At 38.4% G+C, this 202,696-nt stretch overlaps 6 protein-coding genes, 1 long non-coding RNA gene and 2 pseudogenes across 26 annotated transcripts; 6 read left to right on the forward strand and 3 right to left on the reverse strand.

The window, feature by feature from the left end:
- Positions 1-12,896: 12,896 nt before the first annotated feature.
- Positions 12,897-20,096, forward strand: CAPNS1 (calpain small subunit 1). 3 transcript variants are annotated; one of them, XM_016119714.2, is made up of 11 exons: positions 12,897-12,956; positions 13,818-14,038; positions 14,999-15,104; positions 15,380-15,469; positions 15,638-15,695; positions 15,795-15,859; positions 17,217-17,285; positions 17,383-17,461; positions 17,603-17,719; positions 19,336-19,394; positions 19,567-20,096. In XM_016119714.2, the coding sequence occupies exons 2-11, from the start codon at positions 13,836-13,838 to the stop codon at positions 19,591-19,593; spliced, it is 873 nt and encodes a 290-aa protein (XP_015975200.2). In that variant the 5' UTR covers positions 12,897-12,956; positions 13,818-13,835; the 3' UTR covers positions 19,594-20,096. The 3 variants fall into 3 exon arrangements, with proteins under 3 accessions (XP_015975200.2, XP_036088105.1, XP_036088106.1); XM_036232212.1 differs by having other exon boundaries at positions 12,903-14,038; positions 14,999-15,068; XM_036232213.1 differs by having other exon boundaries at positions 12,905-14,038; positions 14,999-15,032.
- Positions 20,097-20,779: 683 nt separating this feature from the next.
- LOC107497645 (cytochrome c oxidase subunit 7A1, mitochondrial) lies at positions 20,780-22,479 on the reverse strand. 3 transcript variants are annotated; one of them, XM_016119716.2, is made up of 4 exons: positions 22,332-22,477; positions 21,580-21,666; positions 21,374-21,458; positions 20,780-20,918 (listed from the first exon to the last, which is right to left on the reverse strand). In XM_016119716.2, the coding sequence occupies exons 1-4, from the start codon at positions 22,344-22,346 to the stop codon at positions 20,863-20,865; spliced, it is 243 nt and encodes an 80-aa protein (XP_015975202.1). In that variant the 5' UTR covers positions 22,347-22,477; the 3' UTR covers positions 20,780-20,862. The 3 variants fall into 3 exon arrangements, with proteins under 3 accessions (XP_015975202.1, XP_036088137.1, XP_036088138.1); XM_036232244.1 differs by lacking the exon at positions 22,332-22,477 and adding an exon at positions 21,854-22,165; XM_036232245.1 differs by lacking the exon at positions 20,780-20,918 and having other exon boundaries at positions 20,932-21,458; positions 22,332-22,479.
- An 11,073-nt stretch (positions 22,480-33,552) lies between these two features.
- On the forward strand, positions 33,553-33,670 carry LOC118611823 (annotated as a pseudogene).
- A 20,283-nt stretch (positions 33,671-53,953) lies between these two features.
- LOC107497622 (anaphase-promoting complex subunit 10-like) lies at positions 53,954-54,439 on the forward strand. Its single transcript, XM_036232674.1, has one exon. The coding sequence runs from the start codon at positions 53,954-53,956 to the stop codon at positions 54,437-54,439; it is 486 nt and encodes a 161-aa protein (XP_036088567.1).
- A 9,541-nt stretch (positions 54,440-63,980) lies between these two features.
- Positions 63,981-91,953, reverse strand: ZNF565 (zinc finger protein 565). Its single transcript, XM_016119635.2, has 5 exons — positions 91,588-91,953; positions 84,714-84,787; positions 81,969-82,095; positions 81,184-81,279; positions 63,981-69,153 (listed from the first exon to the last, which is right to left on the reverse strand). The coding sequence occupies exons 2-5, from the start codon at positions 84,720-84,722 to the stop codon at positions 67,886-67,888; spliced, it is 1,500 nt and encodes a 499-aa protein (XP_015975121.2). The 5' UTR covers positions 84,723-84,787; positions 91,588-91,953; the 3' UTR covers positions 63,981-67,885.
- An 85-nt stretch (positions 91,954-92,038) lies between these two features.
- On the forward strand, positions 92,039-112,425 carry ZNF146 (zinc finger protein 146). 9 transcript variants are annotated; one of them, XM_016119642.2, is made up of 5 exons: positions 92,039-92,143; positions 93,707-93,784; positions 100,381-100,486; positions 100,829-100,925; positions 108,947-112,425. In XM_016119642.2, the coding sequence occupies exon 5, from the start codon at positions 109,732-109,734 to the stop codon at positions 110,608-110,610; it is 879 nt and encodes a 292-aa protein (XP_015975128.1). In that variant the 5' UTR covers positions 92,039-92,143; positions 93,707-93,784; positions 100,381-100,486; positions 100,829-100,925; positions 108,947-109,731; the 3' UTR covers positions 110,611-112,425. The 9 variants fall into 9 exon arrangements, with proteins under 9 accessions (XP_015975128.1, XP_015975130.1, XP_015975132.1 ...); XM_016119644.2 differs by having other exon boundaries at positions 100,835-100,925; XM_036232208.1 differs by lacking the exon at positions 92,039-92,143 and adding an exon at positions 92,233-92,526.
- Positions 112,426-122,735: 10,310 nt separating this feature from the next.
- LOC118611642 lies at positions 122,736-122,854 on the forward strand (annotated as a pseudogene).
- An 841-nt stretch (positions 122,855-123,695) lies between these two features.
- On the reverse strand, positions 123,696-138,155 carry LOC107497623. Of its 4 annotated transcripts, XR_004954401.1 has the most exons (5): positions 137,999-138,155; positions 132,605-132,713; positions 129,799-129,976; positions 125,766-125,923; positions 123,696-124,800 (listed from the first exon to the last, which is right to left on the reverse strand). It is a non-coding gene; the product is annotated as an uncharacterized LOC107497623 (long non-coding RNA). The 4 variants fall into 4 exon arrangements; XR_004954403.1 differs by lacking the exon at positions 132,605-132,713; XR_004954402.1 differs by lacking the exon at positions 132,605-132,713 and having other exon boundaries at positions 129,799-130,172.
- A 107-nt stretch (positions 138,156-138,262) lies between these two features.
- LOC107497619 (zinc finger protein 850) lies at positions 138,263-176,584 on the forward strand. 5 transcript variants are annotated; one of them, XM_036232188.1, is made up of 6 exons: positions 138,263-138,350; positions 139,449-139,507; positions 156,183-156,268; positions 156,434-156,560; positions 156,814-156,909; positions 175,054-176,584. In XM_036232188.1, exons 3-6 carry the CDS (start codon positions 156,263-156,265, stop codon positions 176,244-176,246), a joined length of 1,422 nt encoding a protein of 473 aa, XP_036088081.1. In that variant the 5' UTR covers positions 138,263-138,350; positions 139,449-139,507; positions 156,183-156,262; the 3' UTR covers positions 176,247-176,584. The 5 variants fall into 5 exon arrangements, with proteins under 5 accessions (XP_036088081.1, XP_036088083.1, XP_015975123.2 ...); XM_016119637.2 differs by lacking the exon at positions 138,263-138,350 and adding an exon at positions 138,512-138,616; XM_036232190.1 differs by lacking the exon at positions 139,449-139,507 and having other exon boundaries at positions 138,271-138,350.
- The last annotated feature ends 26,112 nt before the right edge of the window (positions 176,585-202,696 follow it).

Here is a 202,696-nt window from a genome sequence, read left to right on the forward strand (position 1 = left end):
CCAGACTCCATCTTATGGCTCCATCGTTTCCATGTGCTCAAAATTATCTGCTTCCAACTGGCAAATAGGAGGAGACAGTGTGGGGAGGGTTTGCCATATTCTTTAATAACCTTAATAACACATTCCACTTCTGTTCATATTGTATCCGCTCATATTGTATTGGTGAGAACTTGTCAGTTGTGCAGCCACCCTAGTTGCAAAGTGGTCTTTGGAACATACTCCTGTGCTGAGCAGCTCCCTTCCAACCACTGCTATGAAAAAGGACCATGGATTTTGGTGGCCCCAGCATTGATGACCCTCTACCTGTCACCAGATCATAACCTCAGGAGAAGCAGCAGGAAGAGGCTGTGGGACTTCTTTCCACCAGACCCATTAAATCCTCCTGCCCCACAGCAACTGCCGTTGTCTAACCTGCACCATTCATGACCCTCCCTCAAATACTCAGGTTAGTGCCAACCGGAGACAGCGATGTCTAACTCTGCACATTTTTTGAGCCGCTATTATATGTCAGGCCTGATGCTGAGAACACACTCATGAACTGGACACCGTTCTTAGGAGTTGAAGGCAAACAAAATTACCAAATGTTGCCTCTTTCATATTTTTGGCTGTGCTATTTCATTATGAATAAGGCTGCTGAAAGTGGGGGAGGGAGGACAAAACCTCTGTATCCGCTAGGTGGTGCTGGTACCAGGGAAGGGATGGGTGTGGGAAACATTTGGATAGGAGTCACATGAACAAAAGGGGACTAGGCTTTGTAGGTCTGAATCCCTCCAGTGATTCATGCTGATCAGAAACTTGGTCTTTGTGCTAAACACAAACAGGCCGTATACAAACTTTGTGCTGGAGCTGGGCTATATCACTAACTCAAACATGCCAATGGCCCACTTGAGTTGATTCATGAACCAATTACAAACTGGGGATAATTCGGTAGGTTAAGAGGTGGCGTAATTTTAGTGAAGAACACAGACTCTGAAACTGGACAGCCTGGGTCAGATCCTGGCTCTGTCACTCACTGGCTGGGGATGGAACAAGAAAATATTTCTTCTCTCTGGGTTTCAGCGTCATTCCTATAAACTGAGGCCAATAATAGTACCTACCCCAAACGATTGTTGTGAGCACTAAATGGATTAATAAATGTAAAGCGCTTAAATCCAGAGCCAGGCACATAGGTAAATGCGTCAACAATTACAATGCTGGCTTTCATTTAATCCTCGCAACGGGCTCTACCCCCAATTTCTTGACCGTCCCCCCCCCCCACGCCATCTCACCTTTCCTGGCCCAAGTCTGGGGTCACCTGGAGGACACTAGGCTCCCAAATCCCTGCGACCTCAGCATTCCTAGCCTCGGCACGGTCCCAAGACACAGGGAATAACTGCTCGGCCGCCACGTGGAGGCAGCAGCGCACCGCGCGCAGCGCATTGTCTTGCATTGGGCTGTAGCTACAGCTTAGCACAGGAACTGAGTTTTCCAGAAAACCATGAGACACCCTCAGTCTCACCTGGCTCAGTCTGGAAATGGAGGTCTTGCCTCCCTCCTTGAGGCGCGGGGAATTGGGCGTCAGGATTTGGCTACCATGCGCAGGCGCAGATGGCCAGCTGATTCCGCCGGTTTAATCCCACATCGTCCCGGGGGTGCTAGAGCTGATTTTCTGTCCTCAGTAGAAGAACTGAGATGGCTTCTCTCGGCCGTGAGTCTGCTAGCCGGCTTGCACTCTCTCCCGCTTTCTTGCATCTCAACAAGTCACTCTCCCGGGCTCCTGGTCAGCTCTCAAGCCGGGTCAAGGAACTCCTGTCTTAAAGGGAAAAAAATGTCCCTTTCCCTTTCTTTTTTCACTCCTTCACAGTTAAACTTATCTTTTTTAACGTATTAAGGAAGTTTAAAATTAAAGTAGTATAAGGATCTCCCAAGTTCCTACCACCCAACCTCCGTAATTGTCAACATATGGCCAATTGTGTTCAAATTTTCTGGCCCTTCTCTTCCCCTTCGACCCCATTATTTTAAAGCAAATCTCAGGCAGATGTTTCTATATGTGTTTCTAACAGATAAGGGGTCTCCATCACACCTCACAAAAATTGCAATAATTATTTAATATTATATATGGTCAGAATTCAGAGGTCCCAGTTGTTTCATAAATGCCTTTACTGTTGCCTTGTCCAAATCAGAATCCAAAGAAGATTCATGCACTGTATTTGGTTGATAACCTCTCTAAGTCTTTTATTCTGCAACAGCTAGCCCCCTCTCTCAATCTTTCTGTGGGATTTCCCTATCTGATTTGGTTGGTTGCACCTCTTGGTGTCCTTTAAGATGCTCTTCTATCCCTTTATGTTCTACAAACTGGTAGATCCAAAAGCCAGTTCAGTTTTAGGGTAAATAGACATGTAGGATTAAGTTCTTCCATCAGGAGGCACATATCTACCATCTGCTCGTCTCTCTTTTTGTAATGTTAATTTAAAATCCAATGTTAGATTCTCATTGTCAGCCGATCCACTCATTCTCAAATCCCAGCCGAACTTGAGGAAAGAAGTATCTACACATCCTCTCTCCATCCCACTCCCTCTTCTCCACAAAAACTATCTTTTTATTGCTAAACTCAAGAGGCAGTTCTTCACCTCAGCTGCTAGCCCTACAAATGACAGCTGACATTTAGACTAGTGGTTCTCAAACTTTGTATCTCAGAACCTCTTTACACTCTTAAAAGTTATTGAAGAACTCAAAGAGCTTTTGTTTATGAGTTATATCTGTAGATATTTACCATGTTAGAAATTTAAAAAATAAAACATTACATGTTAACATTAAATTTTTAAAATAAAGAATAACTGTTTTAAAAAAAAATAGTGACAAGGGTGGATCGTTTTACATTTTGAAAATCTTTGTGATGTCTAGCTTAAGAGAAGATAGTTGGATTCTCATATCTGCGTCTGCATGCAAACTACTGAATATTATCATGTAGCCTCTGGAAAATTCCTCTGCATACTTGTGAAAGAATGAGAGTGGAAAGGGAAAGAAGTCTTAGTATTATTATGAAAATAGTTTTAACCTCAAAGATCCCCTGGAAGGTCTCGAGGACTCCCAGGCGTCCCCAATATTTGAAATATACAAATATTCCCCATGGCAATCTTGATTTCTGGCTTCTGCCATATTACATCTGACAACACAGAACCTACTTCTCTATTTGGGTCCAGTGGGCTGGATCTGTTATACCTGTCAGGGCTAATGGATGCGGAAACCACTCATATATTAAAGAGAGGGACATTAACATGTGGGGGTGGTTATGCAGTAGATGGAGGAGCTGAGGGGCCAAACACCAAATGGAAGAGCAATGGGAAATTAGCAGCAGTGGGAAGCTGCTGCCACTCTAGGGTGGAGGAACAAAGGGAAGAGGGGTTACCTGGTAGAAGCTGGAAACAGTGGGATTGTCTGGTTAGGAGAAACAAGCTGTGGAGGAGCCACAACCAAAGGGAAAAAGGGGAGAATTACCCCAGCCTCTTCCTCCCACTGTCTACTCTCCTCAGTTTCCCACTGGCTGAACCCCAGGTGAATGTAGATGAAGGGAGAGACTGGGAACTGGACCTAGGATGCAGGCAGAAAAGGGAGGGTGCAGAACAAGTCTGGGCCTACTAAACACAGCCTGGAGCAGCACAGCATGGGTTCCCCATGTACGCCAGGGTTCCCACCATGCCCTGTTGTTCTGCACCAGGCCCTGCTCACTGATTTACATTACATGTCTGGCTGCTTTAGGATTAGAGTTAGGGGTTCGATTTGCAAACCTGTTCTGGTAGTTTTAAAATATGCCCACAAATTTTGCCACATCTCTAAGAGCCCTCCCCTTGAGTGTGCATTGGTCTTAGTGCCTTGCTTCTAACCAATAGAATGTGGCAGAAGTAATGGCATCTGACTTCTAAAACCAGGTCATGAAAGGCACTGTATTTTTATCCTTACTATGTCTCTTGAGTCACTTACTATGAGAAGAGCCAGCTTTCCATATTGTGATGACACTGAAACAGCCCTATTGAGAGGTCACATGGTGAGAAACTGAGGCCTCCTGCCAACAGCCCTGTGAATGAGCCAGTTTGGAAGCTGATCCCCCAACCCTAGTTGAGCCATGAGACGACTGCATCCTCACGAGAGATCCTCAGCCAGAACCACCCAATTATGCTTTTCCTGAATTCCTAAACCATAGCAAATGTGAGATAATAAGTATTGTTTTAAGCTAATAACACTGTCTGCTAATTAAATTTTGGTTTTAATTTATTAGCAGCAATAGATACCTAATGCACCTGCGTTCCAATTATCTATTGCTGTATTAAATATTACCTAAACTTGATCTCCCAGTCAGAAGTCGGCTGGGGCTGGAGTCATCTCAAGGCGTGACAAGGCTAAATGTCTAAAGTGACTCTGCAGCTTGGCCGGCTATTGGCTGAAAACTTTAACTAGAGCGCCTCCACGTGGCCTTTCCAGCAGTCTCAGGGTAGTTGGACTTTTTATGTGATAGCTGGTTTTATCCAAAGCAGGTGTTCTAAGAGAAACAGGCAAAAGCTGCCTGGCCTTTTCTGACCCAGACTTGGAAGTCACGTATCACTTCTGCTGCTGTTGATCAAAGTGATCACAAACCCACCCAGATTCAACAGGAAGCCACATAAATCCTGATTCTTCATGTAAGGAATGTCAAAGCCTTGGTGGTCAAGTTTTAAAAACAGTCCCATCTTGCTATATAGAACATTCTTAAAGGCAGCGGTCCCCAACCTTTTAGGCACCAGGGACTGGTGCTCCTATGAGAATCTAATGCTTAATCATCTGAGATGGAGCTGAGGCAGTGATGCTAGCACTGGGGAGTGGCTGCGAATACAGATGAAGCTTCCATTCACTGGCCCATTGCTCACCTCCTGCTGTACAGCCCAGTTCCTATCAGGCCACGGACCGATAGCGGGCGGTCCATGGCCCACTGGGGACCCCGCTTTAAGGCACTAACTTGGGTCCTTTTTTTCTCCACGTTCTCCACATTCTCCTCTGATCTATTCTTGTGACTGATACAGGACTAAGGAAATGTTTTCTGGCTACCTGTGGGCTTTGAAGAAGAGGGACTGTATGTTTTTCACAATATAAGCAATCATAATGCCAGCACAGGGCCTGGCATATTGTATTCATTTATCCATTCATTCACTCCTTCAACAGATATTGAGATCCTGCTGTGTGCCAAGCACATTTCTAGGTACTGTGGCTACAGCTGTGACCAAAAGGGAAAAATTCCTGTTTCCATGGAGCTTACATAATTTAAAGTATGGTTTTAGTGTAAGAACTATCTACTGAATAATGTAACAGAATGGTTAGCCAGACCAGAGAGTATAAGAATTTATAATGTACTAGAAACTTGTGTCGTACCAATTGGATTGATCTCTCACCTATTTGGGGGAAGATATCAATTTGGAATCTCATCTTACATGATATACCAAAATAAATTCTAGTTGGATTAGAGTGATGTGTGTATGCAGGGGGAATTACGCCATGAAAAGCTAAAGATTTCACCAGCAAATATTGAATGACCTCTGTATGGGAAAAGACTTTCTGAACTTCAATGTAGTGGGGGAACTCCCCACTTCTGTATAGATGATTTTGGCTATACAAAAAGCAGAATATTTTATATGCCCAGAAAAGTCTTCGCCAAAATGAAATACCAATTATAGAAGTATATTTGCAACAAAAATGATTTTAAAAAATTGGTTAACACCCTTAATGAACAAATATATTAATAAAGTAATGTGAAATTAACATAAAAAGCCAATAAATAAAGATGAGCATAGAATCCAAAACAAATTTATAGAAGAAATACCAATAAGCAATGGGAAGGAGGAGGAAAGAGAGAGAGAGAAAGTACATAAGTCCTTTGAGTCCTAGGCTGGGAAGAATTATACTGTACTTCCACCTCATTCTATTGGTTAATGACAAGGCTAGTCATAGTGATTTGAGAAGCTGAAAAGTCAGATTGTATAGGGCAAGGATACAGGGAGGGGTGGAAAATTAGGCTATTTTTGTAATCAGTCTACCACAGAGTCTTTTCTTGATGGTGGGTATTAAAAGTGAATAATGCTAGCTGCCGTTAACTGGAGAACCTCTAAAACTCAGTGGCTTAATAAGTCTGTTTTTTTATTTACACTATAGTCCAATGTAAATCTGTGGGGTTACTCTGCTCCACAGAGTCTAGCAGAGACCCATGCTCCTTCCACTTTGCGGCTTTGCCCAATTCCAGGTCCTCAGAGTCCCCTCTTTTGAGCTGATGGCAATACAAGTTATTGTAAAATGGGAAGGGTGCAAATTTACATCTATGATATAGTAAGAAATATATTAAAATATTCCCAGAAAAAAAAGTCAGAAGGTAAATATAACTAAATAGAGGTTGTCTCTCAGCGGTATATTTTTCCTTTTAAAATATATTTTGCTCTATTTTATATATTTTCTACAATGAGTACGCATTACCAGATATTTTAAACATCTTTGTGAATACACCACATCTACAGAGTGAAAAGATATAGATTACACAATATACAGAATCATTATAAAGTGAACACTCAGATATCAGTGATCAGGCTGGGAGGGCCCAGAAGGCCATGGGATGCCAGAGAAGGTGCTTGATGATTTAGCTGGGGGCAAAGAGGCAGAAGGGAAACATCAATGAGAGCCTTATGGAGGGGAGCCATCTGAACCATGATGTGGAAGGATGAGGAAGGTTTGCTGTAAACCACGAAAGCACACCCTGAGAATTTTCGTTCTGATGAGGAAGTCTGAGTTGTATAATAATCCCCCAAAGGATGATGTGATGATGATGTTGATGATGATGAAGATGATGATAGCTAAAAGTTCTTGACCATGTGTTCCATGCCTATCTCTGGGCTGGGTAATGCTAGGGACACACCAGATCCTAACATTGCCCTGCCCCTTATCATAAGGCCCCTAATCCAGTCCAGGAGAAAAACATTATTGAATACTACAGGTTATAATTTGTTGTGTCTTGGGAAAGAAGTTCCAGAAGTATTGGGAGCATATAACAGGGCAACCTTCTCTAGTCTGGGACAGGGGAGGTCAAGGAAGGCTTCCTTGCTGACGTGACTGACTCCAAAGTAAAAAGGGTAGAAGGGATGTTCCTGCAGAGGTACAGCCTGTGTAAGAGCCTGGCAGCAAGAGTGCCTGGGAAGAGGGGTGGGAACTAAGTGATGGTTAATTTTGTATGTCGACATGACTAGGACATGGGATGCCCAGATATTTTGCCAAACATTATTTCTGAGTGTATCTGAAAGCGTGTTCCTGGACGGAATTAGCATTTCAATCAGTAGACTGAGTAAAGTAGATTGCCTTCAGCAATGTGGGTGGGCCTCATCCAATCCTTTGACAACCCGAATAAAACAAAGAGGCAGAGGAAGAAATAATTTGCACTCTGCCTGACTGTGGAGCTGGAACTTGCGTCTTTTCCTGCTATCAGTCTGAGACTTACACCATTGGCTCCTCTGGTTCTCAGGCCTTCATACTTGGACCAGGATTTAAACCACTGGCTTTCCAGGGCCTCCAGTTTGCGGACAGCTGATTGTGTGATTTTTCAGCCTCTGTAATTATGTGAGCTGATTTATTATAATAAAATAAATTTCTCTCTCTCTCTCTCTCTCTCTCTCTCTCTCTCCACACACACACACACACACACACACACACACACACACACACCCTATTGGTTCTTCCTCTGGAGAATCTTGACTAATATACTATTGAAGGGAAGGAAGTAAAGGGACAGTAATCCGGATTAGTCATCATATAACAATTTGGTATCAACCAGGCTTGGGTTAGACCTGGCTCTGCCATGCCTTCAGGCAAATGACTCCACCTCTCTGAACCTTCACTTCCTCTCATGTTAGTTCCTTTTTCAGAGGGTTGTGAGAGGCCTTGTAAGTCATACCTGTAAAGGAGTTAGCTATCCAAGCCTAGTCCCATCAAGCCCTGGGGAGGCATTAGCTAGGGTAATTATGGCCACTGTGAGTTTAGTAATTAATAGCATTGTAACATTGAGGCAGCAAATTGTGAGGATTAAAAGCTTGAGCTACAAAGCCAACCTTCCTCTGTCTGAATCTTGCTGTGTGATCTTGGACAAGTAATTAATTCCATCTCTCTGTTTTCCTCGTGGGCATGATATTAACAATGTCTACCTGCATCAGTCAGAATAGACTAGGTTACACTGTGGTAACAAATGAGCCCTAGATCTTAGTGGATTAACACCTCAACATTTATTTCTTGCTCATACAAATAGGAACATGTCCTCCATGCCATGGCTGTGATCCAGCTAGCTTCATGTGGCACCTTTGTGCTTGCATAGCTCCCAAAGTTGCCTCGGTAGGGGATGAGAGCATGGAGCATCCTGCACTGGCTTTTAAATACTACGACTGGGAACTGACGCTCCCAACATTTCCACTCACATTTAAAAAAAAAAACCAAAAAACACCTACAGCACCTGGTAATCCTAGGTGGTCTCCCATCCAAGTACTAAGTGGGCCTGACCCTGCTTAGCTTTCAAGATCAGATGAGATCGGGCTCATTCTGGGTGACATGGCTATAGACTTCCACTCACATTTTATTTCTCAAAACAAGTCACATAACCATGCCTGCGTTCAAAGGAATCTGGAATATGGTAGAAGACTTTGGTAATGCTTGCCGTACTATCTCATCTCACTGACTGTGCTGAAAATATTGTGGCATATTCAAATCTAAGACCCATGGAGCCAATCGAGATTAATTATGAGCTTTTATTAGCCGCCCAGCAAACAGATTCTCCCCACTAGAGAATCAGCCCCAAGCCTCCGGAGAAGGCAGCTTATAAAGCCTAAAACTATGTCTTGGTGGGCTTTGATTACGCAAGCAAGCATATTACAAAGCAGATGTTGGCGGTTAGCATCTAACACAAAGAAATGTGGTTTCTGGTGGACAGCTTTGTTATCTGTACTCCTGCGGCAATATTGTTTTATCGTTCTTCTTGGGAGCCTTGGAGCTATTTTCTCCTAGGCAGCTCACACCTAGAGATATCACTCTCTGCCCTGTCCTTGGCGCTGACTTACTGAGGAATTGATACCAATAACCATAACAACATTTTCCAAAGTAGTCACGGCCAGAATAAAGAGGGGGGATGTGAACAAGGAAGATGTTATTGAAACGCATTTTTTTTACACTGTTACAAAAATCCAATGAGAAAAATCCTTCAACAAATTTCATTCCTTCAACAAATATTTGGTGCCTAAGATGTGCTGGGTACTGCTCTAGGAACTGGGTTCATAGCAGTGAACAATACATACAGAAATGACTGCCCTTGAGCTCATATTCTAGTAGAGAAGAGAGATGAGAAACTAGATAAAAAAGTAAACTATTCAGTATTTTAGCAGGTGATAAATGGTAAGAGTAGTTTAGGGGTGGGATAGGGAATGTGGGTGTTAAGTTAGAGATCTGAGAGGACTTCCCTGAGGTAACTAGATGTATAGACTTGAAGCACTAAGGGGTGAATCACTGAGGTGGGGCTAGAGAGGGCCTTGGTAATGGAGTAGTGGCCCTCAAGTGTGCGGGAGAGGAGCTGTTCTGCCATTGCTACACTTGCAGAGGCCTCTCCTCTGTGCCTTCTACACATTCAGTTAGGAACATCCAGGTCAAGCTGCAAGTAGAGCTTCTCACTTTCTTAAGAGGGAGGAGATGAGGGCAGAGAGATAACTGGACTAGAGACTTAGAGCACTAGAGACTTGGTGCTAGTGATGACTATGACTCTTACCTGGAATGAAGTATAATCTAGGAAGGGCTCTGAGCCCAGAGAGCCCTGACTTGACTCTGTCTTCACAAGTGTTGTAAGAGATGCCTGTGGTCCTGGCAGGATGTCTGGTGCTTGGAGCAACAAGAATGTTGGAAGTAGATGTGGACTTGCACACAAGAACACATTGCAGGAAGGGCGCATACAGGTGACTGAGTCCCAGAATTCTTGCTCTAGGGACTAGAAAAAGATACTTAGGAGGAAGTAGCTGAGAACACGGAGGTGGCTCCAAGGCTGAATCTGGGAGTTGGCTGTAGCTTGTATCTGCTGACCTGAGAGTAACTATTATTTAATTACAAAGCCAGCATTGTTGTAAAACTTAATAAAAGGCCATGGAGATAGAGATTGGATGACGTGTATTGTCCACCCTCCTCTCCTTTATCCATGTAAGTTACACATTTCCAGTCTCCAATTCTTCTTCCAAACCATCTCTGTAACATACAGGCTCCTGGTTGCATGGGGATCTGACTATGGGGGCTGGATGGAGCAGGAGACCAGGGGAGGAGTGCCTGTGAGGTCCAGGAGGGAGAGGGATGAAAGCTGGGGGGGCTGGGTGGTAAGGCAGTGGAGGTGGAGAAGAGTTTAGATTCTGTAGGTAGGTTAAAGAGGTGTGCTGATAGGTTGAGGTGGGTGTGAAAGAGAGGTCAAGGACAACCCTAGGGTGTTTGGTCTGTCACTGGAAGAACAGAGTTGTCATTAACCTAGATGGGGAAAAAGGGGAGGGAGCCCATTTGTGAAGAAGGTCAGGAGCTCAGTTTAGGATCTGTGAAGCTTGAGGCACTGCTAAGATCCCTATACGGATGGTGAGTAGGATGCAGGATATAGGAGCCTGGAAACATCTGGGCTGAAGAAATTTGGGTGTTAATAGCCTAGAGATGGAATTTAAGCCATACATACAAGGGAGATCCCTGAGGACTGTAGACCAGTACAAGTCTGTGACCTGTTAGGAACCGGGCCACACAGCAGGAGATGACCAGCGGGTGAGTAAGTGAAGCTTTATCTGTATTTGCAGTCGCTCCCCAGTGCTAGCATCACAGCCTCAGCTCCATCTCAGATCATCACGCATTATATTCCCATAGGAGCACTGGTCCCTGGTGCTCCTAAGGGAGTGCCGCTGCCCTGTGGCATGAGTGGGTTAGAGAGGTGGACCAAGGCCTAAGACTTGGAGTTGCCCAGGGTTAAGAGGACAGGGAGACAGACCTGGATGATAACGATTGTAATTGGCAGTGTGATGAGAAAGTACAAGTTATAAGCATGTAACTGAAAGCCACCCCTACTCAGATGGGGGTGGAGACAAGGAAGGCTTCCCAGAAAAGGTGATACCTGAGCTGACACCCAAAGCCTGAGTAGCTACAAAATCAGGCAAAAAAGGGGGAAAGTGTTCCAGGTAGAGGGCACAGCCCATGTGAAAGCCTGGCAGTGAGAGCCCTGGAAAGGGCAGAGAACAGAAGCTGCTCGATCTGGTGGGGAGGGGTATGGTGAGAAGGTAATCCAGATAAGTCATCACCAAGTTTTGGCATCAGCGGAGCCCAGGTTCAGACCTGGTCCTGACACCCTCTGTGACCTCTGACAAGTGACTCTGCCTTCAGAGCCTTCATATTCTCTCCTGTTAGTTCTTGCCTCATAGTTAAGGCTTGTATAGCGGTTCCTTGGCCTGGCCCCAGCAAGCCCAGGAAGCATTAGCTGTGACTGTGGCTTTGTCTATTTTGATCTCGTTATTTGAGCTATTTTCATATTAATTATATTATTGAAGAATAAATGTATTAGGGTAATGATTAAGAGTACAAGCTAAGGAGTGTAACCTCAAAGTCGGTTTACTTATTCGTAAAATGGAGATAATATGCAGCATCTATCCCATAAGACTATTATGAGGACACATGAGCTGATATACGTAAAGTGTTTAGGAGAGTGCTTGGCAGTTATTTTTATCAGTATTATGTAAAGATGAGCAAGAGTCAACCACCTGAGGAATCCAAGTGGCCTCCAGAAGGGAACAGCATGGGTAGAGATACAGGATAATAGCTACTATTTACTAAGCTTTAATCACTTAATTATGATAGGGATCTAGTGTACAGGTCATGGTAACCCTTGTTCCCATTTTACAGATTAGAAAATGGTGGCTCAGAGACTTCAAGTAACTATTGTGGGATCCCAGTTCTTAAGGGGTAGATCCAGGATTCAAACTCAAGCCTAACCAGCTTCCAAGGGAGAGAGGCTAAGGGCCAAAAAGACATATTACCTGGAAGCTAGACTTAGCCCCTTCTGAAGAGCCCTGAAAAGGTACTAGGTGACCACTGGATAGAGCTTGGAACCAGAGAGCAAGGGAAAAGCCTCCAAAGGAGGCCTAAACGGCAATTTTCCCTCTCAGTTTCTGCATTCCCTACCCACCACCTGACCTCAGAAACCAGGCCTTGGCCTGTGGACTCTTCCTGAGTCTGGGCCCCTCATCAGAGATTGAGGTGACACTCTGGGCCTGTCCAGGAAAAATGATTCTGGTGACCTTGACTCAGCGAGTAAAGGAATACGGGCGGAGGAGGCACAAGGCGGCTTTCGTAGGTAGCGGTCCTACCTGCAATTTGACCGCCATCCCGGCTGCTGCAAGAACCGAGAAATCTAGTCTAGCCTTAGTCCTTGCTGCTAGATTGCAGGGGTTTGTCCCTGGACTGTGAGCCAAAAAAAAGTCGGGGTCTTCATATGCTGTCTGTCCTGACAAGGCCAGGATAGGGGCCGAATGCGAAGAGTCGCGTTTCGAGCGGACTGAAATCCGCATCCGTAACCTGGTAAAGGATGGGTTCGGGGCGAAAATTCACACTATAACCTACAGGGTCACCTTGGAATTCTTGTCCTTGGGTGTCTTCACTAGGGCTGGTGGTGTAGGAAGGATCTCAGACCTACAACGTCCGGGCGGGGCTACCGACCCCGGCGCCGGAAGCATGCTGGCCTAAACCCTGACTACCGCATCCGTTAGCAATTTTCGGGACGGCTCTAGGACCGCGCGGACTCCGGCTGGGCAGCCCTGCAAAGCCCAACCCGGTCAAAGCCCTCTGAGTCACGGGCCCCGCCCTACAGAGCCGGACGCAGCCAGAGGCCCGGCAGCAGCGTAGACGAGAGGACCGGCGGACGTGTGAGAGAGGTGGTGAGAGCCCGGATCAGACTTCCCCTGTACTCCGTAATCCCGGCCCTTACGCGCCCAGACCCGATGAGACCCTAGAGTCCCGGCTTCAGGGGTCCCCCAGCTCACAATCTTAGATTGCCTGGGCCCCGTTATCCCGCCCCAGAGACTCCTCCCTCCGTCTCAGGATCTAAAATACGAGCCCATGGATTTGAGAGGTAGCCCGTAAATTCCGCCCTGAGTGGGGCCTCCAGAAGCACGTTCCTAGATCCGTGCTTCTAACTCTAATGGGGAACCCCGTTATCCTGGGCCCGGGGCTTACACGCACGATCTTAGACCCGATCCCACAGACCCAGCGCGAACCCTGTAATATCGCTGTTAGGAGTAACTAAACCTTCAAGTTCACATTCTGAATTTCCAAAACCCTGTCCCGGGGTCCTCCAGGCCGAGGGTCTGATCCGCGCCCCTCACCCACCCAAGACTCAAGGTCCAGTTCTTGGGCTCTGGAGCTCAGATTCGAGTGCCTAGACAGGTCCAGGATGCCTTACACCAACTTGGGACTCCCGAGAACCCCACCAGACCTGGAGCCCTACCCTTAATGATGCTTATGTGTAGACTCAATCTAGGGTCCCTCAAGTCTGAAGAGGACCCTTTGGATCCGTAGGGGGTTTCAACCTGATCATCCTCCGCCCCTATCGTACCCACCTGAGAACTGCCCTCCCCCAGACCCCATCCCGAATGGACTCCAAGTTCCAGCCGGAGAACAGGTCTCCGCCCGGAGGCCTCATATTACTCCCCCACTTCCAGTTGCCAGAAATGCGTATATTTGTGGGGAGGGAGCGGGCTCGGGGTGAGGAGGCCACCTGACCCTTTTCTCCTCCTTAGGAATTTTGGGTCGCAGCCATGTTCCTGGTTAACTCGTTCTTGAAGGGCGGCGGCGGCGGGGGAGGCGGGGGCTTGGGTGGGGGCCTAGGGGATGTGCTCGGAGGCCTGATCAGCGGAGCCGGAGGCGGCGGAGGTGGAGGCGGAGGCGGAGGCGGTGGCGGCGGCGGCGGCGGCGGCGGAACTGCCATGCGCATCCTGGGCGGGGTCATTAGCGCCATCAGGTAGGGCGGGGTCTGAGGGGGCGGGGCTTGCCGAAGGAGGCTTGTCCAGCAAGAATAGAATGGGGTAACCTAGACACTGACCTGGAGCCTTAATTAGGCTAGGCTCTCCCTGGGCTTGGAGGCGGGCCTAGAGTGGGTGGGCCCTAATGAGGCTGACAGCAGTTCAGGGGGGGTGGGGCTCGACTTGGAAGTAACCTGACTATTGGGGAGCCGCTCTCTGACTGATGGGTTCCGGTGGGGCTTTGGGAGGTGGGGCTTATTGGGTCTGGACACAGCCTGTTTCCGCTAACCTGGAAACGAGCGTTAAGGGGGCGGAGCCAGTGAGGCTGGGTGTCGCTTCATGGGGGCAAGGCTTGCCTTATGGGCACGGCGCCGCCGACCTAGGTGGGTCAATGAGAAGTTGCACTCTGAAAAGGCCGAGTCCCACTGGGATAGCAGTAGTGTTCTTGAAGGGGCTCGGCCTGGCCGAGAACTGGCTGATTAAAATAAAAAAATGTCCTGGTGGAGGTAGGGCACGTTGTCTAATTTCCCTAATTAGGGGCCTAATTAGTCTTGGCCACTGAGCAGTGATTCCTCGAAGGGGCAGGAACAAATGGAGCTGGGGTGGGATGTTGGGGAGACACAAGCATTAGGAAGCCCTAATGATGGATTAAGTCCCTAGACCGATGGGACCTGAGGAGAGTGGGGCCCAGGGAAGCTGAGGCAGAACTTTTATGAAGTGAGCCCTGGAAGGGGGTGGGTCTATTGAGGAGTCTGCTATTGGTAGCAGTGAAGCCTACTGTGTGGCAGTCCTTAAGTTTCCGTGTAACCAGGACAGGAAAGATAGGGACAGATGCGGACAAAGACAGATAAAGCAGGTGGAGAGGGGCAGGTTGGGGTTTGGGGTGATTGGGGTACTGGGATTGGCGCCGCCCTTTGGAGTTCCCGACTCCTGGCCCTAATTCCTTTGTTTTCCTCCAGTGAGGCAGCTGCGCAATACAACCCAGAGCCCCCGGTAAGCTGCCCTTTGCAATACAACCCAGGGCCCCCGGTAAGCTGCCCTTTGCAATACAACCCAGAGCCCCCGGTAAGCTGCCCTTTGTAACCGGAGACCTCTCTTCTCACTCCAAGGCCTTTTTCAGCAGCCTCCCGCCCCTTTGGAAAAGCCCCACCTCCTCTCCCTCTTATGAAATCGTTTTCATTGAGTCTCTCCCTTGTTATGTCCTCAAACTTAGCTATAACCCACTACCACATTTCATTCCTATAATCACTCAGTCTCCCATCCCACTCTGACTTTCCCACCTAGGGCTGTACTGGCCAGGGTACCCCTTCCCTTACCTGATCTTCGATCTCCTTCTGCAGCCCCCACGCACCCATTATTCCAATATCGAGGCCAATGAGAGTGAGGAGGTCCGGCAGTTCCGGAGGCTCTTTTCCCAGCTGGCTGGAGATGTAAGTAACCTGGAGTCCCCAGACCTGTCCTAACCCTTCCATGCTTTCCCTTGGGTGGCCCTTCATATACACACTCAACCATGGCAACCCCAAAATTCCCATCCTCCTTCATGACATGCCCAGACCCCTTTCAGTCACCCCTGATCCACCCCTAACTTCTCCCTGCAGGACATGGAGGTCAGTGCCACAGAACTCATGAACATTCTCAACAAGGTCGTGACCCGACGTGAGTGATGAAAGGGTCAACACATAAGGAAGGTTTAAAGTCATGGCAGCTGGAGTAGCTATGACCTCTGGCCTCTGACTGTCAACCTATCCCCCACAGACCCTGACCTGAAGACTGATGGTTTTGGCATTGACACATGTCGCAGCATGGTGGCTGTGATGGATGTATCCTTGAGGGCAGTCTGGAAGAAGCCTCGGGTGAAGAGGGAATTTTCTGAGAGGATGAGTGAGAGCCAGGATGTAGCTTTCATACACATATATATGGACAGGCACACAGTAGAACATGCCACTCACCAATGGACATGTGGCAATAATAATATCAGCTCTCATAGCTAGCACTTAAATTTACTTCATAGCCACCCTGTCAGACATAGAGAATTATTATATTCCGTTTTGTAGGTAAAGAAACAGACACAGAGAGAGGCAATCATATGTCTGAACTTAAAAATAAATAAGTGAAAGGATAGGAATTTGGACTTAGGTCTTTGCGACTTGAGAACCCAAGCTTATAACTGCCTGAGGTGTGCACGCATGCATATATACAAGGGTACACCCATATACATGAAAATATGTGAAGACATGAACAGGAACACATGTCTGTTTGCACATGGGCCAGTTATTAGCTGATCGTGGGTACATGCACACACAGCACATTGGGCAGTGCAGACATATATACATATTCACATCACATGATCACATATATGCGTGGCATAGATTTAAACAATACTGGCTCTGCGCCTTAGCAAGGTTACTGAGCCTCTCTGTGCTTTAGTTTGCCTATCTGTATGATGGGGTGAATGATAATGGTGATGCTGAATTAGAGCTACATGCAAAAGGCTTAGCACAATGCATGACACATAGTAAATGGTCTGTACGTGTTAGCTGTTACTGTGATCTTATGCAGATAGATTTTTCAGCTCTGAATTTGTTTCTGTTTTTGTGACTGGGGCTGGTGTACTGAGGATTTAGTGAGAAAAGTGATGTTCCTGAGAAGCTTAGCACTGTCTGATGTGTACTAGGTAATCTGTTAAGTCTTGGTCATTGTTATTGATCAAGGATGTATCAAGTGCCAGCCCCTGAGCTAAGGGTTTTATGCCCATATCTCATTACTCTTAGATCACAAACCCAGCATTTCTCCACTACTATCACCTCATTTCCTCAGAGCCCTTGTTTTTTTTTTTTTTTACATGTCCTAACATTTAGGAAATTGAATTACTATCAAGAATTTAAGAATTTTATAAATGAAGAATTAGCAACTATTTTCAGGTGAGGAATTTGTAGTTTGGAAAAGTTCATTATACTTCCACATGGCTGTGTTTAAACAGATTCCTTATCATTTAGAAATATAAAATATGTGTGGATAAAACAGGAAATAAAGCCACATCCAAAGTGACATGACTAGGGTGAGATGAGAGCCGAGGTTTTAGCCCAGGTTACCCTGATTGGCTGCTATCATTGTCATGTACACAGGGTATACAATGAACACATTTGGGTACAGCTATTCTTAACACCCTTGCTCCAGAGTGACACGACAGGCAAGCTGGGTTTCGAGGAATTCAAGTATTTGTGGAACAACATCAAAAAGTGGCAGGTATGTGGTGACCTCTGAAACTCCTAGCACGAAGACTCCCAAGTCATGGAGATGCCATGTCCTCATCAGTTGAACCCCAATCTCCCTGTTCCCATAGGCCATATACAAACAGTTTGACGTTGACTGTTCAGGGACCATTGGTAGTAGTGAACTTCCAGGGGCCTTTCAGGCAGCAGGTATGGCTGGGGGGTACAAGGTGGGGCTGGGGGTTGGACTGGTGAGGCGGCCCCCACTGAGCTGGTCTGAGCCTATACTCTGGGGCTGGGAGTGAGTTGGGCAGTGTGGCCCCCACACCTGAGAGACTAAACCATTGTTAGGGTTCCATCTAAATGAGCATCTCTACAACATGATCATCCGACGCTACTCAGATGAGGAAGGAAACATGGATTTTGACAACTTCATCAGCTGCCTGGTCAGGCTGGATGCCATGTTCCGTGAGTGTCACCACAACTTTCTTCCCAAGTAGGGATTTTATTTGTTCAACCTTCATTGGCCAAGGTCTTTGAGCCTAATCTTGAGGTGGGTATTGTTAAGGGCACAGCAGAGACTGAAACAGCCTTAGATCCTGCCCTTGTGTCACTCATAGTCTAATGGAAGAGAGGCAGATCATCAGAAAATGACAGCTCAGAATGGTTACTGCTGGGATAGGGGATGTTCAGGGCAGAGTGATAGGGGCAGAGGGGAAGCTCAGGACATAGCAGGTTTAGATTTGTAACTGGGGAAGCTGCAACAGCTTCAAACTTAAGAGGCACCTGATGCAGCCTGAGGGGTCAAGGACGGCTTCCTGGAAGAAGGCATATGTGAGTTGAGACCTGTGGGCTGAGGAGTGACCCCATTGAAAGAGTGGGGAGGAGTGTCGCAGTGGAAACAGCCTGTGCAAAGTCTGAGAAAGGAAAGAGGTGGTGCTTTTGTTTTTTGTGTTCAGAGTGCTGAAGAGGGGGTGGAATGCGGAGACAAGGCTTTGAGGAGGAGTCAAGAGGGGCTGGATCATGAAAGCTCTTTTGAACATGAATGCACTGAATCCTGCCCTCACAGATGGGAATTTTTGTCCTCATTTTATGGAAGAGGAACCTAGGGTTCAAAGGAGGGATAACTGCTTGCTCACAGCCACTTAGTGAAGTTGCAGAGCCAAAATTTGAACTCAGACCTGTTTGAGAGAGTCGAGTGAAAGGAAGTAGGAGCATCGGGCATGGTCAGGGCTGTGAATGCCAGTTTCAGGTGCTCAGACACTGTTGTGGGCATTGGAAAGCCAGAGTAGATTCTAGGCAGGGGAAGGACAGGATCAGGTTGGGCTTTAGGAGGTCGTCCCAAGAGTCCAGGGTGGACAGTGCATTAAGAGCATGGGCAGAGGAAAAGGGACAGGTATATCAGGGACGTGAAGGGAAGATGAGAGTGGACACTATGGCAGATGATGCCAAAAGTCACATGAGAAGGCCTGAGAAGTGGCCATTGGACTTATCAGCAAGAGTCAGTAGTTACTGCCGTGAGTGCAGTGTCCGGACAGCAGGTGTATGGACACCTGAGGGTGGTAACTGAGCTGTACACAAGAGGAAGCAAAGACATTGTAGGCACCTGTTTGCCTAGGTTTGGCTATGCGCGAGGAACATAGAGTTTCAGGGCATGAGTGGGAACCATGCCGGACTATAGGTCAGGAAGTAGAGCTTGGAGAACCTCCTTCTGATAGTCTATTTAAGCTGGAACTGGAGGGCTTAGGAGTCGGTAGGAGGCTGGGACTTAGGCAGAGAGTGATGGGGGCACACAGATCAGTTATATGGAGGCTATTACTGAGGTGAGTAATGGCCTGGGTTTCGATCCCAATTTCCTCACTTTCTCACTGTATGACCTGGAGCATATCACTTCTCTGTGTTTAATTTTCAAATAACATTTATCTCAGAATTTGATCAAATGAGTTAACACATGGAAAGCACTTTATGCAGTGCTTGGCCAGATAAGGTATTCAATAAATTACTAGTCATTATATCATCATCCCATATATTAGAATATTTGTATCCTAAAAGCCAATCCCTTCAACCCTTCCCTTCTCCTGTAGGTGCCTTCAAATCTCTTGATAGAGATGGCACTGGACAAATTCAGGTGAACATCCAGGAGGTAAGAACTCCCGTCCTGGGATGCGGGCTCCTAGCAGGGGACCCTTCCTCTCAGCTCAGAATTGGGCTCCCTTCCTCCTATTACCCCAGCAACCCCTGGGTGAGGGCAGAGAAAGGGCGTCTGCTATTCCCAGGATCCCTGCTCCTTAATCTCTGTGCTTTCCTCTCCCCAGTGGCTGCAGCTGACTATGTACTCCTGAATGGGAACACCAGACCTCTCCCCTCATCACCTTGCTGTAGGAGCCACCTTGGGCTCTTTGGTCACTCCCAGGGCCGATCCCGTCTGCAGTCATGTCTTCGTGACTCATCAGCCTTTCCGTTCTTCCAGTCATTGACGCCTAGCTTCTCAGTCAACAGCCAGGGCCCAACATGTCCTAATATGTCATGCCCCAAGTTACCCCTGGCTCTAAGAAACTCTAACACACCCTTGCCCCATGGCTCACCCCACTCCCTGGCACACCCATCTCACACCCACTCAATAACCCTTCTGTTGCATCTGTGCCAAGCCCAACACTTACCTTGCTTCCACGCCCCAAGGGCCATTCTCTAAGTTCTGGGAGGATCACTCTGGTCCCTATGCACCCTGGCACACCTGTTCACCCAGGCGGCAAAACTCCTGGCTGTAACAGGCCCACACACCCCAGTGCCTTTGTATTCTGCGCCCAGGAGGAAATAAATGCACCCCAGTTGCTACTGTCTCTGGGATTTGCCTCCTGTTATGAGAATTGAGGGGTGGCTCAGGCTCTGTGTGGAGCAGACAGAGTCTGGGTCCTGGGTGTGGGGTGGTGGTGGTTTTGAGCATCTTCATGTCTAACCCTAAGGCTGGATCTGCATGTCTCATAGCCCTTTTTCTTGTCTTTTTTCTCATACTGGATCCCAGTTGAGCTGTAGCCTTTCTTGCTGAAATGCCTTAACAGGTTCTGTGGAAACTGAGGCTGGGACCCAGAGGCCTAGGCCATCTCTGGTCCTGCTGCAAGAACAGGTCTGGTGGGAGGTGTCAATGCTGTCCCTGATTCTGTCCCCGAAGGCCATATTTACCCCACTCATCTTCTGTGCTTGAATTTGTCCTTACTTGCCTCTTTGTCACAACCGTACCTTAGCATCTTCCTTCCCACACTTGGGCTTCTATAGGGAGAGAGGCTGCTATCCCAGGATACAGAGCCCCTGTCCCACTCAGTGACACCACCCCTGATCCCCAAGCCCTTGAGGGGCATCCCAGGGGTACCATTTGGGGTCTCCAACCACTCTGCGAGGGCTGAGAGGCAGCAACATTCTAGGAATAGCCCTGGTCCGGCATGAGGGACTCAAGGCTGGGGCAATGGGCTGTTCATAGGACTGAGATCACTTGCTAGTGGAAGGACGGGCTGAGGGGCACATACACAAAGGCCAGAGCTGGGGTGGGTTCCTCAAGAAGCCAGCCCATTTATTGATGTCGATCAAGTCTCTCAGGTCCTGCAGGCTTCTTGGTCTCACTTTTTGTGGGGGAAGGAAGCCCAGCCAAGGCAGTACAGGCTGTAGACAGTGCCTAGAGAAGGAGTGTGGGGGATACAGAATGAGACACTAATCGCTTTGCTGAACCACGCACCTCAGGCTCTTAAGCCTCTCAGCAGACTACCCTATCACCAGTCTGGATCTCAGCCCCAGTTCAGGCTCTAACTCCCTCCCCAAACTGCACTTCAGGTGGGGAAACCATGGTCCTTGATCCAGACCAGGTCCTGAGCTTTCTCCCAGCTCCAGCCTGGGGACCAGACCTCCTCCTAGGACAGAAGCCCAAACCCTAAGGAGCTTGCTCCCTATTTGCCAACCTGGACTCCAGTACCATCCCCAAACCTGGCCAGTTTAGAATTCAATCCTCTCCTTAAACCCCAGCTCATACGCTAGTCAATTCTCTCCCAAACCCCAAGCTGGGAACCAGCCCCTTCCTCACTCCAGTTCGAGCTGGCCTCTTGAAGCTCAGGCCGAGCCTGGCCCTGCACTCACCTCCCAGACACAGCGCCATGGTCAGTCGGTACAGGACGTTGTCGGTTCCCCCGCCCTTCAAGTGCACCGGGAGGTCATTGTCTTCCTGGATGTTCAGGGCGTCCAATGAGAAAGGGGTGCTGGCTCTGACATAGACGTCCCTCGCCTCCCACAGGACTGAGCTCGCAGCCTGAGACCTCCCCTCATCCCGCCCCCACCCAGCCTACCTGGAAGAGTTTCTGTTTCTCGGCTACTCTGTTCTCCAAGCGGTTCCGGGCAGTAGAGCTGAAGTTGCGCATCAGTGCCTGGGAAACCTGGTTGGGGAAGGGGTTGAAGGGTTTTGGAGGCACCTGGAGAGGCGTCTGGAAGTGGGTCCGGCGGGGGAGAGGGGATGGTCCCATGTGACCATCCCAAAGGCAAGATCCGAATTGCTAGCACGAGTGGGGTAAGGGGTCCTGTCACGAAAGGCGCAGAAAGGGACTCGCACCCAGAAGGTCTGACCTGCAGGTTACCAGGCTGTCTAGAGGGTCCTGGAAGAGGACTGAACCCAAAAGGGAGGCTCATGATTTGCGGGCCCAAGTCCTGAGACGTTTTTTGGGGAGGAGGGTTTCCTGGGAGAAGCCCAGGTCCTGGGAATTTCGGGACTTGATCCGGGGTGCCAAATGGGGTTTCCAGACAGCCTAAGAAATCCAGAGGAGGGGAAGGAGTATTAAATTCCAAGTGCTGGTTCCCAAGGTGTTAAGGGTGCCCTGGATAAAGGGGGAAAAGTCAGACCCAGGGCTTTGGGAGTCCCTGGCTGTCTCAGAAGCTCTTGGATTGGGAGGTGAGTGGTGGGGGTCCCAAGCTGTTTAGGAGGGAGTCCCGAACCCTGAAGGGGGCTCACGTTCCAAGGCCCCAGATTCCGGGATGTTTAGGGAGTGTTGATCAGGGTGAAGGCTTCCAGGGTAGGGGCCCCTGCCCGGCCCATGTGGGCTCTCACCCGCAGGGCCCTCATTCTGCGTCCTCCTCTTCGGCTGGAGTCACCTCCCCTCTCAGCCCAAGGACATACAGTGGCCTCCCCACCCCAGGAATCCCAGGCCACGCCCCGGCGCACCACACGACACCGCTGTCCTGGGATCTGAGTAGAGGGGTGGAAACCAGGGAAATCCAGGCCTGAGAGGAGTCGTCCAATAGGCGCATGGAAAAGACGCTCCAACTTCGCTCCCTCGCCTAATGGTTGAGGCACCCATCTGTTAACTCATCTCGGAATTTCCATTGGTCCGAGTGGAGAGGAGGGTAGTACCAGGGAATGGATTTTTCTTCGTTTCTGCGGAGGTTTCTGCCTGGGGAAAGTGCGTTTTCTCTCAGATTTCCTCCCTGCGGGTTGGTATTGGAGAGCGAGTGAGGGCGCAGGTGAACTGCGGTTGGAATTCCTTGTTATACGTAGACCGAATGATTGCACCTCTGAGTCTTAGTTCCCTTATTTGTAACGTGGGGCTAAGCTAGAATCTTAAAGATTTGTTGAGCGTATTACATGAGAGTATAACTGAGCTAACAATTGTAACTGAGCTAATAAATATTGCACAGAAACAGCTAAGAGCCTTTACTTTTACTGTTTTCTACCGGCAATGTTCATATATAAAATATTTTCATATTTAGTTAATTTTCATTTTATCATAGAAAATTTCAACCGCAAGCAGAAAGGTATAATGAATCTCCGTCTTGGCCCCATAACCTGCTTCAGCATTTATCGCCATTATAGTTTTGTTTTTTAAAAATTTTTAATTAAGTTTATTGGGATAACATTGATTAACACAATTATATAATTTTCAGGTGCACATTATCATTTGAACCATTTTTCATGTTTCTCCCCACTCAACTCTATTAATTGGTGTATTTTAAAGCAAATCCTAACATCACATTTTTTATCTACATATGTCTAACATACAAGGACTTAAAAAGGAAGATCCCGACCACCCACAATTTATAGATTGAATCTGGGATTAGAAGAAAAATCATTAAATTTTTTTTCTATTGTTAGTGGGATAATGGATGAATTTTAAATAAGGTATGTGGATGAGACAATAATGTATCAGTATTAATTTCCTAATTTTGATGGTTGTATAATGGTTATGTAACAATGTTTTTAGGAACTACATGCCGAATTATTGGGGAGTAAAAGGGCATCATATCGGTAACTTACCAAAAAATGATTAAGAAACAAGTTATATATCTGTATTCTATCTGATTCTAATTCTGTCTGATTCTGATGTGCAGCCAGGGTTGAGCTCAGTTGCCCTAATAGTTTTAGCAACCAGCGATAATCCTGGCCTAGTCTAAAAGTTTCAAACAATCTCTTTTAAAAAGGACTTTTATAACAATTCAATTCCCTTAACATTTTCAAACTATACTTGTAGATTGAATGTGTTATATTTTTCTATTTTACAAACCACAGTAGGCTAAATTATCAGAAGAATCTTTCTTTAATATTTAACATAAATTTTATGAATCTAAAATTATAAACTTATTAATGTAGCTAATCTTATAACTTATTAATTGTTACAAGAGTGTACATAAACAGTAAGATTTCAACCAAAAGTCTGGATCCCACATTTTAAGTTGGAATTACAAGATTGATTTGTTATTTGAGTAGGCCAATTTATCTTATATATTACAAATACTTAAAATATTCAGATACCCCAACACAGAAAAAGTTAACAACATGATTTTGACTGTCTTACATATTTCTATACTTTTATTAATTCAAAAAATTCCCCAGGTTAGATGATGTTTACCCATATAGTAAGATGCTCAATATCATACCATCGGTTGTCATCAGGGAAATGCAAATTAAAGCCACAATGAGATACCATTACATGTCTAATGAGTGGCCAAAATTAAAAAGACTGACCATACCAAATGCTGGTGAGGATGTGGAATAATTGTAACTTATACTATTGGTGAAAATGCAAAATGGTACACCCACTGTAGTGATCTGGGTCCAATCAAGAGATGGAAACAACCCACTAGGTTAAACAGGGAAGTTTAACATAAAGAATTATTGTGACAAAAGAGTAACTATAAGATATAGGAAACTCTATATGGTACCATAGGATTGAGGGAAGGTACCCAAAGAAAGAGAAATTGGGAAGGGGTTTAGACCTTGTTGGAGAAGATGTGGTTTGGCCATCAGATAGCAAAGAAGTTTGCTACTTTAGGCAGGCTGGACCTGGTCTGGAGTTGCTGGACAAATTATAGGCAAACCTCCAGAGAGCAGGCAGGGGAGCAGGCAATCATCTGGTGGAGTGGGCATGCAGTAGGAGTTCAACCCCAGAAGGAATGGAGGCCTTTGGGACCTGTAGATAATGGAGGCTTGGAGGGGTGTTTGCGGAAGGAATAACTGCTTTGTGTATGAGCTTCTGGACCACAGTCAACTGGGTGCAGGCCACACAGGGCGTGGCCAAGGGAATCTAGCAGGTGAGGGGCTTCTAAGGGAATCCAGAGAGGTGGTTGTATGTAGGTTGAGTCGGGGCTTGTTGAGGGATTTGACAGGCAGCTGTGGAAGAGTTGCCAGGCTGAAGTTGGGGTAGGTTCTGTGGGAAGTCTTCACACCTATGGCCCTGACAACGGCAGACACTTGGCTGCACTAGAAATTGCAGGAAGCCTCTTCCTCCTGCCGTGTCACTCCAGTGCCCTCTGCTGAGAAAGTTTAACAACGTGCTGTCTTTAAAGGAGAAATGCTTAAGGGAATTCCATTGTTTATCACAGAGCATATATTGAACAGTGCATTCGGAGCTGATAGGCAATAGATAACTGACATGGTCTACATCTTTGGCTACTCAGCCTCCACGTGCACCCATCTACACACTCCTTTACAATAATGCAACAATTCTATATTTTACCTATCCTTACAAGAGAAGTTTTTTGGCCCAGAATGAGAAAATGCACAGTCTGAAGTCATTGTATCCATCATAGGCTATATTAATTACTCCTCAGATTCAGTCACAGTCTCACTGAATATTCTGTTACTTAAAGACTAAATTGTGATGTCAACCCCTAATAATAACTCATGTATAAAAGCAAAAAAAAAAAAAAAAGGAAGGAAAAAGAGAATGCTTAATATACACAAATAAACACTGTCACGTAACAAGTGTAGAGGAAGTATGCAAATTCTTCCTTTCTGTAATTGGTCAGATCAGCGCTGATGTCCCTGGCTTTCTTCTTTAATTATCTTTTCATAGTTGCCTTACCTTCACGAGTCGCCTGCTCTATGTTCTCTGCCCGGCGGAGCTGATCCAATCCTTCATTCCTAAAGTGTTCAAGTCCTTAGGCATCCTAAGTACCAGAGCCTGTTGATTTGTTCCAGCAAAGATATTATTACATCTGGAACAGCAGCTTCAAGTGGAATAAACACCTAAGTTTACAATAGCCCATAGTCATTCTCCAAGATATTATTTTTATTTTAAGGAAAATGGCAGATAACAGTATGCTTCCCCCAAACATTCTATTAACTAGATTGAGGGAGGTGAGGAGGCATCTGAAAAAATGCAAAGGAAAGGGCCTGCAGAAATGACTGACTCAGCAGGTTAAAACTGCTCTCTCTCCCAATTCTGTCCAGTGCTCTCCAGCTGACATGTTTCCCATAGCTACATCCCCCACTTCAAGGACTCTCCAGCTCACATTGCTGAATTATGGCTTGCCAACCAACTAATGTTCTTCCTTATCTCTGTAGCTGTGTAGGAATAACAAGACTGTGTAAAACTGCTTGTTGTGTTACAATTGGAGCTCAGCCTTTGGATAGGAATCCGCTGAGCAGGTGCCGGCATCAATAAGTGCTGCTTCCTGCTTATAGCCTAGGAGTCCTGTCTCTCTGTTCAAGAATCCTATAATGGTGCTGATAACGCCAAGGTTGCAGATTCTACAAAACAAATGACCTGTAAGACCAGTGGTTTGGAAATTTCTCCCCTCTTGCGGCTCCCCACCTGAAGCTCCCCCTCCCTGTCCTGAGTAAGGAGGCACATGTGAAACCTCAGACAAAGGAATCATGTGCCCCTTTCATGGACACTGCAGAAGTATGTAAACTGTAATAAATCTGACCAAAACGAGCTCGTGCATGGAGTTGTTAACCCCATGTGCTCCACCGGCCAATAAATTCTCCTTCCTTTAACAAAGTTGTCTGAGCATCCGAATTCCTCTGTTGGGTGTCGCTTCCAGCAACAAGACTACTTTGAAAGTATGGAAATAAGTGTTATCCTCTATGGCTGGGAGGAAGGTAAATTAGAACCAAGCTTCCTAACAGCTTATTGGCCAATATATCAAATAGCTACATGAAAATAATAAGCACTAGACTTACATTCCTACAGGGAAACAATTAGTGCCCTTTTAAATGAGGAGGGGGCACAGATTGCAAACCTAGCCCCTGTGCCTCTTTACAGTACAATTTGCAGCTCATTCCAATTTTGCCACTCCTTGAATCTGAGCTTGGCCATATGACGTGCTTTGGCCAAAAGCAATAGTGCATTAGCCATGTCAATTGAAAAATAACAGCTATTAGGTGTTTTGTCAAGAAAAGGATGTATTTGGGAAAAAGGAAAGGTTGCAACCCAGAACATGCAGATGTGGCAAGCCACATGCACACTCTGGCCTGCGTGCCAAGAGAGAGGGGGACTTATAGAAGGGAAATAGAAGTTAATGGAAAAGGAAGTTAGAACCATTGAACTTTATTATAAACATAGAGTTCTTCCTGCAGCGTTCTCGCGATTATGCAGAGCGTGAGTTTCCATTAGGTGTAGCTCGTACAATAGATTTCCGGCACTGATTATGTTTGCTTAAAGTTCTAGTTCATTTTTATCAGCCATTTTCCTACTAACAAGATTTAAAAAACACTTGTGCATTGGGACTTGCCCTCTTTCGCTACTACTCTTGGGAACCCTGTGACCACCAACATGTGAAAGAGCCCAGATTAGCCTGCCTGGTGACAATGCACTGGGCACAACACTCCTCATTGCTCCAGCTGAGATCGAGCCAACTGCTAAACATGAATGAGGGCACCCTAGATCACCCAGCCCCAGCTGAGTAAGATCAGAACTGTCCAGGCAACCCACAGAATCATAAGAAATAATAGATGCTTATTATTTGAAGCCACTAAGTTTTGGGTAGTTTGTTATACAGCAAAAACTAACTGACATAGGGAGATGCATTTCTCCTTCACCAAAGTCCCCACCAACCCCTAATGTCTTACACCTGTTTTACTTATTTATATTCCTTGCCTGGTCCTTGTAGGCATTTGAATTTGCTGCTCATGAAATAAGACTTGGTGTGGCAGCTGTTTCCGACTGCATCATGGCTTTCTGCTCCCTCATTCCTAATTTCTGAAGAGGAATCCTGGATCTCTCGCTTCCACCTACCTCTCCTCTTCCCCATCACCTTCACCTCAGTCCAGGCCACCCTAACATCTTCCTTCCGGCTCAATTTACTAGTCTCTTTTCTGGTCTCCCTGTATAGATTGTAGCCATTATCAAGAAGATAATAAAACTTATCTCAACAAGAGGGCCAAAGATTACAGCCTGGACAAGGTCCCTATGTTACTGGTGCCTCGGATTCTTGCAATCTCCCAGGAAATCAAGGGAGATCACCAGACACCAAGGTAGAAATAGAAAAAGTTTTATTGAGCTGTGCACAAGAAAACCAGCACTGTGAAAGGAAAGAGACGGGTGGTTTGCTGAGGGAGTTGGAGGCAGAATTTTAAAGGGAGCTAGGTAGGACAAGAACTATGTCTAGGCATGTAAAGGCAGAGGTTTCTTGGCATCTGTGCAGTGTGACTACATGCTTCCTCATGCCTCGTGTATCTCATCAGCCTGTTAAATCCTTGCTCCTGGGCGTGACTTTTTTTTTTCTTAAATATTAAGATGAAGAAAGGGTCACACAGAGGGCACCTCTGAGACTGATTGCACACGTGGAGCCAAAGGGTAAGTTTTTCCATCCTTGTAACCAGATCCTTAATAGTTAGCAACTCTGGGGTCTTTAATATTGATTGGTCTCCCTAGGGTGGGCATCCTTGAGGATGGGAGAGGCTTATCTAAGTATTAGCAGATAGGTCCTGTCTGTTCAACTCCACTGACTTGACAGCAGGAAGTTGCCTTTTTGTCTCACCTATATTAAACTCCAAGGTGCCAGGAAATTTGCAATAATATCCATGGTTAAAAGCAATGAAACCCTAGATCTTGAAAGCATCTCTAGGTCGCAAAAGCTAGAACACCTGAGGCTATTTGGCTGTGAGAGAAATGTTATTTATATACCAGTGGGCTGGAGACTCTTTCAGGAATGAGGCGGGCAGCTCTTTTATAAGCAGAGAAAAATGATCTTTTTGTATCTTGCCTAGGACAATTGACCTCTCATCATCTTGCCCTAAGAGTAAGGACTAGGGCAGAAGGGAGCCGATGCACTTGTTATTTACCCTGAGGTATTTAATAAGAAATCTCTCTGACCCATTATACTTCATGTGTACATTTATGATAAAATTAATACAAATGAATATTAAAAACTCAACCATCTGATTTAGTCACACAAACATTGTCTATTTCTTTCTGTCCTGAAACCAGTAAGTTCTGCTTATTTATAATTTCTTCTCCTCTGTAACACTGGCTTGCAATTACAGGCATACCTTGTTTTATGGCTCTCCATTTTATCGTGCTTCATAGACGTTGCATTTTTATAAATTGAGGACAAGACCTTCCATCAGCAAAAAGATTACAACTCACTTTATTTCAGTGGTCTGGAACTGAACCCACAATTATCTCCAAGGTATGCCTGAATCTCTTTAGTGACCCTTATGGCATGATCTTTAAATTTTGGATTATAACAGCTTCCTTACCAGCCTTTTCTATAATTTTTGTTCAAAATGGTGAGAGAACTTGATTGGTTTAGATCACATTTCTGTGCTAGGCCATGTGGTTGGCTTTCAGCAGCCTGTGCGTGAGTAGCCAAGTACAGTCAGCATTGACTGAGGATATCAGGCAGCAGGAGTGGGGAGAAGTGTGGCCAGAGCAAGCAATGATCGGCTTCTTCAGTACAATGGAGTCTCCTTTTACCTGGGGTTACATTCAAAAGTCCATGCCTGAAGTGTATAGTTAAAACTTCCCTTGAAAATACCTTAAGATGACACCATATTGAAAAGTAAGATAAAATCTTTCATTAGTCAAGCATAGCCCTTTTTCCTCCCATGTTGACAGATTGTCATGGCTTTTTCTAAACATCAGTGATAGCTTTGGGTTCAGAAACTATGTTGAATGAAAAATACACTCAATTCACACTCAGCCAGGTGAGAGGTAGGAACCAAGGGAGGAGTAGATTACTGCCCCATATCTCACAATCACTTGGTGGCATTGCTGCTTACTTAGTGAGTAGAATAGAGGACAAGATGATTTTTCTTGTTTAAATATCTTTATGATCTCTTTGGTTTATTGTGAATCTATAGTTAACTCTGCATAAGTTAAGCATGTGTACAAAATGACTCCACTGCTTAGCAACTGTCTTTGCTTCTTTGTAACTTACCTCCACCTTCAGGCTCAGTTCTTCACTCTGGAAAACAGTGTAGCTGCTTTATTCATCTATCTGTTGACTTCAGACTAGCTAGTTGATACTGCATTCCTAGCACCTGGCACATGGGTGGACTCCATAAATATTTGTTGAAGGAAATGTAATATAATCCAAATGTTCTCTAACGTCCACCACTTAATAAAGTAGGACTTCAGTGCTTTTCCTAGCTTCTAGCCATCTCTAGATAGTTTTGGGGATCCCCAGAGAGTGACCACCTATGTGCCCACCCACTCAGATATCTCCTATTATCTGCAGCTGTAGCATCAGTGTTCAGGTAAGAAAATAAAAATCTATGTAGGGATTGGATATCAGAAAGGTTGAAAAGTTTTCAGATTGCCTTCTAAGCATGACTGTTACCTAATTTATGGGGCCCTGTGCAAGATGAAAATGTGGGATCCCTCATTCAAACAAGAGAAAAGTGTCATTAAAAATACTAAAATATAAAACTTTTTTCTTTCTTCCATGATCGCTGTCAACCTATCATGGTCTTTTTAATTTGCTATTTATTGCCGTGCTCCCTAGAGCAAGAGATATTCTTGGGGTGAGTACACACACTCAGGGCACATGGGGGACATTCCCTGCAACTTCTTGTATACCTACATGCTCCGCCCACTGGCTGCTGCGGGTTCTGGTCTCCTCCCCACTAGCCACTCGACTGCCCTGGCAGGAGGTGGAGAAGTCAAACCAGGCATCTCTCCTTCCTACAGGGTTGCTTCCCACAGAATAATGGCAGCTTCCCTGCCAAGAAGAGCTAGGGAACTGGATCAAAGTTTGGCGAGACACTCGCCCCTACCAGGTCTCCTGCTGAATGTGCCCTGGTGTGCCAGCTGAGGAGGGGGTGGCTGCTGCCCTGCTTTGCCTTCAAAGGCCACGAGGATATGTGCATTGGGTCTTGACCCTCCCTAGACTCAATCCCAGGTCCCCAGGAGGCAGAACAGGCAGCCAAGAACCTGTCTTAGGACGGCAGAGGTGGGAGGAGAGAATGCGGAAGTCCCTGGTGCATTGTCCACGGTCCCAACTCAAAACAAAAAATCAAAGATAACATTATAAAGAATTTCAAGATGCAACTGCTGAGCATTTAACTCCAAGCATGCAGCCCTTTTGAATGTGGGGTCCTGTGTGGCAGCACTGGAACAGGTCTTGCTTCTAGGTTACTTTTCCAGGAATGACTCAGAACATCTTACAATTGACCTGGGAAAGCTGCTGCTCTGAAGCCGCCCCTGCTGCCATGAAGTTTGGAAAACGTTGGGTCAGGATCCAGAAGCTGCTGCTGTCATGCTCAGGTCTCCTTTAGGAATGGTTTTGTCAACTTGCAGGAGAAAAGGGCTCAGACTCAGGAGAAAGAGTCAGGTGGGAGGTGTAAGCTATGCTGCCCTTCATTAGTTAGCATGAAGACTTTGTTGCTTTAATTAAAAGGTACCAAAATACTGTGGTTTAGAGAACATGAAAGGGATATACCAATCATTCTCAATATATGAACCTTATTTGGATCTTGATATGAACAAATAGTTTTTAAAAAATGACGACATTTTTAAGACAATTGGAAATTTGAACAATGATTGACTTTTCCCTCAACATTTTATTATGAAAAATTCAAAGATACAGGAAAGGTGAAAGCATCTTATAGTGAACAGTCATATACCCACCACCTAGATTCTATAATAAACATTTTACTACATTTGCTTTATCACATATTTAGTCATCTATGTCTCTATTGGCCATCAATTCATTTCATTTTTTGATATATTTCAAAGCAAATTATAGATATTGGTATTCTTTCCCCCAATATGTCAGCATGTGTCATTTGATGCCTGCATATTTCATTATATAAATAATTTGAAAATGTTATGTGATGCCGCTATTATGGTTGTGTTAAAAAAAAAGTCCCTATATTTTAGCAATACATACTCAATATGTATTTTGGTATGATGTCTAATGTATTACTTATTTACTGCTGGTTAACAAATTAACTCAAAGTGTAGCAGTTTAAATCAACAATAAACATTAATTACTCACACAGTTTTTGTGGATCAGCGGTCTGAGGATGATTCAGTTCTTGCTCAAGGTAGAGGTGGGCAGGAACCCACTGCATTTGCCTGTCGTGGGTGGGGAGAGAGACTGACTCCGGCAGCCTCCCGTGGTCCAGAACCAAGCGAGCCTTGATGTCACTCTGCTGGCATCTTGTGGCAGGCCTGAAACAATTGCCCTTCTTACCTGGACCTTCCCACACTCTAATCCTGTTTGATGGCGTTTTAGGACTTGCTTTTAAAATGTTTGACTTTTATTCACCCAGTTCCTGAATAGATCATAAATTCACATGGTCTAAATTTCCTAGGAGTAAACAGGGAGGAAAATCTTCTTTCCTTGAGGCCCTCTGAGTTCCTTTCCAGGGGAATAATTCCATGTTGTTTATCTTGTGTACACTTCTAGGAAAATTTTATGCATGTATAAAAAACAAAGACAAATCCCCAACACCCCCCAAAACACAACATTCCTAAAATATGTGCAGCATTTCCCAGTCATAAAAAGATAATTTGTTCTTGAAATCAGCAAATTCATTCAACAATATTTATTGGTCCTAATTTGAACAAATGATATGTATGTTTTGAACAAACAAAAGTAAAAAAAAATGTATGACCCAATGGGAAAATGTGAATACTGACCAGATATTTTATTATATTAAGGAATTAATATTAATTGTTTGGATGTGACATGGCATTGTTACATAAAGATGTAATAATGTATTTATGGATGAAATGATATGATGTCTTGGTTTGATTTAAAATCCATCAAGGGGGGAAAAGTGAGTAGAAATATAGATGAAGGAAGTTTGTGGAGGCTGGGCGTTGGGAACAGGTGTGCATGTTCCTTATTACAATTGTCTTAAAGATGTTTAGACAGCTGAAACAAAATATGGACAAAGTCAAGAAAATGATGTGTGAGCAAAATGAAAATATCAATAGAGATAAAAAATATAAAAAGGAGTCTACGACCATGCCACCCTGAACACGCCCGATCTCGTCTGATTTTGGAAGCTAAGCAGAATCTGATGTAACTATCTAGAACTCTGGAATTAATTTGAAGGCTCATAGTGTCCAGAAGTCTTGGCTGGCAAATTGTGAATTTTTGTCAATTTCAGCTGTTAATGTGGTAGCAACTACCCATCCATGACCTCCTAGCCCCATGGCAAGGAGCCAAACCAACTCTCCTAGAGGGACTTGATGGAGCCAAAGTGGCTAATAAGGATCTTGTCCTCCAAATATTAGGAATCTGTGTTCTCACAGCAGATTACTGCTTCAGATTATGAAAGTGCAGGCAGAAAAGCAGGTCATCATTGTTGCAGCTCCACCAGTTGAAGTGGCTGCTAAGAGATTTAATGAGACAATGCCTATTGTGTTTTGTTTTGTTTTCCTTTTATTTTTCCCATTTTCTCCTTTTGTGAGCCAGCCATTTAAGGAATGGGACATTTAAAATCGAAACATACCTGAGGAAATTTAGAAAGTCACCACACATGCCCAGAGTAAAAAACAAGCTCAGAAGAGATCTGAGAAGACCTTAAGTTTACACCTCAGTCTAATTCCTGGCACAGAGATACCCTGCAACAATCAAAAGAACAACAAACCATCTACAGCCATGCTACCCTGAACAAGCTCAATCCCATCTGATTTCAGAAGCTAAGCAGGGTTGGGCCTGGTTAGTACTCGGATGGAGACCACCTAGGAAGACCAGGTGCTGTAAGTGTAATAAACAAACAAACAAATAAGTAAGGGATTGTAAGCTGACCAGGTCCTTGCAATCTGTGAGGTCAACCAAGGGTTGCCTCACCTAAAAAACAAACAAACAAACAAACAAACAAACAAACAAAACAAACAAACAAAAAACCTGGAGAAGGGGGAGAATCTGGTTTCCAGAGTTACCACATTATAAAATTTAAATGTCCACTTTTCAACCTCAAACATCACAAGACATGCAACAAAGGAAGCAAGAATATGCAACAGAGAAAAGATAGTTTCTTCAATAAATGGTCTTGAGAACACTGGACAGATATATGCAAAAGAATGAATGAAAAAACTAGATCACTCTTTTACACCATAGGAAAAAATAAACTCAAAATGGATTAAAGATGTAAATGTAATATCCCAAATCATAAAACTCCAAGAAGAAAATAGGCAGTAAACTTTGACATCAGTTGTAGCAATATTTATTTGAATATTTCTCCTTGGGCAAAGGAGAAAAAAGCAAAAATAAATAAATGGCTCTACATCAAACTAAAAGGCTTTTGCATGTCAAAGGAAACCATCAATAAAACAAGAGGTAACTTACTAAATGGGAGAAGATATTTGCAAATGACATATATGATAAGGGGTTCCTATCTAAATAACTCATACAACTCAACATCAAAAAACAAACAATCCAGTTTAAAAATGGGCAGAGTACCTGAAAAGACACTTCCCAAAAGAGGATATACAAATGGCCAACAGAAACATGAAAAGATGCTCAACATCATGAATCATCAGAGAAATGCAAATTGAAACCACAATGAGATATCATTTTATACCTGTTAGAATGGTTATTATCAAAAGACAAGGACTAACAAGTGCTGAAGAGGATTGGAAAAAAGAGAACCCTTGCGCACTGCTGACTGGATTATAAATTGGTGCAGGCACTATGGAAAACAGTATGAAGTTTCCTCAAAAACTTAAAAATAGAACGACTATATGATTCAGCAATTCCTCTCCTTGGCATTCATCCAAAGAAAATGAAAACATTAATTCGAAAAGATATGTGCAACCCTATGTTCTTTGCAGCATCATTTACAATAGCCAAGATACGAAAGCAACCTAAGTGTCCACTGATGGAAGGCTGGATAATGAAGATGTGGTATATATATATACAATAGAATATTACTCTGCCATAAAACAGATTGAAATCTTGCCATTTATGACAACATGGATAGACCTAGAGGATATTATTCTAAGGGAAATAAGTTAGACAGAAAAGACAAATACCATATGATTTCATTTCCATGCCGAATCTAAAAAACAAAACACGTGGACAAAGAAATAGACTCATAGATATCGAAAACAAACTGTTGGTTGCCAGAGGGTAGGGAGGTGGGGGGATAGGCAAAAAGATGAGAGAGATTAAGAAATAAAAAACTTCCAGTTATAAATTAAATTACAGGGATGTAATGTAGAGCACAGAGAACATAGTCAATAATATCATAACTTTGTATGGCAGTAGATGGTTACTAAACTTATGGTGATTGCTTCATAAAGTATATGAATGTTGAATCACTATGTTGTACATCTGAAACTAATATATTATTATATGTCAACTATAATTTATATATATGTATATATATATATATGTCTGTATGTACGTATTTAAATCACAAGACATATAGGAACAGAAAAGTATGGCATTCAAAGAAGAAAAATAGAAACAATCTTTGAGATTGAGAGTTGGTTTGGCTCCTTGCCATGGGGCTGGGAGGTCATGGATGGGTAGTTGCTACCACATTAACAGCTGAAATTGACAAAAATTCACAATTTGCCAGCCAAGACTTCTGGACACTATGAGCCTTCAAATTAATTCCAGAGTTCTAGATAGTTACATCAGATTCTTCCAGTATAATTATTGTCTGCGTGGAGAGACATATTCTTTGCACTTCTGATTCTGCCATTTTCCCCGACATCACCCAACCATTCTACTTTCTGCCTCTGTGAGTTTGACTACTCTGTCTAGGTACCTTACACCATTTATCCTTTATATCTGGCTTATGTCATAGACATTACTATAATGTCTTACGTGTTAAAGTATGTGTCAGAATTTCATTCTTAAGGTTGAATAATATTCCACTGTATGAATATACCATATTTTGTTTACCCATCTATTATCAATGGTTTTTTATTTGTGCAAAGATGAAAAGCCTTGTTCACACAAATAAGTGGACATAAATGTACTAATTATGTGGAAATAATGGTAACACATTTTTAATGTATCCAAGGATATTATTTTTTAACATTATTCAAAATGATAACATACTTTATGTCTTTCATTCATTCTTCTATATAAATGAATTATTCTTCAATACAAACTAAACTCATTATAATATTTGTTCTCTTCTTTTGACAGCAAGTCAAAAGACAGAATTATTGAGCAAATATTTTGAAAAGCAAAAGAGTCTTTTATCTAAAAATTTCTCTTTAATGTTTAAAATTCTCTTTTGGAAAGTAATGATTAAAATTAAAACAGAAATAAGATATAACAGACAGATTTTAAGGAATATTTGTTATTTTACTTGAACTATTTTAACATTGTTCTTTTCAATATATTGCAATAATGTTGGTGATTACCTTTAAGTTTTGCTTGTCACAATTTCATTTGGAGTCCTTGAATATGTTCCATGCTTTGAAACATACAATTTCCCCCTGTGCTTTCAAGGCAATCCATTAAGAATGACAAGAGTAACAGTTAAAAGTGCCAATTTTGTTGTTAAACAGCAACTTTGACAATACCTGCCAAATGAAATAATATTTCAAGTAGAAAAATGTGTATCTCATTTTCTTAGTTAACCTACTTAGTATTGTCCCTCATGACAATCAACAAATTTCAGTATGATAACTCCAATCTTTGAATAAAATATATTATTTCAAAAATTTAGCTCTTTGATGTGCTTCCTTTCAACAATTCTTGCAGCATTTTCAGATGCATCTCAGAAGAATCTCTTTGAGCAGCAAAGCTTTTTCAAATAAAGAATTGTTCCTACAATTCTTCCAGAAATTTAATAACTCCACTATGTTTTCTGGTCATACTTGTATCTCCATCACTTGTAATTCCTTTACAACTTTTTCAGTTCATGTAAACTGATCAACAATTTCTTTTTCTAATCCTGATAGTATATTTGATCCTGTGACTATAAAGTGAAATTTAAATATAACTAAATCTCCATAAATTGTCTTGCCTGATATGTAACATAAAATGAAAAGTATTGCGCAATTTGGAGTAGTAGTCAATGGAAATAGACGATTAGATCTATGCCAGACTTATGGCCTGAAAAGAATTGCTTCTCAATATTCTGCAACAGTATAAACTTGATGAGATGCAGTCTTACCACTGAGAGGTAGAGTTTCTAATTTATCAGTTGATTTAGCATTAAAAAATTATACACACTATATCCATATACTAAAAAAATTTTGGCTTATATCTTTCCATACTAAATGCAAGTAAATCCAATACAAATAAGACTTTTCATTAACAATTAAACTATTGAGTTGAGCACTTGGACCTTTTTCATTCTCTGAAAATATCAGGACTTACCACTCAAATTCCAAAGGAAGCAGACTCTGACAGATTTGCATGCAGGAAGTTTATCAGATACTAATAAGGGATGAACATCTGTTGGGTGGTGAAGGCAGCAGGACTGATTTGGGGCAGAACTTGGGCTTCAATGCAGTCACAAGGCCTTAGTCAACACCGTGGGGAGCCGTGGAACTGGGGTGGGATGGCACTACCAGAGCCGCCCAATTTGGACAATAGGACTGATGAGCCTTTATATCCCCACCCATTAAATGAGGGCCATAATTGTAGGAAAGGCTGAGTGGAAATACTGGAACTTTCATTCCCATTAAAGACAATAAATCACAAGCAATACTACTTCCTTGCAGAAACTGCAAAAATTTATGCTATAATAAAAGACTTGAAAGAAGCAAGGATAGTGATACCTATCACATCTTCATTTATATCACCAGTTTGCCTGAACTATTGCAAACATAACTAAATGGTGGTTCCAATTGTAGCTAATTCCCCACATGTAGTATTTTTACTAGAGAAAAAAGAAGAAAGGAAAGGAAAGGAAAGGAAAAAAAAGAAAAGAAAAGAAAAGAAAAAAGAAAAGAAAAGAAAAGAAAGAAGGAAGGAAGACAGGAAGGAAGGAAGGAAGGAAGGAAGGAAGAGAGAACATATCCCCAGGCATGTAGGATGCAGCTATTGACCTGTTGATGCCTTTTTCTCTATACTAATTTGGAAAAACTACCAGAATAAATGTTATTTTATCTGTATATCTTCACAGTGCTGCCTCTGGACTATTTAACTCTCCTGTTCTTTGAAATAAAAAAAAAAAATCTGCAGAGATCAGATCACCCTATAAGGTTACTTTCTGTAGAACCCCTTCTTTCCTCCACAGAACAAAGAGGAACAAAGGTTGGTAGGCCTCTTTAAATTTTAGAGGCAACATATATGACATGTAAATGTGCTACTTCAGCCCAACTACATGGTCACATTTAAATCTGTAAGTTTCAAGTGGAGATCAAAACAAGAGAAGGCTCTAGAGAGAGTTCAGGCTGCAGTTCAAGTCTTTCTACCATATGGGCCTTATGATTCAGCAGATTCAAACGTTACCGAAGTATCTTCAGCAAAGAAGGATACTGTAGTGAGGCTCTGAAAAGCACCACAGGAGAATCATGAAGCAAACCTCTAGAATTTTGGAGCAAATGTATGTCCTCTTTTGCAGATAATCATTCTATTTTTGTAAAACCGCTTTTGCCTGGCTACGGGGCCTGGGTAGAAACTAAAACCCTAAATGTGGGACATCAGATGGCTGTTTAGCCTGAGCTTCTCATCATAAGCTGTGTGTTGTCTGGTCCATCTGGCCATAAGTTTGGATATGAGCAGCAGCAATCTATCATCAAATAAAAATGGTGCTTAAGAGACTGAGCATGGGCAGGTCCAAAAGTAAATTGGATGATCAGGTGGCTCAGACTCATATGACACTGTGCTGGCTGGAAAATTACTGCTTGGCTATGTCATGGTAACATAGGCTGTCACTCATAGGAATATAACATTCTAACAATAACCTTTCTGCTTCTGTACCCCCACTTGCACACCTGACCTGTGGGTCGACAGGTAGTAAATAAAAGAAAAATAGACCTTTGTGTTTAGACAGAATAAAGAATGAGATTTTGGGCTTAAAAACTCTGTACCTCTACATTTCGGGGTTGCTTAATTTGGGGTCTGCATACCCCTGGCAGACCCAGCTGGCTGAATAAAGAGTGTGTTTCCTATAACTCACTAGTTCTGGTGGTCCGTGTGTCGTCTTTTGGGGGCTGCTGGCTACAACATTTGGAGGCCCCAGCGAGATCTCAGAGAGTGGCCCTGGGATCTAAGACCGGACCGGCCTCCGAAGCGATTGCTGTCTCTATTATAGATTCAAAGGGATGGCCAACCTGAGATGTTCCAGGGCCCTTGAATGCTGTGATGGGGTTAATGCAATCGTTAAGGATGCAACTTTCAGGACACACTCTTTGTTCCTGGTGCCGACAGGAATCTGGAATCTCCGAGGCCTCGGCGTCTGGATATCTGGATAAAAGGTACCTTCTGGTTCTGCTGACCAGTCATTGGGAGTCCATAGAGAGACTGGACACAGTCAGATCTCCCGGACCGTGGCCAGGCCACGGGACGCTGCCTCCTGTGCCCTGTTGTTGGGTTCTGTTTATTGTCTTTGGTCCTGTCTAGGTTGTAGGCGGTGGACTCCTCTGGGTCTACCTGCACCTCAGTAATTGTTCTCGTCTGAGCGTCTGTTTTGTGTTTTGTGTTTTCTGTGCAAGCGATGAGGGAAAGCCTGAGTTCACAGAAGACACCCTTGGAGTGTCTCCTGCAACATTTCAAAGACTATGGCATAAAGACTATGGCATAAAGTTTTCTCCAGGCAGACTAAGAACATTGTGTGAAGTTGAGTGGCTGTTTTTTGATGTAAACTGGCCTGCAGAGGGTTCCTTTGACAAGGCTTTGGTGAGAAATGTTTAGAAGGTTGTCATGGGAGACCCGGGACACATCCTGATCAGTTTCCCTACATCGATCAATGGTCAAACCTTGTTCAGAACTCCCCTCCTTGGCTCCATCAGTGTTCCCTTTCTCTGGGGGCGTGAGTTTTGTTGTGGGCACCCTGAAACATGCAGCAACTAAATCTCCAAGACAGCTCAGTCCCTCAGTCCTCCAATCTCCACCCGAGGACAGTGACCTACCCCCATCCTATAATCCAGGACAACAGAGGCCCAATAGCACTGCCTCACCTCCTCCGACGGCCAGCAGGTAACCCCTATGGGCCTCCTGCTCCCACTCTGGGCTGGGAACCAGCCAATACCACCACCCCGGCTATCCTCCCCTTGTGAGAAGCACCACCCCAGAGGCGTCACACAGACAGGCCCTTTATGGTTTATGTGCCTTTCTCGACTAGTGCCCTGTACAACTGGAAGGCACAGAATCTGCCTTTCTCTGAGAAACCCCAGGCATTAATGGGACTCTTAGAAAGTGTCTTTAAGACTGATTGCCCCACCTGGGACAATTGCCAACAGCCTTTAATTACCCCCTTGACCTCAGAAGAACACGGACTGGGTCGCATTTGGACTGAAACACAAAAGATAGCTGTGGGAGGGAGGAGAGTGAAGGAAGCAGGGGAACAGATTGAGGAGGAATTTCCCTCCACCTGCCCAGACTGGGGACACAATTCTCAGGCAGGGAGAACAGCATTAGATCAGTACCACCAGATTCTAATTGGAGGAATTAGAATCCAACTAGCCAGCCAACTAACCTTTCTAAAGTAACTGAAGTTATACAGGGCAGGACCTCAGGAATCCCCTGGAGCGTTTCTTGAACGAAGTGTACCGAGTATACACCCTCATTGATCCTGAGGCCCCTGAGAACCAGCAGGCAATTAATCTAGCCTTTGCTACTCAGGCAGCCCCTTTCATTTTACATTACAAAAATGTAATTTTTTTGCAATTTACATTTATCCAGTGTAAATGGCAAAAATTAGAAGGTTTTGCAGGGTGAACTTGTCTCAACTTGTTGAGATAGCTTAGAAGGTGTTCACCAACAGGGAGACACCAGATAACTACAAACATATGGCTAAAATCCAAAGCTACTGTCATCAACCCAGCCAATCTGTTGCCAGACTCAGACCTCGAGATTCCTGCTCATGACTGCACAGATTTCACTGACGCTGTGTGTTCCTTGTGGCCAGACCTCAAAGACTCCCCTCTGCCTGAGGCCGATGAAGTTCTGTTTATGGAGGGGAGCAACTTCATGTAGGCAAGAAGGAGGTATGCTGGGGCAGGGGTCGTAACTCTAACTGGCATTATCTGGTCACAAGCTCTTCCCCATAGGACTTCTGCTCAAAAGGCGGAACTCATTGCTGTCACTGAGGCAGTAAGATGGGGAAAGAATAAAGCAGTCACAATATACACTGACAGCCGATATGTCTTTGCCACTGCACATGTACACAGAGCCATCTACAAGGAAAGAGGGCTTCTGACTTCAGCTGAGAAAGACATAAAGAACAATGAGATCTTAGCCTTGCTTGAAGCCATATAGATGCCTAAGGCTCTAGCTATCGTTCTTTGTAAAGGGCATCAAAAAGGGAATAGTCCTAAGGCTGAGGGAAATCTACAAGCCAATGCAGAGGCAAGAACAGCAGCCACAAGGCCAGTGGGGCCCCCACCACATCTACTGACTGTTGTTCCTTACCCAGAACTGCCTCCGTCTCCAACCTATACGGTGGAAGAAAACACATATTTTCAAGATAAGGGAGCCACTAGGAACCAACAGGGGTGGTAAACAACTCCAGAAAGAAAAATCGGTGTCCTGCCCGCGGGACCGGTTATTTGGTGGGAGAACCGAGGAGAACCCAACCTAAAGAAAAGAGGGGTAACACGGACGAGAGAAAAGAGTGGAGGCAAGACAGTGTTCTGATCAAGCCTCAAATTTTATTCTGAGCAGCAGTTGCTTTTATACAGGAAATAAGAGAAAGGGGTAGGGCTGATTAGGGAAAGAGGAGTATATGGCATGATCTGATTGGCCAGCTGGTATCAGCGTCGTTCTGTCCTGCGGTTATTGCGGCTTCCCGTTGCTTAGTTAGAAGGTGCTGAGTGACTTATGCAAAAAGAAGAACAAGTTCTTTCTGGCTACGTGACCTTCCTGGTAATTTATAATGGCGGACCTCTAGTCTTAAGATGGCTCCTGACAAATCAGGCTCTCATGGGTCCTTGGAAGGACTCTCCTCTACCAACTACACCAGACCACGCACCTAGGGCGGACTAAGATGCTCCAAGCTTTAGACCCCTACTTTCACTTGTTAGAAGGGAGAAGAACTACAGAGGAGATTGCCTCATGATGCTCAGCTTGTGCCCAAGTTAATCCAAAGAAAGAGAAGATAGAAGAACGTAGGCATAGGGAAAGAAGAACTTATCCAGGAGACCACTGGGAAGTTGATTTCACTGAGGTAACCCCGACTGTGGGGGGCTACAAATATTTACATGTTTTTATAGACATCTTTTCAGGATGGGTAGAGGTCTTCTCTACCAGGAAAGAGACTGCCTTAGTAGTTACTAAGAAACTACTACAAGAAATTCTCCCACAATTTGGTCTCCCTGGAACTTTAGGGTTGGATGATGGGCCAGCCTTCATAGCAAAGGTATCACAGCAATTGGCTAGCTACCTAAATTTGTGATAGAAACTCTACTGCGCCTACTGGCCCCAGAGTTCGGGCCAAGTAGAGCGAATGAATTGAACCCTAAAAGAGACATTAGTCAAGTTAGGATTATAAACTGAATGGAACCTGGGTAGAACTTCTCCACTTTGCTCTTCTCTGAGCCAGGTGTACTCTGTATATTAATGGAATTACCCCATTTGAAATTTTCTTTGGAAAACTCCCACCTTTAGTACCTAGAATAGAAGATGAGAAAAAGGCAGAACTGCATGACCTTGTCTTACTTAAGTCTTTACAGGCCCTTCAAAGTGTACAGGAGATTTGGTCCTGGGTTCGTGCTGTCCACTCAGCTCTGGGGGACAGACTTCCCCATCAGTTTCCACCTGGGGACTCTGTGTGGATCTAGAAGTTCATTTCCAAGGGACTAGAACCAAAATAGAAAGGACCCTTCACTGTCTACCTTGACGATGCCCACTGCAGTTAAAGTAGACAGCATCCCATCATGGATTCATCACTCCCATGTGAAGGGAGCATGAGAGTGGACAGCTCAGGAAGTTAGGCCCTTTTAAGACTAAGACTCAAGCATATATAAGTATAACCCTCTGTTTCTTCCTTTTTTCCTCTTTAGCCCAGGCATTCGACTAGCCACAACCAGAACCAGAAAGAACAATAATAACTTTGCTAACGACAATACACAAGGTCTTAAATAAGACCACCCCAGACATAAGACAAGATTGTTGGTTGTGTCTAAACCCAAAACCCCCTTATGTCGGAGTAGAAACTCACCTAACCTTAACTGAGCTCAGCAGGCTAGACCTTTACGTTGATTCACTAGCAAAAGTAGTCCTTCAGAATAAAAGAGGGTTAAATTTATTATTCTTAGAACAAGATAGATTATGTATGGCTCTAGGTGAAACCTGTTGCTTCCATGCAAATAACTCTGGAGTAATTAGAGAAAGCTTACTACTAGTACAGAGAAATTTAGATACCAGGGAAAATCAGAGACTAGAATAAAACAACTGGTTTCATAGGATGTTCAGTTGGTCACCATAGCTAACGACCCTTCTATCTGCTGTAGCTAACCTTTAATACTCCTCCTCCTCTTGTTAACTTTTGGCCCATGTTTTCTCAATTTCTTGTTTGCATATATAAAGAAGAGAATTCTATTAGACTTTTAGTATTATGGAATAGAGGCTATGAACAAATTCTGCATGAAGAATCAAGGATTTGATTTTCTGCTAAGGCCAGTGGGGAATGTGCTGGGTGGAAAATTACTGCTTGACTATGTCATGGGAACATAACATTTTAACAATAGGCTTTCTGCTTATGTACCCCTGCTTGCACACCCGACCTGTCGACAGGTAGTAAATAGAAGGAAAATAGACCTTTGTGTTTAGACAGAATAAAGAATGAGATTTTGAGCTTAAAAACTCTGTACCTCTACATTTCGGGGCTGCTTACTTTGGGGTCTGTGTACCCCTGGCAGACCCAGCTGGCTGAATAAAGAGTATGTTTCCTATAACTCACTGAGTTCTGGTGGTCCATGTGTCTTTCGGGGGCTGGCAGCTACAACAACACAAACTGCTATGACTTTGACTCCTCTCCCTCAATTCATGCTTATGGTTACCTGGAGTGTTCCTTACAACTGATTGATTGAGGAAGGAAAAACTTGAGCTGGTTCACAGGTGGGTATGAATGATATACTGGTACTATCTGAAAGTTGATAGCTATAGTATTAGAACTTTATTTAGAGGTGACCCTGAAGGACAGTGATAAAAGACAATCCTTTTAGTGGGTAGGCTGTTGAGTGATATATTGGGTTTTTCTCATTTGTCTTGTATGAGAGCTAGCTAGATGTATGTATCTGCATAGATTGACAGATTTTGCTAGTGTTGATCAGGGACTTGGAAGAAACAATACTAGAAAATTGGTGACAAGGAATTCTGGGGAAGAAGTATATGTACTGACTTCGCTGATGAGTACAGGCTTTCAAGTATGTGTGTTCCATCCTTGAAACCAAAGGGCACCCACTGCAGAAGAGGTTCTTAATAATTAAGTAAATATTCTGTTGATGTTATTCAGCCTCTTTCCCCAGCTATCTAGTGCTTGTTTAAAGGGCCCATGAACAAAGTGGTAGCATGGATGGAGGCTATATATAGGTTCAACAATGTGGACTTCTTACCAAGGCTGAGCTGGTTAACACTACTGCCAAGTGTCTAATCTGCCAACAGTAGAGACGAACATAGGGTCCCTAACAGAGAACTTTCCCTGTGGGGAACTACCAATGACTTGGTGGCAGGTTGGTTATGTTGGATCTCTTCAGTGGAGCGGTAGAAATTCACCCTCATGACAATAGACACATATGCTGGAAAAGGACTTGCTTTTTCTGCCCATAATGCTTGTGCCAGCACCATTAGATATAGACTCACAGAATACCTTATTCACCATCATGGAATTCTTTATGGCATTGAGTCTGGTCAAAGAAGTCATTTCACAGCAAAGAGAGTGCAATAATGGGCTCATACCCATAGAATTAACTGGTCTAACCAGATGCCTTATCACATGGAAGCAGCTAGCTCAATTGAAAGGTAGAATAGCAGAAGAGAGGGGGAAGACGGTGGACTAGGTAAAGGCAGGGTTGGTCTCCTTCCAGGACTGCATTGAAATTACAATCAAATTATAAAATAATCAACGTGGAGAATCACCTGAAGTCCAGCTGATCACTTACATCTGATAATATAAAGGAGCCACACTGAAGCCGGTAGGAGGGGCAAAGTCCCAAATCGGGCTGGACCCGCACCCATGAGTGGTGGGGGATCACCAGGAGGGAGGGCAAAGCTGCAGCTCTCCTGAAGGAGAGGGGGGTCCTGGTCACATTTGAAGGCTCCTCAGCCCAAGGTCCCAGCCCAGGGAAAGGAGATTCCAATAACTCTGACTATAGAGACTAGAGGGGATTCAGGCCATCTGGGTGAGACGGAAGGCGACTGAGCCCCTAGACGTCCCTTTGAAGGACCTATGCAAAGGTTTTCTAACCTGCAGACACTCACCTGGGACATTGGTGGTGGGTCTGAGGCTCAAGTGGATTCATTCTGAAAAAGTCTCAGTTACCTGGAGTCAGAAAGAGGGATAGGAAGGCAGCCACCATTGTGCCTTAGTCTGGCCCCCTTACAGACCGCGCCAGCTTGATTGTTGCAGACTCCTCCCACCGAGCCATTAGGAGACTGGTCTAGGGAATTAGCCTTTCCAGCCTAAACTGCAGACTGCTCGGAACAGGTGTTTATGGTTGACTGTCAAGCCCTGAGCTGAGTGATTCAGAGTGAAGTATTAATAGCGGGGCAGCCATTGTTGTGAGCAGCGTTTCTGATCCCAGCTACAGCAGCCAGCCTGTGAGCTCCATTTCAGAGATAAGGTCAGGCAGATTGCTGCTGTCAACACAAACTTGAACAGATACCAGGGACTTGTGGGCCAGTCCCAGACAGCAGTTGGTCTTGCTGCAATCTGGGTCATCTGCGGGAACTTAAAACAGTTACCAAATTTCCAGCAAGATCAGCTATTTAGATCTGATAGCCACTGTCTCTCTGAGACCCTGCCCCACCCAACCTGCAGACTTCCCGTGGCAAGTATTATTTGCTTGCTGCCAAGCTCGGCTCTGAGTGATTCAGAACAAGGAGTTCACAGCGGGGCGGCCATTGTTGTGAGTGGCCTTTCCAATCATAGCAAAATCGGCCGGCCCTATAAGCTACATTTCAATTTCCAGCAGGCGACCAGAGCTATGAGCTTCATTTTAACGGAAAACATGGGAGAGGGAGAGACATCCTCAGATCTCTCCCCTTGAAACAACACTAAGCTGAACATCTAAAACTCAACAAAAAAAACACCCAAACTGCACACCAGCACGTCTGAGCATGGGATCTGCACATAAGAGCTGCCACAGGTACTTTAAGGCATTATATAAAGCAGGGATCCAAGAGGCTTAGACGCCACCTACTGGAAACCAAAAGAAAAGCACCTTTTTTACAACAGACTACAGACAGACCTTTATATAACACACCTTCTTTCTGGAAAACAGCATAATACACTTCCATTAATGCCCAGGCAGAGAAATACTCCATTAAGCACCATGAACAACCAAGGTGACAAGGCATCTCAGAAAGAAAGAGAAAAATCTCCAGAAAATAGCTTACAGACATAGAAATATGCGACTTAAATGAGAGAATTTAGGATGGTACTTCAGAAAAAACTCAGTGAGATCGAACACAAATCATATCAACAATTTCAGGAATTGAAAAAACAACTAGATGAGCAGAGCAAGGAGACTGAAACCCTCAAAAAGAACCAAATAGAATTTCCAGAGATGAAGAACACACTGCAAGAGTTGACAAATGAAGTAGCAAGCTTAGAAAATAGTTAACCAAATGGAGGAAAGGGTCAGTGATATCAAAGACAGAAATCTAGATATGCATCAGAAGGAAGAAGAAAGAAACTGAAGAATGAAAAATAATGAAAGAGAAGTATAAGAACTAGCTGATGTCATCAGGAGAGGAAACATAAGAATAATAGGAATTACCGAAGGCAAGGAAAAGGAGCAGGGACTAGAAGGTATTTTCAGACAAATAGTGGATGAGAATTTCCCAAATCTAAGGAATGAGCTGGAGCTTGGAATTAAAGAAGTCAACAGAACATACAATTATCTCAACCCAAAAGGGCCTACACCAAGACACATTGTATTAAAGTTATCAAAAATCAATGACAAAGATAAATTTTCAAGGCAGCCAGGGAGAAGAAAACGATAACATATAAAAGTAAACCCATTAGATTATCATCAGACTTCTCAGAACAAACCTTACAAGCCAGAAAGGAATGGAATCAAATATTTAAGCTATTAAACGAAAGGAACTACCAGCCTAGAATAATGTGTCCAGCTAAGCTCTCCTTTCGATATGAAGGAGAAATGAAGACCTTTCCAGACATACAAAAATTCAGGGAATTCTCCAATACAAGACTTGCATTACAGGAAATACTGAAAGGGGTCAGCTCATCTAAAACAAAATCACAAGAACAACAAAAATACATAATTAGGAGTAAAGTGACTATCACACAAATAGAAGCAGAGGTGTGCAACCCTTACTAAGAACAGGGCGTTATAGCTAAAATAATAAGAAATGAATTGTTATAACAAGATAGTAATGAATATTCAGCATAGGGACGAATTGAGACAATAATGACTAACATAGGGACGAATTGAGACAATAATGACTAAAAAAGGGAGGATTCAAAGATCCAAATTTGCAAAGGGGAATGGAGATAAAGCATGTGCAGAAGAAAATGTACGACTGTATATGTGTAACTATCCTTTACATATTTGTAATGGTAACCACACACCAAAGATTCAGAGTTGAAGTATGTAACATAAAACAAGAACAAGAGTCAAAACCCACAAAGCCAACAACAACGAAAAACAAAAACAAAAAACCAGAAACACAAGGACAAAGAAGCAATGGAAACATCGAGCTACTAGAAAGCAAATGATAAAATGGCTATAAGAAGACCTCATATTTCAATAATCACTCTAAATGTAAATGGACTGAATTCACCAATAAAAAGGCACAGAGTTGCAGAATGGATCAAAAAACAAAACCCAACCATATGCTCTCTCCAGGAGACATATCTTAGCTCCAAACACAAATATAGACTCAAAGTAAAAGGATGGAAAATGATATTTCAAGCAAATCGCATTCAGAGAAAAGTGCGAGTAGTGGTACTAATATTGGATGAAATAGACTTCGAAATAAAAAAGGTAAAGAAAGATACTGATGGACACTTCAGAATGATAAAGGGAATCATACACCAGGAAGACATAACAATTATTAATATCTATACTCTCAATCAGGGAGCCCTGAAGTATATAAAGTAATTATTAACAGAAATAAAGGGAGAAACAGACCAAAACATTATTGTATTAGGGGATCTAAATACCCTACTGTTGCGTATAGACAGATCATCCAAACAGAAAATCAATAAGGAAATAACATCCTTAAATGACACATTAGACTAACTGGACATAATTGACATTTACGGGCCTTCCATCTCATTCTTATACATTCTTCTCTAGAGTACATGGAACATTCTCAAGAATTGACCACATACTTGGACACAGAGATAGATTTAACAAATATAAGAGGGTCGAAATCATACCAACCATATTCTCTGATCATACTGCTTTGAAACTAGAGGTCGGCTGCAAAAAGAAAGCAGGAAGAACTGCAAATACATGGGGATTAAACAACATGCTACTGAAGAATAACTGAGTCAGAGAAAAAATAAAAAGGGAGATCAAGAGATGTGAGTGTTAATGATAGTACAACATATCTAAACTTTTGGGACACGGCAAAAGCAGTCATAAGAGGAAAGTTCATATCATTACAGGTCTACCTTCAAAAACAAGAACGAGCCCAAATAAACGACCTAACGCTTCATCTTAAAAAACTAGAAATGGAAGAATAAATGAAGCCTAAAGTCAGCAGAAGGAAAGAAATCATCAAAATCAGAGCAGAAATAAATGAAATTGAAAACAAACAAACAAACAAACAAAAAACAGAAAAAATAAATGCAACAAAGAGCTGGTTCTTTGAAAAGGTTAATAAAATTGACAAACCCCTGGCTAGACTCACTAAAGAAAAAAGGGAAAGTACACAAATAAACAAAATCACAGATGAAAGAGGGGAAATTACGACTGATGTCGCAGAAATAAAAAGGATCATACAAGAATCCAATGAAAAAGTATCTAATACCAAATATAATAATCTAGAAGAAATGGACCAGTACTTGGAAAAACACAACCTTTCTAGACTGAATTAAGAAGAACTGGAAAATTAAATAGATCGATCAGCAGAATGGAAATTGAAACAATCATCAAAAACTTACCAAAAGGTAAAAGTCCAGGACCAGGTAGCTTCACCAGTGAATTCTACCAAACATTCAAAGAAAATTTAATACCTATTCTCCTCAAACTCTTCCAAAAAATTGAGGAGGAGGCAATACTTCTTAATTCATTTTATGAGGCCAATATTACACTAATATCAAAACCTGGTAAAGATAACACAAAAAAAGAAAATTACAGACCAATATCTCTCATAAACACAGATGCAAAAATCCTAATAAGATTTTAGCAAACCAAATACAGCAACATGTTAAAAAGATTATACACCACGATCAAGTGGGCTTCATCCCAGATGCACTGGGATGGTTTAACATATGCATATCAGTTAATGTGTTACACCACATAAAAAATTAAAAAATAAGAACCACATGATCATATCAATAGATGCATAAAAAGGCTTTGATAAGATACAGCATCCATTTATGATCAAAACACTTCACAAAATTGGTATAGAATGAAAGTACCTTAACATAATAAAGGTCATATGTGACAAACCCTCAGGCAACATTATACTGAATGGTGAAAAACTAAAAACCTTCCCTCTAAGATCAGGAACAAGACAAGGCTGTCCACTATCACCACTGTTATTCAATATAACATTGGCAGTCTTAGTGAGTGCAATCAGACAAGAGAAAGATATAAAAGGCAGCCAAATAGGAAACAAAGAGGTCAAACTTTTACTATCTGCGGGTGACATGATTCTCTATAGAGAAAACCCTGAAAACTCCACAAGAACACTACTAGAAACAATAAGCAAATACACTAAAGTTTCTGGATACAAAATCAATGTTCAAAAATCCATAGCATTCCTATACTCTAACAACAAAGAAGTGGAAAAAATAATTCCTTTTGCAATTGCAACAAAAAGAATAAAATACCTAGAAGTAAAGTCAACGAAACATGTGAAAGACCTTTATACTGAAAACTACAAAACTCTATTAAGAGAAATCAAAGAAGATACAAAGAAATGGAAAGATATTTCATGTTCTTGGATTGGAAGAATCAACATAGTTAAAATGACCATATTACCTAAAGCATTATACAGATTTAATGCAATCCCCATCAAAATCCCATTGGCACTTTTTAAAGAAATAGAACAAAAGATCATCAGATTTGTATGGAAGCATAAAAGACCCCGAATTTTCAAACTCGTGTGAAGAAAAAAGAACGAGGCTGGAGGCATCACTCTGCCCAACTTCAAATTATACTACAAAGCGGCAGTAATCAAAATGGCATGGTTTTGGTAGCAAAACAGACACATGGACCAGTAGAACAGAATTGAGAGTCTAGAAGTAAATCTATTCCTTACTGTCTTGGAAATTTTGAGCTTTGCTAATTTGAAGATCTTTTTCCCCAGAGAGAATGCATCTACTGGGGATATAGCAATGGAGCCATTGAATTGGAAGATAAGATTACCATCCGGACTTTTTAGGCCCATTATATCACTGAATCAACAGGCAAGAAATAAAACACTGGGGGTGGGGATAATCTGCTGGAGTCATGGATCCCAATTGCCAAAATGAAGTTGGGCTGCTTCTACACAATAGAGGCAAGAAGACTATGTGTGGATCCCAGGGTGTTCTCTGGGGTCATTTCTTGGTACTTCTATGACCAAAAATAATGTTTAATGGGAAATTACAGCAACCAAAGAAAGCAACATGATTGAGAGTTAGGACTTTGGGAATGAAGGTTGGGTTCGTGTATTGTAGGCCTAAAATTTTATGTGTTGTTGACTTAATATCTTTGGGCCTCACAGGCCCTAAAAGCCTAATGTTTTTGAGTTTCCTGCTTTCGAACAGATATGCCTCCCAATCCAGAGGAGAAGCCTTCCCACCTAATTAATTTCCCTATCAGCCAGACCACCTGAACCACCCAATCCTCAACTTAATGGATTTCACTTCTCTGCCAGTGAAATTATTTAAACAAGCCAATGACATCCTCCCATAGGAACTAGGGGGCACCTCACCCTCTGCCTCCCATAGTTACTGCTTGTTCACTCTATTCCTAAGTGTAACCCCATTGGACACTGCATGGCATTCCAGGTACCTCCTCTGGGGCTAAGAGAATGTTTAATTAATGAACTTCTGTTTGAGTTCATCTGTTTAGGTTGGGTGTCCTGTTTTTAGCCATCTTGTATTATTTAGGGTGAAGGAGCCCTCCCTTACCAATGCAGTGAGTAGGAGGCAATCAAAACAAACAGATCACCAGGTAAAGAAGAATCTAGAGGATCAGAAGTTATGGCTGAGTGTGGAAATAAAGAATGGGTTATGAAAAAAGGAAGCCATAGATGTCAGTTATGACCCATTACAAAACTGAGGGTTTTGTGGTGTTACATATTTTCTTTTTGCTTATGATATGTTTATTTGTATATACTATTTTTTTTCTTTCTTTGTTCATTTTTATTTTATGCACAAGTTCTCAGAAGTTGTTTTACATTTTGGCCTTTTACTAATATTCAGTCAGACTGTGACTGAATTTGAGGAATAATACAGCCACTGATGAATGCAATGACTCTTGAATCTGCATATCTCCTCATTTGGAGTAAATGGTGAGAACTCCCTCATTTGTAAGAATAGCTATATCTTTTTAGGTAGTAAGATAAAGAAAATGGATATGAGCCCATTTAAAAATATTTTTCTTTTGCCTGCTGGAATGACGTTAAGTTTTGTCAATAGAGGTTGATGAAGAGACATTGCAGAATATAAAAAGCTTTTGCTGCATGGTCTTGGTATCTTAGATTACCAGGTTCCTACAGTGTGTTTGGCTTTCCCAATGCCAAGTTCCTGAAGAATGGGCAGTTTCTCTAGCACCAGGGTCGTACAACATTCTTGGATTCTCAATGAACCAGGGTCGTGCAACGCATGGCAGCCAGCAGCACCCTATGGCTAACAGCTTCTCTCAGTGTCTTTTTTGAGTAGTTTTGTAGCAAAATGCTTTAGAATACTTCCCCTTAAACAATTTTTCTTGGCACACTAAAGATGACTTTTCAAAGGGCAAGATTCTAAAGGGTAGATTTCCAGCAAGATCCACTAGTACAGCACCACAGTGACTTCTCTTTCAGCGAGCCATAGATCTAACAAGCCTGGATCTCAGTCCTGGGAGGGCCTTTTCATGGGGTCCTCTATATCATCCCTAGTGGAGCTGTAAAACATGGATGGCCCCACAGAGTTGCCTAAATTGGGACAATGGGGCTGGAATCCCGAGCATCAACAGTCACGGAATATAAGCTGTTCCTGGGAAGGGATATTACATGGAAATCTTTCTTCAGCTGAAAGCATGCACTGAGAAGAACTCAGCTTCAAAGCATCACTAGCCAATGCTCTAATCAAATCAAGGATTGAATGCCTTGGTTTTGAAACAGTGATCCAAACAGCATATGACATCATCCTACAGACATATCAACAGGTAGTTGTGTTGTATGTCCATGTATCTTTAATTTTTTATAAGAATATAATTACAGAAAATATTTTGGGACATCATTTTCATTGAGTTGTATTCATTTGATAAAAACATATTTTAAATAATCTTTATTATAAAGTCTTGCATTTATTTTCATAATGCAGCTCAAGAAAGTCTGCTGAATCAACATTTTTTTCTCAACATTCCCACTAGTTATGCTTCCAGATTTAGCAGTTGAGCTTGAACACATCTCTTTAGTTCATTAATCTTTTTTCCTCTAATAATGAAACCATCCATTGTAAGGTTAATTCACATTAGTTCAAGTAAGATGTAGAGTTTGATTTTTTAAAAGTCTCATTTGATAATGTCTTTTATAAAAATTCACTGAAAGTCTGTAATGAAAATATGTTGAAAATTTGTGTTGCCAACAGCAGATTAAATTCTCTTGCTTTTCACTTCATAAATAAGTAGAAGTGCCAATATGAAAGTAAACTCAGAACTTTGCCTAAAGGGGTGAACATTTCTGCAAATTTCCAAAACCTTATTACAAGTCATCATTATTTCCTTCCCTTCCTTCTTATACCCAGGAAGAGTTGTGAAACTTCTGGTCAAAAATAAAGTGTAGATAAGAATAAAGTGCAGTGCAAAGAGCATCCAATAGTGGAAAGAATAGTCTTTTAAACAAATAGTGTTAGGACTATTGAATATCCACACACAAACAAATTAAGTTGGACCCTCCCTCACATCAATATCAAAATTAACTCGAAATAGAGCTAAAACTATGCAACTTTGAAGAAAACATAGAAGGAAATCTTTGTGATCTTGGATTAGGCTATGGTTTCTTAGATATGACACCAAAAGCACAAAAACAACAACAAACTATATATTTTGGATTTCATTAAAATATAAACTTGTACATAAAAAGACACTATCAAGAAAGTGAAAGGACAACCCACAAAATGGAAGCAAACATGTCAAATCATATGTTGGATAAGGGCCTAGTATACAGAATATATAAAGAACGCTTACAACTCAAAATAAAAGACAATAAAAAGGCACATAAGCAAATTAAAAATGGGCAGAGAAAGCCAGACTATCCTAAGAAGTTAAGTGGGAGCGGCATGGAACTGCAGGGAATCCTCAAACCCTGAGCTAGTGGAATAGAGGTCCATTGGGTCAGCGAGCTAATATTTTTAAAATGGCCACACCAAACAAGACACCTCCTGGTGCTGACTCTAAGAAGTTGGAAAGGACTGGAACAGCACAGAAAATTGGGTCACAAGCTCTTTGGTCACTCTCATCTTGCAAACCAGGATTTGGAGTAGATCAATTACAAGATGAAAATCTAGAAACTTACTGTCAATCAGATGTCTCCCAACCTTATTTGGTGAACATCCAATTCAGAAAAATAACTGTGAAGATATTATGCATTTATGCAGATTACAAATCTGATGAAAGTTATACTCCAAGCAAGATCTCAGTCAGAGTAGGAAATAATTTCCACAACCTTCAAGAAATTCAGCAAGACATTACAGGGCCAGTGAGCACTCTGAGCAGCCAGAGGGGCCCCATCAAGCCCCTTCCCTGGGAACCACACAGTCTCTCAGCATCAACCTGCCATGGCTTTGAACTGTGTCTCAACTTGAATTGGTGGAACCAAATGGCTGGATTCATGTTCCCTTAACTGATAATCATAAAAAGCCAACTCACACATTCATAATACAGACTTCTGTTCTAGCCAATCACCAGAATGGAAGAGACACCCACATGAGACATATTAAAAATATATACACTAGTGGAAGAGAACTCCATTGGTAAATTTCCTAGATGTACAACTATTGATTTCATGATGTATTGTTCAATAAGGTGGCTTGAAAACAGAACCAAAGTTCATTAAACACATCTTTGTTTTCTCTTGTCAGTAAATGTATCTGGTATCTTTATTGAAAAAGCATCAGTTAATTTACAATTTTTGTATTCATTGAAAAATTATCTTGTGGATTTAATAAAATTGAGTCATATAATAAAGGTTCCTTTTCTTGACATATAATAAAGCTTCCATCTTTTATATTACTAAAAAAAATAGGCAGAGAATTTGAATAGATATTTCTTTTCTTTGACATATAATAAAGCTTCCATCTTTTATATTACTAAAAAAAATAGGCAGAGAATTTGAATAGATATTTCTTTTCTTTGACATATAATAAAGCTTCCATCTTTTATATTACTAAAAAAATAGGCAGAGAATTTGAATAGATATTTCTCCAAAGAGTAAAATTATTTAATTAAAAATTAAATAAAAAATAGTAATTTATGAAAATCTAGTTCTAATTAATACCAAATTAACTTCTGTAGCATACACAAACTTTGCTCATATTAGCTCCACACCTTACGCTGCTATTGTTACAAACTACACTTTATATAGTCCTCCTATCAACATAGATTTATAATTATTGCTTTATACAGTTATCTTTTAAATCAGGTAAAAAAGTTACAAACACAAAATATATTAATACTTTTTAAAAATATTTATTTTTGTTGTTATCTTTACCAGTGTTCTTTACTTCTTCACTTTTATGTTAGTTACTGTCTAATGTTTTTTCATTTTAGCCTGAAGCATTTCTTTTGCTTTTCTCATAGGCCAGGTCTGCCAGCAATGATCTCTTGGTTTTTGTTTATCTAGAAATATCTTAATTTCTCCTTCAGTTTTGAAGGATATTCTTGGCAGATATAGAATTCTTGGTTGAGTTTTTTCTTTCATCCTACTGCTTTTTTTTTTTTAACTTTCATGGTTTCTGAGAAATCAGATATAAAAAATCTTATTGAAGCTTGCTTGTATATAATGAGATACTTATCTCTTGCTTACAAGATTCTCACTTTGTCTTTGGCTATATATACTAAAGACTTATCTGTCTTGCAATTTTGTAATAGCTAATATTCAAAATGCTGCCAGGATTTTGTAAATTAGGTTTATATTTCTGATAGTGTGTGCTTTTAAGCATTTCTGATGCTTTTCCAAGAGAATGTGTACTAAAGGCAGGGTTTCCATTTTTATTTATATATTTTGAAAAGAGAGTACAAATTTGGTTTTCTTTAGCTTTTTCCTTGTTTTATTTTGCATTTTGAAAACATATGAAATGTATTTAATTCCACACTATCATTTGTGAGCACATAAATAGGACTTGAGATGTATTTTTCATGTTTGCTACCCAAAGCTATTCCAAAAACAACAGATCATTATCTTTTAACAATATAATAATTATAAGTATTATCAAATAATATAATGTATACAATATATGATATAACATATTATAATGTGATACTATAATACTATAATAATATAATTACTCATTAAGTAATAACTTTCTGAAAATTTGTCCAACCAAATACCCTTCAGCCTTGGCCATTGTATCAGTTTTCTATTGCTACTGTTAACAAATTACCAGAACAGTGACTTGAAACAATACAAATTTATTCTCTTACAGTTTTGGAGATAAAAATCCAAAATCAGTTTTGTCAGGCTAAAGTCAAAATTTTGGCAGGACTATTTCCTTCTGGAGGCTCAAAGGAAGGGAAGAATCTATTTCCTTATCCTTTCCAGCTTCCAGCAGCCTCCTGCATTCCTTGGCTCGTGACTCCTTGAACCGTTCCCATCTCTTGCTTCCATTGTCACATCTCCTAATACTCTCATTTTCTGCCTCCTTCTTATAGAAACCCTTGTGAATACATTGGGCCCACCTGGATAATCCAGGATGATCATTCTGTCTCAAGACCCTTAATTAGAATCTTTGTCATATAAGATTCTAGGGATTAAGATGTGGGAAGCCATTATTCAGCTGACCACAGACAGTAATTTTGGTATGATGCTCTTTATAACTTTCATTGAGCATGAATGAAATCAGGTCTGGCATAGGCACTGACTAGTTTTAAAAGACTTGAGGACTATTTTGGCTTTTAAGCAACTTTAGTTTTTGTTTTTCCCATGTTTATTAATATGTGGCTTGTTATTTCTGCCTGTCTGAAGTATCTTATTAGGCTAATAACCCTCATGTGCTTTCAGATGTTAGTTCTGCTACTTGCTTGCTTCAGCCATCCAAATCTGTTTCTTCATTTGTAAAATGGAACCGTTACTACATCTCCATGCAATGTGTATGAGGGAGGGAGAAAAGGATGATTTCCACCAGATATGGTATAAGGGGAAAGGGATGCAGGTCTGTGTGGGTATCAGAAGGGGTAGACAGGTGTCAGAGAGTGAAGACTGAGGGTGCACATAGCCAGGTGAGTCTGGGACCCTCTTCTTTGTCCTTCCCCAGCTGTCTCAAGACCCTGACCATCCTTAGGAGGGAGTCTGAGCCCTCTGGATTTCAATGGCTCTACACTCATGTTCCCTGAGGGTGAATGTGTTTGTTTACCATGGCTCAGGACTCTGGACACCTAATTAATGGAGGGTGAAGCATTGTGCAGGAAAATCTTCTGTCTTTCCTGGTACTTTTTGCCTCTCCCCCAGACTTTTTTTCTTCAGATTATTATTTCTGTAAAGCCAATTAAGCCAATAATATTTTTAAACTGTGAGAACCACTTTTATTTCAATTAAAGTAGGAAAATGACCATGTAAATTGATGACCTTAACACTATCTTAGGAAGTCTACTACTGGATCTTTTGTCAGGTGAAACACATATAAAATCATGATTAATTTTCACACTGAACATTATCTGAATAATATTTCAACGTGGTTTTATAATTAAAAGGGATCTAATGGATCCTTTATTTTTAAAAAGTAATCTATTATGTTTATTAGCACTGTAATAGTTCTTTACCTTGGGTGTCTGAAGCTAGAAGAACAATCATTACCCTATATCTTGATGTTATTTTTGTGGTTGCAAAGCATTCTTCTCTCACATTTCAGATGAGATCACAGAGTGACCTTGTCCCTCCTTCCTTTCATCATATCACAGAAAATAATGTATTGTGAGGATGGACTGCAAGTGGCTTAGGTAGTTCCAGCAGGAGGGCTAAGAGATGGAGCCAGTTACTTCAGCAGGGTATGAATCCAAAGTTGAAGGGAAGGGAAGTGGGCTGAGTGCTGGGTTAGGGAGCTTGGCCTCTATTTATTGAGGGAAGACTATTGATACTACATGTTTATGTTTGGGTTTTAGAACCAGCTCTCTGATGGCAAGTAAGAGATGATGAGGGATGAATTAAGGCAATATTAAAAATTATAACAATGATAAAGAATACTTATTATACAAATACTAACAAGTTAATAACAAATACAAATGAGTCATTTATAAATCAAGTATTAATGAATACGGCTATTAAATAACTTGGTAATGGGAATAGTAATAACTGTAATTGCAACCTCCCCTTCCAATTCTGATCTCCTTCACCTTGCCCTTTTTTCACTTTAGTGCATACCATCTTCTAACACACTACAAAATTTACTCATTATGTTAGTCTCTCTTCCCCTACTGGAATACAACCTCCATGAAGGTCGGGCATTTTGTGTGTTTTGTTCACTGTTGTATCCCCAGTGTCTAGAAGAGTGCCTGGCATACAGTACAGGCTCAATAAATATTGTTGAACTGAGTTGAAATAAATGTACTCAACTCTATGTTTCAAAATGGCACATTCTAAACAAATTATATTATTTATATCCTCGCAACAAAGCTACTGCCTAGATGCAAATTATGAAATGAGTTCAAGGTCACACAGCAAGCAAAATAGCAGCACTTGGCTTTAAACTCAGGAATTCTGGCTAAAGGGCCTATTACACTAAGTACCGCTCTTATGGTACTCAATAAAGGGGTATGTGTGTTCTAGAAATGTCTTAGTGGTAGAATCAAACTAGATTTCAAAATTATCAGGGATAGGGAGGCCAAGGATAATCCCTGAGTGTTTAGCTTGGGGAACTGGGTGAGCAATGGGGCTATTTGTTGAGATAGGACAGAGTTAGAAGAACTGATTAATGGGACTATGAATAGCTCAGTTTAGATATGTCTACAATTATTTAAGTAACTTTGAATTATTATGTAATAGCAAACTTTCTGAGTTTAGGCTATGTGATTGGAATCTCTGCTAAGTGCTTTACATTACGTTTTCATAACTCCATGAGGCACTATTATGAGCCCCAAACTAAAGCTTAGGGAGGCTAGGTTATCATCATCTAGCTAGTGATGAGTCTAGATCTGATTCAAAGCTACTATTTTAAAAGTGGAAGATTAAGAGTGATGTCAGAAATATGGTGGAGAGATGTCTCTAAATCTCTCCTCTTGGAACAACAATAAGCTAAACATCTAAAAAAAAACCAAACAAACAAAAAACCCCCATCCGAACTGCACACCAGTACTCTGAGTGTGGGATCTGCCCATAAGAGCTACTACAGGTAAGACCCCAAGGAACTGGGTGGTAGACTGGGAGAAACAAAGAAGCTGCATCTCACAGCTGGAGCTCCCTGCAGGAAGAGGGTTTGGAGAAAAGGTGTGGGTGTTTCCCTGAACAGCCCTACCTGGGAGCGCTGTGAGTGCCACATGGCCAGCGGCAGTGCCCAGGCATCAGGGCAGAAAGCAGAGGAGTGGGGACAGCAGAGAAGTGGGGAAAGCAGAAAAACAACAGTTCATTATTACCAGCCATGGTTGCAAAATGTGAGGCTGAGTCACAACCCCCATACCCTAACCCAGAGGGCCCCTCCCCCCATACCCTCCAAGACTGAATACCCCCGAGACCCAGGGGAATCTGAACAAATGCTACTGAAACTGTCCCTGAAACTGTCCCTGAAACTGTCACTAACACTGACAGGGACTGAGACTAAGGGTAGTGAGCATGATTGGATATCTATATATATATTAAAAAAGGCATTATTAAGACTTTATATAAAACAGGGATCCAAGAAGCTTAGACATCACCTACTTGAAACAAAAAAGAAAAACACCTTTTTTGCAACAGGCTAAAGAGAGACCTTTATATAATAAATATTTCTGGGAAAAATACAGTACACACTTCCATTAATGCCCAGGAGGAGAAATAGTCCATTAAACACTACGAACAACCAGGGTGACAAGGCAGCTTAGAAAGAAAGAGAAAAAATCTCCATAAAATAAGATTACAGACATAGAAATATTACAGACTTAAGCGACAATGAATTCAGGATGGTACTTCTGAAAAAACTCAATGAGATCCAAAACAACTCATATCAACAATTTCAGGAATTGAAAAAGCAATTAGATGAACAGAATGAGTTTTTTAGCAAGGAAACTGAAACCCTCAAAAAGAACCAAATAGAACTTCTGGAGATGGAGAACATACTGCAAGAGATGAAAAATGAAACAGCAAGCTTGGGAAACAGTCGACCACATGGAGGAAAGGGTCAGTGATATTGAAGACAGAAATCTAGAAGCAAATCAGAAGAAGAAGAGAAAAACCAAAGAATGAAAAATAATGAAAGAGAAAAAGAACTAGCTGATACTATCAGAAGAGGAAGCATAAGAATAATGGGCACTTTTGAAGGGGAGGAAAAGGAGCAGGGATTAGAAAGCATTTTCAGACTCTACAAATAGTTGATGCGAATTTCCCAAATCTAAGGAATGAGCTGGAATTTGGAATTCAAGAGGTCAACAGAGTATCCAATTATTTTAACCCGAAAAGGCCTTTACCAAGACACATCTTATTAAAATTGTCAAAAATCAGTGACAAAGAAAGAATTCTCAGGGCAGCCAGAGAAAAGAAGATGGTAACCTAGAAAGGAAAACCCATTAGAGTATTGTTGGACTTTTCAGCACAAACCTTACAAGCCAGAAAAGAGTGTAATCAAATATTTGAACTATTAAATGAAAGGAACTAAAAGCCAAGAACAATGTATCTAGCAAAGCTCTCCTTCAGATATGGAGAAATAAAGACCTTTACAGACATACATTTTCACAAGTGTAAATCTATCAAACTAAACCAGTTTCTACTTCCATAAGTTGTAACACAGGATAGCTGATTTCCTTTCAAGTGTATTGAATTAGTGTTTTCTCAGCTTCTTCAAAAATATTCTCACCTGTTTCATGTAGCCTATTCAGAGAGGCTAATTCTTCAGTCACTTCAAACATTGACTCCTCGAATAAACAGGAACAAATGAACAGTATCCTGACACCTGTCAACTTATTAAAAGCCAAGGAAAACCACTCAAAATAATTTGCCTTCACTAAATAAATTAAATTGACTATTGATGTTGTATCCACCGGGTTCAACACTTTAAGCAGCTGTTCTTACCCAAAGGCTACCAGTCTTAAACAGATTTATTTTTTCTGGATACATTTTTTCAGCTGCTGTAATCAATCAACGTTAAATTTCTTGCATAGCTAGCAAATGAGCCACTTGGATACGTACTTTGGTTGCAGCCTCGTTTCCTTCATTTCTTTTCTTTTTTTTTGTGAAGAAAATTTACTATTAACTTCTAATTTTTGTAACTTTTCTGAATGTATTTTTGTGATTTGGTAATATTGTGATGAGTTCTTGGTCTGGTAATGTTGACATATATTGTATTATAGCACAAATACAGGTTTGTTGCATAATAAACATAACGCTTTGCCATCTAATTTGATAACAAAATAATTTACACTTCACTGTACCTTAAAAATGGAATATTCTAAGGCCACTTTTTTTGTGTCGATTTGACAGGTATATCCTGGTAATAAAAATAATAAAATGTCTCAGTATGGTGATCTGCATGACGCTTGAAATGCTGTCAGTAAAAGTGTGTTACTGTGATTTGTAGTGTGTAGCAGCAGTGTGCAGTGATAATACCACATATGATCTTAGTCATGAGTACTCTGTTGTAGTGTAAAAGCAGTCATAGACAATAGGCAAATAAATGTGGCTATATTCCAATAAAATTTTATTTAGGCACACTCAAATTTGAATTTCATATCATTTATGTGTCATGAAATATTATTACTTAAAATATAAAAACCATAATGAGCTGTAGACTGTACAAAAGCAGGCAGCAGGTGGGACTTGGCCAACCCCTGCTGGAGAATATCTATATAAAAAGTAGCCTTTTGAATTTATTATTTCATTTGAGGGCATGAAAAGGAATTTGTATATTAAAGAGATTGTTATCCTTCTGATTTTGTGTTTAGTTAAATATGAAAATCTTAACGATTTCAAAGTTTTGAAAGTACAATTTAAAAAAAGTTAACACATATTTGCATTCCTCAGCTTGTCAATATGCTTTATATATTTGTTTAATATTATCCTCTCAACTGGAAAGGAAGAAAAGGTAAAAAATTTAAAGGGTATGAGATGACCGAAAACAGGTAACAGGGAAAATTTCAAAACATATTACTTGAAAATAACGGTACCAAATCTATGTACAGTATATATCCATTTTTGTTTGAAAATATGTGGAGGCAGGGGTCTAGATATATTCCCATCCATAGATGATTGACAGGAAGCACACCAACATCTGAACAGTGACTATCTCTGGGTAGGGAGATTATGTAAGATTTTTATTTTTACTTTTTGCTTGCCTATATTTTCTAAGACTTTTCCAATAACATTACAATAAACTGATAACATAAAAAAAATAAAAGTGGAAGATAAGGTATCAGAAGCCTGTTTCTGGCTTGGGAGACAAGGCAGATTGTGACATCATTAAGCAAGCTATTTTAGAAATATAGAGGAAAAAGAGGATTTGGGAGCTATAATGTAGGGGAAGAGAAATTTAAAATCTGGTTTTAGATATTACACTTGAGATACCTGAGGGATATCTGGGTGAATTAGTTCAGCAAGCTGTTGCATCATTAATGTTGCTTATGAATCTAACAAAGATATCAAACATTATTTCTAAAATGAAAATATGTGAATTCTTTGGAATGATGTGAAATTCTATTCTTCAGCCAGAGTTTAAGGCATGGTAACTTTCAAGTGTAAAATTTCATCTATCTAGCTACATACAATTTTTTTGTGAAAGGAAGACTTTCCACCTACATCTTCTCTCCATGTTCTGTCATTGCCTAATTTATTAACTCTGTCATTCACTAAATATGTGACTGCCTTCTAGGATTAAAGCAGCACATACAATTCTTAATACATCAAGGATTTAGAATTATGGCAAGAATTGTACTAATTCAGGAAATTTTAATACAAACAATAAAAACCCTTCACATTTCATAATTGCACCTGAAATACTTTTGAAGAGAGACCTTTGGGAAAGAATGTTCCTAGGAAAACTTTTTCCTACATTCCTAATTCTAATTCATATGAAACAACTTTCTCTGCAATCATGAGAATCATAGCATCAGCTTAAAATGGATTGACACAAAATTTTATTGTCTTCTCTCCCTACTAATGGCTCAGTATTGTAAATTCTTACTGATTTTTTAAAAAGTCTCTTTTTTAGAGATAATTAAATATTCTGCTTTCAAAAGAATTCAGTGAAAGAATTAGATGTGAGTATAGATAAACAAGACTGGCCATGGGTTGACTGTTTTTATAGCAGGCTGATGAGATTATGAGCGTTTACTGAATTTTACTTTCTACTTTTGTGTATGTTCGAAGTTTTCCATAAAAAAGTATGAATTTTTAAAAACTTAGAAGCTAGAAATATGCAAAAATGATAACAATTATGGTTGAACGAAGGTACTAAAAGTTTTCCCTTAATTTTTCTTTGTATTCTTTGAGCAGTTTTACTTTTCATGAGGACGAAACAAAAAATATTTTTAAAAAGATTCTTATTTCATATCTTTGTTTCTAGCATTGCCATTTTCTTTGTTAGGACTATGAATCGACTGCATTTTACAAATTATCTGAAAAAACTGATTTTTCCTTTTCAGTTACACATTCTGAAAGTTGTACACCTAAAACTTTACCTTATCTTGCCTTTGTCCTTGAAATTAGGGTTCTCCACTTAGGAGGCCTTGGACAAACTACTTAATCTCTTTGACTCTCAACTTCTTTTCTCTCTTAAAGTAGATAAAAAAAGAAAAAAAGAAACAAATGACAATGCATAGCAAATAAGGCAGGGAACTAAAACTTGGTTTTAGTCATTGTGCTAGGGACTTTATACACATTCATTCCTCTCACAGATAGCTCTTTCAGTTAGACAAATATGATTACCCCAATATTAAATAAACAAACAATTCTTCAATTGACAAATATTTACTGAGCACCTACTATGTTTTAGGCATGATGCTAAAAATAATATCAGTGATAAACAAATATGTAAAAAAATGAAACAAATACGTAAAAACATGGTCACCTTTAATCATAATCAAAGGAATGCAAGTGAAAACAAAAATGAATTTTCCATTTTCATTCACCAAATGGTTTGTGTTAAAAATAAATATTTTCTCCAGGGTTAGATAAACATGGTGCTTTGGAATCTCTTCTACTGTGGGTAGATGCATAAATCTGTAATCTTCCTGAAGGCACTGGAACAATGTGCATAAAACAGCTTAAAATGAACATAATTCTACAAAGTGTCCAACTGGGAGAATGAAGCACTCCAAGCAGTTCAATTGTGGTTTCCAAATTTTGGGAAAAGTATCAAAATACCAAAAAAAAAAGTGGACTCCTGGAAATGGCTACTTCAAGGTGGGAGGCAGGAAATGAAGAAGATGAGCCTGGAACTTCTTGTTGCATCAGATACAAGTGAGTGATTAAAGATACTGGGGTCATATCAAAAGGATACAGGAACCAACTGGTAGAGGCATCCACACATCAAACATGAAACAATTTGAACATCAGTGAGATACAACTTAAATGGATTTAAACATATTAAATATCTTGACAATCCCTATCCCCTAACTCATTGGTGACCAAGGCAAAATGCTAGGGAACCAAATCATTATTTTGAAAGACAATAAATAAAGAAGCATTTATCCTGCCTTTCCTTACTGTAACATGGGTAACCAAATAGTAGAAGGAGCATTTTTCTTCACAAAAATATTCTAGCTAATAAAGAATGGGATACTATATCATCATTTTGCAGTCCCTAATGAATAAATGTATTGATTAAACATCGGTTGCTGCCAAATCATGAGATACCTAAATATTATGTCTCTAAACTATAAGTGGTCTTATCAAAAAAATTGAATCTCAATCTGATTAATCTTCTAGATACCACCAATTTATAGGAAATACCAAAGATATTAAACTATACCTTCGGGCTGCAGCCAACAAAAAGCAGGATCTGAAAATTCTACAAGGCAAACAACCTCGTTTCTTCAAAAAATAAATTGCAAGAAAAAAAAGGATGAGGGGGAATGCACAGATTGAGACTTAAGAGACATAACAATCAATTGTAATTTTTGGACATTATTTGGATCCTGATAACTTTTTTTAAATTGACATTTATGAATTAGAAATTAAAACACTATCAGATATGTAATGGCATTAAGGCAATATTGTCGATTTTTTTAAGGACTGGAATTCTTTTCTAAAGTTGTTTTATACTTTAGAGATACTAAGATATTTATGGATCAAATAATATATGTGGGATTTACTTCAAAAATAATATGCAGGTCTGGGGAGTTAGTGGAATTACAGATAAAACAAGACTGGCTATGAGCTGATAATTACTGAAGCTGGTGATGGGGCACTGAACTACATTATAATATCCTGTGTATTTTTATACATGTTCAGATTTTTCATAACAGAAGTTTAAAAAGTATGTAGTTTTGATACAGCATTTCCACTTCTAGAGAGTTGTCTTAAAGATATATCACACATAAAATAGTTTATGTGCAAGGACATTATAGGATTGCTTGAAAGACCTAAAAATAATGAAAAAAAATGAAATTGATAAGGTCAAAAACTATGAAACACGATGGAATACTATGCAGCTGTTAAAAAGAACAAGGCAGTCATATATGTATTGATATGGTCCAATCTTCAAGGTGTATGGATAAGCAAAAATAGCAATGCATAGAGAGATTTGCTACCATCTATGTAAAAAATTTTTTATAAGGAGTATGTACAAATATAAAAATCAGGAAGTATGTATAAGAAATTGATAGAAGTGATTGCTATATAACAGGTAATGGGGTGCAAACGGCAGAAATAGTGTGGAGACTTATGTTTATATACCAAATTGTAACTTTGAAATCTTTATCCTGTGCATGTGTTTTAACTATTCAAAGTGACAATTTTTAATGTCATAGCGTTGAACCCCTCCAACTATACATCCTAATCATTAAACCATTTAAAGAAAAATTACATACAAAACACTGCTTTCTAATCCTTTGTAGGCAGTGGTGACACATGAAGAAAATGCAGGTGTTTTTACAGAACATTCAGGATGTCTGAGATGATGAGTGACATGTGGGGCACAATGGGCCCTCTACCCCAGACACTGCCTGGTGATCCCAAAGGCTGAGGGGATCCATTTCTTGAGATTTCTCAGATTCTTTCACAAGCCTTGATTCAGATGTCACTGAGGCTGGATCAAGGCTCTTTTCTCTGTCATTGTCATCTCCTGGAGTTACAATACCAAGATTCTAAAAGCATAATCCAGAACAAGTGAAATTCCAGACATTCCATTTAAAATTAGCTTCTTAACTTCAATAGATTGGATTAAATTAGCAGGAATTTTACTTATATTTATCTTTACAAAACATGATCATCTACAATTTACTTTTTGGAAGCTATCCTTGTCCATTTTTAATCAAAATTTTATTTAGCCTTTAAAATGAACTGTCAGCTTCTCTAGGGATTATCAGTTTCTTGAAGTTTCTACAGGAAAACTTTCTTTGAAGGAACAGAGCTCTAATTACTTTTTATGTTTTTTCACAATCACTGATTTATTCGGGTATTCTACACCTTCTTGAACCAATTTTGTTATTTTTGTAAAAATTCATTCTCTCTATATTTCAAATATATTAGAATAAAGTTATGCATGACCTACTTTTAAAAAAATCCATCCCTTTCCTCATTAATTGTAAATGTGTCTTCTCTGGATCCGACTTGTCAATCATTTATCTTATTATATTGTTAAATAAACAACCTCCAGATTAAGACTACTGTTGTTTTCTACTTTTCCTTCTATTTTTAATAATCATTCTTAGTGTTGACTTGGGTTTATGCAGCAAATTTTTCCTCACTTTTAGAGTTGATAATTCATTCAATGTGCTTGGTATATGATTTGCATTGACTAGGTGTTGGAGATCTATGTTAGGAGCACAAATCTCTTACCTTTAATCCTTGGCTTCTGACAGTACAGCTTTGGCTACACCAAACTGGTTTTGATATGCAAAACTTAGTCATTCATTCCTAGTTTGTAGTTTTAGATTTGATTTCTCTTGAAGGTAAACTTGGTGGTTTTAGATTTCTAGGTGGCAGATTTCTTTTGCCTACCATTATCTTTTTTTTTTTTCAGTTAAAAGATGGGGGACAATGCTTTATTGACTTCACTCTTATGAATGGGTAGCTATAGGTTCCCAGGACTAATCCTGAATTTCTAACCTTTTGAATGAAGTACTTCTCATGATAATTATATTTTATTAGTTTTTCGGAATGAATTATTATATAATGAGCAATTCTAAAGGCTTTCTGATACTTGATACATTCACAAAGCTCTCCTCTCATATGAACTCAACATTAATTAATACTGTTAACTAATGATAGCTAATATTTATTCAGCATAGCTTTATATAAAATATCTGACAGTCTTCACAAAAACTGTATTAGGTAGAAATAATTATTACTGCTTAAAAATAGGTAAACTGAGGAAGAGAGGTTGCATAATTTTCCCAATGCTATACAGTCAGTAACTGGTGGAAATGAAATAATGTTAAGTAAAGTATATGCCATGGCAAAGGCATACGCACAAAATATTTTAACAGGGTTATTTTCTATTAGGAATTCTCAGAATTTTAATATATACTGAATAGTAACAGAAGACTTTTTACATTCATATTAATATTTTTTCACCATAAATTCTCTGATGCATAGTAAACAGTGAGTGTGAGGCAAAAAGAATTCCTACATTTATTACATTTTCTTCTGGTAAGAGTTGTCTGATGTTCCATAATGGAAGCAACATATCAAGGTTTTCTGATATTAATTATACTACATCAGGCATTATCTAATATTGAGTCAAGTGTGAAGTCCACATAAAAGCTTTCCTATCTCTCTAACAGTCAAGGCTGTCTAACCAGTATGGATTCTGTAGTGTTCAATGAGCTGTGAGCCGAGAATAAAGGCCTGCCCACATTCTCTACATTCATACGGTTTGATCCCAGGATGAATTCTCTGATGTTCAGTAAGTTGTGAACTACGAATAAAGGCCATTCCACATTCTCTACATTGATAGGGTTTCTCGCAAGTATGAATTCGCTGATGATGAGTCAGTTGTGAAACACGAATAAAGGCTTTCCCACATTCCTTGCATTCATAGGGTTTGTCACCTGTATGAATTCTTTGATGTTGAATAAGATATGAACTACGACTAAAGGCCTTTCCGCAGTCTTTACATTCATAGGGTCTGTCACCAGTATGAACTCTCTGATGTCGAGTAAGTTGTGCGTGCTGTCTAAATGCCTTTCCACATTCCTTACATTCATATGGTTTCTCCCCAGAATGAATTCTTTGATGTCGTGTAACTTCTGAGCTATGAATAAAGCCCTTTCCACATTCCTTACATTCATATGGTTTCTCACCAGTATGAATTCTCTGATGTACAGTTAGTTGTGAATGCTGCCTAAAGGCCTTCCCACATTCTTTACACTGATAGGGTCTAGCACCTGTATGAATCCTCCGATGAACAGTAAGTTGTGAGCCACGAATAAAAGCCTTCCCACAATCTTTACATACATAGGGTTTCTCACCCGTGTGAGTTCTTTGATGCAGAATCAGTTGTGAATGCTGTCTAAAGGTCTTTCCACATTGTTTACATTCATAGGGTTTGACACCAGTATGAAGTCTCTGATGTAGAGTAAGTTCTGAAGTACGACCAAAGGCCTTCCCACATTCCTTACAGTCATAAGGTTTCTCACCTGTATGAATTCTCTGATGTTGAGCAAGGTGTGAGGCACGACTAAAAGCCTTCCCACATTCTTTACATTCAAAGGGCTTTTCACCAGTATGAGTTTTCTGATGTTGAATAAGGTGTGAGCCACGGCTAAAGGCTTTCCCACATTCATTACATTCAATCAGTTTCTTGCCAGTCTCATTGCTCTGATGTAGAGTGAGGGATGTATGATGCTCAAAAGTGGGTATGTTTTCATATGTGATTTTCACTTGCTTGAAATAGCACTCCTGATTTACTTGTCTTTCAAACTGGGCTCTGTATTCCCAGTCTTCTGTAAAACTGGAGCCCTCAAAGCTACAGCATTTAAGGCTTTCCATTAGCTCCCAACTGAATGATTCTACTTCAAAGATATCTTTTTGTGGAAATTTCTCACACCTGGACTCCAAGTCTGAAAAACATTAAAAAAAGTAAATACAGGCTGTTCTCCTAAGAGAAATAAAATTCTACAGTAGACTAGAGAGACAAAATGAAAATAATAACCATAAAAGGTGAATGGCTTATCTAAGTTTCAGATATTGCTGGGCAAGGTCTAAAAAGCATATGAAATCACAAATATGAGAGCTTATATGGTGCCTGAAGGGCAAGAAAATATATTAAGCTACAGGTTCCAGGAAACCTGTTAACAATGCAAATGACAGGAACCACCCCAGACAAAATTGAAATCTACAGGGGTAATGCCGACACGTGTGTGCATGTACCTGTGTATACATACATATCTATATATTTTAAAAGTTATATGTATTTTAAATGAAATAAAATTCATGTCATATAAAATTTGCCATTTAACCATTTTAAACAATTCAGTGGCTTGTAATAAATTCCCCATATCCTGGAACCATAGCCACTATCTAACTCTAAAACATTCTTATCCCTTCAAAGAGAAATCCTGTTCTCCTTGAACAGTCACTCCCCATTTCTCTGGCCCCTGAAAATCACTAATGGCAGGGAACCACTAATTTTATCTCTATGAATGCCTCTTCTGGGAATTTCATATAAATAAGGCATCTATATTTTTAACACTTTTTACCACATGATGCCGATGCCAATCAAAATGAAAATCTCTATTTAAACTTTTTCACAGACTTCCCACTACACTTAGAATAAACTCTAAACACACTGCCATGGTTCACAGGCTCTTGGCAAAGCAGGCACCTGTCTTTGTTGTCACACTGTCTCAACCAAGGACAAGGCATCTTAATATTGAGCACTCTCTACTCCCCTTTCTATGTACCAATCACAGGCCTCCTTTGAACATCTAGAACAGATCTAGGTCTTTGCCATCTTAGCCCTCTCATTAGGTTCTAATTATCAGGAATCCTGTCCTGGGCTCTTCGTATGGGTGCTTTTCTCATCCTTCAGGTCTCAGATTAAAACTTTCAAAAAAGTTTTCAGTCAGATAACTGATTCTCTCTCCCACATCTTATAACTCTTTTATCAGTTGTAATTACATTTTCATTTACTTATTATCTGTTGATCTGTTTCTTTTCTTGCTCCCAAATCTCCCCAAAGGCAGAAATAGCATCTTTTTCATTAGCCACTGTCATCAAAACCTGGCCTATAATTGGCTTTTAATAATGGATCGTTTGATGAACGAATATCGGATTATAGAGCTAGACCAATGGAACAAAAATAGAAAGGCCAGAAATAGACTGCAGTTTATATGGAAATTAAATTTATTATAAAGGTTATATCTCAAAGGGGAAAAGGATAGTTTTTGTAATAATGTTGAGGTAACTGAATAGTCATTTGGAAAAAGATAAAAGTGGATCCATACGTTATGTTGCCGTATACCAGAATAAACTCCAGAGTTTTAATGTTAAAAGAAAATAGAAACCATAAAAATACCTGAAGGAAACATAGTGCTGTTAACTTAAAAATAAGAAAGGCTTTTGAAGTGAGAGGCAACAAAGTGTTTGAGATTAATAAGAATAGCTATTTGGGAATCATTAATTTAGGCAAAAGCCCAAATAATGTTTTAATTTAGCTCAAATAAATGCTTTGTTGCCTCTCATTTCAAAGGGCCTATTTATTATTATTATTTTTTAAAATTTGTTTATTTAAATTAGTTTCAAGTACACAGTACATTGCTTAGACAGCTATATAGTTTATAAAACGATCCCCCCAATTGCTCCCTCTCTCCCCAGCCCTCTACAGAGCCATCATATTAATGCTAATTGCATTCCTTCTGCTGTGCTCCCCATCCACGTGAACAACTATCAACTACTAATTTGTACTTCTTTAACCCTTCATCCCATTTGCCCAGTGCCCCATTCCCCCTCTGTCTGTCACCAAATTGTCCACTATATTTGTGAGTCTGTTTTTGATTAGTTTGCTCTTTTTGTTCCTTTGATTCCACCTGTAAGTGAAATCATGTAGTGTTTATCTTTCTCTGTCTGACTTATTTCACTCAGCATAATAACTTCTAGGTCTATCCATGTCATTACAAATGGTAGGATTTCATTTTTTTTAGTGGCTGAGTAATATTCCATTATATATATGATCTATTTATTTTTTGTTAACATATCTGGTGTAATCAAACAGGATCTTAAGTGGCCTCACCTTCATGGGCCAGCATCCTCTTGAACTGGCTATGGTAACTACAGAGCCACTTTTGTGGTCACACTGTTTAACTGGCTTTAAAAATTAAACACCTACATACATTAAAAAATATAACAAAAAACTAACCTAAATGCCTTTTAGTATCATGTGATCTAAAAAATATTTAACATTAAAATTGATTTAAGTTAGTTGGTTTAATCAAAACAGACATGTCTTTAAAAATTACTAACATTTAATATAAAAATTAATGTTTTCAATAAAAATGATATGAAGATATGTTTTATTAAAAAATAACAATAATTTTGTCCTGGTTAGTTCAAAATTTTACATTATGTATTAAGCTAGTGAAACTGTTTATACAGATATTTTTAAAAATTAAGCTTTAATATCAATGTTGTACTTACATAAAGCTAAAACTTGATCTTACTTCTGTGCTAAAAAAGCACAAAAATTTCCTATACTATTGGTATGCTTAATAAGATTATAAAAAGACCCACAGATCTTGTTTCATTTAAATGATTTCCTGTGACATTGGACTTAAAGAGAATTTTATGAATTTGACCTCAAAGGCAAGGGAAGTAAAAGCAAAAATAAATGAATGGGACTACATCAAAATAAAAAGCTTCTGCTCAGCAAAATAAACTGTCAACAAGATAAAGAGACAACCATCCGAATGGGAAAATATATTTGCAAACAACGCCTCCGATAAAGGCCTAATATCCAAAATATACAAAGAATTCATTCAACTCTATAACAACAAAAAAACAAATGATCCAATCAAAAAACGGGCAGAGGACCTGAACAGACACTTCTCCCTAGAGGACATACAAATGGCCAACAAACATATGAAAAGATATTCAACATCGCTAGCTATTAGGGAAATGCAAATCCAAACCACAATGAGATACCATCTCACACATGTTAGAATGGCTATAATCAACAGGACAAGTAAATATCAAATGCTGGAGAGGATGCAGAGAAAAAGGAATCCTTACACACTGCTTTTGGGACTGCAAATTGGTACAGCCACAATGGAAAACAGTATGGAGGTTCCTCAAAAAACTAAGAATTGATCTACCATATGATCCAGCAATCCCACTGCTGGGTATTTACTCATAAGACTTGAAAACCTGTATCGAGAAAGATATTTGCACACCGATGTTCATAGTAGCATTATTCACAGTGGCCAGGACATGGAAGCAACTGAAGTGTCCTACGATAGATGATTGCCTAAAGAAGCTGTGACACATATATACAATGGGATGTTACTTAGCCATAAGAAGAGATGAAATACTTCCATTTGTGACAACATGGATGGACCTTGAGATAATCATGCTAAGCGAAAGAAATCAGACAGAAAAAGTTGAAAATCACATGATATCACTTATATGTGGGATATAAACCTAAAAGCAACAAATGAACAGGACAGAGACTCATAGACATGGACAATGGGCTAGTGGTTACCAGAAGGTAGGGAGTTGGGGAGGAGGGGAGAGGTAGATGGGGTAAAAGAGGTCAAATACAGAGTGATAGGGGAGGGTGAAGTGGGTAAAGGGGATCAAATATATGGTATCTGAGGGAAACTGGACTTTGGGTGGTAATTAGTAGAATATATAGATGTCAAATTATAATGTATACCTGAAAATTATATAATTGTATTAACCAACGTCGCTCCAATAAACTTAATAAAAATAAATAAATGATCTCCTGTGCTCTTTATCATCAGATCTTTAATTGTTCCAGTACACTTAGCCTTCTTAATATAAAAAAAACTAAAATTTTACTAACGTCTATGTAACCTTCTATATTTGTTTTAAAAATCATTTATTGTCATTTTGATTAAATAAATAACAGTCCTGTCTCATAATGACCTATGATTTTATTTGACCAAATATTTTTAAACTTTTGGTATGTTTGACAAAGCTTCCTAAGATTCAAAAATTAAAGTCTTTTTCTTGACCTTTGAGATTTTTAAAAACTTTGGAGTATTTCTAGAAGATTCCGAAAACATTTTTAAAGATTTATTCTTTCTCTCATAAAAGAAAAAAAATCAAACCAATCAGGCCTATTTAGTAGGTTACATTACATAGGAAGTGTTGTCAAATAATGCCAAAAAAATTAGTCTTTTTCTGTCTCTTAAAGTTGAAGCCCTTATCGTGTCTTTAAAATATAAATACTCAGGAACTAACCAAAACATTGCTCACAAAGACTGAAAAAAATAGCCTTTCTAAAGTACAGACTACTGCATACATTCCTTTACAAAACTGATTTGTAAAAAAGCTTTGGTTATTTACAAAACTAAAAAATAATAATGATAAAATAAAACAACTATGTATAAAAAATAAAATGTATGTTTTCAGTAGAGAAAGATATGAAACAGAGATGTACTTCTGGCTGAAGGAAAAAAATGTTTTTTAGATTAAAAAAGATATGAAGTACATTTTTTTTAGTAAAAAAAGTAATTCTGTCCTAGAGTAAAATGATTGTTTCTAAATTTAAAAAAAGGTTAAACAAAAACTAAAAAGTATATGCATGTTACAAAAAGTTTACGTGTTACAAAAGGTGTATATATTTACAAAAGGTACATGGAGGATAGACCTTAACAAATTTTTATATATGGTTAAGCTAACTAAGATTAGAATAGCTAAGTCAATTATATTATCTATATGTACATATATATGTAAACTCTCTCTAAACCATTAGCCATGGCCATTTTTAAGTCTTTTGTCATTTACGGACAATTATTGTTTTACTCTGATGTTTTTACAAAAATGTTTCTACAAAGATGTTTCACCTTCAGGGAAATTCATAGAAGACGCGAAACTCTCTAAAATGCAGAACTTTCAGGTACTCCTGACTGATATGTGACCAAATTTAAAGATGCTGATGTTTGGATTTATGTTTCCCAGTTTAAAGAAAGCTCTTACACCTAAATAGATTGCTCAAACAGAGAATTAAAAATTTTTAAATTAGTAAAAAACAGAAGAAACAACATCTGTTGTGAATAACTAACCCAAGATTCTGGACCAGGCCTGTATAATCTGGACCAGGTCTGTACACCTTCCTTTTTTTCCCTTTTTCTCTTTTTTCCTCACTTTAGTCCCTTCCTATCTCGCAAAGAGTATATGGGGCCAAGTACTCATTGTAATAGTTATTGTTTCCTCTTCCTCTTAAATTCTGTCTGAAAAGATAACATTTGACATCATCTTTAAATGTACTTCACAAGTGATAGCCAAGGATGTTTAATGCTTGGTGATGTCAGCCCTAACTGAAGGTACCAGATTTAAAAGAATACTTTTTCCCCCAGGCAGGTATTACAATGACTGTCACAGAAACAGCTAATCAAAAAAATCTTTAATTTCCCTTATGTGTGTTAAATTAAGCAATAGAACTGCTCTTAATCATATCCTTGCTAAGCAAGGTGAGGTTTGTTTTGTTATTAATACCTCTTGTTGTACATAGATAAAACATCTCTAGTAAGATAGAGATAAAACTAGATAAAATCCAGAAACAAGCCAAATGATTAAATACAGTATCTACTAATATCTCATAGTTCTTTAATATCTTCAACTAACTGCCCTAAAGTATTGCCTTCTGGTTCAGATCTATTCTTCAAATTGGACTAAACAGTTTGTTTATTATAAGAATCTTTGTTGTTAGAAATCTTAGTCTTGCATAGCTCAATGTTATAAAGATACCACTCTGATTATGGTGGTTCAATATTTTGAGATGATAATAAGGCTTATGAGACTTAAAACCTCAAAAGACTACAGATGTTTGCCCTTAAAAAAACATAGTAAAGCTTTCCTCTGTTCCTGCACTCTTGTCACTCAAATGTGGCCCGAGGCTCCTATGAAAAAAACAACAACCTACTTTCCTTTCCCTCTTTCACAGGACATGACATACCAAGAATGAGCCCTCCTGGCAACGAGGAATAGGCAATGGCATGACATACCCTAAATGAGCCACCTGACAATGGAGGACCAATAATAATTGATCAATGCTGCTTTCTGAAGACTGATCAGAGATGCTTTCAAGGAAAGATCTTGAGCAAAAGGGGAAAATATAAAAAATAATGTAAATGGAGCCACTTTAAAAAGAAACCAGAGCTGCCATGCCAGAGGAACTGCCTTGTATGTCTTATGCCTCCAATCTTTGGAATGTTATAAGAGGACAAAATAACCTTTGGACTGGGCATAAGCAACCTGTGCCTTGCAAAAGAACAGTCTACAAAGATAAGTACAAAGATAACAAGAAAGCAGTTGTTATGACTACTTTCAAAAGGATCCCTAAAACATTGTTCTTTCTCTTTTTCTTATAAAAGAAAAAATAAGTTAAACCAGGCCTATGGACTGAAAATTAAAAACAGTTTAGAATTAATGTCACTATGTCATGTTATCTGCACCAACAGAAATGCCTTGGTTCTATTAATGTAATTGTCTTCCTTTGTCATAAATACCCAATTGCCTTTGTCTCCTAATCAGGACATTATTTGGGTTTTTGCCTGAGTTAATGATTCCCAAGGAGCTAGTCTTATGGATCTCAATAAATGCCTGTTGCCTCTCACTTTGAAAGGCCTTTATTTTTAGGTTAACAGTAGCTTACTTTATAATCTAGGTATAGGGAAACTTTCTAACAATGAAACAATGACAAAATCCAAAAGCAAGAAAAGATTGATAAATTTCACTAAAAAATGGTGAAAAACAAAACCAAAAAACTTACACATGGACAAAAAACACCAAAAGCAAAATCAAAAAAAGACAATTGAGAGAGAAAATATTTGAAACTTGTATTATAGTTAATGGAATGATGTTCATGAATTATAAAAAGCTCTTAAAAACTGAGAAATATCCTCAAAAAGATAAACACACAATTACCACCCTATCCTAGGAATATACCCCAAAGAAGTGAAAACAGGGGCCAAGATACTACACACCAATATTCACAGCAGCATTATTCACAATAGCCAAAAGGTGGAAAGATCCCAAGTGTCCATCAAGAGATGAATGGATAAACAAAATTTGATCTGTCATAAAATGGAATGTTATTTGGTCTTAAAAAGGAATGAAACTGTGATAAATGGTAAAACATGAACCTTAAAAACATTACCTTAAGTGAAATAAGTCAAATGCAAAAGGTTACATATTGTATGATGCCACTTCTATGAGGTATCTAGGATAGGCAAATTCATAGAGACAGAAAGTAAAATGGAGGTTACGAGGGGCTGGAAGGAGGGGAAAATGGGGAGTTATTATTTAAGGAGTATGAATTGTATAGTTAAAAATGGTCAAACTGGTAAATTTTATGTAACATTTATCACAACTTAAAAAATCTAATGAAAAAAGTGGTTTTTTTTTTCACCCCAGAACTACAAGGAATCATATATACCCACCAATTATTCTGTGAAAGATAATACTTGTTATGGAATAAACAGCAATGGGCTTACTGGAAATTAATATAGAATTTTAGTGGAGTCACAGAGGGTAGGACTCCTCCCCCTGAAAAGATATCTATATCTGAATTCCTGGAACCTTTGAATTTATTACGTTACACAGCAAGTGTAAATTAAGTTGAAGATGAAATTAAGGTTGCTATTTAGTTGACCACGAGATGGGGAGATCCTGGATAATCTGAGTGGATCCAAAGTAATCACAAAGGTCCTTATAAATGAAAGAGAGAGGTGTCAGAGTCAGAGAGAGAGAGAGAGAGATCTGAAGATATTATGCTGCTGGCTTTGAAGGTGGAAGGCTGGAAAAGTCAAGAAAATTAGAGCCTTCAGAAAGGAATGCAGCCCTGCAGACACTTTGATTTTACCCCAGTGAGATGCATTTTGGATTTCTAATCTCCAGAACTATATGAATAAATGTGTGTTGTTTTAAGCCACTAGCTTTGTGGTAATTTGTTACAGAAACCACAGGAAATGACTAGAGAAAGAAACAACTGAGTAATTCATCATAGTATCATACCTGTTCAATCTTATCCTTGGCATCCACTCCCCTAAGGAAATGTAGGCTACAGCCAAAGCAAAGAGAAGCCAGAAATTTGGTTCTTGGTTTTTGAGCTTTGTAGTACAGAAGTCTTGGTGATTTTCGGCTGGCAAGTATAATTTTGATTATATTTCTCCTTACATATGAACTTTCAATTATGTCTCTAAATCAGGCACTGCCAAACATTGTCTTTTCTTTAGGACCAGATGGCAAATATTTAGGCTTTGTGGTCCAAGAGGCAAAAATGAGGATATTATATAGGCACTTACATAACAAAAGATAAAACAAATATTACCAAATAGTTATCAATGGAATTCAAATAATTGATATTATACTTAAATGATTATTATTTTTGAAATTCAGGTGTATGAATGAGAATAGTAGAATTCTTTTCTGGGGAGGTAACATTTCACTTAACCTGAGTTCAAGGTTAGTGCTCTCCAGCACTAGAATTAATGGCATATGTTTCTCTGTTAGTGTGGCTCTGTAATGAGATTTTATGTATTTCATCTTGAAAATGTTTCATATAGGTAGTACTGCCAAATACTGATATCAAGCCATAAGCATTATGATTTTAATTGTGTATATGCATCCCTTAGAAGGCATTTACAGAATTTGATAGTTTTACAGGCCACAGTGTACAGATGACTGATTTATATCATACTGTTGGTGAAGAATAATACACACTATAAATTTGTGAAATATTATAAAGACAACAATAGTATGAAACTAAAATTCCAGATCATTAAAACAAAATAGAGTGGGGTGAAGATAAGAGTGAATCTAGGTAGGGATCAAAAAGTTTTTCTGTAAGGGACCATAAATGTTTTAGGCTTTGTGGTCCATATAAGGTTTCTGTCACATATATATATTTTGAAATCCTTTTAAAATGTAAAAACAGTTCTTGGCTTGTGAGTGGTACAAAACACTGGTCATGGGTTGGATATGACCCATGAATTATAGTATGCCAACCCCTGGCCTAGAGTATAGGGAAGTAAAAGATGGTAAAGGTCTTACTGTGCTCAGAAAAAAATTCAAAGATACTATTTCATATCATTCTCCAATAAAAGAAACTAGGGAACCTTTGAGGAATGGCTGATTTCAGGGATGAGGGCAGGAAAAATGTAAGATACATGCAGAATATGCTGTGGTACAGAAAATAAAAAAATACTAATGAATGAAAACATACTGAGAGAGCACAGAAGCCAACCTGAAGGAGTTCCCAATGGTTAAAGCTTGAACAATTGAGCAATAAACTAACAATGACAGTATTGGGCTATAACCCAGACTACAATACCCATGACCCCATATTGATAGAAACAAATCACTGAATAAATAAACAAATGGGAGAGGGAGTAGGGGCAGCTCTTCCTTACAGAAGAATACCAATTAGTAAATGGAGTTTTAATGAGGGACGTAGAAAATTTGCACTAGGCAATACTATTGTTACAGACAAGATCCCCCAAAGGGTGTTAAAATCACTAGGCAAAATGTATAGTCAAAGTATCTCCCCCTAGATAATTACCAATTACAGATGGAAAAATAGTAACTTTGCAGGGGAAAAACATGAGATACCCTACTTCAACTAAGTGATCAAGGGTAACAGCACCATTAATAAGCCATCTTAACATCAAGTAACCCCTGATATAGTGCACAGAAGTTGATCATATCACAGAGACACACATAACATCAGTTCTGTGGTATTCCTGACAAAGGTGCATTATATCAGTCTAATCATGAGAAAATATCACACACACACAAGGTGAGAGACATTCTCCAAAATAGTACTCATCAAAAGTATTAAGGCCCTGAAAGACTGAAGAATTGTCACTGATTGAAGGATGTTAAAGAGACACAATTACTCAATGAAATGTGGGATCTGAGACTGGATCATGGGACAGAAAGATATTAGAGAAAAATCTGATAAAAATCTATTAACATCTGTAGTTAACAGTATTACATAAAGTTAATTTCCTGGTTGTGGTAATTGTACTGTGGTTAAGTAAAATGTTAACATTACTGGAAGCTGAGTGAAGGGTATGTGGGAATTCTCTGTAATAATTTTGCAAGTTTTCTATAAGCCTGAAATTATTTCAAAATATAAAAAATTAAAAAAAAACTTTATGACAAAGAAAAAAATTCTATTTTATTCCTGAGGTAGGTAGATAAGTTTAAGCATAGTTTTAAAAGTTAAATGAAAGACTATTCTATTACAAACAGGTAGTACAATTTCAAAATCACTTGAGGGTAGAACGAGTGGTAATAAAATGTGAGCAAAACAGGAATAGCTGGAAATAAGAATGAGGAACAGAGAATATAAAATAAAATGGCAGGAATAAGGACACATTATCACAATAAACAAGAATGAACTGAATTCCCTTATTAAAGTCAAAGAATCTCAGAATGATTCAAAAAGAAAACTCTAACAGAATCCTAATTACCATGGACACACTTACAATATTGGCAATAATTTAAAAAAAAGACGGTAAGCAAAGACATGTCAATTTTTAAGTCAACAAAAAGAAGGCATTTGATATTATCAGAAAAAATAAAATTTAAGGTTAAAAGCACTAAGCGGAAAAATAAAGGATGGGCTGTACAGATAAAACTACAAATTGCAATGAGGATCTATATTTCATCTTCATAAAACTATAAAATGTAGTAGCAAAACATATGATACATCTCTCAGAATTTGATAGCACAGCTATGGAGAAAGTTAAAAGACATGCAGATTCTAAATTATGTAATCAAAAGGTTTATAGTTAAATAAAGAGGTGAGGGCCTTATCCAAAAAATACTAGTTTTAAATATATGTGGAGCATTTTCCAAAGCTAGAACAATCTGACTTATTGACAATATTGGAAGAGAAAAGGCAGTGGATTGATTTCTTCTTTGGGATGAGATAAAATTCCTGCCAAAATAGAATTCCACACTCAGTAAAACTATCCTATGAAATAGAATTCCACACTCAGTAGAATTCCACATCCCTGAATGTCACCAATCCCTGCAATGAAGAATATGGAATGAAGACATTTTTCATGTGGTCAAAAACTGAATTTGTCAACAGATTTACACAAAAAGAAATTTCAAGGGTATTCTTCAGAGAAAAAATGATCCCAGATGAAAATAAATAATAACAATAGCAGATTAGTCAGAAGTTGAGCAGCTGACAAATATAAAAAGGTTCCGATACTATCTAGCAAGGGCCAATTAATAATACTTGCTAACATTTATTTAGTGGTCACTATTGCCTGACATTGTTCTGGGCATTTTCATATTATTACTAGTGGATACAAAAGCCACAATAACTACATGAGGCAGGAATTATTTTTATCTCATTTGCAGGAGAAAACTGAAGTACAGACAATTTAAACAATTTACCTAAACTCACAGATCTAGTAAGCAGCAGAGCCAGAAAATGAACTCTGGCAATCTGACTCTAGTCTGTCCTCGGCCACTACACATCCTTACTTTTCACAAGTTAAGAGAATGAATTAATTACTGAATTAAGTAGAGTGAGAAGCTGTTTTTTTAAGGAATGCAGAGACTTTCAGAAAAAAAAGGATGCAAAGTACGGGTAAAAAGCCTGCCACTAGGGAAGATGGGGGCACATTCCTTTTTGAAATGGGAAGAAAATACAAGAGAAGAAAGAACAGAGAGGACTTAATAGGGGTAAGGGCAAGTTTCCCTTGGGAGCTGCTGCTGACAAGGTCTTTGTTTTTCATGTCTTAATATCTTGGGCTTTTATTCCTGTTTTTGGTAGAGCTCTGAGGGGACTTTCCAGATAAAAACTTGAGTTATTGTTATCAGTTGATTCACTCACTGGGCTATTATTCCCAATGACCTCCCCCGTTGGATCAACCCTTGCTCACCTGAGCCCCACGGTCCAGTTATGTCATTTGCAATCATCCAGGGTTCTTTCCCTTGCTCCAATAAGGAGATGACATCAGGCTTAGAAATGGAAAGCCCTGTTTATAGGAAAAGAAATGGGGAATGATCATGCTGTTCCAAAATTCAAACTTTGTCTCTTGGTCACCAAGGAAGAGAGACAATTACATTAAGGAAGATAAGAAGGTTGTCCAAAGGATGGGAAGATGGAGGTGCCAATGGAACTACACATTTACACTTCTGCAAAGCACAAAACAGAGCTTGGGAACAGAGTAGAAATTCAGACAAAAACTTTTAAGTCCCCCTAGATATTCGCCATGAAGAAACCAGAAATTCCAGAAGGCTAGTCCTGAATTATTTGGAGCAGATAACAATAGTAGCTATCGTCCATCTGCCCTCTCTTTCCTCCCTACTCTACTCCTTGCTGTTTCTGGTCATCCCCTGTGTCCAGACCACTTAACCACAAGGATTATATTATTATAATGGGCCTACCGTTTTTTCACTGGGTTTGGCAGATGGAAAGCATCAGCAGGTAGGAGGAGACAGAATTCAGGGTTTTTTATCCCTTGCTCTCCTTTGACCCAGGAGTTCTGGAAGGAGCTATTGCTGCTGCCAGCCAGGCCATTCTCCATGACTCTAGCTCTCACAATCTTCCACTGGCAGTGTTTCCTCCCTTTACCCCTTCTGGCTGGAGGTAGTAACAGCCTCCCACTGTTTGTCCCTGGGAACCTTATTGCCCATCTGGCCCTGTATTATGCAATATCCTTACCTAGTGAGACCAAGTTACCAAAGTTCTCCAAAGTCACATCCTTGTACAAGTCCCTCTGGGTAGGTTCCAGGCACTTCCATTCTTCCTGAGAGAACTCTACAGCCACATCCCTGAATGTCACCAATCCCTGCAATAATAAACCCACGAATTACTAGTAAATAAAAGGACTTTTTAATTTTTTTCACTCATAAAAATAGTATAATGACCCCCATAAATCCATCACTCTGCTTCAACAATTAACAAGACTTTGCAAATCCTGTTTCATCTCTTCCCTTTTATTTTCTACCCCTGGTGTATTTTGTGGCAAATCTCACATACTGAACACAATAGTATATTGCCCACAAATGCTTTAGTATCTAACAGATCAGAATGTTTTTAAAGTATAACCAGAATGTCATTATCACATTAGTAGCATTAACAATAATGTTCCTAGTAACTAGACCAGTTTCAAATTGCCCCAATTTTCTCAATAGTGATTTTTTACAGTTGGGTTTATTTGAATCAAGATTCAAACAAGATCCACACATTATGTTTGGTTGATAGGTTTCCTTAAGTCTCTCAAATCTCTAACAGTCCTCACAGACCCTTTGAAAATTTTCTTGCTATTTATTTGTTAAAGAAACATTTGAATCGGTAGAATTTCCTACGTTTTGAATTTGGCCAATTGCATCTTCATACTGTAGTTAAACATGTCATTCTACTTCCATATTTTCTTTGAAAAGGTAGTTAGATCTGGAGTCCTGATGGACATATTTTTTGGGGGGGGAAGTCATAAATATATCAGAGGTGGTACTGTGTACTTCCTGTACTGTCCCATTAGGAAGCATATAATGACTGATTGTCTCATTTATAATGATATAATGAGGTTAAAATTGATTAGTAAGTACATTTTTTAACAATCTAATCCATCCAGGAAAATGTTTTTAAGATGGAAATGAAGGGTGTTGTAGGAAGGAGGTGATAAAGCAAGCAAGCACGCTAGGGGTGAACACCTATGTTATAAAGGAAGTATAAGAACCAAATCTATATGACTAAAGGCCTACAGGCTTTTCTGTGGCTACAGATAAGAAAGACCTTCATACAGCAGGACTCTTCTATTTTCCACAAGGTCTAGGAATGAGCAAAATTTAGTTAAGTGGGTTCTTATAAATAAATGAAATAGCATATACAAAATAGACAGCAAACATGGGCCTAGCAAGTAATAGTCTTCCTTTTTACCATTTTATCCCTTGAGATAATAAAAAATCCAAAAAGTTGTATAAATCTCTTATCTTAAAATAAAGAATTTACACAAGTTTTAAATCTATCCTGAAGACTCAGGGCATAATTAGTTTGTGGTACAACCTAGGTTATACCTTCCCCTTCAGGATGTGCTTGGGATGATGCAGAGGGTGGTTTAGCTGCCACAATGCTGGGGGAGGTTGGGCTGAGGAGCAGGCAGTGATATTAGTACTGGCATCAGGAATGTTAAGTGTCCTGAATTATTTGGGCTATGTATCCATGATGGCCTCATACACAAAAAGAACTATACTGCTGAAAATGACAACAGTGTCCCTACTGCTCCTGTTTGTTACATACATAAGTATATTTTTTGTTATGGTAAATTTTATAATAAACACAGGAATTTTTATTTGCTACATAATACTGTGCATTATGTCCTATAAGATATAATCTTTCTATTATTTTGGGGCATTTAGCTTAAACAAGATTTGTAAAATCTTCAGTTTATTATAAACTTAATATTATCTATTATCCTTCACTGTCCATTTTTCCTTGTTTGTGAAATAAGCTGATGGAGGTGTACTTCAGTCAAATAAATATGTCCACAATCGACATATATTGTTCAACTTCAAAATGGACCATTTTATAGATACTTGTCTCATAAATTCCCTTGCAAGACTAAAGAACTTTTTAAATTAAAAAAATTTTTCAATTACAGTTGACATTAAGTATTATTGTATATTAGTTTTAGGTGTACAGCATAGTGGTTAGACATTCATATAATTTACAAAGATCCTCCTGACTGGTCTAGTACCCATCTAGCACTGTAATTAGTCATTATAATATTACTGACTATATTCCCTATATCCCCATGACTAATTTGTAACTACTAATTTGTACTTCTTAATCCCATTTCCTTTTTTATCCAGACCCTCAACCCTCCTTCCATCTGGCAACCATCAGTTTGCTCTCTGTATCGATGAGTGTTTCAATTTTGTTTGTTCATTTATTTTCTTCTTTAGAGTCCACATATAAGTGAGGCCATACGGTATTGGTCTTTCTCTGTCTGAGTTACTTCTCTTAGCATAATACCCTCTAGGTCTATCCATGTTGTGGCACCAAAGAACTTTTGATAGTGTGAAATGTTTTATGATTTTTCAAGAGGAGAAGGGGTGACAAAAAATAAAATTAAAAAAAAACCAACACCTAAGTTAATGGAAAAGATCCAAGTTATCTTTGGCCCCATTTAACTATGGTTCTGATAAGGGAGGCTCTCAAGAGAATATATTTTTGTTTCACTGGTACTCTGGTAAAAGCACTATGTACATATGTGAACACTGTTGAAGAGAGGGCCACTAAGGGAGGTGGAACACCATCACTCATTCCCTGGAATGGAGGAATTGGGACCAGGTTACTGAATGGGGCTCAGTGAAACAGGGAAGTTTCAGGATAAGAACACAAACGTTCATATCATGTGGAGGGAAGACAGGTGTTATTTCAAGGAGAGAGAAAATTTCAACTTACCTGGGCCATGGCTTTTAGAACTACCTGACTTGCTCAGATTTCTCTAGGCTCTTCTCTTGGACAAATACGGAGTCCTGAAAAAGCAGAGTAGAGGGAGAAGAGACAAATTTCTCATATTGAGCTTGCCTCACACTCCTATATAAACGAGCTGAAAACAATTGTACTTCCAATGTCCCCGCTTTGCTTCCCTTGCCCTCCCCTCGTCCCACCACACGACAGTAATTCTAAGAACTACAGAGTTAACAAAGCCTAGCCCCTTCTTAAACCCCAGGGAAAACAAAAGATGTATTCAAGGTAGATGTGCTCCAGCAGAGACACAGAATCCATGACTTCAGCAAAAGAAGTTCAGCCCGGACAGTCCCTTATCTTGTTGCTGCTAATCTATATCCTAGAAGGGGCCTAGATAGCTCCCACCTGTTCCAAACAGATCTTCCTTTGCGGCTGCAGCAAGAAAGATCATAACTCAGATGCATCCACTTTATTCTCTAAGGATGAGGACAGTGCTTACAGGCTAGCAGCACAGCATACCTGGCAGACCAAATCTTTTGAAAAAGACATTCTTAAAACAAAGTCTTTCAGCTTCTCTGGGCTCAACAAGCATAAAGTTTTGGGTAGCTCCCTGGCTTTACTTTCTCCTTCTAAGTACAAAAGGGGGCCATACCACCAGAGGCTTTGTCAAAGCCTCCAGCCCGAGCTAAACTCACCAGACAGGAGCAAGAAAACCACAGTAACACAAGAATCTTACAAGCACACCTGCACATTCAGAATAGTGAGTGACCTGAGTGAGAACTCAATTTGCAGCAGCCCCTTGGCCCAGCACTCCTAATTTTCCATTTAAACCCTTTCTGTTGCTTTCCTGCAGAACACTGCTTCCTCACTGGCTGGCAGTTGCTGAGGCTAGAGTTCTGTGGAGAATAGCCTGTACCTCAAGAGAATGAGAACTCAGGGGTTTTAAGGAGAGTAGTAAGGCTGGTTTTAATTAGAGGTGCAAGAAGCTTCCCATGTGAGGGTGTCAGAAGGAAGACTAATTTAATCAATGGGGCGGTGTCAAGGAAAATTTCCTAAAATTATAGAACATAATTTGGGGCCTAAAAATCAGAGAATTTCAATAGACAGAAAAGGGACAGAAGAGCATTCTGAGCAGTGAAGTGCAATGGCAAAGCAGTGGACCAGAAACATACGGTGTGTTTGCAGAAAATCATTTGAAATGACTTTTAGTTTCAGGAAAGGCCTAGACCAGTGCAGTCCAACAAACGTTCTGTGATGATGCAAGTCTGTCCTGTCAATAATGTAGCCATTAGGGAGTTCCGCTCAGAATGGTGAAGTAGGTAAACACTATGCATGCCTCCTCTCAAGACCACATCAAAATTACAACTACAGAACAACCATCATTGAGAAGCACCTGAAGTCTAGCTGAAGGGAAGTCCTCCAACTAAGGCTATACGGAAAAAGCCACACTAAATGGTAGGAGGGGTGGAGATGGGGAACAGGCTGGTACCACGCTTGTGTGTGGTGGTTAAAAATCAAGAGGGCTATGCTGCAGAGGTCCCACCTGAGGAACAAGGGGTCTGAGCCCCACACTAGGTTCCCCACTCCGGGGTTCCAGTACTGGAAAGAGAAATCTCCACAACTTCTGGCTATGAAAACCAGTGAAGATTATGGCTATGTGATACGGAGGGCGTGAATGGAGTCCCAGGCGATTTTCTTAACAGGCCTGTGCAGGGACTTACTTGCTGATGGAGTCTTCTTACTCTGGACTCAAAGGCTGGGGCAGCTGCTTGAAAGTTGCCAGGGACAAATAGGGAGGAACTGAATTGTCTGGCTTCAAGGTGAGGGCTGGAGGGGCACCTTTCTTCCAAACATAAGTGCTGGCAGAAGCCACTGTTCCTTTGTTGAGCCCTCCCCTCACCCAGCATGCAGAAGCACGCAGCTGCCATATCGGAGTTGCATCAACCCTGCTAGCACTGTTCGCCCCACCCTGGTGTTTCCTTGAGACCCTGCCCCACCCAACTTGTGAGCACACCAAAAACACTTACAGTGGCTTTTCCATACAAATGGCTTGTCTTGGCTCATGCGGCAGACTTTCCTAAAATCTCTCGAAGGTTCGCGAACCCCAAATAAGAATCATCTGGCTTTGGCATACCATGTACCTCTTGCTAAGCAGCCCCAAGCCCAGCACTAGAAGCCGCCAGGCTTCACTGGTGATTTGACTTCTCCCGGGCACCTCCAAGCCCAACACAAGTAGCAACCATCTGCAAATCACTTTGTAGCTCATACCAAGAGGCCCCAGGCAAGGCATAGGTATCAGCTGAACTTGGCCTGCCACAGAGACCCTCCTGTGCTGGCTGGAAAATTACTGCTTGGCTATGTCCACGGGAACATAGGCTGTCACTCATAGGAACATAACATTCTAACAATAAGCTTTCTGCTCTGTACCTCCGCTTGCATACCCAACCTGTGAGTCGACAGGTAGTGAATAGAAGAAAAATAGACCTTTGTGTTTAGACAGAATGAAGAATGGAATTTTTGGCTTAAAAACCCTGTACCTCTACATTTCAGGGCTGCTTAATTTGGGGTCTGCATACCCCTGGTAGACCCAGCTGGCTGAATAAAGAGTGGGTTTCCTATAATTCACTGCTTTCTGGTGGTCCGTGTGTCTTTCGGGGGCTGGCAGCTACAACACTCCCAAGAGGCTCCAGAATCAACACACCTGGTGGTCAGTTTCAGACAACACCAAAGCGTCACCTAATCACCTCCCAAAAAGACACACCTGAAGAGTTGACTCAGCAGGCACCAGAGCCCTGCTAAAGCAAATCCTGCTCTGTATACAACAGCTCCTCTACTGTAGTCACCTGCCAGTCCTCATGACCAATCACCTTGAGGGTCAATCCCTCCCATTGATGTGCAAACAGCAACCAAGGCAGAACTATAACAGGAAGGCACACACAACCCATATGAGGAACACACCTGGAACAACACCCAGCTCAGGTGACCAAGGAGATTTCAACACTGGGCTCCACAGGACACCTACATAAGGCCACTCTACTAAGACGAAGAGACACAGCAGCCCTACCCAATACATAGAAACAAACAGAGAGAGGCAGCCAAAATGGGGAGATGAAGAAACATGTCCCCAATGAAAGAACAAAGTTCCAGAAAAAGAACTAAACAAAATGGAGATAAACAATATACCAGATGCGGAATTCAAAACATTGGTTATAATGATGCTCAATGATCTCTTGAGAACTTCAACAGGAGGTAGGAAGCATAAAAATGGAGATAGAAAATATAAAAAAGAACCAGTTGGAAATGAAAAATGCAATAGCTGAAATAAAAAATACATTAGAAGGAATCAATAGTACATGAGACAGAGAACTGAATTAAGAATTTGGAAGATAAGGTAGCAAAAAATACCAATCAGAACAGCAACAAAAGAATACAAAAAAATGTGGACATTTTAAGGGGTCTCTGGTACATCAAGTGTACCAACATTTGCATCATAGGGGTACCAGAAGAAGAGAGAGGGCAAAGGATTCAAAACCTATTTGAAGAAATAAACATGGAAAACCATCTTAACCTGGGGAAGGAAGTACACATACAAGTCCAGGGAGGCCAGAGAGTCTCAAACAAGATGAACCCCAAGAGGCCCATACCAAGACACATCATAATTAAAATGTCAAAGGTTAGACAAAGAGAGAATCTTAAAAGCAGTAAAACAAAAAGTCAGTTACCTGTGAGGAAGTTCCCATAAGACTGTCAGCTGATTTCTTAACAGAAACTTTACAGGTCAGAAGGGCACAAAATATTCCAAGTGATGAAAAGCAAGGACCTACAATCAAGATGACTCTACCCTGCACGGCTATCATTTAGAATGAAAGGACAGATAAAGAGCTTCCCAAACAAGAAAAAGCTAAAGGAGTTTATCACCACCAAACAAGTATTATAAGAAATATTAAAGGGACTTCTTTACAAGGTAGGAAAAATAAAAATAAAAAATTCGAATAAGAAAATGGCAATAACTACATATTTTGCAACAATTTGTTTCAATGTAAGTGGATTAAATGTTTCAATCTAAAGACATAGGGTGGCTGAATGAATAAGAAAACAAAACCCTTACATATGCTGCCTATAAGAAACTTCAGACTGAAAGACACACACAGACTGAAAGTAAAGGGATGGAAAAAGATAGTTCATGAAAATGGAAATGGAAAAAAAAAAAAGCTGGGGTAGCCATACTTATATCAGACAAAATAGACTTTTAAATAAAGGCTATAACAAGAGACAAAGAAGGACCCAGTAATCCCACTTCTGGGTATTTACCCTAAGAAACTCAAAATATTACTTTGAAGAGACATATGTATCCACATGTTCACTGCAGCATTATCTACAATAGTCAAGATTTGGAGACAACTTGGGTGTCTATGAATGGACAAATGGATAAAGAAGAGGTGGTACATAGATGCAATGCAACATTACTCAGCCATAAAAAAAAAGAATAAAATCTTGCCATCAGCAACAATGTGGATGGACTTGAAGAATATTGTGCTGAGTGGAGTAAGTCAGAGAAAGACATATGTCTTATGATTAACACTTATATGTGAAATCTAGAGAAGAGAATAAATGAACAAACAAAACAGAAACAAACTCAGAGAGTATTTTAATGGTTGCCTGATCAGGGAAGGGTTGGGGGAATGAGTGAAGGAAGGGAGGGGACAAGAGGTACAATTTGTTAGTTACAAAATAGCCATGGGGATATACAGTATGGCATGGGGAATATAGTCAGTAGTATTGTAATAACTATGCATAGTGTCAAATGGATACTGGATTTATTGGGGTGATCACTGTGTAAGTTATATAAATGTCTAATCACTGTGTTGTACATAAACTATTACAATATTGTATGTTAACTATAATTGAAAAAAATAAAAATAAAAAAAAATTAGTAGGTGGAAGTAGGATGAGAAACAGGGTATATAGACTTAAAGTATTTCTCCATAAGACACGTTAATTATAATGGAAAAGTAGTGGAACACTACTGTAACCAAGTGATTAAAGTTAACACCACTAATAAGAAGACAAGTTGACTTTCTGGATCTCCTGATACGATGCACTGAGAACACATCACTTTTGTGGTATTCTTGCCTCAAATGCATTATCTGAATTTAATCATGGAGATGCATCAGACAACCTTAAATCGAGAAACATTCTACATTGCAGAATTTATGAAATAAATGGCCAGGTCTCTTCAAAAGTGTCAAGGTCATGAAAGACAAAGAAAGACTGACAATCTGTGCCAGATCAGGAAGACTGAGGCGGCTTGCTAACTGCAACACATGATAGTCGATTAGATCCTTGCCCAGAAAAAGGACACTAAGGGACCAATAAAATTTGAATAAGGTTTGTAGACTAATAGTGTATCAATGTTAATATGCTGGTTTTGATCATGTACTATAATTAAGATGTTAACATATAGAGAAGCTAAGAGCATAAGAATTCCATTTTTGCAACAGTTTTAAGTCTAAATCTAATTCAAAATGAAAAGTTAAAAAAAAATTTAAATGAACATGAGATGTACAGGGAGCAAGGAGGATGTGGGCTTTTCCGTTTACCTCTAAGACACCCAGTAATTTACTCCAATGGTACATACTGAAGACCAGGTCAGGTTGGTGGGGAGGGTGGAGAGTGGTGATGGTCTCTGTTAGGCAAGAAGTTTCAGAAGGAGGAAAGAAAAGCACTACTTAGAAAACAAAGTTTCAGGGAAAGAACCTGATGCACCTTGAACTTGACTTGTGGATGTTCAATAGTGATTCTTTCCTTCTCTCAATCTCTCCCATGGAGAAAATTCAAGAAAAAGAAATTATGAGGGACCAAGACATTTTTGAAGGGTCATCTCCCGACTCTTCCACACAGAGGAGGGAGGTCAAAGAAGATTGGACATTATGCCCAATCCCGGTGTTACAGATTAAGGCTGAGGTTATCACTGCCTCAGGCCCCTTTCCAGGCTCTGACAGTGATTGGAGCACTGGAGTCGCAGGTCACACTCACGCACTTGGTGCTGCACAAACGGTCAGTGTCACACAAACACAACCACACATCAACTCTTGAGACACAGGACACAACCACACAATCACAGACACCTCCACACTCTTATACATAATCATAATCTCACATGTAAGATACAGTCAATCTCACCACTGTGACACACAAAGTGGCTCCTTTAGTCACAGACTCCCTACATCAACACCTACAAATGTCCCACACAGTCACAATCACATACCCACTTAAGGGAGACACACAATCACTGGCACTCTACTCCAGCCCACTCAACGTCAACTATTCATAACTGAACATTTACTCTGGAGACACACACTGACACACTCACACAAGCAAAGCCATTCCACACTTGCGCTCCCCAAAAGACACAACGGGGATACACAGTGTCACTACAGTCACAGACACACGACAATTGCACATGGTACCACATATATCATGAAACCAAAACCCATATATCCACTTTGGAGACATGCAATCAAAAACACACAGATACCCTCACCCATCACACATTTACAACTACTTTGGCACCACCCAAAAACAAGGAGTATGCTCACACATATACAACAAGGACACAAGCAGTATTACCCCACAGTGACGAGGACCCCACACTCCAACACAGTATCACACATCATTACACAAACATAACTAGACATACACCCTGGAGACAGACACACTCTCAAGCACCCAACCACACCTGGTCACACCACAAAGCCACAAGGACTCAATCAGAACCTAGACCTTCAGCTCGCTACCGCCTGCACGAACAAACCCGAAGCTCTGGACACGCCCCGTCCCCGCCCCGGACTCCCAGACCCCTCACCTTCTGCCTCCCCTCGGTCGCGTCCGGGTCCCAGCGGAGCTAACGATCTCGCCAGGGCGTCGAGACATAAGGTTGGGCCGCTGTGATCTCTGGGAAACGTAGTCCATAGCCTGACCAGCCAGACAAAATGGCATCTTCGTACTTCAAAGTCTGAACTTGGCGCATTTGACACCGCCCAGGAGGCTTCAAAGAGGGAGTCTCCGCCCCAAACCTCCCACCAGCCTTAAGCTAATTTTCTTCTAAGGTTGGATTGGTCACCCGGAGAGGTCCATAATCACAGGAAGAGACAGCTAAGTTCCCGTAGGCGAGACAGAGTGTCGACCAGCAAAGCCTTAAGGGAAATGTAGTCCAAGGCCGGAAAAGTGGTGCTGCTGTTGATTGAAGGGAATCAGATACCAGCCCCCTGGCCATGGTGACGGTACGTGCTGCGTCGCAGAGGCTTGTGGGAGTTCTCGATAATTCTCGGAGTGCGCAGGCGCAGCGCATCGAGTGGACATTTTGGTCTTTGTCCGTGGGTCAGTCCGGCCCCTGGGTCCACGTGGCGCGAAAGTAGGAGGTGGGATGTGGGCGTCTTGGGCCGGTCGGGTCCGGGAGGTTGAAGGGGAGGGTTCCGGGTTAATAGGAGCGCGGCACGCGGGAGGGGAGTGGGTTTAAGAGCTTCTGGCCTACGTGCGGGGTGGGGCTGGGGGCCGCTGAGGAGGGTTCGAGCGTGTGTGACCCTGAGTTTGACCGCGTTTGACCGGATTTTTGAGGTTATTGAGTGAGAAACTGGGTGCAGGATTGTGTATGGTGCATTTGAGAGATAGCTATACGAGACCAGCATTGAAGTAATAACATTTGAGCTGCACTTTTCTTGTCGAAAGTGCTGATGCTAACGGTGCCATCTTCCTGGAGCATCTATTTTACGTGAAGATTTGAAGAGGGGCAGAAAGCTAAGTGGTAAATAGTTTAAAAATGGAATTTTATATAAAAACGTATTTTTAAAAACTGAGGTAGAATGTATATTACCATGATTTCTTTTTTCTTTAAACAACCGGGAATGTTTCAAAGGAACTTTTTGTTTGAGTCAGCGTGCTTCATACAGTCGCAAATCCCCTGATCTTTTAGGTAATTAAATAGGGCTGCTGTTAAGTCCTAGACTAAATATTAGCGTTATACTTTGAGAAGCAGTGTCCATATAGCGCAGAAAGCCCAGAATTAGGGAGTTAGGGGTTTGTGGTCATAGGTTAGGCACAGTTATCTTCGTTCTTTGAACAAAGCTTAGTTGTTGCAGTGTTTATCCATCAGTCTGGACTACGTTCTAGGTGTCTTAATTCCTAAATGAATCGAGGTATTCTCAGATTGTACGGATTTTGTGCAGTAATGAAGAAAATTCTCTTTGCAAAGATGTTTTTCCAAGGAATTCACCCCCAGTCATCCTTCACATAATTTTAAATAAGAGTTAGTTTTTGGGTACCAAATTAATATGTACAAATCAGTAGCCTTCAAATAGACAAACAACAGAAGACAGACAAAAACCACTATTTACAAGAGCAATAAAATATAATATGGAGGAAAAATTAAGAAATAGGAAGAACTATTAGTAATTTTAATACTACTGAGAGACATAACATGAGAATAGATATACCACGTGGTAGGAAGATGGTCTTAAAGAAGTGTGTGCAAACTTAAGTAAATTTATTAATTTAATGAGATCTTAAAGCATATAGTTTTTTTTTTCTTTTGCAACTAGATAAGTTGATTCCACACTTCATATGGAAAAATAGACAAACAAGAAGAGCCAGTAAAACTGAAAAAGAAAAGCAGTTGCAGTGTGGGTAGGTGGGAGCCCAAGGGTAACATGTTTAAAATCTAGATCCTCACAAATTAATTTAATATTAGTATTAGCATGAAGATGGCCTAAGAAGGGCAATTTGGCAATATCTATAATAACTACAAATGTATTTTCTTTTTGACCCATCTATTTCTCATCTGGAAATTAATCCTACAAATGTACCTGCATTTGCAGGAAGTGATAACAATCACAAGGTTGCTTTTTGAATTTTGTTCATATTAAAAGGTTAAAGTATGTATTCAAAAATTAAAAGTTTTTTTTTTTTTTTTTTTTTTTTTTTTAAAGGAAGAAATAGTCCATGGAGCCAGACTGCTTCTGTTAACTCATTCCTCTGCCACTTTGTAACTGAGTGACCTTAGGCAGGTATTGAACTTTGTGCTTCAGTTTCTCATCTAGTAATGTAGAAAAAATAATAGTATTTGATTCACAGGTCGATTGTGCAGATTATGGAGTTCTAAGTTCTAAGGAATAGTGCCTCGTATGTAGTAAGTACTGGATAAATGTTAAATAGTGATATTATTACTAATTGCAAAGTGACACTTTATTAGAAAAAGTACAGGCATTTGTACTGTTCCTGGTGGAAATTTCTGAAAGATTCACATGTATAGATGTTCTCATTTACATTTTAAAACACTTTTTGGGATGGACATTTCTTTTTATAATTAGAATGAGGAAGTTAACTTTCTGTGTTTAAGTTACATTGATCTTAGAAACTCATCACCACTGCCTTCATGAAGTTTGTTCTTTGTTTTCTATGGTAGTTACTTTGCATGGTTCCAATTTCAGAACCTCTGATGATATTTTTTCAAAAATCCTAATTGACCCTTTTTTTGGCCAGAATATGTAGGAGGTGATCTTCAAATTGCGTAATATCAGGAGAGACATACTATATGATTGGTCCACCGTTAATGATTGTATTTTTCCGTTTATGACTAATGTGTAATGTGTATGGTTTTAGTTTGGTATCATAAAAATGTCCATTCCCCTTCAGTCATTTAATGGATGGTTTAACATCAATAAATAATTCTTGGCTAAATCAATAATTTCTTCAGGGGTTGCAAAGTGATAATTTTTTAGTTTTTTTATTCCTCTTATTATTTGATTGCCACCTCAAATCATGTCAAAATTTTCCTGGGTTTTTCTTCTGTAAGCATCATTTTAAAGTTGTATTCTAGTAACAGCAGCTAGTGTACTTTGTGACACTTATACTATCACAGTTTTAGCTCAGGGACGTTCCTTCATGCTGCCTCCTGTCTCATTTGGACATGCCAGCATTTAACTTTTGAGAGCTTACTTGCACTCTAGGCCCACCTTGTACCTTCCCTCCCATACTTGGAAATGGCCATGTCTCCTTTTGTTGGAGAATGGTGTTAGAGACCAAGATCTGGATGCTGGATATTTTCATTACTGTAGGGGTAACATTATTTCAAGGCCATTTCAGTGACATAGAAAATCTATTTTTAAAACCATAAGTTCATATTGGTATTTCTAATTCAATATAAATACTACAGTATAATAATAAGCTCCTAAGTGTATTTCATAGTATAAATTTTGAAACCAGTTAATATAAGTACTTATTTTCTTTGCTTTGTCCTACAGTGTAAATAAAATGGTTTCAGAATAACAATTCCGATACCAACCCATTTCCTGTTTGCCTCTGGAATACTCACTCACCAGAGGCTTTGAGATAACTTGTGGATTACAGCCTTAACTTTACCCCCAAAGATTGCCATGAAGTATCTTACTTCTGTTATTATTTCATATTGCTCTAGTTTATCGATAGTCTTTGGAAACAAATGACATCATTCTGTTTACAGCATTCTGTTTTAAGTAGTGGTGTTTCCATTCACAAGATATAGTAATTCTCAATTGCTGAAAATGTCAAATCCTAGAAATCAGCATTTCTACACATGGCGTTAAAGCAGGCAGGGGTTAATAGTAACCATACACATAATCATGTGAAAAATTTCTTTGTAGCTATTTTTGTCCATAGAAAGCATACCACTCAAAATGTGTAATCAGAGTTCTCTGTTCTTAAGTCATTTGAGATAAATCCTTTGAGGAATTATGTTACCAAGTTAATGTACAGTTGGGTTCATTTGTTTCAGTTTGTCTTCAAGTTCAAGGACTGCTTTTAAAAAAATGAATTTGATTATTTAGAAAAGTAAGTAATCCAATTCTGATTAACAAAAAAATGCATTTCAGAGACATCTCATCTCATTCTACTCCCTTCCCCATCACATTCTTTGTCTCAAGTATATTTTCTTGTTTCTTGTTTATCAAGGGGATTTTTTGTTTGTTGGGCAACTAATATATGTTTGTTCTTCCCTCCTATCTCCTATCCTCCTTACATAAATTCCTTCCTTTCTTCACTTTAACAATATTTCCTGGAGATCTCTTTTCTTAATCATCTTTTTTTCTTTTTAACTGCTGAGTATGTAAGATGCTATAGTGTGCATGTACTATAGATTCAATTGTTGGATGTTTTGTTGTTGGACATTTGGATTGTTTCCAATCTTTTGCTGTTAACTAACTACAGTAATGAATAATTTTGAATCTGTGTCATTTTATACTTATGCAAGAGTATCTCTAAAGTACATTGGCTGCAAGTGGAGTTACTTGTATAGCTGAGTATTTAATACTCCCACTAGCAAAGTACAAGAGTACCTTTCTCCTAGAACCTTACCACCAGAGTGTTGAATAATTGATTTTTTGCCAAAGGCCTTAGTGAAAATTGGTATCTCAGTGTAGGTTTACTTTATATCCCTCATTATGAGTGAGGTTGAATATCTCCCATATGTTTAAAGGTCACATGTGTTTATCCCTTTCCCCATTTATTTGTGCCTTTTCTTCTAGGACCTGTAACATTACATTAGGAAGTTTAGCCATTTGTGAAATGAGTTGCAGTCTTTTTTTTTTTTTTTCAAGTTTTAAATATGTGTTTTGACATCATTCACAGTGGTCATTCTTTTTTAAACAATCAGGAGGTTTTTGTTTTTATGTATTTGTATTTGTCAATTTTTAAATTTATGGTCCTAGAAAGCCTTTCAAACTCTAAATTTTACCTGTACTTTCAAATCATTACAAAGCTATAATTTTTACAGGGTTTCAATTATCATATTTTATTTTATTGTATTTTTTCATATTTATATTTTTAATCCATTTAGATTTTATCCTGATATAGGATATTAGGTATGTATCCAAGTTAATCTTTTTCTAATTAGCTATCCAGTTCTTTCAACAGCATTTATTAAACTGTCTTAGCTTTACTGTTTCAAGATTCCATTTTGATTCTCAAATTCTCATATGTATTAGGTGTGTTTCTGAACTTTATATTATCTTCCATCTTCTAGTCTATATTTGTGTACCAATATTTATCTCTTTATTATCGAAGCTTTATAATTTTTTTCATTATAATAGCTAGTCTTTTATCCTTTGTCTTTTACACAGTTTTCTAGCTATTTTTGTGTATTTGTTTCTCTATGTAAACTTTGGGATCAACTAGTCTAGTTCTAGGAAAAGAAAACCTCATTTTTATTGGTATTTTATTAAACTTATAAAATAACTTAGTGGAAAAAGACATTAGATCTTTATAATGTTAAATACTCCTATCCATGTACAACTCCTTTTGGGCCCTCAGGAGTGTTTTCAAATTTACTTCATATTGGTTTTAGACACTTTTTACTAAGTTTACTTCTAGATACTTTATATCAATATTGTGAATGGAGTTGTGTTATATATGAAGCTTGTTGATGTCTATAAATTAGTTTGTTTTCCTGCTTAACTTACTGAGCAATTGTTTATAATTACATTAAATTATAATTTAGGCAGTGAGCATCCTATTTTTATTTGGAATTTAACAGGAATGTCTCTTAATGTTTTCACATTAAATAAGATGCTGGCTTTTGTGGCCGGATATAGATTATGATTACTTGTATTGATGTAGATTGATTATTCCTGCTGCCTGGGTCTCTGGAGATGTGAGTAGAAACAAAAAGTTTAAGGCTGAGACCACTGCTGTGCCTCAGATGCAACAACCAGGAAAGATCACATTAATCATGGAAACAAAAAGGTCTCCAAATTCTAATTCTGTGGTCTTTAAACAAAAAAAAAAAAATCAACAAAAATAAGATAACCAGTAAGATGTCCATTCCTATTCTGTTTTTTTTCTTTTCCCTCCTTTTTCTTTACTCAGTTCTTCTGTTCATCTTTTGTGTTTTTTGTAGCTTTGCTTGTTTCTTAAAATTTTCGTGTCTTTTAAAAATCCCATTTTGTTGATGTTGTTACTTTTTTATGTGTTTTGTGGCAGTATCTTTCAGATGAGTTTATTCTTCAGATAAGTTAAATCATGCTGTTCATTTTCACTGTTTCTTAGAGTATCCTTGTATGGACACAGACAGATTATTTTGTGTTACTCATGTTTGTATGAGATAGATTGTCCTAGACATGTACCAGGAAAGAGAAGGCATAGTAGCATTCTATGCTTCAAAACTCATGTGCCTCTTCTAGTTTTTAAAGCAAGGGACTTGTGCACCTTCCCTGGCTTGGTGACCCTAACCTGGTTTGAGGCCAACTTCTATCTCCAACTCTGTTTCCTATAATTCTTCATAGTACTTGCTTTTTAGGATGATATATTCAGTTTTGGAAGTTGCTAAATCTGAGGATGCCCCACTCCTGCGTACAGCAGGTCCTAGAATAATGTCATTTCTTTGAGTGTCCTTTTGTTATAATGTTGATGAAATGTCATAGGAACTTGAACCTCTTGTTTATGTTAATTAATCAGTGGTAAAATTGATTTCATGATGCATTGTTTCACTTAAAATCATAGAACCTCTTGATGACTTATTGTACTTTTTAAGCCTACTCTTTCTGCTTACCCCTGCAGTCCTTTTCTGTTTAGTCTAGTTTTTGCTCTTAGGGTGAGGCCTACTCATTCTGTAAGGGAATATTAGCTTCAGATTTTTGAACTTTGAATAGAATCCTCAGCATTTCCAGTATTTTCTAGGCTTCTTTGCAACTTCCTTTTTAGGCCTCCCTGTTTGGGCCTGCCTTCGGCAGAGGTGCATGGAATTTGGGAATTTTTTTTGTCTCTAGTTTTGTTGTTCATTATTAGACTCAGTTACAACAGTTCTTACTCAAGGTGGATCCCTCATTCTGAGAATGAATATTTACTAATTATTTCTGAGATCTGTAATGTCAAGGACTTCTCACCATTGTCTAATTTTTCTTGCTACATGTATCACTATTGTGGTTCATATACCACCTCTGTTATTTTGGGTATTTTAGGCCACATTTACATATAATTTAGAGTTAACATGTACTCTCTCTACTGGTTTCATTAAAAAAGTAGTGTTATGGATCGGCCAGTTGGTATTATTTCCCTGTTATTCTTTCTTTCTTTCTTTACTTATTAAATGGTGACATTGGTTAATGAAATCCAATAAGTTTCATCTGTACACTTAGTAAGGCATATATATATTTACACTGTGTGTTCACCTCCCATAGTTAGATTTCTTTCACCACATATTTGACCCCCTTTACCCTGTCTACCTCCCCCCTCCTCCCACCCCTTACCCTCTGGTAACCACTAGTCTATAGTCCATGTCCATGAATCTCTGTTTGTTTGTCCTATTAATTTGTTGCTTTTAGGTTTATATCCCACATAAAAGTGATATCATATGATTTTCAACTTTTTCTTTCTGGCTTATTTTGTTTAGTATGATTATTTCGAGCTCCATCCATGTTGTCGCAAATGGCAGTATTTCATCTCTTCTTATGACTGAGTAATATTTTGTTTTATATACATACCACAGCTTCTTTATCCAGTTATCTGTCGTAGGACACTTCAGTTGCTTCCATGTCCTGGCCACTATGCATAATGCTGCTATGAACATCAGTGTGCGAGTATCTTTTTGGATATGGGTTTTCAAGTCTTTTTGCCGTTATTCTTGATGTCTTGTATGGTTTTCAAAAAGGAGAAGTATTTGAAAGATTTAAAACTAAGCAGCCACAATGCTCCTGTGATCCTTTTTCTTGCCTCCTTGATTATCAGTGTTCCTGGGATTCTGTTTGTCCTTGACCATCTTCTTCACGTATTGTCTGTATTCTCTGTAAGCAGTTACAGTTACATTCCATCTGTGTCTTGACCAGCAAGATATTCTGACAACTGGAAAATAGCCATTTTGATTCTAGGCCTATTCTGAGCTCCTCACCAACATACGCAAAAATGGATCTATCTGCTTATGTGTTTCTCAGAAACCTGACACTGTCCAGAATATCAAACTTGATCTCCTTCCTCTCACAGATTGTCTTTAGCCAACTCACCCTCTCTTGTTTCTCTCTGTGTACATCACTGTGTACATTAAGTCTTCCATCTCTGCCACACCACAGTACATATTGGTGACAAAACTCTTTCAAAATAGTATACATGGTGTGTATGTAAATAGTAACTGAAGTGTTTTTTTAGAATTTAGCTTTTTAAATATGATTTCAACATTATAGAAAAGTTGGAATAGTACAGAGAAGTCTCATTATGCCCTTTACCCAAACTCACCAATCATTATACCCTTTACCCAAATTCACCAATCATTTACATTTTGTTTTTTTACAACCACAGTATAGTAGTCAAACTCAGAAAATTGCTATTATTTAATCCAGTCCACATTCAGATTTTGTCATTTGTCCTAATAATGTTCTTAAAAATGTTTTTTGAGTGAATGGAAGAACATATGTAGTTTCCCTTAGAGTTTAATTTAAACAAAGTATATATTAGGATTCCAGGAAAACTAATATTTCTAATATGTAGTTTCTAATATGTAGTTTCCCTTAGAGTTTAATTTAAACAAAGTATATATTAGGATTCCAGGAAAACTTTTTTAGTTTTTATTCTTGACTATTAGAACAACTTCCTACACATTGTATCCATTTAGCTGAATTCTGATAGGCATGTGTTGTTACAGTTACAGATAAGAGTATTGAATTCATCCAGGAATAAGGGCTACAGTTAAAATCCCCTCAGGAACCAATGCAGGAGTGTGGTACGAAAGAACAATAGCAACTAGTCAGGTAAAGTATGAACATCTTTCCTATGTAACTTAAAATTCTGAAAGTGAATTCCCTTTTTCCCCCCATTTCAAGATGTGTGGAGGCTTAAATGGTTTGATGAATATTGCTTTGACATTCAGGATTCAAATAGTCTTAGTCTCTCTGCTTGTATAATTGTACTTTAATTTTTAAGGCAAAAGGTCATAACTTTGTTCTTTTTCATAGGGCTGCTTCCTTATGCACCCCTGGAAACTGCACCTTCCTCATCCTTCAGAAGGTCCTGAGGCCCCAGGGCTCAGCCTGAATTTTAGGAGGGTACTTTGGCCCCAGCATTAACATTCTAGTACTGTGTCATTTTCCCAGTAACAGGTTGTAGACTGACTAAACTGTATGTGATCCTCTGTTGGAGCAAGAAGACAAACTGGATGGTGGAGAAGGAAGTGGAGAATAAATTGTCCAGGTGAGTGAATGATAACCAGACAAGTTACAGTTGTTCAGTCAGTATTGATACCTCTGAAAGGTTTTTAAGGACGTTTTCTTATAGGCCGTATTCTTGGAATATCACTTGGTATGAATTCTTAAGATACTTGAGTGACATTTCTAGTCATCATTTTTTCGGTTTCAGTACCCTGCTTCTTTAATTAGATTAGAGGACCAGGTGCCCCTCTTATCTCTAATCTAGATGTCCACATTCATACTTCTTTGTTCTGTCTGTGTGATTATTCTCTCTTTCATTGTTTCCTTCAGTCTCATATACCCCAATGTGTATAGACCCCTTTCTTTATGTGTTGTCTTTTACTGGTTTTAAGTCTTTACATGTTGTCTGACAGGTTTCTTTTTATTTTGCACTTTCTCTCATTCTTTCAGTGGTTAAATGCCTCAGAATTATATTTTACATCTGTGATGATACTTCCTGTTGTCTTCTTATTCACCTCCCCCATTATACATCAGTAAACTCTGCTTCCCCCTCTTCCGCCTCTGTATACCTCTTTCAGTTGTTGCCTTAGAAATCAGTTCTGCCTTTCTGTTGTGGGCGTCTGTGTATGTGAATGTGAGAAAAAGAATGTATGAGTCTGTATTTGTTTTTTAATATAATACTTGAACTTGTAAAAAATTTTGAACAGTAAAAAATTTTGAACAGTAAAGAATGAAAAAGCCTTTTCTTACCTCTAAGCCTCAGTCCTACACTTTTTCAAAATGCAGTTACTTTTATGAGTCACATCTATCCTCCTCGAGGCAATCTGTGAATGAGCCAACATATGGTATGTATCTGCTGCAAATATGAATATACAGAAGTCCTCTGTTTTCCTTTTCATATAAATAATAGTTGTGTGTATTCTATTGTGTATGTAGTTTTTTTTTTTTCTTGGAGAGATTCTCTATCGATATAATTTATTTAACGTGTTTCTTATTAATGGCCATTTAGGTTGTTTCCAGGCTTATGCTATTGAGGACACAAGTGCATATACTTGTTTATATTGCTTTATAGAAATATGCAGATACAACTAGGTAATAATTTACTCTTAAGTGGAAATACTGGATCAAAGTTATGTTTATAGATTTGATAGAAATAGGCACATTGTTCTCAAAAGAAGTAAATCAATTTAAATTTCTACCAACATGGTGTATTCATATATTCAACAAGTATGATATGTATTAGGCACTATTTCAGATACTAAAGAAATGTCAGTGATCAGAGCACTCAAAAATTCCTCCCTCCTGAGTCCTGTATTCCAATTTGGGAAGACAACTTTGAGTAAATAAGTAAAAGATATATTCTATAAGATGGTAGTGAATTAAGGAGAAAAATAAAGGAGAAATGGCATTTGGAGGGCCAGTTGGTCAGGGAAAGGTCAGTAAGAGGATGACATTTGAAAAAAGATCTAGAGTGTGAGAGTGGGGCATTTGGTGGAAGAGTATTCAGCCAGAAGGAGCAAAAAGTGTTAAAAACTCTAAGGTTGAGCTTGCTGGTTAGAAACAGTGCTCAGGACAGTGGGCTGGAACAGGGTGAGTGAGCAAAAGGGAGTAAGAGTATGTTTGGTTAGATAACAGGCCAAATCATAGACTTAGGCCTTTGTTCTGAGTGATTTGGGAGACCATCAAAGGGTTTTGAGCAGAAGAGTGGTAAGATCAGAATTATATTTCTGCTGCAGTATAGAAAATAAGGTATGGGTTGGGGGCAAGGCTAGGAGATTAGTTGGAGGCTATTGCAGTAATCTAGGTAAGAAAATCATAGTTAAGCTAGTGACAAGTCAAATTCTTAAGGATTGGGTGATAGATTGATTATATATATGTCGGTTATGAGAGAAGAGCCGTCAATGACTCTAAGGTTTTAACTAAAAGAGAATGAGTTACTTACTGAGATAGGAATACGTCAGGAAGTTTGTAGATAGAGCGAGTTTTCTTTTGGAATTGCTAATTGTGACATGTCTACTGATCACCTAAATCAGGAAGGCAGTTGGATATACAAGTCAGGAATTTAGGGAGATAGAAAGTTGTGACCTTTTCTGGTTTCCTATATCATCACACTGTTTTATAAAATGATGATGTCTCTACATTTCCCTGCCTACCATTTTTTTTCTCTCTGTACTTTTCCTACTATTCAGGGATGCCAGTGGGCCCACTATACCTCCTATATTCAACCAGCATACTTGATTCTGTTGTTACAAACAGAGAGGTGGTGATTTGTCTCTTGAGGCTGGGTCTTATGTTTTTGGAGAGCATCGTGCATGAGAACTCTTTTAAAAATAGCAGCGACACTGCCTACTCACATCCTTTCTCATAAGACTTTAGAATTATAGCTAATTCCTACTCTTAACCAACAGTGCAGTTTTTTTTTCTATTTCTTATTCTCTTTTTTCCTTCAAAGACATGAAAAGTGGGCAGAAATGTCTTTATTATACTATTTAGAAGAAAGTATCTGTTTATGTTATGTTTGTCATCCCTCTAAGAATTCTCTCCTACTTCTGCCTTATTGATGCTTTAATGACCTGAGGTGTTGTTTTTTCTTTCTAAGTGTTTACTCATCTTTTGCTTTTATTTTTTCTTCTATCCTCTTACTGGAGGTGGCTCCTAGAACACTGTATTCTGCCTTTCCTCCTTCCCTTTATAAATTAATTCCTAGAAAGGACCCATTCATTCTGAAATAATAAGTAACTCTTTTTATAATATTTTTATTTTGGCAGCTCCAGCCTTTTCTTCTTGCTCGCCATCATTTTATCTGTTTACAGGATAAACAGCTGTCTGACTGACTTCATTCTTATTTTGTCAGACAATGAAATCATTAATATCCTATCCAAATTAGAGATTTCAGCTCATTATTTTCCGGTCCAGAGATCACTTCAAAACAATTTCAGATTATGTTGATTATTTCTTTTCTCATGTGATATGGTTACTCAAGCCTTTGAAAAGATAAACTTCCAAGTAACCAAGAAATGCCCTACCTATTCAGGTGCTACTTAACATTTAAACCTGTTACTTCTTTTATTGATTTCTCATCTGATTGTTCATGCTACTTATCATTTTCCATAGAAGTTCAGAAGACCCCAGTTAATAACTCATATATTTTTATATTTTGATACCTGGAGTCTCTATTATGAACCTGTTGAAAGGAAGGCCCTACTGTCCACAGTTTTGATTACATATGAGGTACTTTTTACATAATGTATGAATTGTGGAAGGATTTGTTAATATCTCAATTTTTTTATATTATGAATATTTTCAAAAATTAACATTGAAGAGTACAGTGATCTTTTATATGCTTATCACAGTCAATATTTTTTACCACATTTGTGTTTTTATGTGTCTGTATTCTTACGCATGCATATTATGTGTGCTGCAACACCATAACAGTTCACTCCTAAAAATTTAAGTATGCATTTTCTAAAAATAATGGCATAACTACAGTACTGTTAGCGGACCTTGAACAGTTAGCTATGATGTCCTAAATTATGTAATATTCAGTCACTGTTTCCCAAATTATTTCCCAGTACTTTCTGTAACATTTTTTAAAATGCTAGAATGCAGTCAAAGTTTAAACTTTGGATTTGGTTGTCTTTTTTATCTTTGTAGTCTAAACTTTCTTTCCCTCCTTCCTCCCTGCCTCGATATTGCCACTAATATTTAAAAAAATATTTATTCTCAGCCATTCAAAGAAAAGAATAGAGCCATTCATGCATCCAGCATCTTAAGCTATAGTTAAGATGTTAAGACTTAGCTACATACAAATTTGGGTTTACAAGTAAGTATATGAAACACTAATTTTAGAAAAGTGAATCTGATTGTGATTAGGAGTTCAGGCAGTGATGTTTATAAGTAAAAGACAAGGTTGGAGAAGTTTTTTAGGAGCATGTTACTGGACCTGCTTCCAGGAAGTTTTATAGATTCTAAAGTTAAAATATAGAAGAGATCCAGCTAAGTCAAAGAAGGTGATGAATATGATGTACATAATTGTGACTCCTTGGTCGCATGCTTAACATGCTTGGCAGGCTCTTCCTCAGGATTTGTGAACTTGTTAAATTTCTACTAAGAATGCTCTTTCTCCAGATGATCTGTAAGGATCACTGTCTTCCTTCGTGTCTTGAATCTTGCCTTCTCAGAGGGCACTCTATCTAAAATTGAAACTCTTTACCCCTTTCCTAATTTTTCCCATAGCAGTTTTAACTTTTTAACAGACTGTCTCATTTAATTATTTGTTCTCTGTCCACTAGAATGTAAACTTGATGAAGGCAGAGAATACTGTCAGTTTTGTCCAATGCTGTTTATTCCTAGAGCTTAGAACTGTGCCATGCACATATTAAGTAGAGGAAAAAGTATTTGTTGAATGAATAACGATAAGTGTTTTGAGTAGCAATTCCCAAACTTTTTGGTCTCTTTACATTCCTTTTTTTTTTTTTTTTAAAGCTTTGAGATATGAATCACACAACATAAGATTCATGTTTTTAAGATGTACAATTCAATAATTTTTAGTGTAATCACGAAGTTGTGCAGCCATCACCACTATTTCAAAACATTTTCATCACCACTAAAGGAAACTCCGATACCCATTAGTAGTAATCTTTACATTCTTAAAACTTGAGGACCCCCGTTAGTGGTAATTTACCTTATTTAGAAGTAAAATTGAGAAACTTTAAAATATATATTAATTTGTTTAACACAAATAATCCCATTACATGTAAATTTAAATCACTTTTATTTCTTAATAAAAATAAGTTTTCCAAAATAAAAAAAGTTTAGAAGACTGGCATTGTTTTGCACATTTGTAAATATCTTTATTCTGGTTTAATAGAAGACAGTTGAATTCTCATTTCTGTTGTTGTGACCTGTTTTGGTTGAAGTATATTAAAAAATTGTGGCTTCATAGAGATGTAGTTAGAAAAAGAAGAAATATTTTAATAGCTTTTTCAGGTAATTATGGATATTCTTTGGCACTCCACCAACACTTGACAGTGGTAATTTTTTCAAAATTAGCCTCAGTGTGGAATTTGAAACTATTTCAGATACTTTCATTCTTTTACATAAAATCCATGACTTAAACTTTTTGTCTGTCTGACACTTTGAATGGGTCTCTTACCCATTCATGATTTTGTAACATCATCCGTTGGCCATTTGAGTTATGCAGATCTTTCAAATGTTGACGTTTCTCATTATATAATATCAAAACTTCAGATTTTGTTTATAACATCACCACCAATCTCATTAGAAAGGTCTTTTAAGAATTTAGAAGCTATCAATCTCATGGAGGATACTGATTTTCCAGAATTTTAATTTTTTCTTGAAAACTCAAAATTTATCATGGACAGTGTGTGCTGTCAGTTTTTCTTTTAAAGAATTGTCTTCATTTTGTCTGAAAGTAATACCCAAGCAGTACCCAAGTCTGAATAATCATTTTGTAAGGCGGTCATTTATTATTTAAAGCAAATTAATGGTGCCCATGAAAAAAGTGGCTAGTGTAACTCACAACTTAAATGATTTGCCCAACCGTTTTTCCTTGAGGCAACTATCATTCATTGGTGAACCAGAGAAATATATGTGTATGTGTATACTACTATTTATATGTATGTATGTATGTATAACATTTGCTTTTAATGAAACTGATGTTTGTCACTTTTTGTTGTTGGTTTTCTGTATTTAGCACAAACGCTCTTGGACTTGCTGCAGAATGGTTAAAAACCCCCTCAGTACTAGTTTCCACATGGTCAAATGCATTGGGAAATTTTTTCCATTTTTCTCCTTGGAGATAACTACTAGAATTTTCTCCTACTTCAATCTGGACTGGCTGTACTCTGACCTGATAGCTCTTATCTATCTTGTAGCTTTTCTTTATCATCATTGAAATCCCCCCCCCCAATGCATTTTCTTTTTATGAATCCTCTGTCTGTTACTTTCTCTAGTTACTGATTTTTGTGGAATACATTTTCTAGTAGCATCCTGAGAGGAAAGGTGCATTTTGAAATGGGCACTTGCATATCTAAAAATTCCTTTATTTGACTGTCCCATTGAATTGATAGGCTAAGCTTACGATTTTTCCTTCAGAATTTTGTCTTCTGTCTTCCTTTCTGTTGAGATATTGGGTGCCATTCTGATTCTCTTTCTTTGAATGATACATGCCTTTTTTTTTCCTGAAAGCTTTTATGGCTTCTGTTTTCTTTTTTCGAAATGTCACAGAGATGTATCTAGGTATGCAAGGTATCAAGTGGGCCCTTTAAAAAATCTAGAGATTCATGATATAGATGAGAGGAATTTTTTTACTCTTTGACTATTCTGATCAGTTTTCTCCTTTTGTTTTTTTGGAACTTTTTTTTTTTTTTTTTTACTTAGTTGTTAAACATATTACTTTTCTCTGAATTTGTCATCTTGAAAGCTTTTACTAGGAAGTGATACTTATTCCTCGTGCGTACTTTCATTGACCAAACTAGCCATTCTTGTTTCCTAGGGTAAAGCAATATATTGTCCTTCTGCAATAAAGAGACTTATCTACATCACCTTCTCTATCCCCTCCCCACCCCAGTCTTAATTTCTCAGGGAACTTTTTCTTTGTTTCTTGCTCTAAAAATCCTGTTATTGTTTCTCTGATAAAACATTTTTTCATAATCATTTGTGATTAGTTTCAGAGTTGTTTTTGTTTGCTTTTCTTTGCCTATTTTTCCTTAGAGTTTATTTTTTCTCTTGATAGTGTGGTTTCAGGTTAGTGGGGCTCCTCAAATGTGTGTGGAGTATTGGCTGTACAGTCATATTTAAGAATGATATGCTTGGGTGCTCCTAGTCTTCTGGTAGGCTTCAGTGCATAAAAAGTAAAATGCTTCATGGATCCAGGGCCTCCTCCTTGCAAAAGAGTTATACTGCCTTACTCTTAGAAACACTTAGGTTTGGCCAGATCCTTTGTATTGGCAAAAGAAATGCATACAAGCAACAAGTATTATCTTAGAGGAGCATCCTAATGTGGTTTTTCATGGGCCTTTTAGATTTTCTAGAGAAGGATGCTTTCATATCCTACTACCAGGTTTGTATACCTGGTTGCCAGCTTTTTTTTTTTTTTTCTCCCTCAGCTGTAGAATGGTGCCAAAGTTCTCACCATATTATATGTAGGTTTAATCACATTGATTTCGGTATAGCACTCCCCCTGTCAACTCATTTGTTGGGTCCCCTGAGTCTGGAGCTTCTCCGATTAAATTTCTGCAAAGAATAGCTTTTCGTTTCATATAAGGGAGCGGTCTTTTGTCCTGGCAAGGAACGTAGAGGTCTAACTGCACTTTATGTAATCTTTTTTCAGCTCCTGTCCTTTATTTTTGTTTCAGGGCACTTGATTTCCTCCATTTTCTGAATCTTTGATATTTTGTGGCACAGATTGTCTTGCTTGACCTTGGCTTCCTCTTCTGCAGTACTTTTGTTTGAACTTTCTCAGTCCTGTGTTGAAAATCTTCCTGTGCTTTACGTTCTCAAAAAAAAAAAAAAAATTGTTAATATCTGTGTATACCGATGTCTCCTATAATATCCCTTTTGTGAGTTTTGTGTTTTCCCTTTTGTCATTTTGTGGAGTTTTGGGAGGAAGCAATTGTTGGTTATCCCTTTCCCTTTCTTAGGCATCACAGGTTAGACTTTCAATTTTATGTGGTCATCTTTTTATCCTACTTATTAACTTCTTATTGTTAAACTCAGTTGCTGAATTGTGAAATGAGAAAGAATAAGCTTTGCGTACCCTTGAATGTTAATTTTCTACCCAGATACCCTCCACAGTGGTTTCCTTGTCAACATTTAGTTGGAGACATTGGTTGTGAGGCAGCTTTTATATTGTGAAATGGGCTAGCAGAGTTAATCCCAACAATCAAAGTCTGAAATTTTATTGCTCGTAATGAGAAATTCATAAATAATGATGATAACATAAAGCTAACATTTATTGAATGCTTACCATTTGCCAGCCAGAGTTCTAAACACTTTATATATTAACTCCTCTAAATGATGATTGTTTGTACTCCATTTTAGAAGAACCCTGAGAAGATGGTGAGCAGATAGAGAGGCAGCAAGTCTTGGGAGGCAAGTTGTATTCATCTCCAGTAAAGTAAAGACTGAAGAAAAAAGGAGTGAATATAAGAAAATTGGAAAAATACCTTTCTCTCATCTCAGACTTTATATCTTTTAAGACAACATCTTTCTCACCTTATCTAGAAAGAGTTCGAAACAGTTTAGACTTACTTAATCATGAGGGACATTGTGTAGGAAAGAATCATCAATTTTTTTAGTTTGAAAATCCTATCACAGCTTACCTTTTTGGTAATAACTTTTAATTGTAAATCAGTGTGGAAATGCCTTCAGTTAAAAAAAATTAAATCCCATCTGATAACAGCATTCGTACTGGATTAGAAACTCTATGAATTTACTGAATGCGGAAAAACTTTCACTCACATGTCACACTTCAGTAGATGTAGAAACCAGGCTGGAGAGAAACCCTGTGGTTCTGAGGAAAATTGAAAAGCCTTTAGCTAGATGACAAATCTTATTGAGCAGAAGAAAATTTATACTGGGTAGAAACCAGTGAATGTAACACAACTTGTTGAGTATTAGAAAATTTACACTTAGAGAAACCTTTGAACTGAGTATGATAAAGTTTTCTCTTGAACCTTATCCCTTACTTTACATTTGAAAGGTCATTCACAGAGAGGTTCCACAGATGTAAGAAATGTGGAAATACCTTCAGCCAAAAGTAAGTCCTCATTTATTAAATTCATACCGGAGAAAAATCTTGTGAATGTGGAAAAGCTTCCATTCAGATGTCACACCTCAGTCAGCAGAAAATTTGTAGCGGGGAAAACCCCTTTGCCTGCAAGGTATGTGGGAAAATCTTCAGCCACAAATCAAATCTCACTGAGCATGAGCATTTTCATAATAGAGAGAAACCTTTTGAATGTAATGAATGTGGAAAAGCCTTCAGCCAAAAGCAGTATGTCATTAAACATCAGAACACCCATACTGGAGAGAAGCTTTTTGAATGTAACGAATGTGGAAAATCTTTCAGCCAGAAGGAAAACCTCCTTACACATCAGAAAATTCACACTGGAGAGAAACCTTTTGAGTGTAAGGATTGTGGGAAAGCTTTCATTCAGAAGTCAAACCTCATCAGACACCAGAGAACTCATACGGGAGAGAAGCCCTTTGTATGTAAGGAGTGTGGAAAAACCTTCAGTGGCAAATCAAACCTTACTGAGCATGAGAAAATTCATATTGGAGAGAAACCCTTTAAATGTAGTGAATGTGGAACAGCTTTTGGCCAGAAGAAGTACCTCATAAAACATCAAAACATTCACACTGGAGAGAAACCCTATGAATGTAATGAATGTGGAAAAGCCTTCTCTCAACGAACGTCACTTATTGTACATGTGAGAATTCATTCAGGTGATAAGCCTTATGAATGCAATGTATGCGGGAAAGCTTTCTCTCAGAGTTCATCTCTTACTGTGCATGCAAGAAGCCATACAGGTGAGAAGCCCTATGGATGTAATGAATGTGGGAAAGCTTTTTCTCAGTTCTCAACCCTTGCTTTACACTTGAGAATACACACAGGTAAGAAGCCGTATCAATGTAGTGAATGTGGGAAAGCTTTCAGCCAGAAGTCACATCACATTAGACACCAGAAAATTCATACTCATTAAAAACTCTGTGAATGTCTTGAAAATTGAAAAGCATTCATCAGGAATTTACACCTCATAAGACATCAGAAATAATTCTGAAGCAAAGTTACAAATGACACAAAAGTTAAAAACTTACTGGACGCCAGAGAAATCATACGGAAGAGAGAAAAGACATTGTATTATAAAAATCCTGTGCCCAACAAAAAAAAAACCTACAGCAAAGGTAATGCCAAAACTCTAGACACATTTCCACTAAATTGGGAATGGGAAACATGCTCGTTATCATTGCTGTCTGCATAGATCTGGAGATTGTCACCAATATAATAAGAAAAAAAAACAAGTTTTAAGTATTGTAAAGGAAAAGACCGTGGTATTTAGAACAAAAGAGATTCTGGAAACACCTATGCATTTATTAGAATTTAGGATAGAAATGTCATCAGGAGGTGAGAAGAAAATGGGACTTTTTAAAATGATTTGGAGCTAATTTGTCCTCCAAGGAAAAAATAAAGAGACCATGAACTATATACAAAGGTAAGATCCATAGGGATTAAAATTGGATATGAAAAAGATATATACTAAAAATGGTTATGACCTTGGGAGTAAGGAAACATTCCTTATAATGAATTGAAAAATACCTAGCAATTTTACTCTGAGTTTGTGTGCTCAGGAAATATGTACCGGGCTATTTACTGTGGCATGATTTGTAGTAGCCATAAATTAGAAACAACTTAAATGCCCATCACGAATATAATGGGAAATATTTATGATGGGATATTGTATATCTGTAAAATGTAACAAATGAGGTCTGCATGTATTACAGAGAAAGATCTCAAAACTGTTGAGGGGGAAGAAATGAAGTTGCAGTATGATCCATCTAATACCATGACATTTTTGTAAATTTGAATTAAACTTTCCTCACAAAATGCAGTACTATATATCAGTAATGGATACATATATGTGTGTATGTTTTTAAAATGATATTGAAATAGATTGGAAGGATACAGACCAAATTCTTGCTAGTGGTTGCCTGTGAAGAAGAATGGAGAAGGGAAGGGATGTGTTTGGGAGGGGTGGACTGGGGATTGGATAAAGGGGATTTCATTTTTATATGTAAACATCCATTTCTCTTAAACACAAAAGAGACTAAGTAAATATATATATATCAAAATATTGGATAGTTCTGGATTGTGGTATATGGATATCTTGTCTTATTTTTTGTACTTTTCTGTATTTTTAAATTTTCTCTAAGAATGGGGGTAAGGATGGGAACGCTGTACCTATAGAAATCTTGTTCAAATGGATTCATTCCCAATGAAATACTAAACTTTTTATAGAAAATATTTCTAAAATTTTATCAATGAGTGGATGGACTTGTTCTCTATGTAGTATGAAATTATCTATTTTATTAAAATTAAAAGTGACAGTATAATCCAAATGTGTATTTTTCTGTGATATAGTGTACACTATATGGTCTGTCTTTACATTTCTTACATAATTTTGCAACATCTGAGTTTAGAAAATTTTAATAACTAGCTAAGGATACATGCACAGACTTCATAAAATTTGTCTTTTTAGTTTTATGGAATGTCAAATTTCCTATCATGTAAATACCAATGGGAACAGCATATGCAGTAAAAATTAAGTTTTTGATCATTTCATTTTAAAAAAGAAAACCATTTAACTTCCCAGTACTTCTACAGTTAAGAGTTATATGGTAACTCCCGACTCTCAGTTTTAACCTGTAGACTATTTCATTCCCTTTGGTGCTTTGACAACCACCTTTTTTGTCCCCCCAGCTTTGTTGAAGTGTAATTAACAAATAAAATTTGTAAGATATTTAAAGTGTACAATGTGATGATTTGATACACATTGTGAAGGGATTTCCCCCATCGAGTTACTGTTTATTTCTTTTACAGAGGTGGAGAGAATGGGAAGGGTATGAGAAAAGTAGGCCAGACTCTGAACAGAATTCTGTTGTGTAAACCCTTCCTGAAAATGTTTTCTATTTAATTCCTCTTTTCATTGTAACTTGATATAAATGGTTATTAAAGGTTTTCTTGAATAATGGTGAACATTAGCAATAATAGCATTTTGAGATTTTAAAAGCTGCTTTTCAAAAAGGTCTTGAGGGTGGCTCTATAGTGTAGTGGTTCGCTTGTCTACTTTGCATGCAGAAGGTCCTGTTTTAATACCCCAGATGCGCCAGGCCCCAGGTGCACACTGCAAGCATGTGGGAGGAAATGCCCCACTCTTCAGAGATCCAGTTCTTCAGAGGAAACAGCAACATCCATAGATCAGGGGTGGAAGTGGGGAGGGAGGAAGTAAAAAGTCTTAAATTCATTAAATGCCACAGCATTTACTGTGTATCTTTTATTTGCCTTTTTGGAGAAATGACCATGAATTATATACTTAACTAAATGAAACAGCCCTTTCTAATACAGAGTTCCCCCGCCACCTTTTTACAAAGAGTGTTACATACTAAATCTACTAAGGAACTGTACCAGATATTTGTACACCATTTAAAAATTGCCTCCATTTATCATTCTTTAGATAAAGATTTTAGTCAAAAGATATTTCCTTAAACTACTTTTTTTCCCTTAGTCTCTATGATTTACTTAGCTCTTACTCTACTCCTGTGTTTGTACAGCTTTGGTGTCAACAGAATAAATCAGGCATGACCCAAAGACAAAACCGTAGCCTAGGACCTTCCTTTCCCAGCCAGCAAAAAAGACCGATGGTGTTGGCCCATAGAGGAAAGTTGAATCTGAAATTCAGAATCATTTTTACTCAGCATGTCAGGAGGCAGGTGATCTGAATCCCCTAAGTACATATCTTCTCCATCATAATTGGTAGATCATAGATGTAAGTGACTTTAGTGTTGGACACCTGAATTGTCAAGATTTATTAAGATCAATCTTGGTTAATCCTACACTGCCTGGATTCATAGTACTAGCTATCTCATACAATACCCAAAGCATGTGACGGACTATAAAAGCCTTTTTTGTTCTTACCCCAAGTCGAGTAAAATCTCTCTAAAGTGTTCTAATGCAGGTCATAGCCTTGATACCTCTATTAATTGTTTCGGGTATTACATAATCGTATCTGTTATGTAAGCAGAACTATCTCTGCTTTCCTTGATTACATATGTATTTCACATTTATGGTATTTTGTGTTTAAAATAGTATGAAGCAACAGGCTTTTTTTTTTTTTTTTTTTTAAACCTAGCTTTGTAATTTAACTACCACTGGTGAATAATGTGACTTTGTCCTATAAGGTAGTAATCTGGCATTTACGTAGATTTTTTTTTCTTCTTCAGGATTTTATTGTCCAAATGAGTGCTTCTTAAACTTCAGTGTTCATTACAAGCACCTGGAGTGCGGGGTGGGGTTGTTTCTGAGCCCTAATTCCAGAGTCCCTGATTCAGTAAATCAAAGGTGGGGGCTGAATATTTGCATTTCTAATAGGCTGTCAGGTGATGCTGATGCCAGGGGCCACACTTTGAGAACTGATGCTCTATAAACTTTTCAGAACAGCTCCATTGGGTAGTAGACAGTATGCATATTATTTCTCCATTTTATGACAAGCTTGGTGTTTTACATCTATTTAGTGGGAGAGCTAAAACTAAAGCAAGTCATGGCTTCTTACGACTATTTCATAAGTTTAACGGGAGGGAAAGCTCTTTCAAACTTCCTTTGACAAATAGTTGCCTACTACCTGTTATGTGCCAGATATTATATAATTAATATCAAAGCAAAATGTTCCTGTTCTCTTGAAATCACTAGTTCTCTTGCATGTGGTGGGGGGAAGAGTTAAATTTTGTTTTGTGAAAAACATGGAAGAAAATAATGCACTAAAAGGAAAGTGAAAAGTGTGGGATGTGATTGAAGATTAAGGCACGGAAGGGTCATAGTGTGGAATTCTTCGATATTAAATGCAATGAGAATCTGCCAAAGGATGCTTGAGTATGGCAGAGATATGATTGACATTCTGAAAAGATCACTTGATGCTTTGTGATAAGTGGATTGATAGGAGAACAAGAGCAGAAGCCAAGTGACCATTTTAGAGGCTGGGTAATCACTGAAGCAAGATAATAAAGGTTAGAACAGAGATGCCATATTGGCAAGGGGTGGAAATGGATAATCAGACTTCTTGATTTGAGCTGACAGGATTTCTGAGGTCCATGTTGAAAGAAAGGAAGGAGGCATCAAGTACTATGCCAACTTTTTAAACTTTGACAACTAACTAATTAAAATGGGGCTATGGAGAAGCAGTTTGGAAGCAAATAGAAAATAGTTTAGAGCACGTTAGATTTGAGAAGCTTATTCGACAGTGGAAATTGGGACAACTCAATAACTGGAATCAAAAGCCTTTAGATAGTGTTAAAGACAGGTGATAGGGTAAGATCACTTAGGGAAAGTAAACAGAAAACAAACCTATGTTTGAGCCTTTATACTCTAAGACATGTGGAGGGGAAAATGTAGCTAGTCTCCTATGCTAACAAAGTAGGAGACTATCTAGAGTGTGGTGTCTTAGTAGCCAAGACAGTAAAGTGTATGAAAATAGAATAAAATGAGCATGGTATTTAGATTAGGCAGTACATAGACCAAAGTAGACAAACGCCTTTTTGGTGGACTGCTTGGGGTCATAAATCAGATTAGGGCAGCATAGGGCAATTGATAGCACAGTTCTGCTATCAGCTTGCCTGGTTTTGGAATCTGGTCCTGCCACTATTTTTGAGGCTTTCTGCAAGTTCTGTAACATTTGTGTTTCAGTCGCCTTATCTCCAGTGCATCATCTAATAGAGTTGGGTGCATTAAATAATTTGCATTAAAAAAAAAACTTAGAACAGTAATCTCAGCATATCATAAATGCTCAGTAAATGTTTATTAGACTGAGTTAAAGAGTGGACATAGATATGAAGAGGTTACAGCAAGTGTAGACGACCCTTGAAATGTTTTGCTGGAAGCCCAGAGGTGAGTCAGCTTGAAGCAGATGTGCGATTAAGGAAAGGATTTTTGGTACTTTGTTTTTGGTTTGTTATTAAAGATGGAATCTATAGAATATATTTGTAAACTGATGGTAATGACCCAATAAGATAACTTCAGGACAAAAGTATTTGAGAATCCAAGAAAAGATGAACTCTTGCATAGATGACCCAGTTAGTGGTTGATAGGAACTGGGTTACTTCATTTATGAACAGATGGGAAGAGAGAATACAGGTGTCAATGCAAGCAGATATGAGAATTTGGTGGTGGAGAGAATAAAAGGAGTTCCCATCTGGTTAAATATATTTTCGTAGTGAAGTATCAGATGGAAGTTTTTTGTGTAAAATTTGAGAAGATAAAAGGAAGTATATTTAAGAGTTGAAGCATGCTCATAGGTTCCCAATAAAATATTTAAGGTTTTGAAGTTTTTCAGTAAAAATTCCTTTTTTCTCATCAGACAAAACCCATTTCAGACATCCCTAAGATGTGTCCAATTTGAATTGCATGTGCTGGGGGTATTGTGTAGTTGACTTAGAACATACTAATGGTGGCTTTTCTCAAGTGATTATTTTCTACCCTAAGAAATATCAGACTTGAGAGACTTTTATTGAGAAAAGATACAGGAAAACATATAGCAGGCAGATAATAACAAAGAGAAAGCTGTTGTATTTAAATATCAGACAAAATGGTCTTTAGGCAAAAACAGAGATAAAGTTACTAGAGAATGGTAAATTTTAATTGACCAGGAAGATATGATTCTAACCTTGTATGTTCCTAAATAATATAGCCTGAGAATATTCATAAAGCAAAAATTAAAAGACCCACAGAGAGAAACTGACATATTTACCAGCTATTTTAAAACTAGAGCAAAGCCAATTCAAGATACACTCATGATAATTTTTATCATTTTTTTAATCCCTTATTCTTAAATGCCTAAAAGGATGAGAGGTGGAGTTTTTTAGAAGCAATAGCTTCTAAATTGTGTAATGGCTTTGACCTGGTTCTTTCTACTCAGGGCTCTATTTCCTCATGAATTATGGGTAACCATTCAGCCTGGCCTTCCCATGAGGCTTTGTGAAAGTTGGAGGGCTCACACCCTTTTTGAGAATCCTTTTTTTTTTTTACAGTACCTTAAAGGCGAATCTCCCCTAACTCAGGAGTGCTAAGAAACATGAATAGAGTGGAGTAGGAAAACCACATGACAATTTTTATTATCCTCAAGTCACTTTCTTTTGTGTTTTTACAGTGCAATAAAAGCAGTAATTTCCTAGGGCATGGTAGGGAAGCCAACGAAATGATGTAAAATAAGTAACTTTCTATGCAATAGCCTTTCTATATAGATTCAGAATAAAATATGAGGAAGGATGGTTATCCTGAATAACTAGGATTGTGGCCGATTTCTTTTTTTACTACTTTATTTCTATCTTTTTAAAAAAGTAAATGTATTATGTAATAAAAGTGAATGATGAAAGTGTATTGCATTCCTTGTAGAATTCCTGCTTGGCCAACTTTGAATTCTACTGGAAAAATTTTGTTTATATTTAAGCTTTCAAATGTGATTGCATAAATGAAACTGATATATACTTACCCTCTAAACTTAAGTTTATAATACACATAAGTTCTTATTCGCTTCTATTCTCTACCATTGTGAAAATATATATAAGAAGAACCAGCCAATTGGTTAAGTTTCTCAAGGCACTAGAGAAAGAAAATTCAAAAACTGGTGTTAAAATTTTCAGTGAATGAGGAGTTTGCTTCCTAGGGCTGCTGTGGCAAAATCCCACCAAATTTAAAACAAACCAGCAAGTATTTTGTTAACAAGCCACCAAGTTTAGTACTTGCTCTTTCACATTTCTGGAAGCTAGAAGTCCAAAATCCACATGTGCAATCAGGGCCATGATGATTTTTATCATGGCTCTAGGAAAGAATCCTTCCTTGCATCTTAAACTTTTGTGGGGCCAGGCATTCCTTGGCTTGTAGTTGCTCACCACTTCAATCTATTCATGTGGCTCTTTGTGTGTCTCCAAACCTCCCTGTCTTTATAAGGACATAAGTTATTGGGTTTAGGGCCTGCCCTAATCCAGTATGATCTCATTTTAACTTCATTACATCTACTAAGACCCTGTTTTCAAATAAAGTTACCGTCACAGGTACCACGGTTAGGACTTAACCATACCTTTTTGGAGACATAATCCAATCCATAACCTTGAAATCATTAAACCTAGCTGAAAAAGCAGTTTCTGTGGAAATAAGCTTAGATATATAAGTCCTTAAAATTACCAGCATAAGTTTGAGCAAATATAGCTGGAATGCAACAACTTCCTTAACCCTACCACTACAAAATAGATTCATGGATTTTATCAAAACTATATTTCAGAATGAGTTTTGAGCAAGTTCCAGTAGTTCCAGTATAGAAAGGGTATAAGCATTGATACAGCTCTCACTAAAGGACTTCATTGTGAGGATGAGGTATAGAAATGTGTATGTGCAAGCAATAAAAAATAACACCCCCTCCACCCCCGTGCTTTTTCTGGGATCCATGGGGTATGAGGCATGGGAAATGAGCAACATCAACTCAAGCCTTGTAGAGAAAGAGAAATTCTTAGAAAAAGCATGGCTAAGTTAATGCAGGATGTGGAAGTAAAACTTTAGTGAAGTTTAGCACATTGGCACTGTTTGTGTTATGACTGGCATTTCTAAGGGCACAGACAGAAGTAGAGGGGAAGTACGGTTTAGGACTGAAAAGTGAGGCTGAAGAGGCCTACAGTTCTCTTTGGCTTTCTGGTGTAAAGTCTCTGGACTAACTGCAGCCAGACACATTCATCTTTTTCACTTATTACCAGAACCAGTTTTAATTTTTTTCTAACTTCATTTTATTGAAATGGTTGAATGGTTGTCTAAGTTGCTGAGATAATTGAAGGAATCCAGGCTAATAGATAATCCAGGGAGGAAATGGCAGGAAAAGCAAATTTTTTGAGATGATAGAGCCATACAGAAAGTGTCATTGGGTAAACATGCAATCTTCATTTGCATGTTAAAAATCGAAAAGGTAACTGGTTTTCCCATAGGCATAACTCAGAATAAATGTTTACCATTCTTCGATTCCTGTAGAGAACAATCTGAACTACTCACCTTCAGGGTCTTTCATGTTTTTTCATTTTTTATTTATGTACTCTATATATTAAGTAAAAATAGATTGTTTGATGGTCCCAGAACTCACATTGCATTTTTCCACATAAGCAATTTTTCTTATGCCTTTTCTTCTGTTTGGAATGTGCATCTACTATAATGCTCAATTATCAGCTATCAAAATGTGTTAATCATCAAAGGCAGAGATCAGCTCTTACTCTTCCACTGAACCTTTCTTATTCCTCTCTGCATTTGTCCACTCAGGAATCACAGATTTCAGAATAATTCCAATAATTAAGTCTTTAATATTTGCCAGGCACTGTTCTAAAAACTTTATAATGTGTCAATATTCACACCAAGTTTATGAAGTGTAGTCACTTAGAAATTTACATAACAGGTAATTCTTTTCAAACCACTGCTGGCCTGAGATGACACAAATTGTGAGGGAAAAGGAGAAACATATAAATGAAATAACATGGTGGTGAGTTCTCTTGGTTTTCTTTTTGCCTCATGTATCCCAGACTTGTATCCCAGCTGAAGAAGCTGGCAGTTCGGAAATGTCAATTACTGCAGACAGAAAAAATAAAATAAAACAACAAGAAAAGCCTGCTTTCTCTAACCAAAGAACAGAGAAAAGGACTGCCTAGTAAGACAGGAAACTTTTACCTCTCTACTTCAGCCAAACACCACAGGAAAAACTGGTTCCGCCCATATGTGCAAAGATTCTATGGGGGCCCTAGATTTCCACTCTTGCCAGGCTGTAAAAGGATGCTTCCACCCCATCTCCTCTTCACAGGAGAGGTGTCAGAAAAGGATGAATAAGGAGCTGGGACTTTCATCTCCACCAGTGGTTATAAGACAGCACCCCACTCCATTCTGTCAATATAGACTATTTTTGGGAGCTGGGACTCCTACCCCAACCCAGCAGTAATGAGGCACCTCCACCCTTCAGTCTCCCTACTGGATGATGTCAGGGAGGCTTACTGGAGGGTTAGGACTTTCACTACTGCCCAGTGATAACAAGGCCACAACACACCCCTGTAGGGTCAGTGGAGACCACCCGGGGAACAGTGATACAGTTTTACTTGTCCTAGCCAGGGTGGTTACCAGTAGATGCCTAATGGGGAGCTGAAACTTCCACTCTTTTTCAGCAATAATAAGGAGGCCTTCCTCAGATGTCAAAGCTGAGTGAGGAACCTAGACTTTACCCACATCTGGCAGAAACAAGGTAGTGTCTCTGCTCTCTCAGCCATGACAGTGTCAGAGGGAGCCAGCTAGAACTGAAGGTTTAAATAAGATCTAGTCTCACAATATGCCCCAAATGCCAAAAATGTCCACATTTCAGTAGAAAATCACAATATCAAAACCAGGAAAATCTCAACTTAAATAAAAATAGATATTTTGCTGTGAACCTAAAACTGCTCTAAAAAATAAAGTCTATTAAAAATATCAATAGATGCCAACAGATAACAGAGACATTAGAATGACATGACAAAGATTTTAAAGGAGCCGTCATTAATATACTTTAATCAGCAATTGCAAACATGTCTGAAACAAAAAAGTAGAAAGTGTTAGCAAGAAATAGAAGACAAAAAGAAAAACTAAATGGAAATTTTAAAATTGAAAAATAACTTAAAAAAAAATCAGTGGATGAGCTCAACAGTAGTATGGAATGTACAGAGGAACAATTCAGTGAATTTGAAGACAGACAACAGAAATAATTCAATTTGAAAGCAGAGAGAAAAATAGACTGTAAAGAAAAAGTCTCAGAGACATATGAAATAATAAAGAATCTAAAATTCATGTTGTAGGAGTCACACAAGGAAGGGAAAATGAGGGCAGGACTAAGTAGTTGAAGAAATGGTTGAAAATGTCCCAAATATGGCAAAAGATATATACCTACAGATTCAAGAAGCTCAATAAAAACCAAACAGTAAAACCCAAAGAAATCCAAACCAAGACACATTATAATCAAACCTCTTAAAACTAAATATAAAGAAAAAAATCTTAAAAGCAGTGAGAGGAATGACACCTTTTCAGTCTGACAGATTTCTCATCAGAAGTCATGGAGGAAATAGCACATTTATAGGAAGTGAAAGGAAACAAACTGTTAAATCCATAATTCTTTGCTTAGTGAAAATATCCTCCAGGAATGTCTATTCAAATATAGAAATCCTAAATACGTGTGTACCACACAACAGAGCTGTAGAATATATAAAACAAAATTTGATAGAAATGGGTGTGATGTCACTGAGAATGATGGAGAAGGGAGCTCCACAGTTCCATCCCTCTACTGAAGCAACGATTAAGCTGCCAAATGGTCAGAATCAGCTTTTTCGAAACTCTGGAATCTAACTTAAAAAATTACAAAACTAGGGGAGTGCTTAATAAAAAAAAAAAAAAAAACTGCTGCTAATTTTCAATAAGAAAAAATTATGGCATTGTCGCTTACTTACCTACTATCCCCCCAGTTCAGAGGTGGCTGTGGGTACGGTGGCCTGAATTTCTGGTACGGTTCGTATTGTAGTTGAGCAATACAGACTTTGTCCTCAAAGAATTGTTCTGGTTTTGACCTGTAGCTCTCTGAGTAATCAGCACAGAGGCCTGCCTTTGTTTCTCCTCTCCCCTCTCAGAACTCTAAGGGTTGGCTGGAGTGACCACTTGAGAGGCTTTTGTCAAAAGCATTTAAAGGCATGAACTACCCACAGTCACCTGTGACAAGAAATAATAGAGCCAGTAGACAGACTGAAAAGCCAAGGAAGAAAGAAACTTGGGAAGAGATATATTTCTCTATTGACTACAAAGCTACAGTAATTAAAGCAGTATGTTACTAGAATAATAATAGAGATTAGTTAATGGGATAGAATTAGAGTCCACAAATGAACTCATACATCTATGGGCAATTGATTTTTGACTGAACGCTAAGGCCATTCAATTGAGGAAAGAATAGTCTCTTAGAAAAATGGTATTGGCTAAATCAATGCAGGAGAATGAAGCTGGATTTTTACCTGACACCATTGACAAAAATTAACTCAAAATGGATCAAAGGCCTAAACATAAGAGGTAAAACCATAAAACTTCCCAGAAGAAAACATAAGGGTAAATTTTCATGACTTTAGATTTGGTAATCATTTCTTAGATATGACCCCAAAAGCTCAAGCAACAAAAGAAAAACGTAAATTGGATATCATCAAAATTGAAGTTTGTGCATCAAAAGATACTATAATAAAAGTGAAAAAACAACATACAGAATGAGGTAAATGTTTATAGATCATATATCTGATAAGGGTTTAGTATCCAGAATTCATGATTCAACAACAAAAAGATAACCCAATAAAAATGGGCCTGTAACTTAAGAGTCCTTTTTCTCCAAAGAAGATATATAAACGTTCAAAAAGCACATGGCAAGATGCTCCACGTCACTACTCTTTAGGAAAATGCAAATCAAAAGCAAAAGGAGACCACTTCACATCCACTAGGATGATAACCTAAACAATGGAAAATAACAAATGTTGACAAGAACGTGGACGCTTTTGAATTGCTGGAGGGACTTTAAAATAGTGCTGCTACTCTGGAAAACAGTTTGGTGGTTTTTCATAGAAAAACATAGAATTGCCATGTGATCCAGACATTCTATTTCTAGAGATATACCTAAAGAACTGAAAACAGGTGTTTAAACAAAAATTTGTACAAGAATGTTCATAGCATAAGTTTTCATAATAACCAAAAGCCAATCTATTAACTGATGAATGTATAAACAAAATGTGGTATATCCATCATACAATGGAATAGTATTTAGTCATAAAAATAAATGAATTACTGGTGTTAAAATATCAATGAACATTAAAAGGATATTAAGTGAAACAATTCAGACACAAAGGTCACATATTGTATGATTTATTTTATGTGAAATATTCGGAATTGGTAAATCTATTTAGACAGCAGATTAGTGTTTGCCAGGTGTTGGAAGAATGGCATGTGACCGCTTAATAAGTATGGAATTTCCTTTTAGGGAAATGAAAATGTTTTGGAGTCTATGGCCATACCACCCTGAACAAGCTTGATCGCATCTGATCTTGGAAGCTAAGCAGGGTTGGTCCTGGTTAGTACTTGGATGGGAGACCACCTAGGAAGACCAGGTGTTGCAGTCATAAAAATAAAAAAATAAGGGATCGTAAACTGACAAGGTCTTTGCAATCTGTGAGGTCAACCAAGGGTTGCCTCACTTAAAAAAAAAAAAAAAGAAAATGTTCTGGAACCAGATACAGATGACACTTGCACAATATTGTGAATGTACTAAATGCTATGAAATGATACATGTAAAAATGGTTAATTTTGTTATGTAAATTGTACTTAAATAAAAAACTATTCTGTCAAAAGAAACTTATTTTAACTATATGTTTAAAAATCCAATCTTACAATCTCCTTTATTTGTTGTGTTTGTTATGTTTAGGCCAGTTATATTTAATGTAATTATAGATATAGTTAAAGTTCATAATTTTATAATTGTTTTTCTTTTACCCTTTTCCCCTCGTTTTTCTGTTCCCCTTTCCTGTCTTCTTTTGGATTCATTATATATTTTGTAATATTCTATTTTATCTATCGCTTTTTAAAAAATTATCTATTATTTTTTAGTGGTTGTTCTAAAGATTATAATATACATATCTAAGTGCTCCTAGTCTACTTAGAGTTGGCATTTTACCACTTTAAAATGTAAGCCTCACGACCATAAAGTCTTCCTTTCTCCATTTTATGCTGGAGTTGTTAAATCTATATACATTGACAACCCTCAAAGAGATGGATTATCTTTTTATATTTCACCAGATATGTGCCATTTTTATTGGTCTTCTTTAATTCCTGACATTCCAAGTTTTCCATTTCTTTTATTTTAATTCAGCCTAATGAACCTCCTTTAGCATTTCTTTTAGAGCAGAAATATTGGCAATGAATTCTTTTTAGTTTCCCTTCATCTAAGAATATTTTTATTTCACCTTAGTCTTAAAGGATATGCTCAATGGATAGAGAGTTATTGATTGGCAGTCCTTTTTTATTAGTACTTTCAGAATGTCGTTTCCTTGTCTTCTGGCCTCTATTTTTTCTCATAAGAAGTCCCTAACCATTTGATTTATTATTCTCTTATGTGTAATGCATTATTTTGTCTGACCACTTTCAATTTTTTCAATATTTTTATTTTTTAGCAGTCTAATTTTGATGTGTCTGGGCATGATTTTCTTAGAATTTATTCTGTTTGGTGTTTCCAAAGCTCCTTGGACTTGTGATTTATGTCTTTCATGAAACTTAGGAAGTTTTTAGCCATTATTTTTTCAAATATATTTTCAGCATGTTATTCTCTTTCTGGGACTCCACTGACATGAATGTTAGACCTTTTGATATTGTTCCATAAATCCCTTAGATTTCTATAAATTCTTTGCAAAATTTTTCACTCTGTTCTTTATACCCAGCAATTTTCCCTTGTTTTGGAAATCTACTAAGTCTGATATGGATGTAGCCATTACAAGTTAATTTTTATTAATGTTTGCCTGTCATATCTTTTTCCACCCTTTTATCCTTAATCTAGCTATATCATTGTATTTCAGGTGGATATAGTTGAGAAATATTTTTTTTCAATGTAATCTGAGAAAATCTGCCTTTTATTTGGTGTATTAAGACCCTTTACATTTAATGTAATTATTGATAAGGTGAGATTTAGGTCTACCACTTGTTTTATGTTAGCTCTTCTGTGCTTTGTTCTTCTGTTCTCTCCTTTTTTCTTTTGAATTACATGAATTGTGTCATAGTAAGAAATATATGTTTGTTTTCTGACTCTGGTTCCTGACAGAAAGCTCCTAAAACCCTTGTCATTTCCTGACTGATGGGGGGTGCTAGAAACATCTTTTGTTCTAATAATTGGTCTTTGACCCCAGTCTTGACATAGAGCTCCTAAAAACCTTATAACTTCCCGAGTGACAGTGGTGATAGGAATGTTTCACACGGAGCTCCTAAATCTCTTGGAATTTCTTGGACAATAGCAGCATCGTTTGTTCTAATGAGGTGACTCTTGGTGGGTTCTGAAGAGCTTCACGATGGGAGCTAGTCACTAGAAAGATGAAACTGTGATTAGAATCTTGGAACTTCAACCCCACCCCCTCATCCTCCAGGGATAGGAGAAGGGCTGGACATTGTTACTAGTCCTTCATGCTTATATAATAAAGCCTCCATAAAAATCCCTGAAGTAGGGGTTTTGCAGAGCTTCTAGATTAGTGAACACATCTATATGCTGGGAGAGTAGTGCACCCCAAATTTACGGAGAAAGAAGCTCTTGCACTTGGGATGCTTCCAAAACTTGTCCAACGTATTTCTTCATTTGGCTTTTCATCAGTATCCTTTATAATATCCTTTATAATAAACTGGTAAACATGTTAACATTTTTCTGAGTTTCACGAGTCATTCTAGCAAATTATTAAAACTGAGGGGAGTTGTGGAAGCTCTTGACTTTGTAGCCAAGTTGGACAGAAATGTGGGTACCCTGGAACTCATTACTTGAAACTGGCATCTGAAGTGAGGGCACTCCTGTGGGACTGAACCCGTAAACCCTGGGTAGTTTTTGTCAGAACTGAATTAAATCATACCAGCTTGGGTCCAGAAAGTTGGAAAATTGATTGATGTGGAGAAAAAAACCCCACACATTTGATGTCAGATGTGTTGTGAGTGGAGAAGCAGTTTTCCATTAGAGTACATATTAGTATTACATTTTCATTTAGTATGGTCTATTTAGCTTTATCTCTTTGTATGTTTTTTAGTGGTTCCTCTAGGTATACAATATACATTCTTATGTTATCACAGTTTACTTAAGAGTTAAATTTAACTACTTCAAGTAAAATGCATAAGACTTAAAACTATATGTGTTCCATTACCTTCTCCACTGCATTTTATAGTTGTCATATGTATTACATCTATTACAATAAAAACCATACCAGACAATGTAATACTTTTTGAACAGTCATACATATTTTAAGGAATTGAAGAAGAGAAAAATAGTGTCATATTTTCTTAGGTATTTACCATTTATGTTGGTCTTTCTTACTTTCTGAAGATCCAAGTTCCTCCCTCCTTTCATTTTATTTCCACCTTTGGGTTTTCCTCCAGCATTTTTCTTAGAGCAAGATGCTTGTGTTCTTAGAGTTCCTTTATCTGAGAATGCCTTTATTTCACCTTAGTTTCTGAAAGATATTTCCACTGGTTATAAAGTTATGGATTGGCACTTAGTTTTTTAACCAGAACTTCATATTGTTTTACTATCCTCTGGGTTCTAAAATTTCTGATGGGAAATCCACAAACATTTTAATCATCGTTCCCCTAATGTGTAATATGTTATTATATAGATTTTTTTGCTTTCAAATTATATTATCTTTGTTTTTGCAGCTATTTGATTATGATGTGTCTGGGCCTGATTTTCTTTGAGTTCATCCTGTTTGGGGTTCACCAAGCTACTTGAACTTGTAAATTTATGTCTTCCAAATTTCAGAAAATTTCAGCCATAAGTTCTTTACATATTTTTTCCCTGCATCAATCTCTCTTTCCTCATCTTCTGGAACTCCAATGACACAAAATTTAGAGAATTCGATATTGTCCAACAAATTGCTAAGGATCTGTTCATTTTTTCTCAATCCTTTTTTTGTTCTTCAAATTGAATAATTTTTATTGATCTACAAGTTCACTGACTTTTTTCTCTGTTATCTGTTCTGCATTTGAGTCCATATAATATTTTTTTAAATTTCAGGTACTGTATATTTGTTTTATTATTTCCACTTAGCTATTTTCATAGTGTCTCTTTTCAAAAATTCTATATTTCCATTCATTTCAAGAATGAAATATAGCATAGTGATAATAATTGTCCTAAAGTATATCTGATAATCCAAACATTTAAGTCTTTACTTTGGTGTCTGTTGATTTTTCTTTCCCTTGATAATTGATCACATCTTCCTAGTTCTTTGCATATCAAATAATTTTGGATTGTATCCTGGACATTTTAAATATTGAGACTCTATGTTTTGATAAAATCAACTGGATTATGATTTATTTTTGCATTTCTACTTTTTTTTAACTTGCTAATCTTTTAAAATTTCTCCCCAGCTTTATTGATATATAATAGACGATTAGTTGCTCATGTTTACATTGTACAATTCAATTAGTTTTTTTCAATTATAGTTGGCATACAATAATATACTAGTTTCAGTTGCATAACCTAGCAGAGATCCATATAACTCACAAAGCAGTCACCCCATTAAATCGAGTACCCCTCTCCCCCCCTTACATATTTATTATATTATTAACCATCTTCCCCATGCTACACTCTACATCTCCTTATCTATTCTGCGACTATCCATTTGTACCTCTTACTCCTGTTAAGGGTAGAAAATTTTCAAATGACCAACTTCTGCTTCCATTGTTTAATGTTCAACAAGGTGTAGTTCTAGGAGATATTCTGTGCAAAGATATGCTAATGTTAAGGGTGTCATTATCCTGTGTTAAGATATGTTAATGACCAGCCTCTGCTTCTGTAAACCTGCTTGCTTGCTAGAGGGGGTTTTGGGGCTTTTTAAGCTGTTCCTTCTAGAGGCTCAGGGCTGATTCTCTAGTGGGGAGAGTCAGTCGCTGGCCAGCTAATAAAGGCTCATAATTAATCTCAATTGGCTCCGTGGGTCTTAAATTTGATCACACCACAACAATCCCTTTGCTTTTTTTTCCTATCTCTTCAATCCTTCTCCCATCTAGTAGCCCTCAAAATATTCTCTGTATCTATGAATTTATTACTGCTTTTGTTATTTATTTCTTCTTTTGGTTCCACCTATACATGAAATTCTGTGAAATATGTCTTTCTCTCTCTTTCCCATTTCATTCAGTGCAATATCCTCATGGTCCATCAAGGCAGTATCTTTTCCATCCCCTTTTAGTCTGTGTATCTTTTAATCTGAAGTGAGTCTCTTGCAGGCAGTATGTTGCGGAGACGGTTAGGAAGATCAAGTCGGAGTCTGGAAATGCATTAACTAACATAGATAAGGGAGAGGGGATGAATGCCAATAGTAGCTTCCCCCAGCCCTGTCTCCATGGCCTTTTATTCTCTTTCACAAAGCTGGTTTTGTTATTATTATTAGTTACAATCAGATTAGTAATTACAGATTACAGTAAACTCCCAAATTCAGCCTCAAGGCCATCACCCTGTTATCAGCTACTCCCGCTACTTATTCTTGTGCCTAGAGCAAGAAGTCAATGTGACATTGTTACTCCAAGCACCAGGCATCCTGCCAGGACTGCAGGTGTCTCTCACAACATATCCCCCTTTTATTTTTGCTGAATTTTTAATTCAGCATAACTGAGAATACAGAGGCCTGAGTCTTTCTTAATCCTTGGCTTCTTAAGAATCTCTTCCAGATTTAGGATGGAGAGAATTAAGATGGTCTTATTTTTTGTGGGTCCTCTGTCTGACGCAGGGTCCATTGTTCTGATGTCTGTGGTGGATGCGCAGCCTTGATTCTGGTATGGTGAATCCAATGACGGCGTCCAGCTACCTTGATCATGGTGGGTGTTGTGAGGATGACAGGGAAAGATCCATCCCAGCAGGGCTCAAGAGAAGCAGGCTGTCCTTTTCTCAACCAGATCCAATCGCCTGGCGTGTGGTTGTGTGGCTGGAGAGGATACTGAGAGGTTGTTCTGGTGGCAGAGACCAGTTGGTGGGTCTCCTGCCATGTGTGTGAGAGAGAGAGAGCTTACAAAGACTTAAGCAGTGACCAAACATTATTTCACAAAGCGTGATGCCCTTACAATAGGGTGTGATTCCCTTACAGTAGGGGTGCACCGTGCCCTTAATAGGGTGAAGGGAAGAAGGCTTACCCAGTTTTCGCCAGTTTCCAGCTTGAACTTAGTTAAGGTCTTCTTTAAGGTTCTATTCATCCTTTCTACTTGCCCTGAACTCTGAGGCCTATAAATGCAATGTTATTTCCAATTGATCCTTAACACCTTTGCTAGAGATTGGCTGGTATGGGTGATGAACGCCGGGCCATTGTCGGACCCCAGTGTTATGGGCAGGCCAAATCGAGGCACTATTTCTAAGACCAGTTTCTTTGCTACTACCTGAGTGGTCTCCTGCTTGGTGGGGAAGGCTTCAGTCCATCCTGAGTAGATGTTAACAGTCTTGTTTTCACCCCACCACAGAGCTTGAGTCACTGCTACTAGTTCAGCTCACTGAGCTGAAGTTCCATGGCTTAGGGCTTATATCCAGATGACAGTCTCAGTGGTAACCACTGCAGCCCCGGCATACCCAACTCCTTCTGAGATGAGGCTACTTCCATCCGTAAATAGAGTAGCGTTTGGATTCGGCCAAGGGCTGTCTGTCAGGTCCGGTCTGGTGCAGGTGACATTCTTTAGGACCTCAAGGCAGTCATGCAGGGTTTGGCGAGGGTCATCATCAGGCAGTAGGGTATCTGGATTGAGTGCGACAGTTTTCAGGAACTCCTCATTCTGCGTCCTCGAAGAGGATGAAGCAGGCCTCCTTTTTTAGGTCTTGTCCTTTTTCAGGGCACTTATTCTTCCAATGTCCCCCTTTTTTGCAATACGTGCATTGGTCCTTCTCTAACCTGACTCTCCTGGGTCCATTGTTTGCCCTGGGTGCCTGTTCTCAGCCTCTGCCTTTTCCTGGCAGTACCTTTGGCTGGGCTTCTTGGATGGCTGCAAGCAGGACCTTGGTTGTCTTCTTAGTCTGTGTTATATCTACCTCATAACACACATTGGGCTATCTCAACCAGCTCAGATAGGTTCTTTCCTTCAAACTCTTCTATCCTTTGCAGTTTTTTTTTTCTAATATCTGGAGCCAACTGACTGACAAAGGCTAAATTCACAGCCCTCCTATTATTAGGGTCCTCCAAGTCAATAGGGGTATATAACCGGTAAGACTCTAAGTGTTGTTCCAGGAACGTCGTCGGTGACTCATCCTTAGTTTGGATGACCTCGCTTATCTTAGATAAGTTAGTGGGTCCTCGGGCGGCAGACTGGAGGCCCTGGAGCAAAAGGTGGTGATACCGTTGGAGACCCTCCTTACCTTGGTTGGGATCCCATGGTAGACAGGTGTTCGGGAGAATATACTGGATGTGGGCCGGATTGGTGGAAGGCTGCCCGTTGGGCTCTAATACCGCTTTAGCAGGCTCCTTCCGGATCTGCTCTCTCTCCTCTGAGGTAAACAGGACCTGGAGGAGTTGCTGACAGTCGTCCTAGGTCGGCTGGTGGATAAAGAAAATAGCTTCTAGGAGAGAGGTTAATCCCTGGGGTTTCTCTGAGAATAAGGTATTCTGGTGTTTCCAATTGTACAGATCACTGGTGGAGAACGGGACATAGACCATGAATGGCCTCTGGGTTCCTCCTCCAACCGGGGTAGCCAATTGCCGGAGTGGGGCCAGGACTGCTGCCTGGTTCAACCTGATTTAAAAAAATTTAAAGTGTATAATGCTCTATTAAGCCTTTGTCTTGGGGTATTCCATATTCCCCCCTTTTGTTTTATAAGCATATTTTTTTTGAAATGTCGGAGGAGACACCCCAAGGGGGTCTTCTGTGAACTCTGGTTTCCCCCCAGCGCTTGCGCAGAAAACACAAAACAGAGAATACAAAACAGACATTCAGACAAGAACAATTACTGGGATGTAGGTGGACCCAGAGAAGTTTGCCACCTACTATTTAGACAAGACCAAAGACAATAAACAGACTTTGACAACAGGGCACAGGAGGCAGCGTCCAGCGGCCTGGCCATGGTCCGGGAGCTATGACTGCGTCCAGTCTCTCCACAGACCCCTGGTGACCAGTCAACAGAAACAGGAACAGAAAGGTACCTTTAAAAGCACTGAAATTTGTAATTTAGTCATTACTTTTCTCATCTTCAATACAAAATCATGTTATCTTCATTGTTGACTCCATGCTAAAATGTCCTAAGTTTTTGACTAATTAACCAAGAAAAAGGAAATCATTAATAGTTTTTAAATTTCAAGTTAGAGAAAGAACCTTTACCACAAAATAATGAAACCTGAGCAATGCAAATTTGTGACTACAAGAGTGTCTTTCAACAATACAGTATTTAAAATTCCTTTTCCACCAGCAGTGTGAGTTTTCAAGGACTATCCAATGCAGTGGGCCCTTCTAAAATAGACAACAAGTTAGTTAAAGCATTATGTGGGGATAGCAAGGGAAGGATGAAGCCAATTAATATCTCCCAATAATTTTTGAAAATCATTAAGAGTATTGAGAGCATCTCACCTAATTTCTATTTTTTTGAGGAGTAATTTTCTGTTGCAAAATTTTATACCCTAAATATTGATAAGGAACAGAATCTTGTATTTTCTTAGGAGCTATCTTGAGCCCATACTTTTCCACAGCAGTTTTTCCAAATGAAAATATATTTTCTAATATTTCTTTCTTTTATGCCTAAAAAGAATATCATCCATGTAGTGATACACAAGTCCCTGAGGGAACTTTTCCCTTACTTCTTGCAAAGGCATATTCACAAATGCTAGGCACATGGTAGAAATATTAAGCATGCCTTGGGGTAATACTTTCTATTGAGTAGGCTGAACATTGTTTAGAATAGGAATTGAAAATGCAAATTTTTCTCTATCTCGAGGCTGTAAAGGAATAGTATAAAAACAATCTTTTAAATCTATAATCTTTAAAAACCAATTTTGGGGAATTAAGGTGAGGTTAGGAAGCCCAGGTTGCAAAGTCCCCATAGGCTGAATGACAGTATTAATTCTTCGTATATCTGTTAACATTCTTCATTTTCCTGACTTCTTTTTTGCTGTGGTTTGATCAAATCTAAGACCCACGGAGCCAAGGGAGATGAATTGTGAGCCTTTATTAGCCGGCCGGTGACTGATTCTCTACCACACAGGGTCAGAGGAGATCTGTCCTGAGCTTCCAGAGGAGGTAACATAAAGCCTAAAGCCACATCAAACAAGCAAGCAGATTTACAGAAGCAGAAGTTATCCATTAGCATATCTTTGCACAGGATATCTCCTAGAACTACACCCTGGTTAAACATCAAACAAGCAGATTATAGAAGCAGAAGTTGGCCATTTGAAAATTTACCACCATTAACACATATAACCATTGAGATGACCAAGATTTGCAGAGAAATAACAGAAACATCTCTGGTGTTAAACATTTTCTCAACTACTCTCTTCATCTATTATTTCCTTAGTCAAATCAGGTGAAAGGGGAAAAGTAAATGAAACAGGACCAGCAACTGAAGGCTCTGCCCCAAATAAAGTATTTACAGGTGGTGCAGAGGGGTTTTTTTGTTCTTGAAAATATCCTCCAGTTGGCCCCAATTACAGTTGCTTCAACCTCTGATTTATTGCTTTTACTAGGGCCAAAAGAACCTGATATGACTCTTTACTAGGAGGAATGCGTCTGCACATTCCTCTTCAGATGAAGACTCAGTAGACTCCTTTCGCTCTTTATCTATAGGATAAACAGGTTCAGGTTCTTTTTGGCGTCTTGCCAAGTCAGTTGCAGCACCCTCAGAGTGAGATTGTAGAGGCTGTAAAACCTGAGAAATTAAAGTGCATAAAGACCAAACAGAAACAGGGATGGGATCCCCCTGCTGATGAGCTCTCCGCAAAGCTCTTATGATTTGTTTCTACACTTTAGTATTTAATTGGGATTCTCCCTCTGGCTTGAACCGGTAGCAATGTCTACCTACATACAAAAACAATTCATGAAATTGACTTTTCTTCACCTTTACTAATTCCCTATGTTTAAACTATGCCGAAGGTACTGCTTACTCTGAGTGGACATGCCCCTTTCGGTTTCTGGTGTTATCTAGAAATGAACTAAAAAACTATGCTGAAGGTATCGCTTACCACAAGCGGACTTATCCCTTTGGTTTCCAGCTTAGTTCCGCACCCTCTTCTTTGAGCCCCACGTTGGGTGTCAATTGTTGCGGAGACAGTTAAGAAAAAGAGGCAGAGTCTGGAAATGCATTAACTAACATTGATAAGGGAGAAGGGATGAATGGCAATGCTAGCTTCCCCAAGCCCTGTCTCCACGGCCTTTTATTCTCATCTCTCTTTCTCTTTCTCTTTCTCCTCATTTCTCTGTCTCTGTCTCTGTCTCTGTCTCTCTCTCTCTCAGCTGGCTTTGTTATTTTTATTAGTTACAATCAGATTAGTAATTACAGATTACAGTCAACTCTGAAATTCAGCCTCAAGGCCATCCCTGTGTTATCAGCTACTCCCTCTACTTATCCTTGTGCCAAGAGCAAGAAGTCAATGTGACCTTGTTTCTCCAAGCACCAGGCATCCTGCCAGCTGCCAGGACTGCAGGCGTCTCTCTCAACAGCAGCATATATAGGGGTCTTGTTTCTTATCCATTCAGCCACTCTATCTTTTGCTTAGAGAACTTAATTCTTTTTCATTTGATGTACTTATTGATAAGAATGTAGTTATTACCATTCTTTATTCATGTTTTTGATACATGTTTATTTCTTTAAAAAAGTCCCTCCAACATTTCCTGTAATACTGGCTTGGTATTGATGAATTCCTTTAGCTTATTTTTGTCTGGGAATCTCTCTTTTGTCCTTTGACTCTAAATGATAGCTTTGCTGGATAAAGTATTCTTAGTTGTAGATCCTGGGTTTTCATCATGTTGAATATTTGTGCCAGGCCCTTCTGTCTCGCACAGTTTCTTTTCAGAAATTGGCTGCCAGTCTTATGGGAGTTCCCTTGTAGGTAACTAACTGCTTTTCTCTTGCTGCTTTTAAGATCCTCTCTTTGTAGTTAATTTTTGGTATTTAATTATGATGTGTCTTGGTGTGGGCCTCTTTTTTGGAACTCTCTGAGCTTTCTGGAGTTTTATGTCTATTTCCTTCACCAGGTTAGGGAAGTTTTCCAGCATTATTTCTTAAAATAAATCTTCAACATCTTGTTTTTTCCCAGTACCCTATGACATGGATCTTTTTACATTTAATAGTATCCTATAGGCTCCTTAAATTATTATTATAGTCTTGGCTTTTTTCTTGCCATTCTGATTGAGTGTCCTTGTCTTCTCCATCCTCTATATTGGTGGTTCGTTTCTCTTCCTTATCCACTCTGTTTTTTTTTTCATCTAATATGCTCTTGATCTCAGGTAATGTGTTCTTCATTTCTGACTGGTTCCCTTTTATAATTTCCATTTCCATTTTTATGTTTTTTATCTCTTTGTTAAAGTTCTCACTGAATCCACCTATACTTCCCCTAAGTTCATTGAGCATCTTTATAACCAGTGTTTTGAACTCTGCATCTGTGAGATTGCTTGACTCCATTATTCTTGGATCTCTGTTCTGTTCTCTCATATGGTTTCTGCTTCTTTGTCTTCCCATTTTGGCTGCCTTTCTGTGTCTGTTTCTAAGCAAAGCTCCTAAGTCTCCCAGTCTTATTAGCATGGCTTTGTGTGGTAGGTGTCAAGCAGCACAGTCCTGAGAGAGGTTCAGCTGTAGGTCATGTTTAGCCTCAGCCTGTGCTCCTCAGAGCCACCTGTTAAGATTCAGCAAGCAATCCACAGATACTATGATAATAGTTGCTTCAAGAAACCACACCAGAAACCAAAGCCAGCTGCCACCATTGAGAGTCTTGGAGTTGGCTCAGCAAGGAGCACCTGACTTGCTGAGGGCAGAACTGGATGTAGCTTGGGTGGGGCTGTGAGTTGGAGGAGGTGGAATTTCAGGGAATCTTCTAGGCAGAGAGACCTCTGTTATCCAGGTTGATGATATCTCAGCTATAGCAGCACTGCATAGCACTCAGTATCCCCCTGTTAGTCCCTGGTGCCCCCTCACCTCCTTTCCCCTGCCCTCCTGCAGCCAACCTGGTGCTGGTGCTCAGAGAGAGCAGGTCCCTCACCGCAAAAGTCTGCTCGCAGATATGGCCCCTTTAAGAGGTGTCTGCAGCTGCCAGTTGCTGCTGCTGTAGCCTTTGTCCTACTCAGCCACTTGAGATTGGTCTGTTTCATGTCTTTACCCCCTCCTACCTCCAACCATTGCAGGGAGATTTCTTATTTCTCTCCCTAGTTGTAGTGCTTCTGTTCATCTATGTCCCAGGTGACTTTGCTTGCTGTTTCCTCTGTATTTCTGTCACAACTCTGACTTGGTTGCAAGAGGGATGAACAAAGCCTCTTTTTTCTATGCCATTTTCCCCCAGAGCCCCCACTGTTCCTATGTTGAGCCCTGTCTCATCCCAGTGTGCAAATGGAGGACAACACCATACCTGAGTCTCCATTAACCTGGTTAACACTGGTCACCCTACCCTGGTGGTTCCAAGACTGCACCCAAGCCAATACCAGTGGCTTTTCTATACAAACAGCCTTTCTTGGCTCATGCTGTGGACTTTCCTAAAATTTCTCAAAGGTTTACAAAACTCAAACAAGCAGTATTTGGCCTCAGAGTGCCCCATACCTCTTGCTGAGCATCCCCAAGCTCAGCATTAAGGGCAGCCAGCCTCAGTTCATGGCTTGGACTCCTTAGGCACCTCTATGCCCAGTGTATGTGGCAGACAGCTGTGGATTGCTTGGTGGCTCATGCCAGGTGGCCCCGAGCAGCGCACAGGCTGCAGCAGACCTTGGCCTGAAGCAGGGCTCCTCCCAGGAGACCTCAGGGCCAGCCTGCCTAGTGTCTGAATTTTGACCAAGCCCAAGCACCACCCAGGACTGCGTCTGAGGACAAACACCCAAGGGGAAGACTGAACAGGCACCAGAGACCTGCTAAAGTGAATTCTGCTCCATAGATACAGCCCCTCACTGGGCAATCTTCACAACCAATCAGTCTGAGGGGCAGTCTCTCCCGTTGACACTCAAATGAGCAACCACGGCTCAACTACAATAAGAGGGCACACATGACCCATTAAAGGGATATACCTGGAGCACCTGGCTTAGGTTACCAGGGAAGATTGTGCTACTGTATCCCACAACACATGTACTATATAAGACCACTTTACTAAGACTAGGAAACAGCAACCCTATTTAATATATAAAAATCAACACATGAAGGTAGCCAAAAATGGGGAGGCAAAGAAACATGTCCCAAATGAAAGAATAAAACAAAGCTTCAGAAAAAGAACTAAACAAAAATGAGACAAGCGACCTACTAGATGCAGAGTTCAAAACACCGGTTATAAGGATGCTCAGTGAACTTAGGGGAAGAGTAGATGAACTCAGTGAGAACTTTAACAGAGACAGAAAACATAAAAATGGAGATAGAAAACATTTAAAAAATCAGTTATAAATGAAGAATACAATAACTGAAATGATGAATACATTAGAGGGAGTTAAAGTAGTTTAAATAAAGCAGAGGATTAAATCAGTGATTTGGAATATAAGGTAGCAGAAAACACCATTTCAGAACAGCAACAAGAAAAAAAATAAAAAAAAGAGACAATTTAAAGGAACTCTGGGATAACATCAAGCATAACAACATTCACATTATAGGGGTATCAAAAGGAAAAGAGAGAGAGCAAGGAATTGAAAACTGTTTTGAAATAAGAAATAATGACAAAAAAACTTCCCTAACCTGGTGAAGGAAGTAGACACACAAACCCAAGAAGGACAGAGAGTCTCAAGCAAGATAAACCCAAAGAGGTCCATACCAAGACACACTGTAATTAAAATGGCAAAGATTAAAGACAAAGAGAATCTTTAAAGCAGTAACAGAAAAACAGTTAGTTACTTACAAGGGAGCTCCTATAAGACTGTCAGCTAATTTCTCAACAGAAGCTTTGCAGGCAAGAAGGGATTGGCATGAAATATTCAAAGTGATGAAAAGCAAGGACCTACAACCAAGATTACTCTAGCCAATGAAGCTATCATTTAGAATTTAAGAACAGATAAAGAGCTTCCCAGATAATAAAAAGCTAAAGGAGTTCATCAACACCAACCAGTATTACAAGAAATGTTAGAGAAACTTCTTTAAGAAAAAAAAGAAAAAAAAGATTAAAAATATGAATAATAACATGGCAATAATGACATATCTATCAATAATTACTTTAAATGTAAATAGATTAAATGCTCCATTCAAAAGAGAGGGTGGATAAATGGGTAAGAAAACAAGATCCTTACATATGCTGCTTACAAGAGACTCACTTCAGATCAAAAGACACACACAAACTGTAAATAAAAGGATGGAAAAGATATTTCATAAATATGGAAACAAAGAAGCCGGTGGAGCAATACTAATATCACACAAAATAGACATTAAAACAAAGACTAACAAGAGGCAAAGAAAGATCCAATAATCCCACTTCTGGGTATTTATCCAATGAAAACCAGAACACTACTTGGAAGGGACATGTGAATCTATATGTTTATTGCAGCATTATTTACAATAGCCAAGATCTGGAGGCACCTTCGGTGTCCATCAATGTATAAAGAAGAGGTGGTCCATAGATACAATGGAATATTACTCAGCCATAAAGAAGAATGAAATCTTGCTATCTGCAACAACATGAATGGACCTAGAGGGTATCATCCTGAGTGGCAAAAGTCATATGATTTCACTTATATGTGGAATCTAAAGAGCAAAATAAATAAATAAAACAGGAACAAACTTATAGATACAGAGAACATTTTGAAGGTTGCCAGATGGGGGGGTGGGGTTGGGGAGGTGGGTGGAAAGGGGAAGGGATTAAGAAGTACAAATTGGTAGTTATAAAATAGTTATGGGGATGTAAAATATAGCGTAAGGAATATAGTCCATAATGTAATAACTATGTATGGTGTCAGGTGGGTACTAGATTTATTGTAGTGATCTTTCCGCAAGTTATATAAATGTATTATCACTGTGTTGTTGACCTAAAATATAATATCGTATGCCAACTGAAATTAAAAATAAAAAATAATTAAAAGCATGTTGAATATGTACGCTAGTCCTTTTAATAAACATACCTATTTTAACATAAAAATCAGTTTGTTGTTTATCATAATAGTTTTTTTTTCAACCTTCATAGAAAATGGATGCTCCAGAACGATGCCCTCTTATCATTTTACAAATGCCTAACATGAGGCTCAGAGGTTAATTTCTGATACACAGATACAACCCTGACCTCCTAAAAAGGCAACCCACATCCACATATACACAACACCCAATCACACCTGTGGTCACAGCTCAGCATGTTCTGACTCTCCTCTGCTGGGGCCTCCCCCTCATCTGAGGACACACACACACTGGTCGTGATTCCTTCCGTCAGGTACTCAACACGGTCTAGAAGGAGACATCAGGTTGTACTTTCACTCACCTTCAGCGCTGCTCAGGCTGAGGCCTGGACTCATGGATTGACAAAGATGAAAATGCTAGGTTGATGTTTCATCCCCTCTGCATTCCGAGGACGAGGTATCACCTACAGAAATCTCTCGGGGTGCTGCGGGATAAGTTTCAGTGGCCAAGCGAGGCTTGGAGCTGATAAGAATCAGTTCACTTGCATTCCAGGAGGGGTGCCTGCTTTTCTGACCAGGACTACAGTTCCCATAGGCTCTGCAGCTCCAAACTACGGCTGTAAACTGGGCGACTCGTCTTCCGCGTACTGGCGACGGCCAAGGTGCCGGGAATGAGTAACACTGGCAGCTGTAGCCCGCCAACCCGCTCCATCTGTGAGTTGTTCCACGCCAGCACCCTGTTGTTGCGTTTGGTGGGGAGAAGCGGTAGATAAACTCAAACCCTACGGGAAGCACGTCGTCCCCCTCAGGACTACATTTCCCAGAGGACTCGGCGGGCTGGCGCTACGTCCCACGGGATTTGTCCCTTTCTTTACATAGTGGCGGGATTGTTGGTTTATCGGGCTTAGCTGCTGCGGGGCGTTCGGTTTTCGCAGCAACCGGGCCAGTTTGGAGCGGACCGGAACTAGGGAAGGCCTAGGGTGAGGAGTCCGAGTCCCAGCCTTTTGTGTTTGGAGCGGATTGAAGAGAGGAGATCATATGTGTGTGAAAGAGATTGTGATTGTTATTTGTGTCTTTGTGGTATGTGATTGTGACTGTATGTGGCGAGAACTCTGGGTCGTGGAGTGGAGTGCTTGTGACTGTGTGTGTTCCCAGAATGGGAGTGTAATTGTGACTTCATGACTATGCGCATTGTGCACGGTAATGTAGAGGAACGATTATTGTGCAATTGGGACTGTGTATCCCTATGATGGGCGTGATTGTGCAGCACCGTGTGTGTGTGTGTGTGTGTGTGTGTGTGTGTATGTGTGTGTGTGTGTGTGTGTATCTCTGTATATGTGTGTGTGTGTGAGAGAGAGAGAGCGAGTGAGCAAGAGTTAGAAGTCTGTGACTGTGTGGTGTTAGGCACCTGTGACTGTGCAGTGTGACCCCCCGCTCCCGCCCATGATTTGTGTGAGATTGTGATTGTTTGTGGGGCATTGGCTAGGTGGATGTGAGGAAAAGCCTATGGCAGTGCGATTGGCACTTTGCGTGCCCCCTAGGTATTTATATGGGATCATAAGTAACCAGGAAACTTGGTACAGCATTAGGTGTGTACATGGGGGAGGGAGGGTTGTGATGGTGCAAGTGTGACTTCACCACTCTGTACCTAGAAAACTGAGAGCTCAACTTATATTCTAGCCCTATTCTGTACCTACATTGGGCTGTACTCTGCAGCCTCCTTCTCTGACCTCATGTGGGTGGAGAGGGCTGCAAGAAGTGTGGGATTCCAAGAAAAGCCAAGTATCTCATAAATGTCTTCTCTTTCCATAGTCTGTCACTAAGAGGAAGAGGAAAGAATGGTTATTGAACATCCAAAGGTCAAGATCAAGGTGCTTTTTCTTTCTTTTTTTTTCTTTCCTGAAATCTTTGTTTTTCAGGGTATTACTTTTTTCCTTTTCTGACAATTCCCAGTGATCAAAATTCCATTTAAGGGACCTTGCCTTAGTACTTCCCATTTGGATACATCATGGGGACTTTTGGGTTAGACCCCAAAACCCAGTTTCCTTTCTATCACCACCATGTTAGTATTATTTTGACAAGTTTTTTCTTGTGTGCTAAGTCTCCTCTATGATCTCGGCTTGCCTAGTGAGGCAAATATTAGAACCTTTATCGTAACAACTGAATTGTTGAAAATAAAATTAGTGCACATGTACCATCACACATCACAGTCCTGGTGTTAAAAACCATGCAGTTTATAGAATGGTGTTGGTTAATCAGTTCAAGTAGGTAATAAGTTCATTCACCTTACCAATATTTTTGAAGTAGGATTAGAGGCTTGATCAAAGGGTGCTATACCAGTTGGACCAGGGATTTGCCAAGTAATCTGTGAGTAAACACTTGTACCAGTTTCCTGGTCTATTTTGAATTAAATGCTCAAATCATCCTCATTAGGATTCTCAATCTGGAATCCCTGGCTATATCACTGGATTTATAAAGGGAAGGAAGACTGTAATGATATTCATTAAGGGTTATAAAAAAGGTTGAACCATGGATCAATTTAAAAATAGAGACTATAATACCTTGGGACAACCCTTGAGATAATAATATACACAATTAGTTTTCATAAATGGAGAAATTTTAAGTAAATCCCACTATAAGATGACATTTTATGCAGCTAAGTAAAACTATGAGAGCATATGTATTTTCATTATGACTAACATTAAGCAACGGTAAAATAAATATTCAAGAAATTGTTATATTTAAATTTCTCCCCGATTTTTTAGGTAGAGAAGTATTTGTAAAAGGGCCAAAAGAATGTGAGGTCCTCAGAATAATGGAGCTTGAGAACTGTGTCAGTTTGAAGCTCATTAAATATCAAACCAATTCTTAGATAGAGTAAAGCTCTTCAGAAGCTCACTGGAGATTCACATGAAGGAAAAGAAATGTCCTAAACAGATTATGAATAATAGAGGAAAACTATTCTCAGCAGAATTAGGCTCCTTTTTTAATCACATCCCTAAAGAAATCCTTCTGAACAGGATTTAGCGTTTTGTCTTCCACCTAGTAGATGATGACCACAGCCATGAATACTTCCTCTGATAGGGCAGAGATTTTCTTCTCCACACACCTGTGCTCCTGTGTTGCTCTGGTACAGGTGGTGATGGGGAAGGAGCAAAGTGGGGAAGGTAAGATAATCAAACATTATTGACAGACAGCATGTACACAGGAATGTTCAACATTCTAAACTTCATACAGCAATTAATTAGGTTATAAAGCATCTACAATTTGGAATTCTAGCTAGACTTTATTATTGGGATCAAAGAGGCAGTTCCAGGTAGTGGAGGGAAAGGTGAGCCCATGTGAGTAAGGGGGAACTCAGAAGTTGGAAGCTTTGCATGTGGAAGTTCATCTGGTTTAAATCTAGGCTACAGTCATCTCTCATTTGATCTGTTGCAATAGCCTACTAACTAGTCTCCCTACTTCCTTCGAAGCCTACCTAAAATTCCTTTTTAACATAGCAGCTAAGGTGATTTTTCCAAACTGTAAGTCACATTATGTCACTCCTTGACTTAAAACTTCCTGTGACTTTCCATCTTACTCAGAATAAAAACCAAAGTTTCTATAGTGCTTAAATAGTCATATGTGATTTGGCTCTCTGTTACCTCTCTGACTTTTATTATTTTTTCTCATAACTTAATTCTGCCCACTCTACATTTGAGCTTGCTGATTTCCCTGCCTGGAAATTTCTTAACTCCTGTTATCTGCATCACCTACTCCTTCAGTTCTTCAAGACTTTCCTCATGTGTCTCCAAATTGGAAAAAACGTCTCAACTAACACCCTTTCTATTACTCTTATCCTAGTTTATTTTTCTCCATAGCTCTTTTTTTTTATTGAAATAGACAATTAGTTGCTTGTATTTACATTGTGTAGTTCAATGAGTTTTTTTTTTCAGTTACAGTCAGCATACAATAATACACCATTTTCAGTTGTATAGCATAGTCATCAGAGATCCACATAACTTGTAAAGTGATCACCCTACTAAATCTAGTACCACTCTTCACCTTTACATCTTTATTACACCATCTTCCCCATACTACACTCTTTATCTCCATCTCTATTCTGCAACTGTCTATCCATTTGTACCTCTTAATCCCTTTGCCCTTTTTTTGTCCCCCTAACCACCCTCCTATCTAGTATCCCTTTAAATAATCTCTATCTCTGAGTTTATTTCTGCTTTTGTTGTTATTGATTTTGTTCTTTAGATTCTACATGTACATGAAATCATGTGATATTTGTCTTTTTCTATCTGACTCATTTCATTCTTCGAAATACCTTCTAGGTCCATCAAGGCAATATATTTTTCCATCCCCTTCCTTTTAGTCTGTGTGTGTCTTTTAATCTGAAGTGAGTCTCTTGTAGACAGCATATGTAGGGGTCTTGTTTTCTTATCCATTCAGCCACTCTATCTTTTGGTTCGAGAACTTAATTCTTGTCCATTTGAGGTACTTGTTGATAGAAATGTAGTTGTTATCATTCTTTATTCCTCTTTTTGATATATGTTCTTTCTTCTTAAAGAAGTCCCTCCAACATTTCCTGTAATACTGGCTTGGTGACGATATATTTCTTTAGCTTATTTTTGTCTGGGAAGCTCTTATCTGTCTTTTAACTCTAAAATGATAGTTTTGTTGGATAAAGTATTCTTGGTTGTAGAACCTGGGTTTTCCTCATGTTGAATATTTTGTGCCAAGCCCTTATGTCCTGCATGATTTGTTTCTTTTGAGAAATCTACTGCCAGTCTTATGGGTGCTCCGTTGTAGGTAGCTAACTGCTTTTCTCTTGCTGCTTTTAAGATCCTCTCTTTGTAGTTAACCTTTGGCATTTTAATTATGATGTGTCTTGGTGTGGGCCTCTTTGGGTTGCTGGTTTTTGGGACTCTCTGAGCTTCCTGGGGTTTTATGTCTATTTCCTTCACCAGGTTAGGGAAGTTTTCCAGCATTATTTCTTCAAATAGCTCTTCAACATCTTGTTTTCCTTCAGGTACCCCTATGACACAGATATTTTTACCTTTAATAGTGTCTCATAGGCTTCATAAATTATTATTATATTCTTGGTTACTTTTTTCTTGCCATTCTGATTGTCTTGGCTTCCCCATCCTCTATATTGATGGCTTGTTCCTCTTATTTATCCACTATTTATCCCCTTTAATATACTCTTCATACTCTTCAAATAACGTGTTCTTTATTTCTGATTGGTTCCCTTTTATAATTTCCATTTCCATTTTTATGCTTTTTGTGTCTTTGTTGAAGTTCTCACTGAATTAATCTACACTTCCCATAAGTTCATTGAGCATCTTTATAACCAGTGTTTTGAACTCTGCATCTGTTAGATTACTTGATTTCATCATATCTGGATCTCTGTTCTGGTCTCTTATATGTCTTCCCATTTTGCTGCATTTCTTTGTCTGTTTCTATGTACTAAGCAAAGCTCTTAAGTTTCCCAGTCTAATTAGTGTGGCTTTGTGTGGTAGGTGACCAGTGGCACAGTTCTGAGAGGGATCAGCTGTAGGTCAAATTACCCCCAACCTGTGCTCCTCCAGGGCTGCCTGTTAAGATTCAACAAGCATTCCACAGATGCTGTGCTTATAGTTAGTTGCCTCAAAAGGCCACACCAAAAACTGAGGTCAGCTGCCACCAGTGTGTGTCCAGGCGCTGCTCAGCAAGGGCACCTGACTAAGCGAGGACACACCTGGATGTGGCTTGGGTGGGGCCGCAAGTGGGGGAGGTGGAGTTTCAGGGAATCCTCTGGGTAAAGCAACCTGTTATACAGTTTGATGATGTATGTCTCCACTATGGCAGAGCTGTGTCTGCACACTGGGATGGGGGACGGCTCAACAGAGAAACAATGGATACTGCCAGCACTTCAGTCTGGGAGAGATCCTCACCTCTGACCCTCACTTTGACAACTCAATGTCCCTCTGTAAGTCCCTGGCGCTTCCCTGAGCAGCTGACCTGGTGCTGGTGCTTAGAACAAGTGAGTCCATCGGCTTGAAAGTTCGCTTGCGGACTTAGCCCCTTTAGGAGGCATTTGCAGCTTCTGGCTGCCTCTGGTCCCACTCAGCCTCACGTCCTCGCCCTGTCCTACCTCCTCCCATTGCAAGGTGATTTCTTATTTCTCTCCCTAGTTGTAGGGCTTGTTCAGCTAGCTCCCAGGCAATTTTCTTTATTCTTTGCCCCTTGTTTCTGTCACAACTTTGATTTGGTCACCAGAGGGATGAACAGAGCCTCTATCATCCACACCATTTTTTTCTCTTTCCCTCTACTTATTTTTTAATTGAATTGTTTGTTTTTTGTTGTTGCTATATAGTTCTTTGTATATTTTAAATGTTAGCCCTTTTCTGGAGGTATGATTTGCAAATATCTTCTCCCATTTGGTTGGTTGCATTTTTATTTTTTTGATGGTTTCTTTTGTTGTGCACAAGGGTTTTAGTTTAATGTCGTCCTATTCATTTATTTTTGCTTGTACTTCCCTGGCCTTTAGGGTCAACTTCATAAAATCTTCCCTGTAAGACCAAGGTTCATGATTTTAGTACCTATATTTTCTTCTATGTATTTTTATTGTTTCAGGTCTTATATTTAGGTCTTTGATCCATTTTGAGTTAATTTTGATGTATGGTGACAGATAGCAGTATAGTTGAATTGTTTTGCATGTGGCTTTCCAATTTTCCCAGCACCAGTTATTGAAGAGGCTTTCTTTTCTCCATTGTATTCTTTTAGCTCCTTTGTCAAAAATTATTTGCCCATATATATGTGGGCTTATTTCTTGACTCTCAGTTCAGTTACATTGTTCTATGTGTTTTTTCTGCCAATACTATATACTGTTCTGATTATTCTAGCTTCGTAGTATAATTTTAAGTCAGGGAGTGCGATACCTCTAGCTTTGTTCTTTTTTTTTTCAAGATTGCTTTGGCTATTCAGGGTACTTGTGGTTCCATACAAATTGATGATTTTTTGTTTTAGTTCTTTGAAAAGTGTCATTGGGATTTCGATGGTCATTGTGTTAAATCTGTATATTGCTTTAGATAATAGAGCCATTTTAACCATGTTGATTCTTCCAATTCATGAACATGGAGTATCTTCCCATTTCTTTATGTCTTCACTTTCTTTTAACATGTCTTGAAGTTTTCAGCCCTTGTAGAAGTCCTTCGTGTCCTTAGTTAAGTTTATTCCTAAGTATTTATTTTTTTATTTTTTTAAATGTAAATTTAATTATTTTTTAATTGAAATAATTTTAATTTTAACCCCCGCTTACCTACCCTCTTGCCTCTCCCCCCTACACTCTAGTAACCACTAGTCTATTGTCCATGTCCATGAGTCTCTGTTTGTTTGTCCTGTTCACTTGTTGCCTTTAGGTTTATATCCTGCATATAAGTGATATCATGTGATTTTCAGCTTTTTCTGTGTGGCTTATTTTGCTTAGTAATTATTTCAAGGTCCATCCATGTTGTTGCAGATGGCAGTATTTCATTTCTTCTTATGGCTGAATAATATTCCATTGTATATATGTACCACAGCTTCTTTAGCCAATCATCTATCGTAGGATACTTTGGTTGCGTCCATGTCCTCACCACCGTGAATAATGTTGCTATGTACATCGGTGTGCAAACATCTTTTTGGATATGGTTTTCAAGTCCTTGTGGTAAATACCCAGTAGAGGGATTCTTAGTATTTTGAGGAACCTCCATAGTGGCTGTACCAATTTGCAGTCTCACCAGCAGTGTATGAGGGTTCCATTTCTCTGCATCCTCTCCAACATTTGTTATTGTCCTGTGGATTATAGCTATTCTAACAAATGTGAGATGGTACCTCATTGTGGTTTTGATTTGGATTTCTCTAATAGCTAGCAATGTTGAACATCTTTTCAAATATTTGTTGGCCATTAGTATGTCCTCTTGAGAGAAGTGTCTGTTCAGGTCCTCTACCCATTTTTTGATTGGATTGTTTTTTTTGTTGTTGTTCTTATTGAGTTGAATGCATTCTTTGTATATTTTGAATATTAGGCCCTTATTGGAGACTTTGCTTGCAAATACATTTCCCCATTCGGAATGTTTTACCTTTACCTTGTTGACAGTTGCTTTTGCTGAGCACACAGTTTTTAGTTTGATGTAGTCCCATTCATTTATTTTAGCTTTTACTTCCCTTGCCTTTGGGGTCAAATTCATAAAATCCTCTTTAAGTCCAAGGTCCTTGAGTTTTGTTCCTATGTTTTCTATGCATTTTATTGTTTCAGGTTTTATATTCAGGTCCTTAATCCATTTTGAGTTAATTTTGGTGTAGTGATAGACAACAGTCTAGTTTGATTCTTTTGCAGGTGGCTTTCCAGTTTTTCCAGCACCATTTATTGAAGAGGCTTTCTTTTCTCCACTGTATGTTTTTGGCTTCTTTGTTGAAATTATTTGCCCATATAAATATTGGTTTACTTCTGGACTCTTGATTCTGTTCCACTGGTTCGTGTGTTTTGCCACCGACACCATGCCATTTTGATTACTGTCACTTTGTAATATAATTTGAAGTCGGGCAGAGTGATGCCTCCAGCCTCGTTCTTTTTCCTCAGCATGAGTTTGGCAATTCGGGGTCTTTTATGCTTCCATACAAATCCGATGATTTTTTGTAGCATTTCTTTAAAAAATACCAAGGGGATTTTGATGGGGATTACATTAAATCTATATAATGCTTTAGGTAATAAGGTTATTTTAACAATGTTGATTCTTCTAATCCAAGAACAGAATATTTTTCCATTTCTTTGTATCTTCTTCAATTTCTTTTAATAGGGTCTTGTAGTTTTTATTACATAGGTCCTTCACATTTTTTGTTAAATTTATTCCTAGGTATTTCATTCTTTTTGTTGCAGTTGCAAAAGGAATTATTTTTTCCACTTCTTTTTCTGACACTTCATTGTTAGAGTATAGGAACACTATGGATTTTTGAACATTGATTTTTTTATCCAGAAACTTTAGTGGTTTTGCTTATTGTTTCTAGTAGTGTTCTTGTGGAGTCTTCAGGGTTTTCTATATAGAGAATCATGTCATCTGGAAATCGTGACAGTTTTTCTTCTTTGTTTCCTATTTGGGTGCTTTTTATATCTTTCTCTTGTCTGATCGCACTCGCTAGGACCTCCAACGTTATATTGAATAACAGTGGTGATAGTGGACAGCCTTGTCTTGTTCCTGATCTTAGAGTGAAGATTTTTAGTTTTTCACCATTCATTATAATGTTGGCTGAGGGTTTGTCACATATGACCTTTATTATGTTAAGGTACTTTCCTTCTATACCGATTTTGTGAAGTGTTTTGATCATAAATGGATGCAGTATCTTGTCAAAGGCTTTTTATGCATATGTTGATATCATATAATTTTTATTTTTTAATTTTTTATGTGGTCTATCACATTAACTGATATGCGTATGTTGAACCATCCCTGTGCCTCTGGGATGAAGCCCACTTGATTGTGGTGTATAATCTTTTTAAATGTTGCTGTATTTGGGTCGCTGGAATTTTATTTAGGATTTTTGCATCTGTGTTTATGAGAGATATTGGTCTGTAGTTTTCTTTTTTTGCGTTACCAGGTTTTGGTATTAGGGTAATACTGGCCTCAGAATGATTTGGGAAGTATTGCCTTCCGTTTGATTCTTTAGAAGACTTTGTAAGTAGGTATTAAGAGTAGGTATTAAGTGTTCTTTGAATTTTTGGTAAAATTCACTGGTGAAGCCATCTGGTCCTGGACTTTTACTTTTTGGTAGGCTTTTGATGATTGTTTCAATTTCCAAACTGCTGATCGTCATTTAGATTTTCCAGTTCTTCTTAATTCAGTCTAAGAAGGTTGTATGTTTTCTAATACTGTTCCACTTCTTCTGGGTTATAAAATTTGGTGTTATGTCTTTTGTCATAGTATTCTTGTATGATCCCTTGTATATCTGTGGTGTCTGTCGTAATTTCCTCTCTTTCATACCTGATTTTGTTTATTAGTGTCCTTTTTCTTTTTTCTTTAGTGAATCTAGCCAGGGGTTTGTCAATTTTATTAACCTTCTCAAAGAACCAGCTCTTTGCATTTATTTTTTATTTTTATTTTTTTCAATTTTATTTATTTCTGCTTTAATTTTGATGATTTCTTTCCTTCTGCTGACTTTAGGCCTCATTTGTTCTTCCTTTTATAGTTTTTTAAGATGAAGTGTTAGTTGTTTATTTGTGCTCGTTCTTGTTTTTGGAGGTAGACCTGTAATGATATGAACTTTCCTCTTATGACCACTTTTACCGTGTCCCAAAAGTTTTGATGTGTTGTACTATCATTATCATTTGTTTCTATGTACTTCATGATCTCCCTTTTTATTTCTTCTCTGACCCAGTTATTCTTCAATAGTATGTTGTTTAATCTCCATGTACGTGTGGTTCTTTCTGCTTTCTTTTTACACTTGATCTCTAGTTTCAAAGCATTATGATCAGAGAATATCTTGGTATGATTTCAACCCTCTTATATATGTTGAGGCTATTTCTGTGTCCTAGTATGTGGTCATTCCTTGAGAATGTTCCATGTGCACTAGAAAAGAATGTGTAAGCAGCTGTTTTGGGATTGAAGGTTCTGTAAATCTCAATTATGTCCATTTGCTCTAATGTGTCCTTTAAAGATGTTATTTCTTTATTGATTTTCTATTTGGATGATCTGTCTATATCCGACAGTGGGGTATTCAGGTCCCCTACTACAATAGTGTTTTGGTCTGTTTCTCTCTTTACATATTTCGGGGCCCCTTGATTGGGAGCGTAGATATTAATAATTGTTATGTCTTATTGGTGCATGATTCCCTTTATCATTATGAAGGATCCCTTAGTATCTTTCTTTACCTCTTTAATTTCGAAGTCTATTTTGTCCGATATTAGTACTGCTACTCCCACTTTTTTCTGAATGCCTTTTGCTTTTAATATCATTTTCCACCCTTTTACTTTGAGTTTATATTTGTGTTGGAGCTGAGATGTATCTCCTGGAGGCAGTATATGGTTAGTTTTTGTTTTTTAATCCATTCTGCCACTCTGTGCCTTTTTATTGATGAGTTCAGTCCATTTACATTTAGGGTGATTCTTGAAATATTTTGTCTTTTAGCCATTTTATCATTTGCTTTCTGGTTACTTGGTGTTAACATTGCTTCCTTGTCGTTGTGTTTCTGTTTTCTTTATTTTGGTTGGCTTTTGTGAGTTTTCCCTCTGGTCCTTCTTGTTTTATGTTACATACTTCTGTTCTGAATCTTTGTTGTGTAGTCACCATTATGAATATGTAAAGGATAGTTATATATATGTACAGTCATCAATTTTCTTCTGCGTGTGACTTATCTTCATTCTCCTTTGTGAATCTGGATCTTTGAATCTTATCCTTTTCAGTCATTGTTGTCTCAATTTTTTCCTATATATGCTGAATGTTTATTACTATCTTGCTATAGCAAATTTTTTATTTTTTAAATTTATAATGCCCTGTTTTTTATAGGTTGTACTCCTCTGCTTCTATCAGCCTACTAGTCACCTCACTCCTAATTATGTATTTTTTTTTTTTGTCATTTTGTTTTAGGTGAGCTATCCCTTTCAGTATTTCCTGTAATGTTGGCCTCATGTGGAGAATTCCCTGAATTTTTATATGTCTGGAAAGATCTTAATTTCTCCTTCATATCTAAAGGAGAGCTTAGCTGGACACATTATTCTTGGCTGGTAGTTCCTTTTATTTGATAGTTTGAATATTTGATTCCACTCCTTTCTGGCTTGTAAGGTTTGTGCTGAGAAGTTCAACGATAAGCTAATGTATTTGTAATGTATTTGATAATTTTAATATGATGTGTTTTGGTGAAGGCCTTTTTGCGTTGAGATAATTGGATGTTCTATTGACTTCTTGAATTCCAAGCTCCAGCTCATTCCTTAGATTTGGGAAATTCTCGTCCACTATTTGTCTGAAAATGCTTTCTAATCCCTGCTCCTTTTCTTCCCCTTTGAGAATTCCCATTATTCTTATGTTTCCTCTCCTGATGATATCAGTTAGTTTTTGTATTCCCGTTTCATTATTTTTCATTCTTTGGTTTCTTACTTCTTCCTTCTGATTTATTTCTATATTTCTGTCTTTGATATCACTGATTCTTTCCTCCATTTGGTTGTCTTGTTATTTCATTTTTCAGTTCTTACAATGTGTTCTTTATCTCCAGAAGTTCTGTTCAGTTCTTCTTGACGGTTTTAATATCCTTGCTAAAGAACTCATTCTGCTCATCTAGTTTTTTTGATTCCTGAAATTGTTGATATGATTCATTATCGATCTTATTGAGTTTTCTCAGAAGTACCATCCTGAAGTCTCTGCCATTTAAGTCACATGTTTCTATGTCTGTAAGCTTATTTTCTGGAGATTTTTCTCTTTTTTTTTGTGAGCTGCCTTGTCACCTTAGTTGTTCGTGGTGTTTAATGGAGTATTTCTCCACCTAGGCATTAATGGAAGTGTATTTTTCTTTTTTTTTTTTTCCCCCCAAAAAGATTTATTATATAATGGTCTCTCTAACCTGTTGCCAAATAAGGGTTTTTTTGTCTGTTTGTTTGTTTTTTGTTTTTGGTTTCCAGTAGGTGGTATCTAAGCCTCTTGATCCCTGCTTTATATAAAATGTTAATAATGCCTTTTTTTTCCTTATAGGTGTTTAGTCTCACTTGTTACCCTCAGTCTCAGGTCTTGTCAGTGTTAGCGACAGTTTTGGTATAGTTTGTTCAGATTCCTCGGGGCTCTGCGGTATTTCGTCTCAGAGGGTATGTGGGGCGGGGCCCTCTGGGTTGGGGAGAGGGGGCTGCCACTCATCCTCATTTTTGCAACTGCGGTTTGTAAAAATCAATTGTTTTTTTGCCGTCCCCGCTTCTCTGCCTTCTGCCCTGATGACTGAGCAATGCCACCGCCTGGGTAGAACTCATGACTCTCCCAGACCGGGCTATTCAGGGAACTCCTGCACCCTCCCTCCCCCTCCACCTACAGGGAGCTCCAGCTACAAGAGGCAGCTTCTTTGTTTCTCCCAGTCCTGACACCTGGGGTTCAGACCCGCCATAGCTCTTATGTACAGATCCCACACTGAGACATGTTGGTGTGCAGTTTGGGTGTTTTTTATTGAGTTTTAGATATTTAGCTTATTGTTGTTTCACAGGGAGAGATCTGGGGACATCTCTTACTCCACTATGTTTTCTATAAAAAATACTTATTTTTTTTTTGTAATTATAGATGGAATTTTTTGAAGTGAATTTTCATTGGTAGTAGATAGGAACACAATGGATTTTTGTACATTCATTTTGTAGCCTGCAACTTAACTATTTGTTTACTGTTTCTAATAGTTTTTTGATGGAGTCTTTAGGGTTTTCTATATAAAGATTCATGGCATCTTCAAAAAGTGAGAATTTTTCCTCTATGTTACTAATTTGGATGTCTTTTATTTCTTTCTCTTGCCTGATTGCTCTGGCTAGGAATTCTAGGGCAATGTTAAATAACACTGATGAGAGTAGGCAGCCTTGTCTTGTTTCTGGTCTTAGAGGCAAAACTTTCAGTTTTTTGCCATTGAGTATAATATTGACTGAACATTTGTCATATGTGGCCTTTAGTATGTTGAGAGGTATTTTCTTTCTATAAGCACTGTATTGAGTATTTTAATCATAAGTGGATTTTGTATCTTGTCAACTGCTTTTTTTTGCATCTGTTGGTTTGATAATATGATTTTTATCTTTTATTTTGTTAATATGTATCACAATGATTGATTTGCACATGTTGAACCATCCTTGTGCCCCTGGAATGATCCCCACTTGATGGTGATCTATTATATTTTTAATGTGTTTTGTAATCAAGTTGCTAGTATTTTATTTAGGATTTTTGCATCTATGTTCATTAGAGATAGTGATCTGTAATTTTTTTGTCTTATCCTTGCCAGGTTTTGGTATCAGGTTAATGTTGACCTCATAAAATGAATTAGGAAGTATTGCCTCTTCAATTTTTTGAAGGAGTTTGAAAATGATATTAAATGATCTTTGAATGTTTGGAAGAATTTGCTAGTTAAAGCCATCTGGTCCTGGACTTTTACTTTTTGGATAGTTTTTGATGACTTAATTTCCTTACCGTTGATCGGTCTGTTTAGATTACGCAATTTTTTAATAATTTAGTCTAGGAAGGTTACATATTCCTAAGAACTTGTATATTTTTTCTGTTATCAAATTTGGTGGCATATAGCCTTTCATAATGATCTTGTATAGTCCTATGTATTTTTGTGGTATCCATTTAACTTCTCTTTCATATCCGATTTTGTTCATTTGAGTCTTTTCCCTTTTTTTTTTTTCATAGTGATTCTAGCCAGAGGTTTGTCAATTTTTTTTTCAAAGAACCAGTTCTTGTGTTAATTTTTTCTATTTTCTTTTTGTTTTCTATTTTATTTAATTTTGCTCTAGTTTTTATTATTTTCTTTTTCCTATTGACTTTGGGCTTCCTTTATTCTTTTTCTACTTCTTCGAGGTGAAATGTTAGGTCATTTATTTGAGATTTTCTTGTTTCTGGAGGTAGGCCTGATATAGAGTGCCGTCTTATTAACCTTTTGCCGTATCCCCCAAATTTTGATGTCATATTGTCATTCTCATTTGTCTCAATGTATTTTTTGATGTCATTTAGTAGCATGTTATTTAATCTCCACTTATTTGTGGTTTTTCCAGATTTCTTTCTGCATTTAATTTTTAGTTTCAAATTGTTGTGTTTGGCAAATATGCTTGGTATGATTTCAGTCTTCTAAAATTTGATGAGGCTAGTTTTGTGCCCTAGCACATGGTTTTTGAGAATGTTCATGTGCACTAGAGAAGAATATATATTCTGGTGTTCTGGGATGAAAAGCTCTATATCGGTTACAGATATTAGTCCATTTGGTCTAACATGTCATGTAAGGCCTATATTTCCTTATTGATTTTGTTTGGATGATCTATCCATTGGTATCAATGGGATATTTAGGTTCTCTACTATATTTGTGTTTTTGTCAGTTTCTCCTTGTAGTTTTGTTAATAGTTGCTTTACATATTTTGGTGCTCCCAGGTTAGGTGTATATATATTAATATGTGTTATGTCTTCCTTTTTCATTATGAAGTGTCCATCTTTGTCTTTCATTACCTTTTTTATCTTGACGTCTGTTTCATCAGTGGTCCTTTTTCTTCTGATTGCATCTTATCTCCATTCAGCTATGCATGTGCTTTTTACCTGTTCTCTTGTGTTTTTGTTATCACAAGCTATTCCGTTTTCTGTTATGTGTTCCTTTACAAATTGCAGTAGCTATTGTCTTTTTAAAAAAGTGTTGTTGCTCCTTTTAACCTTTGTATTATATTTAAGTGTTTTACAGTTTGTCGTGAACTAGGCTTGCAATTGTTTGTCTGTTAGTCATCTTACTCATAGCATTGTATCCTTTTTGTTTTAGGTGGAAGAGCACCTTTAAGTATTTCTTGTAAGGCAGGGGTTCTGGTGATCAATTCCCTCTGCTTCTGTATGTCTAAAAAAAAACCTTGTTTCTGTTTCATATGAAGAATAACTTTTCTGGATAAGTTATTTTTGGCTGGTGATTTCTCTTTTTAGTAATTTGAATATTTGATTCCACTGTCTCCCAGCTTATAGGGTTTCTGCTTAAATATCTGATGATAATCTAATGGGGTTTCCTTTATAGGTTACTGTCTTCTTTTCTCTGGCTGCTTGAGAATTCTTTCTTTGTCATTAATTGTGACAGTTTTAATAAATGTGCTTTTAAGAAGGCCTTTTTGCATTGAGATAAGTAGGTGTTCTGTTAAATTCTTGGATTCAAGCATCCAGTTCTCTCCATGGTTTTGGTAAGTTCTCGACAATTCGTTTGAATAGGCTCTCTGTTTCCTTCTCCCTCTCTCTTTCTTCTGGTACACTCATTATTCTTATGTTGCTCTTTCTGATAGAGTCAGATAGTTCTTGTAGAGTTCTTTCATTTTTTTTTTTTTACTCTCAAATCTCTCACTTTTTCCATCTGAGTCATTTCTAGATTTCCACCTTTGATATTACTAATCCTTTCCTCTATCTTGTTTGCGCTATTTCTTAAGTTTGCTAGTTAATTCTTCCTTTCTTTATTGAGTTCATCTCCAGAATTTGTTTTGTTCTTTTTAATAGTTTTAGTAATTTGTTAAAGTACTCCTTTTGTTTGTTGATTTTATTTCTGAGTTTATTAAACTGACTTTCTGAGTTTTCTTGTATTTCTTTGAGGTTTTTTTCAGAACTTCAATCATAAATTCTCTGTCATTTAAATCACATATTTCCATGTCTTTAAGTTTATTTTCTGGAGATTTTCAATTTTCTTTTTGAGCCACCTTGTTACTTTGATTATTCATGATATTTGATGGATTATTTCTCTGCTTAGGCATTTATGGGAATGAAATCTGTTTTTTAAAAAAGTATTTGACATGTCACTATTTTAGGATGTTGGTAAGTAAAGCGTGGTACTAAAGCGCAAGTTTTTATTTTCTCCTACTTGCACTGCTGGGGCTTCCAAAATCTGTGGGCTGGTGTTGCCTCAGCTGCAGAAAATGCCTTGTATTCTATGAGGAAATGGACATCCCCTTTACATCCCTGTCACCTCAGCTTCAGGGTACCTCTTCTGTGGATTGAAAGTGGTGGGCTATAGATTTCCTTTGTGTTCCTGGCCCCGCCCTCCCATAGCTAGAAGTCTCTGGCAGAGCTGCTGTGTGTGAGTTGACCCAGCTGCCTCTGCCAGGCTGTACCACTATGGGTGGGAGAGGAGTGGGTGGAGGGAAGTGGGTTTCTGCATCTACAGTTCTGTTCTCTCCAGTGAGTTTAGCCACACTTAGTACAGACCAGTTAGCCTGGAAAGTTTTTTTCAGCTCTTTCTTGATCTTCCAAGGGAGGATTTTACTTCTGTGTGAGCCACAGGGTGGACAAGTACCTGCATCTGCAGAATCCTTTGTTTGATGATGTGAGGGTATGGAATGTTGCGACTCTTTGCACTGCTGCTCTGCCCCTGACCCTGGACCCAGCTTCAATGTGTACCAGCCACCCATGTACAATTGCTGTCCCTGCCCCTTCTCATTTGCCTAATGGGGGTTCCACCTCTACCCTTCACTGCTGTTGCCTCTGCTGGGGCTGTGTGAGTTCTGGACTGTATCTGTGGTTCTGTATTTGTATTCTCCCTCTCCCACTCCATTCTTTTCTGCCCTATTTGCTCTGATATGGATGTCTCAATGTGTGGATCTCTCAGATATGTTTGCGTGTTGAACAGGGAATCCTTTGTTGAATTATAGCTGTCCAACTTGTTTTAATTTCAAAGGGAGGGACCTGGAGGTCTCCTTACATTACCATACTGCTTACATCCACGAAACAGTATTTTAACTTTAGTCACCATGGTGTATGTTACATCACCATGACTTATTTACATTATTGAAATATAGTATCTTTTTTTCATTTGCATGAACATTTATTTTCTTTATGTAGAAACTTCCTGGCTCACCAGAGCTCCATTCATGAACCTATCCCATATCTTTGCATTCAATCAGCACCATCGCTTTTCTTAGTGTCCCACTTCTCTAGCATTGTTCACATTTGTGTGGAGTGCTCTATGATGGAGCCTAAATATATACCATTGATGGAATTTCTAGAGCCTCCTTTATCAGAATTGTGGTTTAATGAAGTAGGATAATTGATCTTCACAAGCCTGTTTATTTTTCTTTCATTTTTGAGTTCCATGTTTAAAAAAAGGCATGAAGTATTTCATTTTTGAAAACAGTGGTAAAACACTCACGTACCTACCACCTAGAGTAGGAAGGACTAGTTAAGATGCTTCTGTACCCAGTCTTCCCTCTGAAGGGGTAACCTGTTAATAAAGAAAATTTTATAGTTGTTATTTTTTTGTTTTTCATAATTGTTTCACTATATATCCTAAACGATATACTGTTAGGTTTTCTTTAGTTTTGACATTTTTAACAAGTAAAATTAGCCAGATGCATAAGTTTTTGAGAACTGTTGACTTTCAAAGCTGTAAAGGAGTTCAGAGATCTTGTTCAAGCTAAATATATAAAATAATGGAATTGGTACGTCTTGCCTTCCTAAAACAACCATTTCAAAAAAGTTTATTAAAGAATCTGCATTATAAGGAAAAATACTTTTATATTATCTAACAATAAAGATCTTTAGTATTTAGTCTGTATTTTAATTATATTAAAGTTCTCTTGTGTGAACTTTATGTTTGGTAAATATTTTAGAAAGATTATGTCTTCCTTTAATAGGTGAGAAAGTGAAGATAGGAGCTCATATTTAGGAGTTTATTATAAGTAGTAATTAGCATATCAGGTGTATTCTGTACAGACCTTTCAACTTTGCTGTGTGTTTGAAAATTTCCACATTAAAAATATTGATAAGTCACGGATGATTATTAAAATAAATAGTAATGTGCCAGGCCTACAAATTGCTGAGTATTTTTGTACTCTATTTCATTACTTTGGGAAACTACAAATAATTGTGTTTTATTCAGTCTTAGCCCTAGCCATGTGATAATTGGAATATCTCATTATATGAAGAAGGTTGTCTGCAGCAACAGGAATATTCAAGAAGATGGAGGTACTTTATTCTATTTATTCTAAGTTTTTTTACCCTGCCACATCCTTGGCCTGTCCTATTTGCTTGGTGCATGTCTCTATCCCTCAGTGTCCTTTTCTATCTCTTCTTTCATCTTAAAAACATTTCTTTTAATTTCAGCAGTACTACATGGTTTTGTCATTTCAGTGGTTGATGACTTTCAGGGATGTAGCTGTAGACTTCTCTCAGGAGGAGTGGGACTATCTGAACCCTGCTCAGAGGGATTTGTACAGAGATGTGATGATGGAGAACTATAGCAACCTGGTCTTACTAGGTAAGGGTATCTATCCCCAAATAACTTGTGAATTTTAGGTGTATCTTTCAATTTTCTGGGTGCATTTCTTTTTCCTAGGGAGTTAGTTTGTGCTGTATGGATTAGGAGATGGGCAGCTCTTTGTGATACCTTTGTCTTCTCCATCCTTTGTACCTTTAAATCTTGTCCTTTGTTTAGTTGCCTCTTTTCTTGAGGACTGAGTTTGAATTCAGGAACAGCATGATTATGTCTCATTATTTTTTCTTAAAAATAGGACTATCTGTTTCTAAGCCTGATGTGATTTCCTTATTGGAGCAAGGGAAAGATCCTTGGATGATTTCAAGGAACATGGCAGGAGGATGGTGTCCAGGTGAGTAAGGATTTAACAGATAGTAAAAGGCACTGCTGTTAAGAACCAAGTTGGTGAGGGAGGCAGCACCTTAAAGGCCCATCCAAGAATTGTGAAGACAAGACCTAAGATACATGGAAAAACGTAAAGACTCTCCATTTTACCCCTACCTGTACCTCTGTGCTACTCATCTGTCATAACTCTCTCCCCTTTCAAAATCTTTTTTTTGAGGAAACATCCTATTTTTTATATGACTTGGATCCACTTCTTTCCCTTTTATTTTTTAAAATATATTTTTTTTATTTTTCAATACAATTGACATATAATATTAGTTTCAGGTGTACAACATAGTGCTTAGACATTTATATCTTGTACAAAGTGATCACCCCGATAAGTCTGGTACCCATCTGACACTATACGTGGTTATTACAGTACTATTGACTGTATTTCCTATGCTGTTCTTTATATCCCCACAACTGTTTTTTTTTTTTATAACCGGCAATGTGTACATCTTACTCTCTTCCCCCTTTATGCCCAGGCCTCCAACTCTCTTCCCACCTGGCAACCATCAAAATGTTCTCTGTATCTATGAGTTTGTTTCTGTTTTGTTTATTTTCTTTTTAGATTCCACGAAGAAGTGAAATCATATGGTATTTGTCTTTATCTGCTTTATTTCACTTAGTATAACTCTCTAGGTTCATCCATGTTGTTGCAGATGGCAAGATTTTATTCTTTTATGGGTGAGTAATAGTCCATTGTATATATGCATCACTTCTACTTTATTCCTTTGTCTATCGGTGGACACTTAGGTTGCTTCTATATCTAAGTAATGCTGTGGTGAACATAGGGAAGCATATTTCTTTGCGAGTTAGTGTTTTAGATCTCTTTAGATAAATTCCCAGATGTGAAATCGCTAGGTCCTTCTTTTCTCTTCTTTAGCTTTTGTTTTAAAGTCTATTTTGTCTGATATAAGTATTGCTGCCCAGCTTTTTTTTGTATGTATTTGCATGAAATATTTCTTTTATCCCTTTACTTTCAATCTGTGTGTCTTTCCATCTGAAGTGAGTCTTTCGTAGGCAGCATATATATGGGTTTTGTTTTCTTATACATTCAACTACTATATCTTTTGATTGGAGTATTTAATCCATTTACGTTTAAAGTAATTGTTGGTAGATATGTAGTTGTCGCCATTTTATTATTCATAATTTTGGTTTTTGGTTTTTCTTCTTGCTAAAAAAGTCCCTTTAACATTTTTTATAATACTAGTTTGGTGTCGATGAACTTCTTTATTTTTTTCTTGTCTGGGAAGCCCTTTATCTGTCCTTTGATTCTAAATGATAGCATCGCTGGGTAATCTTGGTTGTAGGTCCTTGCTTTTCAGTACTCTACTTCATGACATTTGCTTCCTGCCTGCTAAGTTTCTGTTGAGAAATTAGCTGACGTATGGGAGCTTCCTGGTGTGTAACTAACTGCCTTTCTCTTGCTGCTTTTAGGATTCTCTCTTTGTCTTTAATCTTTTCCACTTTAATCATGTCTTGTCTTGGTGTGGGATTATTTGGATTCATCTTGTTAGGGAATCTTAGTGATTCTTGGGCTTATATGTCTATTTCCTTCACCAGGGTAGGGAATTTTTCTGTCATTATTTCTTTAGATGGATTTTCAATTCCTTGCTCTCTCTTTTCTTTTTCTGGTACCTCAGTAATGCAAATATTGGTATGCTTGACGTTGTCCCAGAGGTCCCTTAAACTATCCTCAGTTTTTGGATTCTTTTTTTTTTTTTTTGTTACTGTGCTGATTGGATTTTTTCTGCTACCTTGTCTTCTAAATCGCTGATTTGATCCTTTTCTTCATCTAATCTTTTGTTGATTCCCTCTAAGGCAGCGGCCCCTAACCATTTTGGCACTAGGGACCAGTGCGCCTATGAGAGTCCAATGCTTGAGCTGAGGTGGTAATGCTAGTCCTGGGGAGTTACAGCAAATACAGATGAAATTTTCCTTGTTTGCCCACCACACATCTCTTGATGTGTGGCCCAGTTTCTAACAGGCCATGGACTGGTACTGTTCTGTGGCCTCGGGGTTGGAGACCCTGAGACCCCTGTTCTAAGGTAGTCTTTATTTTAGTTACTATATTCTTCATTTCTGACTGGTCTTTTTTGTGTTTTCTATCTCCACTTTTATGTTTTCTGTCTCTTTGTTAAAGTTCTCATTGAGTTCATTTACTCTTCCCCTAAGTTCATTGAGCATCCTTATAACCAGCTTTTTGAACTCTGCATCTGGTAGGTTGCTTGTCTACATTTTGTTCTTTTGCGGGAGTTTTGTTCTGTTCTTTCATTTGGGACATGTTTTTTTGTCTCCTCATTTGCCTGCCTCCCTGTATTTGTTTTTATATATTAGGTAGAGCTGCTATGTCTTGGTAGAGTGGCATTATGTAATAGGTATCCTGTGGGGCCCAGTGGTGCTGTTTCCCTGGGCACCTGAGCCAAGGAATTCCAGGTGTGTCCCTTGTGTGAGTCGTGTGTGCCCTATTATTGTAGTTGAGCCTTGGTTGCTGTTTGCACGTCACTGGGAGTTATTAGTCTTCAGGTTGATTGGTTGTGAGGAGTGGCTGTGACTACTTTGGAGGAGGTATTCTGCGAGGGTGGCCCTATAAAGTGCGATTCCCTTTAATACGGCTCTGGTGCCTGTTGAGTCCACCCCTTGGGTCTGTCCTTTGTGGAAGTGGTTGAGTGGTGCTCTGGTGTTGTATAAAGCTGGCCACCGGGTATGTTGGTTCTGGGGTCTCTTGGGAGGGACTCTGGTGGTGGCTAAGTTCAGCTGCTGTCTGTGCCCTGCCCAAGGCCTCTTAGTATGAGCTACAAAATGATCTACAGATGGTTGTCACTTGTGCTGGGCTTATAAGTGCCTGGGAAAGGCTAAGCTGCTATCTGAGTCTGGCTGCCATTAGTGCCGGGCTTTGAGATGCTTAGCAAGAGGTGCAAATTACTTTGATTTTCCTTTGAAGTACTGATGGCGGTGTCTAATCTTGAAAAAAAAAAAGCACCAAATAATGTCAGAATGGGCAGGGGTGAGGGCTGAGGGCTTGTGGTGGGCATTACATGATTGTTAAGGAATATTGTTTGATAATCAAATAAAGATGAGGAACATCTTGGCGCCAGGTTATAGGGAAAACTAAAGCCTGCAGAACGAGACATAAAAAAAAGGTATGAGCATGCTGAGGCCAGATGCTCCTTACTACTTTTTTTGGATTTTGAACATTTGAGAGATTCTAGAAAAGTCCACAGGGCGAGCTAAGACAGGCCATTTGTATGGAAAAGCCTCTGGAAATGGTTTGGGTGAGCCTGCAAGTTGGCTAGGGTGGGTTCTTGGAAAATCATGAGAGTGGTGTGAGAGGCGTTAGCCAGGTTGATGGAGACTCAGGGTACTTGCCTGCACCTGCAAGCTCCATTGGGGGACGTGTTAAACAAAGGAACAGTGGCTTCTGTGAGCACTTTTATCTCGGAGGAAGCTGCCCCATCAGCCCTTGCCCTGAAGTCAGACTGTTCAGTTTCTCCCTGTATGTCCCTGGTGCTTTTTGAGCTCCTGCCCCAGTGCTGAAGTGAAGACTGAGTGAGTTCATCAGGGTAAGTCCATTCATGGGCCCTTTAAGAAGGATACCTGCAATTCCATCAGCCTTTCATCTCACTCAACCACAATCCCTGCTCGTTTTCAGAGCCCGAAGTTATGGGCACTTCTCTTTCCGGCACTGGAACCCTGGCCTAGGGGTTGTAGTGTGAGGCTGGGACCCCTCACTCCTCATGGGGAACATCTGCAGCTGAGATATCCTTCCCGCTTTTTAACTGCCATATGTGGGTTTGGGACCAGTCTGTTTCACATCTATGCTCCTCCTACTAGTCTTGACGTGGCTTCTTTTGTATATCTTTAGTTGTAGGACTTCTGTTCAGCTAGACTTCTGCCTGGACTGGTGGTTCTCAATGACAATTTTTCTGTAGTTTAGTTTAATTTTGAAGTTGGAGGAAGAGGTGAGTACAGCATTTACCCACTTCACCATCTTGACCAGATGTCCCACTTCTTTCCCTTCTAAATTTAAACTCTTGTGTATTTTTTAAAAACCTCTTGAAATACATATTAAGCCTTTTTGTTCATTTTTCCTGTTGATTTTTTACTTTTTTTTTGACCTGTTTTGCTTTAATGCAGTAATTCCATGTGTGAAAGGATGTTCATTCACTTTTAATCAGCATTTGACTTAAAAAATTAATACAGCCTTTTCTTGGTCTGTGGGAATTAAAGAAGTATATAAGTTATTAAGATACAATCTAATAAAGAGCCTAGTAGATGTCCATAAGTAACTTCCAGAAAGCAGACTCAACCATAAGACTTATATATGGAGCTTAGAAGAAAGTGCTGAAGATATAAATTTCAAATAGTGCTGGGAGAAAAGGATATGCCTCCTTTTAGGAAAAAGTACACAGAAATGCTTATAGATAAGAGAGGGTAATAAATAAATTGTAGAAAATTTAGGTGTCAGGGAAAAGTGAGAGAGTAATTTTCAAATAAGTTGGTGACATTCTTAATATGGGCAAAAATGGGGCTGTAAGCATAGACCGAAGGATTTTTTTTTTTTTTAAATAAAAGATAAGGCTTTAAATTTTTAAAAATGCTTTTAAGTAATAGGAATACTATTCATTTTTAAAAGTGTTCTAGTTGTAGGATGTAGATTATTTTATTTCAATTTTTTCACAGTGTCACAAATGTGTTTTAAAGATTTTTTGTTTAGTTTATTATAAAAATTTTCAGATATACACAAGGATAGTAGAATGGACATCCCATTAATAAATCCACTTTTGGGCTCCAGCAGTTATTAAAATGTTTTCAGTCTGATATGTGAGATTCCTGGGCCAAAAAGTTTAAACCTTGTAAAGCTCCTAATATTTTAGTGCAGAAATGCATGATCCAGTGAAGCCAACTTATCCAGCTCAATTCATGCAAGTATTAATAGTTGGTTAATTCATCAAAAAGGTTAAAGTAAAAAAGTATAATATGCTACAGTCATTTTATTTTAACTGAAAATGTTTAGTTACAGATATATTTTACCCATTTTATAATGTCAGGGCAGGCATTTTCTTTGAAAATAGGTTTCCGATTTGGAGTTCTGCCTTATTTTTGTCTATACTAAACCCATAATGTGTTAGTCATAATTTAAACTTTTGTTTTTTTACATGAAGGGGCAACATAAAGATTCTTGCAATCTAATGTGAATAGAGAATCCAATAGAGCTGCGCTGTCCTATATGGTAGCCCCTAGGTACATGTGGCTATTTTAATTTAACTTTAATTAAAATTAAATAAAATAAAAAATTCAATTATCTAGTAGTACTAACCATGTTTCATGTGCTCAGTCATTACATTTGGCTACTAGCTACCATATTGGACAAGTCAGGTTCTAAACATTTCCATCATTTCAAAAAAATGTGTTGGCATTGCTGTCAGTGTAAACAGTTTCTCTCCTGTACACAAGGTTTTTCCTGTTCATTTATCTCCATATAATTCGAGCAGTTTTTTTTTTTAGTGATTAGCAGAATATTCTACTTAATTTATTGTGTTTTAAAAACCTTTATTATGTAAGTTATGATATATAAAAAAGAATACATATAAAATTTAAAGTGTAACAAAAACCTGTGACTGCCATACATAAGAGCTAGAATACTTTACAGTGCTATTACACTTAACTTATGCTCATTTTTAATTCTATTTTACTGCCTCCCCAATGTTACAATAATATCTAACCTGATTTTTGTGTTTATTCTTCCTATGATCTTTTTATATGATTGAATAGTTTTATCATATATGTTAGTATCCTTAAGCAATGTATTTAATTTTCTTTCTTTTTTTTTTTATGTTACTGAATATTACAAATATGGTTTTGTACTATCTGGAGCATTTTCTGATCTGATTTTTTTCACCTCATATGATATTTATAGGATTCATGTATGTCTTTGCATGTAGCTATGGTTCATTAATTTTTATTGTAGTATATTATCCCATTATGTGAATACACTACAATTTATCTGTTCCCTAATTCAGTAGAATTTTGCTTCTTTGAACTAAATTGATTGTGAATATTCTTGTAAATATCTGTGCTACTCATGTGTATGAATTTCTCTAGGACCTATACCTAGAAGTGGAATTTCTTGTTCACAGGGTATGTAAATGTTTAACTTTTCTAGATAATGACAAAATATTTTTGAGGTAGTTGTGCTAATTTGCTCTTCTGGCACAAATTTTCTTTGGTGCACTTCCTCATTTGCACTTAGGATTTATAATCACACTTTAAAATTTGTGCCAATATAGTTTTGCTCAGAATTAGCTAAACTCAAAGTTAAGGGCACAGTCCTCCAGACTGCCAAATTTACCCGACTTCTGACACTAGCTGAAAGTTCAAGAGGTCCACAGGGTTACCCTCATTTTAGATCAGCTGGCCACAAATTTGGGGATCTTCATGGACTACTTCAAATTTGATTATTCCACAACTCATGCAACTTTGAAAAGCACTAAGCTTATAATTCATTTTATTATAGCAGAAGAACACCAGCAAAAGGATTAGAATCAGCCGAAGGAATAGACACAGGGCAGAATCTGAGAAGGTTCCACATGTGAAGTTTCCATGTCCTCAGAGATGCATTATCCTCCTATCATTGATGTGTGACAATATGCATGGAGTCTTGCCAAACTAGGATGCTCACCTGAGCTTCAGTGTCCGAAGTTTCTAATTGAGGCTTCATGATATAAGCATGATTGATTGAGTTATTGCCCATGTGGCTGAACTTAAGGTCCAACTTCCTCCTCTTTTATAGAGGCTGATTCATCATACCCAAAGACCCAGACCTCTAATCATATAGTTCATCTTTCTGGCATGGACAGCCCCCACTGGGTGTCACAAAGTTAACAAACTGTCACTTGTGGTCTAAGGGCCCCACTGTGAGTAACAAACACTCCTATCACTTGGGAAATTCTAAGCTTTTAATGGTTATCTCCCAGTTGCCAGGACAAAGGTTGGATCTCCTTTAGGGAATGTTATTTCTTTACTACATAATAGTGAATATAAAATTCTACTACATTTTCCTAGTTTGTATTAATTAGACTGAACATTATTTGAAAAGTATATTTACTATTTGTACTTCCTTTTTATGTGAAATTTTGCCATTTTTCCCACTAGGTTGTTTAGGTTTCTTTTCTTTCTCTCTCTTTTTCTCTTTCTTTCTCTCTTTTTCTTTCTTTTCTTTTCTTTTCTTTTCTTTCTTCTTCTCTCTCTCTCTCACTTTCTTTCTTACCATTTAAAAATTTTTTTTTGTTAAAACACAGCCAACATATATCATTAATTTCAGGTGTACACCATAGTTATTCAACATTTATATACCTGAAGAAGTGATCACTATGATAAATTCAGCAACCATCTGACACTGTGTAATGCTATCACAATATTATTGACTATATTCTCTATGTTGTATACCACATCCCTGTGACTTATTTGTTTTATACCTGGAAATTTGAACTTCTTCTTCCCCTTCACTTTTTTGTCCCTTTTTTTGATTTTTCAATTACAATCAATATTAACAATATTATTTTATTATTAGTTTCAGGAGTACAGCATAGTATTTAAACATTTACATAATTTATGAAATGATCCCCCTGATTAGTCTAATACTCACTTGGCACTATATGTAGTTAGTACAATATTATTGACTATATTTTCTTTACTGTACTTGACATCCTCATAGCTGTTTTTTACCTGCCAATTTATACTTCTTAATCCCTTCCCCTTTTTCACCCTACCCAAAACTCTTTCCATCTGTCAACCATCAGCTTGTTCCATACATCTGTGAGTCTGTTGCTGTTTTGTTTGTTTAGAATCCACACATAAGTGATATCATATGGTATTTGTCTTTCTCAGTCTGACTTATTTCACTTAGCATAATACCTTCCATGTCCATCCATATTGTTACAAATGATAAGGTTTTATTCTTTTTTTATGGCCAAGTAATACTCCAGTGTATACACGTATCACGTTGTCTTTGTCCAGTCCTCTATTGCTGGGCACTTAGGTTGCTTCTGTATCTTGACTATTGTAAATAATGCTTCAGTGAACATAGGGGTACATATATCTTTCTGAATTAGTGTTTTGGTTTTCTTCAGGTAAATACCAAGAAGCGGAATTGCTGGGTCATATGGTAGTTCTATTTTTAATTTTTTAAGAACCCTCTATACTGTTTTCCACAGTGGCTGTACCAATTTGCAATCCCATGAACAGTGCATGAGGGTTCCCTTTTTTCCACATTCTCGCCAACACTTGTTGTTTGTTGATTTATTGATGATGGCCATTTGGACAGATGTGAGTTGATATCTTATTGTGGTTTTAATCTGCATTTGTCTAGGTATATTTTCTTAATTATTTGTAGGAGTTATTTACTTACAATTATGGTAAAATACAAGTAACCAAATTTATTACCATCTTAACTTTTTTTTAGTATAAATTCAGTAACATTAAGTACATTTACATTGTTGTGTAACTACCACCACAACTTTTTCATCTTCCAAGAATGAAACTATGCCCTCATTAAATAATTATTCCCAATTCTTTTCTGCCCTCAGTAGAGAACCACCATTCTACTTTCTACTCTATGATTTTCAATACTCTAGGTGTCTGAGTTTAATCATACAATATTTTTCCTTTTGTGTATGGCTTATTTCACTTAGTGTAATATCCTCAAGGTTTTTGTGTCAGAATTTCTCTTTTAAGGCTGAATCATATTCCACTGTATGCATTTACCACATTTTGTTTATTCATTCATTCATTGATGGACACTTCGGTTATTTCCATTTTTTTGGCTAATGTGAATAATGCAGCTAGTAGCATGGGTATACAAATATGTCAACTCCCTGCTTTTAAATTTTGGGGTATATATCCAGAATTGGAATTGCTGGATATATGGTAATTGTATGTTTAATTTTTTGAGGAACCGTCATACTGTCTTCCATATTAGGTGCACTGTTTTATAGTCCCACCAACAATGCACAAGGTTTGGATTTCTCTACATTCTCACTGATATTCGTTATTTATTTATTTTTTAAATAATAGCCATCCTATTGGGTGTTAGGTGGTATCCCATTGTGATTTGGAATTGCATTTCCCTAATGATTAGTGATGTTGAGCCTCTTCTTGTGCTTATTAGGTATTTATATATCTTTGGGAGATGTCTATTCAAATACTTTGCCCATTTAAAAATTGAATTGTTTGTTTTTTCTTTTGTTCAGTTGTAGGAGTTCTTTATATATTCTGCCTATATACTCCCTTATTAGATATGCGATTTGCAAATATTTTTTCCATTCTATGGGTATCCTTTTTATTCTGTTAATGATGTGTCTCAGTTTTGGGCTACCTTAACGAAATACTGTAAATGTAGCTTACAAACAACAGCATTTATTTCTCAACAGTTCTGGAGGCTAGAAGTTCAAGATCATGGGGCCCTCTTCCTGCTTCATGCTGGTGCCTTCACACTGTACTCTCCTGTGGTGAAATGGCCAGAGATCTCTCTGGAGCCTCTTTAATCAGGCAGTAACCTCTTTCATGAGGGTTCTACCCTCATGACCTAAGCACCTCCCAAAGGCCTCACTTTCTAATACTGTGACATCAGGCACTGGGATTTCAAAATGAATTTTGGGAGGGACACAAACATTTAGACCATAACAATGTCCTTTGATGCACAAAATTTTAAATTTGGTAAAGTCCAATTTATTTTTTTCTTTTGTTATTTGAATTTTGGTGTCATATTAAGAAAATTACTGCCAAATCCAATGTCATAAAGCTTTTCCTCTGTTTCTTTCTAAGAGTTTTATAGTTTTGGCTCTTGATTTCTTGGTCTATTGATTTTTAGTTTCATTCGTTGTGATTAGAAAATATATAATTTCAGTGTTTTCAAATTTATTAAGACTTGTTTTGGGGCTTTGAAGTCTTTTTCTGGGCTTCCCAAGAGATAGGTTCTATTGACTGCTTCCTCCACCCACCAATCTATGGGTCCCATTTACTATTTCTTTGAGTGTTTTATGATTTGTGTTGAAAATGGGACATTTCAGATAATATAGCAACTCTGACCCCTCCAGGAGTTGTTATTGCTGATTTTTTGTTTTTTAATTTTAAAATTTATTTATTTAGTAAGTTGTCTGGATTAATTCTGTAGTCTTTTTTCCTACAGTATGTGCCCACTGATGTCTCTTCTCAGGTTTTTTAAATCTTATGTTTATTTTTAAGCCTAGGGCAAAGTTCTTACCTACTAATTTATTTACTTTAGTGGCTATGGTATAATTCTGGTTTTCTCTTTGATCATGAGAATTTTCATATAATGTTTCAGTGTTATTGGCATCAAGTTTCATATATACTTTAGTTATATTTTTAAAGTATAGAAAATATGCAATGACGAGCTAACATCTTCATTACAAGTTCCAATAAGAGTACAATGGAACAACAATCACCAGAAATCATTTAAGATAACTAAAATTAAGAACAGAAGGATTGGAGTTATGTTTTGCAGTAGTTCACCATTTGCCCAGGAAAATCATAGCTTTGACATCCAAGCATAAAGTTACTTATAAAGAAAGGAAAATCAGATTGTCATCTAGTCTTTCTACAGCAAAGCTTTATTTCAGAAGTCAATTTATAGTTTTCTATTTAATTATATAAATACATGAATTTTGATCTAAGAATTTTGATCTTATATCTAGCCAAATTGTTTAATACATACAGCAGCTGGGAATATTATTCCCTTAACTTCTTCCTGATGAATCTACCAGAAAATTAGCTTCAGAAAATCAAAATAGAGACACATCAATTACTAGAGATTGGTATTGAACATTAAATATATATAATAACTTGTGTATATAATATCAATGATGGTATTAAGGGCAGGAGTATAGTATTATTGTTCAGATGTAGTATAATTCTCCAAAAAGTAGGGTGGAAATGTTTATAAAAGTATAATAAACTTACATATTACCTTATAGGTATTAATGCGAGTAATTGTTTCAAGTCAGAAGCTGGGGAGAGATAAAAGAGGTTAGTAGTTACTTCCAATATTTCTCATGATAGAACGAACACCAGTTAGATAATAGCAAAAAGAGTGATGGAGGTAGGGGAGGGGGAGAGGAAGAGGGAGAGGTAGGAGAAAACAGGTATTACATAAATTTATTAGGATAAACATAACCATTGGATCAAAAATGTGAAGTTGACTAAATATGAAAAGATAAACCTAAAAATACAGAATAAGTAAAATGCTCTACATAGTCAAAGACTATGTAAAAGACATGGATGTGTGCATATTCGAGGGTTTATGTGTCATAGATCAAAGTTATAGCACTTAGGCCAAACTCTGATTATACTAAAATATGCTTCTATTTATCTAAAACAGGAAGGATGTTATAATTTTTTTTAGAAGTTTTTTTTTTCTTTTGACCTACAGGGGAAGGGGAAAAAGTTGGATGAAGAGGATGTCTTGGACTATGTTTTGTAAATTTGAGTTTGGAACTGTATAAATATCTTACATAATTATAAAACACAATGAAATTTAGAAAAATCCCTGGAACTAAATAAGAAGTGAAACAATTCAATTTAAATGTGTGCCTAGTGGTTACATATGCTAAGGATAAAAGAAATAACAAAAATGCACCTTTCATTGTTTTTATTAATAATACTAGTGGTAGCATTGTCGATATCGTTATTCCGAGAATGTTGTGTATGTCGTGTGGAATAAAATAAATGAGCAATTTAGGTGAAGTCTTCAAAAATTGAGACATTTGGTATGAGAGAAAGGAAATACAAATGTAAGACTAATAACATTAGTAAAAACCCTATAGTCCTGAATGTGAATTGGAGGGGTTATTTTGAACTTATACTGAATTTTATCTTTAGCTATGTATCTTATAGATTAAAAAAGACTTAATATATCATTCAATCTCATATATGGACTTCATATCGATTCCGATTCAGAGAAATGGAAAAATACACATTTATAATCAGACAATTGGGGAAATGCGAAGACTAACTGAATGTTTGATCATAAAGAATTACTGTTAAATTTTAGGTTTATTATCTTATTATGCTTTTGCAAAAATGTCCTTTTCCTAGCAGTTCATGCTGAAATATTTACAGATGAAATAACATGATGCTTGGGATTTGCTTTAAAATAATCTGTGGAATTTGATGTGAGAACTGGGTGAATAGACAAGATTATCTGTACGTTGACAGTTGTTGAAGCTGAGTAATTGTTAGATTGTTTTTTCCACTTTCATAAGTTTACATTTTTCTATGACAAACTGTTTTAATGCAAAAAAATAGGAAGTGAGACAATATGTGGATGATGAAGGGAACTAACTATAGCATGTCCTTGAATAATGTTGTTTTGTTGTACTGTTGTAGGAACTTAACTCTCGTTTATAATTAACCTATGGTAAAATTGGTTTTGTTATATGTTGGTTTGCTTAAAGTCACAGAACTTATCTATAACATTAAGTGAGGACTTACTGTAGTGTGAAGGTTTGTAAAACAGAGGACAAAAAAATGATTGGTAGCTGCAGGGGTGGGTCCTAGGATCAAGGAAATTGTGTATGTGTGCACTTTAAAGGAGATTATATTTGTGCGTCTTTGGATGCTGATGGGACCAAAACAGAGGAGCAGGAAAAATTCTTTGTGAAGGAGAGAGTGTGGGAACTGAAGAAGCATAGCAAGAAAAGGTTATATCAGAGAAGATATTCTTTGGTTCCCAGTAATGGCATTGGCCTTGGACAAGAACATTTTATCAGTAGAGGGAGCTGGTTATCGGAGTTTATGTACAGGTTGGTTGATTTGAGTGCATGAGAGAAAATTCTCTCATTCTTTTTTTCCTCTCAGCAAAACAATCAGTATGGACATCAGCCATGAGATAGTTTTGAGATTTTAGGAGAGTGAAAAGATGGAGAAAATTTTCTCAGAATGGAAGAATAAGATATGTAGAGATGAGGGAAATGCTGAGGGTCCATTAGAGATGTGTGGTTATAAATGTATAGTGACAATAGTCAGTATGACTGTGTTTTTAGTAGCCATGTTCAGCTACTCACGTGGAGAAGAACAATAAGCAGCATTGGATTTAATCAGGGTTGGGGAGATGAATGTAAGGTAAGAGTTATGATGGACTGGATTTAAAGCTAGGTAAGGCCATCAGGAATATAGGCGACAGTGAAATTAACATTGCAAATGATTGGAGCATGGACAAGAGAGTGACCCTAGTAACTTCTGCTTGAGTTTTGGAGATATGTGGTTATATGTGTTTTGTGTTTTGTTTTGTTTAATTCATGCCTCACCCCTCTCACATTCATCTTCTTTCTGATAGACTATTTTATGAAAAGCAGTTCAGGTGCAGGACAACTTAATATCATTTTCCTTGCTCAGTCCCTCACTTTTTTCCCCAAATCTTCTTCCATAGTAATAAGAACAATAAGAACAAAGAGCTTTTCTTGAGCTCTTTATGCCAGGCATTTTACATGTATTGTTCCTATTCTTCACAAGCTTATGGAATAGATATTTCTTTATTATTATATAAAGAAATGGTGATTGAGGTAGATAAAAGTAATGTGTCCTTAACAGAAGGGTAATCATCAACAGAGCTAGGGTCTGAAATGCTGATCTGTCTGAATTCTGTGTTCTCACTAAATCTCATTACTACACTTTCTTTTATTCTGAACAATTTCTCTGCTTAAATTGTTAGAGACTTTGCCTGAGTTTCCTTCTGTATAATTTCAAGGACAATTTTATTAGTGCCTCCACCAAATGGTTATTTCATTGGATCCACAAAACATACCATACTATAATCACAGGAGTATTTGTGTTGTAATTATTCCAAACTCACTCAGCATTTTAGAATAGTCTCAGTCTGTTCCATTATCTAGATTGATGTTCTCCATTTTTTTAAAAAAAACTAGATTATGTATCTATTCTCATTTTGGCTTTACTTTAGAACCAAAAGATGAGGGACATATATCCTTTAAATTTACCTTTAGTCACATTTTCTAAAATTGAGTCTAATTTTTAAATTAACAAAACAAAATTTATATATCTTTTTTTCCCCAGCTTTATGGAACTATATTAGATAGTTTGCTCATATTTACATTGTACAATTTAATGAGTTTTTTTTTTTCAGTTATAGTTGGCATACAACAATATGTTAGTTTCCGTTGTACAGCATAGTGATTAGAGATCTATATAACTCATGAAGTGGTCATCCCACTAAATCAAGTACCCCTCTCCTCATTTAACATACTTTTTACAACACTTTTGACTAGTTTCTTTATGCTACGCTTTTTATCTCTGTGATTATTTTGTATCTATTCCTTTGCCCTTTTTCACCATCCTCCCAATAACCCCTCCCATCTAGTAGCCCTCAAAATATTCTCTGTATCTATGAGTTTGTTTCCAGTTTAGTAGTTGTTGTTGTTGTTGTTTATTTTGTTCTTTAGATTCCACGTATATGTGAAGTCATGTGGTATTTGTCTTTCTCTACATGACTTACTTCATTCAGCACAATACCCTCTAGGTCCATCAAGGCAATATCTTTTTCCATCCTCTTCCTTTTAGTCTGTGTGTATCTTTCAATCTGAAGTGAGTCTCTTGTAGACATCATATGAAGGGGTCTTGTTTTCTTATCCATTCAATTCACTTTTGGTGGGAGCACTTAATTCTTTTCCATTTAAGGTACTTGTTGATAAGCTTGTAATTATTACTATTCTTTATTCCTATTTTTGATACATATTTTTTCTTCTTAAAGAAGTCTCTCCAGCATTTCCTGTAATACTGGGTTGGTGTTGATAGATTCCTTTAGCTTATTTTTATCTGGGAAGCTCTCTATCTGTCCTTTGAGTCTAAATGATACTTTGCTAGATAAAATATTCTTGGTTGTAGACCCTGGGATTTCAACACTTTGAATATTTTGTGCCAAGCCCTTCTGTCCTGCATGGTTTCTTTTGAGAAATCAGCTGCCAGTCTTGTGGGAGCTCCCTTGTAGGAAACTAATTGCTTTGCTCTTGCTGCTTTTAAGACCCTCTCTTTGTATTTAACCTTTGACATTTTAACTATGATGTGTCTTGGAGTGGGCCTCTTTGGGTTCATTTTTGGGGGGACTTTCTGAGCTTCCTGCAGTTGTATGTCTGTTTCCTTCAACAGGTTTGGGAAGTTTTCCATCATTATTTCTTCAAATATATTTTCAACTTCTTGTTTTCCCTCTTCGGGTACTCCTATGACATGGATGTTGTTATCCTTAATTTTATCCCATAGGTTCCTTAAATTATTATTATATTCTTGGTTACTTTTTTCTTGCCATTCTGGTTGAGTGTCCTTGGCTTCCTCATCCTCTATATCGGTGTTTCGATCCTCTTTTTCCCCCATTTTGTTGATTCTCTCTAATAATGTGTTCTCCGTTTCTGACTGGTTCCCTTTTAGAATTTCCATTTCCATTTTTATGTTATTTTTGTCTCTTTGTTAAAGTTCTCACTGAGTTCATCTACATTTCCCTTAATTTCATTGAGCATCTTCGTAACCAGTATTTTGAACTCTGCATCTGTGAGATGGCTTGACTCCATTTTTCCTTGATCTCTGTTCTGTTCTTTCATATGGTTTCTGCTTCTTTATCTTCCCATTTTGGCTGTCTTTCTGTGTCTGTTTCTATGTACGAAGCAAAGCTCCTAAGTCTCCCAGTCTTAGAGTGGCTTTGTGTAGTAGGTGACCAGTGGCACAGTCCTGAGAGGGGTTCAGCTGCAGGCCAAGTTTAGCCCCAACCTATGCCCCTCCAGGGCTGCCTGTTAAAATTCATCAAGCAATCCACAGATGCTATGCTTATAGGTGCCTTAAGAAGCCACTCCAGAAACTGAGGACAGCTACCACCAGAGGGAGTCTTGGCTCTGCTCAGCAAAGAGCACCTGACTCTCCGAGGCTATACCTGGATGTGGCTTGGGTGGGGCCTGAGTTAGGGGGAGGCTGAGTTTCAGTGAAAACTCTGAGTGAAGTGACCTCTGTTATCCAGTTTGATGATGTCTCTGCTATGGCAGCTCTGCGTCCTCACACTGGGAGGTAGGAGGGCTCAGCAGAAGAACAATGGATACCACCAGCACTTCTGCCTGATAGAAAGTGTCACCTCCAGCCCTTACTCAAACAACTCAGTGTCCTCCTAAAAGTCTCTGGTGCCCCCCGAGCATCTGACCTGGTGCTGTTGCTCCGAGTGAGCAGGTCTGTCACCGCGAAAGTCTGCTCGTGGACTCCACCCCTTTAAGAGGCGTCTGCATCCACGGGCTGCTGCTGTCATAGCCTTTGTCCCACTCAGCCACTTGGGACCGGGCAGCCTCACGTCTTTGCCCCCTCCTATCTTCTATTGTTGCAGGGTGATTTCTTCTTTCTCTCCCTCATTGTGAAGCTTCTGTTCCTCTAGATCCCAGGAGACTCTGATTGCTGTTTACTCCGTGCTTCCATCTCAACTTTGATGTGGTCGCAAGAGGAATAAACAAAGCTTCTATCATCTACGCTGTTTTGCTGGTTCTGCTGTTCTCCATTTTTCCCTTTAACTTATGCTGTTTATTATAGAGTTCCTAGTGTTCCCATGTACCCAGACTGATTTTACCAAACAGTTGGTGATCCTAGTCTCCCAATATTCTCAAGTTCCTTTGCCTAACTTTACATAGCTCTTTTATTATGCTTCAAACCTGTTATAATGCCTGGGGAAAAAAATATTGTTTTTTTGGAAATACAAATATAATAGACAGGAGTAGAAAGTGGGCCCTGAGAAAGAACCTAGAGGAACAAAATAGATCATGTATTAGAGGGAAGGTTGAGTAATACTACAATTTCAATTGAAGATTAAAAGAAAATGTACCTCAGTATAGTGGTTGAAATGGGGGGAAAAAAGATAGTCATAACTATACATAAATGACAGTGAGCATTGATAGAAACATATGTGTATATGGAGAAACGATTAGATAGGTAGGTGATTAGGTATATATAATATCATTTTTCCATTTGCATCATTTAATAATCTAGCTTCGTGATTTTGTTTCAATCAGAGGAAAGCGATGAAGTAAAAAGCATATATTTTCAGGGATTTGAGAGCGATTAAAATCAGAGACAGGTGTTTAGAACTATTCTGTAAGCACAATAATTCTTAAGTACTTTCCCTAATTCCATATCTGCATAATATTTCCCTTTATACCCTATGGAACACCTTTTATTAGTAAAATGTTCCTTATTCTCTAGTGAGTGAAATAGCCATTGTTCCTGCCCCTTAAGGGTTTTAACAGTAAGAAAATAAAATATATATGAATGAATAAATGATTGTATAATTCTAAAATCCAGAAAATTGCAATGAGAGAATGAAGAATGAATTTAAATAGAGTTGTGTAGCTCAGACTTCCTAAGGAAGTAACTTTTCAACTGAGGCTTAGAGTATGCTATGCAACCGTGGAAAGAGCCAAGTTTAGAGAATTTCTAATAAACTGAATAGTCTGTGGAAACTTTTGAAAAGGTAAAGAGCTTGGCTTATATCAGATGCTCAGAGATGATAAATATGTAGTACATAATGAGCATTGGGAGAAGAGGATTGAGAAGTTTGATAGGATTTTGATTGATATAAGTCAAAGAAAGATATGGAGGATTTCATAAGCTGTGGTAAGAAATTTAAATGTTATTCTAAGTGCAGTTAGAAACCACTGAAAAAGTCTAGGCAGAATTCTTAAATTTTGTGCAACATCAAAATTGGCTGGTTGATTGCATTAAAAATAGGAAACCTAAGACCTATTGGTGTAAATTCTTATTTAATTGATGTGAGGTAGTACATAGACTATTCAGGTGATTCTGATCTACACTTGAATTTAGAAACTACTGACTTTACCTTTTTTTTTTCCTAAGAATCTCCCTCACCTTTCTTAAGTGTTTATGTTCTTGACCTCTTTTGAAAATTGAAGGCCATGTACACCATCTTTACTTCATAAAGACATTATTTTCAGTTTTCCCTCCATTTCTACCATAGAAATTTTATTTTTCTCCAAAGAGAAAACAAACAAACAAAAAACAGAAAACACCATGTGTTTACTTTCTTGTTATCTTTCAGACGTGGAGTTCAGATGTAAGACCAAGGAATTGTGTCTTCGAAAAGAAATCTATGAAGTAACATCATCCCAGTGGATGATAACAGAAAAAAGTCATAACCTTTTGGGCTTTAGTGTCAGAGATAACTGGGAATGCAAAGGCCAGTTTGAGAGGCAAGAGATAAATCAAGAGAGATATTTTGGGCAAGCATTAAAGACTTATGAAAAAATGCCAGCTTGCAGCCTGCAGACATCTCTTATTCTACATCCACAAATTTATCCTGGAGAAAAACTCTGTAAATTCAAAGAATGTGGGAAAGGCTTTATTTATGGCTCACGACTTATGCAACAGCAAAGAATTATTATTGGTGAGAAACTCTATAAATGTAAAGACTGTGGTAAGGTCTTTAGTCATTTTTCCTATCTCACTGAACATCAGAGAATTCATACTGGTGAGAAGCACTATGAATGTAAGGAATGTGGAAAAGCTTTCATTCGTGGTTCACATCTTATTCAACATCAGAGAATTCATACAAATGAGAAACCCTATGAATGTCAGGAATGTGGGAAGGCCTTTAGACAATCTGCACACCTTACCCGACATCAGAGAATTCATACTGGTGATAAACCTTATAAATGTAAGGAATGTGGGAAATCTTTTATTTGTGGCTCAGAACTCATTCGACATCAGAGAATTCATACTGGTGAAAAACCCTATGGTTGTAAAGAATGTGGGAAGGCCTTTAGACTGCATTCACAGCTCGGTCAACATCAGCGACTTCATACTGATGAGAAATCTTATCAGTGTAGGGAATGTGGAATGGCCTTTATTCGTAGTTCACAACTTACTGAACACCAGAGAATTCATCCTGGTATGAAACATTATGAATGTAAAGAATGTGGGAAGGCTTTTATTTGTGGTTCCCAACTTTTTCAGCATCACCAAACTCATACTGGTGAGAAATCTTATGAATGTGCACAATGTGGGAGGGCCTTTATTTGTGCCTCACAACTTACTCAACATCAGCGAATTCATACTGCCAAGAAACCCTATAAATGCAAAGAATGTGGGAAGGCCTTTATCCGTGTCTCAGAACTTACTCGACATCATAGTGTTCATACTGGTGACAGACCCTATGAATGTAAAGAATGTGGGAAGGCCTTTAGACAGTCTTCACACCTTAATCAACATCAGAGAATTCATAAGCTAACATAACGAATATAGAAAATCCTTTACTTGCCATTCATTTATTATAGAGCATCAGATTTCATGCTAGGGTAAAATACAGTGGACATGGAAATTCCTTTGATCTTATTCTCACTTTTTTCAGAAACAGAAATTTTAATATTGAAAGAAATAATAAATGTGGAGTTTCTATCATGACTCAAACCTTGTTGAAATTCTACAAATTTATATTAGAAAATGTGGTAAATGAGAAAAGCTACTATTTACTTTTATGTGTCATTAGGCAAGTTATTTAACTTCTCTGTGCTTAAATTTACTAATTGGTAAACTGTTGACAGTATCTACATGTAATAAAGAGTCTGACTCCAGTTTTGATGTTTGACCACTGACATTTTAAGCATTACCTTCCCTATTCACTTTGGCCCTACATCTGGAAAGCCTGGTAAGAAAGCCTGTGTGCACCTCCTCCTTTGGAGCCAGTGGGAAAATTAAACTGCACATTCCAGCCCACATTAAGTTCTACCTGCTGTCTACTATAAAAGCCAACCTATTCTGTTTGCTCAAGCTACTTTAGATCTGCTTGTGCAGGCCATGTACTGCCTAGGAGTCCCTTCTGTGAGTAAGAAATTTTCAAAATCTGTTGATGCATGGAGTATCGTTAGCCTCAAAATTCAATGTAAAATTCAGAGAGGTCAATCCCAATTCCGTGGAATGACAACCAAATAATTTGTGTAGCTGGCAGGACATTCTCTAGGCTTTTATCACCACTTTAAGATCTTTCTTTTCTTGCTCCTAGCTTACTAAATGGGTAAAACTACTTTAAATAGTGTGGGAGATGGCTCTGCTTTTTGCTAGCAAGGTTGTGTTTTGAGTTGTGCTGTTCTGTGCTGCATTCGCTGAGTCCTGCAGAGCCTCTGTTATATATTTTATCAATCTAAGTCAGAAGGTTTGATAATTGGTATTTAGGAATGGGTTTATGTGGCCCTGGGTTTTGTGTTTTAGCCTGGATATATCTTAGAATTATGTATCTTAGTTCCAACATAAACTATGACTGATGCTAGGCCCAGGGGAATGACTCTTAGCTTATGACTCCTGATTGTGTGTCTCAACCAGACATTGACTCCTGCTCTGTAGAAATGCTCAAGGGAAAGACTGATACCTTGTACAATATATGCACCCATCAGCTGGTTGCTTGTGAAAGAGCAGTCATTTGAGAGTGAAAAAGCAGTCATGTGGTTTGCTAAGGTCTGTACTCTTAAGAACAGAGACTGAGACCTTTAAATATTTCTTATGCTGCTATAGCCCATGCCTCTCTTACAACAAAGATTCTGATCCATAGGGTTATTTGAAAGAACATCTATTGTGGCACAGACGCTTAACAGATCCTACTACTGAAGGAAGAACCATTACAGAGTTTCCAAGGTTGCCCTCTAACACTGCAGAACCCTCACCAGAAGATCTGGTGTTGATAACACAGCAATTTGGGCTTCTTTAGTTATTTCATCCTAATAACACCCCCAAGGAACTCCAGGTTTTTCTCGGACAAACTTTACAGAGCATCCAGTCTCCTCACCCAAACCTAGGGCCATAAGGTGTAGGACCCACTGCCTCATTCCCTGAGTCAATGGCAACCTCTCTAGCCTCATAGGGATATAGAGGCCCCTGGGACCCCTGCCACCACCCACACATAATCAATTGTATACAACCATGGTGATCTATTATTCACCACACAATATGTAACCTTTTATGGCCTTTATTGATACCAGTTTCTAAATCATGGCTATCCCCAGACACCCCACTAAATTTAAAGGAGGAACTCACTATTCTTTAGGGGCATTACTAGACATAAGAATAAAGACAAACAAGTCCATCTTACCATGACCCTTGGCACAATAACTACCTAATTTTCCAGTGGTCACATTTCATCTACCCACTTTGGGATTTCCATTATTGGAATAGATGCTCTAACCAGTCATGTGGTCCATTATAATAAAATTAAAACTTTGGCTTCATGAAATGGGACCTTACAGATCTGCTCCAACCCATTAAAATTGTTGATATGGCTCAGTGTAAATCAAAACAGGGCCTTTGTTGATTGAGATCCAGTATATAAGATCTATTAAGAGAAGAGGTAATTATCCCCACTGTTTCTCCATTTTACAGCTCAATTTGGCCTGTCTTAAACTTGGAAAGAACGGTACATTACAGTGAATTATCACAACCTAATGCCGTGGTCCTATCCATTAAAATGAGGCCTATCATAATTGAAATGACCAAAAGTGTACAAGTTTTCAGTTATGAGTAAATATGTGGGATCTATAGTCACAGCATGGTGACTATAGTTAATACTGTATCGTATACTTCAAATTTGCTAAGAAAATTAATCTTAAGCATTCTCATCACACATACAAAAAGGTAACTGAGGTGATAGATGTGTTAATAAACCTGATGGTGGGAATCATTTCTCAATATGTACGTGTGTGTGTGTGTGTGTGTATCTAAAATCATTACATGTATACTTTAAATATATACAATTTTATTTTTCAATTATACCTTAATAAATAACGGTAGGAGGAAGAAATGCCCAACACCATTCAAACCGCCACTGCTAAACACTGCTCCTATCAATTTAGCTAGTATGTTCTATTCAGTACCTAGTTCAAAAGTCTCAGTTCACATTCAGCTTTGAAGGGATGCAACATTTTTACTTGGTTGCCCAAAGAGTACCTAAGTAACTCGGCTATTGTACACAACCTCTTGACAAGATCTCAATCAGATCCAGGTGTCTCTGTGTTCCCAGGGTATGGCAATACATTGAAGACAGTCTCAGATTAAGATATTCACTAAACACTGACAAAGGACAATAAAACATTTCCCACTGCACTTACTGAGAGCGGATGGGCTATTGCCCCACATGAGGTTCAGGGGCCTGTTGCCTCAGTCTAATTCTTAGGCTTCATCTGGTCTGCCCAGGGGCAGCTCTATTCCTGATGTAGTTAAAAGGCAACTTCTAACTTTATCAGCCCCAACAACTCTCAGGCAAGCTCGAAACCTATTAGGTCTTTGGCTTCTGAAGGAAACATATTTCTGTTTACAAATATTGCTAAAGCATCTTTATGCTGTCATCTGCAAACCACTGTGAATGGGGGCCCTTTACAACAGAAAGCCCTAGAGTTGATCCAGATGACCATATAACATTGCTACCTTTACTGACTCCTGGAGACTCCTTCATGGTGGAAGCTCTGGCAACCACCCGTTATGTTTCTTGGGAGTCTGTGGGCCACCCATGGTGGCTATAAGTTGCCAGTGAGTTTCCATTGCAAAAAGCTGCCTACTTCAGCCCCATGTTACATGCCATTAGAGCTACAGCTGCTGACTGCATACTAGGCCCTTCTGGAGATGGAGGCTATCACAGGACCTGGCCTTGTGACTCTCAATACCCAGCTGCTCAGTATGCCCCGGGTCCTAGAAACTGTCCTGCAAGCTCGGCATGGCCACTGAAATCTTCCTGAAACTGAGTGGCACCTACAGGAAAGTATCAAACATGGGCTTTCTGGCATATCCTACCTGCCAGATGCCTCCATGCTGGAAGAGCTCATTCCTGTCGCAGACCTCTTGGCTATCTGGGGGAACCCCTTGGAATCAACTGAGTGAAGAGCAAATGGAGTTCATGCATTTTATGGATGGTAGCACCACTATCTCACATGTTGGAGCTTGCTGGAGGACTTTTTTATTCCTTAACCAAAACATCCCTAATAAAGGATGAGACCTAAGGGTCAGCTCTACTGGATGTACTCCAGGCAGACATCTTGGCGTTGGAGGATATCCTGGCTGACAATCCTGGACCAATAATCTGGCTATTTAATCCAGCCAATGGCAACAACAATTTCTTCCTACCTCTTTTGTATAATAAAGAACTTTAGGTGATTACTTGCCTCTTAGGCATCATCAAATATACAAACTAAGGTCATACCAAGGCTCAGATTGCTTAGGTGTAATTTTATGCTCAAGCTACTAAACACATATTTTAGAGACTCTGTGGCCAAAACTTCCTCAGATGACATTCCATATCCCATTTGACTGGTCTGGTGGACTCATGAAATGTCAGAGCATAGAGGAGCTTCTGCCTGTAATGCTTTGGATGAATGCCAAAGGCTTTCCCTATGTTCTGTCATGGCTAATGTGACAAACCACTGTACTCTATGTGGGAAAATCTGTCATTAGAAATATTACTGGTGGGGTGCCATCCCATAGCAGTCCTGCCCCTGTGGTCTCTAGCAAATAGATTTTATCATACCACTGTTCTCTGCTGGTGCCACTCAATGCCTTGACCATGGTGAACACCTACACCAGCCTCTTACATGACCCGCCCCAACTTTGACATGCAAGTGCAGAACTCCTTTATATGGCCTCATAAAACATTCTTCATTCCCTTAAGAGTTCCAGACTGTCCACCAAGGCACTCAAAACACACAACCTTGGCTTCTTAAAGATATTCAATGTAACTGCTCGCAGCTTAAAGCTGCTAATCTTCTAAAACACTACACTGGCTTACTAAAATAAACCTTATTGAAATTGCAAAATCAGTGGGGCCTTCTAAATGAGTCTTCCTCCTGCCAGTGGCCTTCATTAAATGAAATTCCTGGCCTCTAGTGCCTTCTATCAAAATGCACTGATAACACATCTGTTAGTTGCCTTTTCTTGCCCTCTGGGTGACACTTCACAAATCAAGGTTTATGAAGATAGTGTTGAACTAGAAATCTCCCCTTTTCTATCCCTTTTGAGTCTTTCCCCTACTCCCCGTTTTGATAAATTTTTAATAATAATTCATTCACTATTGAATGTGCCTCTGGCAATCTGCTAGGGCTGTTCAGGCGCCCTTCCCAGGGTTAGATTCCTAGAGTTAGCAAATGACTCTCTTTTGAACGTACCTTTCATATGCAAGCGAATCAATCTAGATCCCTAACCCCCAATTGCCTATTTATTGGACTCTTGTACTCCTTTATATTTCAGGCCAGTTTCCCCCTGTTCTAATCACCTCAGGGCCAGGTATCAGACAAGGAGGGATAATACCTACACCTGGGGCCCACTGAAATGATTCAAACTAGCCAATCCTAAAATCCTGTCTATCTTGCCTTGCTCATTCCTTCCTGTGAAAACCATAATAAAGGCTGTTTCCCCTCTCTCCCTGTGACTAAACTTAGTATTCTTTCGTGCTGCCCTGTGTGGCATGCATGGCATGTGCCCTTCCTCCACTGGGAGCTATGAGTAACATAAACTATCTTTTGTCTCCTGATCTGTTGGCTTCATGATACCAAAATAAAACTAAGATTCACATTTTAAAACATAGTCTCATTCCAGATTGTCCCCTAGCTCAGGAATGTGGGCTCGCACCAAACACAATGACCTGAAATTGGGACAAAATGTCCACATTATGCTTTTGCAGGTCAGCATCTTCAGGTGCTTCAGGCTACAGCACCCATATGGCGCAAATGTTATTGCTTGGCTTTGTAACGTTTCATTTCCTGGATATATCTACTTTGGTTAATAACCTGTGCCTGGGATACTGCAGGCCACTGGGCAAACCCAAGCTGAAAAAAGTGACAGCCTACTGGGCTGTATTTTGGTTTCACTGTTGCCCATACCAACTTGAGTTCTTTAATGCTACTTCCATAGCCAACCACTAGATGGCAATATAATTCCATTTCCACATCACTGGCAAAAATATAGTGTAAAGCAAAACCTATTAGCTGTTTTATTTTTATTTATTTATTTTTGGTTAAAGATGACTGAGTTTTTGCTTTTCTTTTTTTATCCCCATCCCCTCACCTTCCTCACCCTTGGCAACCATCAGCTTTTGCTCTATATGTGTCTATTTCCATTTTATTTGTTTATTCTTTTGTTATGTTTTGTTTTAGATTCCATATGTAAGTGAAATAATACAGTATTTGTCTTTCTCTATCTGACTTATTTCATGTAGCATACTATCTTCTAGTTCATCCATGTTGTCTCAAATGGCAAGATTTCATTCTTTTTTATTGCTGAGTAATACTGCGTTGTGTACACACACACACACACACACACACACACACACACACATCTTTATCCACTCATCTTTTGATGGACATCTAGGTTGTTTCCATATCTTGGCCATTACTAATAGTGCAATAAACATAGAAGTGCATATAGCTTTTCAAATTAGTCTTTGTTATCTTTGGATAAATACCCGGAGATGGAATTGCTGGGTTGTTTGGCAGCTCAAGTTTTAATTTTTTAGGAATCTCCTCCATACTGTTTACATAGTGGCTTCATGAATTTACAGTCCCACCAATAGCATACCATGGTTCCCTTTTCTCCATATTCTTACAAGCACTTTTTATTTGTTGAATTATTGGTTATAGCTATTTTGACAGGAGTGAGGTGGTTTTAATTGTATTTCTCTGATGATTAGTGATGTCGAGCATCTTTTCATGTATATTGGCCATCTATATGTCCTCTGGTGAAATGTCTGTTCAGGTCCTCTGCCTATTTTTAAATTGGATTCACTGGGTTTCTTTGGCGTTAAGTTGTATGAGTTCCTTATATATTTTGGATATTAACACCTTATTGAATGTGTCATTTGCAAATATATCATTTTGTTGGTGGTTTGCTTTGCTGTGCAAAAAAATTTTATTTTGAAGTAATCCTACTTGTTTATTTTTCTTTTGTTTCCAGTGCCCAAGGAAACACATCCATAAAGATTTTGCTAAGACCAGTGCCAAAGAGTTTACTGCCTGTGTTTTCTTCTAGAAGTTTTGTGGTTTTACGTCTTACATTTAACTCTTTAATCGATTTTGAATTTTGTGTGTGTCTGCGTATGATGTAAGAAACTGGTCTAGTTTCATTTTTTGTATGTGTCTGTCCAGTTATCCCTATACCACTTATTGAAGAGATTGTCTTTGCCCCATTGGACATTCTTGCCTTTTTTGGTCAGAAATTACTTGTCCATATAGTTGTGACTTTATTTCTGGGCTCCCTATTCTGCTCCAGTGAGCTATATGTGTCTGTTTTTATGCCAGTACCAATATGTTTTGCCTTATAGTATAGTTTGATATTAATGGTGCGATACCTCTGACTTCAAGATTGCTGTGGCTATCCAGGGTCTTTTCTGGTTCCATGTAAATTTTAGAATTATTTTCTAGTTTGGTGAAAATTACTGTTGGTATTTTGATAGGGATTTCATTGAATATGTAGATTGCTTTGAGTAGTATGGACATTTTAATGATGTTAATTATTCTTATCCATGAGCACAGTATATCCTTTCACTTTATTTGTATCTTCAATTTTTTTCTTCAATGTCTTATTATTTTCTGAGTATAGGTCTTTAACCTCCTTGGTTAAATTTATTCCTAGGTATTTTATTCTTTTTGGTGCACTTGTAAATAGGATTGTTTTTTAAATTTCTTTTCTGATAGTTTGTTATTGGTATATAAAAAGGTAACCAACTTCTGAATATTAATTTTATATCCTGCTACTTATTGAATATATTTATTCTAATAGTTTTTAAGGTTCTCTATAGTATCATGTCATCTGCAAATAATGACAGTTTTACATTTTCTTTTACAATTTGAATGCCCTTTATTTCTTTTTCTTGTCTAAGACTTCCAAGGCTATGTTGAATAAATCTGGTGAAAGTGGATATCTTTGTCTCATTCCTGATCTCAAGGAAAATGCTTTAAGCTTTTCACTAGAGTGTGATGTTACCTGTGGGTTTTTTTTTATATGGCCTTTATTATGTTGAGGTGTTTTCCCTCTATTTCTACTTTCCCAAGAATTTTTATCATAAATGGATGCTGGATTTTGTCAAACTCCTTTTTCTGCATCTATTCATATGATCAAAAGATTTTTATCCTTCATTTTATTCAGGTGGTATATCATGTTAAATGATTTATTAAACTAAACTTTCATCCCAGGAATAAATCCCACTTGATTATGGTGTGTAATCTTTTTAATGTCTTGCTGAATTTGGTTTGATAATATTTTGTTGAGGATTTTTTGCATCTATGTTCATCAGGGATATTGGCCTATAATTTTATTATTATTACTTTTGTAATGTCTTTGTTGGGCTTTGGAATCAGGGTAATGGTGGCCTCATAAAATGAAGTTGGGAGCCTTCCAGCTTCTTAAATTTTTTGGAATAGTTCGAGAAGGATAAGTGTTCATTCTTTGAATGTTTGGTAAGATTTACCTGTGAAGCCATCTGGTCCAGGACGTCTATGGGGAGATTTTAGATTACTGATTCAATTTTGTTAATATTAATAGGTCAGTTCAGATTATCTGTTTCTTCTTAACTCAATCTTGGAAGATTGTATATTTCTATAAATTTATCCATTTCTTCCAGATTGGTTGAATTTGTTGGCATGTAATTGTTCATAATATTTTCTTATAATCTATTGTATTTCTGTGGTGTTAGTTGTACTTCTCTTTCATTCCTGATTTTATTTATTTGGGTCCTTTTTTTTTTTTCTTGATGAATCTGGTTAAAGCTTTATCAATTTTATCCTTTGAAAGAACCAACCCTTGGTTTCATTGATTTTTTGTATTGTTTCTAGACTCTATTATTCATTCATTCGTTCATTCATTTTTTATGATGACACTGGTTAACAAAATCCAATGTTTCAGCTGTACACTTCAACAGTAAGGCATACATATGTTTACACCACGTGTTCATCTCTTATAACTTCTCTCTTTCACCACATATTTGACCCCATCTACTTCCTCACTCCCTCCTGCCCCTTACCCTCTGGTAACCACTAGTTTATTGTCCATGACCATGAATCTCTGTTTGTTTGTACTGTTCATTTGTTGCTTTTAGGTTTATATCTCACATGCAAGTGATATCATGTGATTTTCAACTTTTTCTGTCTGGCTTATTTCGCTTAGCATGATTATCTTGCAGTCCATCCATGTTGTCGCAAATGGCAATATTTCATTTCTTTTTATGGCTGAGTAATATTCCATTGTATATATGTACCACAGCTTTTTTTGAAATTTCCACTCTGATCTTTATTATTTCCTTCCTTCTACTCAATTTGGGCGTTGTTTGCCCTTCTTTTTCTATTTCCTTTAGATGTAAAATTAGATTGTTTATTTGAGAAACTTCTTGTTTCTTGAGGTAGGCCTATATTGCTCTGAATTTCTCTCTTAGGACTGATTTCACTGTGTCCCATAGATTTGGGGTCATTGTATTTTCCTTTTTGATTTGTCTCAAGTTACCTCTTAATGTCTTCCTTGATCTCATTGTTAACCCATTCATTGCTTAGTAGCACGTTATTTAAGCATTATGTGTTTGTGTATTTTTCAGTTTTTTTCCGATGTAATTTCTAGTTTCATACCATTGTGATTAGAGATTACATGTGATACGATTTCTATCTTCTTAAATTTACTGAGATTTGTTCTGTGGCTTAACATGTGGTCTGGCCAGTAAAATGTTCCATGTGCATTTGAAAAAGATGTGTATTCTGCTGCTTTGGGGTGAAATGTTTTAAAAATGTCAATTAAATTTATATGATCTAATGTGTCATTTAAGGCTACCCTTTCCTTATTGATATTATTTCTGGAAAATCTATTTGTTGATGTCAGTAGGGTGTTAAAATCCCCAGCTATGTCTGTATTGCTGTCAATCTCTCCCTTTATGTTGGATAATATTTTCTTTATGTATTCAGGTGCTCCTATGTTGGGTGCATAAATGTTTATAAGGTTATATCCTCTTTTTGGATTGATCCCTTGGTCACTATGTAATATCCCTCTTTCTCTCTTATTATAGCCCTTGCTTAACATTTATTTTGTTTGATAGGAGTAGTGCTACCTCAGGTTTTTTTTTTGATTTGCATTTGCTTGAAATATCTTTTTCCATCCCTTCTTACACTCTGTGTGTGTGTGTCTTGCACCCTTAAGTGGGTCTGTTGTATAGCATATGTATGGGTCTTGTTTTTTCACCCATTCAGCTACCCTATGTCTTATGATTGGAGAATTTAATCTATTTACATCTGAAGTGATTATTGATAGGTACATAGTTATTGCCATATTATTTTTTCATGTTTATGTTCTTTCCCCCTCCCTTTTTCGTAAAAAATCTCTTTAATAGTTCTTGTATTACTGGTTTGGTGTTGATGAACTCCTTTTGCTTTTTCTTGTTTAGAAAGCTCTTTATCTCTCCTTCATATTAATTGATAGCCTTTCTGGGTAGAGTAGTCTTGGTTGTAGTTTATTGCTTTTTACTGCTTTGAATATTTCCTGCCAATTCCTTCTGGCCTGCAAAGTTTCTGTTGAGAAATTGGTTGACAATCTTATGGGTGCTCTGTTATATGTAACAGACTGCCTTTCTATTACTACTTTTGAGATTCTCTCTTTGTCTTTGACCTTTGACATTATGATGTCTTCTTGTGGGCCTCTTTGGGTTCATCTTGTTTGAGACTCTGCACTTTCTGTGCTTATATGTCTATTTCCTTCACCAGGTTAGGCAAGTTTTCTGTCATTGCATCTTCAAATAGGTTTTCAATCCCTTGTTCTCTCTCTTCTCCTTTTGATATTGCTAGGATGCAAATGTTGTTATGCTTGATACTGTCCCAGAGGCCCCTTAAACTATCCTCATTAATTTTTTTTCTTTTTGCTGTTTCTATTGGGTATTTTCTGCTACAGTGTCTTCTAAATTGCTGATTTGATTCTCTTCTTCCTCTATTCTGCTTTTGATTCCTTCTAATGTAGTCTTCATTTCAGTTATTGCATTCTTCATTTCTGCTTATTTTATGATTACTTTGTCCTTTTTAATGCTTGTTATCCCTTTGTTGAAGTTCTCACTAAGTTCCTTAAACATCCTTGTAACCATTGTTTTGTATCTGGTAGTAGATTGTTTTCTCCATTTTGTTTATTTCTTTTTCCAGAGTTTTCTCCTGTTGTTTCATTTGGGATATTTTGTTTATTTGTTTGTTTGTTTTGTTTCCTCATTTTGGCTCTCTCTATGTGTTTGTTTCTATGTATCAGGTAGATCTGCTATGTTTCCTAGTCTTCGGGTGATGTTTTGTTATGGTTTGAAGTTGGCCACTGTTTGTGTTGGTACTGGGGTCTCTTAGAAGAGGCTCCTGTGCAAGCCTAGGTCACCAGTCCCTGTGATTGGTCTGGGGGTATTTGGAAGGAGCTACAAAATGATCCACAGTTTGTTGCTGCTAAGCTGGACCTGGAGGTGTGTGGAAGAGTACATACTGCAAATAGAGACCAGCAGTTATCAGTACCAGGCTTCAAGCAGCTCAGCAAAAGGTGAAGGCAATCCTGAGGACTGCTATAGCCTGCCAGCTATTCATAAGGTTCAGATGCTGAAATATTTTGGGTGGTATGAGATTTGGGTGGGGTGGGGTCTCAGGGAGTCACCAGTGTGGGGTAAGTAGTATTCAACAGGTTAATGCAGTATCAGATTTGGTGCCAGTGCTAGCACCTAGGGCCAATCCACAAAAGTCTCAGAGTCAGTGGAGGCCAACTGCCATCTTCTTGGGGCCCACAGACCCCTGAGAGTTATCCAAGAAAAACTACAGTGTATGGCAAGATTGCCTGCCTGCCAGCCATGAAAAAGCCTCTGGTGGTACACAAGTTGGGTGGGGTGGCATTCCAGGGAGTCACCAGGGTGGAATGAGTGGGGCTTACCAGGCCAATGAAAATTGGCCATGTTGGGGGTGGTAATGCTCAACATGGGAAAAATGGTATCTGCTCTCTGGCTATATGGGAGGAGGGCTCAACACAGGGACAATGGTGGCCCTCACTCTGAAGCCACACAACTTAGTTTCTCTCCCTATGTCTGTGTAACCTCCCCAGCTGCTGCCCCTCCACCAGGAACCAGGGTGAGTGCCTGGGAGTGAAAGGCCTGTAAGCGGGCCTTTTAAGAGGATGCCTAGGTTTCTAGTAGCTTTACATCTTACCAGAACGAACAAAGTCCTAGCTGATTTTCACTGCCAGATCTTGTGATGGTTCCTTTTCCCAGCACCAATGCTCCAGGCTTAAGAGCCTTGTGTGGGTCTGAGATTCCTCGCTGTTCCTCATCCTCTGAGGAAACACCTCATCCAGTGTTTCGATCCTCTTCTTCCCCATTCTGTCGATTCTCTCTAATAATGTGTTCTCCGTTTCTGACTGGTTCCCTTTTAGAATTTCCATTTCCATTTTTATGTAATTTTTGTCTCTTTGTTAAAGTTCTCACTGAGTTCATCTACACTTCCCTTAATTTCATTGAGCATCTTCGTAACCAGTATTTTGAACTCTGCATCTGTGAGATTGCTTGACTCCATTTTTCCTTGATCTCTGTTCTGTTCTTTCATATGGTTTCTGCTTCTTTGTCTTCACATTTTGGCTGTCTTTCTGTGTCTGTTTCTATGTACGAAGCAAAGCTCCTAAGTCTCCCAGTCTTAGAGTGGCTTTGTGTAGTAGGTGACCAGTGGCACAGTCCTGAGAGGGGTTCAGCTGCAGGCCAAGTTTAGCCCCAACCTATGCCCCTCCAGGGCTGCCTGTTAAAATTCATCAAGCAATCCACAGATGCTATGCTTATAGGTGCCTTAAGAAGCCACTCCAGAAACTGAGGACAGCTGCCACCAGAGGGAGTTTTGGCTCTGCTCAGCAAAGAGCACCTGACTCTCTGAGGCTATACCTGGATGTGGCTTGGGTGGGGCCTGAGTTAGGGGGAGGCTGAATTTCAGTGAAAACTCTGAGTGAAGTGACCTCTGTTATCTAGTCTGATGATGTCTCTGCTATGGCAACTCTGCGTCCTCACACTGGGAGGTAGGAGGGCTCAGCAGAAGAACAATGGATACCACCAGCACTTCTGCCTGGTAGAAAGTGTCACCTCCAGCCCTTACTCAAACAACTCAGTGTCCTTCTGTAGGTCCCTGGTGCCCCCGGAGCAGCCAACGTGGTGTTGGTGCTCAGAGCAAGCAGGACCATCACCGGGAAAGTCTGCTGGCGGACACAGCCCCTTTAGAGGTGTCTGCAGCTTCTATCTGCTGCTACCACAGCCTCTGTCCCATTCAGCCGTTCGGGACCAGGCAGCCTCACATCTTCACCCACTCCTACCTCCTACTATTCCAGGGTGATTTCTTCTTTCTCTCCCTAGTTGTAGAGTTTCTGTTTCTCTAGACCCCCAGGTGACTCTGCTTGCTGCTTGCTCTGTGTTGCCTCTCAACTTTGATGTGGTTGCAAGAGGGAATAAGCTAAGCTTCTATTATCTGCTTGGTTCTCCTCCTCTGCATCTCTTTATGAAATTTCTATTCTGTTCCATTTATATTCACCAGTATTACAATGTTTGAGTCTTTATAACATAACGCTATATAATACAACATAACATCTCGTATCATTATTCCTCCACTGTTGCTCTTTTTCAAACATGTCCATGCTATTCTTGCTTGTTTACTTTTCCATAGGAACTTTAAATTTAATATGTCTAGTTCTAGAGAAAGAAAACTGCTGACTTTTTAAATGAGGTTCAGATAAAGTTTATAATGTATATTCATGTCTTTTTATACTGTTGAGTGTTCCCATCAAGAACAAGATGTTTTCCCATTGTTTAAACATATTTCTCTATCGTTTAGGAGTGTTTAACCATGTCCTTCATAAATTTTGCTAACTTCGCATTAAGATTTTTGCTTTAAAAATAGATTCTTAGTTTCAATATGAAACTATTATTTTCATATATGAAGGCTATAAATTTCTGTATGTAATTTTATATACCACTACTAGACTGAATTATTTTTTATGTGTGTGGTAGATTTTTACTTGATTGTCATGAGTTTTCCAGAGATACAATAATATCCATAAATTATGTTTTTTATAAACACTTTTTTTCAAAATTTTGTCAAATATCCTTCTGTGTCAGCTAATAGTAGGGTTGATGGTGAGCACTATTTTTTTTTTCCAGCTTTAGCAGGAATGCCACCAGGCTTTACTTCTTAAGTCCCTGGCTTTTTGACTGCAATATATCTATTTATCAATTCCTATTTTATGGATTTTTAAAAAAACAAGATTGGGTTTTGAATTTGTCACTGGCTTTTTGAGAATAGAATTATATGATTCCCCCTACCCCCCAAATTTGATCTAATATTAAAGCTACTCATCTTAACAGATTATCTAGTATTGAGCATTCTTTAATTTCAAATAATTCCTACTGGGACACACAATAAAATAATGGTCCTCCAAAATATCCATGTCCTGATCCCCATAATCTGTGAATATGTCTTATATGGTAAAGGGAACTTTGCAGATGTGATTAAGTCAAGTTTCTTGAGATGGGAAAATTATTCTAGATTACCCAGGTGAGCCCAGTTTAATCAAAATGGTTCTTATAAGAGTAAGAGGGAGGGAAGAGAGTCAGAGAAGATGTGATGATGGAAGCAAAGTGGAAGAGAGGTTTGAAGATGCTATGCTGCTGGCTTTGAAGATGGAGGAAAGGGCCATAAGACATGTAATGAAGGTGGTCACTTATAGATGGAAAAAGCAAAGACAGATTCTCCCCTAGAGCTTCCAGAAAGAACATAGCCTTGCCAACACCTTGACGTTAGCACAGTGAGGCCTATTTTGGATATACCTGTTATATTACATTGAGATACTTTGTTGGGAAGTACATTACTGGTCAGCCTAGACTATTAAGAAATACATCAGAGGACCTGACAAAAAGCTTCAATGAACAAAAAAGATTGATCATCTTTGGATAGATGCAGCAGCTTGAAAGGTGCCAGGGATATATGGGGAGGAATTGAATTGTCCAGCTTCAGGGTGAGGGTTAGAGGGGCAGCTTTCTCTTATACAGAAGTGCTGGCAGAATCCATTGTTTCTTTGTTGAGCCCTCACCCTTCCCAGTTGGCAGACACAGTGAATCGCCATATCTGAGTCTCCATCAACCTGCATAACACTCATCACTCCGCCATAGTGATTCTGAGATCCTGCCCCACCCGTCTTACTAGCCCGCCAAAGCTGCTTTCAGTGGCTTTTCCATACAAATTGCATGTCTTGGCTCATGCTGTGGACTTTTCTAAAATTTCTCAAAGGTTCACAAAACTCAAAGAAGAAGCATCTTGTCTCAACGTTCCCTGTACCTCTTGCTGAGCAGTCCCAAGCTTGCCACTAGCAGCAGCTGGCCTTGGTTCATGGCTTGGTCTCTTAAGGTACCTCTAACCCCAGCATGGATGGCAGCCATCTGCAGATTGCTTTGTGGCTCATGCCAGGTGGCCAGGCCAGGGCACATGCAGTGGCTGAACTTGGCTTGGGATGGGGCCTCTCTCAGGTGGCTCTGTGACTTGCATGCTAGTGGTCAGTTTCCAACTGACCCAGAGCACCACCCAGCTGCTTCCATACATGACACATCCAAAGAGTAGACTGTACAGGCACCATAGCCCTGCTAAAGTGAATTCTACTCCATAGGGTCAGCCTCTGCACAACAGTTCCTCCACTATAGTCACTAACCCATCCTCATAATCCATCCAAGGGTCAATCCCTCACACTGATGTGCAAATAGGAACCAAAGCCAAACTACAACAGGAGGGTACACACACCCCACACAAGGGACACACCTGGACAACCCAACTCAGGTGATCAGGGAGTGTGCCACTGGGCCCCACAGGACACCTACTAAATAAGGCCCCTTTACTAAGAGTGGGAGACATAGTAGCCTTACCCGATATATAGAACCAAACACAGGGATGTCGCCAAAATGGGAAGATAAAGAAACCCAGCCCAAATGAAAGAACAGAAAAATGCACCAGAAAAAGTGGAGACAAGCAATCTACCAGACACAGAGTTCAAAACACTGGTTATAAGGATGCTCAATGATCTCAATGAGAACTTCAACAAGGAGATAGGAACCATTAAAATGGAGATAGATAACATAGAAAAGAATCAGTCAGAAAAGAAGAATATGATAACTGGAATGAAGAATACATTAGAGGAAATCAATAGTAGATTAGATGAAGCAGAGAATCGAATCAGCAATTTAGAAGATAAGGTAGCAGAAAACACCCAATCAGAGCAGAATAAAAAATAAATAAAATAATTAAAACGAAGGATAGTTTAAGAGACCTCTGAAATAACATCGAGTGTACCAACATTTGCATCATAGGGGTAGCAGAAGGGGAAGAGAAAGAGCAAGGAGTTGAAAACCTATTTGAAGAAATAATAATGGAAAAGTGTCCTAACCTGGAGAAGGAAATAGACGTACAAGCCCAGAAAATGTAGAGTTCCAAACAAGATGAGCCCAAAGAGGCACGCATCAACCCAAAGAGGCACACGTTAAAAGACAAGAGAAAATCTTAAAAGCAGCAAGAGAAAAGCAGTTAGTGACTTACAAGGGAATGCCCTTAAGATTGTCAGCTGATTTCTTAACAGAAACTTTGCACGCCAAAAGGGATTGGCACAAAACATTCAAAGTGATAAAAAGCAAGGACCTACAACCAAGATTATACAGCAAGGCTATCATTTAGAATTGAAGAACAGATTGAGAGCTTCCCAGACAAATAAAAGCTAAAGGAGTTCATCAACGTCGAACCAGTATTACAGGAAATGTTAGATGGACTTTTTTAAAAAGAAGAAAATAAAAAATATAAATAATAAAATGGCAATAACTACATATCTATCAACAATTACTTTAAATGTAAATAGATTAAATACTCCAATCAGAAGATAGAGTAGCTGGACAGATAAGAAAACAAGACCCTTATATAAGCTGCTTACAAGAGACTCACTTCAGATTGAAAGACACACATAGACTGAAAGTAAAAAGATAAAGATATTTCATGAAAATGAAAATGAAAATAAAAACACTTGGGTTAGAAATACTTATACCAGATAAAATAGACTTAAAACAAAGGCTACAACAGAGACAAAAAGGACCCAGTAGTCCCACATGTGGGTATGATGTGGAGAGCGGTTTATAGTTGTGGAGAGCGGTTTGTAAACTGACGAGATCCTTGCAAACTGCGAAGGCAACCAAGGGTTACTTCACCTCCACAAATCCAACCAGGGGTTACTTTGCTTTCACAGATCCTCCACAAATTCCTCCTGAGAAGAAGATAGTACAAATATAGCTGCAGACAGATAAATGAGCTGAAGGCCTTGAGAAAATGAAGTCCTAGAGAAATAGAAGAAACAGTGTTACTATGCTTTAGAGAAACTGCTTATGACTGCAGCAATTGTATGCTCCTGTATAAAAGCTGCTTGCAAAAAATAAATTGGGCCATTGTCCATCATCAGTGGGCAGCGGACCTCCTGATCCATGCTTTCTGTTTCTCTTTTTCTCATCTCCCACCATTCCCACTCAGGTTTATTTTTCAGGGCCACACTGGACATGGCATGATTTACCACTTGCTGGATGCACCAGAGATTTATCAAAGAACCACAAAACACTACTTCGAAGGCACATAGGCATCCACATGTTTATTTCAGCATAATTTACAATAGTCAATACATGGAGGCACTTAGGTGTCCATCAGTGAATGAATAAATAAAGTAGTGGTGGTACATGTATACATGGAATATTACTTAGCCATAAAAAAGAATGTAATTTTATCATATGCAAGAACACAAAAGGATCTAGAGGATATTGTGCTGAATGCAGTTAAGTCAGACAGAGCAAGACAGATGCCATGATTTCACTTATATGTGAAATCTAAAGAACAAGATAAACAAACAAAACCAAAAAACTCATAGACGCAGAGAGTATTTTGAAGGTTGCCAGATGGGAGGAGGACTGGGAGGGGTGACTGAAAAAGGAAAAAGGATTAAGAAGTACAAATTGGTAGTTAACGAAATAGTCATGCAGATGTAAATTATAGCATAAGGAATATAATCAATAATATTGCAATAACTGTGTGGTGTCAGATGGGTACTAGATTTATTGGGGTGACCACTTATAAGTTATATAAATGTCATCACTATGTTGTACACATGAAACTAATATTGTATGTCAACTGTAATTGTATGTCAACTGTAATTGAAAAATAAAAGTTATTTAAAAAATAAAAAATAAATACATTTTGATTGATTGGGAAAAAAGAATAACAGGAACCAATATCATTATTCATTTTAGGAATGCAAATCAAAACCACAATGAGGTACCACTTTACATGCACTAGGATGGCTACAATTTAAAAAAAGAATAACAAATGAGGATGTGGAGAAATTGGAACCTTTGCGATGAAGTTGCTTTAGGAAGCAACAGGGCAGTTCCTAAAAAAATTAAATATATAATTATCATATAATCCAACATTTCCACTTCTATGTATACACACAAAAGAAGTGAAAGCAGGGATTTGAACAGATATTTACAGCAGCATTATTCACAATAATGAAGTGGAAGCAACCCAATGTTCATTAATAGATGAATAAATGAAAGTGGTATACATTTACAATAGAATATTATTCAGCCTTAAAAAGAAATTAGATTCTGACATGCTACAACATGGATGGACTCTAAGACATTATGCTAAGTGAAAAAGCCAGACACAAAATGACAAATATTGTATGATGCCAGTATATGAGATACCTAGAATAGTCAAATTCACAGACAGAAAGTATTGTTTAATATTTAATGGATACAGAATTTTGGTTAGAAATGATAAAAAATAATTAGAGATTGATAGTGGTGATGGTTGCAAAACAATGTGAATATACTTAATGCCACTCAATTGTATACCTAAAAATTGTTAAAATGGTAAACTTTACATTATGTATATTTTGCTATAATTTAAAAACTTTAAAATATGCAGTCTCCAAGAAATTCACTTCAGATATATATGTAGGTAAGTTGAAAGTAATAGAATGAAAAAGGATATAAACATTAATCATAGGAAATTGGAAGTGGCTATATTAATGTAAAATAAGTTAATCTTCAGACCAAAGAAAATTAATATATATAATGTGAGGGAAATATAATGTGAGGGAAATTATATAATGTTATAAAGGTGAGCGAAATTATATAATGTTATAAAAGTCAATCCATGAACAATATATAACAGTTTCTAAATGCACCAAACAGAAGAGTTGTAAAATATGTGTAGCAAACATTCTTCACTATCTCCCTCAACAATCGATAGAACAACTAGACAGAAAATAAGCAAGGATACAAAAGAACTCAATATTATCAATGGATATAATCTAATTGTCATTACAGACCATTCCACTCAAAAATGTTAGAAAAGACTTTCTTTTCAAGCACTCACAAAGCATACATAAAAACTGGCCATATCCTGGGCTTTAAACCTCAACAAATGTAAAAGAATTAAAGTAATACAGTGTGGATTATTTGAATGTAATATAGATGACCCTTGAACAATGAGGGAGTTAAGGAGCACTGGCTCCTGTGCAATCAAAAATCTGCACATAACTACTAGCTGGCCCTCTGAATATATGGATTTCCAACCACAGATCAAAAATACAGTTCCATGTTGCTCAAGGGTCAACTGCATAATTCAAATTAGAAGCAGTAACAGAAAGATAACAGGAAAATCTCAAAATATTTAGCTAAACAACACACTTTTAAACAATCCATGGGTCAATAAAGAAGACTCAAGGTAAAGTAAAAATACACTGAACTAAATGGAGATAAAAAGCAAAGTATCAAAATTTGTAGGAGGCAGTTAAAGCAGTTATGAGAGGGAAATTTATAGCACCAAGTGCATATATTATAAAATATAAAAATTCTCAAATTAATCTCAGCTCCATTATGGAAACTAAAAAAGAGCAAAATAATGCAAACTAAACAGAGCAAAGAAAAAATATAAGAACAGAAATCAATACAATTGAAAAAAAATAGAAAAATCAATGAAATAAAGAGCTGATTCTTTGAAAGGTCAACAAAATGGATAATTTATAGAAAGACCGACAAAGAAAAACAGAAGATACAATTACCAATGTCCATATGAAATGGGGGTTATCACCATGCAGATATCGAAAGGACATAAGGGAATACTACAAATAAATTTGATAACTTAGATGAAATGGACTATTTACTTGAATCACAAAACTACCACAAAAACAAAACATGAAAGATAATGTGAGTAGCCATATAACTATATAATGAAATTAAAATCTTCCCAAAAGAGAAATCTCTAGGGTCAGATAATTTCCCTAGAGAATTCTACCAAACACTTAACAAAGAACACAATCTCTTCCAGAAAATAGAATGCTAGTATTACCTTGATACCAGACAAAAACTGTATAAAAGAAATACATAGCCCAATACACTTCATGAATATAGACACAAAAATCCTTAAGGAAACACTAGTAAATAGAATTCGGCGATACATAAAAAGAATTTTACATGACTACCTGGCATTTACTCCAGAAATTTAATACTGGTTCAATATTTGAAATTAACATAACATACCATTTCAACAAACTGAAAAAAACTCATGAAATCACATCAACTGATACAAAATTAACATTTGATAAAATTCATGATAAAAACTCAGAAAAATAGGAATAGAAACTTCAATTGATAAAAGGTATCTAAAAAAATTTACTGCAGATATTACACTTAATTGTGCAATAGTGAATCCTTCCCCTGAGGATTAGGAAGCAAGAATTTCTTCTCTCACCACTCTTATTTAACCCAGTGCTTGAAGTTCCTGTGTTTGAAGGAAAGGCTCTAAAAGGCATTCGGATAATAAATAAAACTGTCCTTATTTATAGATGATGTGATTGTCTATGCAGAAAATCTCAGCAAGGCATTAAAAATATTCTAGAACCAATAAGTGAGTTCAGAAAAGTCACAAGGTAGAAGATAAACATGCAAAAATCAGTTGTATTTCTATATACTAGCAATCGATATGTGAACATTGAAATTAAAAATACATACTATTTATAATCACTCAAAAATACATAGGTGTAAAATTCAAAACACATATAGGACTTGTATGCTGAAAACTATACAATACTGATGAAAGAAATAGATCTGAATATATAGACATACTATGTTCATAGTAAACATAGTAAATAGATCAATTTTCTCCATATTGGTACACAGGTTTAATGTAATTCCTATAAAAATCCCAGGAAGAATTTTTTGTAGATATATTGTTGCTGTAACAAATGCCTTAAAACAACACAAATTTAATATCTTATAGTTCTATATGTTAGAAGTCCAAAATGAGTCTCAGTGGGCTAAAACCAAGTGTGAGCAGCGCTGCATTCCCTTCTGTAGGCTCAAGGCGGGTGGCCTTCTTATTCTTCCTTATCCTTCTCCTCATTCTCCTCCTCCTATTATTGCCATTTTCAGCTTCTAGAGGCTGCCTGCGTGCATTCTTTGGCTCATGACCCTCTGTATCCATTTTCAAAGCAGGCAACAATGGCTAGAATCCTCACAATGAACACATCATTTTGATTTCTTCTGCCTCCCTCTTCTATTTGAAGGGCCTTAGTTATTATATCAATGCCTACTTGAATACTCTAATCCAGAATAATTATATTTAAGGACAGATGGTTAGCAATCTTGATTTCATTTGCAAACTTAATCCCCCTTGCCATGTAACAGAGATTCATAGGTTCCAGGGATAAGGATGTTAGATATTTTTCTAGGGCCTCTACTTTGTCTACCATAGTAAATATAAATCAGATTATTCTAAAATTTAAATGGAAAGACAGAGAAACTGGAATAGGTAATTTTGAAAAAGAATAAAGTGGGAGGAATTGCTCTACCCAATTTCAAGACACAAAGATACAACAACAAAGACTGTGGTATTGACAGAAACTGACCAATGGAACATAAGAAAGAACTCAGGTCAAGATTCAAATCAGTATGCCCAAAGGTGAAAAAAAAAAAAAAAAAAAAATTCAATAGAGAAAAGAAAGCCTTTTCAACAAACAATACTGGAGCAATTGGGCATTCACAGGCAAAACAAAACAACAAAACAAAACAAAATAAAACAAAAATCTACCTAAGTCATATGCTTTATAATTCAAACAACATATCAGTCACAACATAGGATCATGATCATGTAACACAAATGTACTAAAAATGGATTACAGACTTAAATGTTAAAGCATAAAACTATAAAAACGTTTAGGAAAAAAAAAAATAGTGGGGCATTAAAGCCAGGCAAAAAGATCTTAGAGTTGACACCAAAAGCATGATTCATAAAAGGGAAATTTGATAAATTGGACCTTATTGAAATGAAAATCTTTTACTACTCTGTGAAAGACCTTACAAGGATGAAAATACAAGTTACCTGAGGGAAAATCTTTGCAACTCACATATCTAAGTACTAATATCTAAAATATATAAAGAACTCTTAAAATTCAACAGTAACTCCTCCCACATAATCCAATTACAAAATGGGCAAAATATATAAACAGAAATCACAAAAGTGGCTGTATGATGGCCAATAAGCACACAAAAAGTTACTTGCCCCAAGCAAGTTCAAAATCCAACAGAGCAAATTCCATTCTTTTTCAAGGCCTGAAAGTAATCTCTGCAGTTTGAGACTCTGACCTCTACGTTACATCTCAGCTCTCGGAAGTCCACAGCTCCTCAGGCCTCTGCCTCTGTGACCTGAGTCATTCTTATTTTTTCTTGAAGGGCAGCACATGTTTGCACTCAAGCATCTCTATTAGCCCATTTCCTCTGTCCTTTTCAGTCCCCAATAGCAGCATTTATGCTCATCTAACATTCAAAGACTTTGTGGGCCTCCTGTGTTTGTCACAGGGATCCACAATTAGACAAGAGGGCCCTCCAGAGATCATTCCTGAATAAGCCCGTCTCTAGTGTTTCTCCTGAAATGGTTGATTGGATCCGTGAGTTACACAACTAATGCTTCAGTAAAAGGTTGTAGCCACACCCTCTGTCTAGAAGAAGCTATCCCCACAGTGAATCTCCTAATTTTTAGCATCCTCTACATTTTGGATAGTCTGAGAATATCCCAAATGATCAAGTTTTGGTTCCTTTTTAAGTTTCTTCCTCAATATTTCTCGCTTCTCTCATATTTTACTATAAACAGCAAGAAGATATCAGGCCCCACCTTCAACATTTTCTTTGGAGACTCCTCAGTCAACTATCCAATTTCCTCACTTTGTTGTAGCTGCCAGCCCCCGAAAGACACACGGACCACCGGAACTCAGTGAGTTATAGGAAACACTCTTTATTCAACCAGCTGGGTCTGACAGGGGTACACAGACCCCAAATTAAGCAGCCCCGAAATGTAGAGGTACAGGGTTTTTAAGCCCCAAATCCCTTTCTTCATTCTGTCTAAACACAAAAGTCTATCTTCTATTTACTACCTGTCAACTCACAAGTCAGGTGCATAAGCAGGGGGTACAGAAGCAGAAAGCTTATTGTTAGAATGTTATGTTCCTATGGGTGACAGCCTATGTTTCCATGGACATAGCCAAGCAGTAATTTTCCTGCAAGTAATAAATTTCTAGCAGTCATTTTTCAGTCATTACAACTTACAAGTTTGCTTTTCTGTATAGATGTGGTTTGAACAAAAATCAACTTTTTTGTGTCCTGGATTTCATGCTGTGACCGTTAACCAATCTTACTGCCCTCAGTGAACATACCAAAGCCTTCCAATTGGTGACCATGTTCTCTAAATGTACACAATGTAGCCATAAATATTTTTGTTAGTAACAGCTGGACTGGCATGGCAACCAAGGTAAATATCAAATTGGTGACAGTATCAATTATAAAAGATTATCTATCACAAGACTACCAGGAGGTATGGCCTCTGGAACATACTGCATTCTTTCCCTCTTTCTCTTGTCAATTATTTGTACCTGATTTATACTATTAATATACTATAACAGGAGTCTGTTAGCAGAGAGTGCTAGGTTATCTGTCTGCTTTGACCCTACATCCCTGTAATTAAATTACTCTATAATAAATTCTGTTCTATTCTATGGAGTTGCTTGCATTGTCCTTTGATCTTACCTTTTCATTACGGTGGCGATTACACCTTTGCCCTGCTATCGGAAAATTTTCACATAATTGTAGGACCAGATTCAGCCAAATTTTCTGCCACTATGTAATAAGCATCGTCCTGTTGTGGCGCGTTCAAATCTAAGACCCACGGAGCCAATTGAGATTAATTATGAGCCTTAATTAGCTGGCTGGTGACTGACTCTCCCCACTAGAGAATCAGCCCCGAGCTGAGCTTCCAGAGGAAGGCAGCTTATAGAGCCTAAAACTACATCAAACAAGCAAGCAGGTTTACAGAAGCAGAAGTTAGCCATTAGCATATCTTTGCACAGAATATCTTCTAGAACTACACTCTAGTTAAACATTAAACAAGCAAGCAGAAGCTGGCCATTTGAAAAATTTCCCCCCTTAACCGTCCTTCCTCCACTTTCTGATCAGTTTCCTAATTTCCTTCTGAGTTCTCACCAGAAGTGCCCTAAATTAATATTTCTACCAACATTCTGCTTATGATGATATACATATCCTTTAAGAAAATAGAAGCTTTCTCTGTCTTGCTCTTCTCATCTTGAGACTGCATCCAAGGCACCTTTAGCATTTATAAATCTTAACAATCTGTTTAAGGCACTCTAGACAATTACTATCATGTGGGTTAAATTCTAGACTCTCCCCATTACTTAAACCCAAAGGCACTTCTGCATCTGTAGGTATTTGTTTCAGCAAACCCCATTACCTGGTACCAAAATATGTATTAATTTTCTGTGGCTGTCATAATAGATCACTACAAATTTAGTGGTTACATCAATAAACTGTGGTATATTTGTATTAAAAACCAGCGGTATATATTTTTTAAAAGTTGTATATATTTATAAAATTAATTTTGTTATACTCAATTTTAAATGAAAAGTTAAAAATTAAAAAACAAAAATCAAAGAAAACCTCATATTTGTCACTTTGAATTTTGCAGGAACACTTCAAGTAGGTACCTTTTTATGGCCAAACTTTTGCAGAAAGTCTTTTCATTGCTCCTTTCCTCCTCAGCCAAATGAGATAAAATTTTACATATATATTTATTATTAAATATACATATTTTTATTTCCAGAGGTTTGCATGAAGAGAGCTTAGTATAGGATTTGGGAAATAATGGAAATATAAAATATAAAAATAGGTTTAGGATATTTCTTGTCTGCTTTAGGATGACAAAAGTCTGAGACTGGCATACTTGAGTTTTTAAAATTTTTGTCACGATGAAGATAGTAGCAATGTATCTCTTCTAATAACACCCCATCCTCTCAACACCTGCAAATGACATATTTTGGTGGGTATAGCATCTATGATAAGAGAGTAGAAATTAAGGAGATCTTGGGAAATAGCTAAGAGCATAAATCTGTAGAGATGTCCAATGACTAGTACAAATATTTTTATAACTTGTATATAGGACTTCCTATATTGCCAATTCTCTTAGGTAAGAAAACAGCCTAGTCTGTGAGTCCGTAATAGTACTTTTAAGTTTAGTCATTTACATACTGTGCAATAGTACACCATACCATCTAGTACCTCATACACAAAACCTACAAAACAGAAATATTATGTCCTGTTCGGTTGCTCATGGGCGCCATTACGCCAGCGGGAAGGTGGCTCAATACCTAAGACGGCCGACGGCTCACGACCACAGTTACAGCAGAGGGTTCCCGGGCGGCGGGATCAGCCAAACAGAGAAGTCCCCGCCCTGTAACCCCACCGACATCCTGGGCCAAAACCTTTAAAAACTGTGCCTATACCCCAGACATGTGCAACTTCTCTGGCCCCTTTCCTCGGGACCAGAGAACCTCGCCCGCAGACCCTAATAAAGCCTGTTTTATACTTCGCTTTGGCTCAATCTCACCCTCATTTTCGTCTCCTCCGGCCGTGGGTGCCGAAACCCACGAGGGGGTTTTAGCCGCCTCTCGGAGTGGCGGCTACCCTCCTCCTGACCAGTCTCTGACTCATTCTCTCTGGATCCCGGCTGTTCGTGAGTAAGTTCTCTCCCCTGTCTTCCCTCTGCCTCCCCTTCCTCCTCGGGGGGCCTAGCCCTAGCCTTGGCTGCGCCTGGCGCTCCCCCACCGCCGGCCCCTCTGTTAGGGCCTCCGCCACCGGTCATCCTCAGAGACGTCTGAGACTGCCCGGTTTGGCCCCGTGGCTTTCACCACTCCGACCCGGGTCTCGGGTTGGGACGAGGATGCTCCTCCCAGTCCCCGACTCCAAGGGTGAGGCGAGATCCATTAATTCTGACAAAAGGAGAGACTGACCATGGGCAACGCTGAGTCTAAACCAGACCCTAAGACACCCCTGGGGTGCCTCCTGGCCAACTTTGCCCGCCTGGGTTACTCAGACCTTAAAAAAGAAAAAACTGCTCTTTCTGTCCCGAGTGGCCTGGCCACAATAAACCTGCCCAATAGCTCCCACTGGCCTCCCACGGGCACATTTGACTACCAAGTCCTTAACGACCTAGAAAATTTCTGTAATTGAACTCAAAAGATTCCGAAGTTCCGTATGTACAGGCTTTTTGGGATCTGCGCTCCCGTCCAGACCT

The sequence above is a fragment of the Rousettus aegyptiacus genome, unplaced genomic scaffold (assembly GCF_014176215.1).
Source record: "Rousettus aegyptiacus isolate mRouAeg1 unplaced genomic scaffold, mRouAeg1.p scaffold_m13_p_14, whole genome shotgun sequence".
In the NCBI taxonomy this organism is placed as follows: Eukaryota; Metazoa; Chordata; class Mammalia; order Chiroptera; family Pteropodidae; genus Rousettus; species Rousettus aegyptiacus.

Bases quoted from the DNA above. Each gene is read 5' to 3' on its own strand.
- CAPNS1 (XM_016119714.2), top strand. From the start codon at position 13,836: ATGTTCCTGGTTAACTCGTTCTTGAAGGGCGGCGGCGGCGGGGGAGGC. The intron at 15,470-15,637 runs GTAAGTAACCTG...TTCTCCCTGCAG, and splicing joins TTTCCCAGCTGGCTGGAGAT to GACATGGAGGTCAGTGCCAC. The intron at 15,696-15,794 runs GTGAGTGATGAA...TATCCCCCACAG, and splicing joins CAACAAGGTCGTGACCCGAC to ACCCTGACCTGAAGACTGAT.
- LOC107497645 (XM_036232245.1), bottom strand. The intron at 21,459-21,579 runs GTAGGCTGGGTG...CTGAACATCCAG, and splicing joins AGAAACAGAAACTCTTCCAG to GAAGACAATGACCTCCCGGT.
- LOC107497622 (XM_036232674.1), top strand. From the start codon at position 53,954: ATGGCCACACCAAACAAGACACCTCCTGGTGCTGACTCTAAGAAGTTG.
- ZNF565 (XM_016119635.2), bottom strand. The intron at 81,280-81,968 runs GTAAGGATATTG...TCCTATAAACAG, and splicing joins TGGTAACTTGGTCTCACTAG to GGCTTTCCATTTCTAAGCCT. The intron at 69,154-81,183 runs GTGAGCAAGGGT...AATGTTTTTCAG, and splicing joins AACTGGACCGTGGGGCTCAG to ACTTGGAGTCCAGGTGTGAG.
- ZNF146 (XM_016119642.2), top strand. From the start codon at position 109,732: ATGTCACACCTCAGTCAGCAGAAAATTTGTAGCGGGGAAAACCCCTTT.
- LOC107497619 (XM_036232188.1), top strand. The intron at 156,561-156,813 runs GTAAGGGTATCT...TCTTAAAAATAG, and splicing joins TAGCAACCTGGTCTTACTAG to GACTATCTGTTTCTAAGCCT. The intron at 156,910-175,053 runs GTGAGTAAGGAT...GTTATCTTTCAG, and splicing joins GGCAGGAGGATGGTGTCCAG to ACGTGGAGTTCAGATGTAAG.